The 277,582-nt window shown below is 39.6% G+C and overlaps 13 protein-coding genes and 1 long non-coding RNA gene across 18 annotated transcripts; 8 read left to right on the plus strand and 6 right to left on the minus strand.

Annotated features, from left to right (window-relative positions):
* Window positions 1-1,482: 1,482 nt before the first annotated feature.
* LOC146330379 (putative ATP-dependent RNA helicase DDX17) lies at window positions 1,483-12,888 on the minus strand. 2 transcript variants are annotated; one of them, XM_084715914.1, is made up of 13 exons: window positions 12,582-12,888; window positions 11,363-11,522; window positions 11,099-11,195; window positions 10,630-10,763; window positions 10,367-10,432; window positions 10,121-10,262; window positions 9,251-9,411; window positions 8,560-8,732; window positions 8,285-8,395; window positions 8,062-8,123; window positions 6,587-6,646; window positions 3,481-3,717; window positions 1,483-2,919 (listed from the first exon to the last, which is right to left on the minus strand). In XM_084715914.1, exons 1-13 carry the CDS (start codon window positions 12,632-12,634, stop codon window positions 2,408-2,410), a joined length of 1,968 nt encoding a protein of 655 aa, XP_084572040.1. In that variant the 5' UTR covers window positions 12,635-12,888; the 3' UTR covers window positions 1,483-2,407. The 2 variants fall into 2 exon arrangements, with proteins under 2 accessions (XP_084572040.1, XP_084572041.1); XM_084715915.1 differs by lacking the exons at window positions 11,099-11,195; window positions 12,582-12,888 and having other exon boundaries at window positions 11,363-11,491.
* A 161-nt stretch (window positions 12,889-13,049) lies between these two features.
* ntan1 (N-terminal asparagine amidase) lies at window positions 13,050-17,772 on the plus strand. The gene is made up of 10 exons (XM_084715916.1): window positions 13,050-13,290; window positions 14,262-14,364; window positions 14,756-14,821; window positions 14,926-15,034; window positions 15,134-15,207; window positions 15,297-15,350; window positions 15,446-15,499; window positions 15,587-15,684; window positions 16,245-16,358; window positions 17,362-17,772. Exons 1-10 carry the CDS (start codon window positions 13,210-13,212, stop codon window positions 17,524-17,526), a joined length of 918 nt encoding a protein of 305 aa, XP_084572042.1. The 5' UTR covers window positions 13,050-13,209; the 3' UTR covers window positions 17,527-17,772.
* Window positions 17,773-19,866: 2,094 nt separating this feature from the next.
* On the plus strand, window positions 19,867-26,048 carry LOC146330381 (mpv17-like protein). The gene is made up of 4 exons (XM_084715917.1): window positions 19,867-20,493; window positions 21,439-21,509; window positions 21,866-21,895; window positions 23,840-26,048. Exons 1-4 carry the CDS (start codon window positions 20,190-20,192, stop codon window positions 24,083-24,085), a joined length of 651 nt encoding a protein of 216 aa, XP_084572043.1. The 5' UTR covers window positions 19,867-20,189; the 3' UTR covers window positions 24,086-26,048.
* Window positions 26,049-27,747: 1,699 nt separating this feature from the next.
* On the plus strand, window positions 27,748-47,731 carry bmerb1 (bMERB domain containing 1). The gene is made up of 6 exons (XM_084715918.1): window positions 27,748-28,038; window positions 35,762-35,882; window positions 40,824-40,897; window positions 44,429-44,543; window positions 46,815-46,897; window positions 47,023-47,731. Exons 1-6 carry the CDS (start codon window positions 27,951-27,953, stop codon window positions 47,139-47,141), a joined length of 600 nt encoding a protein of 199 aa, XP_084572044.1. The 5' UTR covers window positions 27,748-27,950; the 3' UTR covers window positions 47,142-47,731.
* A 1,216-nt stretch (window positions 47,732-48,947) lies between these two features.
* marf1 (meiosis regulator and mRNA stability factor 1) lies at window positions 48,948-71,268 on the minus strand. Of its 4 annotated transcripts, none has more exons than XM_084715923.1 (27): window positions 71,139-71,268; window positions 70,312-70,522; window positions 68,021-68,902; window positions 66,858-67,020; window positions 66,513-66,727; window positions 65,576-65,693; window positions 65,315-65,487; window positions 64,459-64,590; window positions 63,263-63,420; window positions 62,710-62,871; window positions 61,832-62,018; window positions 61,497-61,675; window positions 61,287-61,367; window positions 60,900-61,139; window positions 60,505-60,624; window positions 60,226-60,404; window positions 59,907-60,127; window positions 59,608-59,750; window positions 59,310-59,443; window positions 57,923-58,125; window positions 57,514-57,741; window positions 55,514-55,753; window positions 55,167-55,418; window positions 54,873-54,933; window positions 54,554-54,658; window positions 53,768-53,932; window positions 48,948-51,937 (listed from the first exon to the last, which is right to left on the minus strand). In XM_084715923.1, the coding sequence occupies exons 2-27, from the start codon at window positions 70,465-70,467 to the stop codon at window positions 51,726-51,728; spliced, it is 5,109 nt and encodes a 1,702-aa protein (XP_084572049.1). In that variant the 5' UTR covers window positions 70,468-70,522; window positions 71,139-71,268; the 3' UTR covers window positions 48,948-51,725. The 4 variants fall into 4 exon arrangements, with proteins under 4 accessions (XP_084572049.1, XP_084572048.1, XP_084572046.1 ...); XM_084715922.1 differs by having other exon boundaries at window positions 64,459-64,593; XM_084715920.1 differs by having other exon boundaries at window positions 62,710-62,868; window positions 64,459-64,989.
* A 2,146-nt stretch (window positions 71,269-73,414) lies between these two features.
* Window positions 73,415-81,333, plus strand: LOC146330384 (pannexin-1-like). Its single transcript, XM_084713873.1, has 6 exons — window positions 73,415-73,817; window positions 75,788-75,909; window positions 76,301-76,500; window positions 78,725-79,226; window positions 79,334-79,490; window positions 80,202-81,333. Exons 1-5 carry the CDS (start codon window positions 73,637-73,639, stop codon window positions 79,478-79,480), a joined length of 1,152 nt encoding a protein of 383 aa, XP_084569999.1. The 5' UTR covers window positions 73,415-73,636; the 3' UTR covers window positions 79,481-79,490; window positions 80,202-81,333.
* Window positions 81,334-81,982: 649 nt separating this feature from the next.
* LOC146330385 (nuclear distribution protein nudE homolog 1-like) lies at window positions 81,983-86,957 on the plus strand. The gene is made up of 9 exons (XM_084715924.1): window positions 81,983-82,151; window positions 82,534-82,661; window positions 82,788-82,941; window positions 83,471-83,619; window positions 83,808-83,944; window positions 85,083-85,259; window positions 85,363-85,448; window positions 85,582-85,736; window positions 86,454-86,957. The coding sequence occupies exons 2-9, from the start codon at window positions 82,576-82,578 to the stop codon at window positions 86,545-86,547; spliced, it is 1,038 nt and encodes a 345-aa protein (XP_084572050.1). The 5' UTR covers window positions 81,983-82,151; window positions 82,534-82,575; the 3' UTR covers window positions 86,548-86,957.
* Window positions 86,958-89,447: 2,490 nt separating this feature from the next.
* Window positions 89,448-129,440, minus strand: myh11a (myosin, heavy chain 11a, smooth muscle). Its single transcript, XM_084715925.1, has 42 exons — window positions 129,291-129,440; window positions 124,853-125,217; window positions 124,338-124,494; window positions 117,164-117,191; window positions 109,929-110,028; window positions 109,774-109,800; window positions 106,090-106,182; window positions 105,916-105,979; window positions 105,448-105,546; window positions 104,985-105,128; window positions 104,028-104,123; window positions 103,776-103,894; window positions 103,510-103,662; window positions 103,207-103,380; window positions 102,508-102,681; window positions 102,236-102,350; window positions 101,136-101,329; window positions 100,653-100,774; window positions 100,298-100,367; window positions 100,033-100,193; window positions 99,725-99,833; window positions 99,432-99,563; window positions 99,043-99,249; window positions 98,748-98,885; window positions 98,521-98,644; window positions 98,256-98,427; window positions 97,871-98,083; window positions 97,476-97,620; window positions 97,156-97,362; window positions 96,929-97,033; window positions 96,634-96,786; window positions 96,280-96,528; window positions 95,888-96,100; window positions 95,514-95,726; window positions 95,270-95,431; window positions 93,911-94,039; window positions 93,737-93,825; window positions 93,519-93,642; window positions 92,932-93,140; window positions 92,664-92,772; window positions 92,183-92,355; window positions 89,448-90,526 (listed from the first exon to the last, which is right to left on the minus strand). Exons 2-42 carry the CDS (start codon window positions 125,192-125,194, stop codon window positions 90,397-90,399), a joined length of 5,937 nt encoding a protein of 1,978 aa, XP_084572051.1. The 5' UTR covers window positions 125,195-125,217; window positions 129,291-129,440; the 3' UTR covers window positions 89,448-90,396.
* Window positions 129,441-141,109: 11,669 nt separating this feature from the next.
* cep20 (centrosomal protein 20) lies at window positions 141,110-144,874 on the minus strand. Its single transcript, XM_084713886.1, has 4 exons — window positions 144,794-144,874; window positions 142,950-143,147; window positions 142,573-142,657; window positions 141,110-141,509 (listed from the first exon to the last, which is right to left on the minus strand). The coding sequence occupies exons 1-4, from the start codon at window positions 144,819-144,821 to the stop codon at window positions 141,380-141,382; spliced, it is 441 nt and encodes a 146-aa protein (XP_084570012.1). The 5' UTR covers window positions 144,822-144,874; the 3' UTR covers window positions 141,110-141,379.
* Window positions 144,875-145,567: 693 nt separating this feature from the next.
* On the minus strand, window positions 145,568-177,426 carry abcc6a (ATP-binding cassette, sub-family C (CFTR/MRP), member 6a). Its single transcript, XM_084715926.1, has 31 exons — window positions 176,929-177,426; window positions 172,845-173,021; window positions 172,547-172,672; window positions 166,384-166,521; window positions 163,130-163,252; window positions 161,942-162,003; window positions 161,621-161,752; window positions 159,461-159,667; window positions 157,505-157,682; window positions 157,132-157,293; window positions 156,948-157,040; window positions 156,198-156,401; window positions 155,432-155,578; window positions 154,657-154,744; window positions 154,031-154,100; window positions 153,813-153,939; window positions 153,540-153,716; window positions 153,026-153,193; window positions 152,608-152,791; window positions 152,324-152,408; window positions 152,089-152,206; window positions 150,769-150,976; window positions 150,337-150,647; window positions 149,861-150,060; window positions 149,590-149,716; window positions 149,236-149,337; window positions 148,526-148,672; window positions 148,237-148,395; window positions 147,907-148,073; window positions 147,553-147,747; window positions 145,568-146,882 (listed from the first exon to the last, which is right to left on the minus strand). The coding sequence occupies exons 1-31, from the start codon at window positions 176,968-176,970 to the stop codon at window positions 146,774-146,776; spliced, it is 4,533 nt and encodes a 1,510-aa protein (XP_084572052.1). The 5' UTR covers window positions 176,971-177,426; the 3' UTR covers window positions 145,568-146,773.
* A 23,029-nt stretch (window positions 177,427-200,455) lies between these two features.
* Window positions 200,456-205,893, plus strand: coq7 (coenzyme Q7 homolog, ubiquinone (yeast)). Its single transcript, XM_084715927.1, has 6 exons — window positions 200,456-200,671; window positions 201,247-201,422; window positions 202,705-202,819; window positions 203,099-203,238; window positions 204,766-204,834; window positions 205,148-205,893. Exons 1-6 carry the CDS (start codon window positions 200,587-200,589, stop codon window positions 205,223-205,225), a joined length of 663 nt encoding a protein of 220 aa, XP_084572053.1. The 5' UTR covers window positions 200,456-200,586; the 3' UTR covers window positions 205,226-205,893.
* An 11,857-nt stretch (window positions 205,894-217,750) lies between these two features.
* Window positions 217,751-226,343, plus strand: notum2 (notum pectinacetylesterase 2). Its single transcript, XM_084715928.1, has 12 exons — window positions 217,751-218,188; window positions 218,320-218,680; window positions 218,868-218,920; window positions 219,516-219,611; window positions 219,738-219,798; window positions 220,315-220,427; window positions 220,581-220,683; window positions 221,088-221,276; window positions 221,412-221,512; window positions 222,902-223,049; window positions 223,180-223,227; window positions 224,866-226,343. The coding sequence occupies exons 2-12, from the start codon at window positions 218,322-218,324 to the stop codon at window positions 225,167-225,169; spliced, it is 1,575 nt and encodes a 524-aa protein (XP_084572054.1). The 5' UTR covers window positions 217,751-218,188; window positions 218,320-218,321; the 3' UTR covers window positions 225,170-226,343.
* Window positions 226,344-228,613: 2,270 nt separating this feature from the next.
* rps15a (ribosomal protein S15a) lies at window positions 228,614-234,227 on the plus strand. Its single transcript, XM_084715929.1, has 5 exons — window positions 228,614-228,748; window positions 229,681-229,818; window positions 230,045-230,124; window positions 230,661-230,746; window positions 234,097-234,227. Exons 2-5 carry the CDS (start codon window positions 229,686-229,688, stop codon window positions 234,188-234,190), a joined length of 393 nt encoding a protein of 130 aa, XP_084572055.1. The 5' UTR covers window positions 228,614-228,748; window positions 229,681-229,685; the 3' UTR covers window positions 234,191-234,227.
* A 13,798-nt stretch (window positions 234,228-248,025) lies between these two features.
* LOC146330392 (uncharacterized) lies at window positions 248,026-265,658 on the minus strand. The gene is made up of 3 exons (XR_014769861.1): window positions 265,143-265,658; window positions 253,599-254,061; window positions 248,026-249,035 (listed from the first exon to the last, which is right to left on the minus strand). It is a non-coding gene; the product is annotated as an uncharacterized LOC146330392 (long non-coding RNA).
* Window positions 265,659-277,582: the final 11,924 nt, after the last annotated feature.

Raw genomic sequence — 277,582 nt, forward strand, 5'->3', positions numbered from 1 at the left:
TTTTATTTGCTTTGTACATATAAGTACACAAATAACCATTATGATCTTTGTGTTTTTCCTTATGTTCATGTCCTTATCAGAAAAGACTTTGTGAAACAAATGACACATCAAATGATGTTACAGAATCATACTGATACACATGGTCATCAAGTTGATTGGCACACGGGGCTGTGATCACTTGTTACGGTCATACAGACTAAAATAAAATGAGACTGAAGGACGTCCGAGAAGTAAGGTTCTTAAATACTCCAGCAGACAGTTGTAGGTTATGATGATGAGGGATCAATTTCAGATTTACCCATTGAGTAATAGTGACTTGGTTATGCACTTAACTTGAAACTAAGTGGTACATTTCATAAGGTAGATCAATGCACATCGATAAACAGTCATCACACAGTGCCATTAATAATTCATCTGTAATACTATAAATCAGCTATTTAATTTCCAGAGAGGTTTGAGCTTTTATTTATTTACAGAAGCATTTACACTACTAACTTGTCTCGGACCGGAAGAAAGAAAGCAATAATGAGACAAGAAAGTAGCCTCAGTAACCACCGTTCAGTCCTTTGTGGCTCAAACAGATTGTAAATAATGAAGATCTGTGCTCCCAGCATGAAGTACTGTATAAACTATGCATTTGGGGGGCTGTAACACGTTTGACTACATCATACGATTTAGAGCAGTTTAATTTCAAATTTGCCTTTTGTCATTGCCACAAGAACTACAAGTTTATTGCAGCATCTATCTTCTCCACAGTGTCATCCTCTTTAAGATGCACAGGGGCATAAACTTTGACTGGAAACACAATCGGTAGATTTTCAGATTATCCAATTTGGCTTCTTTTAGAAGACATGCAAGGATGATGACATAGACTAAAGAGTTCCCCTTTTATGAAACATTACTTACAGATACAAATCTCTGTTCTATGTAACCTCAGTCAGTCTAATTTATATGCTCAGTCAAACATAATCAAGTACTGTGCAAGCAATGCTGTCAGCCTTGTCCAGCATTCAGAGACATGAATCGGATTGGACCCCCTACATGAACTACATCTGGCAATAAGAAAAAAAAAAAAGTTAAGACCCAAAGTGTGTCAATCAACTAAACTGGATCCAGATTTTTAAGACACATAAAAAATTACAGCAAAACTAAGTGTTGTGCTGAGGACTATACAGTTGTATTTCTGAGGGAAACAAGTTTACTGCAGCATCTTTGTTCTCGACAGTGTCATCCTCCTTATGTGCACAGGGGCATAATCTTTGACTGGAACATTTGTGCTCCTAATGTAAATAAAAGCTACATGCCATATTGATGTATATTTATCAATAAAAGCAACAGTCATGTACATACTGCTGGGTACAAGTTGGTAATGTACTACAAATGTGTATTTAAGGCAAATAAAGTCATTTGTAAAGCAAATTAAGCCTACGTGTAAATAATCTGATCAATAATTTTCAAAGTAGAAAAAAAGTTTTTAATGAATTCATTTATTTATTTATTTAAGAAAGCACTGTAAAAAGAATACAATAAATGAAAGACAAAAATAATCAACAAACTGCATTTCAGTAGGTACCTAATATGATTATGTTTGCATAAGCTGATCTGTGAGTTAAACAGTTACATGTAATAAGAAACATCAGTTTTGAGTTGCTATAGGACAGAAGGAAGCAAAGACATGCACAACAAAATGTATGTCAATCTAATGTGACAGTCCAATACACCAAACAAAGAACAATAAAATAGTGGTTGCATGGTATCAAAACTATGTGAGAAGATTTACAACTTGCACTGCTTCAGTGTTTTGAATGTCACAAACCCAGAATTAACATAATAATTAGAATATACTGCAAGTCAAAACCTAAGTCTCCCTAAAACAAAATAAGTCAAAGATTTCAAAGTTTAATGAGATTAAAGAAAGACATGACTCTGGAATGTGAAGGTATCTATTAGAAATCATTTCACCATAGACCAGCCCACACCACATACCACTGGGCCCTCAATGTAAGCTAGTAATCATTCTAACCTCATCCAAATACTGCTGACCAATGACTCAGCTTACACTTGAGAGGGACAACAGCTTGGAGGAATCCACTGCTGTGGTGTTTCAGTGAAATGACAACGCATGAGGAACTTCTGCCTCCAGCGTACATGGTTGAGAGTGACTGTATGAGACTTAAGGGATTGACAGACTGAAGGATAAAAGTTCTGGGTGACTTTATCTAGAGGAAATTTTAAATTCCACACATCTGGGTTGTATTAAAAAGTACGAAACAAATAGAAAACATACGCCCTTACCTCCTTAGATATATGCCCTTTCAAAGATCCACCTCTTGGAGAGTAAAAAATAAAGTTAGACTGTGAAAACACTACTGAGCACAAATCAACTTGGTGCCTCTTTCTCATAGTTCTACTTCCGGGGAGGTGGAGGGCCTGGAGGAGGAGGGGGTGGAGAAGCAAAAGGGTAAGGTGGCTGCCCCATGAAGCCCATGAGCGGTGGCTGTGGTGGTGCAAACTGCTGAGCCATGAGAGGCTGCGGCCCCCCTGTTGGTGGAGGAGGAGCAGCAGGCTGGCTAAACTGACCCTGCAGCTGGCTGGACTGATCCTGACCTCCACTTCCACCGGACTGGCCTCCGCTGCGGGAGTTGTAGCCCCCACTGCTGCCGTAACTCTGGTACTGATCTGAGCCCGAGTTGTAGCTATTCCTGTGATCACGACCTCTGTCCCTGTAGGAGGAAGAGGAGGAAGAGCTGGAGCGGTCTCCGTCACGGCTGTTGCGGTTGTCACGGCCGTCGCGGCTGAAGCCACCTCGGCTGTCTTTGCTCCCACTGCCACCACCAGGGCGCATGCGGCGATCACACTCCTCCTGGTACATGAGGTTTGGGTTGTTGGAGCTGCTGCCACGGTAACGCATTCTGCCACCTGACATGAAAAACAAATGTATACTTTTTAACTGTTTATCACTGCCTCTCTTCTTCAGATCTACCATAATTCCCATCTTTTTATTTTACAATATGAATCATGAATGAACGTATTTAAGGGATAGTTCAGATTCCAGTTCAGATAGGTCAGTGTATCTCCTGCTGAAGATGGCATGTCCCTAGTTTGAAGAAGCAGCAGGAGTACCACTGTAAGAAGCTAAGTAATGTAGTGCTCTGCACAGGCTCAGCAGCAAAAATGTATTTCAGCAACCTTAAAATAGGCCGATCAACATAAAAAATCAATATAAGATTAAGTGTAAATTTAATTTAAAATATTTTCATTGTTTAGCTTGCTGTCAGATAGCCTTTTCCAACAGGAAAAAGCTGTTATATATGTTGAAGCTCTCTCTCCAAAAGCCACCAGACTCCTTTGGCAAAACCTCAACCTCACAAACCACAGGACTTGATGGTCTACTGCTGCCTTGATCTGCACTTTAACATAACCACACTTCAAAAAACCTGGACTATCCCTTAATGTTAAAGAACTGACAATCCTTCTTACCACCACCTCCTCCACCACGCCCTGAGTCCACGAGCTGAAGCAGTTTAGGGTTGATGGCCTGCCGGGCCTCCGCCAACACCCGGACAAGGTCCCGGGCCTGCCGCAGGTTTCCTGGGGTGAAGAAGGTGTAGGCAGTGCCCTTGTTGGTGCTGCGGGCTGTACGCCCAATACGGTGGACGTAATCCTCAGAGGAGCTGGGATAGTCGTAGTTGATGACGAACTTGACATCTTCCACGTCTTTTAGATAGTGAGTGAACGATTTTACAGCATGGGGAGAGGAAAAATATGATCATGTCAAGAGATGAAAAGTTTGTGGGGAAAGAACTGATTGATTAAATCCACTTCAAGAGCTGATAGTTTGTATTTAAATAAATATAAAGATATATATGACTAATTAAATCTTTAAATGTACATTTAAGAAGATAATGTTAATAACAATATAGGTTAGACATAGAAAACCTAAACAAACTTACCTGATTTATCAGACATCGTGAAAAAATCCATACATCCAAAGATTCATGTCAGTGAACTACCATTAAAACTCAGGTTTTCACGCTCACTTGACACTGAGGCGTACAGAAACCATGTTTGGGCTTCACAGTCTTCACACCAATGTGATTACTGGTCAGAATGTGTGAAGGCAAGGAGTCTGTTTCTTATTACAGAAGATGTGGGGCTCTGACAGCACTGCTGATCAATAAGGCTACCTTTTCCCCTCCATCATGACAGAGGGAAGCCATTTCATCACCCATAACCTCTGAGTAAGACAATGACAATGTGCCGGAATAAAGACTGTGTTATTCTTTTGACTGAAATATGAACACGATGGAGGTAACTGGAAATATGGTAAGCTCATGGAGTAGTTAAGAGAAAGGGGCGATGAGGTACTTACCCCCTTCATGTTGTTTTTACAAAGGTAGACAGTCCCCCCTGATCAGTCCTGGTTTATAGGGAGGGGCTGAGGGGGAGGGAGACAGGATTCGTCCCACACCAGCAACGTCAGACGGGAGCAGAACCGTTTAACCTCAAGAGACACGCACACAACGGCTGGTTCTGTTGCTCTCTCGCCGCATTGCAGGAACCCTCCTCAGACCCTGGCCAGGACTGGATCCAGACGAGCCCGTCTAACTGTCTCTCTCTCCTGTCTGTCTGCTTTTTGGGACGGACCGATGGGCAGACATACAGGCACCTCAGGCTGCTCCCAAGAAAGGCTCGCTGGATTTACAAACACTTACAATACTGTGCAGGGGGACCTTTGTTACCCAAGAAGAATAAGAGGGGCTTTAATCCCTCGAAAACTAGCCGAGCTTCTACTTTAACGTGACGTAGGGGGCAGTGACAGCAGCGCAGACTGTTACAGCTGCCGTGTGCTGCCAAACCCTGAGAGGAGAAGAGGGGAAAAAAGAACAAGGATACGGTCATGGGAATTTTGGCAAGTCAAAGACACTTCACTTATCCCCCCTTCTCACATTTATCCTTCCAATAAATTAGATGCCAAATAGACCTTATTCATGGAAGCCATTTTGACATGAAATAGGGTAAACACAGGTGTTACCAGTGATACTAATCAAAGGCATAATATGCAACATTTTCTTAACAATAAGACTCACAGAAAAATAATCCTCATCAATCATCACTTATAGAAGAACTGTGTGGTAGTCGCTGTATCTGCAGACAACTTGCCCTCTGTCTGTATTTCCTTATTTTCTCAATGTGTGTTTGTAGAACAAAAGGGTCACTTACACATAACATAAATGAAAGATGTTAAATATCTAATTAATTGAGTAACGTTAGTCAGTACTTATTCTATAGGTATAATTTTACCCCAAACTCCAACATACTTGACACAAAACAGCAAACACAAATCCACATTTCAGTGCCTGGATATCAGTTTCTTCTCTTTTCTTTAGCTTTTGGAATTTTGTAAAAAGACTGCTCTAATTTTTTGGTCCTGTAAGCCAAAGCTGCCACTCAGTCATTTTGCCACTCAATGGGTCTAAGCGCAGTGACTTCTGCATACCTTAACATCATGTGCATACCGTGCATCTATTATGCATGTTGGCTTACTAGAAGGGCTCTGCTGCACTAAAGGGAACGCGACCTTAACTGATATCACTGGTAACATCTGTGTTTACCCTATTTCTTATCAGTATGCCTGCTGTGGAAAAAGGTAAGCTAGCCATTCTATCCTTCCTGTGGGTGGGCAGAGGATAATTTGGCTGTCCTACTCAAATGCATCTGCAAAACATTTCATTATATATCATTTTGCAGGATTATATCAATGAACAACTAAAATATATTATCTTCTTTGTGGAAGTACGAGTAATATGAGCAGCATCTTCATTTACTTGTACTGACACCATGAAGGAGACATAAGAAAAGGTGTGCAGGAGCAATCTGCCCCACACACCCCTCCTTTCAGGCAGCAGCGTGCCAAAGAGCCCCGGTTGAAGGAAGCCTTATAACTGCAGTAACAAGAAACAGACTATAAACCCAGCAGAGCAGAAGGCCCGAAGCCTCCGTACTGGACTCATCAGTTCATTAAACTGTCAGGTTAGAATAGTAAGAGCTGATTTATTTCATTGTACATCACTAAGGTCAAACAGATCACACTTTTTTCTGTGTTATTTTCACAGTACTTGTTGCTAGCAATACTATTGTATATATTTTACCAGTTGTATATTGTGGAAAATTCATAGTCTGATACCAATTACAAAAATAAAAAACAAAATTGTCATAATATCAACCTAACAAAAGTCAAACGAAGACAATCCTACACTTTATGTGTCACTGAATTATTTATTATATGATTTTAAAACTGCTCTATGCTTGAAATCAGGCGTGGTGCCAGAGATTATTCATTGCCAGGCTGTGCCGGACATAGCTGGTCTCATCTGTAGAATACTTACCTGTTGGTCAAGATCACCAATAGAGGCCCATAAGAAAAGTTGCAGTTGTCCTCTACACATAAATTTAACTGTGGTGACTGTTTACATGTGTTACTTATGTTTTACAGACTTCATATGATTTACAGGAAAAAATGTTAATAACAATAAAATGCAAAACATGAGACTATATGTGTAATTGTATGTGTGAGCAGACATACCCAGACCACGAGAGGCCACATCAGTAGCAATCAGTATAGGAGCTTTACCACTCCGAAATTCTGTAGGACGACACAAAATATTAGTTATGATATTAGCAGAAACATAAAACTGAAAAACAGGATGGAAATCATCATCTCCATTCACACTAGAGGTGTAGCGATATGGCACTATTGACAGTTACTGATATTCATAAAACGTGATATTGATACTGTAATAAAAAACCACATATGATCAGACAGTCATCTCACGTACATAATATGTGCATCATACAATAGTAATTATCACCATTATATTATCAGATCACTAGGAGGCAACAGAGACATGGTCAGTTGTGACACCTCCTTAGTGAAATATCAGCAGAGTCAAGAAATGCAACAGCCTCCTCAATCTTGGTTCAAACTAAAAACCAACACAACAACCATCATTACCAACACAGAGGAGACAAATATTCTCCTGTCATACTCTGTGTAGGTTGCTAACTGTGGATAAATACATTTGTTCAGTGTGTTTTTATTGGATATCAACTTCATGTTTCTGTGCACAATGTTGAAAAAATAGCCTTGAAGCATAAATAAATGCTTCAGGTCGCCTGTGAGACACACAGCTGAGCCTGCAGGAGCCAGAGCACACAGCTGCATAGATGAAAGCACCAAGTCTGTGTGTCTGTGCTTAGTTCAACAATGCCAAAGATTGTATGCCTCTGCCAGCCAGTCAAGTTGCAGTTTACATCCATGTCTGTCCAGACTCATATGTACTTTAGACTTCAAAGAAATTTAATAAAACATATTAAGTGTATTTTTTGTAAGTATATTGACAAGATATAATTTGGATATAAAATGTCATCACTTTATAATTTTACCCCATTAAATATTTGTGTGAAATTAAGTCATAATTAGTGTATGAATTGGTTGAGTTACAGGTGACCTTGACCTTTGACCACCAAAATCTGATCAGTTCATCCTCAAGTCCAAATGGATGTTTATACTAAATTTGAAGAAATTCCCTCAAGGAGTTCTTAAGATATCATGTTAACAAGGACAGGATGGACAGACCAACAAACAGATGAATACCCCGAAAATATAACACCTCTGGCCCTGTCTGTTGCCGGCACAGGGGCATAAAAGAACAGACAAAACACACAAGATTGAAGATGAATTTGGCTGATAGCATTTTTAGTAGTATTTTTCAATATATATCGCGATAATATTGTGATAATTGATAATCATGAATCTTTTTGGCAATGATAATCTTGAAATGAAAATCTCATATTGTGACAGCCCTAATTTAAACTCAACTCAGGCTATAGTGAATGAATATCTTAAAACAAATACCTAAACATACTAATTAGCCTTAGTCTCCAGGAGGGAATTCTGTATTGCCCCTTAGGTGTGGTAGAAGAATACCAGCTTGGGCCAGCAAATGCTCTGCAGAGGGCAGGATAAAGGTGGTGTCATTGTATTCCAAGTATTCGTACCTGTGAGTACCCAGTCTCTTTCTGGCTGGCTCTTGTCTCCATGGATACACATGGCTGGCCACCTAGAAAACAAAACCACAATGAAGTGGTAGGATTAGAGAACACTCTGAATCGCTTCTGTCTCTTCTGTCAAGCATTAGCATTATTCTTCGTGGAACTACTGTCATTACGTTGAGTCATAACAGACTCAAAGCAGATAACAGACATAACAGGCATTTCTCACCCATCCCGCCTCATCCTCCTGGTTAGATCATCACAACGCTTCTTAGTCTCCACAAAGATGATGGTTTTGTTCTCTTTTTCAGCCATTATCTCCTCCATCAGCTGAAAGAGTCTGTAGACAAGCAGAGACATTCAGAGCACATCAGTAGTATTTAGCTCTGTTTCAACTGTCTGAAACGATAAGCTCACGTTCTGTGACACTATTATAGCAGTTAATGAGATAATCATGACATAATGTCGTTTTTGATCAGATGTTTTCTCACTGGCTATTCTTACTTGTGGTCCTTCTCAGTTTCCATGCAGACATCAACAATCTGCAGGATGTTGTGGTTGGCACTGAGCTCCAGAGCACCAATATTAATCTGGATATAATCCCTCAGGAAGTCCTCGGCAAGCTGCCGAACCTCCTTTGGCCACGTTGCACTCCACATCAGAGTCTGTCTGTCAGGCTGAGAAAGAGAGATAGACATCAAGCAACTGATTTTACTGAGGAATACTACATTAATGAGTAATTCTGGTATTTTAAAACCTGTAACTAGTTGTTATATCACTCTGTTAAGTCACCAGACTTAAGAGTCTGAGCTAGTCCTTTAAAACACCAAAGTCAAACAAAAGACAAGCAGCTCCCATGTTCTATGAGGTAAAGATGCTATTTTTGCCCATGTAGTCTGGTCACTTTGAACAAAGCAATATAGCATCTGATTCTGGTTAGACAAAAAGAATCTTACTTTTATAAACAAAAGGATCATCTCTGTAGAGATCTTTGAGGACATACTTTGATCGACATATTTGCCCCCATGGATTGATTGCAACCACTGTAACCTGTTTCATGACTGGCAGACGAGACAATATGCTGGACCAATTCTAAAACTTGTTGTATGTATTAGTCTTTTATACCCCAAAATGTGTAAAAATAGGCCCCATGTTTAAAAATCAGCAGTCATGGTAAACAGAGCCTTTGTCTTACCCTGATTTGTTCAACTATTTTGCGAATCTGTGGCTCAAAGCCCATGTCCAGCATGCGGTCAGCCTCATCCAGCACTAGGTAGGTGCAGCGCCGCAGGTTCGTTTTACCAGATTCCAAGAAGTCAATGAGGCGACCAGGTGTGGCGATACAGATCTCAACACCTAGAGTCATACAAAATCAACAAAAAATAAAGATACAAAGTTTAGTAGATGCTCAGGCTGAACATTTGACCATACAGCCACACTTCACAGGGAGATGAGTGTGACTCAGTTCCCCACCACTAACCTGGGAAAATACAGAAGTACATATATATATATATATATATATATATATATATGTATATACATATATTAGAGCTGCACAATATATCGTTTTGAGCATCGTCATCGCAACGTACGTGTGCACAATAGTCACATCGCAGGTCCTGCAATGTAGGAGGCAAACGAAATCTTCTAATTTCAAGGGTACCTGACACACACTGCGCGCAGCGATCCACCAATCACAATCGTTCTTAATCAGTTTGCCAAAGCAGACCACGCCCCTGCATATGCAGTGAGTCGCAAGATCAGTGCAGGTTAACTGTCCACAAGGTGGCAGCAGTAACATGAAATGCTATTCAAGTCACATGGTGAAAATTCCTGTATTTTTTCATATCGCAATATATATCGCAGGGTTAAAAAAATCGCAATGTCAGTTTTTTCCAATATTGCACAGCCCTTGTATATATATATATGTATATATACATAGACTATTCCAGGATTCCCACTTTTTTCTAGGTATTTTCAGTCATAGTCTAGCTGGTACAACAGACAAGGATGTACCTGTATTGTGAATAATCTATAGCATGTACCCATCTACAATCATACCCACCCCTCTCGAGGTCTCGAATCTGTGGTCCTTTGGGTGCTCCACCATAGACACAGGTGCTTTTGATACGGGAAGACTTTCCATAATCATATGCAACCTGTTGGACCTGCTGAGCCAGCTCTCTGGTCGGGGCAAGCACCAGACACTACGAAGAGAGGACAAAGGTAAAGAAGTTTTTACAGACTGTAGACCCACACAAAAGTAGTACAATTTAGATAAAACACTTTGCACTCTGAAATATGCACTCACAATTGGACCATCCCCCCTCTCCAGATAGGGCTGGTGGTTGATGTGTACAATAGCAGGGAGAAGATACTGCAGGGAACAAAAAAACACCATTATCTCTCTGCAGTTGTACTGCTGTTAATTTTCTTGACTTTATGTTGTATTTTGGTTTATGTATTTCCATTCTTATTTTGATTTTCTCTGGCCATACTTTCTATCTTGCTATGTAAAAAAAAATTGTGAGATACTCAAGAAAAATGTTGTCATCATCATTCAGGCAGCCTTACAGCCAGTGTCTTTCCGGAGCCAGTCTGGGCAATCCCCACCATGTCCCTGCCGCTGAGGGCCACAGGGAAGCCCTGAGACTGGATTGCTGTTGGCTCCTTAAAATTCTGCTGCATCAGCACGTCCATCACATACTCTGACAGAATAAGGAGAGACAATCAACAACACAGTTACACGGCTGGACTGTTACTGTGGTTTCTATCTTTCAGCCTGTGAGGACAATTTCTGAAAATATTTCATTCTTGTAAACATACCTCTAGTCTTTATAACACATATTTTACTAACACTGCAACTGGCAATTTACACCAGTTGTTTTGTTTTGTTTAAATGTAAAGGGTTTCAAAACAAAAATGACACTTTGAAATTCCAAGGTGCTGGAGTGAGTGATTTAATTATTATTTGAATATGCTAATGTTCTCCTGAGACTGTCTGGGTCAACATTGTAGTATGTGTAATGTGTGGTTTACTAACGAGGAAACTGTGCCTGGTGAAAAGCAGTGATCGCCTTTGAGCAGCCAGAGCCTCTGACGGTGATCTCCTTCTTTCTGCGAAACTCTTCCATCTCATACTGGACATAAGAGCAAAAGGGGAGTGGAGAAAACTTGGACAATGTGCATGAACTATGGATATTTTTTAAAATACCTTCTGCTGAAATTAGTCTGACTTAGTAAAGATTCAGATAGACTTATTGTTTGTGAGTGTGCGGGAGAGAGAGAGAGAAATATAAAAATTTACCTGACTCATGCGTTGGACGTCAGGGTGTTCGGTGTAGAAATTCTTCTCAAATTTCGGCAGCTCATCCAGGTTCCATCTCTTCTTGCGGAGACGCTCACCTGGATTCCCAAACTTCATTGGCGGGGGTCCACTGCGACTGCTCATGGGCCCAAACCGTGGCCTGTCAGATTGGGGTCAACATATTAACAGATGTGGGAATCAGCAAGGCAGGCTGCAGCATCACGTGCAGCAATGTACTGTATATGTTGGGTATGTTTGCTTACATCATGCCAAGAGTGACATCACTGCCAATCTAATTGTGGATAGCTGTATGTGCTATTTTTTTACCAAAGAGGTCATGTGATGATCATCATGTAGAATTCGTGTATGTGGACTGCTATATTACAGATCTCTACCAATGTGAAGATGTGCCAAAAGTGCCAAAATCCAGTTTGTGTGTTCAAATGTGCCATCAAACAACAAACTGTAACTAACAAAACTGTACAACCCATTAGTGTGATGATCTGTGTGTGTAATAGTTAATGCTCTGCTCAATCTACAGGCTTGGAAGGCTCACGTTTGGATTAACTATACATACAACAACAGACCTTTCTCACTGCAGCCATTTTGATATGAAATAGTAGGGTAAAGACCTGTGTTGCCAATGGTACTAATTAAGGTCCTGTTCCATCCAGTTAGGGTGCTGCTGTTGTGCATGTTGACTCACTGGAAAGGCCTTAATTACTATCATTTGTAACCTGTGTTTACTCTATTATCGCATATAAATATGGCTCACAGAAATAAGACTGCAACTATACACCACAGGTGCAACTTTCACACTTATTCATAAGAAATTAAATAGTATTTATAGTATTTAATGTTAGTTACCGTCAACTAGCTAGCTACATGTTAAAAATGTGAAATATGTGTATAAGTCCTGACCAATAAATGTTTGTGCCTAGTCTACAGACTTACACTGGCTCTACCTTAAGGTTAATTTAAGGCCAGTGTTTTACTTTTCACCCATAACTTGGTGCGATGTTTGCTGTGAAAGTTAGCTAACATCAAACTGAAGAGAGGCCTCGACGAGGTTAGAGGTTTTCTGTTTTCTTGTTGCGCTTACCGGCCCACTGCTGAGACCACACTGGAGCCTCATAACACCCATGGCTTTAGGTCAAAATGTCTAGACATTATGCAACACCAATGCATGATTGTTTCCATATATTAGCTAAAAACTCACCTGTCTCGGCCACGGTCCCTATCTCTGTCTCCATATGAGGAACCCCCTCTCATTTTGACGAAAAACTAACGTTATACTATCCTTTCCGCAGTAATTGTATCGAACGCTTTGACGTTTGACACCACCGTGTGTTTACGTTGGCTCCGTTTATAAAGTGCAAAACAACGAAAAAGCTGCTGTTTGTGAATGCAAAACTATGTATATTCGACGATAATTACACGTTAATAACGATTTTGGTAAACAATTGTTGTGTGCGTCACGTAGTTAGCTGGACGGCCGCGTCGAGCCTTCCCTCCCTTCCCTCTCTAGCGACGTAACTTCAACTAGTAATTCTACGTATGTTCCCCTTAATAGAATGGACACTGCGTACAAATGTTCCCTAAGTAATAATGGTGAATTCGATTTGTGTGCGCGTTCGTGCTTTTTAACAGTTGGTGGCGATGTGTCAAACGGCGAGCCTGTTTTTCGTTGAAACAGTAGAAGAAGACAGTCTTCCAGGAAGTTCAAACCGACTGAAAGGCTTTGCATTTACTGCGCTATATGGACAATATGAGATAAGAGTATGAAGTTGTGGTATTTTAAGTAGAATGATAACTCGTTGATTTTAAAGTGGACCTCGCCTAAGGAAATGCCTTTGTTTATTCAAAATAGAGGACTTGGCCGCATTAGCTCGACAGCGGAACTGTTCGACAAATATCCACATTTACAGGTTTGTTTCCTGAAAGTGTGGCTAAATTTAGCTCGCTGAGCTAGCTGTCATCTCAGGTTAACGGTATTCTTCTGTAATCACTTTATACCTTAAAGTGAATACTAAAGCAAAATGGTACCTCGCATTAGATTTATGAACGGGACTGCCTTTGATGAGGTGGCAGACGCTTATCACTTAGGGATGATACGGTAAACTGTCATATGATCCTTTCTATAAGAAGGGTAACTAAGTGCATGTGTCCTAAAATGAAACCAAGCAAATAAATGGGAATGGAAGACACATGACATTTCATTGAATTGACCAATGTTTGAAGCTTTTGATGACTAAAGTCTGGTCTTTGAGGAAGGATTTTTATTGTTACTATACAGAGAAAATGCACTGCTACTATTAATCTATGACAACGATTAAACTAAGTAAATCTTTTTCACATTAAATACAGTAGTCGGGTAAACAGGTGTTACCAGTGATACCAGTTAGGACTGCAACTGAAGATTGTTTCCATAGTCGATTAATTGGTTGATTATTTTCTTGATTGATAATTAATTAATTTCATAATTGATTAATAATCGATTATCCAGTTGAATGTTGCAGCTCTAATACTAAGGTTCTCTTCCATTCAGGTCAAACTGAGTCAGGTGCTAGTATTGTGTGTGTTGGCTCACTGGAAAGGCTCTGCTTTGCTAAATGGAATGGGACCTTAAACCCTGAAACTGAAGCAGCTAAATGGAGTGAAAAATGATTGATTGATAGAAATGATTTTTCTGCAGCATTTTTCTTTGTTTTCAAGATATGGGGACACCTTTTGTCTAATATGTAGTCAGATAATGATAAGATCAATAAGACCCCAGTTGAGCGTCTACACTAATGAATATCATAGACTGATAGTGTTTGGTTTACATGTGACAAATCTACAAAGCCTAGGGTTGATTTGACATTTACGTAATACATCTTTATGTCTCTTTATGTCATAGGGAAATGGAAGAGCATTTCGCTCCAAGCCACTTGTTGATGTGGACCCAAAGTGCCTCTTGTACGTCCAACAAAGAGAGTTTGCTGCAACAACACCAGAAGACAGTGAGTAAAGCCTGATGATTGGTCATCTAAATATTCACCTTTCTCTTTTATCAGCTCAAAACGTGTTTTTTGAAGAAGGGTGTCAGGGTGTCCACAAGGTCAAAAATCCAATAAACTCAATTTTAGGCCTTAACATGTTTTAAGATGTTTTAAATATGTAATTGAAAGGTCTGAAGAATGGTTTTATGAAGCTGCATTGTTCAGTCTTGCTTTTAAATGTGTTTTTGTGAAAAAAAATGTCATGATCATGCTGGAACTACAAAATAAAACCAGCATGGAACCAATATTGGAGCACAAAGGCCAATGGAAATTGTAGCTAAACATCAGTTATATAAAGGCAGTTAAGACAGATAAGCTGTTTAAAACCATGTTTTTGTCTTATATATTACAGACTGTGTTTCAGTAATTGGCTCTGACGATGCCACCACCTGCCATTTGGTTGTGCTGCGACACACTGGTAATGTTCCTTTCATAAGACTGACATTGTGTGCCTTATTCTGACTGTGTAAACACTAGTCATGAATAACATTTGTAATGTCTGACATACTTGACTTTTATTAGGAAGTGGAGCAGTTTGCCTTGCTCACCTTGATGGTTCCAGCACCTGGTCTGAAGTCCCGCTCATTGTGAAAGCTGTCACGTCGCTAAGTAACGTCAGTAAGGAGGGCAGGTATGACACGCACACAAATAAACACTAATGCTGTAATATGTGCTATGCACAAGTGCTATTCAAATGTTTGTTTCCTTTGTTTTGTTTTCCATTGTATAGACTTGAGCTCCATCTTGTCGGGGGATTTAATGATGAGTCGAAAACATCCCATAAACTCAGCCTTAGCATACTGGGTACAGTATTAAATTACCTCATGTTTTATTGTAACATTATGCTGGTAGTATGTGAGCTTTGTAACACTTAGACTCTTTTCACTTTACAGCAGCATTCCAGAAACAGAAAGAGGACATTCATCTAGAAACATGTTGCATCACAGGTGAATTTGAAACGTTTGAATTTATTTACTATTATTTATAAATATCATACTACATGCTTTCATCCAGTTAACCACTCTGTTCTCTGTTTTTGTAGAAGTTAATGACTCTGTTGTTGATGTAAATCATAGGCCTGTCATATATGGAATAGGTAAGTGATGACGATGCTACAGAGTGGGAGGGGATCAATGCTTTCATGGCATGCAACCTCTTATATATTGTGTCTGCTTCTGCACAGGTGTAAATGTTAAAACAGGAGAGGTGTTCCCTTCGTCATTCACATATAAAGGACCTGCAGAAGAGCTGCGGTCGGCACGGACCTTCACTGGGGGACAGGTATTAAAAAATATACAGTGCAGTGCTGTCTTCTGTGAATGCTGGACATTTGTTAATGAATGAGACACAAACAATTTCAAAAGCACAGTTCACCCCCAGATCAACATTACATATTCAGTAGAGCTGTACAAAATGCTTAAAAGCTTTGTTCATCACCATGATATTTAAATGGTATATCTTTGTGCTTTGAGCACCACAAGCTGAGTGGCATCTAAATTCCATTATTTTCTCAAGAAAACAGACATTTCTATGACAACTCAAGCTATAACAATCTAGATGGATAAATAGCACCACAGATATGAAAAATCTATATATGTATTTTAGGTTTTCAGATGAATTGTCCCTTTAAGTCTCTCTATTGTAAAAACCCACTACCAAATGTATAAGTATTTTTCATGGGATTATGGTCATAATCATATAAAGAAAACTTAGAATAATAAATCTAATAATGTGATAATTGTTTTATTTAGTAAAATTAACGACACAGTCTCATTGTTGAGATATAAAACAAAATTTGGTGCAAAGATTATTAACAAAATGAATTTTTTGTTGTCTTGTAGATGGCTGACATATATGACTCGAGTCGAGGACTTGTGAAAATTGGCCCCTGCCAGTGGTCTCCAAATCTGGATATTGCCTTCTGGTTGTCACAAGATGATGACACAATTTTAAAGGTAAATGAATGCAGAAGTAGTTCTCCTAAGAAAGTGATGTACTTTATACCTTGTTATATCTAACCATTTTTATGCCTTAGCGCCAGTAACAGCATTTAACTGGACAGTGAATTTGATAACACTAATCTTTGGTGACCACCTTGAAACTGTGTTGATGTTATACATTATCCGTGTCGCCAGATTGAAGATGCATACAAGGCACCCATGTCTTAGACTTTGTAGCTTCTTTGCAGCAACACCCATATTTATATCATTGTTTGTTGTCATGGTTATAACTTCGTGTTCTGTCAGCATCAGGCTTATTAGCCAAGCATGTTAACATATACAAGGATTTTTTTTTGTTTTTGTTTCTCTCAATGAACTCACAGAACAACAAAAAAATCTTAAGAAAGTGAAGACAGGTTAATTTTATTTATATGTCTCTATATCACTCTGTCCTTTGACCCATGACTTACAAACAACTGTTGTTAACGGGCAAAACGGAAGAAAGCTCAGGAAGAACAACAAAGGTGGGATCCCTTTTTCCAGGACTGTCAAATGCGAAATAGATGTCGCAGTACAGACCAACATTACTGTAAACAGTAGTCCACCAGAAGCTCATCGGTTTCACTGATATTGAGCTTTAGCTGATTGTTGTTGCATAATGTGACGAAGCTTTCTAGCAGTCCTCTGTACTCTTCTGTAAAAATATTCTCAAAGAGAAGACAGCATGCTTCTCAGTGGAAATTAGTCACTGGAATTGTTCATGTCAATGTAGTGACTAGTAGTTCCTTCAAAGTCTTCACTAAACACAGTATATTATATGAGTATAGACAGACATGCAGGCAAAATTCAACTTGACTCTTTGGCGGAGACAAACAACCCCAAGGCAGTAATTCTTCGTTTTTCGTGCTTCACTCAGGACTCTTTTATGTCTAAAACAGTCCCTAAGTGAGTGTGAAGCAGCAGTCCAGAAAGTGACATAATACAGACTTTGACCATGGTATCTCTCTTTCATGCTTAGTACCTGTCCACCTCTCCGATGGCTGAGCCACCACACTTTGTCCAGCACATGAAGTCCACCATCCAGTTCCTTTTAGAACACCCCCACTCTGACAGCTTGTTCCCTGGCGGTCAGCCACAGCTCTACCACAGGACTGAGACAGGTGACTGGGAGAGGGCTGTTTAGTCAGACTCACTCAAACCTCTCATCTCTCACTCAACCTTAACATGGAGCCTGACTGTTTTTTGCCTCTCAGCTCAATGGATACACTGTGACCCATTCACCCACTGTTTGTCAATCGTGTCTTAACATGGCGGTAACCCACAACTGGCCCGTATGTATGTTGAATGGCTCTTGTGTCTCATCTGGCTGGTCCAGCAGAGAGAGAGTAGAGGAAGTACAAGTGATTCTGTTCATGCCTATAACAGTTAATGTTTCCACTCTTGTGAGGTGGTGTAAATTCTGCACCTTACACCATCTGCTGTGTTGCAATCAGTCAATGTTAATATCCTACTACGCCTATGATTGTTTGTTTCTTAAAGGAAATAATTAACATTCTTGTCTTATGTCCAGTTATAAGACAGTTGTTAAAGGTTTATATGTTTTTTTAGCCCAAAAACTACAAAAAAACAGTTTCTATTCACTTCCAACCTTGCATGCATCCATTGTTCAGTTTATCCTGGTACAGCCACTTAACTTGCACAAGTCAGTTAATGTTCAGTAACTGTGTCAATAGGAAATAAGGTTGTCAAAAGTATAAATATTTAAATAGTGTTTCAAATACCACGTTTTAAAACAATATAATACTAACATTCGATAGTATCAGAAGTACCGGAGCATGAAAATAAATGATCAAAGTGCTCATTCCAAAAAAAAAAAAAGTGTACCAAGGGTTTTTCTTTCTTTTTGCTGTGAAATCAAGAGGTGTCAAGTATTGTTTTTATACCAGTATTTTCTAAGTTTACATTTCAGGTATCGTGACAACCATACCAGGAAATCAAACCTCACCTCTCTCAAGCAATTTCTGAAAACCATTGCATACTTTGAAAATATATGCACAGTATGTAGTTAATGGGCTAAAACATGTAAAATCACATGTATGGTGCTTATATTTAGAGTCTGACCCACTGTTAAAGAATAATTACAGGTGGGGAATGAAAATTCATATTGGCACTTTGTTCACTCAAAAGATACTAATTGCTAAGCTCTGCATTGTTGAAGAGTTGTGCAAAGTTTATTTTTCTCTACAAATGCACCTTCCTTATAAGAGTGGAATATGAAATTTCATCAAACACTCTGCATATTGCTGTATACTTGGCTCTGAATGTGTCTGTTTTAGGAAACTGCATGGGTAAATGTGTTAAATAATGTTCTGCCAGGGATAATATAGATTCTTGTGAAATGCATATGGTTTTACTAGTTCTGTCTTTTTTTAACTCCTACAAAATTAAAGCAACATTATTCACTGTATATGGCCTTTTCATCAGTTGTTATTCAGAGAGTTGCAAGATGCATTTGATGCAACTTGTTACTGTAACGTACTGTACCTGTTAATAAATAAATGTAAATGGTCAAATCTAGTTTGAAATGCCTATGTCTATATTGAGTGTTCAGAGTAAATGAAAATGTATTTATATGTGTATATATCTATTTATATTTATATATATACCAACAGATCCATGTTCTCAGCTCTAGTCCATCTATGTCTTCTGTCTACTAATCAGGGTCCCTTTTCATTTAATATAACAGAGCCTTATAAGTAGTAGCACCATAACTTGTTTCATCTGAACTGAATGAAACCTTAATCCGTGTCATTGGTAACACCTGTGTTTACACTGCTATTTATTGTCAAATTGGCTGCTGTGAGAAGGGTCTATTTAGAAACAACATAAACATAAACATTGCATATTTTGTGCATCAGGGACCACTGACAAGTTTGTTTTTCAACTGTAAAATGTTCAATTTCTAACATATATTGGCTACAATTCGTTTAAAAGAAATTTAAGGGATTCTTAATAAAATGTGTTTATGTTGGAAAACAATATGGAAAATAATATGCTTATGAAACTCTCACATAACAACATCGGTAATGGGAGACACAGCAGACGGGTCCATTGATTCTTGTAAGAGAAATTTTCACAATACAGACTAAATAACCTCATGTTAATTAACACATTGAACTGACCAGCTACTCCGGTTGCTCAAGGTTTTCAGTTTCACTCCGCGGGAGTGTCTAGGAGGGAACCCTTGATTTACGAAACTCCTGCGAGATTAGTAAGAATTGTTTCGTTATTGTGCGCCTTGTACAAACTAAATTATATTTAATAATGTGTCAGCGCCGTAGTTAAGATCTTGGTAAGCACAGGGACAGGAAACGCTTGTTTAAGGTTAGGGAATGTATGTATGTATGTTAAAATAACCACTCTCGCGAGATCTTCCTCGGGTCTGGGGTTCCTGTTTAGACACGACCTCGCTCCGCCCTTCAACTACTGTACTTTTTACGTAAAAAGGGGCGTAGTAATTTTGCGCAGAATGAACTGACCCGGCCGGTGGCAGATGTGCCAGTCTACTCGCGGTCCTGTGCCGGTGTTGGATGGTGCATGAAGAGGAAGTATCCCGTCAGAGCTTTTACCACTTTATCACGTCCATTATAGCAGAAAAAGATACACTTTGTCTTACTGACGCCTCAGGAGCATTTTCCATCGAAAACCGGACAGGAACAGTGTTCGTGATGCCGCGTACATGACGCTTCTGTAATTTGTCACAGCTAGCTAACGGACACATTAAGCTAAGAATTACATTTTGCTAACATATATTTTTATTTTCCTGAACGACAGTTACTATAAATAATGCGAAAGGCGTTTCTGAGACATGTCCGACGGTTTCCGTGGGTCACCAACGTTACACTGTACGGTTGTCTGTTCGCCGGTGGGGACTTCGTCCACCAGTGGTTCTCTCGGAGGGAGAAGATTGACTGGACCCACACACGGAACGTCGCCCTGATCGCGTTCAGTTTCCATGGTAACTTCAATTTCTTCTGGATGCGGTTCCTGGAGCGGAGGTTTCCCGGGAATTCCGCCGGGATGGTGATGAGGAAGCTGTTACTGGATCAAACTACAGCGGCACCACTGGCTACCAGTGTCTTCTACACAGGTCAGTGGGACGGACAGGACAGAACGGTCTTGTCTGACAGCACACGGAGAGACATCCGGGCAGTTAATGGTTAACTTAAGTGCAGCTCACGTAGCTGTCAATTTGTAACTTGACCTGCCGGTGAGTCTGAGCTCCTCTGTTGTAGAGATCAGCGGTTCGTTGCGAACTGTGCTGTGAAACAAACCTTGACAAGCAGAGGTCATTTGAAAGACAGAGTTAACAGATGATATTCTTAAAGCAGATAGTGATAGAGTTGAATGAGGCGTGTAGTGAAGTCAAGACATCCAGGGTTTGAACCTTTATGCTATACTTGTGGTTTTCAAACCAACACAGACCTTGAGTGTGCTGTAGGGGATCCCCAGCAAAGGAGGAATAGAAAGTTTTATCACATGGAAGTTAGAACAGAAAGGAAAGAAATAGAGTTGGCCGTTTTGATTGATTGCAATTATTAAGAATCATATTTTGATTGACTATGAAGACTTTAATTTATTAAAACCTAACATAAAATTTGAGGGGATTGCTTAAGATATATTCCACCATATTGGTGGTCCGTGGTGTAGGAAGTTCTTGACATGAACAAGTTTTTTAACTCCTGTGCTAGACCAAACATCTCATCATCAGTATCATAAGTACTTAAGGGATTAGTATTACATATGGTGATTTATGCCACAAACTTGCAACAATGTTGAATGCTCCCTTCAACATTTTTTATATTTATATCAAAAAAGTAGTGGTAGTTAGTTGGGCTGGGCAATAACACAGCCTGAGAAAACATGCCATGGTATATTGTCATAGTGGTTATTTTTCATAGACCTATAAGACACCCATATAAGCTGTGTTATAGTTTCTTCATAGTGTAATTACACTGTCTATAAACATTCAACAAGTCAAGTCATTTTCCATCCGACTATCGTCCGACTATGCTTTGTCTTGTTTGTCACCCAGGTGTCAGCTTCTTGGAGGGAAAAGAGGACATCACAGAAGACTGGAGAGAAAAATTCCTGAACACATATAAGGTGAGAAGCCAGGCTGTGACAGCATGTTCTTCTTGCTAGCATCTTCAAGTGCTTGCTACTGATAGCTGTGATATGTTATGATAGTTAACTTGTGCCTAAATCCAGATTTTGAAGGCAGTTTGCGTATTGTATACCCATAGATCTGTGTGCAAACAGTTAATTTATCATGTATTATTTGGTTTTTATTATTTGGATCTCCTGATTAAGATTTACTACAGTTTGGTTACAAGCCACATAGGTTCAAAGATAAAGTTTATTTTTTGTCTTTATCTTCTGTTGCATTAGTAGAGTTTTTTTCTTACCATTTTTAAAGTATACAAATGATCTGACTGCTTTCTGTTTGTCTCTCTTTTCAGACCGGGCTAATGTTCTGGCCATTTATGCAGGTAAATATGAGTATCACCCATACATGGATGTTAATTCTTAACCTTTGGGATCAGTGGGCCTGATCCATGACTCATGCGTACACTCATGTTTGATTTTAAATGGTCTGTGCAAACAATTTAAGAACTTTTGAGGCATTCATCAATGCGATCTGGCTGCACCTGCTGCATTCTAATAGAGAAAACTCTACAATGATGGCTCCACTACACTCCTCCATGGTCTACTGAAAAGTCTTTTTTTTCTTTCTGCTGCCCTTAGGTAGCATTTCCTTTCCTTTCCCTTTCCTTTCTTTTCTTATTACATTGCTTGTAGTTTGCACACATACTTAAGTTTGCAGCCCATATACAGATTCATTGGGGTGTTTCCATATCCTAATTGCAAACTTCCTGGCATGAGCATTCAACATAGGATCAAATGTGATTCATCAGCATACTTGTTTCATGAATCCCATGTAGGATTTCTTTTATTTTACTCTTATTGCTTTGTTTAAAAACAACTATAAAAGAAAAATAAGAAAACATTCATGCATGAGGCCCAGTGAACAGTGATAATCTAAGCTCTAAAGTCCACATGCTAACTAGAGAAGCAATTTCTGAAGAAACTGCAGTGTGAATGCAGGATTTTGAAAAGCTGACTCTAAACTGAAATGCTGGTTTTCATTTGTATGGAGAGATCACTTCAGGAGTTTCGGGAGGAATCTAACTGGTCTGATTAGTATGGAGGGGATCTTGAATAAAACTCAATGAATAAACAACATTTGAATTTAGGTTTTGGCCCTAAGTATGAACAAAGTGATAGTAGTTGAAAATAGTGAGAATAGTTGGAAGGGATGAAGGATGCAAAATACAGTGTAAGCTGGGAGCTAAATTGCATAGTTTTAGTAATGACTTGGAGCTAAACTGTATAACTGGCTTAACTTTGTATGAATAAGCAGCTGAAGGAGTATGGAAAATGGCTGGGAGCTAAACTGCATTGCTTCACTAATCTCCAAAAACTGTTGGCAATTGGAAAATCAGGCCTAAAGTCATGTAACTCTGCAAGTCCTTCTGATTCCACAGTTACATGTGTAAAAAAACAGCACAAATTTCCCTATGCTTTCCCTAATGTATGAGAGTGAAGAGTTAAATTTGTTGAAATAGGACCACATTTAATTGGGATCATTAGGATTTACAGCTACATTCTACCCCACATGCACAAACTAAATATTTAACAAGTCTGAATTTGAACAATGTATTGCATTTAAATTGTGAGTGTGTAAAAAGTATGAAAAACACAAAAAAGGTTGAATTGTCGAAAGAAAGTCCACAATATTGGGAACATTTGAAAGGTTGAATTCCAGCTGGAGTATGAATGAGTAGATGTTAAAGAGTTGAAAAGGGTTTAAAAAGTTTGAGACAATTTTGAAAATTCCATCCATTAGTTTGAATGAGAAAAAAAACTCCCAGGAAAGTTTGAAAAGTAAAAGATCTGAATATTTTCATGTTTGAGTGATGTTTCTACTTTGAGAAATGTAGAAGAAAAACGCGGTGGAATAATAATAATAAAGAATTTCACATGTAGAAGAACATGAATATGTTGTGAAAGCTCCAAGCATTCACTCCAATGATTCTGAGCTTTTAATCACAATAAACCTGATGTTTGGGTTAATAAGTGGACCCTTGAGTGTAGATTTTGTTCTTACATTTCCACTAATTTCAGTAGCTGTTATAATATTAAAAGTGACCCAATCTTGGTATTTCTGCAATATGATTAATTTTGAAAGACAAATATCATAATTTCCCAAACCTGACCAAATAAGGGCTAAAAACTCCACTTTATTAGACTTAAAATTACTTATTTGTAGAATCTACTACTCAAATAAATCTGAATTCTTTATTGAAATTTAAACCTATAATATACCAGTACAATGACATATATACACTATAATCTTTGTTTGTCTCCCTCAGTTTTTGAACTTTGCCTTGGTGCCTCTGTATGTGCGGACCACCTTCACCGGCTGCTGCGCATTCGTCTGGGCCACCTTCCTTTGCTTTTCACGCCAGAGCGGCGATGGCACGGCTGGTGCTGCTCTGGCATGGCTGTTCCCTCCCAAAGAGGATGAGGCAGAACCCACAAAGGAGAAAGTAGACTCAAAGGAGAAGATGGATCCTCCCAAGGAGGCAACAGTAGCATCTAAACCTGCTCAGAATTGAAGTGTATAGAACTAGTCGTTATAATAGAGGGGAACAAAACATTAACAGAAAAGGCTGTGCTCTGAACAGGAGACAGCTGATCCAGTGGACGGCAGTCCTTTCTGTGGCTGATGTTGCACCATCACTGCCAGGGTTTGTGTTGCAAGTCTCACTGGGGTTGAAAATGTGCGTCCTCATGATGCTGCATTGTGCTGTAGGACACTGTGTCCAGCAAATTGAATGTATGGTATACACAGTATATTTTTCAAAATGCATACCGTGGGATAATGGAATCCAGTCCCACTTTTCCATCCCACAGTGAGCAATCATCATGCTGTATTTCACATCAGGTTTTGTTTTTTATTTTTTATAAATGCAGTCTTTTGCTCTTAGATTTAGAACAAGAGAGTTCCCCTGGAACTCAATCAGTTGGACCGTTCTTAATGATACTGGGATGATTTGCGAGGACTTCTATATCTTGGACGGAAGCTGTGAGGGTGGGAAAGTATTAGTTGTGTTCCACTGGTTTACATGTAAATGAAAACTGGAAAAGGATTAGGAAATAATTATTTCCACAATGTGGAGTGGCAGCTATCATATTAGCATAGACTATTAACTTCATGAAATTGGGCATATTTACAAATTCTATATCAGCAAACTTAAGACTGTTATCTGCAACTGCAACAGAGTGCCTGAGGACTAACTGCTTTAGTTTCAGTTTACACTCTGGTACAAGAAGTGCCAAATACAGATGCACACAGGTACAAATAATCTGTTATATTCTAAAGTATATCTGTTTGTTATTAATGTGCAGCTTGGTACTTTATACATAAGGACTACAGGGAGCTGAGCCAGCAGGAGATACAGTACAGGTGCATCAGTCAAGTGCAAAAACAACAAAACAAAAACATCACAAAACACTAAGACATATCTGAAAATACATTTTTGAGTTCCACATTTTCAACCATTGTCCCTTTACCTTATATACATAATGAGATACTAGTGAAGATTTCTTTGAATTAGTCTAAAAATGGCTAATGAAGGTTGACTCAGACATCCATTTACTTGAATGTTGAAATGCTGCCTGCCTGTTGTCCTACTTTATTTTATGTAATTCTGTGGAGTGCTCTCTATTGTCTCTCTTTGCACCACTTCCTATTTTTTGATGCAGTTTGCTATTATAAGCATTTTTTATTTGAAAATGTTTATAGGTTTCCTTGCCTGCAGTGGTTTTTGAAATGTGACGTCAGAGGCCTCCACCAAGCTGTTTTCTATGGAGGTCATTTTTATAAATAGACTATGGCTCAGAACAAGAGCTGACTGTCATTCCTATATTTAGAATTTAAAACTTTTCTCTTCTGTCTCATGCAGATAATTAACAAAAAAAACTTTTTAATTCACTTGTGTTCCCATATATTACAGAGAGCTGTGTTTATTTTTGTTTTCCTGATGTGGTTGAGTCTAAAATGCATTTTGCATTTTGATATGCGAGAGACACTGTGTGATTATATTGTTTGCTCTGTCACATAACTGAATTAATACTGTGAATATCATTAATAATACCACAGTGTTTGAATAAGGGTACAGAAAAACAATGTATTTACTATGGCTGTTTGATCTCTTTTATCAGACATCCTTTAAATTGTATCCTTAGGTATAATAACTTAATATTAGTGTAGTGTTAGCGTGTTTGTTCCTAATTATTATTTCTATTCTGATGAGTTACACTGGAACTAAAAGATCAACTCAGTTCATATTCCCTTGGTTCATATCAGAAACTAGGGCCTGGCTAATATTAATAACTCATTCAAAGGTTGTTTTGCTACTTGAACACAGTCTGACATTTCACAATTGATATCACTATTGATAAATGCTGTTGACTGTAATGTATTGAGACTATGATTTGATCACAATTTGCACCTTAGTTACACTAACTGTGGTAGAGATCAATAATATTTATTGCTGAATAAATTTAAAATATTGATTCATTGTGTGAGTGTTTACTGAACATAAGCTGCTATCGACACAATAGAAGTCAGTTACACACTTTAACCTAGAGCTGTGTATTGTACAACCAACCTGATTCTTCTTATGCTTACAGTCATCCAGAAATATCTCTGATATTTGCTGTCAAGGTGCATCTTAGGTGTGTTTTGGCTTGTCTTCAGACAGATATATTACTCACTCTTGTGTATTATTAATCGTTTAGATGCAACTGCAGCTCTGTCTCCCTCTCTTGTGGGAATGTATTGAGCACAACATGTACTTTGCTTCCTCTGCTGCTGTGTTTGTCAGTTTTACTTATTTGGACTATCTCCCTTCCTACTAAAACCTCAAAAATTAAGCTTTAGGCACCTAATAATAGAATTATTTCTAAATTTGTAAACGTCTGCTCAAGCAGATTCCATTTGTCTGACTGTGCCATATGCCAACAGACCCCCTTATGTGAAAACACCTGGCACTTTACCTTTCTGTACCTATTTCTGTTTTCCAAATAACAACCAGAGTTGCACTTCAGAGATAGTGTTTAATGAGCTATACCTCCTGCTAGCTTTTGTATGCCTTTATTAATGATAAATACATGGAAACCATACTGTATAACTCCTCGCCCTTCTGTAGGAAGGACAGCTGAAGTATGGGACACTGGGAACAGTAATAACAATATGTTCACTATTACTGTATTGTAATATTATTGCATCAATGTAATTGTTTTACTTTTTAACATCATGTGCAATATTATTTTTCATTATTATTTTCATGTACACTATTATGTTTAATATGTATTATTTTTATTATCATGCGCAATATTACTTTTCATGATTATCAGGTACAATTTTTAATATCATATATTACGATCACTATCATGTATAATACTACTTTTCATTTTCATTATTAATATCATGGACAATATTACATTTAATCTCAAGTGCAATATTCCATTTATTATCAAGTGCAATATTACTTTTCATTTTCATTAACATCATGTACAATATTACGTTCATTATCAGGTCAATATTAATTTTACATACAGTTACATATGGTGTAATATTACATTCACTATCCTGTCCAATAATACTTTTTTATTTTCATTATTATTATGTACATTATTGCATTCATTATCAGGTACAATAAGGATGATGTACACTGAACAGGTCATAATTGCTAAATGAACTCTGTTTTGCATCAGGATTTGCACCGCCTTGTCAAAAAATCAATAATTAGTCATTTTAAAAATGATTTTATAGACTTAAAAATGGTTGTATAGCTCCTCACAACTGCTTCCAGGCCGTTGGCCTGTTATAACAACAGTCTGTTATACAGAAATAACAGATGTTAGAATGCTGCACCTGGCCAATCAGAATCAAGTATTTAACAAAGCCATGTAATAATTGTTTTTTTTTTTTAGGTTTTCAATATTACTGCCAATATTATTTTCAATAACATTGCAAATACTACTATTTATTTTAACTTTTTTTTTACTTATGTCATCTCTATTGTTATTCTGTTGATCACTGTTTTATCATCTACTTATCTCATATAGTCAAGTGGAGCTTTGGCATAAACATGCTAGAAACAAATTCCTCCACAGGCTGACTGTAAGTGTGTGCCTATTGTTTTATTTTTATCGTCATCTCGGTGCCAGTGGGTGTCTCCCAAGTCTTCACATCCCTGCCCGCACTGCGCATGCTCCCCACATCCTCACCTCCGTCCTCACATCGAGGGACCTGAAAGCTCGAATAAAGATGCTCAACGGCTCGGGTCGCTGGAGCCTCGTCACCGGGTGAAACCGAGTTATCTGGAGGGACGGACAGACACACACGCACACAGGCACCGTGTAGATTCAACCGACCGACCACTCCGTTAAATCCTGTTCTGCGCACGCGACATGGAACTGAAGAAATCTATTTCGGACACCGAGCGCGCGCTCAGGAGCTACGGCGCCGTGTCGGAAACGGCGTGGACAACCGACAAAGGTGAGCGTCCGGCATCAAAATATCACGCTGCTTCGCCGTGTGGTGGTCACAAACGGCACGTTACCGCCTCAGTGTTTTCAGTATGTGTTTGACTGTGTGAGAAGCAGGTGAGCGGTCAGCAGTGAAACGGTTAATATGTGACTCACAAAGGTTTGGGACGTATCGATACAGCTGCCATGGTGCTAAAAGGCCCTTTAATTCCCCAACATACACACTGTGGGCACTGCGCGGTTTGTGAATGAACCTGTGCCAACGTATATACCACAAATAGAGCAAGAACAGCTTTTAAAAACTTGTGGTCATTTGATTCAGCCTGAGCTGATGCAGAAGAGCATATAGCAATGAGTCCTCTGCTCTGATCAATACCCTCTATACAACAACATTTGATTCAACATTTGGAAGAATATTTGAGTTTATGAACAAACTGGTAAAGATCATAGCTTGAAGACAGTTTGCCAAAATGCCATGTATACTCCTCACTTATTTTTGAGAATCACTGTAAATTGTGCAGGGAGTGAACACAGAAATAGCAGTTTCTGCACAATAAAGATAATTGTTTCTTTTCTTTAAGAAAGGACAGTGCACATTAACTAAATCCATAATGTAAATGTGCAAGATTAGGCCATACATGCCAGTTTTTGTCTGCAGTCCTTGGTAGGTTGATGACATAAAAACACTAAAAGACAACATACAACAGCAGATCTGTCCAGACAAAACACACTCAGTTAATAAAACAATGACATAACCACTAGTTCAGGTCATGAGCATATTGGTTATCTAGTGTAGATGTTTTATAGATTTGGAGAATGAGTTAAGAGATGTGATGTTCCTTAGTTCTGTGGGTGGTGTTCCAGGTATGTGCTACTTGATAGGAAAAGGCTGACTGCTCAAAGGTACTTTACAATTTCTATTGACAGGGTACAGCAACACCACAGACTGCACACTCTCAAAATGACTATAAAGCTGAACAAGCACCTGTTTGGCACATTTTCATCTGGAAAGAATCTTAATCTGCAGAACTACTGAATTTATTTTTTCTATTATTTTGTCCTGCATATATTTTTTGAAAAAGAAAAAAAGAGAAATATCTGTTAGAATATCCCAGTGCTATTTTTTCAACCCACAGTTCAAAATTATTCAATTTTCATCTGTATAAAACTGAGAAAAGCAGACATTTTTCACTTTGGAGAGGCTTGAATCAGAGAATGTTTTGCATTTTTTTGGTGCATGTCAGTAACTGGCAATTAATTTTCTCTCAGTTTACTCAGCAATTAATTGTTGGTCTGGGTGATGTGTCTTAAAAATAATATCTTGAGTTTTTCAGGCTATGCCATGATACACAATATCTATCTCAATATGCACATTTTCTCTTAAATAACATACCTATATACCATATGATGATCTTATAGCATATGATGCATTGCTGTAGGTTAAACGACCCAACTGTATATGAAACAGGGCTGGTTGATATGGACAAAATCAAGTATCACAATATTTTTGTCAAAAATACTTAAATATTGGTCAGTATTATAGAAATGACTGTTGGTGCATTCACAAAATATTAACACAATGAGATTTTTCATTAATTATCAGTAATGGATGGATATACTGACTAAGTGGGTAAAGTCAAATAATAAACAGCTAGATCAGTCGGGTAAGTTCACAGAACTACATCACTTTACTGTAATGCAGCTTTTAAACCAGAAAAAGACAATACGTATTCCATATTACGATATCTGATATCCAGCATGATATCTAGTCTCATATTATGTTATCCACATAATATTAATATATTGTCCAGCAGCTCTAAACAATAACACACAGTATCAAAAATAATTGTAAAGCAGATTAAACATAAGTAAACATTATTAGCTGCAGAGCCATTGCATTCTATCTGTTATTTTGCCCTATTGTCAACGCCCATGTGATAAGAGGTGATGAATGACGCATGTGTTGACGGAAGCAACCAAGTGATAACGTCCTTTAAGACGTCCTAGTTGGTTCCACTGAGGATAACTCATCACAGGAGAGCAGCAAGTGAAGAAGAAACTTCCAGATTAAGTCAGAGAAGAAGAAAAAAAAAATGCAGGGGATATTTTTAGAAACGGATCCAGCCGTTGCTCCCTCTCTTCTCTGACTCTGTCTGTCTACCACAAACACACACACACAGACGCACACACACACACACCCAGTCAGAAAGTCAGAAAAGAAGACAGGGTTAAAGTAGACCGTACCCCCTCCAAGTTTATCTTCTCTAAAATATAGACATACTGCCTGTGTCATTCATTTAATTCTGTTTACCTTTCACCATATGCATTATTTTTCTAAGCAAGTGTGTATTGAGGGGGGGGGGGGGGGGGGGTTCCAGAGGCAGCAGCAGTGTATATACAGTGTGACTGCAGGATGTGTCACAGGCGTCTGCATTGGCTGTCAGATACAGATGCTGACATTTCCTCGTTGGTGAGCCCCATGTGGTGGCTGCATCACACTCCATCCAGCCTCTCCAGGCTGTTTATTCCTCATTAAATCATAATCCCTACATACACTGACGAGCCAGTTTGTTTTAATGAAACTGGGGTAATTCCAGCTGGTTAATTATGTGTGAGGAGGACACTGGTTTACATCTGCAGGTGTTGTTTGTGTTGGACTGGAACTTTGGAGTTAACCTCACCTGTCTCTGGTGGATGGGCTGCTTTTAATTAGGGAGCATCAACACACTTCAGTGCTTGTGATGTTTTTAATGCTGAGTAGGTGTGTGCGTATGTGCGAGCAGCTTGTTCAGATGAGAAGGGAGCTGTTAAGACATTATTGAGCTGGCGTGTTGCCACCAGTCAGGACTTAATGCAGCTTGGTCTTATTGATGATGACCACGTGGCTGAGAAGGGAGTGTGCAAAGAAAAAACAAGACAGGGAGAAAACTTTAGCCTGTGTAGGGCTGGGTGATGTGGCTTACAAATAATATAACAATATCTTTAGGGCTATGCCGAGAGACAGTAAATTGTCAAATAGTGATGATTTTATAGAATATGATTAATTGCTGTAGATTAAACTACTAGAGGTGCAATGATGAACCGATAAATCAATTACTTGTCAACTATTAAATTAATCATTCACTTTTTTTGATAACTGATTAATCATTTAAAGTCATTTTTGAGGAAAAAATATCCAAACTGATTTCAGCTTCTCAAATTAAAATATTTCCTGGTTTCTTTAGTCCTCTATGACAGTAAACTGAATATCTTTGAGTTGTGGACAAAACAAGAAATTTGAGGACATCATCTGGGCTTTGGGAGACACATCATCATTTTTCACAATTGACTGACAGTTTAGGACCAAATAACTAATAGATTAATCAAGAAAATAATCAACAGATTAATAAGTAATGAAAATAATAATTAGTTGCAGCCCTATAAACTACCCAACAATATAACAGTAAAGTAGGGCTGGGCAATATGGGCAAAATCATATGTGACAATATTTTTGACCAAGTACCTTGATTTTGATATTTTTCGCAATTGTGACAATATTGTAGTGATGACTATTAGTTCCTTCACACAATATAACAACAGGTCACAATATAACAGTATTCGATATCTAAGACAATATCTAGTGTAATATCAAGATATTGATATAATATTGATATATTGCCCAGCTCTGCCACTGTGTGCCGTAACGTGCTTCAGATCCATGACATAAACTTTTATTTTGGCGTCAGCGTCTTTTGTCAGCAGACACGTTGGGTGATGATTCAATATCAGCGAGGCACAAACAAACCAGGGCCCCCCTGTGCAGACTTCTGTCTGCTGTGGTGAGTCAGCTCTGTCCTCCCTGAGAAGTACCACAAACGCAGACTGCAGTTTGTATTGCTGCAGGAGGACAAGGAGCTGATCCAGTCTTTGAAGACAGACTGTGGATAAATGTTGTGCGTCATATTCGGCAGCTCAGGATTAAAGATGCAAATAGTTTGTTTATTCAGATTTATGAGCTTGTGGACTGACTGGGGATCTTGTGACAGTGTAGGCATGTTAGGAAGGGATCACTTCACAGCCAGCCTGGACAGAGGAATGATTAGACACGCCAGTAAGTCTTTTAATGTCCATATGGACAAGTGAGTGTCCAGATGGAAAGATAAGACAGACTTTGATAAAGTGAATCTGTCTTTAAAGTCATTTTTAATCTAAAATGCCCAATAATCTCTGGTTGCAGCCTCTCAAATGTGTTTTTGTACCCTTATCTCATTATGAACTGCATATCTTTGGACTTTAGACTGTTGGTGGGATGAACAAGGAATTTAAAGACATCACTTTGGACTAAGGGAAATTGTAATGGACATTTTTCACTATTTTGTGACATATTATAAACCAAATGATTAATCGACCGAATAATAATCAATAACCCTAATATTTTTGCAGGACATTGACTTAATCTTTATTTATTTATTTGATAACACACATTAATGAACATCATTTTAAAATTACAAGATGTACTGTAAATATGGTAGATTTTAGCAAAAATTCTTATTTTCACCTATAGTCCCTCAGCAGTTAACAAAAAACAGATACATTACAAATGACAAAGTGTGATGATAAATATACAAAACACAGATAAATAAGAATACAATGTGTCAATTTACAGATGAATGCAGTGACATAAGGTATCAGAGTTTTGTTGGCAACCAGCTAGGATGTATTTGCTGACACTACAATATTCACATTCTGCATGAAAGTGGAGGCACAATATTGCACAATATCTTTTAGATTATTTAATTTTATCTTTATCTTTTCTAAAGAGTATTCTAGTGTTAAAGTATTCTCTCTCCATAATGGGGGGCTTTTAAGAGAAATGGGAAAAAAAGGTCAGAATTTAAGCCGCCCAGATTTCCTGACCTTGCGGCCCAGGCATCCTGAATTTTAGCTCTCAAAACCTAGCATCCTACACTTCCCATAGTGCAACTTGCTTGGTAAATGGTTGTGTTAGATGAGAGCCCTTGTTTTGCGAAACTCTCACAAGATTTTTTACAGGTTGTTTCTTCATTGTGCACGTTGTACAAAGTACTTAAGTTTCATAATGCGACAACGCTGTGGTTTAGATCTAGATAGGTTCAGGGACAGAAAACAGGGTTAGCTAAAAGTCATGGTTTGGGTTAAAATGATCTCTCCCAAGATCTTTCGCAGTTCCTGGGTTCCCATCTACACACAACCCTGGTATACATCCATATCTTTCAAACTCCCAGTTTACGTTAAAATGTGCAACTTTAATGATTTGTGATGAAGACAGATGGGAATTTTAGGAGAAAGACAGCACGCTTATAAACAACCAGCTTCCTTTAAATTATTTGCTGAATGTTCCAAACAGGTGTTTTTTTTAACGTTCCACAACTTTCATAGTCCTTTGTTGGCCTGTCCCAACTTGTTTGAAATGTGTTGACGTGGTAAAACATGAAATACATTGTCCTGTCTTTGTCCTGGTTTCAGTTGAATATATAATACAAGAGGTTTGTTTTATTTATGTTTTACACAGCATCCCAGGTACTTTGGAATGGAGGTTATAGACCAAGATCAACGTCTTGCTTGTATGTTGTAAGATGCTGGTAAAGCTGGCCAGTCTGTTGCAAGAGCCGCAGCATTTGCAGTGGTCGGCGTATTGATTGGTGCAATACATGTTTGATCAGTGTAGTAAGTGCTTAGTGGCAGATACAGAGAGTGTGAGGTCAGTGGTCCAGTTCAGTGAGGAATGACCCAATCAGCAAGAAGACACAGCCCCTCATTGATCCGTGTCAGTATGAAGGTTTTATAATGCATCATACTGTGCTTATAGCAGTGGGTAATTATAGTTATAAGCGCTCACTCATTATGCTTTCTATTAATCATCATAACACATTCCAAAACATTTTATAATGACTTATAAGGTCATGTATCACAATACATTATTTCTAGTAACTCACTGGCATTGGCAAGAATCATATAATTCTCATAGATAATATGTAATTATAATGCATTATAATCACTGTTATAATGCCTTATGATTATAAGGTATTATACTTGATTACAATTCATTATAAAATTATTATAATGTATTACAAGTATGTTTTTTGGTTGCTCATAATCACAAAGTCAAATGTCAAATTGGAGTACTGAATATTTGTTTTGACCCAAACAAATAAATTAATTTTACAATATTTTATGTCTTGTCTTGTATGGTTATCATTAAATCTATCTAATCTATCTAAAACTTTTTCACTTTACTGAAAACAATGACCACTTATAGCGGCTTATAATCAACTTGTAATGTATCATCTGTCTACACCTTAGGAATTTCATTACTCCACCCAATGACCACTTAGAATATCTAATAATCACATTATGATGAATTATAACTGTGACTATAATGCATTATAAAATGGTTATGATGTATTACTATGCAACTTATGTGGTCTAAAATTATCCAGACTGACTGACTAGAAATTATAAAGTATTATGATACTTGACTTTATAAGTAATTCTAAAATGTTTTATTTTCTGTTATGATTATTGTGAAAACATCATTATGAATATTTGAGTGCTTTTAACTATAATTTTTTATTGGATTTTTATAATGCATTATAGACATGGCTGGCATAGAGTGTGTTACCGAGGTATTTTTTTTCCACTTCAGCAACTATATACTTTGGAAAAGTGTCAGTATTACACACTTAAATCCAGCTTTTCTTAGTGTCACACTCACATTTTCACATCATCAGTGATTGACGCCTTTCAGTGAAAAGCAGTCATTTGGGCCTGAAGCGCTGCTGCAACCTTAAAATTCACATCATCTCTTTCAATTACACAAGCTGCTTTCTGCCTGAATATCACCATCTTGGATGATGTGATGTGACACGTCACAGGGAGACGAGGTGAGAAGTGTATTTGCCAAGACTTCAGGGATTAAAGTTTTCAAGGATTAAAATACAGAAATTAGAACCCCTCAGGTTCTTACTGCCGGTCAGATTCCATTAACATATCGCTCAATTGAACTGTTATACACAACTACTCCTTCTAATGATTTCTTACAATTTATAAACAGAAGCTTACTCATTCGCCAAACATTCATCTTGAATTCGAACTCTAATTAACGCAAAATAGGCAAACAATAACACAAGTTAGGGGTAGGAATAGAAAATTTAAAGGAGAACTTGCCGACTGTAGCATTGTTGTCAAAGAAGCCAGTAGTTCAGTTATAGATGTTTCCTTAATCATGGTCATTTTATGATTTATTAGACTAAGTATGTTACAAATTACTGATTTAAGTTGCTTTATTCAACAAACGCCTCCGCCAGACAAAACAATGTCATATGAGGAGACTATTGATTAATCATCAATTAATACATTTGTAATCCATTCAATTTTTAAAGGTGATTGATTAATTGATGATAATAATTAACATCCTTACTCTGGTGCAGGTGCATCTGTCTCATTAAAAGAAGGAAAACAAATTCAAATTAGACATAGGCGATGTGCAAGAACATCATATAATATTCAACATATAAAATCATAATTAATTTAAACTAGAAAATATGCTTCAATTCTTAAGCGCTGTGTGAAACAGACATGTCTGGAGCAAAGCTGTCCTTGTAGAGAAAAACAGTCTCAACACTAGGATGTTAGATGTTTGCTTTTTAATTTTCCTTGTGTCTTTTTAATGCCTCCTTATTTATATTTACTCTGTTTGTCACCCCCATCTCCAGGTCATTCAGACGTGTCCATGGCAGAGAGCACCATGGCTCCAGAGGAGATCGAGGTGGAGATGGCTCGTATCCAACGCCTGCGAGAGGTCCTGGTACGCCGGGAGTCTGAATTGCGCTTCATGTGAGTTGGTTTCTTTTTTGTAACACCAAATGTAATAGAAAGTGACAAAGATTCGATCAATACAGGTTAATAAAAATTCTCACTGTCGTCCTTGAGTGAAAAATGAGGTTTTATGCGTTGCCATGACACAGTTGACACTCATGACGCACTGCAAAGACGCTCAAGTGGTCTCTCCTCGTGATGTAAGTCGCTGTCTGTCTGATACAGAGGGAAGCAGCCCATTTGTCCATTGATTATGCAGAGGGCTGCACATGCCGATAGCAGCTGAATGAGTCACCATGATGAACTCGTTGGCTCCTCATCAACATTAGCTTTAAACATTACGGATCAGTGTTTGGGATGACTTACTGGATTAATTTCCTCTCTGTCTAAACCCTTGCTGCCTTTATTGTGAGTGCAACATGACAACATCGATGTCGATCAGTTTAGTTTAGCACTGTAGCAGCACATTAGGAGAACATTAAGACGAGGGCTGCGACTAAAGAGTCTTTTCATCATCACACGCCCCCCTTACAATAATGTGTTCAACAGTCTCTCTGTGTATTTTTCCAATGTTTGTTCAAGCCTACCACTTACATACAACATGTGAGCAAGTAGGAAGAGACTCTCAGCTTAACGCACTCTCCTTCACTGTTTGTGCCCTGTTGTTTATTACAAACCAAGCAGCGGAACTGGCTATTACATAAAGGTCAATACCCCAAGGCAAGTCATAGCAGCAAATTCTGACATTTGAACAGCTGAAACCATGAAACCATGCTTGAAAAACTACTTAAAAAATGACTTGATTATAACTTATTTCTTTTATGCAATCAACTAATTAATTCTTGCAGCTTTAATGCCTTTTTAGAACAAGCTACCTGCTGAGTTCCTTCACAAACTGTGTGCAAGTGTACCTAGAAGAATTGATGTTGTTTAAAAAAAAAAATTCTGTTCGCTCACTTTGCATTTTGTAAATTGATAAAAAAAACAAAAAACAATTGCATTGAAAGCATTCTTACTTTACAGCATTTCTTCACACCTGCCTAAAACTTTTGCATGGTACTGTATATGTCATCGATATAAAAACTTTTTTCTTTGACAGAATATAATGATTCTTTTTCATTATTATTATTATTATACACAGCATTTTATGTATGTGTTATATTTTTTCTTATTTTTGTTATATTATAATTATATTAATTATAATTATTAAAAATGCATGTGAAAGTATAAATTTAAGTTTATTATTAAACTGTGAAATATCATGTCAGATTACAATGTTGCAGTCGTCTTGCACTCCTGCAGTGTTCTCAACTCGCTTTAACCATAGACTATATTTTAAACAGAGATTCAACCTATTTATCATGCCATCTATGGCTCTAATTCTCTATTACATTCATTATTAATTTTGCAGAACTAATTTTTGACCATAATTGTAAAATATTAGACATTTGAGTCCCGGCCTACAAAACTACAGTTTAACTGTAATGTGAAATTATGTGCCAGTAGTGCCTGTTATTTATACTTGATCTTTATTTTGGTTTCAGTCACAGTTTGGTTAGGCTAAAACAACAAAACTACTTTTTTTATTTGTATAGTTTGCTATGGACACCAGGGTATTTGTCTCTCCCATGCTAGACTATATACACCCAGGGACAACTGCATTACATTATTATGAAGCATCCAGTTGCACCTTCATAACACTGAATTGAAAGTGGAAATCTAAGCCACTGCTTTTTTGTCTTGAAACTGTATCAAAATGTCCCACTACTGTAACATATCAAAGTGAACAGTGTATTTTGTGGGTCATTACGCCTCTAACATCTGCACCATGATGCTCGGGGTGTCGGATGAAGCTGATACATATCTTAGAGCTCACTCAAATGATAATGTGAGTTCACACGCCCACTTGAAAGGCTTCATTAGGCCGCCACGCTGCTTACTGCTTACGTCTCTGTTGTCAGGCTCTGTGTGACTCAAGACGGCTCATAAACACACACACACACACACACACACACACGAACTAGCAGATGGAGTGTCAAAGTGCAGAAGCTGCTGGAATCCACAGATAGCATTGAGAGAGCAAAAAACAAGGCAGAAGGAGAGAGAAAACAGAGGGAGGGGGAGAAAGAAGCTGAAGGGAGGGGTCAAGGGGGAGAAACAAAGAGGAGGGAGGTGTAAAACGGAGCAACGGAGTTACATGCAGAGGGAGGAGGAGGAGGAGGCTATGGATGAGTCATCGGCCTGATCTATCACAGGGAGAAATAATTCTGTGGTAGCTGTCACAGCTCTGCAGAGAGAGGCGGGAATTTAGCGAAGAAGAGGGGAAAATGTCGAAGCCCCCGAGGGCTCAGAGAGCAATGTTGTGGATTGATTTATGTTGCATGTTTTCCATCTGCACACACTCTCCTGATGAGTGACACCTCAGGCCTGAGGCTGGGACGTCTTAATGACAAGTACAGGAGTGGATTTTACTGGACAGCTCTGGGATTAGCGCTGTTTGTTGATCAATTAGTTATTTCACTGACAGAAAATGATTTCACAAAAGTTTTAGGGCTGCAACTTATGATTATTTTTAGTGTTGATCAATCTGCCAGTTATTTTCATGATTAATCGCTTCATTATTTAATTTATAGTGTATCAAACAATTGAGGAAAATGCTCATCAAAATTTCTCTGAGCTCAAAGTAACGCCTTCAGATTGCTTCTGTATCCAACCAGCAGTCCAAAACCCAAAGACTCTTCACTGTCATCAATGACATAGAAAAGCAGCCACTTTCGCTTGAAAAATTACTGAAGCGTTTATTTGATTATTATAATAATTGATGATTAATATTCTTCTGATCAACAAATTGACTAATCAACTAATCATTGCTAGTCTAGGAAATGTATTGATTGTTTCAGTGATTTATTGAGCAGCCAAACATTCCCTGTCATGTCTGCTAATTGGGGGATATGATGCTTTTCTCTGATTTGTATCAATGGTAAAATAAATATCTTTGGTTTTGGATAAAATTAAATAATTTGAAGAAATTGTTATGAGTGTCTAATAGTTTCTGATGTTTTATACAATAGATTTAATGGATTATATTAGATTAACCCTTTTAGTCTGAGGCTAAATCATTATTTCTGCTTGATGTCACTTTTAGTCTCGTAGCTATTAGTCCATTAGCTTCAAATGAGGAAGTTTGGCTCATTTTCTTTTTCAGAATATAGTTACTTGAAAAAAAGAAACGTGATATGATGCCTTTAATTCACATGTAGAATTTACCCACTCAGTCATTATATCCACATTACTGATGATTATGTATCAAAAATCTCATTTTGTTAATTGTGCCTGAAACAACCAACAGTCATCCCTACAATACTGTTGCAACAATATATAAATATCAATATTTGGTCAAAAATATTGTGATATTTGATTTTGTCCATATTACCTAGCCAAATGTCTGAACAGATTTGCACTGGTACTGGTATAATAAATTGGATTCATCTGTAACTGGTAGACTCAAGGTGACTCACATGTTTTGTTTCATTCACACCTGTGTCTCATGTTGAAGCTGTATTGAATGGCTGCATGCAGCCTGAGTTAATTTAAAGGGAAAAATGTCTGCTTGTGGACTTCAGTCTGTTATTCTCCCCTTTTTTGTTTGATAGGACGCTGCCTGACTGTTGATACTGTCGTGAAGTTATTAACACAATAAGATTTTTGATCAATAATCACCAGTAATGTGGAAGTAATGACTAAGTGGGTAAATGCAAATATTAGAGCAGCTAGAGCTTTCAATTTTGTAATTGAAATCGGCCTACTAGCAGCATCTGGCACACATCAGAAGAAAATACAACACTTGAAAGATGACACAGCGTAGCTTACCAGTCATTATATCACACTTGATACCATATAGGCTTCCATAATTTTAAAGAACAATTTGAAATGTAAATGACAGTTGTCAGGGCATAAAATCAATGATCTTTTGATCTTTACAAATGAAGACTTGACAGTCTACCAATGGCACAGTCGTCAGTGCAAAAGAAAAAAGTTTAAATCAAATAATCTAATCAAATCGTGACCTCAGAATCAAATCACATTGAATCATGAGTGATTTGGAGTATTGTGACATCCCTGGCTAAAACAGTCTGGTAAGGTCAGGAAATTACATCACTTTACTGTAATGCAGCCTTTAAAACCAGGAAAACACTTAAAACAAATCATGATATAACAATATCCTAAATCTAGTCTGTATGTTATTGATATAATATTGATATATTGCCCAGCCCAAAAAGATGGGACATACAGTATATTACAACATCTATTCTGCTCTGTTGTCCTGTCAAAAATATCAATGAAAAAATACATTTTATTTCTTTTTTAAATTTTCTGTCTTACATCTTACAAGATCTTCAGTCCACTGAAGTAGCACAGGTGAAAACTGAAAAGCCTCATGCCTGTTAAGAAGACTGCAGCACAGCCAAACTCTGACGTGCACATATTGCTGCTTTGGTCGCCATAACAACATGTAAGGAGCGGTAACAGTCAAAGAGTCATAGCTCACTTTGTTGTGAAGGACCAGAGCTACTGATAAGTTCACTGACAGTGTGAAAGCCTGGGAATGATGGGGTTAATAGATGACAAATAAAATATTCTTTTTTTCCAGCCCTAGCTCGGATTTTTAATTTCATTTGTGTTATATTTAATTAAGGTAATATTCAAGGTTAAACAATGAATCTCTGTGCCTTCAGACACTGACAAGATGTTTCACTATAACAAAACATAAAATTGGTACCTGACAGATCATTTTTAGATCCTTCTTGTGTGATGCTTTTCTTCTAGAGTCCACTACACAACAATATCACTCTGCCTAACATCATTTCAAGTGGAAGAGGAAGCAGCTAATAGTATCTGTTCTTCTTTAATCTGATGGAAGCCAGTGATTTACTGTTTTCCTTCTCATTTTTTTTCTAGGATGGATGACATTCAGCTCTGCAAAGACATCATGAGTTTAAAGCAGGAGCTGAGACAGATCGTCGCAGTACCAGGTACACTTCAAACACACACACTTATACATTCTGTCTTCTGTCATCATCAAAAACACCAGCTGTAAGCATATCAGGAAATAAACCAGTCAGAATTGATCCTCTGCATGCAAAACTGTCCACGTTCCCTGTTTGAACTCTTGGTAGAAAGGGCTTCTGTTTGTAGCTCACCAGAGTCCCGTAACTTCAGGAGGCGTCATGGTGATTTATAGGAAGTGTCATTACACTAAACTACGGAGGATTGATTGTAAGTCTCGGCGATGTGGTTGAGTTATGAGGGAGAGGTAATCATACACACACAAACACACATGCATCATCGCTGTGAAGGCAATATGAGCCGAGGGGATGCTTTCCAGGCAAGGTGTCCAAAATGAATTTCAGTAAACACTCTTTCTTACTCCCTGGATGCTTTTGTGGTGTGTTTGTGGTGCAGAGGACAGAATCAAACATTGGTTAAACTCTACAGTCGATGAAAAGCAGAGCGAATGTGCTGATCTGATTCACTGACGTCAGCCATGTCACACGTAGTAACACATACATGAAGCTCTGTGTACAGAGATCCTGGCAACAGTGCTCATGTGTCAGTGGGTGTGAGCAGAAAGTGCTGGTGTCGTGTTCAAGGACACACACACACACAGCAGCAAGACACATGGATGTTCATCAGCTGTTCTGGGAGATGAACGAGTGACTTGTCAGTCAAACCACTCTGCACACACAGAATTGATGACAAAAATAACAAAACAATACAACATCTTGCAGTAGATACTACTGCTGGGAAGCTTGCATTTGAGTGAATGCTGTCAGAAATGCATTGATCTACTTTTGTGGTCAGTTCTGATGTCCTAATTTACAGTGTGGGCCGTAGACAGGATTTTAAAAATACTGAGGTCACGACTCCCATCAGTGCAACCCTGCAACTCCTCCTGCCCCAGAGGCCAAAAAGGAAATCTATATTTAAACTCTTTTTAAATGCACACATTGAGGATTACATTTCACTGTGACTGTACCTCACCAAATGTGAAAACTGAGTGCGTAATAGTTACACAGCAAAATCTATCTCAAAGGTGCTGTGTGGAGTTTTGACCTTTAGTAGCACAATGGGGCAGATTTTTACAGCCATTTTCACATATGAACCCCATAATGTCCTCACAATTAGGTTGACTGGTTTTGCATTGACATCAATGCAAAGTGAGTCTCAAAATTGCCACAAAATCACAAAAACTGTCTGCCCTGGCAAGAGAGATGCTTCATGGTATGATACAATTGTATAACTGGACGCATATTTTTACTGCGTGGAAATCCGATGTTTTCACATCAGAGATGATAAAGACAAAGACTTTCACATGTGAAGTAAAAATTGAGACTCATGTAGCTGATAATGATTGGCAGATGAAAATGAAAAGATCAGTATGAATCAGATACATACTGTGCAACGTCATCAACATGCCCACTCGCTCGATCCAGACAATGAGGGGCTCTACTCACGCTCGCAACTCATGACGCCTGTGACAGCCATGCTACACAGCGGTGCACCAACAAAGTCGTAAGTAAGCACTGATGATGAAACGAGGGATGGGAATCTCTTGGCACCTCTGGATTCGTTTTGATTCTCGAGGGCTATGATGCAATTATAAAACGATTATAGATGCATTTTGATGCAGCAAATTTAAGCTTTTAAGCCAGGGGGTGCCGGTCAGACTGTATCCATCTGCAGTTGCTCACACTCACCCATCCTCACCAAACCCAAGAGGTACATCAGTTATGTTTAGTTGGTTCAGCTGTAAGGACTGTACAGACTGTACTGTACCCTCTTACAAAATTGTTACAATCATAATGTCGAGAATTGGGTTTTGAATTTCAGATTGACTTTTCTGCATTGATTTATAATCTTTCAGGAGTGAATCTCGATGCATCTAAGAATCGATTATTTCCCCATCTTTAAAGTAAACCATGCAAGATTTCAGCTTTTAACAAAACAAAGTTTTATGAAATATAACTTTTGCTTGTTTACAAAAAACTTTTTGCTAACATTACAGAGCTAGCACTAGCCACCATAATCTGCATACCAGAGAAAATAAGGCTGTAGAAGCAAAACCTCTAATGTACTAAATAAGCAAAAGTACATTGTATTGCTTATGAACTCAGCGTTTAATTTGTAAGTGGAAGAATGTGCTAATTTTTATTTTATGATTTACAATCTAGCTGCTCTTACACACTTGTTTTAGAGCTTGCAACTATATTATACACACACATCAGCATAACAAAAGACTAAGGGAAAGAAAAGGAAATTATTGTTGTTTTTAATATTTTCTTTATTTATCTGTTCAATTTAATTTTCACTAAATGCCAAGACTAAAATTCTGCTTGAGAAATACTGAATCTGGGCCTGCAGCTATTAAGTAATAATTATTTCAATTGTTGATTAATCTGTCACTTATTTTCTCAATTAATCAATTAGTTGTTTGGTCTATAAAATGGCAGAAAACATTGTCCCCAAATGTTCCTTTTCCCCACAAACCAAAGGTATTCAGTTTACTCTCAGAGGAGTAAAGAAAACATAAAATATTCACATTTGAGAAACTGAAATCAGAGAATTTTGCCTTTAATTTTTGTTTAAAAAAATACTCAAACTGAGGAAATATTGTCAAAATAGATGGTGATTAATGTAATAGTTGACAACTAAATGATTAATTGTTGCAGCTCTTATGGAATCCTGTATTTATATAGTTTCATTGAATTATGAATGTGTCCCCACACAAACTGCACACTGTCTCACAAAAACTACCCCTGACATTCCCATGAGCCACTGAGGCCCCATGTTTGTAGTTGTTGGGGGCCCTGGCAGCCCATTACTTCACTCCAGCACAATGAGTCATGTGACAAACAGACCCTGCACGCTGCCTCTCCTGCTCCTCTGACATTGAGATTGTTGCCGTCCACCCCTCAGATTGTCCAGCCCTCGGGGGGAAGCTGCATCGCTCCACTTTATTTCCAGATGGGAGAAAGAGCTGATGTTTGCAGTTGTTTTTCTAACCCCTTTTCCCCATCTAGCCTAGATATCAGCAGTGTCAGACGACCTACGGTACCTCTGCAGCTGCCTGTGTGTGCACGCACTTTGTTTGGTGTGTTTATGTGTGTATCTTTCTGTGCTTCGGAGTGTGAAGGTTAGGAACGTGAGACAAAGCAAAGAGGATGTTGATGTTCATGGCTCTCTGACTGTGCATGCAAATTCCATGGCCAAATGAAATAAAAACAGAACTCTGTGGCATTTGCATAATTCAGTCAGGGCCTTATTTGTTATAAATTATACATGAGGGCAGAATTAAGGGTCTGTTTGTGATGTGACTCAGTGTTTAACAGCCAGCTGACTTTGCTGTAAGGTCAGTTTGTCCAGGTCAGTCAAACGTATGGAGCCTGCGTTTATATTGATGTGAGGAAATAAAATATTAAGGTTTCAGTTCAGCCTGCTTGTCCCTCCTGCCATCCATTTATTTGTGTTTACGACCCTGCCTTCCTTTCATTCCCTTCCCCCAGAGAAAGAAAAAACCAAGAAGCACAGGCAGCGGGAAGAGGAGCTGATCCTGAAGATCCATAAGCTGGTGCAGAAGAGGGATTTCCTGGTCGATGATGCTGAGGTGGAGAGATTAAGGTAGAGAGCTCCCACATTCAGGCACAGTTAATATCCGGGAGGAGAGCGTCTGCGGGAGCTGACTGTCTCTGTGTTTACTCAGACAGTGTTGGGTGGAACTGTTTACTTCTCCATTTGATAGACATACAGTAGAATGGTTTGGAAACAGTGGGAAGGAGACTCATTAGAGTAAATGTGTGGAGCAAATGTGAGCGTGACTGAAGGCAGGGAGCAGGGTCACTTCATCATCACAGCACTTCCTGCTGTGTGTGTGTGTGTGTGTGTGTGTGTGTGTGTGTGTGTGTGTGTGTGGGAGGCTGACTGATGACCGTGGCTCTACATTGTCATTTTCTACCCTCTGCGCCCACAGATAACCCACAGAGAGTGACACAGAGATTGACACAGAGATAACTTTGTTAGATTAAATGATGCTGAATCATAGACTGGTTTGAAAACACTGAATGAGCGATGAGTGAGGCATTTCTGAGCAGTTTCAAAGGTTTTGAAAGTGAAAATTCAGATACTGTATGCTTCTGTTATGGGTTATTTTAGGAAGAAGATGAGAAGAGGAAGATTTTTTTTTCTTTTTCAAATTTGCATTTCAAGAATAAAGTCAAAATGTTGAGAACGATGAAATACCATTTTGAGAATAAAGTCAAACCCAAATCATGAATGCAATAACTGCACAAAGTTATGTAAAATTATATTTTTAAGAATCATATTTACTTATCAGGATTCCTTTTTATGAGAAATTCAGTGTTTTCGTCTGTTTAATGGTGAATAGCCATTGTTCTGCAACCCCAAGTCCCAAAAAGTTGGGATGTTTTAAAACGTAAATAAAAACAGAATGCAATGATTTGCTACTACTTTGCATTAAACAACATATATAATTATATAAAGGACACTGCACAGGCTCTGGAAAACATTGGAAAGCTGTTGTCAGTAAACACAGTCTGTGGCAGCATCAACAAAGGAAAGTTAAGGCTCCAAAATGAATGAGTGACAGCCGTGTATCAACAACATCCAGAAACTCAAAAAGCCAACATCTGTGATGGTATGAGGGTGTGTTAGTGCCCACGGCATCATGGGTAGCTGTCACATCTGTGAAGGCGCCAGTGATGCTGAAAGGTTCACACAGTTTTTTGAGCAACATATGCTGCCATCCAGACATCTTTTTCAGGGAAATCCCTGCTTATTTCAGTGAGATGAAGCTAAGACAGATTCTGTGTGTAGCTTCATAGTAAAAGAGTTCAGGTACTGGACTGGCTCACCTTCTGTCCAGACCTGTCTCCTATTGAAGATGTGTGGTGCGTTATTAAGTGCAAAACAGAACAACAGAGACCTCGGACTGCTGAACACTCGAGTTTGTATATTAAGCAAGAATGGGAAAGAATTTCACTTTCAAAACTTCAGCAGTTAGTGTCTACAGTTCACAAACACTTACTGAGTGTTGTTAAAAGAAAAGCTGATGTATTACAGTGGTTAACATGCTCCTGTCTTGACCCAACGTTTTTGAAACGTGATGCAGGCATCAAATTCAGAATTAGTGTATATTTAGAGAAAACAACATTAAAATTTGTCTTTGTACTGTATTCAGTTAAATACAAGTCAAAAAGTATTTGCAAATCATTGCATTCTGATTTTATTTATGTTTTGCACAATGTCGAAACTTTTTTTTTAATTGGAGTTGTATTAACTCTGGGGTTGTTTTAACTGCAGCTGCTTTAACTATCCTGTGAGATTTTTTAAGTTTATATTTTAAATACTAATCTAACTTCATAAATATTTCATTTACTGTTCTTCCTAGATATGAATAAAATGCTGAGATTATAGGCCTACTATTTATGAAAACAAACACAAACAATTTTCTTACGTTCCTTAAAATCAAGACGGCCTTGTGACTCCCTGTGAAGCTTTAGCGACATCTAGTGGGAGTTAGGACCCCCTGCTTGTGGAGAAACATGCTTAGCTCTGTTATCCAAATGTGACAGGTCTACATTTTGACTTGTCATAGGAGGAAAAGCAAAAATGTTAATTATCCTTGATATAATTCAGGTTTCCCTGTGACAGTTCCCATGACAGTGAGTCAGCATGTACAATACCAGGACCCTGAAATCAAAGCAACTTAACAGAATTCAGCCAGCATATATTCTATTATTTATACCTATGTTTTATCTACTGTGTAAAACAACTATTAAGAATAACAAATCGTGGCTAAGTTAGAGAGCTTGTCCTATAAATCAGGTGCATTGTGTTCAAATGTCTGACAGTGTGTCTGTATGATAAACTCAGGGAGCGAGAGGAGGACAAGGAGATGGCTGAGTTCCTCAGACTGAAGCTGATGCCTCTGGAGAAGAAACTTAAAGTCACACAAAGTGAGTGACAACTTTTGAAAAAAAAAAAAAAAAGAAACACACACACACACACGTTCAGAGAGGAAAATTATTCACTTCCACTGTGGGATCATGTGTTTTTTTTTTCCCTCTGTTTTCATGACAAGATCCTCCGAAGCCCAAGAGACACATCCCGGAGCCGCCACCTAACAAACCGTCCATCACCAAGTCAGGAGTGGCCATCATTAAGGATTGCTGCGGCGCCACCCAGTGTGCCGTCATGTAACTGACACAGACCCCATCCCCGTGTCAGAAACAAGCTCACATCACATGACATGCCATATATGACTTCCTGTGACTCAGAGAACCTCAGTTAGTTGCATTTGCCTTTTGAAACTTTTGATGAATCAGCTTTATAATTGAGTTTCAGCCACAAGGATTCAGCCTAGAGCGTGGGAACTAATCTGAACTGAAGGGCAAACTTACAGTAAAAGGAAGTGTATATGAAGGAAAGGAAATGTAAAGGGAATTGTAAATAAAAATCTGATAAATACTTGTTTGAGAATCATATTGGATCATTCCATCATGTAACAATCTTTTAAGATATGGTCTATGATCATGTGATTAATAAACAGTGTGAGCATTTACAAAACAAGCACAATGTCCACAAATTAAAGCATAAATGCTGAGGTTCTCTGTCTGACAGGAAAAAAACATGTCATCATCCCATCATGTTTAACAACAGCCATTTATTCTTCCATTTCAGCCCTTTAACACCAACCTGAACCTCTTTCACTTTCAGGAGACCCACAACTCTGCGTTTTTATCTTTGTTCCAAGGTGGGACGAACACATGTGGTTTAGACAAACAATATGGCTGCCAGAGAGGAGCATGCTTGAGAGGGGTGGCAGCCAGTGGATGCTTTTGTACTGGAGCTGAACAATATTTTTGACTCCATACTCTGTAGAAACATTGTAGTGGAGTTTTTGTCAGGTTAGCGCTGTCATTTTTAATGACAAAGACAAAGTTGGGTCATATTAGGCTGCATGCCAATAAATAGGACTCTGACAACCAGTACATTTAAATGTTCAAAGCAAAATGAGACAGTGAACAGAACTCCAAAGAGTTACGTGACTGATCAAGATAGGAACAGTGGCAACAGCAGCAGTGGTCTTAAGACTTCTTTCTTCTTTTAGCAGGTTGATTGCATCTCATGATTTCAAGATAACTGTTCCAAAAAAAAAAAAAAAAAAAAAACTTTCTTGGCTTGTGTAAATATTACATTGAGATCTGGAGTTTTTACAACACAGAATCCTCAGAATTAAGTGTTCTATGAAAAATATGTTTGGATACAGAACTACACAAAATTATAACTTAATCATTTAAGAACAGTGAAATGTTTGTCTAAACCTTTGTACTCACTCTACTGAGACCAATGCCAGCTGGCATGCAACCTCTTATGACTCACTTTTGTAGCAACGTCTCCGCTGGTGGTTTAGGGATCTTTCATTATCTTGGTTAACTCCTGTATATGCCAACACTTACAGTACAAATAATTTTACTCACACAGTGGGGTGTTTTTTGTTTTTTTGTTTTTTTTTTTTTTTTTAAATGGTCCACTGCACTCATCACTGGCAATTACTGACATCATCTCAACCAACGGCTACTGGGAATTACTGACTGTGGTAGTATGACATCATTCATAGATATTATGGATATTGCTGACAAACAACTTGCATCCTCTGAATTTAGTCTTGCGTTTTTATGATAAACACCAGGAAATGAATGCAATTCTCTCTTGTAAATGCCTACAATAGACAGTGTATGTTTGAGTGTATTTAGGAGACTTTAGTGACTCATGTCAAGCAAAGTGTTCCCCTTTGTCACTTTACCTTCCTTCTGATAACTTAGCGTTCTGTAGTAGTAGTGAATTTATGAAGGTCCTAATGTTGAATATCGAACAAATATGCAGGAAAATAAGCTGAAACTACCTGTACATATATGTTTAAATAAAGAGCATCTTTCAGGATTTCATTGTGTGATCAAATTCTTTTAAACAATCATGAAAAACACTGAGACAAAGCAGAAAATAATGCTTGTGAAATTTATTTTAAGGAAATCTTTTTTTGGTCCCTTCAACAACGTTAGACTGTTACAACGACTTCTGGCAGTAAAGCAGTGTGACAGAGGGAGGAGGGGAGGTGCAGAGAGAACAAGTCGGCGAGACAAAAGTTGACCGGGTAAACAAAAAATAGTCACAAGGCAGGAACTTTAAGGACACTGCTGAATAAAGGAAAAACTGCCGCACAATATGAAAATTGAATACAGTTAACAGCAGTAAAGACACAAAAACATGTCTAACTAATTTCACATTATGAATTTCATGAACCAAAACTATGCAGAAGTGCATATTTTGACAGGTACAGTAGCTTATCACCGATGTAACCAACAGAGAAAAAGCTAACAGGGAAGTTAAATGTATTCACCTGAGTTAGTTGCCACTGCAGTACTCTAGAGGGAGAACTGAGGTTTGATCAAAATCACAAAAAGTAATATATTCTTACTGTAAAGGTTAAATCTAGACATTTCTTGTGAGCACTTAAATCCCCTTTTTAGCATCATCAATTCTAAATCCTTAACTCCTGTGAGCTGCTCATTCCTTAATTTAAGAGGTTTCCAGACAGTCGAACACTGCAGATGAGACCTAACAGCCCTTCTTAAAAACATTTTGATTGGCATTTCAGACATTTTGTTGAGGTGGCAGGTGGAATCTCAGCTTTTAAAGGCTCTTCACGCCATCGTCTGACAAAGAAAACTCATGTAATAACACTGCCTAAAGAGGTAAACTGGACTGAAACTGATAAAATGGGCTCTTACCCATTCTTGAACCTGTTTTCTAAACACAAACAACAATCCTTTGACTTCAGTGGCACCTGGATTGTGCTAAACTTCACATTGTCTGGTGGCTTTTCAGCAGCAGCCGGCGGTCTTGTAAACATCGAGACAGAGGAAAACAGAAACCAACACACATCAGTAAGTAAAAACTCCTCTACAGTTCGTGAGATGCGAGGGATGGGGAGGTACGATGGCAATTCCTTTGGCACCGTGGCAAATACAAGCCATTGTAAAAGCCCGGCAGATTCCAGAGAGCCGCAGAGGGTCCCTCTGTGTGTGTACGTCACAGTCTGTTCAGGAGGCTTCCTGGAGCCCCCCAGGGTGCTCCAAAAACAGCCTACCACCTCCCGTCCCATCTCTTATCCCTAAAAACCTACAACCATTCACCTCGTCATTAAAAACCAAAAACTCAGGAGTGCTCACTGCTCCCCCTCGACCACTTCAACTCAGGCAAGTGTGGACATCACCACAGATACAGCGACTAGCAGCAACAAGGTTAACTTCAAAAAACCTTGAGCTCTGGCAACTGCAAAGGGTGACTGCCAACTCTTAAGATCCCTACAACGTGGTGGAAATAAAAGACCTTAAAGAATGTCTTACCATCATCTGTTCCTGTCTGCTCCTCCTGGGCTTACACCATGCATAAACTCATTTATGCACACCATGTATATTTCACACCACCTACTCCAGTGTAAACCACGCACACATACAGACAGACAAAATACATCTAAAAGAACGCGAACACACTGGCTGCTGGCTGAAGCCGAACCATCAAACTTTAACTCAGTTCCTGCTGTCCAAGCACACACCTGGCCAGAGTTTTAAAGAGCCTGCTTTTTCCTTTCAGGCCTTCATTAGTGGCCCCTGGAGAGACAAGCCAAAATCCTTTTGCTATAAATTAAGTCAATGTCCTACACGAATAAAAAAAATCCTGAGAGTGCTTGTTCCTATCAATCAAAACCTTACCACCTATGTTTGAACTGTTCAAGGACTCTTCTTTTTTTTTTTTTTAAAAAAGCCACCATCAGAACAGATAGAACATTTCTCTTCAGTCATTCATCATTTAAATGCCACCAAATACGCCACACATTCAGCCAAACTCTTTCACAGACTACTGAATACTCTGCATAATATAAAGGCAACTGAAAATACTGTCCTTACTTCTTTACAATGGAGACAAAAGTAAAGAAAGAGAAGCTGCCTCCTCAGAAATTATTACCCAAGAGAAGACTGAAGGAATGAAACGGGCAGGTGTTTATCGGTCAGTTCAGTTATCATGTCGACAGTTACCTACAAAGCAAAAATTTTAAAAGAGTTCAAAAATGAATGAAGGAATGAATGTCTTAAATTAAATGCTCTGTCTTTGGGGATATGGCAAGGAAGTCTACATGAAGGTTTCTCAATATGGTACATTAACAAAACATCTATTTAAACCTTCGGTTATTTAAACTGAGAATGTGGGCAACTACATTTCTTGGTTTTTACACTGAAAAACTTCATCCCCAGTTTTTCTACCCATTATGACCTAAGACTCTTTATGCAGTGACAACTAACTCATTTTTAGACTTCATTTTAAGCTCGCAAGTGTTCTTTGATATAAAGTGGCTCAAAAGTGAAGATGCACATTCATGGAAATATAATTTAACTTCCCTCCAGATGAAATCAAACACAGATTACAGTAGATGAATTTGGCGAATAAATAAAGAATTGCAGAAAATCTGCAAGAAGAAAATCACAGCTTGGTGAACATCATCAGAAGAACATGTCGACTGAAACATGCAAACAAAGAGAACAAAATTGGGCGACGAGTGATTAGGAAGAAAGCAGAAGAATGCAACAGCCTGTTAGGATGTAGAGGGGACAATACCAATTCTTTTCTGGGGTCACGTCTGCGTGTTCAGTGTAGCCGGTCAACTCTTGAATTTTAGAGTTACACTATGTGTGAACTAGTATTGTTATGTGTATGTGAAAAGGATCAGAGGCCTGCTGTGAATGAGAAGTTGGCAGCGAGCTTAATTCGACTGCGCATGGCTCTCCTGCTGGGACTGTCCATGGACAGGGGGGTCTTTGTGTTGGGGGGTGGTGGAGGTTTGGTGGCTGCGGAGTCTTCTGTGCTGCCGGGCCGCTCAGGTGGATCAGATGTGCCGTCAGCAACAGCTGCAGCTGCCACCTCGGGTTCATCGCTCACTGAAATCACACAAGTACAGACTGAGCTCACACCCAAAGGTGCAAATAAAGGCTTGATGTTCTCAAAATGTATTTTTGTTCTTCTTTGCTTTTCCTACAAGAGTTCAAGTTTTTGCTCTTTACCTGACATGTATTTTGAAACCTAGAAAGCAACAAAAAGATATAACCCTAAAATGTATTTTGCAAAGGTGAAACTTTTTTTAAGAAAAGCATCTGGATCAGCATTGCATTATAATTGAGCCAAGAAAGAGATTGGGCCAAGAAAAAAACTTAAATAACTCAGATTATCTGAAGTGGGGTTGTCAGAGGTATTTATCCACAGTGAGTGTAACTGACCCTTCACTAGGCACCACCCTCCTTAGTTACTGTTGCTGCACCTGCCAAACTTTCCATTCTCACAGTGCATTTATGCAGTTCACAGTGATAATGGTAGCAGATTAACATAGAAATTGGAGTAACTGTTGAAAAACAAGGTCTTTGAATCTTTAGAGACGTAAACAAAAGCAGCTTCTCATTTCTAGCTGATGACAGTGGATTTTGTCGGCTAAAATAATGACTCACAAGCTGATGTCATAAGTGTAGCTGGCTGATGTAAGCTACTGCTAACTCCTTGAGTCAGCCGAGAAGTCTGTCTCCAAGTGACATGTTTAAAAACAAGATCACTGTGGAAGTGTAAAGTCACCTGACAGCTGCATGCATGATGACTGTACGTGTGAACGATAATGCTAAAAGACTGAGGATAAAACTAGCTTACGTCTCAGCATACATTGGTCGGATGGTGAAATTCGGCAGGTATATCTACATGATAGATGACAGAAATACACTCATTAATGTCGGAAAAAGAAAGCGTAGGGACTAGGTTAGTGCAGTGGACCTTGAGACAGATTAGCTCTTATCCCATCCGTCTTCCACGATTGTGGTCCGACTGGTCTGGCTGGTTAAACTAACCCAGCTTAGACCTGAGACAGTGAGCCAAAGTGAAATGCATCGTCATTGACCCACTTTGATTCTGCATCAGCCCACATCCTCCTCCTCAAAGCCCCCAATAAGTTTGGCTAAAGGTAAAGTTACGGCAGCTGGTAAGCTAGTGTTAGTTTGCTGGACATGCTCATGTTTACATCTTATGTTAGAGCAGATGAAGACGTTTAATCCATTCACCACGAGTGCTCTTGTGTTTGAGAGACTACAGAAAAGACATCACTGCTCAGAGTCATGAAACGCAGAGTATTGTTCTTCTCTGAGGTTCCTGCACACCTTCAACATGTAGAGAAATGGATTTTGATCTGTTAGTTTGTTTTACTGTGTGATTTTAGTGTTTTAAAGGGTTAATTCATATTCAGAGATGTCGCATAACAGGAAGTCAAGGCAGCAGTAGAGCAGCAACTCCCATGTTCTGTGAGTTAAAATTAGTGTTTTTGCCAAAGGAGCCTGGGTGCTTTGAAGAGAGCAATGTTTGGATTATAAATGTTGTTTTCTTGACAGAAAAGCCTGTCAACAACAAAGTAAAGTTGTGAAAAGTCTCTACATATACCATACACTTAAACTGAAACAGATTTATTCTGGTGGCTGAAATATGTTTTGCTGTTGACCCTGTCCATGGAAATTCATTACTCATCTTCTTAAACCAGTACTCGAGCTGCTTCTCCAAGCTGGGGGTGTGTCATTGAACCCCACTTCGAAAAAATCAAACTATCCCTTTATCAGGGGAACAAATTCTTGTAAACAATATGCTTTGTTCCAATTGCAGTACTACCAGAGCAACTTTATTATTAACCAATATTGGTTTAAAATGCAGTTCAAATACATGAAGCTTTATATGTTATAACTGACCTATTGGTGGAGTTTTCTCCTCAAAGTGAATCAGGTCTGCCTCTTGGAGGAGAACGGGGTCAGGGTGGAGCTGAGGTGATGGCAGGCAGGAAGGTACTGGACCACAGAGCAGGTCTACTGGTGATGTCAGACACAGCAGCTCTGAGTCTGCTGCTGCGTCGCCACCTGGCAGGTGACAAAAAAGACAAACACGATTTTTCTTAATGTACATTTTACTTATTTTCATCTACTTTTTCTTTGGTAAAAAGTTTTTTATTCCTTTTTTTTGCTATTTTAATGCTCTGAACTACTGAAAGCCACTGTTCAGCAACACACTCTCATTCAGCAGCACAAGTACACACTCACTGAGCCATGGGACAGTGAGAGAAAAGCAACATGGAGCCAGAATATTTTCACATCCAACTTGGCGAATTATGGATTTAATTCGACCAAACCAGAGGTGGTGACAGTTGGAACAGTGGAAAGACAGTTTTGATGACTTTAATTTTGTTTCTGTCTGTCGAGTCTGAAGGAGGTGTGTTTTACAATGAATTAACAAGTCAAATAAAGGTCATCTTAGTTCAGGAAGAGTGTGTACAGTTGTATTTTTCAGGTTAATAAGGAAAATGAGCAAGAATATACATCTTCCCACTGAAACAGGGACGGGAGGGAAGCACACAGACACAGGAGGATGGGAGCAATCACCAGTTCACATATCGCCCAATCCTACTTCAGAAAATGTTTTAATCATGAAGCAGTAAAAAAATCTTAAGTGGTCTATATAAATACTTGTGTGACTTTTCTCACCTGGACTCTGGGTTCCAGAAGTTGCGTTGCTAACTGGGCTGTCTCTTGGGCTCTCCATGATCTCTCCAGGCTGGGGGCTGCTGGGGGCTGAAGAGCTTGCCCTTGCTAAACAAAAACACACACAGACAGATCCACATTATAAAGCTTCTATACAGTGAGATGCCTTCTCTTGAAATCACTTCCAAAGTATTCCCAGTGAGCACCCACAATTTAGACCTCTGGCAAATAGACAAACTGTCATATGATCATTTGGTCATCATTTACAAAAAATTACAAATTATGATAAGCTTGACTTTAATAAACGAAACATCATCTTTACCTTTCATATCGTTCTTCAAAACGATAATTCTCTTGCGACCGTGCCCTTTGATCCAGACCACCTGATGACGACACATCACAAAAAGAAAACATGCAGAGACAAGAACAATAAACTATAAGAACCGTTTAAGATTTCACAATACAGTATTATGTTAAAACTGTGGGTTGTCCAGCACCTCAATAATGACAAAAAATGACAAGATCTAAAAATAAAAGTATGAGCTTTAAGCACCACTATTAGATCGCAAGTTCTACACATATTGTATTAAGAGTATCAAATGAAATTCATTCCCACCTGTGGAATGGCGCTGAGGAGCTCATCAGTGCTGACGTATCCGTAGGAACGTGGTTCAAGGGTGCAGCCTGTGAATTTGTTGTAAGCCCCCTGGAACTCCGTCAGGAAGATCTGGTTGTAATGGTAGGTGTGGAGCATGCCGCGCACGTTACGGGCGAACTGATAAAGCTTGGTCAGCCTCACCCACTCCTCCCCACGACCACTAGTGGCGTTGCCAGCGTTGTTGTTGTCATCGCTTTCTTCATGGTACAACTGTAAAAGAGGAAACGGTCAGCTCTGCCTGCGTGCGAATACAGATCAACTAGAGCTTAAAGGAGACTTGAGATCAAATTCAAAGATCCACTCACCTCCACGAGGTAGGGCAGGCTCTTGAGTAACTCGCTAAGGGAGAGGAACCCATATTCACACGGGTTAAGTGGGGCTCCGTGGACCATCAGGTATTGCTCGCTCAGCACCTCCACTTTGAGACCATTGGTGAGTTGCTCGTCCTCTTGGGACATGAGCAGACTCAGCAGCTGGGAGGTCAGTGAGCGCAAAGACTTCCTGTTGATCAGCTGCACCTCCCGACCCTCAGAGCCATCCACCACCTTGAAAAGGAAACAAAGTGGCTGCTTGTTTATTGGTGCACAGGTAAACACTGGTCTCACCAACTGGCCATCGACAGTGTGGTTAAAATGTCTGGAAGTGGTTTTACATCACTCAGAAGAAAACTTTTTCCAGGATGTCATTTTTTTTAATGATTTAAAACAAAATGATTTAAAACAGTGAAGATATAAAATTGAGGCGTTACTGTGGAGTCAAACTGAAAAAAGTTCCAAGGACTTCTGAGGAGTTTCAATCACCAGACCTCCCTCTGTATTACTAGTGCAACACCCTCAGTATGCTTTTCTTTCTTGCCAAGGAAAAGGTTTTTGAGAAGAAAAAAGTTTGTTCCAGTTAATCTCACACTTACATACATGAGCTTCACCTTAATTTAACAGCAATCATCTACTGTGGCATACTTAAAAAAGTCATTGTGGACATTTACAGCAAAATCATAATCATACTTTAACTTTAGGATTTAGTTGGTTGTTGTGTTGGGGTGTGTTCCCATCAGCTCAGTCATGTCATCCGTTCTAAAGGACTTTTCTTTACCTCACTGTTTTTGTGTTTTATTTCTGTGAAACCATTTAGTGTTGCAATTCTGTATCAAATTGTGGGAAAGTTTCCTCAGTGGATATCGTCTCTAATGCAGGCTCAGTGATGAGCAAGTTAGACTTGCCAGACGAGCTGTAGTGTTGAGCAGTGCAACAACTACAATATTTAGCTTCACTGGATGCCACATAAGTTGTATCCAAAAGCAGAAAATGTAATTTATAAAGAAACAAAGACTCTTGTGACAACAAAAAGCACGCATGCATTACCAAAGTGTTATATAAATTGACAGAGTTCTATTTTTGGCATTTCATGAAAATTAAGCAACAATTACTGTCTTACTGAGTGAATTTTAAAAACGGCAGAAATTCTACTGTTTTAACTTTTAAATTAACTTGAGCTAATAGAGCTGACTTTCAGTGAATAACTAGGATTTGTATGTTCATAAGACCTTGGAGTCTCCCTCTCTCTGGGGGGAAATCAAGATTTATCTGTAGTCACTTCCTGCAGTTTTAAGATCTACAAATACTATTTACAAACCGTAATTCCAAAAAAGTTGAGCCACTGTGCAAAACAAAAATGAAATGATGTGCAACTGAATCTTTGTTATGCAGGTATGTTCGTGCCAATAGCATCATGGATAACTGCCACATCTGTGAAGGCTCCACTAATACTAAACGGTACATAGTACAGCTTTTGAAGCAAAATAGGCTGCCATCTAGAGGACATCTAGACACATCCCTGCTTATTTCAGCAAGACAATGCCAAGACACATTCTACGTGTGTTACAACAGCGTGGCTCCGTAGTAAAAGAGTTCAGGTAGACTGACCTGCCTGCAGTGCAGACCTGTCTCTCCCTGTGGCATATTATGAAGTGCAAAATATGACAAAGACCCTGGACTGTTTACCAAGTGTTGTTACAGAAGAGAAGGTGATGTATCAGTGGTAAATATGCTCCTGTCTGGACCCAACTTTTCACAGAGTACATTTACAAAAACAATAAAGTTAATCAGTTTGAACATTAAATATCTTGTCCTTGCAATGTATTCAATCAAACACAGGTGGAAAAGTATTTGCAAAATACTACATTATACTTTTATTCAAGTTTTCTGAAACTGGAACCAAACAGAAACAGAATAACACAAAACAACCAAAACACACACACACAGACACGCACAAAAAACCCAAACTAAACCTAGGAGGTGTTCTTTACCTTGACAACATGGCAGAGTTTGGTCAGCAGAGCCGGCAGGGAGCTGGCGTCATAGTCCTGCAGGCGCAGACCATAACCAAAGGTCTTGCTGTACTCTGTGAGCAGCTGGCTGACAGGAAGGCTGGAGTTTTTCTGAGCCCGAAGCAGCTTGACCAGCTGAGCCGCCAGAGCCTTGATACGCTCCACTTCTGTCAGAGTCAGCACTTTTTCCTCACCACACTCCAGTACCTGCCCGAGTTAAGGGACCACTTTTAAATTTAATATCATTTTATTTTAATCTTACTTCCCTTTTGTCTTAGGGTTAGTAAATATTCTTTCATGAACAGCAACTCTTCACTGTTAAGTGTTGAGCACCGAGTACCAAAAAGAATTAATTATACTGTACAAACACACTGACTTTGAAACTCACCGTCAGTATGTTGGGGATCGCCTCGAAGAGCTCCATGAGCTTGGTGAAGCCATAGTAGCTGAGCTTGCACTGACGACCAAAGTGATGGTGGTAGGTGGGGATGAATTTACTGAAGGGCATTCGGCAGTGAGGCTGGTGACGGAGAAGGTCCACCACCTCCTTCCCAAACTGCTTAGTGCGCTCCATTTCCTCCATTGTACGCTCTGTAGGCAAATAAGAGTGAATACACTGAAATCTAGTCTCAAGTGAAAAACAGAAGCTGAAATGATCTTTTTCCACTTGCTCACACTGTGGTGGTTTTCAGCTTCAATTAGCTTATATTTAACAAGGTTGTATCAAGAGTGTTTGACAAAGTAAATACCGTTCCTATTGGGGCTGAGATGATACACTTATCTCCTAATCTGATACCATCACAATACTGCTTCTCAAGTACTGCAGTTCAATATTACACTATTTTGGGATTTGTTTGCTTTTTGAACACTAGACCATCTGAAAAAGTTAAAATCATACACTTCAAGAGTGTCTCTCCCAGTTTTATTTCAGCAACATCATTGCTGTACTGCATATATTAGTGATAAATAAAAAAACTTTTTGGAGTAAAATTCTACATTAGTCGTTCCTGCTGGTCAAGATAGTATTATATGAATAATAAATAATACGTATATGTGCTGTTTTTTTAAACCCATCAAGAATTTTCAGTTTGAGTTTTGATCCTTTGAGTTGCTGTACCTCTTCTGTGCGATATGTTGAAGCCAGAGTAGCAGACTGAGATAGCATTACAGCCATTAGTTCAGGTCATGTCTTGAAGGGAACCCTTGATTAGAGAGACTCCTGCAAGATTTCTATGTGCCGTTTATTTACTGTACACCTTGTACAACCTAATGGTGTTTTATTAGGTCACAACACTGTGGTTAAAAAGCTGGGTAGGTTCAGGGACAGGAATCACTTAGTTAGGGTTAGAGCAAGATCATGGTTTGAATTAAAATTGTCAAGTCTGGGGTTCCCTTCTAGACGACCATTATTTTCTTTCCTCAGAGCAGAGGATATGCCTGAAAGTAGGAGCACAAATATTGTTTTATGTGAAGTAAAATGGGTCCATTTGTTAAGTTAATATTACTGCTGCGTGTTGCTAATTTCCACAGAGTGTTAATGGTAGTTCCCATTATTTGTTAGCATCAAGCTACCAGACTAAGCACAAGTTATTTATAAATCTGATTCAGCAATAAAAAAAAAAAAGATTCAGTACTCTTAAAAAAGAGAATCATGATACTAGTTATGAGAATCTTTTTTTTCCCCTCTCCCTCTCCCTCTCCTAATTCCTATCATTCAAACAACATTTAAATCAATCAGTTTATTTTGATCTTTTTATTAACTAGTTTAAACTGACCTCTTTTTGGAACAGAGATGACTGTGTCTGTGTCCTGTTGAGTGATAGTGATGGTGGTATCAGGAATCTCAGTCAGCAGGTCAATCAGGTCACATATGCCATAGTCGATTACCCTCCAGTCTCTGGAGAAGCACCTGATTGATGAAGTACAAGATTAAAAAAACTTTCACAACATGTATCATCCATTGTTATATTTAACACCATTTGCTCCAACTGTTAATTCACAGACAGCTGGCAAACAAACTACAAGGATTTATCTGAATAACTTTAAAATCTCTAAAAAATAATGCTGACTGACCAGTGGTATGCCTGCATGAAGTCCTTGATTGCCACTTGTTTGCTGGCTTGAAATTTAAGCAGTTTGAGCAGGTCTTGGGTGAAGCGCTTCACTTGAGCACGATGGGTCAGGGTCAGTAAACGCTTGGTACCCATACCCAAAATCTATGGATTATGAAAGAAAAGTTAAAAAAACAAAAACACACACACACACACACACACACACACACACACACACACACACATTGGTAGAATAGAAACAAACAAAAGTACAATTAGGTAGAGCAATCAAAAATGTGTGACCCTCATTCATGTCAATACCTGCAGTACATGTGGCACAGCCTCCAGAAGCTCCAGCAGCTTGGAGTAGCCATAGTCAGAGACACGGCACTGCTTGGCAAAGTGATGGTGGTAGGAGGGTATGAACTTGCTCATGGGCATGATGCAAGACGGCTGACTCTTCAACAGGTCAATAATCTCTCGGCTGAACTGGATGAGCTGTGGGTTGCCAACCGGACTCTTGCAACGCTGAATCCACGGCTCTGCATGAAAAATAATAATATTTAAATGTCTGCAGTAGGTAAAGGCAATAGATAGGAAATGATCTCAAACAAAATTATGAGGTTTTAAATGCTCCTACCAGAGTTTGGTGCTGGTGGTTTGTTGTGGATCCACTTTATGACTTTGAAGCCATTCTGAGCTGTGACTATGGTGATACTGGGAACACAGGTAATGAGGTGTTCTAGAGGAACACCACCCTCCAGAGTCTCATTGCCCAGCTGCAGAGGGCTGAATTTTGCTGCATAGCAGTCTGGAAAACTAAGTGGAAAATATTACAACATTATTGATTTTATTAGAATGTGTGAAAACATCCTGCTTGCTAAAAAGTTTAAACATGAATTAAAGAGCCAGTGATCACCTGAGTAATGGCAGAGTTCCTTCATGTGACTGCAACAGACTGTGGACCTCAGAGGCTAAGGTGCTCAGAGACATCACAACAAAAGGTATTTTATAGGAGTCGGGGTCAAAATCAGCCTCACTAAAAAAAAGGAGACACATAAAACACAGAATCAGAGATGGAAACAGAGGTTACAGACAGCTGAAAATGCACAGCTCAGAGAACAGTGTTTGTGAGAATTAAAGCTGATGGTTCAGTTCTTCAGGGAAGGTGTGAAAGCAAGCATGATGGGTCAGGATGCTCGAGAGGAGCCACAAAAGTGGCTGTGAAAAACACATGTAATCAGAATATTACACACACACACACACACACACACACATATACATATACACACACACACACACATATTGCACAACCTGAAGTCCTGCTGTGTGTAGTGTTGTCTGCAAACAGGTTCATGGTACTCCAGCTCCTCAAACACCACGGGGCTGCCACTAGCAGAGGAGGAGCCTTCCTGGGATTGGGAAGATCCCAGTGGACTCTGACGGATTAGGCTGCTGGGCAGAAGACACACAAGCCTCGAGCCTCCCTGCTCCCGCACCGCCACCACCTCTGGTAGCTTGTACAGATCTCCAACCACAAGCTTACGAGAGTATCTGCAGAGGAAGAAAAAAAAGCATATAGTAAGGCAGCACAGACTACTCTGAAATGCATCTTTTTTGGAATTCCTACAATCCAAGTATAAATTTTATAAGTGAAGTTGCTCATGTTTTAAAGCCTTGAGTTTAGACAAAGCAACTTACTTTTTCTCATAGATTTCAGTGAACTTGAACAGGGGAAGGCAACTGGCAGGAGCATCCTGAAGAATGCTGATGATCTCAGTGCTGTAGAATGGTTTGGATTGTGATGATAAGTTTCAGTTTATTCAAAGTTGAAGACACATACAACACATGTATATGCATGTCACATGTCAAAGTTCCATGAACACTCAACTCAACAATGCCTGACTGTACCTGAGCATGGCGAGAGATTTGTTGCTGCTACCGGTAATAAGGGACACCTGAATGCGCTTGCCTCCAATCTTATAACGGTGCAGGCCGCTGACAGCACTTATGGCCTGCTGCAGGAACAACATCTGGACTGTGGCCTTAAGCTGATAGTCAGTGTGGGGGCTAAGCTCCACAACTTTCACCTAGACAAAAAGTCACACCACAAGGGGATGTTTTGAGATTGGGGCGATTCTCATTTCAAGCAGAAACTCTGCAAACAATCTTTTTCAAACCACACATACAGGCTTATTAGATCTATACATTACTGAATACAATAACATCACTGAAGCAGGCCTTACCCGACCATATCGGGAGAAGGTGTTATGAAGTGTCTGCTGCAGATCTTTGCGGGACATTCTGTAGTCCAGATTGGCCACCTGGACCTCTGCCCCATCTGAGAAAGGCTCAGGGGGACCTTCAGGACATGGACTACGAGGGGCAGCCAGGAGAGGCGAGGACCGGCTGGAGAGGCAGGGGGACCCACTCCTTTTGTTCAACAAGGAGAAGACAAATTTAAAATAATGGCAAACCCTAGATCTAGGAATGGATAGCATTAAGAGTTTAATGGTACTACTACTCTTAGCAATACTGCTTATTGCTCTGGTACTTTAATGGTACTCTTAATGGTTCTTTGTTATGATTTTTTAGAGAAAGAAATGAACAAATGATGATCCTAAGACCATTTTAGACTGAATTTATGAACCACCAATGCCAGACTACACACAGCAACCAGGGAGGTATTGAAGGAGGCTGAGAAGGCATGACAAGGCATGGGGAGCGAGCAACTCCTGTCCTCCTGTTCACTGCCCCGCCACCAGGAGATGTTCTGGACTAAGGGGCGAAACGTCCATGAGTGGTGGTCCCCAGCTGATGACCCTGCAGCTAACGAGTGGGCAGGCCTAGTACCTAGCAGGATGAACACCTACCTGTTCAGATGAAATGAATGCACCCATATTGACAGAAAGACAACCAGCTAGAAAGTAGTTACTTTAAATCATTAACTCATGTTTGCATAATCAAGTTAACTCCAACTGGGTTATAGAATCCAACTCACATATCTAACATAACATAGGGTCTTAAGAATGTTTATATAACATTAGCAGTATGCCATCTCCAGAAGAATTCATGCTTGAGGCCAACTTAGTCAAACAGGATTGATTTAAACAAAATAAATTACCTGGATGACCAGGAGCCCTGGGACAGGACAAGGGGACTGAAGCTCCTGTGCAGGTTCAACTTGCTGAAAGCTGAGGGCGTGCTAATCTGGAACTCACCGGAGCTCCTGTCTCCTTGGTCAACAGGGGATTCAGTCACACTGCGAGGATTGGAGCCCTCTCTTCTAGATGGAAAGATAAAAAAAGAGAGGTACATATGTGTGAGGGCAACATCCTTCACGTGCAGTGCTTAATGCTTTCTTGTCCTTTGCAGCACTGTTGCTGGGCAGTATGGTCATGCTGCTTGATTATTTTCTTACTGGTAAAGATTTATTTTAGGAAAAGATATAACTGTATCCAACAAAAATAAGTTGGCCTTTGATTGGCTAGAAAATAATAGACAGCAGGAGATATACTGCCCCACACTGGCAGATATTTTAGGTTACAGATAGCACTTGCACATCTCACAAATTAAAAAAATAACAGACAAATAAAGGATGTGGAGCCAATTATGAAAAGAGTTTTAATCTTGTTATCAAATGACATTCTTCTAATATCCCCTTTCCCCATGAGTACCTCCTCTTGTATAGAGATTCTCCTGTGAATCCAGGCTTAGACAGCTGCTCAGGGACAGAGCCTGTCTCACCATTACTCTGGGGGGAGGAGGAAGCAGCACGTCCTTTCTCCAGCTGGTGGAAGCCCATTCTGGGCTTGCCCTCCAAACTACCCAGCTCCTGGATCAGACAGGGGGCAGCAGATGTTAATACTGTACATGGCGACTGAATAGATACCATTGATGCGTTTGTGTGCATACATGTGTGTGTCATGTTCAACGGAAAATGTCATGCACGGGCATAAAACGATGCACTGACATCTAACCTAGGGATGAGCATTTAAAACTACAAAGGACAGGGCAGTAGCCAACTTCAACTTAAAATTAAAATTTTTTGTGTCCTGTAGAAGACATTGATTTGTGAACTTTTGTGAATTGCTTACAGAATTTGTTAAACTTGAATGTGCTGTATTATACACAATGTAAGCTGCAACAATATAAAAAAAAGCTCAGAAGCTGAAGGCCAAGCTGAAACAGCCATCAGAGCTGCCATCATGACAGAGACAACATTACAGCTGAGAGACTGTGGCAGTCAGCTGTAACTGACAAGTACTGCACTTGAGACTAATATTGAATAAACTTCAAATTGAAATTTCTCTTTATTGTCCAACTGCAGAGAAAGCTTAAAATGCCCATCCCTAGTTTTAGTCAAGATAAAGATAATCCATTTATGGGTATTTTTTCCAGTCCACACTTGTTTGGTTACAATCAAGAAGCAAAAGCCAAGTCAGTCATTTCAGCCACCACAGGTCAGATTTATCACAGTGGAAAACTGCATGGGCCAAATTCTGCCACACAATAAAGGGGACTGGAACAGACTTTGGACAAAACACGGACACCATATATCAGCACTGATATACTGCACAAAACACAGCCAGAGAAGACGCACAAAAGCCAATTCATGCATTAATATTATGAATGACCAATTAACATGCAGGACAATAGGGATTACATGAAGCACTAACCACAACTGACACATGCTACACGTTAGCACAGACAGACAAATGAAGCTTAGCGAGCAAGCTACAAGCTGTTAGTCAAAGCAGCAATTAGAAGGACACTCAGGAGGGGAGAGAAGCTACTGATTTACACAGCAGCCCAGACAAGGACAGAGGGCAATGGAGGTTAAGGGGAAGCAGGCACTGATGAGTCTGCTGACCTGATGGGGCTTGGCTGGAGCACCACCGGGAGGCCCACTGCACCCCCTCCTGGGGCTGTAGGGCCTCTCAGGCACTGGGCCTGCTGTGTGGCATGGGCGGGTTGTTCGCCGTGGCCTCCTGGGTGACCTGGGCTTCTCCAGGGGCAGAAAAGAGAAGGAGGATATGGATGGGGGAGGGGCAAACATTGAATCCTGGTTTTGATAGGTCTGGGGCAGAGACTGAGGCTGAGGCTGAGGCAAGTGATGAAGCCGAGACTGAGGCTCGGGCTCAGGACTTGCATCATCTCTGGGCCGCGGGGAGAAGGAGAGGCTGATTCGGTGGCCAAACACATCCTCATTTTCCATTCTCTTGCGGGCACGAGAAGCTGCCTCAGGGCTGCCAAAACGGAGGACTGCTGTGCCCTGGGACATGCCCAGCACCTTGCCGCCACAGTTGTCTGACAGGCGGCGGAGCCTGAGCTTCACAGCATTCCGCAGGTTCTTGTCACAGTTGACAGGGAGGTTGTGCACATAGAGGAGGTTGAAACTGGGCTGAAGGAGGGGAGGAAGAGACAGCGAACCTGTCTGGTTTGTATAATTTACACTTACAAAAATTAAAGCAGTAGTTTTCCTTTCAGTTGAAAAACAATTTGGAGAATGGCTGAGAGTGGTATAAATTAGAAAAAAATGTAATGACCCCTTCAAGAAATTTGTTTATATAAATAATGACTGATTTCACATTCCAGTGGCCTCTCACTGCCATCTTAATAGTCCGCACCAAAATGAAATTCTCCTTGGTTACTTTTGCCTGCACCTACTTACCTTCTTTAATAGAAAGTAGATCAAAGTAGTCTTAAAATTCTAACATGGGGCCTACCTGTGCTTTGACAAGCATGCGTGGTGGCAGATCAGCTGTGATCTCCTGAAAAGCCACGTGGCAGTGGGCATGCTGCAACAGGGCTGAAGACGTATGGTTGCCATGGACCAGGATTACCTGGAAACCATGTCGATGACGCAGGTCGCTCAGCTCACTTGCGAAGTTCACATCCGCTGTTAACAATGAAAAGATAACTCTTGTTATCACAAAATCCTCTATGGTATCAAGGCTGTATTTATAGCGAATCAAGGCTGAACTCACAGGACACTAGTACGACAGTTGCAGGTGCAGTGTGGGTCTCAGCAAAGCGCCGGAGGCTCTGACGAAGCTTGTCATCTGCAGCATTCTTGGCGGTGGCGTTGATATGTGCAACAGTAACCTGATGAAGAAGAATTGCGTATACAAATCAGACAGGTGACAGATTAAGAAGAACCTGGGTCAAAGTTTACCAACACAGTGCTGGGTTTCGCTTTTGATTCACTCACGAGTATATTTTGACAATGTGAAGAAGGTCTTAGCGGTCTTGATGTTTAAGGGGTTTAAGTTAAAACTGAGGTGGTACAGTGGTACTTTAGGAGGTTTGTGGGATTGCTTATTTTTTTACGAAGTTGTAGGGGTCATTGGGAAGGTTCTGTAGTACTTAAGGAGTTTTGATGGTCAAAGCAGATCTGAGGGGTCCTTTAAGAGTTTTTTGTGGTCATTGAGGAGATTCTACCGTTCCTTTTGGGAGACTCTCAGGGCCACTGAGTGGGTTTTAGTTGTCACTTCAAAGCTTCAAAGTTTTGATAGTCGTTGAAAAAGTTCAACAGGTCATGCTGGAGATTCCTGGGGTTTGCCTAGTAGGTTTTAGTTTTAGCTTATTGGGTTCTCAGAGTTTTGCTGACTGAGTTTCCTTTAATCTGTCACCAATCTGTAACTTTAGACTTGTTCCCATTTTGCTGAATTGTCTCTTGCTTTCTTTAGTGGGGAATTACTTTACCTGAAATAACTTTGACACCATCAAAGAGACAATTTAACTGTATTTTTATTTTAAGGCTATAATACAGTGTCTGCTTGGCACTAAATAAAATGCATGCATGAGAATGTTTCAAGTCAGCCATGTCTATCCTTCAAGGTAAATATGCCCCAACTTAATGGTAAATGTAATCCTGTTTTTAATCACAAAACTGTACCTCAGTGGTAGATAACTCTTCAATACCTGGCAGTTGTTGAGCTCTTGGATGACAGCTTTACTCTCCTTGCTGATATCACAGACACAGATGAATTCCGCCTCGCGGTGACCCTGAAAGAAGCGGCTGCGAATACGCTGGACCACAGCTCCAGCAGATCGTCCGCTGGGCACGCTGCAGTTCTCAATGTCCCAAAAGACACCCACTGGAGGAATGTTTTCAGGACCACTACTCTCAGGAGAACCTAGCAGACACACAGCAGTTTCATATTAATATTTTTTGTTTGTTGTTGAATCTAATTTGCATGAAAGATCACTTAATATGCACTACATTCAAATCCCAAAGACTGTCAAGATGAATCTGTGCCTACTAACCATACTTCTGGCCAGTCTTGCCAAGGTTGGCTGACGACATGAGCATCATGCCATCAGAGGAGGTGCCACAGCCATTACAAATGGGGATAGGGATGGGAGCAGTCTGGGGAACAGGAACATTGGGCCACACCTTGTCTGGCTCAGATGGCAGACCATTCACAGGCTGCAAATAAGTACAAATCAATAAATTTGTCAGGGAAAACAGAAATAAAAGAGCATGCAAAACTAAATGCATCCCATAAGAACACAAATAAAAAACAAATCTTCATTTAAGTGACTGAGGTTATTCAGGCATCTATATGGAATAGTCACCCAGAGTGATCTTCAGGGTTCCTACACATTTTCAATTTCAGCATTTCAGACTCAATTTTCCAGATGTGATTTTTCAAATCATATTTAACATCTGAGTACAGATAGATAGATGTTGTGGTCGCCATTAGTCTCTCTGTTTGCTTATTTGTAATGCTATGTATATATCCAATTGCTGCATTTTCTTTCAAAATAATGTTAGTGGACATCTGGATTCAGTATAGTTATAAGGTACTTTGGGCAACGTTGTTGTAGTTGCTGATGTGAAGATGTGGGCCACACCATGTGGTCTGCTATATAGGGTCAATAGCTTTCAAACAGAAAGCTAAAAGCTGTTACAAGCTTGCAGATGCACTGTGAATGTCTTTTTTCCTGTACCATTGCTCTCTAATGTAAAGGCTGTCTCAATGAGAGTGTGTATGCCAGTAGACACTGAGCGTGTGGGCTGTGTAACATTATTCCCACACTTTTACACATGGCACCAAATTACTCGTTTTCCTGGTAAAGCATGATGAGTAACGGGGCCTCACGCAAAGGGCCTAGTGGCCCATGACCACTTTAATCCACCTCTGCCTGTGTCGCTCACACAGTGGTAACCATTTTGGTTGTACTAGCTGCTTGCTCCAAACACATGAAAAACACTCTGCTTGTATGAATAATTAATTTTTGGAAATTGTGAATTTTATATTTTTGACAACATAATAGGGGCAATAGTCTTGATTTTTCCATACTCTTCTTTTTCAGTACTTATCCAGATCTGGAAACTTCTCAAATACTTTAATCGACACTCATCTACACTGCATAGGAACCCTGGATCTTCATGGCACAAAAATACAGACAAAGGTTATACCAACCTTCAGCAGGCATTCCTGGCAGTAGTGCGCCCCCTTCACACAAACCGTGCGTTCTACATTTAGGTGCATAGGATTAGAGCAGAAGTGTGCTGAGGTGGTTGTAGTGGTGATGGTAGTGGTGGTGGGGTGATCACCAAGTGTGCTTCTCTGGGATCTTCTGGCTGATGGGCAGCAGTCCACACCACAGGTGTAGTAGCCAGAAGAAGCCAGGCAAGAGCTGTGCAAGGGAGCAGGTACAGAGGAGACACAGGGGAGAGAGGAAGCCAAGGGTGCTGAGGAGGTAAACAGACTGGGTTGGCTGCATGGAAGAGGGACAGATGGGTAGCTGTGCAGAAGCCCTGAGCAGCAGGAGAGGTAGGGGTGTGATGAAACAGGCTGAGAGGTAGCGACAGAAGAGAGCAGCTGAGGCTTATAAGCAAGACTGAACAAAGGATCAAGAATTTCACTTCCACAGCTCACATTATGTTTATACTGGTGAACAGATGAAGCTACAGTACAAGAGCTAGACCTGCTAATACTGCTGCTGCTGATGGGGGCTCCCAGAGAACTTGGGGCCATATAGACTGAGACCACACCAGCAATGCTGCTACTGCTACCAGCAACACCTCCGCCACCTACTAACCCATAGCCATCTGTCCTGCAGTAGTCACATTGAGTGCAAATGCTTACTTTGGGGCTAGCCCCCTGTCGTTGCTGCTGTGGTGGTGGTGGCTGTTTTTGGTGGGAGTCTTGTGTAAGCGTAGGTGGCGGCAAGCAGGGAGGGGGCAAAGGGAGAGGGGCCAGAGAGAAGGGCTGGGATGACTGGGAGGAGGAAGTATGGTGTGGAGGAGGAGGGACATCTTTCAAATGTAGCACGGCCGTTCTGTTGTCCATGAAATTATTCTGGAACATAAAAAGAGCAGCAGATTATTTTCCATTAACTAACAATATTCTGTTGATTGTTTATTATTATGGTTATTGCTAAATATTTATGCAAAAGTCATACAACATCACATCTACCTTGAATGGGTGTGCAATGATTTTTATAGCACGCTGAGATGACTGTACTGACCAGTATTAAACACATTTCACATGACTGGTTAAATCAGAGTCAGTCAGAGTATCATACACAGTAGATGGGGAAGCAGTGGGAGGCCAGATATAGAAAGCTAAGCAATTTACTGCTATGGACAACATCAGCAAGAAACAATGTAACCATTTAAAAAAAAAAAACAAATACAAACCCCCATCTATTTTAGTGTCAATATCTTCACCACTTTCCCTTTCCATCAAACAGCCTTTTCCTGCTCTCTTTTCCGCACTCTCTCAACCAGACTCCCTAAGAGAATCAGTTTTACCTCGCAGAACACGGGAGCAGCTGCTCTACCGCTTGATCAGTTAGTTTGTTTGTTTTGTTGTATGTCTTTGGTGTTTGAAAAGGTTAGTTCAGATTCACCAGTCACACATCAACAGGAACAAACAAACTGTCCACAGCAGTTGATTGCTTAGCTTCTGTGCTGGCACTCCTCTCTGCTTCCAATTGGGGGTGTGCCAACTACTATCTAATGTAGCTAATACACCGACTATCAATAAGTACCTCATACAACCTCATTTAACATAATCCAAACTATCCCTCAAAGAAGGAAATAACTGTACTGACAAGTATTATTCAACATATTTCACATGGCTAGTTGTGCCTAAACCAAAAAGGTACTGTTTGATCTCAGCCAGCACCTAAAAGTTGAATTTAAAATTTTAAACCTCCCATGTTGCTGCTGTTAACAACTATCAGAGTTTCGACATCATACCTGCAGCTTCATATGCTACCTAGAGTTGTCACAGTATCAGAATTCCAAACTTCAGTACAGTACTAGCATAAAAAACACTTGATATGTTATCTGATACACAGCAAAAGGAACAAAAGTGGTAGGCACACAAAACAGGATATTTTTTTGTCTTTTTGTTTTCAATTAATAGCATGCACAAAGTGCGGTTACAGAAAGTCACTGAGCACTGTCTGGATTTTCTGCAAGCTAAATTTCAGACAGGACAATCAAGACTCGACTGAGGTCTTGAATGAGGGCTTAGATCACTTTTTTAATAGCTTCAGTAGTTTGAATACTATAATTAATTAATATTGTATTGTAAAAGCATTTTGAGTATTGATACTTTTGATAATCTTAATGATACCTGCACTCTATTTAGTTCTGCCACAGGCCACAATGCAAATTTATTCGACTTCCTCTACTTGTCTGTGTTCTGAAACTGAGCACAGATACAGATACCTGAGCTGTACACAGACAAATACCTACTTCTTTATCTGTGTGATGAAAGGGAGTTGTCTCATTGGTGGAGAAGCAGTCTTTGAGTTTCCATAGCAGGGTTGAGGCCTCTGTTTTGGGGTGATTTAGCCATGGGTAGGGTCTAGAGCTGCATATGGATCTCTCATTTCCCAGTCCTTCCATCATACAACCCAGAGAGGTCCTTCACCATACTTTCGTCTCCTTTCTCTCTCATTCTTTCCTATACAGAAGAAACGAAAGTTAAAACTTAACTTAGTTGCGTTTCCATCTCCTCTCGATGACCCGATGCGTATGTACTGTTATTTAAGTTCATGATAAGACATCAAAGCCTTGTTTAAGTGTGTCCTGACTTACTCATCCATGGAAATACAGGTTGTGCAAGTGCGATTGAGTCAACACAGCAAAACAAAGGGGGAATGTCCGTGAACATCCCGTTTACACGCATGGAAAGTTTGAACTGCTTATCTAAAGCTAACTAACACCAGAGTTAGTTTTTACCCAAAGCTAATCATGTAACTAAAACTACCGACGTAAGTTAGCAACAAGCTAGCTCACGCTAATGCTGTTTCAGAGTGTATTAAACGTTATTTGTGGCGGAATTAGCTGGTTAACTAGCCAGACTGCTAGCGTTACATGTATTTAGCTAATTTAACGTTAACTGCCTGCCTGGAGCTAGCCTCGCATCTAAGCTAACAAGAGGCACCATTAGTTAGCATGTTTAACAGACACAAGGCTAACGTTATTTCCCACAAACGCGACCGTTCATTGTCTTTACGGTAAACTATATTTTATTTGTAACTGACGATAATTTCCAAAACAGTTGGTTATTTAGCTACCTGTCTGAGAAGGTCTCGTCTTTCACATCTTCCTCAAAGGACTGCTCCCTCCTAACTGTTTCCCTAGAAACCCGCACCTTTTTGTAACCCACTTTTGCCGAAAAGCACACATAGCTGTCGCAAAATGTTATTGTCACATCTGGCGCTAGTGAACGATCGCTTCTTTTCTTCTCTCGTTTTAATGGCGGGCTACAAACCAACATTAAAGGTGCATGCCGACACCTACTGAATCGGAATAGGTAATATCAAAAAACCCTCATATTCTGGACATTAAGCCTGTTTTATATAAATACTTACGTGAAGCCCTTTGAACCTGTACTTAATTCTCCCCTATCTCCAAGAGCCCTTTCATGCTCCACTCCCTTCCCATTTTACCCACACTGTCCTTCAGTCTTTTCCTTTCAGTGATGAAGTTCCTCCGTCCAAACAGAACATGTTCAACTGTTTCCTTACATCCACAAGTTTCGCATTGATCTGATTCTGTCTTTTTTCCTGACAACAACATACCATGTCATCCTGTGCAATATTATAAACATATTTTGTTTAAGAGATGCAATGAATTTAAATCTTCAGTTTGGGGGGTACATTTCATCATTAATGATGATGATTTCATCTCTTATTTCTTATCATTTTGTGGATTTGCTTGGGTAAACATTTTATTGTTAAATAACTTTATTGAAATAACATTTTATGTAAAAAGTATATATTATTATAGTCAACACGTCATGAGAGAAAGAAAGAATAGCAGTACCTTATCACTTTTCTTTATTAGAACACAAAAAATTATTGGGATTGAAAAATGACCTTCCCTTTCTTTGAACTGTAAAATTTGCCATTCCTTAAAAGTGATAATAGTAGTTTGTTTGTTTGTTTGTTTTTAATAAAATTTCTTTACTGACATCTCCAGTTTAAACATGTGTACAAACATATTAAATAATTTTACAGAATTAATCACCCTTTCCACTCCACATTCTCAAATCCTCTGGATGAAATATAGTTTAGATTAATAAAATGTTCCATACAGTAATATCAAATACAACTGAAATATGAGAGAAGAAAAAACAGCAAATATACAAGCACTCTTATCCTTCAATTAATAGCCTCCAAGGTGGGCCCTTTCAGACTTTAGACAAGAGATATCACGGTTTGTTACATGGGATATAATATTAAAGTAAATCAGAAAAGGCATCCAGGCTTTAATTGGTCCCCCTCAAGGTGATTTTATCTTCTCCCACTTCAGATGAAACATAATTTAACTGATTGTAATGCTACTTTTTAACTACTTCTTCATATATTTCACAGCCACCTATTACACTTGCAGATACACTGCATTACACTGCGGATTAAGATTTTCTTCATATAAACTGTATGTAGGTTATAAACATTGTTTGATCATCTTGAAATATGATTTGTATGGATCAACGGTTGATCCATCAACCCAGAGGTTTTCAAAGTAGGAGGTGGGCGTCTTGTGGGTCTCTAAAAAGTTTCAGGCGAGCGTCCGTGAATGGAAATGAAAATATATTCAAAAGAAAATCACATAGAATAGATGTATGTGAACTGGATAAAAAGATACACTGTAACAAGAATGCTGTAAAATTTACAGTAACTTACTGGCAGCAATTAGCTGGTAAGTTGCCGTAAATACATTTCGCAGCATGATTACTATAAATATAGATGTTTAAGCATGCAACTCCCCCTTCATTCATTTAATCACCTTTTTGAAAAGCATTCTGATATTTGTGCATATCCAAAAACATGCTAATATCAAATGTTTAAAATGTTTGAACCACTTTTACTGACATTTCTACATCACCTTATATTATACTGACGCTTTAATGAAAACATATACACACGTTAAACTTTAGAAATGAGGAATATTTGCATTAAGGGTGAGTTAACAGGCCATCTCATTGTTTTTTGTTTTTTGTTTTAATTTCCTCTTATCAGAAAAACAACACAGGACATTTTAGTCTAATTCGTAAATGAGACAAATTAAGCGCATTAGGCGGAATTAAGCTCTTGTTTTTTCCTCTCATCAGCAAAACAATACACATATTTTAAATGCTTTGTAAAACGTGTACTGCAGACATGAATCCATGAATTTGCAAAATGCTCTTTACAGTCTTTTATTTATTTGGAGACCCAAATATAAAGAGTGAGAATGACAGCACCAGTGTCCCACCGTCAGGTAAATGCTGTCTGGTGTATATGACGACACAGTAGCGCCACCTGGCGGCTGGCAGGCGGCCAGCTCCCCCCTGTTGCCTGAGATGTCTGGGGTACAATGTGTCTAACGGGACAGCAGGTTCAACCATCAGTCCTAGCGGTGAATGGAGATGGATAAACGATAGCGGTTCCCCGTGATATACCTACTTTATTCACTTTACTTCACTGTGGAGGGTTTTTTTCTAAATTAATTTAAAGGAGTTTTCTAATTGAATAGAGACGGACTCTCCCATCAATTAAACAACACCGGCTTTTTGTTCCCGTCCGTCATGGCGATAGCCCACGTAGCCACCGAGTACGTTTTCTCCGACTTTTTGTTGAAGGACCCCACGGAGTCCAAGTACAAAGGGCTGCGTCTGGAGCTGGCGGTGGACAAGATAGTCACGTTTGTGGCGGTGGGGCTGCCTTTGTTTCTCATCTCCCTCGCTTTTGCTCAGGAGGTGTCAGTGGGTGAGTTGTTTGTGAGCGTTCATCATCACAGGTTATAATCCTGTTATTTCATCATGTACAATAACAGAAACCATGCAGGCGGCGTACTTCCTCCTTTGTCTCCGTCCCTCTGCTGTACAATAACTGCTGTAACACGTTTTTGTTTTGATTAACCACACTTAATGCAGTGGTGTATGAAGCACTGTGATATTAATGCATGTGTGGGACTTGCATTCAGTAAAGGGACAGACACAGAGGTGTCAGTACTAAAGAAGGCGTGGTCTGTGTCTCCACCCTTGTGCTTATCTCACGCCCAGACCGTGAGGCAGGCAGACACTGCTGCAGCTGCAGCTGCTGCTGCTGCTGATGATGATGATGGTGATGATGGTGATGATGATGGTGATAACAGTGGTGGAAACTTTGTGCACGCGGGCATGGACAGCTTCACATATTGTCATTCACATCTACATGTACTGTGATCAAGTAAAAACAGAATATCTACAGGTCCACCAGGAGTTTACCAAATCTACATAATCTTCTTAGATCCTAATGCTTACAGTCTGTAACAGACAGGATGGATCCATTAGGACTGCGAGCCTTGAGAGAACCTTAATTACTTTTGACAGCTATTGTTATCACATAACACTGAATGTACATTATGGCCAAAATCCCACATCGATTTTCTTTATCAAATTTATAGCAGTCACAAAGGAGGAGATGCAGAAAGAGAGAGCATGGGCTTTTCAACATGAGATAAATAGAATAGACGGGTCTTTTTCACAGCAGACGTTTTTCTTTTACATGTCACAGCAAGAAAAGCACGCATGTGACAAATAACATTAATTAGGGCTCAGTATGTTTTAAGTGTACCACTACTCATTTACATATCTGTGACAAAATGTCTCCTGCAAAAAATATCTACTGTACACCAGTAGTAAGGAGTACAGATTTACATGAATAATTAGTGAGAAGTGAATAGTCCCTCCTTAAAATTGAATTTCTGAAATAACACAGTGGACTTTGACAGGGTGTATCTGTAATTTTCACAGCTATCTGGAGGCTGATAAATCACTGGATTATATTTAGTTATGCACTGATGTATAAGCATCATTAATGTTGCAGCTTTAAAAAAGTGAGGCTAATTTTAACTGCTATATATACAATAGCTTAGTCCATAATAATACATCATAATTTATTAGGTGAGCTATATGTTGTGTTAATAATCTGAATCTGCAAAGTAACTAGTAATCAATGTAGTCAAATAATTGTAGTGGAGCAGTACAGTAAAGAAGTAAAGGAGGAGCAAAGAAGTGTAAAGTAGCATAAAATGAAAAGCACTAGTACCTCAACATTGTACTTAAGTACATGTACTTAAGTAAATGTACTTAGTTCCGTTCCACCACTGATTTTAAATAATGAAAGTGGCTTAAAATATATGTTGCATATGTGATATGATTATGCTTACAGTCAAATAATTGAACATTCATTTTGTGTTGTGATTTTCATTTTGTTGTAAAAGTTGTAAAAGTTAGGCATCAGTTCAGAGAATTTGCTGCTCTGCCATTGTGAAAGAAGCACTTCAAGCTACAACCACAAAGAGACGGGTAACTTTACATAACTGGTACTACTATGGCTGATACTGTAATCGATGTAACTGGTAAACATAAAATGAGAGCAAAGAGTATCAAAACTGTGTGCTCAGTTTGTTTAAAGCATCATCCTGTGATATTAATATAACAGCCCATGTGTTGCCAAAATATCACTGTCTGTTGACTATGTGGGTCATTTGTGAATGGTACATGCCAGATTGAACTTCTCATTGTACACCCACCATAATAGGGGATGGCATAATTATTGACACAAAGCTCAATACAAACCAACCAACAAATTAGGCCATGAGTACAGATGAGGGGCTGACAGTAATTGTAGTGTTCGTTTCTCTTTGCTGAATCAACAAAAATGATCTAATTATTTCTGCTTTCCTCATCTAGGTACCCAGATCAGCTGCTTTCCTCCCACCAACTTCTCTTGGAGACAGGCCGCCTATGTGGATTCATTTTGTTGGGCAGCAGTACAGCAACAAGCTGACAGTTCACCACTATGGTTGCACAAGGTACAGATGCACACCCAGCACACTGTCAGTGACAATCATCAGCGCTAACTATGTGTCTGTGTGGGTACTGGGATGTTTATACTGTCATGTCAAACATAAGTCCTTAAACATACTAATCAAGCAACCAAATTTGTGGGAAATTCACTTATTTTAAAACTGTCAGCTATAGACTGATCACAGACTGATCAACTGTATTGTCATGTGTCATTTTATTTGGCCATTGGACAGTGAGGCAGGTTTGAAACTGACTGTTCATTTCTCATTCAGTTTAGAAAAGCGAAATGCTTACTAAGATAAAAGTCACACTACTCATCTGCAGAATTAAAGAGAATTCATGTCTTCTTCTAATTAATTTTTTTCCTGTACTTTCTCCCTCTTTTTCTGACATCAGTTCTTTCCGTATATCCTGCTCTCATTGGCCATCCTCTTGTATATCCCAGCCCTGCTCTGGCGCTTCACTGCCGCTCCGCACCTTTCCTCTGACCTCAACTTCATCATGGAGGAGCTGGATCGGTTTTATAATCGTGCCATCAAACTGGCCAAAAATCTAGCATCCTTAGACAGCAAAGACGCACCTGAGGACACCCAAAGGTAAACACCATGTCACACCAGGTCAACGCACTAAGATACTCTTAGACAGTTCGTAGCAGATCATGTGACTATGGGACATTAACATACATTGTTGTTGTTGTTGTTGCTTTAATTTAAAGCCTTTTTCATGTTTCCTGAGAGTGTGTTGTTGTGCGTAAAATGTAGGTGAGACAGAATAACATATGGCAGGCCATAGTACGAGCCATCCTTTGACCACCAACAGCTGAGAAAAATTGGCAGAATATAGTTTAAACCTGCATTAATTGATTTTTTTGGCCACTTGGGGGCAGTGCAACACACTGTAAACATTACATAGACATATTATCACTTTAGAAAATTGTTATAGCAAACATGTTATCAGACAGTTACATATTTACACATTCAGCAGCTAGAAAGATGAAGTAGCATTCATTTGAATCTAATCAATTTGGCTTTGATTTCGGTCTCCAACTTCTGTGACTCTTTAGCTGCTAAATGCTTCACTGCACCGAAAACATCTGGCTGCTGCATCTGGAAGAGGCACTGATGAAAATGGTGAGAGTGAACCAAAATAGCAAAGTAACTTCTGAGATGTCCCACCTAAGTCCTGTCCCTTTTTGCTCTATGCTCCAATAACAGTTGAGAAAACTTGGTACGTCAGTTATCTTTCTCTTTTTCCCATAAAAGCAACATATAGGGCACGTTAGGAATTGTTAGCAAAAAGTAGCCAGCTAATGTTTTTTTGCAGACTAGAAAGCTAGTTAGCAAGCATTTTGTGAACATTAGCTAATTTAAAATGTGAATATATGTCACTTTTGCAGGTCCCCCAACAACATCTTTCAATCATCTTCCAAATTTGATTTTCTTTTCAGCATAGATGAGCCAAACATATAGCATATTTGAGTACAACAAACAGGAAAAGGATAAAGTTGGCAGTTGTTCACAAAGCAAATAACTGAAGGTAACAAAATTAGAGTTATAGGGTGTTATAGAGGTATAAAAAATAAGGCTAACAAAAACTGGACATCAACTCAATTAACAGACCTAACAAAATGAGACACTGAGGCAACATATATACTGGCTGATCAGACCAAATTAAACACACAGGGGAAAACTCCACCCATGATGTTGGAGGTCTCGGTCTGGTCTGTAGGACAGCCTTCAGCATGAAGCTATGCTCTGCCCTCAGCCCCATCTTTTGCCACTCTCCAACCAGAGAGTACCATGCAGCAGTCAGATAGCTCGAAGAAAAGAGAAATTAATTAATACAAACAAACAGCAAAATGATAAAACAACATAAACTACAGTGTGTTGTCAAAGTGCCAATAAACAAATTTTAAACAAAACAAACTATGTGTGTTGCATGTAATTTAAGTGACTGTCATGGTGGCTGTTGGCACCGCCATCACAGTGAGTAAAAAAATAAAACCCAACCTTTTTGTTACTTTTACAGGGATACTTCGGATTATTTGGTGCAGTATGATGTATGGTGTATGGTATGGTGGTATGATGGTACTTATCAAGAGTTAGTTTATTACCTACAGTAGATCTCGGTCAACACAGCCCCAGTTTGGAGAAGCAGAGAGGAGCACCGGCACGGAAGCTAAGCAATATACTAGTGTGGACGAGGCCAGCAACAAAAGGTATTTTAGCTACACTAAAAGGATCCACCTAAAAAAATCATTTAATTTTTAGTGTATGCTGTGTTTAGAATATTTTCAGTGCTTTACTTTTCAGTCAGACAGCCTTGTCTGGCAGGAAACCATCATTTTACCCTACAGAACATGGGAGGTGTGTTTATGTTATTGTGTCACCTCAGTGTTTAAAAGGATCAATAAGATTTACCAATTTTTCATGAAGACACAAGCTATCACATCAAGGCAGCTGTAGACTACAGAGTCTTGTTTTCTGTGAGGTAAAATGAAAGATTTCACATATGGAGTTTGGTTGGCTTGGCAAGAGCAAAATTTGGCTTTACTAACAGCAGTTTTCCGTCGGAAAAACAGTCTGATGGCAAAGTAAAGTGGTGAGAATATTCTTAATATATCATACACTTAAACTGCTGACCTTGTCCACAGCAGTTAATTGTTTAGCCTCCATACTGGCACTTCTCTCTGTTTCTCCAAACTGTGGCCATGCTGGCCATCATCTACTGTAGGTAAAACACTGACTTTCTATGAGAGCCTCATACAACCCAACATTAAATAATCTCATGCTAAATGCTCATATGCCCTTTCTGCTCTAGTGCTTTGGACCTGACTGAGGGTTGCTTCAAATACCCTTTAGTGGAGCAGTACCTGAAGACCAAGCGCTTCTCTCGCCGCCTCGTGATCAAGTACCTTGCATGTCGGGGCCTGACTCTGCTCATCCTCCTGCTGGCCTGCCTCTACCTCGGCTACTACATTCGACTGGCCTCTCTCACTGATGAGTTCCCCTGCGACCTGCGTACAGGTGTGCTGAAGAACGACAGCATGGTGCCGTCGGCTCTCCAGTGTAAGCTCGTGGCAGTGGGTGTCTTTGGGCTGCTCAGCTGCATCAACTTGGGGGTGTATGTGCTTCTTGCTCCGCTGGTGGTGTATGCTGCTCTTGGACCAGCCCGCCAGAGCTCCAGCTTCCTCCGGCCATATGAAATGCTGCCGGGCTTCGGTGCTCTGGGTGTGGTCACGCCCGTCTACAACGATCTCAGCATCTACCTGTTATTCCTGCACGAGAACCTGAGTGAACTTAAATCATATAAGTGTCTGCAGGTGAGTCCAAGCGCAGATCCTGAAGGTCCAGTATGGTGGTTAAGATATGTCCCCTGTGTTTGCTGTTGCTTTTGCTTTGAAAAAAAAGTAAAATGTCTTATTTACAGGTGCTGGAGTTGTTGCAAGAAGCTGGTGAGGGGTTTGACACCATGTGCCTTCTGCAAACTCTGGGTCAGGTGAAGACTGATGTGTTGGACAGTAAGAAGACGTGCTCACGCAAGAACAACAAAGAAACTAAAAAAGCTGAAGAATGATTCCTCTGAGGTAATCCATCCTGTAATGGAAGCTGTGTTATATGGTTGATTTAAAACTATAATATGTAACATTTATACATTAAAATGTTGAAAAACACTGGGCATGCTATATACTGTATTTTGATGAGCAGTGTAAGACGAAAAATTTGAGAAAACCCAAAATTTCCATGCATTTTCCAACTATAAACACTTACATTTTTATCATGCCAATCTACAACGACCTTTTCTGGGCGAGGATTCTAAAACTCAAAGATTCAAGTTTATATAAAGAAGAAAAGATTGTAGCTTGACAGAACTTTGTTTAGTTTATTTCATAACTTAAGAGTTTGATTCAAAAGTTAAAAAAAATCTAGTGAAGGCAGTTGTCTCGAAATTATGATTTTTCTTTCTCACTTCAAACAATGTTCAGACAGAGAAATACGTAATTTAGTCAAGGTATGAGTGTGTTGCCCTCTATCTGCTAGCTGCTATAATTTCTGAGAAGACATGAGATACGTTGGGTGCATCAGAGAGTGAGAAAAAAGTCAGCTAACTTGACAAAACTTCAGTACATTACACCATCAATGAACATGAGCAATAGCGGTTGTTAAACAATGAAGACAGCAGCTCCCATAACCCCACACTACCTCACAACGTCATCAAACTACGTCTTTCTTTACTGTTTTAATGTGAGTTACATATTGTGTGTTTACCCTTGTGTTTGTGTTTTATTTTCCTTCAGATTTCTCAGAATGATTGATGAAAGATCAGTGTAATGAGGAGAGGCCCTGCTGTGATGGAAAAGAAGAACTAGGAGAAAACCCTGTGCACTTACCTTCATCTGAATTTCTTGTGGGGTAACACATGTCAAAAACAAGACATGTTACCTCTTAGATGTCTCATTTTTAATGAATTTGAAGACTTCAAGTCTAAGGGGCTCAGGTCTGAGGTGATGTGCAGCTGACCCCTGACCTTGCTTTTTAAAAAAATGAAATTCCTATGTTTGTATTTTTTGCTATTTTTCTCAGGATCTTAAATGCCTTCCAATTATAACTTATAATATGAGCCATATTCTGTGGACTGTGGAAACTGTAAATGAATTTTCCAGATGCAAGAACATACTTCCTACCTTTTGTGTTAGAAGTCGTTGAAGCGAGATAGTACGATGATGTTTTGATTATTGAAAGTTTGTCCATCCAAAGTAAACACTGAATAAACATGAACTGTTATTATAATAGAGGTGTCATAACAGCCACTGGACTAGTTTCATCTGGACTGTAAAGCATGTGATTATTTGTGTGTCAGTGTGCTGTTAATAACAGGTGCTACACTGTATGTGCATGTTGAAAGTAAAACAAGACCCTGGGATATCGAAACTGATTGACTGATGGGACCTCTGCCATGAACGTTTACATGAACTGGTTTACACAAACAACCTTATAACTATAACCTAACTATAATAAAATAATAAATAATATGATACTTATGGTCATCATAGTAAGTACCACATAATAACAGTATAGTAGATGTTTTCCCTTCATAATTCTTTCATGGGGGTGATGAGATGAACATTTCCAAGGAACGTATGACCTAATTGGTCTACTAACAATCATACATAGTAAAATCATTCATACCTGATCCTTTCCTGTGTTCGCCTCTCAATACTCTAATAGTTCCCATCACTTTCATCCAGTCATAAGCTGTGCTTGAGTATGTGCCTTGCGTAGACAAGTTATTGTAAAATATTATTAAATCCTCTTTCGCTCTCCTCATCAGACATACTGAATTTAGACATATTTGTAAACAAAACTAGTTACATCTGTACAATATGATGCAAACTGTCCTGCAATAAATATGATTCATAGAAAGTTCAATTTTTGTTAACCATTATGAGACGATTATTTTAAGTTTTTTATTTATTGATTTTTGTCTATAGTCCACTGAGTCCTTACTTTATGGGAATGCTGTATTGGATTTCATTAAATAGTGTTTCTATTATGTTCCTCTATATATGTAAATTAGGTCGGAAAGTATTAAAACACTGTAGTACATGATAATAGATTTTCTTTAAAATTTACTTTAAGCTGGACAATCTTGCATGGAAACTTTGTAGGACTTACAGGCATCATTCCTTTGTCGTACTATCATTAGTCAACAGGGTAAACAACCAGTGAGTCTAAATATCTAGAAAGGAACCCCAGACCCGCGAAAGATCACGCGAGAGTGATAATTTTAACCCAAATTATTATCTTTCCCTAATAATAATAAGTATTTTCTGTCCCTAAACATATCAAAATCATAACAACGACGGTATCACATTATGAAACATAATTAGTTTGTTTAATGTGTACAATGACGAAACAACGTGCCCAACCTCGCGAGAGTTTCGCAAAGTAGGGTTCTCTTGTAGGCACGTTCGTGGTGTTGGGGGCACCACCTTCCGCGGCTACACTTCGTTGAATAATGTGATTGGATAATATTTTCACAACGTCATCTGAATTATCCAATGGCGTCCGAGAACTGAAGCTTCGTTTGTATTTGGTTGGTGTGTAGCGCAACATCCTAACGTAATAAGAGATTAGTTACTTTGTTGCATTCAAATACGTTTGTTGCACAAATCCGGAAAATTTAACCGTACGTCAAAATTTATTCCCTCGGCGGTAGCATGTTTTAATTCTTCCCTTACATGCAGGTGAGTCTGCCTAGTTTTTGTTTTCAGCTGTGTGGGGATAGCAACACATCCTGCTAAATCGCTTAGCTAGCTACATTAGCTTAACTGAAAAGCTTAGCCATGGTATTATGCACTTTTCCAGCACCGCTGTTAGCTGAAAGGAGTAGCTAACGCGTTCACCTTCCACCTTTACTTTTTCGTACTTGATAGGAATAAATGCAAGAACAGATGTATGTACTTTTCCCAGCCTTAGCTGCTACAGTATGACTGGCGCTGCAGACTAATGCTAGCTAACTTAGTTAGCATTCTTTAACCGTAACAGTTTAATGCTAGTTAGTGGTTTGAATGATTGGGGTGTCTTTGCTCTTCTGTCTTAAAAGCTGCACTGTGTTTCACTTTACAGTTAGGTCTCCCATCCCCATCATCCTGACACACAACAGCAGACATGGTAGAGCCAGCAACACATAAGTTTGCCTCCCTAACAGAAGAGCTGGGCTTCTGGAAGGAGCAGGCAGAGAGACATCAGCAAAGGTAACATTATTGGGCTAACCAGACTCCATAGAAATGCTTTAATAGACAATTAAAAAAAAATAAATCATGAATTATAGCTATACACCTGTGAATTAATTTAGGTAGTAACCGTTATTTTGTTCTCAGGGCTGATGAGGCTCAGGAGGAGCTGCAGGAGTTTCAGCAGATGAGTCGAGACTATGAAGCCGAATTGGAAACGGAGCTGAAGCAGTGTGAGGGCCGAAACAAAGAGCTGCTTTTAGACAACAACCGACTCCGCATGGAACTGGAGAACATTAAGGTAGAGCACCTTGATTATAAATAGGCCTTGTCCCCTACAGAGCTGGACAAGCTCTGGTGCTCCAGTTAATGAGTGCTGAAGAAGACGTTACTGTTCCTTCTCTCAGACAGAGAAACGGAGACACACCCACCCACACACACACACACACACACACACACACACACACACACACACACACACACACACGGCCTTTAGCCAACCCAAATTCAGCATATCATTGCCACAGTGCCACTAGGAAAATTGCTGCTTAGCTATAAGGCAGCTGACTGCTATTTTCGTCCAGTGGTCCATGGGGAAGAGAACATTAATGGAATAACTGAATGCATGATTGTGCTAAAAACCCCCGATTGCTCAAAGGTTGATGGCGACATAGGGGAGAAAAAAACACTCAAGAGAATGTTATTGACTTAGCTCAATAAAGTACACAGATGACTCTATTAAAATATCTTGGCAGCTGCATTGATTGATTAATCTGCCCTGACACTGCAAAGCTATGTGAATTGATTTGATGTCTACGTGCTGTTTGCAGGAGAAGTTTGAGTCTCAGCACTCGGATGCTTTTAGGCATATCTCAACCCTGGAGGAAGAACTGGCACAGACCAGAGCAGTGAAAGATCACCTGCAGAAATACATCAGGGAGCTAGAACAGTCCAATGATGACCTGGAAAGGACCAAAAGGTCAGTGTCTCAGAGGTCTTATGTCATTATCTCACCAATGTGCCCCATCATCAAATGACAATTTAACCAGCTAACTCTGGCTTCAGTACACATACACACACACATAGTTAGACTGAAACACACTAAGCCAATATGCACAATAACTCCAGTATTAACTTTTATTGGCCCGTCATCTCTGCTTGTCCCAGGGCTACCATCATGTCTCTGGAGGACTTTGAACAGCGGATGAACCATGTCATTGAGAGGAATGCTTTTCTCGAGAGCGAGTTGGATGAAAAAGAGAACCTGCTTGAGTCGGTTCAGAGGCTGAAGGATGAAGCCAGGGGTACACACACATACGCACAAACATGCACTCACTGTAGCTTCTCAGGTTTACAAGAACTGCTGATTTCTCTGCAAATTGACATTTATTCCTAACTCAGTGAATTTTGATATTTGGTCTAGTTCTCCAAATCCAGTGTCCACTTTTCTGTATCTTGCATCTGATGTAATGTGTAGTTGTATTCTGTTGTATATTTGTAGTGCTCTAATCTAATTGCCGTAACCTAATTCAAAGATTTTTTTCATATTTGAGCTCATTCAGTACTGATCAAATATATTTGACAATTTATAATGATATTTTTCCTGCTTCCAGCCACTGTTTCACATTTATTTTACAGTGGTGTGAATATAAAGTTTGAAACTTGCTAAAGTGTCGTCATCCATCACAGTTAATATCATGGCTGCCTATATTCTTATTGTTTGGCCCTGATGCAACAAGCCTGCAGTGCTCTGACTGACCACCACGTATTAGCTAGTTTTTGCCATGTGCCTACTGCTCTTGGCACTAGTTAACTATTGTCAGTCACTGCTTGGTTTCTTGGTAATTCTTAATTGGTAAGAAGGAAAAATGTACTATGTACCATTTATAAATGAGGTATTGTGGTGCCGTAAATCAAAATCACCTCCATTCTTACTTAAATCATGACTTGTGTCTCAAAGTAATTGCAATATGATATTTATTTATTTATTTATTTACTTACTTATTTATTCATGTTGGTTAACCGGTCAGCCCTAGCAGAGGCAGTCACAGACAACAGACATTGTTATATTAATATTAATTTGTATTTTTAGGCCAGTCAATTTCACACTAGGGGGAAAATTGTTGGTTTGTTTTTCTTTTAGAAGTATAGGCTATACACAAGAGTTTCTGTTGTACAGGTGCAGACTGTGCATGTTGGCAGTCAGCTGGCTCTTCTTTGTGGTGTGGGTCTTTAAAAGTAGACATGATTTTTGTCTGTCATAGGTCTTTGACATTGACTTGACGTTACGGGCAGCTTGGATTATTGTTTTCCATTCAGTTCAGATTAGTTGATTTTTAAAAGCATGCACTTGATTGCCACAAAATTGACTGAAACAGATGAATTGTCATTTACAAAAATCAAAAAGCTGACTCGTAGTATATTGTGTTTCCTGCCTGTCAGACCTTCGTCAGGAGCTGGCTGTACGTCAGAAGGAAAGACGGCCATCCAGCAGTCTGGGCAAAGACATAGACAGAACAGATCTGCCGTGTCCCTCAGCTGGTAACCCGTCCATCCCCGTCACACCCTCCAAACCTATCAGCTCATTTGCCACACCCCCAGCTTCCAGTATCAGACGAGGTAAATAAAAAACTGACTGCAGTAATAACTACAGTGATGGAGAATATACTACCTTCGTCTTAGCATGTTATGTGTTTACCCACTCATATCTGTGTTGTTTTAGGTGATGGTCTAACAGGGACGCCCCTCACTACGTCTGCTAGGATATCTGCACTCAACATTGTAGGAGAGCTGCTCAGGAAAGTTGGAGTAAGAAATTTGAAAATTCTAACACTACAGTTCCCAGTGATTACAGCTTATGTGTTGTCTCCCTGAATAGAGACACCACACGGTTGTTTTTCCATATATGAGCTGACGGACAATCTTTTGATATTCCTGCCAGAATCTGGAGTCAAAGTTGGCATCCTGTCGAGACTTTGTGTACGACACTTCTGTCAGCAGACCAGCACTTCCAGCTTGCCCTGGCAGTCCCCCTGGTTTAGAAAGAGGCCCAGAGGTCCAAGCAACCAGCATGAGCCCCCCTCCACAGTACGACAGGTGAGGAAAACAACAGCAGTGCAATCTTAATTATTACATAGAAATCAGTTGTTCTGATTAGAAGCAAAGCAAGCTTATTTTCTGATCACAAACGACTGTTGTAACATATAATCAAATCATTCTGCTCTTCATACTACTGATTTTATTTTGTTTAATAGTTACAGCTTTGCCACAGTTTCAGTAAATCAATCAAAATAAAAAAACAATACTTCATAAATCACACATTGTTTAATTTTACAAGAAAAGTTGCGAAAATGTTTGTGAACGCTGTCAATTATAGTAATATGAAAAGAGCCAATAAACCTGTGAAAATAATCAATAAGAAGATCAGCTTAGATCACGTTTTACTTATCCTTGTTTTTATGGACAGTTTCATTTTAAATTTGCGGCATATTTATTTTTTGGAGTGTTTTTTTTTTTTCTTCTTTTTTTAATATGTATATGCATATGTACAAAAAGAGGTATTTAAAAGCCACGGCCTTTGTTGGGACTAATTTGGCCCTCAGGAATATCCATGTATCCATGAATGACCTTCCACAGATACAGATTTAACACATCACTACACATGTACATCAATATTTACATGCATACTTGTATACAACCCACATACCTATGCAGACTTGTCCTTAAATCTGACAGAATTATTTTACAATTATTTTATTTGTATTGTGACTTTTCTTAATCTCATGAGTGTTTGTACTATTTCTTGTCTTGCAGTTTAGTGAAGCGGTTAGAGTTTGGACCAGCTCCTCCGAGAGGAGTCTCCCAAGGTGCCCAGTCTCCTCAGGGAGGGGTCAAGATTCTTCTATGAGAGGAGAAAGAAGAAGAACCTGACACCGCCTCTCCCCCGTCCCCCTCTCCCTCAATAATAAACTGCAGCAATGGGACTTTGAACTGAGCTGTCTTCCTTCGTCTCCATGTCCACGCCCTGTTGAAACTATTTGGGCAAGAAAGCCACTCTCTCCTTGCTCCGTGCCCCACATAATGAACGCATGGACTTCTGCTGCCTCAGGCTAGTATCATATCATATCTGTCATAGCAAGCAGCACTGCAGTTTGTGTAAAATCAAGGAACCTGCTGCTCACACTGTCTTCACTGTATCTTTGACCCTGTGGTGAGTAGCATCTGAAAAAAATCCTTCCATGTCTGCAGATTTGCTGTCTGTGGTGGCACAACAGGGCTGTTGAGACATACATGTAGGGAGGTTGCTGCACTTGCCCATTGATGGTTATTTTAAAGGGACAGTACACCCCAAATATGTAGTGTTATTTATCTGTCTAGATTGTTCTTGTGTGAGTTGCAGAGTTTTGGAGATATCTGCCTTCTCCTGAATGTAATGGGACTACATTTCACTCTGCTTGTGGGACTCAAAGCCCACCATAGACCTTTTTGGAAAAAGACTCATGTAGGATTTTATTGTAGAATTAAAACAGCTCCCACATGAAAATGCTCACAAGAAGATATGTGTATTGTGTTGAGTAATCAAGTCATGATTTCTGGAAAGAGATACTGGTGTTAGTTTTTCAAATGTATAGTTTTGGCGGTTTGAGCACCACAAAGCTGAGTGCCATCTAGTTACAATGTATTAAAGAGAAGGCAGACATTTCTATGCCAATATTTCCAAAACTCTGCAACTCACACCAAAACAGTTTAGATGGATAAATAGCACTAAAAGTAAAAGGAAAAATATGTATTTTTGATTTGGGGGGTGAACTGTCCCTTTACAGCAACTGGAATAGCTGCTGATGTAGGGACCAAGAAGCTGGAGTGTCATTTATAAAAAGGTTTGATCTTATGAACATTGTTAATGACCAAAGTGTTGATAAGTGAAAAACCAATCAAACAATGGGGTAAGCAATGGGTTGTGGAGTTTTTTTTTTGTTTTGTTTCTTTTTTGTTTTTTAAATCTGATGTGAAAAATACACAAAATGTAAACAAGTCTGTTTTTGCTCTTTATTGTTTGAGCTATGGGCTTAACTAATGTAGCACTGAACAACACTGGCATGAATTAAGTTCTGTTAAGGAGGAGTTTGATATTGTTGGTTAAAAAGATGGTTTAAATAATTTTTCCATGCTGTGAGCCCCCGATATTTTTTTTCTAGAAGAGATTCAGCATTCAAAAGTTGAGAAAGAATTAGTTGCTGCCAGGAGCTGGTGTTTGTAGTATTTTAGCCGTCGCTGCCTTCATCAACGTTAACATTACCTCTTCAGTTTGTAGGCCTTGCTTTGCTGTAAGAGTTCAAACAAATGAAATGGGGTACCAATTCTTTATGCTGCCAGGCTCCTAGAAAAGAGATGAACTTTTCTTTCAGGGTAGTTGAATCTCACATTGTAGTTGTTTAAATTCAGTTTGATTAAATGCCAGTCCTTTCTGTTACCTCCCTTCCTGCCACTGCACTTGTTTTAGCGGACTAATAAGTTTCGGGTATGCCAGGCTTATGAAAGGCTTTTAGATTTTTTCACCTCAGAGATAAGATGTTCATTTGTCACACTGCAGATTGATGATCTAGTGTTATCAATAATTTTTTGTACTGATTTTAGTTGATTATAGGAGTCAGACTGGGACATGTTCACTACTGAATGTACAGTAATAATAATTCCCTAATAAGTGTGACACCCTGTCTGCTGTCAGAGTTATATGGTGGGTGAATGGGAGAAAAATACCAAGCAATAATAGATTTTAACAGGTCAAAGATAAGCACAGTTCATAGTATATTTGTGTAGGTACATATAGAGCCTATATGGAAAACCCTTATCCTGCCTTTTAGTGAGAGATGTTGTGAATGGGAGAATAGAGTGATTATTGTGACACCTGTTCTTTTCCCTGAAATGTTTCTGGTTAATCTTGAGTTTCCACTGCTGCCATCCAGCAGCTCATTAAGCAGTTATTACAGTGCATATCTAAATATCATGTTTATACAGCAGTCATAACTATACTCACTGCAGTGTAGCCTGTGTGTAGGAATTAACTTGTGGTTCATAGATATTGGAACTGGAACTGAACTTTCCTGCTCTTTGCTGTTTAACCTTCCTTTAACTAACACGAGCTGGCTGTAATCGTGATCCACGACCACTGTGTACTGGGTGTTTGTTTGTATGCAGCACCTCTGTGAGTAGGGATGCACCGATTTATTGGCCAAACTTTGGTATTTGCCTATATTCGCCTTGTTGACTGCTGTCGGCCAGTAAATTAGAATGACATTCACCGATGGCACTGACCGATGTTTGTCTGTTGTTGTCACATCAATTTTGCGCTAGCAGCAGTAGCTAGCATACCCACCAGCTGTTTTACAGCAGCTGTAATGTCACGCACACACGCAGGCGCACTCACCAACGGCTACATTTGAGCAAATTAACTCAAAACCCATCCAGAGATTGGACACAACCCTGGTAAGCCATAAGAGGGCAATGGGTGCCATGTTTTTTAGAATTATATATTTGTTTCCCTGGCAAAAAAGGGAAAATAGATGACAAAAACGAAATAAGCAACCATAAAATAAAGCATCGGTTATCTGCCAAATTCGGTGCATCCCTATTTATAACTGCTTCGGTATTTGGACTTTAAACTGTATGTGCCTGAGGTACTATACCCAACTCTGATCCTGCTGGTTTGCAGTTGTTTTTCTATTGAACTGATCAGATGAGGATAATGCTCTGTTGTGATGATTGATCTTACTGACCAAGACAGAAACATTAAAAGGAGAAAATCAATTTTTTTTTTTTTTAAGATCTTTATTTCTTGTGCAGGTGGTTCAACAATTAATAGATACAATTGGTGTTATGTAAACATTGGTTGATTACATATAAAATGATCAATGAGAATGAGTTGGTTTAGGGTGATCAGGGGCTTTTGGAACATTCATAGTAAATCTGGACGAAAAAGAAAAAAAAATAGAAAGTGCCCAATGCTGATATCTGGCCCATGATTTTCTAGTTGTGGTTCTTCTAAATCTTGTCTGACCTAAAACATTCTGTCATTACTCAGCTTCAGTAAAACTAATCTAAAACATATCTGGGCACAAGAAAGGTGCAAATAATATAAAATTGTGATTTTAGAAAACATTTGAACACCTAAATATTTGTTCTTTGGGGTACAAACAGCAGCACTGACTGGATGCAGAGTATAGAAACATCTCTCAGTCAGTGCTGCTCTGAAACACTAACAGCAGTCACAGGCAACAGGACGACAGTCGTTGATAATAGTTACAGACCCACAGATTTACACAATGTCTCTGCTTTAAGTTGTAACGTGACTTATTGTGGAGACCCGAGGCTTTGCTGGCAGGTTAGCGTGGTAATTAGAGGCGCCTATTCTTGTGTACACAACCTGGCGTAAGGAAGTATGAGTCATTCAGTGCAGTACAAAACAGTGTAAGTTAAAAAAAAAATAATGAAAAGAACAGCAAATCACACATCAGCAGAGCCACCAAAACAACTCCCCTAGTTCATATAAAGTCCTTCTGATTATTGTGTGTCAAAAAAAGGTGCTCTGAGACAAGAAGACAGATCAGTACACTACTGGAAATGGGAGACAATATATATTTTGAAGTGATATGGAAGAACTAGATAGCATAACAGGCATTGAAGTAATTCTCTGTTGAAGTGGCAGACATTGCCCTGGTACTGTAGGTAATTCTGATATCTGGTTATTTGGAGTCCCTTACTCGGCGGCCTTGGTTCCGTTGAAGTCACTTTGGGAGTCAGCCTCCTCCTCCGAGGCATCCTCGACCACCCTTCGGCCTCCGCCCATTCGCCGAGGTGTGCTGCCAAAGGAGGGCTCATTTCCACGCCTAAAACACCACAGAGACGAGACACACGAGACAGAGGTACAAACACAGAGACATGTCCACAGAGTGAGAGGGGTGGTTGTGGGGCAGTTTTCAGAGCTGATTAAGGCTTGTTTGAAGATCACTCGGGGTGTTGATGAAATACAGGATGTACAGGTTGTGCTTTGGTTACAGGTTAAGCACGCTGGTTATCTTTGTAACTCATTTGACTCCTGGCTCAGGAAAATGAGTTCGGTTTAGGGCAATTAAACCAAGCACTGAGAAAAATATGGCCACCAGATAAAAAAATTCATGTAATGGAAAGCTCACTTGCTGCTTATCATTTTAGTTTTTTTTTCTGAGGGAAATCATGGTAGCTGATGAGCCATATTTCTCTCAGTTAGGCTAAATGAAAGAAATGACAGCGTTAGGGGTGTGTGCAGGGGAATGAAAAGTCATGGTAAGTTAACAAGAAATGGTGATGGGGCAACTTTTAGCAGAGAGGTACCTGCTGTGTTACTCCTTGGGTTCAGGGTTGCCTCTGGAATAGAGATGGACACCATTGTTTTGCTTGTGCTCAGTAAGGCCACTAAAATCTGAATGCTTTAAATGTGTTTACAAGCCTCTGAAGATGACCACAGTGACTCTTTGTGCTCTTTGGCAATCAGATGAACAGTTAACACTATTTGAGTTGATTCATTGTCTGAGAAAACTTGTATAGTATGTATATTGCAGTCATGTATGGATATCCTCCAGATAATAAGGCAGTGTTTTGGGGCCATCAGTCAAAAAAGTAAATTATGGAGCTGGTAGGTGGGGTAATATTTAGTGACTAAAGTTGTACATTTCCAGGGTGCCCCTGCAGTTCAGTTGGTAGAGCATGTACCCCACATACTGAGGCTATCACTCTTCTGCAGTGACTACTGGTTCGACTCCCACCTGTGTATCATCCCCTCTCTCTTTACCCCTGTTCCTGTCATATCTTCAGTTGTCCCTATCAAATAAAGGCAAAATGGCCAAAAAATAACTTGGGATATTCTGAGATTTGAGTGGTAAATTTATGAGAAAAAAGACTCACACATTCATGAGAATGTCCAAGCCAGGATAACTTATGTCTAATATTTATTAATAATAATTTTAGAATGTTTTACACTACAGCAGTCAGTAAACCTGAGCACCAACATACTGTTTGTCCAAACAGCCAATGTAGCTACATAGACAACAACTCTGCACAAATGCATGAGAACTGCAAGGAGATGAAGAGGGAGGTGATATCAGAAACTATTAAAATAGATTAAAACCTTGCTAAGTGCCCCCCCAAAAAAACCAATATGGTTCTGTTTTGTTTTCTCGTTTAATTTCAGGATTTAAGATTTTTTTCTTTTAAATTAATGACTATAAATTCAATGTTTTTTAATAGAAATTTGTGAATTCTTAAGACTTTGATCTCAGACCATAACACCCTTTCCCCAGCTCCATCATTTTTTAATGGCCTTAATACACAGCAGTAAGGTAGTGACTATTTACTATGTGTTACTTTCTTTACTGCAGTTCTTGTGTCCTGTTGGAATGTCAGAATTAACAAGAGACAAGAGAAACAAACAAAAAACACTCCACCTAGCTGGGAGAAAAGACAGACTGAGGAGGCAGATAGATGAGGTCTTTGCCACTTCATCATACCTGAGTTTGCTCTTGAGAGAGTTGACCTCGCGGCTCATGGCATCGTTGGCCTCAGTAGCTTCATCCAGCTCCCGCTGAAGCTTCCTGCGGGCGGCTGTGGCACGCTGAGACTCCTCCTCTGACTCCTCTAGCTGCCGCTTCAATTGCTTCATGCGGGTGGTGGACTTGTCCGCCTGATGAGTGAATGGAGGAAAAACTTAGTACTCTTGTAATAAGTGCTGCTCCCTGAAAGTCAAAGAGTTCTCATGTCGGCTGATAAAGGAGTTTAGAGTGACACTTAACTGAAAAAATACGTAAAAGCAAAGTGGCCAAATCCAATTCAACTGACAAAATCCTGATTTGGTACAGCCCTACTTTTGACAGACCATCCCAAACTATTCCCGTGCACTGGGTTCAATATATCCACCCACTCACAAATAATGGACACAGAAGAAAAATGTATAGACTTGTGTTTGAGCACGGGCGCATTAAGTGATCGTACCTGATCTTTGTACTGCTCAGCTTGTTTCCTTTCGTCTTCCACCTGCATAATCAAATCCTTGAGCTTCTTGTCCTTCTGGCGCATACTCTTTGCAGCTGCCTGCTTATCCCTGAGAAACATAAGTAAATATAACTGATGTAATTGTAGAAAACTTTCTCAGGTGAAAAATAGAAACCAAAACTATATTTAATGAATAGCAAAGCACTGATCCACATGTGACAAAACTTTTTTTATCAGACAAAATCTTTGACTTGTCTCTGTTTCTGACCTGTTCTCCTGCTCCAGCTGCTCCTCCAGCTGTGCCACTTTAGCCTCCAAGGCGGAGATGGAGGACTTGAACTTGGACTTGACCTGGTTCTCCATCTCCTGGAGCTTGGACTTCAGCTCCTTGTTCTGGCGCTCCATCTGCTGCCGGGCGCTCTCGTTCTTCTGGGAAGTGGCGCGCTCCGTCTGCAGCTCGTTGTTCAGCTGATCCACCTGTGACAGGAGCACAAGCAAGCAGAGGGATGAGGCCTCTGCACTATTTTTATTTATTTTTTAATTTTACCTTTATTTAACCAAATAAGCCAATTGAAAACCAATTCTATGGAGTATGGAGTTGTTAGCCAGTGATAGTTTTATAAATGTTGTATAAATGTGCCGTCTTAACAAAGGTGTGCTTTGCAAAAAAAAAGTCAGAAAACTTAAGGTTAGTTCTGGTTGAAGACCCTGTATTCTGTTTTGGTAGTATTTAAGAGAAGATGAAGGGGAAGTGCTCAGACAAAAGTGTACAAAAAGGTATCATCAGGATACAGACGGATGTAAGAGCTGATTGAGCCTTTTAATGACTCAAGGCAGCAGCTACTGTCCACTCACCTGCTGCGAACTTTTCCTCAGCCTGTCGTTAAGGATTTCCATGTTGCTCTGCTCTTCCTCCAGCTCCTCCTCCAGCTGGGAGATCTTAGCTTCCAGGCGACGTTTCTCATCTGCCAAGGCTGACCTGCACGCGTAGAGCACAGCAGAGAACAAACATAACCATCATTCGTCCTCTGCGTTCATTTCACAGACAAAGCAACAAAGAAATCTCCACCCACTTTCCGGAGGTGTTGCTGGCCAGCTCGTCGGACAGCTCATCTCTCTCTGCCTCCGCCTGTTTCCGCGCTCTCTCAGCTGCAGCCAAGTCCTACAATCACATTAGAGATAAATCCTTTATTTCAAGCCACTGCTCTGAAACGAAATTCCGTCTCGTTAGGAATAAAATGCGTTACCTCCTGTAGCTGCATGAGCTCAGCCTCCAGACTCTTGGCCTTCTTTTCGCTCTCCTTTGCAGTAGCCAACACTTCCTCTCTGGCAGCACGGGCGTCGTCCAGCTCCCTCTGGAAGTCCTTCATCTGGCCCTGGTAGGATGATGAGAGACAGCAATAGAGAGAGTGATGAGACAATCAGCATCAGAGTGGGATTTATTTCCGAGATACATTTGCAGCTTTGACCTGATGTAAACGTTATATTTCTGATCTTCCAGCACATAAATGCACTACTCACAGTCATACAGTACGTATCAGATGCCAGTGGAAAATAAGGAAATATCAGAAAACATCAGAATTTCGAAGCTGACATTTCATGGTTGCTAAAATGTCAGAGAACATCACTAACATTGTGCTCCTCATTTTTTCCTATTGTGAATTCTCTCCTCAAAGTGGTATTATTCCCATATAAAATACAGAATTAGAATGTATTCATCTTTAAATGTTTAATATGCAGAATTTGCTGGTTGCTGTTTGCAAAAGCACCAGTCGAAGTTGGCCTCTCCTCTCCTCTCCTCTCCTCTCCTCTCCTCTCCAGCTCAACAACTGAGAGAGAGAGATGCAGAGAGAACTAGAGAATGAATGAAGTGAGGAGCTATGAGTGAACACAAATCAGTGAATCACAGAAACATTATTTTTTCACTGTGATTATGCTCTCAAGCACAAATAAACATGCCCATACCTCGAACAAACACCAGATTTTGTGGGAGTGCAGCTAAAGCAAACCTTCATCCTGCTGCTGTGTCCTCAGTCTGCTCTGCCCGTGTGCATGTGTGTATATGTATATGTGTCTCTCTGTAGCTCTCACAGAGGACAGAGGAAAGAGATGATGTAACTGTTGGTTGCTACTTTTCATATATGGACCTCACTGCACACTGTTGTTGGCTGGGGGCTACCCACCACTGCCAGTCAGACTGAAGCCCATAAATGTCCCAAACACAGACAAATAAGAGAAAATAGGCAAATACAGGCAGAAGATGGGTCTCTGCAGATACAGATGCCACCACACACTTCTAGTGATGAATTAGAGGGATGATTTTTATGAATCTACATATGTTTTTAGGAAAAATCCTGCATAGCATGCCTTGAGTGATATCAGTTTGCTGTAGTTTCTCAGTATTTCCATCTGTACATCAGAACACCTGTGTAGTTGGATAATGGTACAATAGATGTTTTAAGTACGAGCTTCAACATGTACTAGAAGGAATAAAATCACATCCTCACAAAAAGAATGAAACGATATTTACCAAAAAATCAGCTTTTAACAAATAACTGTCTCGTGCTGAACCTGCAGCTGTAATTTCTCCACCTCTTCATTCTCACCTGGAGTTTGCGGAGCTGTTTGATGGCTTCTTCCCGTCCCTTAGTGGCCGTCTCAATCTGTCCTTCCAGATCTTTCATGTCTGTCTCAAGCTTCTTCTTGGCTGCAGTTGCCAGGGCTCTCTGCTTACGTTCGTCCTCCAACTCAGTCTCCAGCTCACGAACCTGCAGTTAGTGTGCATCATTGTTTAGATGCAGCTGGTGTGACATTCTCTCATGGCACATCAGATATTTTATTCCTCTTTACCTGCTTGACAAGTTGTCTCTTCTTCTCCTCTCCCATCTCATCTCGTCCCTGGAGGTCCCTCTCGAACTGGGCCTTCAGTGCCTGCATGTTGACCTCCAGACGCAGCTTGGCATCCTCAGCCGCCTGCAGCTCGTCCTCCAGCTCCTCCAGCTGGGTCTTCATCTCCTCCACCTGGGCCTCCAGGCCTCGCTTGGACTTCTCCAGCTCGTGGACCTGTCAATACATTGCCAAATTACCTGCTATATTTTTGAATAAACTGAAAAAGGAAATGCGACCAGACAAATTATAACCATCAACTGGTCAGTCCAGTCATAACAGTCTCATGTGCGACACATTCGATGATAATTTTAATGAAACGATGTTCCAGCACTAACATTTTTTCCCACATCATCCTTGGAGCTGATCAGGTCCTCCATCTCCATCTTCAGGGCCTTGTTGGCTCTCTCCAGCTCCTCTCTGGACTCCTGGGCCTCCTCCAGAGCTCTCGCCAGGGACAGAGCCTTGGTCTCCTTCTCTCTGGCCTCAGCTTCAGCCCGGTCTCTCTCGTCTGCATATTTACTGGAGATACTCTTCTCCTCAGCCAACATCTGGACACCAGAGAGGACAGAAAACCATTAGAGAAATACAATGTTTTTTAGGAACAGTAATTATTATAAATGTTAGTTTTAATGTGTAATTAATTAGTCTTTTTTATGTATGTTAAGAGAGAAAAATTATTATTATTGCAGTAATCTCATATTGTTAGCAGTTTTCTTATTGAACTGACCTGGTCAAACTTCTTCTGCTTCTTCTCCAGGTTGGACACATTCTGTCTCTGGTTATCCAGATCCATAAGTGTGTCCTCGAGCTCCTGCTGCAGACGGTTTTTGGTCTTCTCCAGCTTATCATATGCAGAGGCTTTCTCCTCAAACTGGGTGTTGGCTGCCTCCAAATCTCTCTGCAGACGTTTCTTACCTTCTTCCAACAGCTCGATGTTTCCTGCCAATTCTTCCAGCTTCTTCTTTGAATCTGACAACTGTGGATAGAAGAAGAACTTGTGTTTATCCTACAATGTCTACACTCATTAAAATCTCTCTCTAACGACTTGTAGATTAATTCGTGAATTAGTTTGAACTCTGACCTGGATGTTGAGGGTGGACACATGTCTCTCCACGTTCCTCTTGGCCTCCATCTCCTCTTCGAGCTGCTCCTGTAAGCTGTTCTTGTCATCTTCTGCTTGTCGCAATTTCGTGGAGAACTGCAGCTTCTGACGTGTCTCTTCAGCCAGCAGCTCCTGCAGCAGCACACCAGGTCAAAGGGTAATGCTTTAATTCTGACCTACTGTCACCAAGGCTTTTGCAGTAATTGTCATAGAAAAGGTTACATGTAAACTGTAATGGTATTATAAAATATGCTGTTTCAGCATTAAACTTTACCTGTGTGTCTTGGAGTTGGGAGCTGAGGCTGCTAACGTCTTTGCTCAGTTTGATGTTTTTGCCCTCTGCTTCATTCAGTAGGTTTGTCACACTCTCCAGTTCAACCTGTATAAAGCCAAGAATGAGGTGTCCTAGACTTTAATATCCAGCATATCAGTCTGGTAGATTTTAAAAAAACACACTTTTTTATGTACACTACTGATGTAAAGTTATTGATGGTCACTTACAGTGATCTTGGAACAACGTTCTCCCAGTTCAGCCTTCTGCTTCTCGCTGTCTGTGAAGCGCGACTGCAGATCTGCCACCTGACCTTCCAACTTCTTCCTCTTGTGCTCCCCGTCTTGTTTGGCCTGGGTGAGTGAGCGCACCTCCATGGTCAGTTCTGACGTCTCCTTTTCCAGAGCTTGTTTAGCCTTCTCAAGGTTAGACTTCACCTGAGCAGCAGAGAGAAAATACAAGAAGTTTACCTTTCAGAAACAGTATCAACTTAAATAAGCTAAATGACAGATGACTATTCATATCTCTGTATGAAATGATGCAGGCGTACTCGTTTGGCTTGCTCCAGCTGCTCTGTGAGCTCCTCTGTTGCCTGGGTGTGTTTCTGTCTCATCTCCTGTATCTGGGCCTCATGGGTCCGGTTCTCGTCCTCGATGGCTCTCTTCAGCAGGGTCACCTCCTGCTCACGCTTGGCCCTGGATGGATCAGTCATGCATACTTAGTCACCACCTCTGTCTCACACCTTGATTGTACACAGTTTCTAAGAACAAGTGAATATTTATAATTCCTGATTTGTTTCATTTTTTATCTGATCTGAATCATGAATCATTTCTAAAGTGTTTACAACCTAATTAATAACCTTATTATGAACCATTTGTAAATCACTTAAAGGTTACTCTTATTGTAAAGTGGCACCCATATTTGTGTCAGTATTGTATGACCAACCTTAATTCCTGCTGCGTGGCAGTGGTGTCCAAGGTGTCCTCCAGCTCAGACTTGAGGGCCTCCAGCTCCTCCCCGAGGTCTCGTTTGATCTTCTCGGCCTTGTTCCTGGCCGCCCGCTCAGAGTCCAGGTCCTCCTGCAGGTCGGAGATGTGTCCCTCAAGCTCTCTGATCTTCTTCAGAGCATTGTTCTTCTGACTTGTCTCATCTTCTAACCTGAGAGGAAGAAGAGTGCATCAAGGAGGATATTTGTTAGCATGACAGGAATAACAGAAATAAGTACAAGCTGATATTATATATAGACATACAATTGTTGAGTTAGTGGGGTTTGTAGATTCAAGTGTGTTGATGTATTGGGTATCATTTTTGTAACTTCTCAGGACGTTACCTGGCCAAGGCGTTCTGTAGCTCTTCCTCTTTCTTCGCGAGCTGGGCTTTGAGGTCAGCAATCTGGGCCTGCAGGTCAGCTATCTGCTCTTGCAGGTCATTTGACTCTGCTTCTAACTTACGCTTCGCCTTATCCAGCTCCTGTCGACTCTTCTCTTCCTTTTTCAAGCGGACTTGAAGTACAGCAGAGACATCACAATTAGCATAAATTTTCCGTAATCGTTTTTGGTGGCATTAATGCACGACAAACCATAATAGATGATTACCCTCTAGTTCAGAGATCATGGATTCATGTTTATTTTTTAGCTTGGTGAGGTTCTTTGACTTCTCCTCCTCCTCTGCCAGGTTGGTACTGAAGTCTGCAATCCTCTCCTCCATCAGCTTCCTCTCCTACAATACACCAAACAGTTCATCTATTTGCCACTGCTTTCTTGTTTCGATATGGTACCTTTTTTAAGACGTGACTGATGAGGACCTTTTAGTCCACACTTACCTTCAGCAGTTTGTTGTTCTGGTCCTCCATCACCAGGATGTCATCCTCCAGCTTTTTTATCTTCCCCTCACAAGTGACTTTCTCCAGCTGCAGCTTTTGGCGGGCATCTTCCTCCTCTTCCAAATGTTCTTCCAATTCCTACATGAAGAACACTGTAGCTTCAGTTTCTGCTACTGTTTTGCCACATTATCAGAGTGTGCACAGATGACAATGGAGGTAAGTGAGGTGAAGTTCATTATCTACACAACAGCGACATGAAACAGTAACTGTATGAGCAAGAAGCAGATGTGTAGACCTGCATCTGCTGTTGCATCTTCTTCTTGTCCACCAACAGGGCCTGAGCTCGTTCTTCCTCTTCATCCAGTCTAGCCTCCATCTCGTGGAGGATCTCCTCCAGCTCCTGCTTCTTAGCCGCCAGTCGGACTCTCATCTCCTCAGCCTCGGCATACAGCTCTGTCTCTGCTTGAAGCTGCTCCTGCAGTGCATTCCTCTCCTCCAAAACCTGAAGCAGGAAAAAACAGACATCATTAGATTCCTGGTATTCATTATTGGTTTGTTTTTGCTCATGTATTAAATAACCACTGAAATGGGAAGAAATTGGTTCTTCAACACAGGTTTAAATAGCTGTGAGGAAATCAAAAATGGTTAATGTATTGTGTCATTGTTGCAGATTTGATCCTTTACCGATGTGTGTTTCAAGGTGATCTCTTTCAGCTCAGATTCAAACTTTATAGAAACTTCTTTGGCTTTCTGCAGCTCTTCCTCCTTTAGACTCATCTCCTCCTCCTGTCGGGTCACTTGCAGCAGAGGCTTGACCTGTGGTTCAAGAAGATCGGCAACATCACATTTTAAAATGAAATAAAAGCAAGACTATGTTTGTAATTTACATTTAGAACACACTAAAAAATATATAGAAAAGCCACAAATCCAAGGCTGTACTGTGATTGTCGCATGCCTATACAGAATAATTATCTGACCTTTGTGAAGAGCCTCCACCACTGCCAGTTCCTTAGTTTGAGGTAGGCAGCACAGTTCCTCTGGATCACTTTCATGGCTGTGAGTTGCTGTTGCCTCTTTGCAAATGCCCTTTAAAAATACAACAGTGAAAACAATATATCACGCATGATATTAAGTTAAGTGATCTATTGTCTAATTTATAATAATAAAAACAGGAAAAAGTGCAAAAGCATCCCTCTGCTGTTATATACTAAAATAAAATAGTACAGTCTTAAAGATTAGATAAACTTAATGTAAAGTATGTGAGAGGAGACTTATATATTCATACTTTCTGGCCAGGAAGCCTCTAGCCTGTGCCTGGAAAGCAATGATGACCACAGTGATCTTCAGATCTCTCTCCTCCTCCAGCTGAGCCAACACTCCTGTACGGAAGAAGATTTTACTCTGTCCAATCCTGTACAGGTTGGGGTCCAAGTCCAGATGCTTGATCTATAGAGACAGGAGATCAGTGAGAAAAAGGAGGCTCACACAGGGTACGGAAACCTCTGGAAGAACGTGAATTTCAATTACAGATTTTGAGCTTATGTGTTTACCATGAGACAGCAGGCTTGTTTGCCATCCATGAAACCTTTGGGGATAGCGTTAGCAGCCAGGATCTCATAACTGACAGACAGGATAGAGAGAGAGATATGTCAAGAGAGGTTAACAGAAATATTAATGTTTGTAATGTAATTAAAGATTTTTTTTAAATAAATGCATTAGGTTGTACACAAATGGAAAAATATCACACAAGTCATTTTCATCTTTTGCAATATTTCTTCAGAGCCCAGAATCCCCTCAGAACACCCTAATAATAATAATAATAATAATAATAATAATAATAAGTAAATTACAAGGCAAAAGAAAAATAAGTGACTAAGTTATTGAGTCTCATTAGAGCCCACTCACCGCTGGCGGAACTCCTGGAAGACAATTCTGTTGGGAAATCCTTGACGGCAGATTCGGATGCCCTCCAACACACCATTACACCTCAGCTGCTCCAGGACCAGGTGGGCATCCAGCTTCCCTGCCTGAGGAGAACAGGATTTCAGTTTTATTACATTGGATCTTATAGAGGAAATACATAACACACTGAACGGTTACTGTGCATGTGCCATAAAACATGCAATAGGAGAAAGTGATTTTATTGCTCTCTAAACAACTGAACAGGGCATCCTTCAGGGTTACAGGGAGCTGGAGAGCATAAGTGCACCCTGGACAGACAACCAGTCTTCTACAGAGGCCAAGAGATGACAGCTGTCTTCCTCTAAACTCATTTTAATCACTTAATATGCTGACTTTTTTTTTCTCACAGTGTCAAACAGACCCCATCTTTGAAAAGTCCTTTGCCATAAGAGACACTAGTGTTAATGACGTTTCACTTTTGTTTACCCTCTTCTCGTGGTTGGGAATGATGCATCTGACGAAGTTGGGCTGGGTGTTGTGCAGTGTGGTCATAAGTTTGGCCAGAGACTCCTTGTAGAGCTGTCCCACCGTGCGGAACATGCCCTTCTTGGTCTTTGAGGCACTCGGCATGGAGCTGTCTGTCATCTTGGCTATTGTGTCGAGACCTACCACTCTGTCCGCTGAAACAGACAAAAACATCATTACATTACAAAATAAAATAGTCACTCAACTTAAAATGGTCCAAGTGTGCTGGATATAATGTGTTTGGTTCCTTTTTTGAGTTAAAAGCCCTGATGTGTACAAATTTCATGCAAATTAAACTGAGACTATTTCAAATTAATCTGGTGGCAGAGAGAGTTTCACCTCTTGTCCAATCATTTCAATACAGTCCTATGGGAATCACTCCTGAGACCTGGAAATGAGTTATCATATTATAACCTCTAGTTCCCTTGTCTGGAAGTCAGAGGGTTTTTGGTTAGAGACCTGAAAATAAGGTTTGCGCTCAATACAACTTTAAGAGATCTTCACATTTTGTTCTTTGACTTTTACTTCTGGTGATTGTATATATACACTTCAAATCATAAAAGTAGTGTTTGTTTGTGAAGATTTTATTCCTGAACAAAGCATGAAAGTAACATTTTCTTTAGCACATAGCTAAATTTCTGAACTAATCCAAAATCTAATGGAAGACTCCTGTTGTATTTTTGTGAAGGCACCAGAGCGATGCTATCTCCTGGACTGGACCACAAAACTACATCATCCTCACAACACTATAGGGGTGGTTGCATGCATTGCTGTCACTGAGTGTTTTTGCGATACTTTAATATGGAGTTACCAAAGTCAGAAATGTTCATATCCTACAGATAGAGGCTCGAAACTGAAAGGTACACTCATTTCATTTTATTATCAACTGGAACGTTATAGCGGTGTCTTTCACTTCTCTATTTAAGTGTTTGTTTGTTTTTTAATTCTATTTAAATGTTAGTTATCCAAAATCCAAATTCATGGCACTAAAATCTAGTCAGTAGTTTTAAGGAATAAATTATATTTAAAAAGGGTGCAACAGTAAGTTATATTTGTCTTACTGTCTTTCCAGAGGTCTTGCACAAACTGGCTGGAGGAGTTGCTGAGCAGCGCCGTCACGTTGTCATTTAGAGGGTCCATGTTCTTTGTCAACCAGGCTGTGGCGTTGTAGTCCACCTACACACAAAACAACATCAATGATATTTGAGTTTGACTGAAACATTGTTTTTTTTGTCACCACAGCAATATTATACACACTTTTAAATGTTACCCTCCTCAACAGGGGATACCACATCATGCATTTATCATATTATACACATCTCATTATACTCACCTTCCCAGCATAATGAAGTATAGAAAATTCTGTCTTGTCTTTGAGCTGTTTAGGTTTGGCAAATTTCATGTGGTTTCCTTGTGTGTTCAGGAGCTTCTCCACAAAGGAGACATCTGTGGCTTTGGGGAACCAGCACTCTTCATCCAGCAGGGCCAGGATGCCTGGAGGGTTGTTCTGCAGAGAAAACCCAGTGACCACAATTTCAGTAAAGACACATTAGCCATATATCCACTACACGGTACGGCTTGACTTGACTTTCATTTTCCCACTGCAGACAGTACTCTCTCACTATCAGTGTCACTATCAGCCCCGGTCAGTGGGACTGATTGGGGCTGACTAGCTCACCTCTTCATCAGCGCCACTGCACTCACTATCTGCTGCTGGAATTTTTGAGTCAGTAAAAAAACTGTGATTGCTATTGATGCTAGTTTGGCTATTCTCATGTCACCTTATAGTATCAGCTCAGCATGCTTAGGACCTCAATGGAGGTGATGCCAACAGAAGTACCAGGTACAAAATACAATCCCTGATGGAAAATAAAAAAAAAAGCAAGGAAAATTGAGTCAAGTCAAGCTGTACGATAGAGCCGCAATGTGGCTATTGTGTTGAATCACAAAACATCCTTGCTGGCAGGAGAACATTCTTGGCTTGACCCGTCAATCAAGTGGATTGAAATGACGTTGTGCTTTATTGTCTCACTGGTCTCTCGATGAGCTCAATGCAGGGCTGTAGATCAAGGCCGAAGTCGATGAAGTTCCACTCGATGCCCTCCCTCTGGTACTCCTCCTGTTCCAGGATGAACATGGTGTGGTTGAAGAGCTGCTGCAGCTTCTCATTGGTGTAGTTGATGCACAGCTGCTCAAAGGAGTTATCCTACAACAAACACAAAAACAGAAGTGAAGATACGCATCAAGCATGAATGTTTTTGTGTGACTTTTTCGTTCAATAAGCTACAGAACAGCATATTGGTTTTTCACTCATCAGTGATCAACATGTCCATACCTCAAAGATCTCAAAGCCGGCAATGTCGAGGATTCCCAGGAAGGAGGCTCCCTGGCGTTTAGTCTTGTCCAGAGCCTTGTTGACTCGACCCAAGATCCAGCGGAAAAGTCGCTCAAACATGGCTTTAGCCAGAGCTTCGGTTGCAAAGTCAGCCTAACAAGTACACACACAGAGAAAATATCTGATGAGAGATCACAGAGATGGGAAGTGTTCATTAACTGCAGTGTTTGTTTTATTATGGTTTCAAACTGCTCTCCCTGCAGTACCTGTTCTTTGGTCTGTGCCTTCTGCACCACCTCTCTGCCCACTTTGATGCGAGGGGTGAGGATGGCTCGGGTAAAGTCTGTCACATTGATGCCCTGCAGGTGACACACCTTCTGGGCCGCTACAAAGAGACAGTTTATGTTGGTACACTACTTTCTGTTTATAAAAATGGTTTGAATTCTATATTTTAGTTTGTTAAATTGGTAAAAAGTTGATGGCAACAAGTTCCTAATAGTGAGACATTGATGTCTAACCGGTATTGTCTGGCATGGTGGCCTGCTCCTGGTTCCTCTCTTTCTTAAACTCGATGTTTCCCAGCTGCATGACTGTGGAGCACACCTTCAGGATATCTGAAACACAAAGATACGACAGTTAGAGAAACAGTGGTGGCACCTTTCGTAACCTCACTCCAAGCAGCCTGTCTTCTTCTAGCCTAGTAGAGATTGGATTTTTGGAGTGGGGTTGTAAGGGGGTACTTACTGATATTTAGCTTATTACCTACAGTAGATTGCCCTCGACATTTCCCCAGTGTAGGAGTACCAGTACCAGTGTAGGAAACTAAGCAGTGTACTGCTGTACACAACAAAACATATTTTATCAACCTAAAAAGGTCTGCCTGAAAAAAAATCTATGTCAGTTTAAGGGTATAATGAATTAAGGATAATTTCACTGCTATCTTTCCCATTGAACAGCCTTTTCCAATGGGAAACTGCTGTTATATAAGCCAAATATCGCTATCTCCACCAAAGCCACAAAACGCCATTGATAAAAACACAGGAGTTGCTGATCTTCTGCACCCTTGATCAGTTACTTTATGTTATTATGTGACTTCAGTAAAACTGAAAGTCACACAATAACACAAACACACTAACCAGTCAAGGCAGTGGTTAATCAGCAGCTCCTGCGTTCTGCAAGGTAAAATTACTGATCTTGTTAATGGAGTCTGGTTGGTCTGGAGAGAGTGATATTTAGCAGTTAAGCAGTAGAAGTATTCTTAATGTAGTGATCCCTTAAACTTATGTAGATTTTTTTAGGTGGGTCTTTTTTACATAGCTCAAACACATGGTGGTACACCTCTTTGCTTCACCAAACTTGAGGCGTGCCAGCTGTTATCTAATGTATTGTAATATGCTGACTAACTGGATAATTACCTCATATGACCCCACTTCGAATTATATGAACTATCCCTTTAAGATGAGAGGTACTGTTACCGACTCTCTCCTCTTCACTAAGGCCCATGATGTTCATGGCCTCCATGGTCTCATCATACATCTCATCGTCTTGCTGGCCGGGGATCTGAACATGGCCCGCACTCAGGAAGCGGTAATTACTGAAGGGCTCCAGAAGAAGCTCCTCTGAAAATGAGATACACAGAGTTAATCAGTTTGAGCACCTTTTCTCAGCTTTAACTTCATTACCATGGTTTAACATCACTAGACAGATCACATGAGCCCAACCCTCTGGCCTCCAAAAGACTTTTAAAATGCATGACAGTCAAATTGAAACCAAGGCTGGCTGACTTTTTTCTGTCTAACTTTTGATTTGAGAAATGTGACACCTTCACATGACAGTGAAGATGTGCAACATGTGCTCAGTTAACCTTTAGTAACTGTTGAACAGGATGTAATATTACTGTGACTATGGAAGAGAGAAAAGCGGTGTATTTTAACTCACCACGCAGTTTGTCCTTGGCGCCAGCGATCATGTAGTAGAAGATGTGAAAAGCTCTTTCTGTCTTTGCTTGTCTGATACAGCGAGACTTCTCCAGCAGGTCTGACAGTTTCAGCTGTTAAAGAATACGTACAGTCTGTGCCCTGAGGAGGGTTGAGTTCAAAGTAATTTTTTTGTCTATTCTGCTTCCCTCTCAGTGATTTCTTTTGTGCTTTTTGAATATGTCAGTAACACCTCAATAAGACACATGAATAATTATAATCTCCAGGTGTCACATAAAATTGGCAGCACTGGCAGCACACTTTTTTAAAAAGTGGTACATAATACAAAATTGAACAGAGGAACACTTTGTACATTTATTCCATGAGATAGATGCATAGGAGAGGGTCAAGTGTGTCCCCCTAACCTTTCCCTTTCGTCCTAGGAAAAGACATTCTCCCAGAGTGAGAAAAACTCATACAGACAGGATACAAGTCTCAATGTTGGCTCCAACAATGTAGCCCGTCACATCAAAGTTGATGCGGATGAATTTACCCTGTGACAGAAATAAGGAAAAAGATTAAAAGGGCAGATTAACAAAACATGCACAAAATCTAAATTGAAAATAAAATTGTATGGTAGTCTGAATAAAAGCGGCAAACTCACAAATCGGGAGGAGTTGTCATTTTTGATGGTCTTGGCATTTCCAAAGGCCTCCAGAATGGGATTGGCCTGCAGGAGCTGCTTCTCCAGCTCCCCCTGGTGACAACAGTGACATACAGAAACATCAATATTAGACACTGATTCGCTGCTGAGGGGTGGGGGTGCAGCAGGTGGTGATCAGTGGGCATGAAGTGAATCAGGGTGGATATGGGCTGGGGAAGGTTTATTTGAATATTATCATTGATGTGTGAGCCACAAGATGAAAGACTGAATTGGTTGAAAAATAAGTGAATCACCTCCTGCGTTCTTACCAATAAATTTCCTGACAAGTAAGTAATTAATATAACGGTATGTCAGCTGTAAAATGACAATATAATTCCTTCCTAATCTCCTCTGACTTTCTTCAGTATGTTACATAACACAAACGCGTGACCTGAAGACTCCTCCATCAGTTTTGAGAGAAATTGTTAAAATGAGGAGAAGCTGCTGCTGACGATGTGGAAACAGAGAGAGGGAGATGGAGGAGGGAGGTTATGTTGGGTCAAGCGAGGCATCTGCATAATGTTACCATCACAAATCCTTTGATGATGTCTTTGCATTCAATGTGTCGGCAAATTAAAATCATTCTGATTCACAAACAGCTGCGATTTGCTTCCAGAGTGCGTGACTGCAGAGCCGGTGGACCGGTGGGTGGAGCTGGTTGACGGTCGGTAAATGAGGCAGACACCCTGTCACTCTGCATGGAGCTAATCCACATGATCAAAGGGATCTGTGTCAGCCCAGCATCAGGGTCAGGTGCTGCAGACCTCTACCTTAAATACTCCTTTTCTTAAAAAAAAAAACGCTCCCTTCAGGTCCCCGGTAAACGAGCTAAAGCCGTGAAGAGGAGAAGGACACGACTGGTGTTGCTAATGAGAGATGAAAACAATGATGAAGATTATTGATGACCATGTTCAGAAATATGTTAATTCATGAGCTTTGTTTTCAAGTTCTTATTCTGGATGGTATTTTTTCTTAAAAGGCAGTAATTTCACAAAAAGTCTATTAGAGTGATCAAAAGTAGAGCCTGACAAAACATTGCCCAACTGATATTATCGCCTGAGATTTGGCACATTATAACGTGACAACTGGTGTTTGACTTGACAATACAAAACTTAACAATATCAGTGTCAGCCCCTGACAAATCCATTACTGGACGGGCTCTGACCAAAAGTGAATCCTTTTTAAATGTTCAAGGAAAAACAGGAAAGATACAGACCAGATGAGGAGGTGCAGTTCAGAGATGGCAGAGCAGAGAGGAGCATCTTGTTCATTTAAGCCACTGGGGGAAAGACAGGAGAGAAAAAAGAAGAAGCGCAATAGAACATAGCAAAATGTCAAGAAGGTGACAGCTGATTGGAAAGGTTGTTCTTGAAATACAGACTGAATAAAATGCTAAAGCAGAGGGCTATAATGAACAGCTGGCTGAGTCAAAATAGTGCCTCAGGAAGAGAAAACGTGACAGCAGAGAAAACCTGATGCAAACAAATGCTATTTCTGTTCAGGCGAGGTTTGAGGGAGCCTCGATGACAGCTTACTGCACCACAGGCCTATTCAATTACTTTTTTTAGAAGGACCACATTTGAAAAAAAAAAGAGTGAAGTGCCAAGGGACTGGACGTTGACATTTCCTGTCTGGCCCGTAAAGTTAAGAATTTAAATGTATAAAACAATGCTAAACACAATGTTGCATTTAATATATTTTTCATTCAGTTTGGCTCTGATGAATTCCCTGTGTTTAAAGAGTTAAAACTTTTGAATAAAATAAAAAAATCAGTGCTTAACAACAGACATAACTGATGAGTTGGTTAATTGGCCTCTCTTACATTTCAAGAAATTATTTATTTAGGGGAGAGCGGGGCATCTTGTCACACCTTTTGCTTTCACTGCAACTTCTTTGTCTCAGTGCACCACAGTCACTCAATTACATGTTGAATTAAGTAATAAATTACTTGTGCACAGATATATAATCTTTAGCTCCTTACGTTGCACTTTAATATAGAATTATGAATAGTTAAGTAGAGAACTGGGTAGATTGTTCCACTATACAGAGTAAATTGTCATATCATGTTTTTTAACAAATAAGAACATGCTTTTGCACACTCATTTTATGCAGTTAAAACTTTATTTAGACACGTTTTGAATATTATTATTTTCCAGCTTTACCTGCTTTAGTGCGCTTAGCATTATGTCAGGTGGTGTGCTGCCACTGTTGGTCTTTTGTTTATAATTTCAAATCATTTGAACAGGCTTCCTTTTGTCCTTCCTTCCCTCTTTATTTTCTTCCTTCCATTTACATATCCTTTATTATACACGCTCCTGTGCATTTTAACCATTTGGTGTCCAACTCATATTGAGCATTTTAATTACTACTACTAATATTATGTGTAACAATGTAAAAACAACAGTATGTGTCACTGCTGTTTACATGTTGCATAGCAACCACAAACTTTAGCAGCTAGCAAAGTGTGTTTCTGCACGGCTGCCATTGGATAACACATACTGGGTCAAATTGTCACGTCGAGCTATATCACAAGCTAGCATTAGTGCAGGAGTTGATTTAGGTATCAGAATATATCTTTTCTCCTCTCCATTCTGTGCAAAAACAATATAATTGAACATGCTTACTTATAAAAGTTTTATTACATCAATAGCGCAGATTTGCTTTTTTGCTTTCATGGCTAAAAAATATGAAAATTGTTCTCACCTCAGATTACAGTGACATACTGCATGTCAAGAGCAAAATGACTTCTTAGCAGTGGGTTACACATGAAACTGGCACAGGAGTTACAACCAGTGTGTTACCTGTGTGAAAACATGCCCCTATACTTGACTCTGAGGGTGAGTGGGATCACTTTGACCCATAAAGAGTCCTTTCAATACCTACAGCAACACCAGAGCAACACCACAAACCATCAACATCTAGTCAGGAGCCGGGACGCCATTTTACTCAGGCGTGATCTAGTCTGAAGTGCAAAAGAGTTTTCAATCATGGCTTAGAGACGATGACTGTGCTCATTTTAACCCAGTCAGGTCTCACAACGTGGGTATTTTCCCACAAGGTGCAAACCATAAGGCCCAGTAAACATCACAGGACAGGACAGACAACGCTGCACCTCGGGGTAAACATCAGGTGGGAGGATGAGGAGGAGGGGAGGGAGGGGGGGTTGTGTTTGATAGATAAGAACAGGAGATGGGCATGCTCACACTGTGCTCGTTGATCTGTGAGAGACCCTTTCACTGCCAGGGAGGCTGCAGTCTGATCTCCGCTGGCAGTGAGAGGGTGCTCATAAGAAGACTGATGACACAAAACTCAACACGGTAAAACCAGTTCAGGAGTACGCAACACTAGACGTCCTTCACTGAACATTCGAGTGTCTGCAAGTCAGTATTATGACGATGATCATGCAGTCTACGTCAGCTCTGGTTGGGTAAGATACAGAAATGACGAATGTTAGGGTAAAACACCGTCTAACTGAGGAACAGTAAGATCTGGGATCTTGACCCTTGGTGTAAGATAACTACAAACAGACAAGAAAAAATTTCTTGATAACTCAGTGACAATTTCTTCATGCACATTTCTAACCTAAGGAAGGAACACACAGACACTACACACAAAAACACACTCCAGGCATTCCCCTTTACTCACGTAGGCAAACTGTGATCCTGATTGTTGCTATTTGGAGGAAATGGCGACATACAGGATTAAACTGGGCAGTTTCCTACATATGTTGAAGACTGAGGGAACTGGTTGACAGATGCGAAACTTTTCATACAACATGATCTCCTGGCACAGATACTTACAGCACTGCTGTCCTTCTTGCCTTTATGTGAGGAGGCCACAACAGCCAGATACTGGATGACCTTCTTGGTGTTCTCCGTCTTCCCAGCGCCAGACTCTCCACTAGAGAGGAAAAAAGTGAGAAGAAGATTAAAAGATGCAGAGGAGAGATACTGAAAGGGAGTGAGAGAGAACAAGAAGATAAGCAGCACTGACAGCTGCTCCGTTCACAGTTCAGTAACCCAGTTTAATTGAATGGATATCATGTGCAGCAGAGATAACTGCACCAAAGTCTGACACAAAGCATAATGTTATTTTTCAGCCTGCCCTCTACACTCTGATGCCTGGACACCCAGATCTTTCTACCACCTATCATCTCATAATCCATTTCTATTTAGGGGAAAATGCGACTTCAAATTTTAAAATGAACCCCTTCTACTTATTTTAGAGCATTAAAGTTATTTAAATTTTGGTCAAGGCACAAATGTTTTAGTGTCAAAATGCTATTTTCTGAAGCTTCTCTACAATTGTTTTCCCATGTGACCTGAAACAGGTTTATACATGATGATGTTGCTACATATAAACCCCAGGTTTTCTGTCTTTAATTGATAAAAGAAAAGTATGAAGATACACCGGAAACGTAGGGAGAATGAGGGCTATATGACATGCAGCAAAGGAGGTATGCACCCTAACTATTAGACTAGAACAGGTTCTCAACCTTTTCAAGTCACGACCTCCTGAAAAATCAGGTTGGTGTTTGCAACCACCAAACCAAACAGTACAGAACCCTTATTTCCTCTCATGCTTACTGAACTGAGTAACTTAAGTTTGCTATTTTATTACAAACTTTTGTTACAAAATGCAAATGTTACTTTTTACTGTTCTGGACATGGTGGTTTATGTCTGTAATTATCTTTTTTTGTGCTGGTTTAGTCTTTAATTATCAGTGAGGTGGCTGTTACATTTCGTGAGGTCAGCTTATTTTTGCATATTTTTGAATGCTCTTTCCTAACGTTGAATGATCTGGAAAAAACACAAATAATGTGAGAGAAACAGATATTTCTTCTGCACGAAGTTGCTTGTTATTTATCAGGGAAAAATCATTTCCAAAACATTATGCAATTACATAAAGAGCACTGTTTTTTACTTTTATCTAAGTACATTTTAACACAAGTACTTAATTTTAATATTATAGTATTATCATAATATATTATAATTTTAAAACATCAAGACAAATAAATGCAGCATCATTGCAATTTAAGATTACTCTCTTCAACTGAATGATGTTTTTATATCTTTAGTGTAAAGAGCTCCTGTTTCAAATGCAAAACATAATTGCATTGCCAATCAATATTAGGTTAGAAACTACAATATTTGCCCGATTTAATGCGACTTCTGGTTCAGACCACGCCCATCTCTGGGCGTCTGTCCAAGCACAGATACAAGAGCAGATAATTTCGTTAGTTGAACAGACACAGATACAGATAATGTCTCTGTGCACCTATAGTACAGATATGAGTGTGGTTTCATTCTTCTCATCTAACTCACTGCAAGAAAGTGAATAATCTCACGAAATGTTGATTTATTGCTTTAAATAAATGGCTGCCTGTAAGCAGCGCAGAACTAATGACACTTCAGTGTGTGTACATAGCTGGAAGAAACCTCTTAAACATTCACAAAATTAGTCAAAGTTATATGATAGATGCTGTAAAACTAGTCAGAAACCTCAAAGTAAAAGATGTATGATCCGTTTAAAGAAATGTATAACTCAGGCTTTTTCAAACAGAAGCAGGAACACATTCTTTCCAGAAAATGATCTCAGACACTTAGAAAGACAGAGCTGAATGATACCAGAGCCACTAGCCAGCAGTCTAACAACACACAGACACATCCTCAGACACGGGTCCATAAAAGGCATGGGATGCTCCCTGTGTTGGGGTTTGGCAGCTCTGACAGGAATCTAATTACTCTGTCCTGTTCAGGTTTGTTAAGGACGAAAGACATCCAGGCTCCTGCTGCAGGCAGCTGTTAGTGCAGAACAAATTCTGATGGGAGTTTTTCCCCACATGGTCTGTCAGATTGACTCTGTCCTGCACATCCTGCATACCATTAGTACAGGATTTACTAACAATCACAAGATTATCTGTCAGAAAGGACGAGATCACACTGCAGCACTGATTCAGATGTGCTTTTATGTTTGATCACGATTTTGTGTAAATTTGAGCCTTTTCTGTTAAAAAAAAATCTGCTAAAAATATAAAAAACGAAAATCATACTTTGGTTTAACTTTCTTCATTTATAGGACCTGAGGAGACAGTCCCTACAGTATAAGGAGTTATTTTAAAGGGACAGTTCACTCCAAAATCAAAAATACATTTTCCTCTTGCCTGTAGTGCTATTCATCCCTTTTTTTTTATCCATAGATTGTTTTGGTGAGCTTTGGAGATGTTGTCTGTAATGGTGTCTGCTTCTATCCAATATAATGGGATGAAATGGTACTTGGTGTCTGATGATCTCTTTCCCAGAAATCCTTAGACATTGCTGTGAGCAGTTTCATGGAACCACTATTTTCTCTCTAGTAGAAAGAAAAAAGCTCCAGTTGGTTCTACTGTGAAAAGAACTTAGTTCCTACATAAAACTGCTGACAATAAGGTCTGTGGAATATCTTGAGTATGAATGCCATGATTTCTGGAAAGAGACACTAGCGTTAAGTTTTTCAAATTTTCACGTCTCTACTGCTGATACCTCCAAAACTTTGCAACACACCAAAAACATCTAAATAGCTACATAGTACTACCAGCAACTACTATTTTTGATTTTGGGGTGGACTGTCCCTTTAAGGCAATTCTGATACATGTGATGCTCCAACAAGTCAGAAAATGCTGTGAATCTGCATTCTTCAGCAGCATCCTGCGACTTTACAGCCAGTATGTCTATTACTCACACACACAGTGAGTATCAGACGAAGGAAACTGATGACCCTGCTGAGATGAAATGTCAACATCTCAAGAATGGATTTAGTTGGCTCCCAGCTATTTCCCATGGCAAATCCTCGCTACTGTGTGGAGGAATCTGTGGAATATGATCACTGCTGGATTTGTCAGAATACATTCAATGACCAAAAATAGAGCACAAACCCCTGTAGTTAACGCAAGTTAGGGCAATTTTGTTGGCACTGTATTAAAAAAAGGTGTCACTTCAATTTTTGATTCTAACTACTTTATGAAAAATTTTACAAACTCTGTCCTGGTCTTTCTTAGTTTATTTTTAACATCTAGTTCTGATTAACTAATTAATTGGCAGCATACCTTCCTTCACAAAAAACAAAGGGGTGGGGGTGTTATTAAATCTGCATCTTGCATGACAGACAAAGGAATTATAATAGTTTTGAACTGATGTAACTCTTATGCAGCAAGCTGCTTAGAAGTCTTATCATGTCATTTATTCTGCAGGAGGAAGATGTTTAAAAAGTTGCTGTTGAATAAGTGTGGCTGAAGTTTTGGATAGAAATCCTGACTCTGCATTCCCACCTATACTGCACCAGGGTGACGGGACATTAAAACAGACTTGTCCACCGTATATTTCTGATTATCTCTGTGTCAAATTGTTTCTGTCTATGCAGAAGCATGTATTTCAAGCAATCAATACAAGCAACGTTTAAACAGGAAATCCCAAAAATGATGGTCACACAAGTCTCCCATGACTATATATGAGCAAAATAACTTTTAATAACATCAGTGGTAGAATGTAACTAAGCACACCTACTCAAGTACTGTACTTAAGTATGAATTTGAGGTACTAGTACTTTCTTTCTTTACTTAATTTTCATTTTATGTTATTTTACACTTTTACTCCACAATTCGGAGGAAAATATTGTACTTACTCAACTACTTTTATCTGGCAGCTTTAGTTACTAGTTATTTTGCAGTAGAGCCTGACCAGTACTGAATTTTTGGGGCAGATATTCATATAAGGGAGGAAAAAAATTCTTATATCGCTATATGGGCCAATATTCTTTATACAGATTATAATATACAAAATTTCAACACACATTTTTTAACAGTAATCCATTTAATGTGGTTATAGAACACTTGTGACAAAGATATGTAATGGAGGCAGGATACTTCACATGAATTCACATGAATGCATCAGTAATAACCCAATGTATAATATACACAGGGGTCATTTTTCAATATGAGCACTTTTACCTTTGATACTTTTGCTAATAATACTTGTACTAATATTTTCAATGCAGTATCGTAATTGAGTATTGCTACTTTTACTTAAGTTAAGGATCTGAATACTTCCTCCACTGATGAAGATGAAAGGGCTCCAAGATGGATGGATTGCTGTAAAAACAATACAGCCAAAGTACACAGTAGAAGTGCAGTCCAATTAAACATGTGTGTAGATACACATGTGGGAGTCGAGCGTCATACATGACATTCCACATATCGCAGCAGAGACATTTCTCCCATATATGGCTCCGGGCTGAGACCAGCTGGAGCTCAAGCTGAAATCTTAAACTGACTGTGTTGACCTGACTGTTGTTGCACAGAGTGGGCAGGGTTTGTATTTCAGCACTATCAGCGCTTCCAGTTTAACATTTTAAATAACACTTCATGAAAGTTTTCTATGGTTAGTATCTTCATGTTCACGACTCCTTGCACCCACCAGAACTGTAAACCATCACCTTCCTGCACACAGACAGGGATAAACAAAGTTTCCTCCTGATAAAGAAAGCTTGATAGTTGAGGAGGAAATGGTCTGATGTGATTAAAGAATTTGCTGCATCCTGGCATCAGTAGTGTACAATTTAGAGTAGAAACGAGGGGAAAGAGCCCATCCTTTCATCTCTTTTACTGGGACCACTGGACTCCGAGCAGCAAAGGTCTTACTGATAATTCAAAACTAATAAAGGAAATACCAGTGATGGAAAGAGTACTGAAACTGTCTGCACTCGAGTACAAGTACTGTTAGATAAGTAAAAGCTCTCTTCTAAAAAAATAATTATAGTATTAGTTGCTTTTTAATCATTGATATTTAATGCAGTATCAACAGCAGGCATTCAATTGAAAGGGGTTTTCTCCAAGTCTTCAGTTTTAATGACTCATAAGTCCCACTCTGTTCTGCTCAGAGTCAAGGTCACCACTCCAAACCTGCCTCCTGCGTCCACCTCCAGAGTTTTGTCTTTTTTTTTTCATCCGTTTGTCATAACTTTCACAGTTTTGACGTGGATTACACAGAGCAATGCAAACTTAAGTATGAGGAAAGCTACAGACTTGAAAAAGTACTCTAAAGCTACGAGAACACACAAGAATGACCTCATTACAGTAATTTGAGTAGTTGTAATTCACAATACACCCCTGGGAAATACTGTACTCTGTATGTGAAGCTGTACCAGCTCCTTGATGCTAATCAGACAATTTAAATGACTGTAACTGACTAAGAGAAGAACACTTCACTGGAAGTCCATTTAAGGTACACAGTGACATGTACTGTTTCATTTTTGCTGCTCATATTTGGTCTATACTTTGATTTAGTGCATAAAAGTCCTTGTCGCCAAAGTTATCCTTCTGATGACATGAGCCTGCAGTAAATTTTAAGTGTAAGTAGACAGAGATAAACATAGAACATGAGCCAGCGAGATATACAGTATGTCAGAGTGGGAAATTAGTTTGCAAAGAGTTACCTAAGTTGCAATAGTTCGTAGAAGAAGAAAGCAGTAAAGAAAATCTGAATCGAATCATGACCTGGGAAATATATCCAACATTCCACAAATGATACCGGATTTTTGGAGCTGATGCCGATACAGATATTAGGGAGTAAAAAAAATCTGACATTGATGTATCTGCTTATGTTCTTTGTTTCTTTACAGAATATAATACACAGAATATAGGGTCTATAAACTTGCATAAAACACATTTTTTGCAGTGTTTTCTCAAACGTGGTTAACACTTGTGACAAAGATATGTAATGGAAGCAGGATATTTCCATAATGCTATCAGGGCTTTGAAACTGCAAACCTACATAAAACTATAAAAAGATCAAATATACATAAACTGCTGCCTATAAAGTTAGCAAATAAAAACAATCTGCATCACGTTCTGTTATCAGACATTGATTCATCAATCAATCAATTATTTTTTTTAAATAATTGATTAATTGGTTTGAGTAAAAACTCAAACTTCTTTGATTAAATGTGAATATTTTCTGGTTTCTTTACTCCTCTATGACAGTAAACTGAATATCTTTGGGTTGCAGATAAAACAAGACATTTGAGGACGTCATCTTGGGCTTTGGGAAACGCTAATCAATATTTTTCACCATTTTCTGATATTTTATGACCAAATACCTAATCAGTTAAAATAATCGTTAATTGTGGCCCTAGACATGCAAAGACAAGTAGCAAGACTCGATGATGCTTCGTGCTCAAACAGTCAAAGTTGATGGACAGTGTTTTGCAGATGTTGAACTTCTAATGTAAACATGTCGACTATATTATCATCACCATCTTGTTGCTGCTGTTCACATTCAACCTGATGCAAATTTAAAAAATGTACTACAGAATTATTTCCTGATCCTCTGATTTTGTTACAACCCTGTGTTGTATAATGATAATAAATGTCTTTGAGTCTTGAGCTCCAGATCATACACAGAGACCATTAGGTCACTTAAACAGGAAAGAAAAATAAATGATATATCAGATTTGTTTTTTTAATGAATTAAGGATAAGCTGAGGCCAGTCCAAAGATCAGCTGTTACTGCCCCATTGTTTGTCCCTGGATGCCCCAGCCAAAGTTCTCAATAATTAGTTTGAAAAAAAATAAACAAAATGAAGCCCAAACATTTGGAGAGCTAATCTGGTTCTCCAATCAGGATGCAGGGCATACTTCCTGACCGAGGGTCTGAGAGGAGAGCCAGGTCACAGCCCCTCTGGGAGCACTGAGGACACATTAACACTCGTCCAGTTTGGCTACAACCCACAATTCACTGCAACATAATCCAACAAACCAACGCATTCTGCATCCAGCCAGGGGCCTCCTTAACAAAAGTCACTGTCATATTATGAATGATTGCTTGCTGGCTGAGGCTGCGTGCTGAGAGACCAGGGAAGTATTTCATTTGTTTAACTCTGTGTTTACACAACCATTATATAACTGTTCTTCTACACATACACACGTATACACCCACAGCCTTCCTTCGAGCATTAATGTGACATCTAGGAAAAAGGAAAGATGACAAAGTTTTTACTTACGTGCAGAGAATAGACTGGTCTTCACGATCTGTGGAAACAAAGGAGGTTTACAGTGTTAGACACAATTTATGACAACCAATTCACAAATATACAGTATGTCAGCGCCCAGATCACTTACAAAAGCATAAAAATCATGTGGTAAACCAAAGGAATTCACAATAACCAAAGCACAAATATGTATTACAAGCACTCTGTTTGACCTGAGTGTGTGTGTACAGTCATGCACAATAACTCAGTGCGCTACTGTACATACCGCATGTGAAACCACAAGCCTTTCTCCTGGAATAAAGATCAATCTAGTGCTGGGACTCAGTTCAAGGATTAGAGGAGGCTGTGTGCTTTGCAAAGGCCCCCTTGTGTCTAAAGAAACATGAAACTCCCACAGATACTTTGATTTGTAACCATGAAAATCAATTCTGAATGTGCTGAGCATTGAGTCATTATACTCTCCCCAAAAATCCTCCTGGGAGAATACACTGAGACCATGTAAGGCTATTTTGTAACTGTATCCCTCAAAGTCACCCGTGAGAGAGTACAGGAAGAAGAGATAACTTAAAATAACATAATAATAATAATAATAATAATAATAATAATAAGATAAGATAAGCTAAGATAAGATAAGATAAAATAAGATAAGCTAAGATAAGCTAAGATAAGATAAAATAAGATAAGATAAACTAAGATAAGATAAGATAAGATAAGATAAGATAAGATAAGATAAGATAAGATAAGATAAGACCAGTGAATGACACCTTGAAGGTGTTCTACAAAAATGATCCAATTTGTGAAAAAAGGCACTGAAGTGCATTGTTAATGTGCAGTATTTTGATTTATCACTGTATGATTCTGTGTGTGTGTGTGTGTGTGTGTGTGTGTGTGTGTGTGCACAGTTACAGTCAGGGTTGGGTAGTAATGGATTATATGTAATTTGGATTATGTAATCAGATTACAAAAATAGGGCACTATATTCAGCCCATATTAAATTTGAAAAGAGATTACAGATACACTGTCAAGGATTACTTCATTACATTTTTGATCCTTAAAAAAATCAGTAAACTTTATTCCAGTAATTTATCACAAAATGACCACACTGTGTCATTAGATATTAAGAGAACATGCTAAGTTAAAATACTTGCTTCTCTGACAGCAATGCTGCAGCTGCAGCGTCCTCCTTTGAAATTTCTATTTGGGGACGGAATAACAGTTTCAGTTTGACCATTACATGTTAAGTAGAGGTCAACTTCATGCTGAATGTTTACCTAATAACTTAGTGTCTATTTATGAGTTGTAAGAAATGATTAATAATGTTTAAGAGGGAGCAGATGTTTATAACAGCTAAACTGAACAATATGTTAAAGGAGTCTGGCAGACAGTAAGACGGGCAGTCACTGAACTCAAACTCCAGCGTGTATATTTTCAGAGCAGTGGGCTTTTGTTTTCAGGAGAACAGACTGAACTTTACACTGAGGGACAACTGACAGTTATAAACACCTAAACAGTTTACAGTGGAGGACTCGTTGTTGCTTGTTATTGTCAAATTACAATGTCATGCTCGTCTTGTGCTCCTGCAGAGCTCCTGCAGCCTGCCTGAGTATCCTGGGGTCTGGGGAGAGTGGGGTGGGGGGGAAACAACTTTCTTCAATCATAGGTTATATATTAAAAAAGAAGAAGTTTATGCATAGTGTTTCTGTATGGGTAATTTGGTTTGACTGACTGTAAATGCTGTACATGCGAAGCGCATTTTACTTGCACTGAAAATATTTTAAGACATTTAATGGTAGAATCAGTAGGATTTGTCTGAGCTGTTTGTAAACGCACCTGAAAGATGCCAGGATGTGAAATACCAACTTTTGGGGCTAGTAAAGCATCCAAAGTTCAGCAAAGTAATGAGAAAACAAGGAAATACTGGCAGAGGGCACCTGACACCACCACACACTTGTAGTGGATCATAAGTGATGACTGAAGGGGATTATGTTTATATGAGTATATGTGTTGTTTTAGAAGAAAATGTTGCATATTATGCTTCTGAAGAGAGAAAAAAAATATTTGCGGAGTGGTGTTAATTTTTTAGTAAAACATTTTCAATGTTTGATTTTGAAGTAATCCAAAAGTAATCCAAATATATTCAGATTAGATTACATTTTTTGTAATCAAACGAATTAAAGTTGTCATGTAATTTGTATTCAGTAACTGATTGCATTTAAAACTAACCTGACGCAGCCCTGATTACAGTGTGCAGCTGGTCAACTGTTAGCCAGCATGGATGCTGTTTCTGTGTTTGGCTGCTGTTCCACTGGTTCCATTCCTTACATACACAGACAACATGCAGCCTGTTCCCTCTCTGCACTTCCTAATTAAGGCAGATGGAGAGAGGGAGAGAGGGGTGGCCAGAGTCGTGAGCTTTTGTAAAACGTCCAAAAACAACACTGAATCTTGCGACAGAGAGTCAAAGAGCAAGGCCAGTCTTTCTGTCACCACAAAATATTAAGAATATTTTTGTGTCACCGACTCAGTCGTGTCAAGTAAGATCCAAAATCTGATAACATGGTCTTTACACCTGTCTGGCATGTGCTGTAAATACACTGGGGGCACAGAAAACAACACATCAGTCATCTGTTGCAGGGGACAGCAAACTCCCTGTGGGAATTTCATATTTTTATCTCCTGGACATCAAAGACTGAAGCACAGTTTTGGAGGAATGGGATCTCAGCCAAGATTGGAGGAAGAATGTTTCAAAGCTTAGTGAGTGTTATCTGGATTTGCTTTAGTTATGCACCACTTCCACTCAAACGTGAACTGTTCATATTGTGGCACTCGCAGTGCAGAACATCCTGCATCATTAATCACTACTTCATGGGAAATCCCACTAATGCATCAACAATAACAATTCCTTCACTGCCAGCCACAATGTTATACTACAGAGGCTCCAACGGGGTTCATACATGTGCAGTTTTAGTCTCACCCTTTTGGCATTTGAGGACTCTTGAAACACTTAAACTACATTGAGATTGTCAGACCATCTTGAAGTTTTACAGATTAGATATACATCATTCTTTAAAAGAACTTCATTAGTCAAAAACCAGACCGTGCCTATGTCTGGATAAAAAGTAACAGGTGATTTATCTTTAAAAGTGAAATATGTAACACTCTAGTGTTTACAACATTTAATACTGCAGTCCAAATTCAAAATATTGGAGCAAACCATTTCCCTCTGGGCTTTGGGAAACATTGATCTTAATTGTTCATCATTTTCTGGTATTTTTTTTAAGGTTATTTTTGGGGCTTTTGCGTTTATTGTGATAATGACAGCTGAAGATATGATAGGACAGGGGGTAGAGAGAGAGGGGATGACATGCAGCAAATGGGCCACAGGCGAGAATCTAACCAGCAGCCGCTGCAGAGGACTGACAGCCTCAATACATGGTGCACACACTTCGTACCAACTGAGCTATAGGGATGCCCCCATTTTCTGGTATTTTATGGAACAAACAACAAACAATTTGGTATTAATTTGAACTCCACTTAAAGTGAAAAAAATTGAAACAGGTGTCACAGAAGCCACACCAAAAACAAACAGTCTGCATCACAATGGAAACTTCAAAGGAGAACATCCTGGCTGTAGTGTTGCTCTCAGAGAGGCCAGTAGTTCAACTTGACATGCCTCCTTAATGTCTGATGACATGTGGTGGTCATTTTATCATATTTCTCCTTTAAGACTGGTATCCCAGGCTTTGAAACACCTTGTTTACAGAGGATACTGTAGTAAAATCTCTGGCACGTAAGGCACAGCTTCAAAGTCATTTTTAAAGATTCACTTTTATTTGATAGTTTTTCATTGAGTGTTTATTACTTCCCTTGAATAGCTTGCCTTTATCCTCTCTTTTGCATGCATTATCTGACAATGCTGATGCTACTTTTGCTGTAGCAAAAGTTATTGTCTTTCTTGGTTGTAAAAAGCTGTTCAAAGCCATGTTTTCAAGTTGAAAACTTAATGGGTGGTCCTTGAGCTTTAATATAACTGTCATTTCATATATCACAAGCCTAAGCAAATGTCTGATTTGTTTAGTTTGAAATAAACACAGCAAATCAAGACACACTCTTTTTCATGTGCACACAGTGTCCTGAGCAGTAACAAGCGTGTGATTCTCCGAGTTGCAGCTGTATGTGTTCTTGTGCAGGGTTGTGCTGAACAAGTGTAATCTAAACACCCGCACAAACATTAAATCAATCCTCCCCCTTCTTGTTTACTTGTGACAACTTGTTTACACACCATAGCTTTAGCGGTAAATACAATACTTTCCTGTGCATCAGCCTGCTGCACGTTAATGTTAGGAAGACTGCATGCAATGATTCAAAATAAAAAATGATTGATTGATTGATTGATTGATTGATTGATTGATTGATTGATTGATTGATTGATTGATTGATGTAATACATTGGAATATATTACTGCTAACTACTGTCCTGATGTTGTCACTTCCTGGTTGTCCTCAGCTTAATCATTTTAACTCCAACAGACATGCAAACAATTCAAGTGTGTCCAGATACACTTGAGCTTCAAGTTCCATTTCTTATGCAGTCACTTAAAGTTAACGCCTATGTTTTTTAAAGGAATTGACCTTAATGATATATCAGATAAAAAATAAGAAATCTGGGTAATGCAACTGCAACAATATCCAGCTCTATTCTATGGATATATCATAATGGATATCAGATTGAATGTTAAGATCCCATTCAAGTTGCTGAATGACTTTGGCATTGTCTTTATAAATATGCTAAATCTGCTTTGGATCTTTCAGAATTTATGTCTGAGAATGCAACTGTCACTGTTTGTACACATTGGAGGATTTCAGTCTATATAGACTCATAGTCATATAGAAGTCATATAGAAAATACTATTCCTCTGTGTATCTGTCAATGCATATTGTGCAATTGAACACAAGACAAAAGACAAGGTTCAGTTAGTTTTGCATAGAAACAACTGGTAGACATGTCCTTCAGACGGCAAATTTTTACTTTTATACACTAAGTACATAACAGAGGCTGTACTTTTTTCACTCATACTTAAGTTGAATCAGATATCTATATACTAATACTGAATATTTCTACTAGTACTGTCCATTTGGTTCGAGAGGCAGCATAAGGCTCAAATATCTGATAAAAGTGACAAAAAAAGTTGAGAAAATAGTGAACTTGCATCAAACTTGTGTGTTCTTATGTGGTGCTACAATACAGCATTGTATCCAACTTAAATAAAATTATGGGCATATGATGAAGAGATAAGTGAGAGATGTGTGGAAACCCTGAATGTGCTGAGAGAGACTTGACAGTTTATAAGATGTTGTTGTATATATCTTATGCACATATATGCAAAACAACAACATTTTAACAGGGCTGCATGATTGACATATTATCAAAATCGTAATATGGACAAGTGCAATATCCAGTAATTACAGTATATCAATAATTGAAAGTACTGTAGCACTGCAAAGATGAGCTGGCCTTTTTCTTTTTTTTTTTTGGCAAGCTAATGCAGTTTTTTCCCCAGAGCCTGGGATACTAACGCACAAAAAATACATCCAGTAGAATTCAATCATTGATTTTCGGGGTGATCCTTTGAAATTTCTTCAGTCAACTTGTAGCTGGCTAGCTGGAATTAGCAGCATTATTATTAGTTTGCATCTGTATTCAACATCTGCAGCAAATACACTGTCAGTTGTGGGAGCTCTCTTTGCTGCCAGAAGACTTTGGCAGTATGATATTGGAAGATTGGATGTGTAGTTCCACTTTCTTTGGAGCTCTCTAAATAATTTAACCATAAGTTCTGTCCAAACATCCTGCTTCATTGGAAAACTCTTCAAACTAAAGGAATCAGACCCATTTAAGAGGACCTTTAAACTTGTGTAAAATCTTTGGTATTCATACTGACCAAAAGAGGAAAAAAAAGTTTGAATGAGGGAGGAGAGGCTGCTGAAACAGGAAATGTTTTACTGCCCTCCACCCATCTCTCTGTCAACTCCTCTGAGAGATCATCCTCACGTCAACATGAAATCCAGTGGGCATGAATGACCCCCTGGAAGCACGAGAAACCAAAACCAATTCTATGGGAAACCAGCTGCTCTTAAGTCCTACCACTGCAGCCAAGAGCCATTTACTGTAAGCACGACTCTGCCATGGCCACAATCGTCACCTCTACAAGACACTGACTCTCAAATAGGCCATAAAACAGTCTTTTGTACTCGGTTGTTTTCATTCTCTGTAACCAGATGTCTTTGTGATGAACTGGTGGCAGACAGGTGGAGCTCTGAGGCTGATTTTAGACTGTGCATAATAATAAACACAGTTCTGCATTTGAAGCTCTGTAAGCCTGACAGCGTAGGCCAGTTTGTGGTTTTTATTAACTGCTTTGTCAAAATGACAGAGCTAAATGCTGCTGGCTGTCATCACTCAGACAGAAGTGAGAATTTTAACAGCTGATACCACAGCTCCCTAACACCAAGCTACCAGAAAACACTTTAATTTGACAGGTATCACATGAAACCAGAAAAGGTTTAGTTGTGATAGTTAGATGTGTCAGAGCTGTCAAGCTGTCAGTGAAAACAACCACTCTAATTGGACTGGTGGTTAAATACAAACTTCAGGTGTTTGCCAGGTTTAAATGCATTAAATAGGAAGAATGTATCACTTTTTAGCTATTAGGAGCCCATATCCTACAACCAGTCAGGTAAGCAATAATGCTAAGTCTTTGCGATCAACAATTGGCGTAGAAAAAAAACACTAAACAACAAAAGAAGTTTGTCTCCATCAAAGTGGAGGAATCTCATATAACAACCTTTCTGAATCTTCAGGTAATGTATGTCAGACATCTGTCACATTTCATATCATTAAGACACTTTATCTTCCTGTTTTGGTGTTACTGAACCAAACTCTGTTGTAAAAGCAGGTTTTTTACTTTTTCACAGTAAAAACTTCAATTACACCACCACTAAGACTCTTTTCTGATTCTCTTTGTTCTAGAGGCACAAGTGGCACACATTATTCATAACACAACACACACACTTGGATACCAAAAAAACACAAAGACAGGACCAGAAATGATACTGCTGCTCCATCAGGGGGAAAGAATCAGAATCATAGAAACCACTGTGCAGCTAGAGTGGTGGAAACATCCTACCTTGCATCATGTTCCTGTAGGCATTATCAGCGATGGAGTAGATATGAGGGGGGACTTCATGCCGTTTCTTCCCTTTGTACATGTCAATGATCTTCTCTGAGTAAATGGGCAGCATTTTGTAGGGGTTCACCACCACGCAGAACAGGCCAGAGTATGTCTGAGAGGAAAGACAATGAGGAAGATGAGTGTGTGCGTGAGGACTGTTCATGTTCTGTTTCTTGTGTTTTTATAATGGTGGGGGGGGACTTTAAGTCAGGGACAGAAACAAATAATAAAGTTTGAAATTCTGCAAAGATCCACAAATATGAGGCATATTTGGGATTAGTATTTGCATCTACTCTTATTTTTATATTAGAATTAAGATTAGATTAGGCCCAAGTTAGTCTTAGGGCTTAGGGAATCAATAGAAAATCCTAATAGATGCCTAAATGCAAATGTTTAAATGTTGTTACACGTTGTCAGGGTGTGAATGGATGATTGTGCGTTGTGTATACATGTTTTTACTGTATACTTACATAAATAAGGCCTGAGAAGTACCTCTCACGGAGATTGTGCAACACAGAGGCTTCGTTCAGGCAGGTGAGCTCGGCCATGTCCTCCACCTTGCTGAACTTGGGCGGGTTCATCTTCTGGATGTCATCCTTATTGACTGTGGCCTTCTTGCCGTTGTCAGCCAGCTCCACCAGCACCTCGTCGCCATGCTCCTCCTTGATGCTGGCCGCCTCGAAGCCATGCCTCTCCGATGGGACCCACACCAGCTTCTTGGCCGCCCAGTCAGCCTGAGCCATGGGGCTGTTCAGTAAGTCTTTGTCAACGAAGAGGAACTTCTCGTCCTCGGTCGGGGCCTTCTTGGACATCTTTGGTTAAGGTGGAGGGCCAACTATTGGAGGGGACAAATGAAATGGATGTTGGAAAGGAGTGAACGATCATGGAAGCAAAGATGGGAGGTGGAAAGGGAGGTGGAAAGTAACGAAAGAAGGAAGGAAGGAAGGAAGGAAGGAAGTAATGTGGTAAAGAACAGAGGCAAGAGGGAACAAAACAAGGCAGGAAAAAACAAAGATGAGAGCTCAAGAAATGAGGTTTCAACAGAGTTAACATTTTACAACACGAAATACTGCAGTGATACATCAACCACACTCTTACAGAAACATTTCACAACTCAGTCTTTATATCACACAGCATCATAAATAAAAAACCCTGCTGCTAGTATCCTGTTTTTCTTTTGGGATAAAGATAATAGTGTAGACAGAGTTATTATATATTAACTATATTATATATACTGCAGTAAGTGATGAGTCTCCTGATATAGGAGACGTGCTACTAAAGTTGCCTCCTGTTTGTGTTTGTAACTTAAAGAGTTAACATGTTCAGTCCATTGGGGAGTTCCCGAGTCATTCTCACAGACCTCCACGCCCTCTCGACCCTACACTTTCACACACACACCACAAGGGACACGCACAAACAATTCCCCTCCCTAATTTAGATAGAAAGATTGAGGCTGGGAAATGAATTTTAATTAACTCAGCATAACAAAGACTGGCACATTTTCTCAACAGCTTTGTCTGAAATATCCACAAAGCATTAATATTCACTGGAGTTTACTCATACTCGATCATTAGGTCAGTGCTTAATTGACAACATTGACATTGACATTTTTTTTCCATGTCTTTCCCCCTCCATCTCCCTCTCCTTCTCCTCCCTGTCTCCCGGCGAGGAGGCTTCAGTCTCGTGCTGTGATGACCATATATGGGCCCCTTCTCTGGAGCAGGACTCTTTTCTGTGGACCTAAACAGCAAGGCAAGTGAACTCCCAAACAAAGCCCATATAGGGAATAGTATGTCTCTTGCTGGCCTCGTCGTTTACTCCAAAATGATAACAGCTAGGCAGAGAGCCCGAGGGGGGCCCGGAGCTTTAACAGTTACGCTTCACATGGGCCCCTAGCGACATGCATTTTTAAATGCAACAGGCAGTGGCTAAAGTATCAACAAGTGTCTGGGACTTACAGAAGGAGGTGCTGCGAAACGCAAACAGGAGTAGGTGCAGGGATTGTACCTGAAATCTATGTCAGATATACAACTTGGTAGCAAATATTTTAAACATATCACCATGTTGTGGATTATATGTCTGAAGTATGTGCCAATAGACAAAACTTGTCTGATGTGTCCAACACTCAGATGGTATGAAAATGTCATATCACGGTTATAGTGATCAAATTACCATGGTTATCGGTAAAACATGCTAAAGATATTCAAAAAGTACTGATACACACATTAACATAATCTCGCCACTTTTTGTATTGAAAACTTCTCAATAATTGACATGGCACCATGTCCTTTGCTTTGTCGCTGTTTTCAGTGATGCAAAACAAATCCACATTGCTACACCTGCATCTGGAAGTCAAGGAGTTTATAAGTGATGATGAAACAGTCTCAATTTAACACTGATGCCTCTATATGATCTACATAAGCAAACAAGGCCATCCCCGGGAAGACTGGCTATTTCTGTATGGTTATTCTTGATGGCTGCCACAGGGCCAGATTGTCCTGAAAATGACATAAAACGAGCCTGTGTTTACATTTTCCCAGACAAAGTAAAAATGAGTAGTACATTAGCCAGTAAAGAAGAAGCATAGATAATTTTATTCTTGATGTTATATATTGCGAGTAATATGGTAGAAACACTACCGCTTTTGTCCAAAGGGGCCTCCAAAAATAACAAAATATGAAAGTACCTTATGGTAGCTTTAAATTTTGAAATAATCATCATGTAATAATCATCATGAATTTTACCACGGTTTCTTGTGAAACAGAGAATTGTTTCCTTCCTAATTTCGACCATATCATGTTGTGTCCAATCGTATTGGCCTCTGAACTACTGAGTAGAGAAACTTAGTGGTTCCTGGATTACAGACAATGAGTCGCTTCTGTCCAATGGCTGTTACTTCTCCCTCTCTTCCGTCCCTCTGTACACTGTGCCTGACACACACTTTAATTGAGTGGGAAATATGTAAAAACCGTGCCACTGAGCCTCCTGAGAAAGCCTATAAACGTACCCCAGGGAGCAGCCAAACCAAACCACCCAGAAACTACCGAAAGATATTACATAAATATTAACTGGAGACAGAGGCAGACACTTCCCATTCACTTCAAAAACTGCACAGCCGGCGGATAAGTCCAGTGAGCTGAGCAGACTTCTGAGGAAACAAGGAAGGGACCAGCTGATGCTTTGATGATCTGCTTTTTCTACAGATAAAGGTAAACAGAATTTTCCCGACACCCCCTCCCTCCCCATGACAAAGTGTGCGCAGCCAATCAATGTCCTCCTCCTCAGCTCATTTAACTTTCTCACCACTGTGGTTTAATAACTTTGTAAAGCCTCCTCTCCCTCTGTCTCTCTGTTGTGTCAACACAGGTTTGTGCTCAGCCAGTGTGTCTTGAAGACAGCTGTCTGAAGTGGGGCTGACAGGATAACAGGTTGATACAGACTGACTGGAAATATTAAAGGATGTCAAGGGCTCACAGCCACCACATGCACTTCATGTTTGCCATGAGATTTAACTACCCATACAACATTATAAATAATGTGCTCACAGTCATACCATAAACGACTGAAGATTATATTAGTTCTAACTCGCATAAACACACTGCACACAAACTGGCTGCTTAGTTCAGTGCAAACCATCAGCTCAAACTTGTTTAGACTATCACTATCTTCACTATCATCAGATCCTGGATTCTTACACATATCACACCAAGGTTGAGAGGAAAAAATAACACAAATCTCTGCAGCGTCAAATTACAATTACTTTATTTTAGCATCTCTGTTCAAAATAATAATAAACCAGTGGAAATGTCACCCATGGGACTTAGTGACCTTTCTATGTGTGGGTGAAAGAGGTTGACCCGCAGGGCCTGTGAATAATTTTACTCATTTCCTCTCTCTGCTGCTTCACAAACATTCTTCCTGTTATCATCTTTGTTAATAAACCCTGACACATTAGGCTTACCGTGCCCATGTACCATGATCAGGATAACAGCATGAAAATAATTAAATTTCGGAGACTAAAATTAACTAATGACAAACACATGGTTTGTTCCATTACAGATAAAGTCCTGCTTGGTCTTCGCCTGCAGAACTGTCCATTTAAATACAAATACAGACCCTGAACACATACCTTTCTTCTTTTTCAGAGATGCAGGGAATGCATGAAGTTAAATTAAGTTAAAAGGGCTAATAAACTGACACATGTAGGCAAAAAATTTGCCATTAATGTCCACAATTATAGAGAGAACACACAATCTATCATGAAAGATTCAACTCCTTCAAAACCAGTACTGGCACTGGTTTCACTGGCGATGTGTGAAACTGTCAGGACTAATTTCTCACTGCAGTGTCTGCATCTTCAGCCACAACAGACTGACATGCAGCTTTATATACCCATATTTGGGAAACAGGAAACTCCATGGTTAAACGCATGCCTATGTCTTTACTGAGATATTCAGACAGCACTTCCACTTCCTCACTATATGGGCTGCTGCAGCGTGGTGCTGTGAATGCAGCATCATTTTTTGCAGTGTTTACAAGCAGTTCACTGCCTAATACACTTGATTAAATACATGTCTGTATACACGACAAGTTCTGATAAACTTAGTGTATAATGTCCTGTGGACCTGAGCCCATGTCTGGAACTCAAGTGTAGACATTTTCTTCAATGAGTAATTCAAAGAAGCGATACAAATTGCAAACCGTCAAAAAAAAAGTAAAAGCAAACAAGCTGAAGCTAATTTAAAATAATGTTAAACCAGTTAAGCATGTTTCATGTATCAGCACATAAAGAAAAAAACATATACTGCTCTTCCTCAATCGCAGTTAAAAGTTTGCAAAATGAGATAGACTTGACAAGTGCGCCGGAGCATCACCACCTGTCAGCTCCACAGTAAATGATATACTTACATAATATGAAGAAATTTTGTTTTCAGGGGAGGTTTTTGGGTTTGGAGAGTCAGGGTTTGGAGAGGCAGGCGTTGACGAGGTACTCCAAAAACGAACAGTCCAAATGACCCCCGACTAATTCAGAGCTTTACCATTTAACTGCGCACTGCAGCCGAGGGTGGAGCTGTCTGGAGCTGACCCTCCTCCAGCATCGTCCCCGGGCGGGCAGGCAGCATCAGTCAGCGGGGCAGGAGGCAGAGGACATGCGCAGTGAGCACAGCAGCAGGTTTGACGAGTCACAGGAAGGTATGATATGAATGAAGAGGAGCTGAATGGAGCAGAGAGTCCTGCTGATAAAATAACAGCAGCCATTTTGATATGAAATAGCAGGATAAACACAGATGTTGCGAATTATACTAATGAAAATTTTATTCCATTCAGGTCAAACAGATTCCGGCTGCTGCTATAGTGCACGTTGGCTCCTTTTAAAAGACTCTGCTCCACTTAATGTAACGTAACTGTAATTAGTATCATTGGTAACACCTGTGTTCACCCTGCTATTTCATATCAGTATGGCTACTGTGAAAACGGTCTGCTGAAAAGTCTGTATAATAAAATGGGAAACTCCTCACTGCTCTCAGTGGACTTGGTCAGATATTGTCTGTTTAACAGTGGTATAATGTAACTAAGTAGCAGGGCCGTTTCTATCTTTTTGGGGGCCCTATGCAAAATGTTGCCTGGGGGGCCAATTTAATTAAACTGGGGGTTTTTACAAACACTCTTAAATTGTCTGGACACATGTTTAACATTCAAATGCATCAATCTGGTGCACTTTACAAAGAAACGGGGCTAGATCAGTAAAAAACTGTTAACGTCTTTTTTTTTCTTGCAATTTTAAATCAAATATCTCAAGTTGACCACAAATATTTAAACTTACAGAAAATGACAGTGAGTGGGAAACAGCCCTACGTCAAGAAGATTCTGAAAACTTACAGGATTTACAGAACATTATAACATCTAGAAAATGCACATAAATAAGACAGATGCTATATTATGCTGATAACATTTACTTTAAATAAAATTATAGTTATAGGAGCAAGTTTATAATAAAAAAAAAAAACTTAAGCAACGCGGGTGGCGAATCTTATACTGAACTCAAATCATCACTGCTTGGTGGCCTCCTGGTGGCTTAAGGAGCCCTATGCAGCCACATAGCAAGAAACAGCCCTGCTAAGTACTGTTATTTTGAGGTATTTGCACTTTGTTTTCCTTGCTAATTATGCCACTTTATACTCCTACTCCACGACATTCATCTGCTAGGTAGAGTTACTACTTTCAAGATTAAGATTTGACTTGTTAAGTGTATCATTAGATCATAAAACATGATTTATTCTTTTAGATTAAAGGGGTTCGCGCTGCTGCTTAATAGGTACTTTAAAGCTACTACAAGGAACTTTTGTATTTTGTTGATTTTGGAGGTCGCTGTGAACAAAGTGATAGTGTTTCTACCACCATAGCAACAAAACAGAGTACAAAGAAATGCAAATAAAAATGTCCTTCTATTTCCTTTTAAACGTACTACTCACTGTACCTTTGCCTCAAAAAATGTGAACACAGACTTTGTTCCATCTGATTTTGAGGAGAATTGAACCCAGTGAAATAACTATCCAGAAATAGCCAATCCTCTAGCTGATGGTCTTGTTTGCCTATATAGGTCACACAGAGACATCAGTATTAATTTGAGACAGTTTCATAAGTATACATTTTGCTGTTAATACTTTTGTACTATAAGTATAGGATAAACTCCGTGATGTTTTATGTTGGAGTCTCCAAGAGGTGCCAGAGGGAGCATAATGCAAAAAAATCGAATTCTAATTATGTGAATTATTATAGAATATAATTTAGAATCATGTACAAAATAAAATAAAAATGTTATTTGCTGTGCCCATCTTTCTAATTGCCTGCCCGTCAAATCATCATTTATCGCATCATCTGTCAGTGTTGACCTGGACCGACCGCCTGGCTGCCACGAAGCTTCCCTGCTCCAGAAATTTACTACTAGAAATTTAGGGCTAACTTACAAAAATGGACACATTTTGGCAAAGGAAAAGACCTGACGGGCAGACTAACAGCCCAGCTGACAAATGCTCAGCTGCAAAAAATTCAAAGAACTCCTGGCCAAGTATAACTCACAAGTATGATGCAACTTATACTGTAGTATGGATTTACTGCTGCACGTAAGAATGGCTATGAGTGCCCCAAACATGTTCTCTGCTTTGGAGCATCTTTTGAAATAAAAGCACCATACAGAGGTAAAAAAAAAAGAGTCAGCTTTGGGTTTTTAAAACAGTTTGCAAAAAGTGGGACTCTGGCTGTGGGTTAACATTTGGAGGGCCTTAGCATGGAAAACTTTGCGAACTCCTGACTTAGGCAACATTTTGAATGCAGGACAAGTAGTAATAGTTTTTAATTTTGACTCGTCATAGTAGTAAAAGCACAGGTGTTACTAATGACAGAGACAAACGGTTACGTTCTATTCAAATGTCCTGTGACAGAGAGCCAGTAGATTAAATTTGTTATTATTTACACACGTGCTTTCACTAATGTGATATGTCACAATGTTTGCTGTGAAAAAAGCCTCATGATTTTTTCCCCTTAATTTTCCTTGTTGAGGTGCATAGTACATTTTCAGTTTTAGCATATACAACATGCATTTGTTTTGGTCAGGCTCATACAGTCTACAACACCTCAGGTAAAATACTAGATAAAAATAACTAAAAAGGCATCACAGTTACACGATTAAAGATTCAAGAACTTTACTGTTCAATAATGGAGGCAATAATGGAAATTTGTCTTTCAATGGCACATAGCACACACACACAGATACAATACAGTACATCAATACGGTTAGGGCTGGGCAATATAATGATATTATACTGTATTGTGATATGACACTAGATATTGTGATATGTCAGAAGGCTGTATTACAATTAAGTGATGTCATTTTGAGAATTTACCAGACTGTTCCAGCTGATCTGTTATTTGCCTTTACTCACTTAGGCATTTAATCCACATTACTGATGATTATTTCTAAAATAATTTCACATTTTGTGGAAGCACCAATAGTCATCCCTGTAATATTGTTGAAATATAATACAACATATTTTATCCCCTCAGCCACTTCCACCCTTTGGAGTACACAACATATCAGTCACAACTTACACGATCAATAATTATCGATATCGACCGATATGAAGCTTCACTATCGTGATAGGTTTTTTGGCTATATCGCCCAGGCCTTAATACGGTACATCAAAACATCAAATGCACATAAATAGACATCACATTACCACAGGTGTAACAATATATTGAATATTGTGATATAACAATTTAAAAAAATCTCAATAATGTACTAGACTGTTACAATATATATGATATTACATGGTTAATTATTTTATTTTATTATTGTTATTTATACATACATTTATAAAAGAATTGCCACTGACTGCTGCATAAATATCGTATTGTGGACTTTTTATTGTGCTATAATTGTACCTTGTGTTTTTTATATTGTTACATCGCTACAGTTAATAAAAATTTAAAAATAAAACGCTGGTTTTGATGGAGACACAACCAGTAAAACCTAGTGGCTGTGTCCCCCAGTCCCACACCCTGTAGGTTTTTTTTAGATTATGCAATCTGCCTTTACTCCTCATAAGGCAAGCTGTCCCCAGCACAGGAATCCCCCTTTACTGTAACTGCTCCAAGAGATTCCCCCCCGAATGCACAACTCATAATTCACATAATGGATGTGAGTCTGTGTGTGTGTGTACATCCCACACATGTGTCATCTATCGTTACGCACATCACATTCCTTTGTCCCAAACAGCCCTGCCCTCCTCCATCCCTCCCCTGCTGCATCCCTCCTGTTTTCCAGCTTCCTTCCAATGGAACTTCCTATATAAGGACACCGATCTATTTGCTCCAATAAATCAAGCTGCTGCTCGATAGCCGGGGCCTGTTTTGTGCCAGACAGGCACAGCAGTGTGCCGGTGTGTGTGTGTGTGTGTGTGTGTGTGTGTGTGTGTGTGTGTGTGTGTGAAACCTGATGACAGACCAACATGGAGGACCTCAGGGCTCCCTCTGGTCAACATCAAGGAGGCGGGGTGGTGGTAACGAAGGAGAAACTAAGGTTGAAAAACTCAGGGAGAGACAGGGTGAGAGGCAAGGCAGAGGGAGGGATGAAGAGGGAGACGAGGAGGAGGAGGAGGAGGAGGAGAGAGGGAGACAAAGCAGCAGATACACTGAACAGAGAGGTTGCAGTGTGTGCCATATAAGGACAGTGGGGTCTGTATGGAATCTCGGCAGCTTTCTGTGTTACTCTCATAGTCTAGTACAGGCAAGCACCCCGAGCCCCAGTGACTAAATATGGTCCAGCAGTAATATCATTGTTCAAACAAACAACGTTGTTTCTTTACCTGCAGTTAACTGTGACAGACAAATGGTTTATGTCTTATTGATCTGCACCACACTGAGGAAACGAGGGAATATGCAGTCAGTCCATAAAGAAGAAGATGACTTTTGGATTGCACTAAACTTTGTGCCACTGCTTTGCTCTCAGTGCTTATTGTCTTATTAGAGGATCATTCCTCTGTGGCTGCTGTCAGAGAAAAGGTCACTTCTATCTTTCTCTTTAATCTGATGTATGGTGATTCATGCCAGAAGAAGAAGGGAGGACAGGGACCTAAAAAACCTAAAGTGGAGGCACTGTGTGCTGACAAAGTGAGTCTGTCCCAAACTTTGACCGGAACATTCGTCCTCCCCGAGATGGTGAATAAACTCCAAGTGATTCCACAAAGCAATGAATAAGCCTAAGAAATGTCGAGAGTGACAAGGCGGAGAGGAGCTGGTGGGAGTGAACACGGATAAAAAGTCTGTGTGAAGGACGGTTAAATCAATAGTAGGAGAGAGCAGAGAAATAAATAGAGAGGGGACAATCACAACATGGAACTTTTCTCTTGTAACATGGATGTCAGGAACATGCAGTGTCCATACAAAGTACATCCTGCCATTGAGTCCACAGTCCACACAAAATCAGTCCAAACCGATCAGTTTTGCCAGAGTTACATAGAAATCTTTCACCTGTAAAGTAAAAAAAAATGGAAGTGTGTGTTTTTAAGATAATGTTAAATTGTTTAAGATTGTAAATATATATATATATAGTCTGTTAGACCTATCTGTAGTTTAAGTATCAGTGAAGGTTTGGTGCCAGCCAGGGTAAAGATGGCAGGGACAGGGGTAGGACAAATGTAACATGGTATTATTTATGTCCTGCTAATAATAAAGCTGACAAAGATTTTTTAACTGGTTATGAAACAGTCTCAATTTAATACTGATGCTTCCATATGACCAAAATAAGCAATTAAGTTATATTTTGTAGTTATTACAGTGGAAACCAGCAATAGACAGAGTACTGAAAATCTGTACTCAAGTAAAAGTACTAAAATATTACTCAGTTACAGGTAGAAGTACTAGTGTTAAAAATCTACTTAAGTAAAAGTACAGTTGTATTTGTATCAAAAACCACTCAGAGTATTTGTTACTTTTAAATGCTGATGTTTTATACATTATCAATAGAGGTGTGCATTTTCCTTAATCATTAGTAGAAACTGCTAACAATTGAGTGATCAGTAAAGAATCATCACAGAACAATTGATTATTCATTAATAATTCATAACATATAAATCTTTTCCTGGGAAGGTTTGTCTTTTTTTCTCATGTTAAGTCAAAGTTTAAGTTTCCATATTCAACAAACGGCTCAGAAAGACAAAACAACGTCTGATGAGGCACAGTTACTGCCATTTCTAGACTATTGATTATATATTAATGAATACAGTTTAAATTGGTTAAATTCTTAATGGCGATTAATCAATTAATGAATATTCATTAACATCTAAACTCCAAACCTGTGCTGCGGCAGGGTTTTGTTTTGTTTTTCATCCATATGCCCGTTTGCGATCAGATCACTTGATTGGCTACTAAAATGCAGATGAAAGGTTTGGGCAATAATTCAAATTGTCTTCAGTACTCAACTATGATTTTAAAAGTAACTAAGTAAACTACATGGTTTAATGTGTACTTAAGTATGAGTAACCATACAGCCTTCTAAATCTACCCATGAAAGTACAAGTACCCCAAAAAACTACTTAACTACACTAATGTGAGTATTTGTATTAGTTACTTCCACCCCAGTAGCTGTATTCCACCCCTGGTGGAAACACTACTGGTTTTGTCCACTGGGGCCCACAGAATAAACAAAATACTAGTTCCTTTTAGTAACTTTAAAGATGTATTTCTTTGCTCATAATATTTGCATGAAATGCCCAGGGTGAGGGTGAAGAAGACCAACAGCGGTCTCATCAGTCCAGATGTGTGTGCTTGAGCGTGTCAGGCTGTTTTATCTGAAGCACAGTCCGTAAGAGGTGATAATGCCCTAAAAATAAAAATGCAATGCAGTTAACTGATTTGACACAGTCTTGGACTAAAGCACTACTGAACACTATATACCAGAGATACCCAATATTTAATTTACTTTACTACAGTACTTACTTTTCTGGTCAATTTATCTAATCATTATCCTACTGTTAATTTTGTCCTGACAGAGAGGGGCAAAAGTAACAATGCACAATATCAATTTACAGTCTGATTGCATCCAGTTCACTCATCCAAAATTTAAAAAAGTGGTTGGCATTGGTAGGGCACATGTACATGTTGTCCACAACAATATATGGTTACTTTAAATACACACATCTCCAGTAAAGAAGGAAATACAAAAAAGTTTAACTTTTGTCCCCGCTCTCCCCTACTTGGTGAATCCCATTTCAAAGGGATTAGACTTTGACAGAAATATATGGAATTAATCTATTTAAGGTCTTAATCTTGTTTTATATTAAAAATATACATAATTGCGAGTACATTTATGTAATGATTGAAGTTGTACGACTCACATTTATGCAGTTCACCGCTCACAGCTAAACAGCTGACAGCCTATAAGTGGACTGTCGTTCAACACAATGTGGTAGAATAATAAAAACAACATGGACTGTAATGTTAAGACCTCTCACATACAGAATGTTTAATGTTTTTCCTCACCCTCATGTCCATAGATGGCCATCTATTGGAGAGAAAATATGTTTATGGATATGTTTGACCCTCTTGGAATGCAATTGCATTCTAATTTGAGCCCAGGGGCAAACATCGGTCCACTCCGCTGTAGTCAAAAGACCACTGCATTCAATAGTATTTATACAGCTGTCTCTTTTACACACAACTAATTTATACAGTGGAGGGGAAATGCTACCTATTATAGGGCAAACTGCCAACTGAACAATCATGTGCCATTGTTCGACTTCCTCCGCTTATATAGCCATTTTCAAGAGAATGCTCATATCTGGTGCCAATAAACTGGGTGCTGCAGGGCCACAGCCTTTAAGGGCAAAAGAGGTTTGCTCCAAGGAAATTATGTAAATTCAGACTCCAAATGTCCCACATGAGGCTCGCTGTGACTCCGTTTTAAGCTTTCATGTGCATTAAACAACACATTATCCTCTCTAATGGGACTAAGAGGCAATATATTAGGTCACTGTATAGATTTAAGTGTACATTACATCTTGTTACATAAAGTGTGCTGATGTTAAATGGTCACATTTCATCTTTACTGCTACTTACAGCATGGGTGGATTACACTGTGCGCTAGCTTTTATGATCTCATTCTTTCAGTGAACTAATTTGAGAGCTATGATCTCACCGATTAAAGCCTCTGCAATCAAAAATGAGAGGTGCAGATATGGTAGGAGAGACAGGATAAACACATGTCTAAAACATAAAAAACAACTCAGACATGGAAGTGGGGTAACTCAGTGTCCAACATCAGTAATCAGCCTGAGAAATAAATGTCCGTCCCGCAGTTAATCAGTTCCAGAAACTTTGGGTTTTAGGCCGTATGAGATAAGAATGTTAAGTTCCCTTAAATGGTGAGAGAGGAAGTGAGACTCAAAGAGTACGGGCCTGTTGCAGTGGATGTTTGTGTGTCTGTCTGAAGGTGTTGGTGTTGACCCCTCCTCTTTGGGTCAGTGAGGGAGATAGACAGCGGTGGTGATCTAGTGACCCAGAGATTGCATGAAAGGGATACTTCAAATTATTTGATGTGGGGTTGTAGAAAGTACTTACTGACGATCAGTGTATTAGCTTCAGTAAATGGAAGTCAGTTTGGAGAAGAAGAGAAAAGTACCAATACGGAAGCTAAGCAATGAACTACTGTGGACAGGGTCAGCAACAAAGGTATTTTAGCCACTTAAAAAGTGTATATCAGTTTATCAGATAGTCTCCATATTATTTAGCATATTTTCCGTGCTTTACTTTACTTTGTTGCCCACCTTTTCTGATGATAAACTGCCGTAATACAAGCCAAATGTTGCTGTCTCTAAAGCCATCACTGATCTCTCCTCCAAAGGCAAAATCAGTAATTTAACCACAGCCTCGATCAATTAGTTTATTTATGTTATTGTGTGACTTCGGCGTTTTGAAAGATTAGTTCAGAATCACCAAAGTCACACAATAACACAAACAAACTAACAGATCGAGGCAGTTTTAGACCTAGAACTCCCATGTTTTCAAGGTAAAATCAGTGATTTCACCTGCAGAGTGTAGTTGGTTTAGAGAGAGCAATATTTGTTTTATAAAACAGCAGTTTCCCATCAGAACACAACAAAATAATGAGAAAATACGAAAATATGGAGGGCAGGATCTGTCTGCATGTAGACACTACCACACACTTTTCGTGTGTCTTAAGAAGATTGAGAAGGATTGTTTTTATATGAGTTTATACATAGCTTTAGAGGAAAATCCTACATAGTATTAGCCTGGCAATAGGAGACTAATTTGCAAATGTGAAGTATCTCCCAGAGCAAATGAAAACATGAGCTTGGCACATTCGTCTGCTTCCCAGGCTAGCGTAGTGTGCCTTTAATATAACTTTAGTATTGCTATCATAGCTATTATGGAGGTCATTAGGCCACAGCTCTTAAGCTGCGGAGAACACAGCAAAAGAGTTGAACAAGCAGGAGAAAAGCTACATAAATAAACCTGGATTATGTCCCATTCAACTCAACGTAATCATGTGGATTATCAGATATATGATACCAAGGTAAAAAATCCCTATAATCATGAGGTATTATTGGTAGAAACATCTCAGACCAGCTCAAATGCAAAGGGAGCGGGGGCAACGTGGGCGGGTTTGTCTGCACTGACCAACACAATGAGTGACAAAAATGTTAAGACAATTACAGGAAAGTAACTGAATGTGAATTTAGAAAGCGTTCAGGTTATTCAGCACTATTTCAAAAGTGCTGTAATGACGACATACAGGAAATGCTCAAAAGTGCATGCTGTACTTGCACATACAGTTCTGACTGCAATCAATAGTTCTAAATTTCAAATAAAAGGTTAAAACTCCAACCCTTTATATTGTTGACTTGATATCATGCAAGTAATAAGATCATTTTAACCATTATATCAATGCAATCAGAATACCTTGTTTTTATGCACAACACCACATGTTAGAGATGAACAGATAGTGGCTATGAGGCTGCAACAATTACAACAGTTTCACTGCTCAGTCCTTTGGCAGCAGTAATCTTTCTCTTCCTTTGGTGAGGTTGCCACCATGTGGTAGCCTTTAATATGGCACTTCCCAAATAAGGAGTTACATTTTAACAGCACTTAAACAGTCCTCTTGTAGACCTCCTCTGTCTAGCCTTGAAAAAGCTGTATTAGATCATCTTCAAGGCCGCGGCCAGGTTTCCCTTTTGTATAAAATGATTGTAGCTAAATCTAAAGAATCTTCAGATGACAATAGATTGGCATGGTCTAGTGACTTAGAGGTAGAGTCTGTCAAGATGCACAGAACCAGACAATCAATACCAGATTTAAGTTTATACAATTTAAATGGATTATGCGTACACATGTAAATCCCTCCATGTTACATCATTATGATAATAATCAGATTCATGTATTAAATGTGGCCTGGAAGAAGGTACATTAATCCACTGCCTTTAGAGCTGCCCCAAAATTTAAAAAATTCTGGGAAGAGGTCATACAAACTATTTCGGGTATTATCTCTATATTAGGTTACCCATCTGCCCCCAGCTATTTATCCTTGGACTACCTCCACCGATGTTAAAAATGACAGGTGCTAATAAAAAAATTGCCATTTTATGCTCACTTCAGGCCAGTGGTGGACAGTAACGAAGTAGATTTACTTGAGTACTGTACTTAAGTACATTTTTTAAGTATCTGTACTTTACTTGAGTATTTGTTTTTTTGGAAACTTCTGACTTTCACTCCACTACATTTCAAAGACAAATATTGTACTTTTGACTCCACTACATTTCTAGGAAGGTTGTTGTTACTTTTTGACTGAGCACATCATTGAAGTCAGCTGTTGCTGTTTTTTCTTTTCTAAAATGCAATTGGTCACATGTTGTGTTCCTCACAGAAAGAAACCAATCACAGTAGCTCCTCTCAAATGGGACTGATGTAAAAGTGGAAATACATCATCCAGACGCACTAACAAGCATAAGCAAGCTCTCCCTCTTTCATTCAAACAAAAAGCTGTAATGGTGACGGCAGGAGAAAGACTAAATTAAATCTCAAGATGTTATTATAATTATTCATTATTCCAGGTAGCTTTTAAAGTTGGATTGTTTTTATCGGGGTGAAAAATACAGCATAATTCATGTATATATACTGCCTCTGAAGACAGAAAGAAATCTCAGTTATTTAACAGACTTGTTGAACTCCTTACAGTTAGCTTCAATCTGCTTTAATGCAGTAATTTTAATACAGTTACATCAGAAAATGACAATAACTGTCCTTTTTGTTTTTGATTGTATTTCTCTGCTGAAGTTTTTATAGGTGTTTCTATAGTCTTTGTGTAGCAGAGTGGTTCTACAAGCAGGTCAGTGAATCATTAGATGGTTTCAGAGATACAAGCTTCTGTAAATGCATCATGAAAACAATACAGCATGTATTGATATTAGAAAATGTACTTTGTAATTTGTACTTTTGAATACTTAAGTATTTTTTAAAAACATGTACCTTTGAATACTTAAGTATTTTTAAAACCAAGTACTCTAGTACTTTAACTCAAGTAAAATTGTGACTGAGCAACTTTCACTTGTAGTTGAATAATATTTGACCAGGAGTATCTATACTTTGACTCAAGTACTGGGGTTGAGTACTTTGTCCACCACTGCTTCAGGCTAAACACTGTATTGCAACTGCCTGGAAGAGCACAGAGGCACCTACAGTTGGACTCTGGTTTAAAGGTTATTTCAAGCTGTTTAGCCATGGAAAAGCTGACTTATGCCACCAAAGGGAAAATACAGAAGTTTTTTAAAATATGAGGACATTTTATTAAATATCTTGAAAGTCACCAACCAAGATGTTCGCTGAGCGCTTGACAATGAGGAAACTGTAGTGTAAACTTTGTATATTTTGATTTGTTGTGTTTGTTTTGTTTGCTTGTTGGAGTATGTGTATGTAAATCTTTAAGTTTACTTATTGTTTCTGTTTTAATTTTGGAAAATTCAATAAATGTATTTTTTTTTTTTTTTAAAAGCACTTCCACACATTATATTTTTCAATGTAGTGAATAAATATAAAACATTTATTTCTGAACAATTAAAAGACCATATAAAAGTATCAGTCATTTGTACATTAGAATAGAGAAGACATGGAAGAATGTTATCTCAACTTTTTCCTGATGCTAAACCTAAAGCCAGAACAAGAAGGCCACCTGGGATCATTGGCAAATTACACTTAAAAGCAACACGAAGACTTGATGCATTTTTATCAGCTCAGCAGAATTCATACGCTACATGCTGTAATGCCTGTCGACTGTGAAAACTCAGTGAAAAACTATGAACTCTGAAACTAGGAGGATAATATCTTTAAAATTCAATGAGATGCTGTAACATTTCATGCCATCTGTTGGAGTGTAAAAAGTGTCCTTTCGGTCCATGCTGTTCCAATTATCAGTGCATCAACCTTTAGGCATCAGGTGCAGGTACTGTGTTGCTGGCAGTAGTCCCAGCTGGCAGAGAGGCTCCCCGCAGAAACGTCTTTCCTCCACTATCACTGCTGTTCATGAAGTGGCTCACCAAGCCATAGAGAAGAGGTCTGGAAAATAAAATATGAAAAGTTGTGATTAACATTTTATTATTTTTTTAAAGACATAATATGCAGCATTTTCTAAAAACAAACAAACAAACAAGCAAAAAAACAATGCATAAACCCACAACAACTGTGTGGTGGTGTCTGTATCTGCAGAGACACTGCCCTCTGCCTTCTCTTATTTTGTTGTGCTCTTAACATTTCTGGGCTTCAGTCTGTGTGGCATTGGTGTGTAGCCCCCAGCCAATATCAGTGTGCAGGTTTTAAGGTTGGGACTCTACAAAAATGTTGTGATGAATCTTAGACTGCCATCTGTTTCTTTCATGTGCTCTCGGTCTGTGAGAGCTGCAGAAAGAGTTTTACATATGTACACACAGAGACGGAGCAGACTTAGAATTGCTTTGGCTGTATTTACACAAAATCTGGCACTGTATGGGTGGTTTGGTGTGTTTACTTGCGCTATAGAATGTAACTGCTAGGAAACAATCAGAAAATTACATTTTATTTTTCTGATTCACTACTTTCTTCTTGTTGATGGTGCCTCCCCCTGTTATAATCACTCGCAATTTTTTGTCAGCTTCTCTTGTTCGTAGAGCCGAGTAGCAGGGGCCAACTTTGAATGGTGTGCTTGTATACATTAAAGGAGACTGAGTGAGAGAAAATGGGTTGACTGTTTAAGTCCTGGACCAGAACCAGACCCAGGTCATTATGGTCACGCTGGCACATGTTCTATCCAATAATTATGTGTTTTTCAATTTTCCCTGATGGAGCACAGATACAAGCAGAAGAGATCAGTCATATGAGTATGACTGCAACCCTGAAGCATTTTCTGAGCCACATTAACTGAACTATGACCCCCCAGAGAAATGTAGGATTTCACAACACAAACTAAAAGTCATATTTTTCCAAAGCAGTGGTGAGGACAAACTGATATTATTGAATTTTTTTTCTTTCAACATGGACCTCTGATGGTCACAGAGCTTTTGAGATTTTTATTCCATATCTGATCATACCCCCAGAGAGCCCATTAAATATCTGAACACTGTGTTGGAGAGCAGGCTGTACTTACACAGACTTGGAGCTTACATCCTCTGTGACTTTGAGCTCATTTGCCAGGAACTGTCTGTCCAAAGAAACTTCAGGTTGGCCTGACTCTGAGAAAACAAACAGGACTGAGTTTAGGATCGGTACATTTTGCTCTACAATAGTGATTGGTTAAGTTTTAAAACAGCAGCTGCTTTGGCATCTTCCCAGCTTTGAAAAACTGGTATTGTTTTTACCCTATTGACCATAAAGTGATTAATCCCATAAGCTTTTAACGGGGATAACAACCAAAACATAGGACAGTATGTTCTATATATAATGTATGAAGTAATACCTCAGTAAAAGTGCAGTAAATGGTAATGTTTGTAAAAACACTAGTTATGTTGGCATCTTTCCACCCACCTGCTGTCAGTACTGACGCTGTGTATCTGTACTTGTTGAACTCCAGGTACTCCCGGATGAGCTCGTTGATGAGCAGGTTCTCGTGGGACAGCGGCGGACGAGGTTCTCGCTGGTCATCCAGGGCGCTGAACACCTCTGCCCGGATACGAGCCTTCAGTTGGCCCAGCACACCACGGGACTCCAGCGTTTCTCGCACGGCTAAAATATTCAGGTTTTATTGGATTAAAAAGAAGTCAGGTATTAGGTTTGTTAACCGACCCTCTGACTCTGACCAAATAAATGGGAGTTTGTGTCCCGATGTGGTAGGTTATTGAACACAGATTGGACCAATACATCTACATTCTGCATCCACAATTAATAAGTGAAATTTGTATGTCTGACAATTTTAACATTTAATAGCTAGACTGGGTAGACTTGCAGATATCCATAATTCAGTTCTTCCCAGTAATGACAATGATATTCTTCTGAGGGACAAATGACATTTTTACCATTCATGTGTGCTAGGCGTTTAATTTCAGATAATCACAATTACATTTTTGATATCTAGAAAAAAACAATCTAGATATTTGCAATAAAATTCATTCAAACAAGACATAATTTTAATTTCAAATATCCAAAATGAAATCCATTCCAACATATATTCATAATACATTTGTGTGCATCTGCAATTGCATTTTTTTCTAGACGTAATTGTAATTATAAATATCTGAAATTGCATATCACAATGCCAATTGTCATAAATTATTTTGCTAATATTTGTCAAACACTGAAGAGAACTCTATGCTCTGTACTGGGCAGGACACACACACACACACGCACGCACGCACGCACGCACGCACACACACACACACACACACACACACACACACACACACACACACCTGTTAGAGGGGGGGTTAGGTGCGCTTTTCACAGCAAGCCAGTCTGCCAAGAAACGCACCCCCTGCTGTATTCCCCTGGTAGGTGATGCTTTGTATGGCAAAACACAGACGCTTATGGAAAGTTCTGTATTGTTCATGAGTTAAAAGTTACATTAGATTTTTTTTTTACATGACAGTCATGATGTAAAATTTAACTCACATCACCATTATGTTAAAAATAACCCTTAGCTGCACTGAAAATGTCGCTATTAATAAGAGGGGATCTTAACCCGAAACAAAACACCCAATTCTTGCTTTCCCAAACTTTCTTAAAATTCAGCAGGTTACTTAATTAAAAAAAAACATATTATTTCTTATCCTCAGTTCATACACGGTAGACTGAGTGTTGTATCATTTTTCTCTCCTCCAATGATTGTATGAAGAGTTTCCCCTCAGAAATTGATGAAGTTTCTTGCACCGTATTTTAAACGTCTTAAGACGTTCAAATGGACATGTTAACAAAGTAGCAGCTATCCGTCGTTGAGACGTTAATGTGAGCGGCAAATATTAGAAATTACCGCATATTTGGGCAAACCGTAAACGCTGTTAGCGAGTGTTTATTTCAGCTGGCGAGCAGTGTGAAATCCAGGAAAACCTAAAAATATGTGGTACCTAGGTCGTATTTATATATGCCGAATTGAAGAGTAGCTAGATTTCAGCATTATCGAGAGCGTTGAGTCGCTTTTAGACATCAAATCCTGACAACTATGACCACTTGTCTATTAAAACTGTTGGATTTTTGAATGGAGACACGCACACACGAGGGCGTCATGTTGTTGTGGTTAAGCTAATGTTCACTTTGGTATCCAGCGCTACTGGTAATTTGACTAACGCGTCCAGTAAAATGATTTGTCATTTATCTACTCTAGTTTAATTGAAGAATGTAATAACTGGACAAAATTACGAATGAAAGTGGGCGCTTACCACACTTCAGTTCAGTGATGGTCGCCATTGCAACAACTGTAAACAAACTCTTCTTCTTCTCCTCCTTTTTTTGAGGTTCATTGGCGCTTAGTAAATACTGATTTGGTGCATTACCGCCACCAGCTGGTATGAGGTATGGATCAGAATGCCTTATCAAAAACACAAAACAACAACAAAACTTAGCTTCTAAATCGTATAAGTTAGTTTTAGATATTGAAATACGCAAATTCCAAAGCATTTCACTTTCCTAGGTTTTAAATAAAATGCCTTCTTTCTTCCTCATATTTCTGACAGGTAAGGGATAATGTTCAGCGAATGCACCATTATTGTGACATAAATCCTGACCGGGTGGTGCAGAAACCTAACACAAAGCAGAAGGGTCTTGAATCACCCTGTCAATGTTAAGGATAATGTACAGTGAGCTGGCCATTGTTGTGAAATGAATTGCAACAGGATAATGCAGGACCCCTGGAGGAGTGTTGGATCATCCTGGAGGGGTGTATTTCACAATAATGACCTGCTCACTGTAAATATATCAAATATATTTCAATAATTGCATGCCAATATTAAATCATCCTGATGCTTTTAAAGGGCAGCAATTGCATTGCCAATAAATATTAGATTAGAAAATAAAACATTTGCCTGATTTAACGTGACTTTCATTATAAACCATGCAGTATTCTATCTGAATACAGATACAGAGACAGATAATGGCGTCTCTGTGCACCTCTATTTGATATTTACAAAGACATTAATTCAAGCATAACCGTACTGTAGAATCAAATAAATTTTATTATCCAGCATGATGTATGGATCAAGACAGTACATTAACAGTAAATAGTCAGTGAAAAAATTAACAAGCTTGTTATAAAAAGTATAAATATAATACAATCCTCAGAATTTTAAGGACACTTAATACATTTTGTCATATGACATAAATAAACTATAGGGTTTCTCTCAGAATATATTGTCTAAACCAGTAAGACAAAAACAGTAAATGCCTCTTCTCTTTCTGTCATGTCAGCACCAAAAGAACAATACTGATTTTTTTTTCTTCTCTCCATATGTGTGTATGGCCTGAGTTGTGTGTGGCAGCGAGACAATCACACCAAGATTTATCACCATTGTTTTGAGACGTTCTCTTCATTCATGGTGGTTTTCACTACCGGCGTCAGGTTAAATCTGACCTTCAAGGTCTCTATTGACTTTTTATGTGTTTACTTAGACAGAAATAAACAACAGCCGCAACATAGTTGGACGATTGCTAATGTCTTGGCTCACTTCAATGTTTTCCTCTTTTCCCTGACATATAAAAACTCCAAATTGGCTGCTTCCAGCTCGGATTTTGAAGGCTGAGAAAACCTCACTTCCCCTGCGTTTGCCAGGGTGAACCTTTTGAAGGTTAGTGTGTCAAGAGTGTTTCCTGTCCCAGTTTCTGGGACAAGAAGACAAAATAGATTTCTATCAATTTACAAGTACAAAACTGCCTCTTTTTTGTATACAAGGCTAGAGAAAGTGTGAGTAAACATCAACATTTAAGCCTGAGACAACATCAAAAAAATATGTCATGTGCTTTATAACACTTACAAAAACTACAAAAATAATATAGCTCCCATTCAAAAAGAGAATGAAAATCCTTAAGATTTGTGGTACTCTTTCATTCCAGCTCTTGGCTTAACCCTTTCATGGAATAAACGGACCCCACTGCTCTATATACAATATTTATAGCTTGAAGACTCCCAACAATCCACTGTAGCTTTCTTTTGAGTGTTCATCATCTGAGGTTAATGTCTTTTCCTGACTTAGGACAGCATGTCTGTGTGTGAGATTCATGGACAATGCCCTCATGGGGAAAGGAGTTTGGAGCTGCCACAAATCTTGGAATGGCCCGATTTAACGTGTGTTGGAGAGCCACACAAATAAGGTGCCACATCTTCACGTCAGGACACCGGCTCCATGCTTGCGATGCCTGACAAAGACCTAGGCCAGCCCGGCTTCCCGGCACATTCGGTAGAACTGTCCCCGCTGTGCGATGAGGTTGGCTGGAGAGTCCATCTCAGCAATGTGGCCTCGGTCCATGACGATCACTCTGTGAAACAGCAAAGAGAAGAAAGATGGGTTTTAGATCCAGATTTTGTTTATATTGCACCTGATCTAACTACGTGTGTGATAAAGCTGTGGTTTCTGTGGTGTCCAGGCCTGAGTTATTAAAGCTTTGTGTTTTTTGTTTTGATTTAAATTTTTGTTTTCAATTCAATTCAGGTCAGTTTCACTCTCAGTTCAGTTTTCAGAGCATGCATGCTCATTTCAGTTTAGTTTTTATTGTTTGAAAATGTTACATTATTGTTCAAAATTGTTTATTTCAGTAAAATAAAAAGTTGTTTGTTTTTGGGCCTTGATTTAGAAATGACAGCTGAACAGATAACATGAAAGGGTGAGAGAGAGGAATGATATGCAGAACAGGGCCCTGTGTGGGAGTTGAGGCCACAGCTGCTGCAGATCACTCAAAGCCTTAGTACACGGATATATGGTACATTTTTAATTCAGCTTTAGTTAAGTATGATAACCTTGGTCCAGGTCTATAACATGTGATTAGCATTTCATTAAATGCAGTTTTTGGATTGTAGGACTGAACCTAAATGAATGTATTTGGTAAAGAATTGTGTTGTCTCTAAAATACCACTATTCACACTCCTCTGACTTGAGTAGGTGCAACTTTATCCAGCATCTTTAAGAACAAGAACTGTAATGTAGAGTACCTGGTGTAGTCCATAATGGTGTTGAGACGGTGAGCGATGGTCAGGACGGTGCAGTCTTCAAACTGTGTGCGGATTGTTGACTGGATCAGTGTGTCTGTCTCCAGATCCACAGCAGCTGTCGCCTCGTCCAAAACCAGGATCTTGGTTTTCCTCAGCAGGGCCCGGGCCAAGCACACGAGCTGACGCTGTCCCAGACTGTACAGACAATGAGTTGGATGTTAGTTTCTATCCCCTATGTATCCTGTAGCTTTGTGTGAAGATCTCTCTCATGATATATTAGTGGCTGACTAGGCCAGACAATGGTTGGTGGTTTGCCTGCCTTGCAGTGTGTCACATTAGTGTACTCATGCGTACCTTAGGTTTTCTCCTCCCTCTGAGCATTCATGGTTGAGCTTGTCAGGCAAGTTAGAGACAAAGTTTTTGAGGTGGGCAAGCTCCAGCGAACGCCAAACCTCTTCGTCGGTGTAGGTGTCAAAGGGGTCGAGGTTCATGCGGAGGGAGCCTGAGAACAGGACAGGGTCCTGGGAGAGAGGACCGCAGATGTTATTCACCGTCCAGACCGTCCAGATTAGGAACAGTTTTATTAAATATGGCTTATTTTACAATGGATATGGGCTGCAGCTATTGCAAACAGTTTATGTGATGAAAGCCAGAGCTCAGTTTCTGTTATTACTGCTGTCGTACCTGAGGAATGATTGTAATGCGTGATCTGAGGTCATGGAGTCCGATGTCTGCGATGTTGACTCCATCTATGAAGATCTTTCCCTTTGCTGCCTCTAAAATCCTGAAGATTCCCAGGGCAAGTGAGGACTTCCCCGCTCCTGTCCTACCCACAATTCCAACCTGGAAAATAAAGTTTTAAGTCAGAATTTATGAGTGACACACAGTAATTCTACAATTCAAGCAGTTTAAGTGATCTGGGCACAAGACTGGTAAAGATTGCAAACTGTGTTTATCAGACATGATGACTCACCCTCTCTCTTTCCTGAATATTCAAGGTAATGCCCTTCAGAGCCAACTCAAGACCTTTACGGTACTGCAGCCCGTAGTCCTGGAACTCTAAAGTACCTGTCTGGGGCCAGGCTGGTGGCAAAGAGCTGCCCTCTATGGTCCAACTGGCCTGAATGAGACAATAACAAAGGGTGAGTGGAGAACAAAAAAGCACTCTCGTTGGTTGGTGTTGGATTTAGTGTCCTGAGCAGTGATCTGTTACTGTAATGTAGCACTTAGGCTAAAACAAATTTTTAAATATGATTAAATCATGATTTGACTTTAAACTATATGACACCAAACTTTTAACGTAGCTCAAAACTTTAACTTCTTAGCTAATGCAACTTAGAAAACAATGTAACATTTTGTTAATGTTTTAGCTAATGTTAGCTAACAAATAATGTATCACTTTGTGAACTTTTAAGCTGACATTAATTAGTAAACATTTTATTAAAGAATACAAAGCAGCTGAAAGTTAATCAAGTTTCCCATTTTTCTTTTATATTTATGGGTCACAACAGCACTGGAATGTATTATTTTTGCATTTTCATTTTGGTGAGCAAGCATTAAAAGCATTAAACCCAATTTTGCTAACTCTGATTAGAACTTATCTTAGATGAAATTGATTGGTCATGCAATCCAGTCTAAAACTCATTATGCATTCGTGTATGCGTGTGTTGTGGGAATACTGACCTCTTTAGGAGTATCAGCGTACTCGTTGACCCTCTCCACAGAGACAATGTTGTTTTCAACGTCAGTCCAGGATCTCACGATCCAACTCAGGATTCCGGTCACCTGCAACATCCAAAGCAGTGAAGTTTATTTTAAATAATTTTGATGCAAAGCCATGCATTTACAGTATATTTAACTTTTTCCCCAGTTTAACCTCTAATTGCCATGTGTAGCATGCAACTGGAATATGCCCCACAATGCTGTGCGGTGTGTGAAATTGGCTGTCTTCGGTGTTATTAAGTCGGGTCTTGGCACAGCTCCAGTGCTACTGTGTGAGCCGTGTGTGAGCGTGTCAGTGGGCATGCTGCCTCTTACCTGGAGGGAGTGTGACACAGCCAAACCAACGATGCCTGGGCTCAGGGTGCTTTTTCCCATCACAGAGAGAATGGCAGCAGCTAAGACCACACCATTACCAACAAACTCCAGATTGACTGCCAGCCACCTGTGGATATAACACTGATTTAGCAGTGGGCAGAAGTCATTTTGTTTAATCATATAACATAAAGCAATCGCAGCAGTTCTTGATGCTGTGAATCATCAAAGTAAATGCAATAAAGCACATTATATTGGTCACACATCATCTCACCGTGTGGCCACAAATCGTGGGAAGTAGGACGTTTGATTGAAGTCAACCCTCTCATTGGCCTGCAAAATGAACCTGGACTGCTCGCCAAAGGCCCGGATGACACTGGCGCCCTGCACCGTCTCGTTGAAGTGAGTGTAGATGGGTGAACGGCTCACAGCTTCCAGCCTCCGCAGCTGACAGGATGTGGCAACGTAGAAGCTCTGTAGCCCACAGTGGAAAAGTAAAACACCAGCTTTAATGAGCGAAGCCAACAGGGAGCGCCGAGGGCTTTCCCATAATTCAAAGTGAATGTGTGTAACATCTATGTCAGCAGGTGGGGGAACAAAACACAAGTGAATGGCAAAATCAGCAGGGTTGGTTTTGGAGCACAGAGCTTTCCAATAACACGCTGTAATGGAGCCCAGCTTATGCTCTCAAAGAAAACATAAAGATCAAAGTCCTCAGTGGAGAGTTTCAATGTTGGATGGAAAATGTACCTGGACGAAGGCGTAGAGGAAGGCGAGAGGCAGGATGATCACAGCCGCAAAAGGCGTCGCCATCAGCACAATGATGCAGACCTCCATCAGTTTAAAGACGTAGCTCAGCATCATCTTCAAGCCATCAGGGACCATGCAGTCGATGGCGTCGATCTCTTTGGCAAAGCGGTTGAGTAGGTTGCCGCTGGGCGTGCACTCAAAGAAAGACATCGGAGAGCGCAGCACATTGATCAGCAGGTCCATGTGCAAGTGGCGAGAGGCGATGATGCCGCAGATGGAGATGGCGACAGTCGTACCAAAGATAGCAATACCTGAAGAGAATGGAAAGGTGTTTGATTAAATCAGATCTGAGGATGAGTTCAATAAAGCTACCTAAATCTTTTGTATTTTATCATATCTAGATTTTTTTTTAATGCTGTGGTGCTAACTGACCTTGCACAAAGCCCAGTGCCCCAAACACGGTCAGTTTTAGGTCTGTATCGATCTGGGTGCCATTAACAACTGGATCATCAGCCCACATGCTGAGCCAGTAGTTGTAGGCCAAAGAGGCACCCTGCTGAAAGGCATACAGGAAGACGATGGGAATGATGATGGCCAAGCCGATGGTCTTGAAGTACTTCTTGTACATCTCCAACCTCACCTGTTGTGGAAAAAACACAAAAAGTGGTTGTAGTTAGTAAATTCAGTCTTATGGTCTGTCATGTTCATGCAACAAGAGAGTTTTATCCACTCGGGGGCAGCAGAAACAAGCTGTAGACACAACACTGACACCTCTGAAGCTGATAAGCCAAACGTGTTAGAAAACAGTTAGAAAGCAGATACAGAGTTGTGTTTTTCTGTTGACTGGATTTCTGAAATCATCATTCAGGCTGAATTCATCATTAAAATAACCAGTGTTATTATCTATGAAAGAAAAAGGGAGGGGGGGGGTGCATTTCAGTTTCATATAATTTGAATGTGGTAACTGCTGCATTGTTATGAAATATGGTGCAAATTGGGTAACTCTGTTAACAGTGCCATAAAGTCATACACTGCCAGGGTGAGTGAGGCTACGGTAAAATACAGAACATCCTCTGGCTGAGTTTTCCACAGCAATTTTTTCCAAAATGAACACGAGCCAGTAGTTGGTAGAAAACAAAGAGTGACATAAAGCCACTATGGTGCAGTGAACAACAGCCTCTGTTGGCCAAAACAGACTAACTGGTATGCTCTGCTGCCCGGCCTTTCTGGCCACATAAAATATTACTTTATTTTGCTGTCTTTTTTTAAACTCACAGTAAAAAAGGGGACATTTCTGGGGACAGCTCCAGCCAGGAACAGGTCACCAAAAACAGCGACAGTCCCTGGAAAACATCCGGATGCCCTAGTTTCTGAGCAATATTCAGTCTCTTTAAGCTTTGTTTTTGGTCTCTACCAACTTCACTTCACCAGTGTTTTCACTGAAAAATCTGCCTGCTTCAGACAAAAATGATGCTATGAGTGAGAAGTGAGAGTGAACAAAAACAGTTAAGTCAGAGGTGGAAAACCAAAACAATGAACTAAAAAAGACGCCAAAAAGCTCTGTAGAGCTAAAGAGACCTGTACAGATGTGTGATACATGTGTGAACATTAATATTAAAATATTCATTAGTGTGGCTTTAAAAACATTAATGCGTGAATCATTTTGAAGTAAAAAGGGGAGTGTTCTACTGATACCCAAATTTACACAATTTCACAGTTTGAGGTGAAGTCAAAAGCCATTTGCAGACTTACTCTTCCAGTGCGGGCCTTATCAACCTCAGTCAGTTTGCCCAAGTCCTCTGGTATTTGTTCTTGGTCTGTTTCAGACACTGGCTCCATATTCTGCAGGTTGGTATTAGTGGTGTCACCCCTGGAGGATATGGAGAGGCCAGAGGTCAGTTTTATAAAAAAAAAAAAAAAAAAAGATCCTTGGGATGCCAAACATTTTTATGACAGTTTAACAATTTCAATTTGTTGGTTTACGCACCCGATGAGCTGCTCTTGTGACAGGTCTCTGGAGAACGGCATGAAGTCGACCATGCTGAGGCGAGCATTGGACCTCCTGGAACCAGCTACAAGGCAAGGACAGTTTATCATTTTTTCATTTTGATTGTTTATTTTTTTTTATCATTGTTTATAACATATTAATCCTCATTACTGCACACACTGAGGTAAATTAGTAAGGTATTTTTGATGTTTTAATGTTTTAGAACTGTCAAAACCTCAAGTAAACAGAAAATTGTCTCATTTATTTATTAAATGTCTCTTCACCTCTCTGTATGGCGCTCTCTTTTCGTTCTGTGTTGGCGAAGGTGTGGATGAAGTCAGCAAAGGCGCCGTGGCGGCTGAGCAGCTCCTGGTAGGAGCCACTCTCTGTGATTTCTCCATCTACCAGCACGAGGATATGGTCAGCCTGCGGCAGGAAGCTCATCCCATGGGTCACCAGGATGCGGGTCTGTATAGCAAGCCACACAAGTCCGAAAAATAGGATGTAAGCACAATCCAACACTAAATTGAGGCTTTCTTGAAAACAAAACGGTCAGCAAAGTGGTGGTTTCCATATTATGATAACAATAGCACAGGTCACATGCTTGCGAGTGGTTGAGGTGTTGTTAAACCGTGTTTTGGCTCTGTGCAGCTAAATTGAAGAGGCTGAATTGCACGTTGCAGGTTTCGTTACATGTATTACCTTGTCTCTGAGGACTCCTTTGGGTCCAATGACTTTGTCAAAGATGTGTTGTCCCACGTGTGCATCAACAGCAGACAGTGGATCATCCAGGAGGTACACATCAGCCTTTCTGTAGACGGCCCTGGCCAGACTCACCCTCTGCTTCTGCCCGCCTGAGAGGTTCAGTCCCTGCATGGACACAGTGATTCAAAAGTTAAGATAACACTAGATTTAAGAAGCAATATGACTTACGGCTGTATGTTAAATAGACTGAAATCCTGTTTGAAGTGAGATGTTTCCCCAGACCCAAGGAAGCTTAGGCAAGCTGCAGGAGTGAGTTATTTCAGCCCAGAGGAGAAATATCAAATGAGGACACCACAACTGCAGCATCTTGTCAGAGTAGCAAGAATTTGTACTTAACATGTGTCCTTGATCTCTGATGACATATCATGGCAATTTTATGATTTATTACAGTAAATATTTTACAGATTTTTCCTTTAAATTTGCTAGAATTTAAATTTCTCAGTTTCCACACCTTCTCTCCAATTTCTGTCGCATCTCCGGCAGGCAGGATGTCAAGGTCGGGCAGCAGTGCGCAGGCATCCAGCACTCGGTGGTACCATGTCTTCAGTTTTTCACGGCCGAATATGATGTTGTCCTGGACTGTGGCGTTCTGGATCCAGGCCTGCTGGGGGACGTACGCCACAGAGCCCTGCGAAGTCAGATGTCAGAGGAGAGACTGTCAATATTTATTAAATCAAACCCGCAACTCTGAATAGAACCTGCACCTGGAACATGAGCTCACTACCTTCACAGCGACTCGACCGCTTCTTTTCTCTGTCTCACCGAGCATGGCGGACAACAAAGAGGACTTTCCACTGCCCACATGTCCAACCACAGCGACCAGGGAGCCTCGTGGCACGTGGATGTTGATTCTGTCAACAGAAAGAGGAATTGACCTGTAAGTCTCCCTCTGTTTTATTGCAGATTTAGTCATTTTCTCTACTCTTCTTTCATTACACCTACCTTTTGAGACATGGAGGGCCCTCTGCGGACCAGCTGAAAGTGCCGTTCTCTATCGCCACGTCCTCCCCATCTAAACAAGACAGAAAGATTGAGTAAAATTAACAAAACCTGCAATGAACACTGAGGACAGTGACAAACAAACTTTGAAAACAAAATTTCCCCCTTGAAGTAACTCGTCAGGAGCACAGCCTGGGCGTAATTACAAGTGAATTTGCTTAATCATACAAATTACAGAGCTGTTGCTTTTTCACAAGCTGTCTTAGGAAGTGTTGACAGATTACAGACAGAGGAGTGCAGTATTTTCTTTTTTATTTCTCTATGAATCATATGTCTGAATTCATGCTGTGATTTATGTTCAACCACTAAATGGAAACATCCTATAATTACCCTGTCTACCAGTCAGCTCGGGACCCAGGAAGTGACAGTGCACATGATCCATACACGGCTGTGGTACCCCGCAGATATAAACAACAAAATCATGTGGGCTGCTTATATTGATTATGACAGCCTGTGATTTCACTATGCAGTATGGGGAACAAATTGTGGAAATTGGTGAAATTAAACGCAGTGCAGTATAGTAGTTTATTCATTTAAAGTAATAGTTTATACATGGGTGGAACTCTCACCAGAACTCAATGGTGTCTTTGAGACATTGTCCACTTTCAGTTCCTCTGAACACAGGTACTTTCCCAGCCGTCTTAGTGAAACCATAGCCTGAAACAGAATCAGTGGTTGGTTAAAGGAGCAATATGTAGCAACCACACGTCCAAAAATGAGTATGTATATATATATATGTATATATATATGTATGTATATATATATATATATATATATATATATATATATATATATATATATATATATATATATATATATATATATATATACATATATTTATGTATAGAGAGAGAGAGTCTCCTGCAGTGTGAGTGCAAGACGAGCACCACATTGTAATTTGACAATAACAAGCGATGACGAGTCACATTGGGTTAAAATTTAGTGGCTACCTGTCTTGCTGCCTGCCAGACTCCATTAATATATTTCTAAATTTACCAGTTCCAAACATCTATTCCTTCTAAAAAATCACTAATGATTTCTTACGACTCATAAACTGACACTTACTCATTCGCTGAACATTCATCATTCATTTGAACTATAATCAAATTAAAAAAGGGAAACTGAAACTGTTATTCCAGCTAGGAATATAATTTTCAAAGGAGGAGTGCAGTGTAGTGTTGCAGCATATCATGGTTATTTTATGATAAATATATTACAGTGAATATATTACAGATTCTTCCTTTAACGGACCTATATCGACCATATAGAACCATCTCATCAGCCATGACAGATGGACAAAACATCTCAGAGCAATCATGAGTATTAAACAAAAATGTCACATACCTGCATAGTCGTGCTTATAGCGAATGGAAGCTGACTGAGCGGGGTCTTCAGGATGTTGATCAGTGCCATTGAGACAAAAACCTTCTGTGCATCCAGGACGTTCCTGTCATCGAGCATCACATAGACTCCAAACATGGCAAAGGCAATCTTGGGGATAAAAAAGATGCTAAATTTTAACTTTACAGGCAAAGACTTGTGTGATGGAGGATCTTTAGAGATGTAATTTAAAGGATAAGACTGGTGTTACTCTCAATTTCTCTAATTGTCAATATATCCTATGAAAAGACCAAAACCAACAGTCTGTCTCTCAGTGCTCTCTGACTTCCCCGCCCCGTCTGTGGCATTCAGCCCCGAGCCCGTTTGTTCAACTGAATCTTTAAAAACAGGTCTCAAGTATATAATTTCATTTTTTGTTTCATTTTTTGCCAAGCTAGCAGCATGGTGGTTTGGTTCAGACACAATATATCTCAACAACTATTGGCTTGATCAAGGAGAGATTTGGTACAGACATTCATGGTTCCCCTGTCTTTTCCACTAGCGCCACCATGAGGCTTACATTTGTGGTTTTCAGTGAAATGTCTCAAAAAATCTTGGCTGGATCGCCACAGATATCCAAGTTACCCTCTGGATGACTTGAAAACTTTATTTTAAATTTGCACCGTATTTTAAATTATTATTATATTCCAATAAGCCTTAAGCTATATCAGGCTTTGGGTACACATACTTTGGAGTTTTATTAGTAGCTCTCAGAGTTTGGTGTTCTTACCAGGAAAGAAGAGGAGTTAAAGGATGCAATGGAGATGGAATAAAGGATCTGAGACTTCTTCAGGGCTTTGAGCTCCTTTTCTCTGTGACCCAAAACCTGCTCCAGGAAGGCCTTCTCCCAGGCATAGAATTTCAAGATCTTTATCCCGTTGAGGATCTCATTCATCAGTCTGATGCGGCCGTCCATGAACTTCATCTGAATCTCCTGTTGACCAGACAGAGAGGTTTACTGTTAAAAAGAAAATAAACTATCCTGAGCTGAAACTAGGGCACAGTGACAATTACCAGACCAGAGCAAATACATGCATTTGTGAACATGGGTTTGTCTGCCCTTGTTACAGCTGTAGTTTTCCTGAACATCATGGAATTTGTTTAATTCTGTAAGATTTTATTGCTTGTTACATTTTAGTGATTTTTATGACAAGGAAACAACAAAGGGCCAGGCATGCGGTCACCGCACTCAAGCCTAAGTTCGATTAAATTGGCATCCAAATTTACAGAAACCGTCTGTTGTTTTTCCAAAGAAATGAAAAATTATGTCTTCCTACTGCCCACCCTTTCCTTTCATTGTTTTTCAAACACGTTATATGGGGCAGACATCAAAAGGACAAGAGAGAATGTACCATCCAGGCCAAACACCCACACGGCTCTTCAGCCACTATCTAAACCAGCTGTGGCATCCCTGACCCAACATGCCAGATGTCAGGGCTACTGGAGCGAAAGTGTGAAGGATTCCTGTAAGAGCTTTTACCTGCAGTTTGCTCCGTTTCTTTGCTATGAATCCGTTAAGTGGGAAAATGAGGATGACAGTGGCAATCCCCGCCAAAGCCGATGGGCCAAGATGCTAAAATAGAACAAAAGACGGCGTCAGAGGTTTTCGAGCTAAAACGCAGTTGTACATGAATGAGCAGCATTGTGGAAACATTTCAACGTACCTGCCAGAGGAAGAAGAGACAAAGAGCAATTTCAATGGGAGCCAGCCAGACAGCGTTGAAGTACACCACAAAGTCCATGAGCTTCTGAGTGTCTGCTGAAACCAGATTCACAATCTCGCCCACAGTGCAAGTCCTTCTGGCAGCGCTGTTTATCACCAGTGACTGGATTGACAACAAAAGAGACAAAGACATTTCAGCCCTCAGTGCACATGTGTACAGTATAAATTTACACCCTTCATCTTAGTAAAAGCTGTTAATCACACACTGTGCACAGTTTTCCTGTGTGGGAGGAGAGACAGCTTTTGTTTTGGCACTTAAAGCGTTATTTATGTCATGTCTAGAGGTTAGTGGCTACATGTCCGCAGATACCCACCTTCCTGTAAACCAAGCCCATAACAGCTGTCTTCACCCTCATCCCCACCGTGAAGCAAGTGTACATGTACTGATGGTTGAAGAGGGATTGGAGACAGGACAGCAGGAACATCAGGGTGGCGTAGAAGTAGCCTTTCCACAGCGGAGCGTCCTCGTCTCTCATGAAACCCAAAAGAAGACTGTGGAGAAAGAGAAGCAGAAGATTATTACTTACAGGAGCAATATGTAACAATTGTGCATCCAAAAATGAGTATGAGTTGGAGCCATAAAACATATATTAAGTATGTTGAATCCCTATTTTATGGTTAACACAAGTTGTTTCCCCTCCCCTCCTCCTCCCCAGACCTGAGGGAGCTCAGGCAGGCTGCAGGAACACTGCAGGAGTGCAACACAAGCACAATATTGTAATTTGACATTAACACTACCGCTACTCTAAAAATACACACTCTGGAGTGACTGCCTACCTCTGTTCTATCTCTTCTAAAAGATTACTAATGATTTCTTACAACTCAAAAAAAGATACTAACTCATTTGGCAAACATTCTGCTTTAATTTGAACTCTAATTAATGTGAAACGGGCAAACAATAATACAAGTTGTGGACTAGAATAGAACTTTCAAAGGAGGCCACCATGGCTAGTATAATAAAGTATTTCAGCTTAGCACGTTACCTTAATCTCCAATGACATATCATGGTCAGTTTATGATTTATTAGAGTAAATATATGAATAATGTTTCCCTGAAATGGGTCATGACTATACAGCATCAAATCTCTATTTCTAAGTATGAGTTTCCCTGGAAAGTAGTGAATGATACAAATCAGGGCCAACAGAGACAGGTTTTTACACTGTCAACAAGATTTTTTTTATTGTGTTTTTTCATTCGATCTGGAATTATTTGACTTCCATTGTGCGCCTCAAGCCAGTGGCCTTGGAGCGCTGCTGTGGCTGCTGGCTGACTGGGTTGCACAACAGTGCTCAGCTTGTGGCCGGGCTGCCCTCACACTTGGCCAGCGGCTCCCTTATTGTGGTGCGTCGACATTTCTGCCATTTAGAGCCTCCTCTCCCTCGCTGCCTGTCCTCCTTACTGGAGCACAGAGGGCTTGCGGTCTTGTCTACTTTTTCTTGCTCACAGCTCCATGACCGTAATTAACACTTCCACTGATTCTGTGCTGTGCATCAACAACAACATTCCAGTCTGGCTAGTGGGATGGTGCGGCGGGTGGCGGGTCAGCCATGACCTGTTTTTGCTGCTGCCAGCTTCTGTTGTTGTTGGGATGTCAGTGTCACAAATCATTGAAAATAGGACAATGAAGGTGATATGTGAGGTGATAACCATGGAGCTGTTTATACAGTTGCATCTATCTATGGATCTAGATTGTGGTATTTTGGTTTTCTGCTAAACCCACATTTCTTTAAATTATCCTACCAGGAAAATACAATCTTTCACTTAAATCTCCCCATTGAATTGGACAGTTGACCCCAAAAAACACAACAAAACCTATTTTTACTTTAGCCTGGATTGTAGTCCATCCAGGTAATTTCAGTCAGAGTTGAGGTTTGGAAATATGGCTGCAGTTTCCCTTAATATGGTGCATTGAATGCCATTTGGTTTGAGGGAATCCAAAAAGTTATATTTGAAAAACTCAACAACAACAACATCTCTCTCCAAATATAATGACACAGTTACTTGCGATAGAAACCCCCTTAAGAATTTGTTGTTATCGAAGCACAACTGACTTCTATCATGCAGAATGAGCAAACTATAAATAAGAGCATTTGTGGATTATCCCGTTATTTTGGGAACTGTCTACACCACAAACCAAATACCCCTGAGCTTACTGGGCTGAAATACACTTAATATCTACAAACACTGGCAAATCACACCACAGCTATTAACTGCACTCATGGTGAGAGCAGATTAAGGCTTTGGGTCACTTTTCCTTTGTCAAGTCTCACCTGAGCACCTGGGGGATGGCGAACATGAAGGCATCGTGGAATATGATGCACAGGGTACCAGTCAGAAAGTAAGGGCCGAACTTGCGTGCCAGCGTCCTGAGCAGGAAGAATCCCGAGCTCTGCTCCTTCTGCAGCTTCCTGAGGAGCTGAGCCTGGTCTGGTAGTCGGCTCCCCAGCGCCACACCAGATGCCAAGGCCTTCTCCTGCCTGCCATGGGGAGAGAACGCAATTACAGACAAGACACTTGTGTCAGAGATGCCCATACAACATGATGCTGGCGCCTTTCAAGTCTTTAATGTAAACCAGACCATAAAGAAAAAACAGTTGTTATTCGCACCGTCACTGATGGACTCAAGAATTCGCCAGCACCAGTAAAAAGCATTATTCACTGACATAATTACTGGACTTAACGATGGATCTTCAAAGCGTTGGATCATGTTAACAAGCTTTAACACAAGGTTGTTGTCCTGACATAATGGTACTGCATGTCCTCAAGAGACTTATTTTTGGATCAAAATGCCTCCGGCAATGAGACGTCCTGGATTTCAATTTACCGCAATCATTACTAAGTCATGCTCTGCTTGGGTGATTCATTTAAGCAGCGCCACGCTGACGTTTGGCCACATTGCAATAAAATGGAATTGATTCTCTGGCTGTTAAGCTGTAACAATAGTAAGAGCTGGATGGTGGATGGATCGCAGGTCTTTGTCACAATAGAAAGCCATATGAGCCGTGAAAGACAACATGTGCATGTTCTGCACATGTCTTTTCTCTGTGAAGATTCTGCAGCACATGTCTTCTTGGTACAACTACTTGTTAATAAACAAAGAGGATTATTCAGCCAATCACAAGGCTCAGCAAAGGAGCAGTCCACAGATTTTATGCATATAAGTCAGTTTACTTTGTCTTCAGTTATCTAGACCTGGACACGAAGATCAAAAACTCATAACATAGTCTGTGTAACAAACTGAGAGCTTCGAGTTTGAGAGAATGTGTTAATCAGGCATTGGTTGCATTAAAGGAAATGTAAGATCTAGTGTTTTTTGGACACTTGGACAAGTCGGTATCTTTTGACCTTTAATTTTGACTGTTATTTTTATACATGCTAGCAACCTGTCTCTAGGGATGGCTTTGTTGGTCTATTAGTTGGTTGGTACACCACTTGGGTCCAGACTGAAACAACTTCTGGAAGGATTCCAATGACATTTGATCTGGATCTTCACGTTCCCCAGAGGATTAATCCTACTGACATTAGCGATTCTCTTATTTTTTCTCTAGAACCACCATGAGGTTGACATTTGTGTTGGATGGATTGCCATGGGATTTGGTGCTCACAGTCATGCCTCCCACAGGATAAACTGTAATAACTTCATCTGGAATAATCATGGGGGTCAGTATTTGTCTTTGTCCAATACTTTGGTTTATGACAAAATAAATGCTAAACAAGCATCATTCCCATCAGCCTCAGTTGTACTTTGTGTTTTTAACTCCTCACTCCACCAGTATGTTACCATTGTCCTGAGAATCAGAGACGACTTTGCCCTTTCACACATGTAGCTCACAACAGGTATTGTACGCGCGTTGGAAATACTCCATACGGTTTAGGAACTCATGACTGATGACTGTTTTTGCATTGGTATCAATACAAACCAAGTCTTAAAATTAAAGGACCAGTGTGTAAATTTTCGTGGCATAGCGGTGAGCTTGCACCTCATCTCATTCTCCTCTTCCAAGTATGTAGGACAACTTATTGTGTAACTTACACAGAATACAAAGCCGGTGTTTGGTTTGTTTGTTTTGGGCTACTGTGGTCTCGGTAGCTGGATATAAATGCCTCATTCTAAGATAACAAGTACATAGTGATTATACACTAATGAAAACATATTTATGAATATTTTATTCTATTTCTGACATATTCTGCCAATAAATCTGTAACTCTCACACGCTGGACCTGACATATGCACGAACACACAGTTCCTCTGGATAATGTCTTGATAAGTGCAGAGTTGCAGTGTGTTTTTGAAAGGGTGTTTAGTCTGGTTCAATGTGTTTAATCTGCCTTTTGTGAATCTCCTAACATTGGCATTAGAACCTTCAATACTACATTGCTGGGAAGACCCTTTAAACTGCCAGATATCAATGATCATGATCAGTTCTCACTTTTGAATTTTGGCACATTCAGCTGTCCAGTCCTCCTGCAGCTCAGAGATGATCTTGTTTGATGTGTCTTCCTCCCTCAGGGTCCACAGGTCCTCTGCAGCCAGTGGGGTGCGATATCCTTTCACAACAAGCCTGAGGAGGGAGATGATTCACACAGACACACACACAGAGACATACACACACACACACACACACACACACACACACACACACACACACACATAACCATCAACAAAACAAGTTGTAAACAAGTATAAACTGTTGCTGCCGTGAGTCAGCCTAAAAGCCTAGAAATGAGCGGGTTCTGAAGAACCATCTTACCCAGTGAACCACCAGAAGAGGATCTTTGACAGGAAAGAGGCATCTTTGACGGGACAGGGATTCTGCAACAGATTAGAGACCAGACTTACTGTTGTTTTTGCAGTAAATCTCTCAGTGCTTAAAGACTTTTGAGACACACACACACAGCTTCACAGAGGGTGCCCGTTGATAGTTGAATGGTTCATTTGTGAGGAGTGCGTTTAAGAATGCTAATGTGTATAAACAGCTCTGCACAGTCAGGTGGTCCATTGTGGAGAGCAGAGGCCGTGAACTCCCACAGGACGGAATAAATAGAGTTCAGTGTTAGCGCACGGCGAGGATGACGTTTTTAGGTCTAGTGCAGACAGAGAGGAAATGTGTCATCAAACTGTCCAAGAAGGGGATACACACACACAGAAATTTGTCCTCTCACGCATGTTTTACAGCATCTCTCCACCCTGCCACCCCCTCACCAGGGTGTTTGCTCTCCTCATTACCAGCACTCTCGCTCTTCATCCCCTCGCTTCCTCTCTTCCTGTGAGTAACTCTAACCAGAGCGTGGGGCGGAGAGGAGGAGGAGGTGGAGGGAGGAAGACGAGAAGGACACACCAAGGAACGACCGATGGGTGTGTCCGCCACGCCAGACTGCGGCTTCTGCACCCTCAGCCTTCTCACCACCGACCAAGAGTTTGTTAGGGACTTTTCCAGCTATTTTGATTGTTTGCCATTGGGGAAATATTACATCACATGTCTAGTTTGATTGATTTGAAGCTCATTTTCATTCACCTGTCAGCCATCCTGTAACACCTCGCTGTTTCGAGCTTGAAAACATTCCGACAGCTAATGTTTGATTTGATGTATTAAGTGATGCCTGTGTGGTTGTGGGGTTAGCGACTCTCTACAGCGGGCTCATGATGTTATCCAACACTGACGTGAGTGAGTCGCGTTGATGGCATGCAGAAGAACAACGAGAAACACACACACACTCATTCACACTGCCCTCATAGGAAGCCAAAAGCGGTGAAGTGAGAGTGGGAGAGGAGAAAGAAGGGAGGGAGGTGAATCACATCATTTCCTCCAAAAGGGAAAAACTGTCTTGACAACAAAAGTTGAAAACCACAAGATAGCTGCTCAGGCATTTTCTTTCCCGGGCATTGGATCGGAGTAGACGGTTTTTGACGGAAGTGGGATACATTCTCCTCTGCCTACCTTTTCCAAGACGTTTTTTCCCTCCGGAGGCTGGTCAGCAAAACAACACAAGAAGAGCTGGGCCAGTTGGATTGTGAAGTAGGAGAAGAAAGCAAGGTATCGTACAATATCAGAGGCGATGCCCTGTGGAATAAGAAAACACAGATTCAGGAAGCTGAAAATAACAGAATCTTTTGGTCAGAGTCCGTTCGGTTTAGTTGTTTTAAGCTACTCCAGATGAGTTGCGTGAGTTCAACTTTTATTTTGAACCAGAGACACAATTAATTCCCAGAGCGCATGCCACAGAAAAATAACATTGTTCTTTCATCAAGACATAAGGTTTTCAACAGGATCAAAATGTGCTTTTGTTGTTTAATCACTTTATACATTACTCAACGAATCACACAACATCCTGTGGTATACAGCGTTATTTATCTCCACTGTGGCTTTGTGTGCACTTTCACAACAACACTAAATTCTTATATGGCTTTTCCCATGCGTACACATTGTATAGTAGAGGATATGGTTTATATGCCAACATCAGACACAATAAAGAGTATTTTGGACCTTTAAGCTAAATCAGGGAGAAAACCCAAAGTCTTTAATGGTGTACTTTATATAAATGAAGCGATAGTTAAAGTCGCCTCTCAGTCACGCTAAGAGGCCGTATCTGTAAATAGGGAGATTGTGGTTTTACAAACCAGCACCCTTACTTTCAATCAAGGGAGCAGCTGTGATATTAACTACCCAGAGACTTTTGTGAAATGTAGGACTTGCATGTTATTCTTGACATACAGAACTTGTGGGTTTTGGCATTGTTTGCTACTGGGTCAACGCCGCTGCCACAGCCTGGCTGTTGTGCAGCAGCATGGGTATGCATGGAAGTCTCAGAGCCATGGTAAACAGTAAAAATTACTTTCTCTGAAAACTGTGGTGCAGTGCCGAGAAAGGAGATATGAAGGGGCCAAATGGATCCGACCACACGGAGAAAAACAGGGCCAGGATGGTCTGCGAGTGGGTGGGAAAAATGTAGGTCAAGAAACTAAGAATGGCCAAGGGTCAACAAACATGAACTCTGTCAACTGGTGCCATCTACGCTGCAATGTGAATTAGACACTTTCTTTATAAATATTTAAAAAATGTTGCATGTACAAAAATCTGTCAGTTTTCAAGTTCTGTTTTAGAAAACTGGGATAAACGGGACAAGATGAAATGGGGGATAAAATGTGGAAACTTTTTTAACCTTTGACCACAATTAAAGAAAATGAACCAACAAGATTTTTAAAAACTGATCTGGTATTTCGCTATTTCATACTTGCATTTTTGGAAGGAATAATTTGTCTTTAATGTCCCATCTTGAATTTTGCCTGTGCATCTAAGTTCCAGTTCAGTTTTACATTGATAAAGTGGCCTATCTATAATCCTGAAAACTGTTTCTATTGCAACTGTATGGATATTAATGGTCAGGAAATATATTTATTTGCCTTGTCTGCTGAGAATTAGACAAAAAGATAGATACCACTCTCGTGTCTGTACGCTAAAAATACAGGCTACTACCATAGGCAGATGGTTAGCCCAGCTGAGCACAAAGACTGGAAACAGGGGGAAACAACTAGCTTGGCTCTGTCCAAAGGTAACAAAATGTGCCTACCTGCCCCTCTAAATCTCACTAATGAACAGGTGCTGCTAGGTATATTTTGTTACCTTTTAGTAAGAGCCAGGGTAGAGGTGTCCAGTGTTTGTGCCAAGGTAAGCTAATGAGCTTATTTAGTTCATGGTAGCTTCATATTTATCGAACAAATGTGAGAGTTGTATCATTCTTATGTGACTCTGGCAAGAAAATGATGAAGTATATTTTCTCCACATGTTGAAGCATTCCTTCAACAGGAGCTTTAGAGTGAAAATCAATGATCACATTGTGTTATTGGTTTTTTTTCTCATTAGCTCCAGTCTGACTTTGGCTCAATTTTCTGTATATCTGACGCTGCAGCATAGACTCAAAGGACAGTGTGTAGCATTTAGTGGCATCTAGTGGTGACCACTTTGCCTAACCCTCCCCTTCCAAGCATACAGGAGAACCTACAGTGCAGTAACAAGTACACAACAATTCTTATTTTCAGGTGACTTCACACAAAGGAAAATGTTTCTGCCATATTCTCCAGTAAACCCTGTAATTCTTACACACTGGACCTTTAAGTGTGAGATTTTGCTAAATATATTTGATTGTAAATAAAGCAAATATTTATATCATATTCTCTAATGGAAATACATACTAATCATGCTATATTTCTGCTATATTCTGCCAATAAAGCCCCATATATATTACAAACTGAACCTTTAATATCAGTCTAGTTTTACCTAATGTACTGTTAACACCCATGGCAAAGAAAAATACACAAATGGAATTAAATGTCTGGGGTGTATTTGTACTGATGGTGGTGTATTTAATTTGTTTCATCAAGAAAGAGATTCAACATGGTTGAGAAATATATGGGTGTTCACGTGTTTATCCTATGTGCACGTGTGTGGTTTTATGAAATGAAAACATCTGTGCCTAAATTCTAAATGGCCCAGCATTATGTGCGGATGCATAGATTTCCATCTGGCTGTGTTTACAGCAGTGTAGGCCCATAAACACAGCGCTGACGTTCCTCTGGTCTGACCCTGGGCTGCTATGTCTCACCAGCATTTATCCCAGGGCCATCATTACTCTCCCCCAAGCAGTGTGGGAATGTCACACTGAGGACGATAAAACAGAAATATGGATGTGTGTGTGTTTGTGTGTTTTTATAGAAATGCAAATGTGACTGCCCCACGGCTGCGTGTGCTTAAATAGAAACTTACCCCATACAACAATGATTGCAGTGTCTGACAGGAGACACAGGAAGAAAAAGAAAAACTTAAACACACACAGGCTTGACCAGAATTGGCAGTGTCATCCTCCAACACTTGGTTAACTTTAGGTTACCTTGGTTGAAATTGGGGGATGAAATAGAAACGCTTTGCTGACACAGGGTATATCTCACGCTGTGCAGCTGGAGTCTTGTGTCTAGACTATGGGTAGGGTTAGACCTGATTAGATATCCCTGCACAGTGTTTTAAATCGGCAGGTTCAACGAGTTCAAACATGACAAACACATTCACTTCAGCTCTGAATTATTCCTTATTTTCAATATAGAGATTACTATTGAGAACTTTATGAACAGAGTATTGATATTTCTCTTAAATGGCATAGCGTTGGGTTAATATTTCATATTAATAGTCTAAAGACATACCTCATCCGTGGCCAGCTGGATCTTGGCTCTGAGAGGCACAAGGGAACAGACGACAGCCAAGACCCAGAACAGGAAGAGGAATACCGAGGAACGACAGCCTCGTACTCTTTCCAACTGGATGATGCATAAGGCCAAGATCTAGATAGAGACACACACAGAGACAGAATGACTTAATTTAAGAATTCACATGCAAGGTTCTTGCAACACAAGACAGGAAATAAAGTCCACCCCAGAGCCAGCGCAGAGATCCAAAACTGAAGTCTGTGGTGCCATGTTTATCAACAGCCTGGAGCGACTCAGCTGACAAGGAAAATGTGATTTCTAAGTATGAACTGACTTTCTGAACTCAAACAAATCTTCTCTACATACCAGTGGGTTTTGTATTATAATTAGCATAAATTATAAGCTTAAAATCAAACTATTTTCTTTTGTGGTGTGTTTTTAGTTAAGTTGAAACAGTTATTATAGTTTTGTTTTGGTTTTTTTGTGCAAATAAATTACCTTTTTTCATTTTTTTTTTTTTTTTTCAATTGACCCTTCCTAAGTCCCGCTCCTTTTTGCTATGTAGTCCAATAACAGTTGAGAAAACTTGGTGCCTCAGTCAACTTTCAATTTTGTTTGTATATGACCCATAGTGCCATATCTTAAGTTAGCTAAGGTTAGTGAAATGTTAGCTAATGATTGACGTAGATTTGCTAGCTAATTATCTAGTGTTTTGATTACATTAGCTAATTTAAGATGTGACTAAATGTCACTTTTACAGGTTCCCCAGCAACATCTTTCAGCCATTTTCAAAATGCTGGTCTTCTTTCAACACAGACAAGCCTTGCAATTAGCATATCTGAGTACAGGAAAAGTACCAAGCTTCTACAACTCTCATTGGAGCACAGAGTGAAAGTGGGCGGGACCTAGAATTCAGTTTTGTTGTTAGTTTCCAGAATAGAGCTGCTCGTTTCAGTTTAGTTTTTAAGGTTTAAACATGTTTTGTTTTGGTTTAGTTTGAGTGTCAGTAAACATACACACCAATGCCTCCTCATGCTTGTTGTGTTAACAAATTTAAACAAATTGACTAAGACTAAAACTAAAGAAATTCCCTGTATATTTGTATTTGTTTTAACTAATTTTATAAGAACACCATATAATTTCATTCAGTTTTCATTATTTTCTGAAGTGTAGTTTCAGTTAATGTTTTTTTTCCACACCTAGTTTTAGTTTTTAGTTTACTTTAAGTTAATTATTATAACCTTGACTTGAAGTTGCTCTGGGAAAAAACTTCTTTCCAAACTGCCATTCAGTGCCACTCTACTTTAACTGAGCTGAAGGGAAAAAAAGCACCATTTCTCCAGTATTAGCTGCTGTTGTCACTGCCAGCAGAGTGTAGAGGCTATAATCAGATTTAGTCTGATCTAATGCGGCTGATGGTGGTTTTGAGAAAGAACTTTGGTCTTAGGGATTTCCCTGGCCGCAGACGCAGATGGGGATCTGGCTGACTTCCGCCTGTAAAAGTGACACATGTATGGTATGCCACATGCTCAGCACACATTGCTTAAGTTATTAAATACTTTCTTTCAAAACAAACTATATCGTGATGTTTACTCAAAAACAGGACCGATTCAGTTGATGTCTGTCCTTCGACGAGTCACGCAGCTGCTGTTGAACCGCTGTAATTGGTTCCACTCTGAGTGGTTGGCCAAATGAGACGTCACTTTGTCATGCCAGCTCATCACCAAGTGGGGAAAAAGCGGGTGCAGGCTTCATGATGAGCACCACAGTGGTTACTTTGGGATGAGCCACAGTACTGTCCTGTTATAAACTATAGCGGTCTGGAAATTATATAAGATTTTCACATCAACAACCTGATACACTTCATGTGGAGATGAGTACAGATTTCTGTCTGGTGGCCAACAGTGGGAGCATCTTTGTTTGCTCTGGTTGATATAAACAACATCCAGGCTTCTCATTTATCTGCTGTGATGACAGACTGATCATTCACTTTCCCAACGCACTTGATACTCACTAGTCTATTGAAGGATGAATACAGATAGACAGGGACTTGCAATCACACCTATGGGGAATTTAGAGTCTACAGTCCACCTGACTTGAATGTCTGTGGGATGTTGGAGCCAAAAGCACACCTATAGAGGAGCTGCAAATACAGGCACAACTTGCCAAATCCGAGAACATGAGCGACCAAGAATTTGATGTGCTTTAGGGGTGAAAATGTCCTTATCATAAGTTAAGGTTAAGGTTAGTGGCTGAGCAGCTACTTTCATACTTTTACTTGCAGCATTGATGCAGGGCAACGCAACAAGCTACAAATGAAATTCTGACTTATTATCTGATTTTATTACATGGCTTTAATACTTGATTGGTCAGTTAATATTTCATAGAAAATTATGGGGTTTTTTGGTAAGTAAACATGCAATAAGTGGGATAATGTACAGTGAAAACGCCTCCACTTTGTGTCACCTTGCTCTGGTTTATTTTGCAATAATGACCTGTAGTCACTCTACATTACTCGCTATATAATGTTAATATTGTGAACATGTTAGGAAACAGGTGCTCATTTACACATCAAGTTTACAAGAAAAAACATTTACATTCATTTGGAGTTGTGTTTGTATCCTATATTTACACTTCTTTTAGCTTAAATTTGGTCTCCACCAACTCTTTAGCTGCTAAATGCTCCATTATGTTTACCAGCTAGTTGCTAACTTTGTTGTTTGTCTGCTGTTTGGCGCTAATAAACTATTGAAAATACTGATTACTGCAGCTTTAATTAATATTTTAATCAAATAACAGCAGTTATTGATTACAAAAATACAGTTTTTACATGTTAGATATATATTCCAGTACTGCACCTTGATTTTCCCCCGTACCTTTGATCAACTCAAGACTTTTATGGGACTGCATACACATTTATCATAATGCGTATACATCTGTGAAAGCCACAGTATGTAAGTCAGTAGTACTGGGCCCACGGCAAGAACTTTATGTCCTCATATACGGGTACTTAAAATCCTGAACTGATGAGGTTGTGGCTGCATCAGCCTCAAACCAAACCTTAACATAAGTAAGGAAAATGTATATCTGACCTTGGGAAAGGACCTTCCTATTCTTAGACTTCCGCTCTGACTTGCCATATTGCTGCAAACCATCAGCCCATCTGTTTGTACAAGTCAGTGGGTGGAACTAAGTCCATCACTAACCCCCGAATCAAAACCCTACCTTATAATTACATGGGAAGTGAGCGGTGCTGGGGAAGGAATAGGGGTTTTTACGTCATGGTATTCCTGATTATAGTCAGGGTGTACTTTTCATCAATAGCGACCACGATTCGTTCGTAGGCCGACTGAGTCGGGCAAAAACTGTTCTCATACATTAACTTTAGTTGAAGGGCAACAAAATAAGTTGGTCAGAGCAACAAGAGCACAGTGTTCCCGGCCTGCACCCACGGAGTGGCTGGTGGTGGGAGGCTACATCAAGAAACATTCAACATCTAGAAAATTATATCCTTTAATAAAGATAGGCCTGGCAAATGGATTTAAAGAATGTTGACAAGCTCTTAATATGATTTAGGAGATGTTTGTTCTCTGGCCCCCTGGAGTGATAAATGATATTCTCAAAATAAATAACCGTTTTTGAAATGTATCCCTCAACACAAGAGACATCTCAGTGTATTTTTACTCAAACACGTGCTGCTATTTACTCAGCAGTCTGAAAAAGACCACAGGTGGGAAAGGCTGTCTGACTCGGAGAGAGTGAGACTGTGCAGGAACTGTATGAGGCTGCAGAGAGAGGGGAAGCTTTATACGGCTCTGTGGGTCAGCTTTAGAGGTCCTCTGGGCTACAGCAACCTTTCCTGTCTGAGCTCACTCTACTCCTGCACTGCATTGTAATCCTTATATCACTCCTGCTGGGGATAAACAACATTTTAAGCTCGCCACGCCACCCATGTTGCGAGCTGCGCCCCTCTTCTGTTTGCTCCTACTCATCATTTAAGTATCATTTAAAATCTGCCAACAATGAGTGGGAGTGAGAAGCGTTCAGGGCTGTTTCCATCAACATGAGCCACTGAAAACACTTTATCTTCTATAAGTAATGTTCTGTAGCCCTCCTGGTCTTGGTACCGGGCTATTTTTGGAAAGAGAAGAAACAAACATTTGTAAAGATTAAAGATCTCATCTATATTGCATAAACCTGTACAGGTCTTGCACTGATTTGGATCTAAACATTTGAGCAGTTTGAGCAGTTTCTCTTCAGACCTGAGGAAATCGATGCACATACTATGGATTTTGGGTATGGCTTTTGTTTATTCAAAAGCTTGGCTTCTGATTCCGATGAAAATCAAATGAATGTTTTCTTCTTTTTATCTTTTTCTTCCTTTCTGCAGAAGCATTGCAATTAAACATGTTGCACCTTAAATACAGTTTTTGTCAGAACAATGGCGTTGAAAGAAGGATCTGGCGTCAAATCCTCCAGTTAAGCAGCACACCTGTAGCCTATATAAAGACTGAATCTTTCTGTGTAATTATGTTTAACATAGGCTACAATTGTGTATCGTCACCTTTGTATTCAGTGGTTTTGTGTTTTTTAAAGATGAACCAAAAGGCTGGAAGAGATTCAAATGAACTTGGTTTAGAGTGCATGATTAGCCAATGCACTGCCACCGCTGGACAACTCATTCACGTGAAAATACATGATTGGTCAAGAGCCTCAACAATAAACCTAACTCAATAAACTTGAGTGGACAAGAACTGACTGTTCATCTATTAGTCCGTCAGTGCCAACAGTTTATGACTAAGTGGCCTCTGATCAGCAGTGATGTGAGGAAACCAGACTTTGGAAGATAATAGGCCTCCAAAGAGATCTGAAATATTTCACTTTATATACATATTTTCTTTATGACATACAGTCTCTTGCTTGCACCACACTTACCAATCACATTTTTCATAGCATTGAAATTTTCCACATACGTATGTGCACTGATTCCACATCAAATAGTAACTGATGTCATTACATATGTACTCTGCACTCTGATGAGCGATGGTCAAATACACTGTGTGTTTACAGGGTAATGTAATATTTACACTGCCTGCAACCCGATAAATCTACCCCTGTATGTGCATCTTTGCACCTCAGTGTCTGGCCAACATACTGTATGTAGACTATATATTCTTTCATTTGTCTGCGCTTTGACACGTGAGCCAGCAGGACATGGGCTGAAATATTCCCATAATCTCTGTGTTACCCAGAGCAACACAGGGAGGGGTGTCAGATGTACTATTTTGGCTACAAATCAGTGGCATTGCTCAATAGTTAAAGCTTCTCCACACATAAATCATGGACGCACTGAGACTCTGTAAAACTAATAACTCCTTGGCAGCATATAGGTTTAATAATTCAAAAATACATTATTCAGTGTGCGTATGAAATTTTGATTTAGGTGGATTCAGTTCACAAACTGACTTAAAGGTCCTCTGTGTATCATGTGTATAGTGTGTGTGTGTGTGTGTGTGTGTGTGTGTGTATATGTGTATGTTATTCTATTCTATATCCTATTCTAAATACATATGTATCCAGCCTCTCTCTATATATACTTATATATTATACATACACATACAATAAATCCTTCATGTCTCTATCATGCAATTATCCTGTGCAATATACTGTATGTTTATATTTACACTGTGCAATCATCCTATGCAATAGTGTCTATTCATACTGTGAAACCACCCTGTGAATATCCTTGTCATATGTCTGTGCAACTATCCATTTTACTTGGCAAGATCATATTTTTTCTGTCAGTGTAATGCCACATGCCATGTCTGTTACAAGATGTGCACACTTTCCATATATCTGTCTAAGTTATATCACATATAATGTAACCTATAATGTATAAATAGTCTATGTAGTTTGTATACAGAGTTTTTATTTCATATTTTTTTATTTTTATATTTTATTGCCAACCATGCCAACCACCAAGCCAATGTCCATGTTGAAGACGTTACTTGATTTATCGATTTGATCAGTTTGCAGGATGCTGTATATACAGCATAGCATCATACAGGGTTAGAAGTGAGTCCGAAGCAAATATAATCAAATAAATCAAATAAACATGGGAAAACACAAGAGTGAATTAGGAAAGAGCAGCAATATTTACCACAGTCATGCTGCGTATGATGGGGCTGAGCAGGAAGACCATGTGCTGCTGGATCTCCTGGCTCCTCTCCAGCAGGATGTAGAAGAACTCAACAAAGCCAAAGGAGGCCAGCAGGAAACCCAACACCTGAACAGGACAGGAAAGTAATGAGAGACTGATTGGAGAAACTTTCTAGAACATCTTGGGGGATCTTGTTGAGACAAACTTGCAGACATTTTGGTCTAGTGTCTGCTTTTAGTTGTGAGAAAAACCTTGAACAATAGACTGAAGGCTAGCCAAAGTCTGTGTGAACTCTCACCATCTTGGCCGTGCAGAGGCAGGACATTCGAATGCGTCCGCGGTCATGACAGTAGAGGTAAAGGCAGTAGAAAGGGGCCAGCACCCACAGATAGATACAGGGGACCCATACCAGCACCGTGTTCTGGAAGCACTGGGTCAGGTCTGGGTTGGCTGTGTACCACGTACGGTTCCAGTCCTGCAATGAAGAGACAGTGAGAAAAAGCCAAAACTTTAGATTAAGACAATAAGCCTGAGAGTCAGAAAGTGAGGTAAAACTGTGCAATCATATCCATCATCTGAGAGACAGAGCAGGCGAGGGCCAGATCCAGAGAATCCAGACTTGGAACAGGTCCTACGTTTCATCCATCAAGGCAGCGAAGAGTGAAACCACAGCAAGTCAACACAAAATGAGCTTGTGCCCAATCCTGAGAGAGTGTGAGTTGGAAGAGGACTTTTTCTGGCTAAAATGCTGAGTCAGTTTTGGAAATTTTTCTAACCACGTCTCTGGCTTGCATCCTAATTTGAGTAGGACAATGTAAGCTGTCAACACATTAAATATGAGGTCAAGGATTATACTAATAATGAAGCCCATAAACAATAAAAAAAAAGTCCATGCAGACGAGGTGTGTTGGGCAAATGCTGCCAGTGGTTTTAGATTACATAACAGCAGCAGAAGCAGGAAAGGTTGGCTTTCGTTTAAAAAAAAAAGAAACAGCAGTGGCCAAGTGGCTTGTTGTTGTCTTGCTTCTCTTGTTTATCACCTCGCCAGCCTAATGAGGGGCAGGGTGTCTGGCTGTGCTAACGAGGCTGCCCTGCAGAGTCACCACAGGAAGTGGTTTTAAAGCTTCGAGCACGGCGGAGCAGTCTGGCCCGGCTGGTCGACTCCCAAGTGGGATAGGGGAGAGAGAGGCTGCAACTGGTGGCAGTTGCAGGAGCATTATGTAACTGCTATCCGCCAACCACCCGGCCAGCGAGCCACGGCAGGTGAGACGCACCAGATAGATGCTGCAAGCTCAGACGGAGGCGGGCATGTCTCAGCATGAGCAGTGATTAATCCAAGTTTACCATCAATCGCTACTGTTTGCCACCTCTGGAGCCACGAGGGTTCTGAATCACGACGCTCTGACTCCTGCTCACATCTTTGCCTGCCTCACCACCACATGGTCACAAAAATTCTCACTATATCTTCAGAACATAGGTGGTTTAGGTTGCGTAATGAACGCACCGTTTTGCACGTTCTGTGTATACTAGTGTCCTCTGTGAGCACTGATGTACCAAAATCCATTTAAGTGATAAATCTCCTGAGAGGCAGTGAGTGGGAGGCTACTTTCGCAGACTCTTCTGACTCCTGCGGTCAATGGCAGATGGATGAACAGAGCACTTTTATGTAAGAAATCCAACTTGTCAAACCCTCTCCAAGGACTTTCTTGTGCATTTTGCTCAGTACTTATCCTGTTTCCCACCCTTGGCTGAAGTGGTTGCAGTAAACTAGCAGATGCCAACGGCTTGGGTGCTGTAAGGTGTCTATTTTTACCTGACAAACATGGTGATGTGAAAGCAAATCTGCTGAATGGCCCTTTTTACATTCTCTAGAGCAATTCAGTGTGCTGTAATCAATTCATTTCAGATGCTAATAAGTTAAATTAAATCTTGAGGACAAGACAGCATAATGTGCCTAATGTGATGTGGCGTGTATGAACTAAGGACTAATTTTAGAAGACATCGATCACTGCTGACAGTTACACCTAGACTTTGTTCTGTTTGTCAAATTACAGGACGGCATGATTTAAAAATAAAGAAACTAAATACACTTCTAGCTTCCAAAATTGGCCCCTTTCAAATTTGTCCACCCTCTGCATGCTGAGTGTTTCTGGATCAAACCTCTTCTGCTGTATTTGTGCATGTTCAGTTCAGTACAGCCAAATAAATCCCCAGTGTTACCCCAGGGCTGTGACCAATGAGCAAGCAATGACGCTGTTGCAAAAGTATGTGAAAGGCTGATTGCTACTACAGTCAATAAGTGAACGTACTGAGGGCAGCCAACACGAGACAAAAACATCACCTGTTTTGTGATGGATGTAATGTTGCAGAGAACATTTGCATCTGTTCTTTTAACTCTCCTGGCAAAGAGAGTGGAACGAGATTACACACCAGTTTACTTTCACTTTCTCAACAAAGTTTGAAGGCCATTGTTTTGAGTTTTGCAAGAGAAAAAACAGAAAAAAAGGAGCCATAATGAGGAACAGAAATGGAGAGTGGAAGAGTGGAGAAGGAGGCAAAGGGGCAAGAGCAATCGAGTTCATTCAATAATTTTGGCGTTCCAGCTGGAATGCGGCCATCCAACTTTCAAGCTGGGATTCAGAATGTGGAGGTTTGCTAATATACAAGACTTAAAAGCCTTTTCCAACAACAGCAGCTCACTCGGTGTGACGTCTGAGCATCTCATTGTGCTGAATCACAGAGCAGGGTGACGCTAACCGCAGCTCTGACACGCATCAAAGATAAATTCTCCCATTCATACTTGTTTTAGGTTAGATTTCTACTGCGCTCAAATACTCAACAGGCTGCAAACTGAGAAGGTCGGTGTATGCCGTGGGGATTTTCTTCTACCTTTAGCCAACTTCTGAGTGCTGCCAGCTAACACTTAGGTTAACCCACCCCCCTCCTCCTCTTCTACACACAAGCTTATCATTTTTCATTCTATTTAGTGATGAACAGAGAAGAACCTGTCTAATGCTAATGAGTGTCATTGAGACAAAAAAGCATGCTAATGTGGCTAATGCTAATGGAATAGGGAGGTAAAGACCCTTCCTGAATTGTTTCATGAATTACACATACAGTGTTTGACAACTTAAAAGATTATTTTACAAGTGAAGAAAATCGACATTTCTCGAAACTATTCAAGTATAAGACAGTGATGATACATGACTAGAAAGACTACATACCAAGAAGTTGCAGATGTGTTGTCAGGGCTTTTTTCCTCTAAAATGCTATATAGTCATTTGAGCAACAGGTTTTGCTAGTTATTTATGTTCCCAGCTGAACAAAATATTTCAGGTAAGATAACAAGGGACAGCCATGCTGGTATTGGTGACATATTAGGGCTAAGTGGTATGGCCTAAAATTCATATCACAGTATAATTTGAAGCTTGGACAGCAAGGTTATGTTGCACAGTATATTCGTTTTTCTTAAAATTTCAATAAAAGTGCCTTTGGAGGGATAAAATGCTGGTATGAAAACTGCATGGCAATGATTTCTGTACTCTTATTACTATCATTAACATATTACAGAGGTATTTTAAGAACATTTAACATGAAAAACTGGATAAATAAATTAAAAATCTTTTGTCAGGTACAAGAAGTATTACCACCCCTTGTAACCACTCAAGCAAAGTGAGGGCTCTACCTGTCAGCCCGGTGTAACAGTTTAGTCAAGATTCATACTATATGGCAAATTTATACTTGTATACTTTCTATACCATTTATACCATTCATCCCATGAAGTATATTGTGCACGATGAGAGACGTTGTTCACTGAGTGGTTTCACACAAAACTAAACAACTGTGACTTTCTTAACTTGTAAACTTGTCTTTTACATTGATAAACATCATATATGTAATTCATGACGCAATTCAAGCATGAAAAAAGATTATTTGTGCCATTGACTATTGTTAATCTACTGTTGATATTTTTTCAAAATAAGGCCCAATGGGGCACACTGGTAGCGGTTTGACTTCACCTTTCTATTAATCACTAAATCCCATCAAATGTCAGGATTTAACAGGTTAAGGGGAGAAAGTAAGCAAAAATTATAATTGTGTCATTGTGTTATGCATTAAAATTTACAGAACTAACAGCTGATGCTCATTGTTCAACCAGAGAGACAAAAAATACCCTTTACATGAACATACACTAATTTATATATACATATGTGTGTGAAACAAGCATGAATTTTATGACAGTAAGAGCTTCTCTGACGTACCCAAATTATCAAACTTACAACTGCACTAGATTTCGTTATCGGTTCTTGACAAAAAAGACAAACAAACATTGCAAAATAAATAAATGTGAATTCAGGTCAGTGAAGGCATCACGAACTCACCCACAAAGGGTCCAGGCCACTGAGTCTGCAGAAGGCATCCATCCACTCACTTGCTTCTTCCTCCCTGATGCTCCACTTGTTGGGGTCGATCAGCTCTGCTCCTCACACTGGGTAGCACACCTTCACCACCAGTACCGGCGTGTGTGTGTGTATAATGTGTGTGTGAGGTTGGGAGAAAGAGTGTTAGAGTATGTGTGTCCTTATTAGACTTTTCCTGTCTTGCTAATGGTAGTATATCTTTGGTTGTTCAGCCTGTTTCTGTCTGTCTGTGTGGAAAGCTGTGTGTTTATTAGAGTATGTCTGTTGAAGTGTGTCTGTGTGACTTTTCCTTCCCTTTAATAAAACATCTTCTCTCAATGAAACTCTGTGTGTGTCTGTCTGCCTCTCTGTTTGAACTGCTGCTGCCCTGAGATCCTGTGTCTTTCTGACTCTCACTCCGTCTGCCGGCTGTTTATGAGTGTGTCTACTTGTTGGGTGGGTGGAAATATCTCTCTCTCTCCTCTCTCCTCTCTCCCACATCTGCTGGATTTCGATCAAAACACCACAGCTACTCCCCTCAATGGGATGACAGTCCCACACCCAGACACACTCCTCCCACTTTCACTCACTGCCCCTTACCTCCTTTCTCACTCCCTCTTTCCCCCCCTTTCCCCACATCCCAAACCACCAGTCGTCTGACCACATAGTGTCTGTGTTTGTGCACAGACATACCTTTTAAACTGAGACCAGTAACACTCAGATAACTGCCACGATTTTACCTTCACTATACTCAGATCCAACATATTAGCAGCCTTAGTCACTGCTGTGTGACATCTATTCATTTGTATCCCCAGTGTGGTGCAGAACTTAACAGATTAGCATATATGTGTGGAAATCCCTTTGCAAGTGGACACTAACTTATGACATACTGAATGAGTCACATAATTATGTCTTTTCACATTAATTTAAATTCTTTATGTGGAGTTGAACATGTGGAGTGACCTCAGTGACACAAAGCATCACATGTATTGCCAAGTATTGCAAAAAACTTGCTGATATGGGAAGAAAAGATATATGAGGTTAATAAGTCATCTCATTGGACTCAAACTTGCACAATAAGTGGAAAATGTGTACACATTACTCAACTTTATCACTAAAAGGACCAGAGGGGGTTAACCCTGGCCATTTTGTGAGTGAAGAAAAAGTATAGAAAGCAGAATGGACTAAACCTACGTAAAACATTATATTAGGTAATCCAAAACTGACATGAAGTAATCAAGTTTCATCACTTTAATACTGACACTTGTATTAGGTTACTGATTACATTTTTTAACAGGTAATTAGTAACTGTATCAAGAGATCTTCTGATACCATATTTTCCTTTTCCTTTTCACCAGTTCCGATACCTGAAGTTTGCGCATCATAGACACCAAGTACCAGTCCAATAGCAGTTAGGTACTGTTCTGTTTCTTCCCTAAGCTTTCAGAAAATGTCCATATTTGCATGCATACATAATAACATAAATTACCTTAAAAGACTAGAGTTACATGATTAGAATACAGAAAACATTTTCTGTTTCAGTTCACGCTAAAAACACATAATCAGATTACAGATACATTTACTAAAAATGGGGATTATTAGCAGGGTTACAACTTTAAAACACATTAAGTGTGCACACATTACAATGCTTCATGAGTCTCAGAACACCACTTTAGTCTCAGTGAAACCAGCTAATCTTAGAGTTGCCAATTCATTATCATGTCCTGTCATGTCATGCTGAAAAAATGCTTCACTTGCAGCAAATTTCTCCTTAAATCAAGAAAGAGGAACATCACAGTAAAGTGACTGTTCCTCATTCCAGCTGTGAAATCACTGTCATCACCCAAAGACTCAACATCTTATTTAAAGAAAAATTTACAAGAGTCCAACCGCTAATGTTAGCTATGCAGAAACACAGCATAGCTAGCTAACCTGTCAATACTACTACTACTGAAAAATACTTACGATAGGTGGTGATCCTGGTGACCAAAATGGGTATAGGTAAATAGTCAGGCCCCAGAATAAGTTTCTGTCAGTTTATATGAAGTGTGCATGTGAAGTGTGAATAGCAAGGTGCATATAAATGTCCATAATTACCGCTATTAATCTAAATGTGCATTTACGCATAACAAAGGAAGGAATAGCTGGACAAACAAATAATAAATCTCCAACGAACACAAAACATTATATTAGGCTAAACAATTTCACCATATTTACCACTGAAGTAATCTAGAACTAATGGAAAGTAATGACGTTACATTACTTTAATATTGTCATACTTGGAATAGGTTACTTTTTGACAGGTAATCAGCAATGTATGCTACTAACCAAGTTTAGATGTGATCGTTATGATTGTTGTATGGCTTGGCTCAGGTTGAAACCTTTGTAAAACATGAACAATTGGATACAGAGAATGAATGACATAGACCATGACTTTGCTATCCTGGGGGTAAAAATAGCTTACGGGACGCTGCTGGGGAGTAGCAGGGTCCTGTTCCGGGGTTAATAATTTACATGGTTGGTTAGTACATAGACTCATCAATACAAGCATTTAAGAAAGTGTTGGAGGCATTTTCCAATAGTGTTATCAGTATCGGAACAACCTTAACTGTATTGGAATACATTTTTAAAGTAACACCCCCAGTTGTGTGTTAGGACATGTGTGCAAGTCTGGCATACTGAAATAAAAGAGTTTACAGGGACACACTTACCTTATTAAATTAAAAAATACAACAAAATATGTCTTCAGACACATTTATACACTGTATAAGCACGAAAACAAGAGCATATGTCCTTAAAGCTCTTTGTAGTCTGCTGAAAAGCATCATTGAATGGCGTGATGATGGTCACTCTGGTCAAAACACAGGGGAAAACTTCAGCACAGCAGCTGCGCAGGAAAGTATGACACCGTCTCGACTGGGACTAACACCACCGCCGCCATCATCACCGCAGAGAAGAAACATGGAAAGTTCGGCAGAGAGGCAGACCACCACCAGGTCCTGTGTCTCGCCATGTGCAAATATAAGATTATTATTCTTTTAAAAATGAGTCATCACTTTGTATTTCTCCTCCAGGCTCCTCCACGAGTGCTTTTTATTCAGCGCTTCAGCCTGCTCCCCATGCAACACGATGAGAATTATGTAACATGACACATGTGAATTCATTTGAATGCGAAATTCTTTGAAAAGTTGGGTTTGAATGTGTTGTTTTATGGTGAAACTGGAGGTGACGTTAGGGCAGGAAACTGGAACTATAATTGTGGTGAAAACATTGGTCAGAAATAAATATTTTGAAGTGATGTGTGTTGTGATGATGTGTGGTTTGTTATGAGGTGTGTCCAGAAAGGTCAGAAAGTCCAAAATGACCTTGTGCTTTCCCCCAACGTTTATCCTGACGGCTTGGACGTTAACCAGTGGAAGTAAAGAAGTAAATAAATTAGTGTAACAAAGCCTAATGTAGCTGTCAGACAGATCTAAACAAAAAGATACCCATGGTCTGACCGACTGTTGTGTTATGTCTCAGTCCCCCAGCTGGAGCTGGAGTGTTGCTACCACCAAGAAATGGTCCGAAACACCTCAGGCAGTGTACCACAACCAGTGGGGTGGGCGGTGTGTGTATGTGTGTGTGACTGTAACACAGACTGCAGTGTTTACACTACATCTTTTTATCCAAAATAATATCCAGGAGAGAAAGAGGCTCAGCATGTATGCTCTTTCTGTTTTCACTCAGATTACTGACATGCTTGAATCTCTGTGGCCGCGTGTGTTTGTGTTTTCTAATCAACAGTAGACGGATGACAACATCTGGCGCTTAGCTGCAGGAGGACATTTTAAGGGGTGTGTGAGAACTTTTCTGGAAAAGGGGCCCTGTGCCCTGTGGTCTCCTATGGACCAAGTTTACATGTGCTGTCTTGAAATTGCTGTGTTTGTAGATCTTTTCCAGAAAGGTTGTTTGTAAATGTGCATGTGTTTATATATTCTATGGGTTTTCTGATCGGAGGCAAGATTAGATTTAATATCTCCAACGCTGCATCCAGAATAAACTTTGTTGCAGCCAAGGCTCTTCAGCTGATCGCTCCCAGACAGGAGCTTGAGGTTGGATGTGTTGCAACCTGTGAAGAAAAAGTAGCACAAAAACAACACACGTGTAGGGTTGTGCGTGCGCAAAACAGGTTGACGGCTCAGGCTCAGGTTAACATACACACGTTTGGCCTGTAAATACGACCCAAATGAACTCTGTGCCAGACGATGGCCAGACAGCAGACTGTTTACACCAATGGAGGGAGAGAAAGCGCCCAGTAAGGGCCCGATGGGAGGCTGGCACTGGAGCAGGGCCACTTGCGGTGGCGTGTAGTAGTAGTAATGTGGACCTGGCAGGCGGTGGATGCGGAGGGTGGCTGCGGGGGTGGCAGTGCCCCAGCCAACCCGTGGTAAAGCAGTGGTTAACCAGTCTAGGTCACCTACACTTCCTCTGGCCTCTCTCCCTGGGAGGAAAAACAGTCTAGTCAAAATAATGGTGTCATTTTGGCTTCTTACGTTTGAGCAAGGGGGGGGGACAAATTTAGCAACAGCAAAGCAAAGGGAGGGGCTTAAAACAGATTAAGAAACAAGTGAACAAACTATCTGCTCTGTATGTTTTTTTCTCTCTTTGCTCTTAAATAAGCATCTTAAATGAGTGGCGCAGCTCCAATGCAGCCTGTAAATTCAAATGTGTCAGCCTACGCAAGCAATTATAACTGGGCTCCTTCTTCCGCTTCTCTCCCTCCCTTTTACCCACAGTGCCATCTTACTTTTTCCTCGATTCTGCTTTGCTAGTAGAGATTAACCTTTGACTCTAACCTGCTTCCTGTCTGTCAGCAGGACTGCAGTGATGTGACAGTATACTTCACACAATGAGAAAGATACTGTGTGTGTGTTTCTTTCAGTGCGTAGACTCCAGACCGGTCTCACATGCCTCTGTGAGTGATATGAGCCTTAAAGTATTTACCACCTTACTGCCCTGGCACCTGCTGAGGAGTCATTCATAAGAAGTACAAATACTCACAGCTCAATTACTCACACACTGTTAAAGAAATAGCCCGACACACAATTGAGTGTATTTTGAAAACTACACTTATTAAGTGTATTTAGTGACGCTTGCCGAGATTTAGATGAGAACATTGATACCATACCTACTTTCATGCCTGTACAATAAATATCAACCTACAGCCAGCAGTCTGTTAGCTCAACTTAGCATAAGGGACACCTTGCCAGAGGCCCTATGTCCAGAGGACATAAATCAAGTGAGATATTGAGCCTTAGACCCTTAATTTCCTGAGTCCTGGTGAATTTTATGCACCAGTTAGTGCTTTTCATGCTATGTTCAACATGAAAGTAAGAAACATGAAAATTTCTGTCCAAAGCCTTTCAGGAAAGATCGGGTAGCTGAGCCTTTGAAAGATGAATTTCCACCAAGTGGGTTGTTGGTTAAAGTTTTTAGTTTTATTATTTCTCATGTCATTCCAATCATGTGAAAACGTAGTGTATGCATTAGGTTGTGCATGAAAACAGTCACATCCTGTATTGAATCAGTAAGGGACAGAGCCTTTTATGTTATTTTTCAATACAGGATGATCCTGTATTGACAGGTGGTAACCAAAATACAAAGTCAATGGAAAGAAGCAAGAGGTCACTGAATTCACCCAGAGCATCACAAACGGAGACAAAGGCACATTTGTGTGAATGGAAAATGTTTCAAATTGAGAGAAAAATTGTAGCTTCATGAATTTTCCTAATTATCATAAATCGTTATCATATATGTTGAAGCTGACATTAGCTAATGTTGATGTAACCTAAACTTACATACATTAGCTACATAGCTTTATGTGGCCTGTCTTTGTCTTTGCTATGGGCACTTACACTTAGCTTACCTGTCCTTAGGCCTGTGTACACCAAAGTATTTTTTTTCCTGAGGCCATTTTTGAATTGTTTCCAGTGGAAATGCTACAAACGCCTGAAATGTGTTGAGACGCTGAGCATTTGGTATTTTGTGGTAGCTGAGCGTTGAAAATCATTGCACTTGTAACTGTCAGTTTTCACTCAGCAGTCCAATCACAGCAGAGAAGGGCGGAACAAATAGGCTACCACAAACTGCGTTTTGTGCGCACTTCTTGAACTGGGCTCTGTCCGACTGGCTCTTGAACCAAACAATGGTACTCACCAAAATGTGTCATCACCCACCAAATCTCATGGACCTATGGAGCCCTACAGAGTCCGATGGGTCCGTCCTCTCACCTTACATGCTTTAGCCTTCCCCTCATCCAGAGTAAAGACTGGAGCAAGTTACTCTACTTTATTCTTTTAGATTCAGTATTTGTTGATAACACAAACTATCTGGGAAATTAGGTACTTGCAGGACATAATTTAACTGCTATTTCTGCTGATATTCTGTAGCAACAAACCTCTCAGCTGAAATAATGCTCCCATGCGCCCCCAGCTAAGTGTTTTCAGAACAGTGTCTGGTGTTTTCAGCTAACAAAAAAATGTTTTCGTGGACAACGGGCCTTCAGGGCCTCATTTGTAAATGTTGATTAAAGCGTGACACAGTTCAAGCCATCTTAGTAAGTGTTGCATTGCAGAATTTATGCACTGCTGGTAGTTTTATTTTGGCAGCTGTTTTGCAGAAATACTTTGTGGTTCAAGTAGCCGAATTTCAGCACCGAGGATTTGGCTGACATCTCCTACCAGAGCTACCACAGCTTCTTCTCTTGTGCCCCGGATTCAGTTTCTTGAACTGCGTGTGAAGTCAGGGCAGCCGGGTGACAGTTGTTAATGGTAGCAAAATTGTCAAATTAGAAACGAGTGGAGTTGGTGGTTGCGTTTGAAGCAGGAGGTTTTGCATCCAATCATAGTAATGATGTAAACAAATAAATCAGACAACAGGCAGTTCGGTGAGATTTCTGCAGTTGTGGTCTTCACTGGTCTTGAAATAAAATCCCAAGCCCTCTTTGTCTGAGACCGAGACAAGACCAAATAAAAATACAGTAGATTCCGAGACATGATTGAGACCTTCAAAAAGTCTGATACAGACTACAAGACAATATCCACAACTGCCATGGTCTTGATCTTCTCATCTAACTCTTTCCTAAAATGTATAATTCACATGGAGGCTCATGAGAAAAGTTCTGAGTCTGGCCTTCACCAGCTTCTTCTCTGGGAAATGACATTTACTCATCCTACGCAGCATTAAGAGCAGCATCAGTTGCATAACCAGTTTAGAATTAGGAGAGGAATTGCCTGGGTGTTTTTTTTTTCTTGATGTTTTGGTTGTTGTTTTTTTTTTTTTGTGACTCGAATCTCAACCCGACATCTCCAAACCTCAGACACAGTAAAGATGCTCTTTTTCCTCTCAGACAGCAGATGGCTTCCCATCATTTTCTCAATTGCTTTGGAACCAGAAGGTGTCTGAATGAGACTGTGACTGTGATTACCCTTCAGAGGAAAACCACGCGGGATGACAGCCAGCCAGGAATGGCAGAGGTGGCGCAGGATTGGTTTGGAGCGCCCTCCCTGAAACAAACAATGTAAATGAACCCTTCAGTGTCAGTTATATTTATATTATTGTGCTTGCTTATCTATGCTTATATGTTCTTTTTTTTTAAATAACTGTTTTAAATTGAAAAGAGATAAAATAAGTCTCTGAGATGAAAGGGTGAAAAAAACGTTACTTTTAAAAATACAATGATGAAATGTGTTGGCAGCTTCTATCAGTTCAGCTATCAGTTATGATTTCTGATGACATTATCATTTTAAAGAAGAGGAAATTCAAAGAAACAGTCATCGCTGAAACTGTGAACGTTTTCCAGAAACAGTGTCTGCTTTCCACTTCCTCTTGAGTTTCATCACATATTCCCAGACGTTATCATGTATCACACGTCTTAAAAATCTGGGGATGAGTTCATTTTGCCATTGTTGTTTTTATTTCCTCTTATGCAGTACAAACAGTGATTGGTTGTGTTGGCTTTGCCTACAAAGTCTAGAAACATATGTTAACAATGAGAGCTTGAGCAAATAACATTGTGAGCTTATCTGGTGTAATTTCTTGTAAGGTCACTTGTTCTGTCTGTGTAATGGCCCTGCCTGTTGAAAGCCTGCCAAAAGCTAATAATTAACTCTAATATAATAATAATTATCTCTGTTAGGTATGCAGCAGCAAGGCTCTCAGTGACGTGTCTCCAGTGATAAACCACCCACCCAAATTATGTCAAAATATTAAATATCAGACATCTCGTGTGGAATCAACATATTCATTGTACAGGAATGTGACAGACTGCTTTTATTCTACCTTCCAAAAGGTTTAAATAACAGTTAATATGCTTTGTAATCAGCCAGTCATCAGCATTTACTCTGTGAATAGAATCAAAGTGGATGACGCACCAAAACCTTCACACTCTTATAGAATAATTTGGAGGGCCTACTCAAGCCACAGGCACAACAGTGGGTAGCTGTGCTTTGTGTGTCAGCCAGTGGTGAGTTTTGGTTGGGTCTGACCTGGCTGTGCCTCACAACTGACCCGGCCACAGTCCATCCAAACAAAGTGGAGATGCTGGGTGTGAGCCAGGAGGCCAAAGCATGGCTGGACTCCTGCAGCTGGAAGCAAGAAGTCAGAGGTTAACTCTCATACTGCTTCATTTCTGGTGGGATTCTGGGATTACATATGCTAACTCTTATTAATACTTATTAATGTACGCTGTCCCTGTTAAATAAGGGAACAAAATCAAATTGACTTTTTGCCCTCAAATTTAAACATAAACATCCAAAGTTGTGTTAAAGGATCAGTATGCAGGATTCAGTGGCATCTACGGTAGCAATCTTGCCTTTTCAAGAAAATATGGTGGTCGCAAAATTCATGAAGGCTGTACCTAGCAAGTATTTGATTTCTCTGTTCTGGGCTACTGTAGAAACACGGTGGTGCAACATGGTGGCCTCATGGATGAGGATCAGCACCTTCTATAGATATAAATGACTCATTGTGAGGTAACAAAAACAACAATTCTTATTTTCAAGTGATTATACACAAATGAAAATGTACTAATAAATAATTTATTCAATTTCTGACGGATTCTGTCAATAAATCCCTGTAAATCTACACAGTGGACCTTTAAGTACAGATTTAGTGCATTCTTCAAACAGCTGCAATGTTGTGATTACAATATAATACAACAATCATTGCAAATTCAACCAATCCCTGTGAATTCTGCACAACCTTGAAATTTTGTCCAATCACTGAGACTTTTCCGCAAATTTGACCAAATCATCATTTGTAGCTTCATACTTTTTTTGTCACAGGCACTGAAAAGGTTTGTCATTTTATAATTTTGTACTTGTTGTTTTGAGTTTGAGCTCCAAAAAGATTTCTCCTCTTTGTTAATACTCCCCATAAGCACTTCTTCATTCTTCTTCTTCACACATAAAGCATACTTTGTTAGATTTTTTGTAATCCTTAAACTTTTTGGTAAGGTCATGTGGAACTATACACTAGATATATTCTCCCTGGAACAAGTTGCCTTTAACTTTTAATAAATTATGCAGAAAGATTGTAACTTTTAGGGGCAAATTTCACTTGCTACTGCAATTGCATTGCTAAAATGTCCAGAAGCATCACAGCACGAATCATAATTTGTTTTAGAAAGACTGCAATGAAATCAGACATTTTATGCAGCAACAATCCCAAGAAAAAGCCTGCAAAATCCAGTCCAAGGACTAAAACTGGTGTGTGTTGACATAATAACTGAAAGTAGCTTGTAGCGTCTATCTGTCCATCCATCCATGCATCCATCCATCCATCCATCCATCCATCCATCCGTCCACAGCCTTAATTTGTCTCACGTAATATCTGCAGAGGCTCAGGAGCCTCACTTTAACCAGGCAGGGACTCTGAGTAAACACTGCCCAATTACTTTAACAATGCTTAATAGGATATTGTGGCTTCTCACTAAACTCAAAACAGACCTGCAGCTACCCTAAAATAGCAGCGAGTGGAAATCCACGGGACAGTCCCCCGTCACTCGTTGCCCAATAACCTGGGTGACTGGCTCCCCCCTTAATAGAGTGTGGAGCCTGACTCCCACTCACTCTGGCCTCTCGTGACGTATGGAGGCACCAGCTCATCACGAGTCACCGCACTGAAGTGGTAAGGCGAGCATCAACAAAAACAATTCCCCGCCTTTTCACTTGTGGATTGCAGACTGAGCCCCTCTAAAAATATCACCAAGAAAAACTGAGGGGGAGGCCTGGCTCGTGGTTGTGATATTTATTAGGGAATCATCCACTCCCTACGCGCTCTGAAAACATTGTCTTTTTTAGACTGGAAAACAAATGGGATGAGTACCATGTGGTAAAAGGGTGAAGTGATGACCAGCAGATTTTCTACCACTGACTGCTGTTGTTATAATATCACATTTCTATGTTCTGACAACCACAGAACTCAGCCACAGTTTTAATTCTGGTCTGTTTCGCTTCGTATTTTATGTCTTTTGGAGTGCTGCCAGCTGTTTAGCACTCTCTCAATCTGAGTCATGGCTCTTTCACAATAACAGCTACAAAGAAAGTTCACATGTGCTTGCTAGTAATGATCCCAGCAACACATAAGTGGCAAAATGACCCTGAAATATACAAATTGTTTTCATACTTGAACTTGACCTCAAATCTACGAACCTACTAAGGTAGTTAAAGATAGAATATGCTGTATTTATCAATTACTGTTTGTAAACAAAACAAAAATATAGTTGATTGTTGAGTTGCATTCGTAGATCATCAACTACTGATGCTTTATGTAAAGAGTCCTGAGCACAGCAAAATAATGAGAAAATTATAAAATACATGCAGGGGGCAGGGTCTCTGCAGATATAGATACCATCAGACACTTAAAGTGGGTCATAAATGATCAGTGAAGAGGATTATTTTTATATTTGTCTATAGTTTTATATGTGTTTTCTAGCAGAGTGCTTATTGCTTATGTGTTTCCTGTGAAACAGGCTGCTTGGGAGGGTCACAGACGTAGCCGATAGTGCTGTATGTTATACCCGCCGCCCGCCCGCCCGCCTCCACCACCACCACCACGCAGCTAAAGCGGTCCCTGGAAGAAGAGCAGTCATATTAACTGACTCTTCCTGGGATGAGAGCTCCCAGTGAACACAGCCAGACCGGGACCTAAGAAGCCTCTGAGACCAACAGAGGCCAATTTGATGACAGGGACTAGGCTACAGTACCAACTGCGAGGTGGTTTTCTTGCTAGGTTTGGCTCCCAGCAACCAGCGGCTGAGTCATGGACAACCGAACTAAGTTAGCGGTTAGCTAACTTACTTTGGCAACAAGTAGACCTGTCTTTCCATTAGGAAACTCCATAAACGACCTTGGTACTGTATTCCCTGTCTGTCTCAGAGGATGTGTTCATCCCGGTGGTTGGCTGTGTTCACTGGGAGGCAGATGAGCAACAGTTAACAGTTACAGTTAACTTATTTAGCAATAGATAAGCTAAACCTATCTGTCCATCAGGAAACTGTAATTAAATAGCCAAGAGATGAAACTGAGCAGCCAGAGGACATCAGTATTAACTATTTCCCCATAAAATATGATTAAGTTTCACATAAATCAGTGCATAAAGTTATAAGGTTGAGCATTTGTACAGTGAAGCCCCTAAAACACTGCAGTCTGCGTTCTGTGTATTCTCCTTCTATGTTAAGGCAGCGTCATATGCAGGAAATCATTTTACTGGATGCACATTTAGTGTATGTCCCCGGTGCAGGATGAGTCATCGACAGCTGTTTAATAGTTTTCCAGAAAAAGACTCTGAAATACCATTAAACAATACTTCAGAATACCTACACAATGACTTTTTTGTCATTGTTGGGCCTGACATTGGTGTATAGGTGACATATGCGTTAAAAACATTTAAACATTGATTTTGACTTCATGGGAACTTTAACATCAGGCTAATGAATTCTCAAACTTATGCCATTATTTCAGTGCATTCATACTAGCCATCGCTATTTTCCTCCATTTAAATCCAGTCATAAAAATCCTGGAAAAACAAGCACCACACACAGTAAATCACGTATCTGCCCACATGGCAAATCCAAAATCTAACAGTGATCGTCACTCAGCTTCCTACTGCACAGCCATTTGTACTACAGTATGTACTCATACACTGAAAACCCACAGTTTGCACTGTGTAAATCAAAGAGTAGGCTACAAACATGACTTCCGGAAAAACCATATAGGACAGCGAAAGCCGGGATGGCAAAGCCAAAAAAAAATGAGCCACATCCTGTGGCTAACAGGAAATACTGGTTAAATGACAGGTTCCATAAATGAAGGGCTGCTTAGCTTACCATCACACCCTTTAAATGGATTGTTTCCCTAAATGTGTCTGCCTCTGTGTTTGAGAATAAGTGTAAAAGTGAAAACTGTGATGACTCAATGCTAAGCTGCTATAATAGATATGAACAATATCCCTTTTGATGAAAAATGAACCCAGTTTCTCCTTATGTACGTCACCTTTGTTATTTGATTCTCATACTGAGCACACCTTCTTTATATAAACCATCTGATGTGCCCAAGCTTGCCATTGAGGTACATCTAATTTCTTTTGACTAGGCTGTAGGCTGCTTTTGACTCATTTTCCCAAGCTTGTTTACATGTCTTCTTTAAACAGTCTTGTGTCGGTTGGCCGTGACTGTGTTTTCTCCATTGGCTTCCTATCTGAAATAGTTGTTATTATCCAACTGGTTCATTCAGAAATCTCTGTAAGTGTCTTGACGAGGATTGCCTGAACACGCATGAGTTTTCAATTCCCCCACAATAAGGAACAGATTTCAACATTTATCTCCCATCCCATTGGTGTAAAAAAAAATATCACTGGAAGGAATAGTGCCAGACAGACAAGGGCCATTTAACTTGTACCAGACGAAGCTAAATACACTCTCCAGTGTCCATGAAAACAGGCGGTTTAGAGTGTGATTTAACTAGGTCTGCACAATGCACAAGTTAGATTTTCGAGTGTAAACAATTCAATAATGGAAGAGAAATCACTTTTCTCTGGTTTTAATCTTGTACAGCCATCTGTAAAAGGGTGAGGTGGTGGTTTTTAGCAGACTTGGTGAATTTAAATCAGAAAATGGACGTCTTTTTTGGTACTATTTTACGAGACATCTTGCCCTTTCCAGAGGGATACCACCAAACCATAAAATGGTTGGTTTTTTTAAACAATGTTGCATAACTTTAATTTCTTTCTCAACCTAGTTTTGTCACAATTTGGAATGAATAGCTGTTGTTTTCAAGGGGAATACCATGTGGTTAAAGAATTTATATTGTCAAGGCAGGGCAGCTCGACCAATATTTCAGAACATCAACAACATTCATGGATGCCATAAACCAAAATAAAAGTGACATGCAACTCTAGTTGTCACAGCCCAAACTCTGTGTGCCATATATTCTGATCTTGGACTGTGACCTGAGTGACTGTGAGGGTCAAAGCCAGTTTTACCAGGAAATATGATAACGAAGACTATCATCTTATTGTCTTGGAGGCTGATTTTGCATTAAGAACCAGTAATGAGAGATGGTATATTGAATAGGCTAGCTGCTAATGAAACTGATTAGATCTTAAAATCACAATTAACCCTTCAGTCCTACCCCTCTCTGCTCTGTGCTGCAGTAAGAGTTAAGCGCCCAGCGAAACCTCAGCCAACTTTTTGCTTTCTTGTGCCCTGTGTTCTTAGATATTCTATGTGCTAGACTTGTTTATGCTGAAAGAAAACCGATTAAAAAGTTGATTAAAAGATATTACTGTAGGCTGGCTGACCTCTGACATATAGTCTAATCTTAAGTTAACTTACGTTAGCAAAATTATGACTAATTATTATCTACCTAGTTTGGCAAAGTTTTGTTACAGAGCAAAACAGTTGCTAGGTAGCTAGCTAACATGAACTAGCATAGCTCTAACTAACATTTTAAAAACATTAGCTTAATACGTGATCATATGTGGCTTTTACAGGTCCTCCAGCAACTTCCTTCAAAATTTGGTTTTCGGGTCAACACAGATAGATCCTTCTCACACATAGCATATCTGCATAGCCCAAGGTTAACTCTTAGTGAAGGGTTAAATATAGCCCAGCACTACGAATATGCCGTGTGAAAAGCCGTTTTCTTCTTTTTGAAAAATTTCTCACGGGAGAAATTCATACCTAGCGTTTCCTAACGACTCAGAGGCAGAAGGCAGACAGTTATTTATAATAACTATGCATGCAAGGGCGTCACTATATGTTGAGAAGCGGTGGCGACATACGGGCTCATATGAACATTTTTTAACCCGTCTTTAACATATGCAATTTAATGTACAAGTAATTAGGGATTGGTATGAGGTCACAGTACATAATTATGGTAGGTCGAAAAAAAATAGCATAACGTAGCTTCAAAGGGGTGTAGCCTTGGCTACCATAGAGTCAACAATGCAAAAACATTCAGTAGAAAACACAAAACAGCATCAACAGTACAAATAACCATCATCACTCACATTCACAGCTGCAACATGACAACAAACCGAAAAATAAAGTAAAAAAAAACATATATGATGAAAACTTGCTGTAGGTCTCTAATAGACTTTAAGATAAGTCATGTACACTTGTTTTCACAATAATAAAAACAACCATGATGAAGGTTACTATTGAAAATTCACTGGGAGCAGCTTCACATATTGGCTTTGTGCCCGTGCTGGAACATTCTTGCTCCAACAGCAGCAGCTGCAGCTCTAAGATCTTTGTGTGAAATTAAGAACTGACTGTCAAACTGAATCAAACTCAGAAAATGTAAAAGGAAATTAAATTTGTTTGTAATGTTCAGTATAACTGAATTATTATCCTGCTTATTTGACCAGAAAGGTTACTTATTCAAATCACTACAAAATTATTGCAGCTTGTTTTTCAAAGTTGTCCTTTCAGGAGTTCATGAGTCAGGTTCAACCAATCATGACTCACTGAATGTTCTCTTACAGTGTAAATAAACAACTTTCAAAGCGTTCTCACTTATTAGCTAACATTTCTTGGTGCAAGCTATTCATCGTTTTCAGAACATTTTCAATAAATTATGAACCTAATGGACTGCTGTTCTTCTCATGTCCTTGTAGAGTTCCCCTGAGAGCTCCAGTGTCGACGCACAGTCCAGAAACACAGGTTTGGTTAACTGGAGCATTTTCCTTAGGTGTGACACTGAATATGTTTGTTCTGGGACAGAAGCCAACCCCAAACTGTGACCCTGAATTGAAATAGCAGGGTATAGAATATTTATGAATGGAGCATTTAACTGTACTGATGGGCAGGGCTGGACTGAGGCAAACGTGAACAAGTGTAAGGGGTCTTTTTGTACCCTCGTGTTTTAAAGCCTGCGTCCCCGTCTCCTAAAGGTACCAGTGCCCAGCTCCACAGGCATGCAGGGAAACTCCAGTAACATCTAAAACTGTACATATGTCTTTTTTTCATCTTGGAGTCTGTGCTCTGTGTGGTTATCCATTTTATGCCAGTGACTATGGTAAACATGTGCATAAAGCTTTTATAAGGGTTTGGATAATAATGTCATTCTTGAGTAGGAGGGAAAATGCTTCACTCAAAAAAAGTGCTGGGTTGTTGTGTAGTGGTTTTTATTCTGTGGGATTATCTTTTTTAAATTTATTTTACTAGATGCTAGCTCACTAACTTGTTTTTCCCTAACAATTGTTATATTATAAGATGATAACCAGGCAATCTGTGGCCTTTTGAATTGTGCAACTTAACAGGTTGTGGTCTCCTGGCTCTGTTGTTCCCCTGGTTTTACTGCCTCACTGCATATTTTAATATTAACCCTTTTGGGTAAAATTAGCTAGCTAGCTAACATAGACAGGAGAATGCCAACAACTGGCAGCAAAGATTGCCCTGTAAAAAATAAAATAAAAACTCTAACCCCAACCCTGTTAATTAAAACCCAGTAGAGTTTTGTGTTTCTTTCTAAGTATGTGAGTTTGCAGCTGACATTGTTGTAAGAGAGAAGAAAATCTAAAGGCAGTGGTTTTGTGTGTGTGTGTGTGTGTGTGTGTGTGTGTGTGTGTGTGTGTGTGTGTGAGTGTGTGTGTGTGTGGAGAGGTAGCCTACATTTGTATCATTTTTGTGATGATTTGAAAAAATATAGATGCATAAAATTCTTTTGGGCTGTAAAAATTTTCAGCTGTCTAAAAATGTTTAGTTTTAAAGTGTTTTTTAACAACAGCAACAAAAAAAAAAACTTGAAGTGTGACTCAATTTGTCAAAAAAAAATGTAAAATATCAATGAATGCACATTTTCAATGGCCTCTATAGAGTGTTTTTTTATATAACACATTATTGTTGTTATTATTATTATCATTATTATTACATAAAAGGGCTGCAAGGTAATGAGACAGGAAATAATCCAGTGTATGGGTAACATTTAACACAGCAATACAGTTAATTTCAGTCACTAAATTTGGTTAACTGAACAAACCACCACTCTGGGTTAAATTGGAAAGCCCAACATCTGGGTCAAACCAGCCTGGCTCATGTTCTGTCCAGTAGATGACCAGTGCTTGGATTAAAGTTGGGTTAATTTTAACTGAGGACTTTTCTTTTCCTCTTTTACAAAGAGACATGCAATTTCTTTGAGGTCAAAATTCAGAAGGGCAGTTTCCTGAACACTGTTTTGTAAGACATAAAAATGTAGAAAGTGGAGCAGTGTTTTTTTTTCTCCATTGGATAATGAATCTTAACCGTGTACAGCTATAGTGTTTGACCTAATTTTCATCCAGTTTTCAATGAATCTACCTTAAAGGGCCTCTCAAATAATGATGTTACATATGATCTTCAGTCAACATGAGGACTACTATTCAGACTGTGAAAAAGGTTGTATACCGTATGTCTTCTCTCTGCAAGGAGTGCTTCCCAAAAATAACCCCGATGATGTCACCAGGTTTAGCTTATTTCAGAAAACAGAAATCCTGCTCTTCAAACTGAGGATGTCGGGTATGAAAGACGTGGGCATTTACCAGACAGGGAGGGTCTCAAGTTGTGTCATGGGAAATATAGGATCCAGGAATGTTGGAGCTTGACCAACACTAGGGACTTAAAGTGAGAATATCTTGCTCTTTTTGCCCCTGATCCTTCAAATTTGAACATTGCTGTAATAAAAAATACTTGAATACCCATTTAAAAAGTAATTCATGTAATTTTAAACATGGGCCAAGGGCGCATATCTCATTATAACTTAGAGAAGGACAGTGCTGAAATTTAGTCCCAGGCCTCTCTGTCCAAAGCTGAATTGGGATGGAGAGGAACTGCTGTCTGTTCTGCTTGCAGTTTGTGTATATTACACGAACCTTTACTGCAAGCAGAGAAAAGTAGAAAACAGGTCGGTTTTAGCTCCACTCCGGCGTTACTTTAAGCTGCTTACAAGATTCATTATGAGAAGGTACATCAGTTTCATTTATGTGAATTATTTAACCCCTACACTTGTCTTTCAAGTGGGCAGACTGTAAAACCAAACTCCATTTTAAAAGCAGGTGTTTTATGTTTGGGACATAGTTTTTCACAGTAAAAAACTTTAGTTCCACCATCACTAAGACTCTTTTCAGATTCACACGTACACTCCATGTATACACATTGTTTCTCTTAACCCTCATGCCTTGTTCAAAATCACTACCCTTTCAGCTTGTTCGTGGCCAAAAGTGGCCACCAACAGTCTGAGTCTGTAATTTTTTTTTTTTTTTTACATTTTTAATGTTTATTGCTACTTTTACTGCATAATTTTTTTTAACTAACATCTGTTCTTGTCATACGTATAAAATATCAATTCCTTTTTAATTTTTTAACCCTTCAAATGCCACTTTGTTTGCACAATGCACTTGTTGAAAAACAACCTCAAAAATGACCATTGTCTATATTCTCAGTGCCACTGTTTTTTCTTGTATTGTTAATAGTATAGTCTGAGATATGTAACTGATTCACAACAACACTTATTATTATGCATTGTTATTTTTGTGCAGGGAAAGCAAATTAGATAAAACTTCCTCTTAGCTTGTCCGTGGCCAAAAATGGCCACCTCCTGTTTACATTCCAAAAATGCTATAAAATTAATATATATTAAAAGATTTTCCAACTTCAGTAACTTGTTTTTTTTTTTCTTTTAATTTGCATCAGTCTTTTTTATTAAAACCAAAATTTAATTCAAATTCAGAATTTTAACCCTTTAAATGCCTGTTAGATCACATAATGCTAATGATTCATAAAGGGAGAAAATAAATAAAATCACCATTTTTTTTTTTTTTTTACCAAATAATACATGCTACCTGATTTATTTTTTTAACCATCATTACAGCTAAATATGTGTCAATAATTAGCAGTATCAATGATTTTTATGCATTATTACGTTTTTGTGCAGTGGCAGAAAAACAAAAACTCCCACTTAGCATGTTCATGGACAAAAATGGCCACCTCCTTTACAGAAGCTGTATACTGGAAATATCTGCTACTTTCACTGCTTAAATTTTTTAATTTGGCATCAGTCCCGATCATGAAATCCAAAATATTAATCAATTCCAGAATTTGAACCCTTTAAATACCAGTTAGATCACATATTACCAATACCTTTTCAGGGAAAAAACAGACAGTTGTTGCAGAATGTTGTCATTTTTTTCACCATATAATTGATGCAACCTAATTATTTTTAATCATCATTGCATCATTGCATTGGCAGTAACAAAGATATATATATATATATATATATATTTTGCATTATTACTTCTTTTGAGCAGTGAAAAAAAAGACGTAAATTCCCAACTGGTGTTTTAGTGGCCCTTTACTGTTTGTTTTTACAAAATGATATAAAAAATACCACATATTAAGATTATTTTCTATTTTCAACAGTTAATTTTTTTTTTGCTGAAGTGTTGTTTTTATCTTACAATGTATCTAATACCAGGGATGGCAAAATATTGTTGCTGCTTGTCAGAAGAAAAACAAAGTTAGATTTCTTAAGTCAGGGACTGTATCAATGAATTTGCGTTGTGTTTGTGTTATGGAAATGGATATTGAAATATTCAGTGTCTTGATGGAGGTGACCTTAAGCCTCATGTATAGAATCTTGTTTTGAGACTCCAAAACAAAAATGATAGATTTTATAGATTGACTGAAGTCCCCTCCTGGCTTTTACAAAACAACACAGCTCCACACTTGAATATGATATACACACTCCTTCATGGATGTGAAAAAGGTGTCTAGCTTCTGTGAACCAAAACTTGAAGTTAAAATGGATCATTTAAGATGTAAGATTTGTAGATATAAGATTTTACTCTTGTGCTCTATCTATATTTATCTATCACTCTATCTATATTTGTGCTGCAGTTTCACACACAGGCACATTTTTTCAAGTGATACAATTGGATGTATATAGTGTATTATTGATATATTTAAAGAGCTGAAGTTGAAAATTAAAAAATCAGACAAAAACCCAGACCCTGGGGAAATTTCATTCCATTTGCATTAACACAGCTAAAATGGTCAAAAAAATAAAGTGAAGTGGTCACAAATGGCCAGGTTAGAGTATATATTTTCAATTACATAATCTATTTTGAGATAATTTACTGGGGGGACAACTTTATGAGTTTTTCAATGTTGGAGTGGACACGTCCCCTCTGTCCCCTCTTGGACCTGCACCCAAACCCTGGGCCTAACACACACACACACACACACACACACACAGGGCCAATTCCACAAAGATATTTGAAGTTTCCAGTATATTTGAGGTGATGGAGGTCTTGACCCCAAAACAAAATATCATCCAGGCCTCAAAAAGCCAAAGTCTGATCCTGCTCATAAAGCTTTTAACCAAATTCATTCTTTTTTTAATTTATTTGAAGGGAACACTGTCAAGAACAATATTACATGCGTAAGCACAGACACTGACGCATGTTGCTGTCATATATTCTACATCTGAGTAAATAACTAATTTTACTTAAAATCATGCACGCAACACACACACCCACACACACACACAAGCTTTGGGTGTCCCACCACACCAGTCAGGGACCAAACGAGACAAGACCTATCATGTCTCCTCTCAGTGAGAGCAGACATTGTTGACTCACTGTCGTCTAGAGGCGCTTAGCCTGGGTCCCACCACAGCTATGCACTGTCTGACCAGAGCCTCGGAGCAAGGGTGTGCAGACTCACACACGTCCATGGATGCATGCAAACATTACACAAACACAGTCAGACACATACATTCAGGTATATAGACACTTACATATACCAGTCTCACTCTTTCTCCAGCTCTGTGGTTTGCTCTTTAATCCACTCATCAGTCACAACACACTCAGAAGCAAGAAAACATGCACTTTCTTTAGGTCTTTCCCTCTGGCTATTACACCACCAAATGTAAAACCTAGGTGTTGATTACTTCATATATCCGTTACACAATGATCTGAGGAGTGTTTGCTCTCTGGGGATAGATGTTACACCTGTCAGACAGTTCTGCAAAGCCTCTCTGAAAACCACTTGTGTTTCTCTACACAAGTCCTCTGACCATGTGTCCCGAGTGTGCCAGCCACACTCCAGACTGTCCACAGACACCAAGGCCTAGTCTCAAGCTCCATTTAAAGCCCCTCTGGGCCTGTTGTCAGAGTGAATCAGGAGATGTTCAGAAGTTCATCTCCTGACTCCTCATGCTCATGCCTGGATGATGGAAAATGTGCTGTTAAGCCCCCATTAGGCCCCTTGCCTCCCCTCCTTCATGCAGCCTGTATGTACTCTTTCGCCTCCATTGATTACTGTACACACAGTAAAGTATAAATGGTAACTTTATTATAAGCCTAGAGAACCAGAAAACACACTACACGCAAACACACACACACACACACACCTTTGTCAGTGTTTGTTTTTACAAATAGGCTGATTTATCTTTGCTATATTGGATTCATGATGAAGTGTACTTTAAGACATTTAAAAAAAAAAAAATGTCAAACAATAATTTGGGGGGACCCCCTGCTGAAAATCCATACCTAAGAGAGCCACAGAAGTCACCTGTTTTTAAAACCAGTAAAGTACTCAGAACTTCAAGTACCCAGTCAGTTGAGTGCGACTTTAAAACTAGATGACAAAGGGACCTTTTACAAGACACAGCCTCATGATTAGGTATTAAGTCCCGACCCACCTTTGTTGATGTTGTGCTTTAAAGATGCAAATTACCTTACAAATTGCCATCAGTTGAATTACCAAAACCCAGTGACACACTGGGAACACGGGGCTTTTGGGACCTCGAGGTCCTCATTGCAGTCGTCCAAATCACCCCGTTGTTAATCCATCCTCGCTCACACCTGTGACCTGCACACACACAAACACACACTCACGCAGAGAGGACAAAAGCAACCCACACGTACCGATGTGCAGCCACACATGCGTAGCCACCCACAGTCAGACAGACAGATAGGGAAACACATAACCGGCGTCTCACCACAAACACACAAACACACACACACAGAGAAAACCGACACACCCCGCCATTCACCGTCCTGGCCTTGTTTACTCATGACCATCGCAGCTCTGCAGCAGTCAACCCTATCATTCCACAGATTCCTGCGTCCCAGGACTGTTTTATGTGCTTTGAAGAAACACTCTCTGCTCTTCAAAGACAGGAGTCATACAGGCATTATAATGCTGACTAATATAATGAAGGTGAGTGAAAGTGAGCCAACACACCAAATATTTTAATTGATTGACCTTGTTTTTTGCATTTGAAAGGGTGAAACCTAATTGTTCTGCTTGCTGTCTTCTCTACTGAGCAACACTACAGTGACACATATTTGTCTGAAACTGAAATGATAATGAAAACTGGAACTAGCTGGAGTTCATGATGTAAAACTCATCTCAGAGACTTCATCTGTTCAACACTGCCATCTGTAGACCATCAGCAGTGACTGATTAAAGACTCTGTTTTCTTTGCGTAATTGTCTCATTGTCATGCTTATTCTTACATAACAAGCCTAAACAAAAGATGCACTCATGATTTGTTTGACACAGAAAAGCGGAAGGTGTCTCGCCAAAACGTAATTTTCTGTATTTACTTTATCCTTTTAAATGCTTGGTTTCCTCCCGCAGGCCAAAGATATGTAGGTCAGGTGAAGTAGCAGAGCTCTAAATTGCCTGCTAAGTGTGGATTTGTTTGTGTTGTGTATAGCCCTGTGACAGACCACTGACCTGTCCAGGATGCTGACCAGGCATAGCAACAAGCAACTGCGCAGACCAGATAGATGATTATACCGGAGACCCTACTGGGTCATTCAGAAAACATTAAAAACAGAGTAGAAATAATGTTAAAAGTTTGATTCTGTTTCTGTTTTATTTCACTTACTGACAAACTTTAAACATGTATCTTTCCTTTCTCATTTCCCTTTAACCATGAATAACAACTCTAAGCATACTTCACCCCAAAATAACTACATGGGCCTCACTGCTGAATATTTAAGGCCCATTGATTTCATTATTGACTTGTTACTTCTATAGATTTATATTAAATAGCTCACTTTATTTAAATCTCAAGGAGCCTGTTTATGAACATTAGAGAAACACAATGCCATCTAGTGACGTGCCATGGAACTGCAAGGACAAAATGTGAGGGAAAAAAATCAACTGCTAGAATATATCATTAAATGAGGTGATTTTACTAGAATGTAATGACATTCATGTATCAGCTCTAGCTCTCTGTTCACAGACACAATTGGATATAACATATAAATAAAACAAACAAACAAAAAACGCCTAAACTATCATTAGCTGTCAAAAGAATTATATCATAAGTGTCTCTCATAGTAAATTGTTTATTAAAAGGGAAAATAAAATCCTGTGCATTGATCTGCTGCACATCAGAGAAAGTTTTACTGACGTAGACTCAAGTGGGATTTTATACATAAAAACATTTTACTGCCTTGCCAATCAAGGATCAGTGCAGATTTGAATACATGTCTTGTAAAACGTGAATATTTAATGCTTTAGCTGCTTTTTGTACATTCAGATATATAAAATATTTATTGTTTGATAAATACACTTTTCTTTGTTAATGAACTTTGATCTTTTATTATAAAATTTCGTCAAAATGAACCAAAATGATTAGATAAAACTGTGAACAGAGATTCCTGGCATATTCAGTGGGTTCAAACAAAACATTTTTCCGATGATGTACAAAGGGTAGATATAATCAGCAATAACTCATAACTCTTCACTCCACAGTGGTTTTGTACGTGGGCGAGATCAAAATAAATGCAACCGTGTTTCTCTTAACCCTCCACAAAAAGTACAGCTTGCATTAATGTCTTTCTTCAGTTTCTGCAAATAATGATTAGTTGAATAAACCCTGTCAGGTAAACTCTTTCCCCGGACCAGCATGTTTAAGCAGAGGGTGACTGCACTGTAATTTTGGCGTGTGAGACGGCACGCCGTGTTGTGCAAGTCGTTACGCGGTTACGTCATACGCCTGCGCCACACGCCTTCCCTCTGACATTCTCAATGACAGTTTGCACACATTTTTTACGCTTCTTTTATAACACAGGTAGTTAAACCATAAACTGACTGTCATGCAAAGAGCCGCACACACAGCTTTACATAACTGGTCCACTAATGTCGGTCCAGCGATGATTCGCCAGTGTGTAAAATGCAGAGGTAAGCTGTAGCTCTGTAGTTTACTTTAGCAGAGACAGCTAACAGCTAAAATACCAGAAACACTTATTTGGACGGCTACGGTGTTACCTTATGTATATATATTTTATGACTACTGTTCTTTGTCTTATTAATGGTTGTTGTAGCATGCTTTCAGTCGTGACTCTCAGAGCAACAGGAGTCTCTAACGTTACTGGACGTAATGTCTCATAACAGACTTGTTAGCTAACAAACAGAGAGTCAACTATCAGTTACTGATAGTTGACTCTCTGTTTGAGATTGTATGTTATGTATTTATATATGTTCTTGACTGCGGGGCAACTGAAATTAATCCATAAGATTTTCTCCAAGTACTCCTGGCATTCTTTGTAAGTAAAGAGCTTTCGAGCTGAAAACTTTTTGCAGTATCCTACACAGAGCTTTTTAGATATAACCAGTGCTCGAGCTCTCAGTACGCACGGACTTTCAGCCTCGAGGTGCTTAAAAAAGTAAAACGTATTTCCTCTACGCTTTCAGTGTCGTTACGTGTGTAATTGTGTTACAAGCTAACCATGGACTGTTTGACTTGTATGTAACAGGTCCCCTACAGCTGATCTCACGTGCCTACGTGGTCCCGCCCCCTCGCGACAGTGAGGAGAAGGAGATGTTGGACCGAATGCTGCGCGTGGACCATGCGGGTGAATACGGGGCCAACCGCATCTACGCCGGCCAGATGGCAGTGTTGGGTCGATCTAGGACCGGACCTCTCATCCAGGTATGAACAGAGTGAGACACGGAGTTTTGAAGTAGGACAGAAGTCCGTCCACTGGCAACAAGGACTACTTGATTTGTAAAATGCATCACTGTAGAGGTGAAGGTGACATAATCACCATTAAAGTTGGGAAAAAAAGGAATCACCTGCAGTAAACAGCAGTTCACATTAATGGATCCAAATGTCATTTGAAAAGTATTCAGTAGCCAGGAAGCATGTGAGCTACATACATAGAGAGCAGAAAGAGTTGCTGTTCAGTAAGTATATGAAATTGATTATTAACTTATGATTTGTCCCTAACTGTATGCTGATAAATTTAGGTCTCACAAATTGTTAAACTTAACTGTTTTATATGCTAATTTTGAATTTGATAATTGCAGCATGTTCCAAAAAAGTTACCATTGTCTTACACCACCTTTTCTTATAACAACCTGTCCCTCCAGTAGTTTGCGTGGCCTTTTTGGGGGATTGTTGTGGCCTAAAATGTTTGATTTCACGGGTGCTTTTCTGAAAACTTGCGCTGCATGTTGTGATGCTTTTAAGCATTTGTTTGCAATGAAATTGCTGGACCAAGAGAAAATTGCACATGAATTTTGCGATGTGTTTTCACTATAATTCATTAAAAATTAAAGGCAGCTTGTTCTAGGGAGAACAAAACCACACTTTGTCGTGAGTGTTTTAACTGACCTTATCAAAAATGCAGAATTTAAAAAATGATTAAAAAGAAATCTGCTTTAAGTGTGAATGAAGAAGTGCACCCTGAGGGGTATTCCACAAAGAAGTAAAAACTTTTTGGAGCTCAAACTCCTAAAGCTCAAGCAGAAAAATATAAAATAAAAGTGCAGAGAGCGTGGATAAATGTCAGTTACAACCACAAACGTGTTCTTTTCAGGATCCATGATAAGATAAAAAATATATGAATGCAAAGAATAGTTAATAATAAAACAAAATATTGAGTCAGTTTATTGAGATTGTCATGTATGACATTTGTGTGGGGAACTGCCATGATTGGTGGCACTCACAGGAAGCTACGATGATTGGTTAATTTTTCAGAATTCACAGTGATTGGTTGAATTTGTGTAAATAGTTGCAACATTGCAGCCTCCTGGAGGGACTGAACAACAGTCAGTCAGCATTTTGGAACTGAGGATACGAATTGTCGTCATTTTGAAAGTGACATTCTTTGCAACCTCTCGGTTGATACACTGTATGAATGTACTGCTGAAAGAAGCAGGGGTGTTTTCAGCATGAGTGACACTCCACCTTCATGTTTGTTTTTCTTTAGGAAATGTGGGATCAAGAAAAGAAACACCTAGCGAAATTCAATGAAATTCTGGCTGAGAACAGAGTTCGTCCCACAGCGCTGTTACCTCTCTGGAACATTGCTGGGTTTCTATTAGGTTGGTACAGCCTTTAAACATACAGCAGAGTTTATATAAGTTATGAGATAACTTACTTTTAAGGACTAAATAAATGCATAAACGAATGATTTTGACAGAGTTTGGGACTGGATTTGTTGTAAAATGTAACTTGTTGTAATAAAAACAAGCTTATTTCAGGTTTTTGAACTTGAACCCTATTTCAGTAGTAAGTCTGCTGTAGATTTTAGGCAGTAAGTAGCCAGGTGTTGCTTTATTAAATCAGAACTGTGTCTTTCTTTTGGTTTAAATCTACTCCAGGTGCATCCTCCGCACTGCTGGGCAAAGAGGGGGCCATGGCCTGCACTGTAGCGGTGGAGGAAAGTATTTCAGAACATTACAACAGTCAGATAAGAGCTCTGATGGAGAAGGACCCCGAGAGATACACTGAACTGTTACAAGTGAGTCACCCACTGCTCTCTGTTACGCTGACACTAATATTGGCTTTTTACCTTTTTGTGGTGATGCATAAATGATGTGAAGGACTGTTATTGTGGATTGTTGTACTCATGGTATACAGTAGTATTACGCAAAAACAAACAAAACAAACCATACATGTTAAACATACATACCAAACAGAGAAAAAAAGTTTTTAAATGGGGGTGTAATTGTAGAAAGTAAGCTCAGGTAAGAAATCTTTGTGTGTGCACGAACATATTGAATAGAACAATAAAAATGAGTGTAAAACATGATCTCTTAGGGGAAGACAATAATAAGAAACAGTAGTCAAAAGTATTTGAGTTTTATGATCATATATTCAAAAGGTGGAGCTGAAGGCTTGCAGTGTTCTCCAGATGAAATCCAGCATCCTGCACAGTATTTTGCACAAGCAAACTGTTGAGGTTACATCCATAAAGAAAGACTGTGTTTAGCTTTGATTGTTGCAGTATGTGCAGGCTGGTCAGTCAAATCTGTCAACACAAGCTGCTCCTTTTAAACAGGTTTATGTAATTGTTTGTGGATTGCATGTTTTTTTCCCAGTGATTTTCATAGAGACGATTTTGGTTTGCTTGCTATATTGGTTTTAGTATAACTGCCATTTCCAAGGTTCAGCAGTATGATTTTTTTCATTTCACAATTTCATCTGTATTTTTTTTTCACATCACAGCTCATGACTAATTCCTCATTAAAATTTAGCATCAGTAAACAGGACACACTGACCCACATTAACAGACTAGAATGCCAAGATTTTTCCCGCACATCTCAAGGGTTATAAAAAACATTGATACACCCAAGTATTGTCTGTGATACTGTGTCAACTTTAAAAACACTGTATCATGACATTGTAACACATGCAAAGATTCATGGCAGTTTTGTGTTGTGTTCAAACCCCCTGATGGCTCGATAGCAGTGTTGTTATCTATCTTTGCTGTCCTGGTCGCAAAAAAACCAACAACATTTTTTAAACTTGGATTTTACGCATAATGGTGGAGTGCTCTCTACAGCAGCTTTCCTAAAATTTAAATTTGAAAAAGCAATAGATACCGTTGCTTACAGTATTGCAAAATATATTGCTTTATATTGAACTGTAACCCCTGTATTGTGAAAAGTATCTTATTGCCAGATTGTTGCCAATACACAGCCCTACATAAAATGTTTTGACTTCATGGTGTTAATTTTTAATGGAAATAATGAAACTTGTTTCACTGTAACATTTACACCCATAGAGAGCAAACTGAATCAAGGGGTGACATATATTCGAGGTCATTTATTCTGAAAGAATAAATTAAAATAACTGAGTCAGGTGATCTACAATGTAAATAAGACAATTTCAAGAAGTAAAATGAACTTTCTCTGTGCTGGCCTTTTCTTGTCAGTCCTGTCAGAATAACTTTAGAAACATACGTCTCGTTATAACAAGCACTGATGATGTGAAATTTGAATATGTTTGCTTAGTTAATGGATGTTCTTGGGGTTTATTTTAATAGGTTATAAAGGAATTCAGAGATGATGAGATGGAGCATCATGACACAGGATTGGAACATGATGCTGAAACAGTAAGTATATTTTATCATCTTGGTTGGTTGATAATGTTGGTGTTGTTGTGTTTGTTTGATGTTTTAGATGTTTTGAGTTTAGCTAAATTATATGTCAAGGTCCCTTAACTTTCAACTGCAAAATCTTAGTACTACTTTGATTTCACAAAAACCTGATCAAAGGATGACCGCTGGTATCAGAGTGCACTAAAATAAGTACAAAAAGCAAAAAGAACGAGTAATTTATAGAAGTTTTTAACTGTCTTTGAAGTTTTTAATGGATGTCATTTAAAGTACTGAGATCTAAGTTTGTTTTATTTGTCTTTTGTTTTAGGTACCTGGATACTGGCTGCTAAAAAATGCAATACAGTTAGGCTGTAAAGCTGCAATATATGTGTCTGAACGTGTGTAACATTGTATTTAGAATATGCATCATCAACAGGGGGTCCAGGACCCACAGGGGGTCCTCAGACTTACTGCAGGGGTCTCCCAAATTATTGGCTGATAATCCAGCACATCAGATAAATCAGCCTATTTGTAAAAATAAACAACAAACAAATAAAACATCTAATTTATACAACATTGTCAAAAGACTACCTATGACTCCTTGTGCAGTCATATGAGCTAGCTAACTTACCAAATCACTGTGCAGCATATATCCATGATGGTGAAGTAGTTAGCTGCATGTTATTGAAACATATGGGTCAGTTCGCTGTATTATTATCCCAACTCTGTGAAACACAATGGATTGTTTTGTAACTTCATGAGCAAGAGACTCTGACACACCATCCACCCCACAAACCACCAGGGAAGGTGGGGATAAAGGAGCTAACATTAACCATGCTACAGCTGCTGCTGACTTAGCAGCTACAGGTAAACATGAAAGAGAAGACCAACAATTATTCAGTGCAGTCTAGTAGGGGTCCCTGCTCATTTTTCAACAATGTTTGATATGGTCAGTTTGTATAAATAAATTCATTTGCATTTTGATGTTAAAATTCTTCTCCACTGTAAATGAAGCACCTTGTGATGCAACACTTTGTTGTACTATTTCAACATTAAAAGTATTGAATTCAAACATTCACAGTTCACAGTCTACATGAAGCTATGTCTTACTGCTGTGTACAGTACATGGACTAATTAAATAGGGCTGGACAGTGTATCAATATTGTGATATGAGAATAGATATGACAGAAAGGTCATGTAAATTTCTAAACTTTACCAGACTGATCCAGCTGTCCGATTATTTCCCCTTTCCAACTTAGTAATTATATCCATGCTACTGATAGTTATCAAATCTTTTATTGTGGTTAGTATTTTGTGAAAGCACTGATAGTCATCTCTACAATATTTTCACAGTTTTGATACATATTGAAATTGAGGTCTTTGGTCAGATATATTGTGATATTTGATTTTGTCCATATTTCCCAGCCTTATGTTGAAGTAGGTGGAGGTGTCTGAATTAAATACCAGTCTCATGTTTTTGTTGAAAAGCTTCTGTTGAGTGGCAGTCTGCCCAATAAGTGATGTTGGTTAGAAAAATGTTGGAATAATTCTTTCCCAAGAACATTTAAGGGGTCTGATGAGCTAATGGGAGTTTAGAAGACGTATTGCAATTAGCTAACAAGAGATTTTAATAGATTTAATAGATTGTCAGTGCCACGTTTTTTAGATCTGAGTTATCTTGTTCTAGTCACTTCAGCAGTGGACAAAATACGAAGATCTTATTATTATCTGTTCCCCAATAGATAAATACCTGAAATACATGTAATGAGGACATATTGTTACTCGCATACCCTTCAACAAACTCTCCTGTTTCACATGTAGTAGTTCATATATCAAGCTGAGCAATGACTTGTCATCCTGGCCTAACTGTTAAGCGCCCTCACACAGCTGTTCTGGGGACATTAGGTCACAGAGAAAGAAAGACTGACAGGAGGCTTGTCCAGGGGCCCCTAATCTATTAGGCCTTTCAGCAGGTTGAGCAAAGTGTTCATTCCCCTCCTGGTCAATAGGGGTATGTTGGTCAGGTGGTCCTCACTGTACATTGACCCAAGGCCTTTTTATCCATGGTTTAGCCTTTTCATGCTCTGGAGACATGATGATGCAGTGATTTATGGCCAGTAGTGGGGGCTGATGGGACTTAAATTAAATCCATTGATGGTAATTTGTCTCCTCGCTCTATCAGGCAGTAAGGGGGTTTAATTTGAAAACATCATACTATATAATATGATCACATATAGGTAACAAATTAAAAGAAAAACAGACATAACATATTGTATTTATTATACCCACATTTGTGGTTTTGAGTGAAATGACTCAACAACTATATTGAATGGACTGTCGTTAAACGTGGTACACACATTTATGTTCCCCTTAGGATGAATTGTAATAAGTTGGTAATGCGCTGACAATTCACCATCATCAGGTAAAAAATTTAATTTGGTCAACATTTGGGTTTACGACTTTCCCATCAGCTTCAGCTGTAGTTTGTGTACTAATTAGCAAATTTTATCATGCAAACACGGTACACCAAGATGTTGAACATAGTCAATATACCTATGTAACATCAGCACATTAGTATTGTTATTATGAGCATGTTAGCATGCCAGAATACAGAAAATGTAAATTGTGCGATGCTTTTCTTTAAAGATACCCTTAGGCTTTAAGATTTTAGGAAAATACTCAACACTATTTTTATGATGATAATTAGATTTTGCTGGTCAGAGGTCGAAGGTCACTGTCACCTTTGATCTCTGACCAGCAAAATCTAATTAAACTGAGTTTGGTAAAAATGTCGACTTGAACTCAAGGATGAAGTGGGTGGTATTTGGTGGTCAAAGGTCAAAGTCAGTGGGACCTCACAAAACAAATTTTTGTCCATAACTCAATAATTAATTTGCTAGCTGGAAGAGTGCATTCAAGAGATGGTGAAGCACCTACTGAAATACCACACCTGTCAGATGTAACTAGGATATTTGCAAAGTTCTCCTGACATAAACATGACCCCCACATACATTCTCCTGTGGAAACATGCTGTCTTCACTTTTTCACATTTTATCTTATTTGATATTTGTGTGTAATGGTGTCATAATTAGCATTTGATGTATTTAGCTATGACCGAAAATGTGTTTAGTGAGGTCACTGTGACTTGCCTTTGACCTTTGACCACCAAAATCACATCAGTTCATCCCCGAGCCCAAGTGGACGTGTGTGCCAAGTTTGCATAAAGTCCCTCAAGGCGTCCTTGAGATATCATGTTCACGAGAATAGGATGACCTGAAAATACAAAGCCTCAGGCCATAAAAACATTAAGGTCATAAAAGAAAAGGCATCAGCATACAGTCATGAATGTAAATGGCACCAATTCTACTCATTTACTGACATTTTATGGATCAAACGATTAATGATCAAGAAAACAACTGTTACATTAACTGATATATTCAGGTCTTTACATTAATTCATTATGTCTCTATACATCAGTCTCAGCTCATAGAGCTGAGCTCTTCGCCAGGTTTGCAGGCTCTGATCTATTTTGCCTGGCATGAGGACAGAAGAGTTATTTTAAGTGAGGTGGGTTTGTGTATCACACATGACCTAAAGGGTTAATGCTCCGTATTCCTTACAAATAGATTTTTCTTTACTGTCCAACAGGCCAAGTAAAAGCTGATGATGACCCCACGCCCACCATGTTTGTTACGATGGATATTATGAGATGATTGTTTAGTGCGTCCTGTTACGGGTAAATAACCTGAAACTTGAATAAAATGCAATAAAATGCAGTACATTTCAAGTGAAGTCCAGTGATCATAGGCTTCTCTTCTTAACATTTGTACACACCACAAAACTGTGATCAGCTGATCAAAATTAGCCAGTTCAATTTTATGAAGGCTGCCTCATGGTAAAAGCTCCACACTCCTCTAGTGAGTCCTTAACTTCATTTATTTTGACTAAAAGTTTCTCTGTTTTTTGACAATATTCTAAAGTGTCTACATTTCCAGAGTTCTAAAAGTACACTCATTACCTTACGGGCACTAAGTAAATGAGTAGTATTTTATTGGTTTGATATGAGCAGAAAAAGAGGCACAAAATTCATTCAGCAGCCATCGGAGGTGACCCACAATACATTAGCAACAGGAGACGGTGGGCAGCTTTGCAAATCAAAGGTAGATCATCATACTATATCTCTGGCCCAGATTAATGGTGCTGACAGTTTTATAGCAAGGTGCAACTCTTTAAATAAAGCAACAAATGTACATCTCCATCAGTAGCACCATTTTGGGTGATGAAATTACCGGTTAATAAAAACAGGAGTGATGTCTCAGTCAAAACACAGGTGTTAATACTCACAAACTATCCACTTCACATCTAAATTAGCTGCCAGCATTTAGCTATAGATATAATACCTTAGATACCCCTTTTAATTTTAATTTCAGTAAATCAGAAACCTACATTCGGCAGTTCGTGTGAATTGTTTAGGTTCTTTTCTCAGAATTACATCCAAAGGAATCTGCTGAAACACTGACTGAGATATTGGCAACAAGATTTTGAAAAGGGCAATAAAACTTAACAAACTGGGACTGTCTTGCTACCCGTGAATAATTGCGGTTGTAAATTTTCAGCAGTGTGAATAATACAAACCCTTATAAGTCATAAAAGCTTTCGGATACAGATTGTATTGCTTCTTGGCTTGGATATATGCAGACTGTCAGTCAGCAGGCCTTTTTGGTTTATGGTAGCTAATAAGTAGCATAAGGTCCATCTGTAGCATCAAGTAGCCACGGAGGATTGAGGAGATATTGTTTCACTTTGAAATCACTTTTAATGTCACATTTTAATAACTCTCAACATATTTTCTTTCAGATTTTCAGATGCACTGATATACAAGGATTTCATTTCACATTAGACTCTTTAAAATGATGATGATGAAAACACTGAGGACCCAGCGTCACAAGATACAGTAGTTCTATTTTCCTTTTCTCCTTGAAGACACAATGTATCTTTGTGCATTTTAAGGTGACTACTTATATTTCTATGAAAACATATTCCACATATGTGCTTTATAGCGCATTGTGTCCTCCGCTGCATAAACAGCTTTCTGAATGTTAAAACAATTTGTAAACTGTTGCCTATTGTGCCAAGATTTAAGGTAATATTTTATAATTTGGGAAAATACTTTGCGTTTTTGCTGAGAGTTACTTCAGTGCCCGGTTGGGTAACCACCTTAAGTTTCAAATTTAAGTTTGTCCCTTGAGCAAAATATGTCCCTAAGTTAAGGGGTTCACCTAGGAGTGTTGCACATAGCCTCGGTTGTGTCTGTGCCTAAGTGTGTAGACTGACTAGACAGTTACTGTCATAATACAGGACCTGTGCACTTCAGTTACCATGGTTACGCTTCATTCAAATCATTCTTTAATGTTATTAGACGCCATTATTGTCACTTAGCTGGCTTAATTAACACCATCAACTTGTAATAGAACTAGACAGGGCATTGCTGCTAAGCCTTGCTGCCAATTTTTCCCAGTGGCCACTTGCAGTATTGCAGTGAAAATTTCCTTCGCAAAAAGCATTTGCCCATATTTGCATATATGTCAAAATGCATTACTATAGCTTTAAAACACTGACCTACAACTGCTTGTCTTTCCCAATCCCTATTCTCCCTTAATACAAAGAATAAGTGTCTTTACAAATTCATGTCCATATGTCGATATACACGTTCTGTATTTTTCTGCCAGTGATGTCATAAATTTGAGCCCATTATGCTGCAATTTTCTATCAGCCTTGGCAAAGGCTAGCTGTATTTTGCCATTATATGGCTAAGCATAACCTGAATTCTGGTAACATAATGATATGATGTTTTGTCTGATGAGCTCAACCCAATTGCCTGCCCTGGGTGATAAAGCTAACACAGATGCTTACTGTCATATCACCATAAATTTCATGTGCAAATCATGTGCATACTTATTAGAGTATGCATTACCTTGACCCTTTAACAAGGGTTCCCAGAAGTGAGGGGCCATTAACTTGAACTGACTCAGTAAAGCTTTTCTTATACTATATACTATATATACTATACTATTTATCCAGGTCGACTATTCACATACAGCAGCATGGGCTGAAAAACAGCCTCACTCAGACAGGCAACTCTATAAATAGTAAACAGTAAACATTTTTACAGTTCTGTGGCATGTCTATACATATACATACCTGTAGCGTGATGTGATGTGACTCAATGCGATTTCTGTGTTACACAGTGAAAATTTGTTCATGGTTTTACATTTTTGCTTGAGACATAAGTAAAACTGTGTAACATTATTGTGCTGAATGCTATACTTTGCATATATGCATGTTCACATGCATGACTAGTTAAACCCATGATAAATCTTTTGGATGATTGCGGCATGTATGTAGGCCTGAAAGAGCTGTGAGCACGTGTCCACATGTCTTCACAGTGTGCAGCGACAACACATGATGCAAAGGGCTGACATCACTTCAGCTGGAATCTCAGATTTATAGCCTGTCACACAATGCCATCTACCAATCGCTTTGGAGAAAGAAAAAAAAAACACACACCAAGGTCAGTCTTTGAGGAAGGTTTATGAGTGAAAAAAATCTAATCTAATTTAATGATAATCGCCATATATCACGTACCCACTTGAACAAACAAGCATACATAAAATAACTACAGCCACATTAGTGGTAAAAGAACCCTGATCATGTTTGAGGTATGCGACAAGCGCAGGTATAATCTGTTTCTTTTGAGCAGTTTCAATGTACAAATTATAGAGCTACAAGTGAGGTTACACCTGTACTGTAGATGTATGTCTGCATGTGGATGTAAGAAATCATTGCCATTCTGACAAAACAGTGGGCAAACTGTATCAATATAAAAGTTTTTATGGTATGGATTTTTTATTTTTATCTCCCCCAGGTGATGACCTGGAGGGGATCATGCAATTGCTTGTGTGTGTCAACAGACCTGGAGTTTGTCTGCGGCTAATCTCACATTCTGCTGGACTCATTGACCTAATTATTTTTTTGCACATTCATGACTGTATACTGAAGGACAAACCTTTTCTTGTGCCTCCACACCAGTGACAACCATGGCTAGAGGCATTAGGTTTTTGGGTCATCCATTCTTGTGAACATGATATCTCAAGAATGATATGTCAAGAATGTCTTGAAGGAATTCATGCAAATTTGGCACAAATGTCTATTTGGACTCAAGAATTAACTAATTAGATTTTGGTGGTCAGAGATTAAGGTCATTGTAAACTCCATCCTATTCTTGTGAACTTGTTATCTCAAGAATGCCTTGAGGATTTTTTTTTTCAAACTTAATAAAAATGTCCATTTGGACTTAAGAATGAACTGATTAGAATTTGCAGGTCAAAGGTCATTGTAACCTCATGCCCATCTCACTCTCATGAATGATATCTTAGGAACGTTTGGAGGGAACTAATTCAAACTTGGCACAAATGTCTCCTTGGACTCAAGAATTAACTAATTAGATTTTGGTGGTCAGAGATTAAGGTCATTGTAAACTCCATCCTATTCTTGTGAACTTGCTATCTCAAGAATGCCTTGAGGATTTTTTTTTTTCAAACTTAATAAAAATGTCCATTTGGACCTTTTGCAGGTCAAAGGTCATTGTAACCTCATGCCCATCTCACTCTCATGAATATGATATCTTAGGAACGTTTGGAGGGAACTAATTCAAACTTGGCACAAATGTCTCCTTGGACTCAAGAATGAACTGATTCAATTTTGGTGGTCAAAGATCAATGTCATTGTAACCTCACGTCCATCCTGTTCTTGTGAATGTGATATCTCAAGAACACCGTGAAGGATTTTTTTTTTTTTTTTTCAACTTTGATACATATATCCACTCAGACTCAAGGATGAAATGATTCCATTTCAATGGTCAAAGGTCACTGTGACCTCACAAAACACATTTTTGCCCCCAACTCAAGAATTCACATGCTAATTATGACAAACTTCAACACAACACAAATTGCTAATAGGTTACTTGTAAATAATAACTCACAAGATAAATGTATTGCAATCCATTACACTTCATCCATTAGAAATATATAATTCTATTACAGTAACTAATCAAAATGTTGGTGATTACAAAGGGGGTACATCCAAATATTCTTCTTGGACACCTGCAAAACTACTGACACACTGTTCAATGTCTTTCTCTATAAAGAGACATCTGCATATGAATCCTAAATCTGTGGGCAAGTGACAGGATTTTGCTATTGTAAGTGTTCTGGCTTCTGTTTGAAGTCCAAGTGAAATAGAACAATCATATTTGAGAATTTATTTTGGTTACATGCAAGTAAACAGTCTGTGTCAAGAGCAAAAGAGGCTAAAATGCAATCTCATAACCCAATGGCTACTGTCGGACAATTTAGCTTTTTATTATTTATTTATTTATTTATTTATTTAAATCTGCATCTAAATGCAGATATCAGTTAAGAGATTAGACTAACTTTATTCTGGTGTTTCAAGTTGCTAACTGGACTGTAACCTGTGATCGGCGTACAAGAAGAGGAAGTCTTGCTCATTCAGCTCATTCATTTAAGGTAATGAAAACACAACTGTTAGTGATTCTACACTAATGAAAACATACATGAATATTCCATTCCTGCCATATACAGTCAATAAACCTCTGTAAGTCTTACACTCCGGACCTTTAAATGAACACACTAGGCATCAGGGTGACATTGTCTGTATCTTCTCTTATCAGATGGCGGCTTGTGCAACTGTTTCCACTCGGTGCTGTGTGATACTTGTATGGATGATCAGGTGTGAGGACTTATGTGAAGGACCTATTGTCGAGTGCCGGAGTTGAGCATGGCGTGACCCCACTGCTGGTATCCATCACTCCACTGACAGGTCCGGTGGTTCATCCAGCATGACTCCAAGGCCACGTTGCTGCTCCACTGTGTCATGAGCCCCAAAGACTCACGCAGAACCAGTGGCCCACTTAGACAGGAGATCAGCATAAAAGACTGTGGACGGAGACCTACAGACCACAAATTAAGTGAATTTAGGACTTCTAATGTAATGTGAACAATAGGTCACTCCATCAGAATAATTCCACTAAATACATACCAAGTTACTCTTCTCCCATTCTCTGTTTATTCCCAAAAGTTACCCTGATGCAGAAGGTAACATTTTCATAGCCAACTGTTTGTCTGGAAAAACAACATATGTGCAAGTTGCACTAACTGATATGTATTTCGCTTGTACAGTTTTACACAGACTAACTTTTGTGATGTGTTTTGGTTCTGTAATCTCCCAATTTGTCTGTTACACATCTTTGACTGTTCAGGATTGTGGTTGTGGCATTCACATTAAAGGCTGAACATATGTTGCTTGGAAAAAGGTGCGTCTGGCACGCCAATAAGGTGGACAGAACAAATAGCTTCTTACAAGGGATTCAAGCAGAATGAGCTGCAGCTTCTCAGAGCACTCGAACCTTATTCACTCATCAGCTATCCTTTTCTATGCCTGTTACATCACCTCACTGCCCCCATCCCTCCTGAATCCAACACCTTGTATGCCTGCCATCGACCCATCCTCCATCTATCACACTGATGCATTGGCAGTCTGCAGAAGGTTACCACGCAAGGCCTCTTAACACCTGGTTTTAGGGATAGTTTTGCCCACCCCACCTGCCAGCCTCCTGCAGCGGTCTAGCACTTTGCACTGATCCCGCTAAGACCCCGTCTGTCAGCCTTACTGATTGAATGGAGAGCTCTGGCAGCGTTACTCTGGCCAGGTCTCATGTCTCTCGCCTGAGGCTTGTTTTCATGTGGCTTGTAAAGATGCCACCTTTATCTCCTATTAATCATGGGCCTCTTTCCCCAGCTATGCCCTCCACTACTGGTGACAACATAGATTCAGAGTGATGCTGTTGCAGATTGTCAAATTACACGCAACATGGCAAGGAGAGCTGCAAGGCATGATTGTGATATTTATCACAACTGTGTAGAAGGGTTTTTTTGTTTCATTTTTGATAGAAGAAAGAAAAAAGAGTTTGTTGATTGACTCAACAATTTCAGTCTGTTACTCATACAGTTGGATTTTGGGGTTGTTACCTGTGAGTTGCAACCTTTCTGCGCCGTGTTGTGATCACAAGAATCCAGCACATGACCACTGTCTCGGGCTCATTGTTCTTTGAAGCTATCAGCCGACAAACATTCTAGCTTACAGCCGGGCCCTCAGCTCTTGAGGCTGGTGATGACACACATGCTCAGCAGACAAAGTGCCCGGACCACCCGGGCTTTAGGTGTCCTGACCTTGGAGGTTGGCTGTGAAAAATAACAACACAAGGGGTGAAGGAATGTCTCCTATGCTGCACAAGGGGTCAAGCTGTTGCCCCTGTCAGGGTGAAGTTCAACATGTCTCATGAGCCCCTGATGGGTTATGCAAAATGTTTTTCAAAGGTAAAGAGGTAAATGTAATAGACTCCAGTAGTGTGTCAGCTCTCACTTTTTTCTATGTGTTTAGTGATATGTGAGTGTGTCTGTGAGGGACGCTGCTTGACCCGTGACATGTTGTGGGAGTTGAATCGCTGGAGGTGTAGAACAAAAATTCCCTTTAATCCACTGATCTGAAGCCTGGTGTGAAAAACGTATCATTCTGTCCAATCCCATATCAAAGAAAAACAAAATAGCAGCAATGCCATCTCTCTGTTCGTGACATTCAGCGAAATGTTGATAGATTTACAGTTACTTCTTTCGTTTTTCAGCTATTTGAGGTATCTGTTTAACAGATTGTTGCATTGATTTCTGGGAAGACAGATGGTGGAGTGCATGCTTCGAGACAACTGAAGGAATGAAGAATTGTTCAGCTCGGTAGATCAAATTCAGTATAGTGATGTCCTTAGGGTACATTTTTATTGCGCGTAGGCGCATACGATCTCAGACATATTTTTGAGTAGCTTTGTTTTCTTTCTGGCCATAGTTGAAAGTAGCTAAGATAGCATGAAATGCTTGAAAATGAGACAAAAATACCATTTTTTCTGCCAAAGCAATAAGACAAACCTTGATAAATCTGTCTGCCTTGTTTCTAAGTCTTTAAATGGTAAGGTGATTACTGCAGACAACATACTGTAGAATCCTGATTTTCTTTCACCAAAAGAGATGGATAATCCTCAACACAGCCAGGATAAAGACAGACATGTTGCTTCCTATTTTACGGTACACCTTCGACCTAATCATAATGTTTTTATGTGTGCCTTTAAATCTGAGATCATTATACGGTCCTTCATCTGTTTCATATTTCAGGTTTGATTGTGGAGTGTGTGCTGTTGTTTGTGTGTCATGAACTGAAGGTTTATTTCCTTTATTATAATGGATGTAATCTTTTCTTCTGTGTTTAACTCTTTCTCAGAACTCCTGACACCCTGTGGTCCTTTCAGCCCCGCCAGCCCCATGATCGTGAACATGATCAACCTCTGGCCTTCCAGACGATCATCATTTGCTGTGATTGACACGTTGGGATGGTGTGCATTTCATTGATGAGAATTTCAGAGCCCTGGGGCCCGTGATCCTTCAGCAATCAGTGGTATGTCACCCTATAGCCATCCCTGGGGGACAAGGTTGGATTACCAGCCGGGCAAAGTGGACATCTGCGCAGAGGGGGCCCCAAAACCCCTAGATTTACTACATATCATTTGGATCTACATAATTTGATTAATCTTAAATTGACTAGAAATTTGCAGCACTGAAGTAGAATATCAACTATGACGGGTCCTCCATCCTCAAACTTGTGGCCCTGTCTTGTAGAGGGATCCTGTGGCAAAATCTAGTTTTTAGACATTAATTGTATTAGTTTATACGCTGGTCTTTCTTTGTGAAGTGATTTATAAAATTGCTCAGTTTCTTCCGAAAAGAAAATATTATTTTTATTATAAATTTGTTATTTTCTTTAATAATTGATGGATTCTTTGGTTTGTAAAATGACTAAAAATGTCAAAAAAGGGTTGAATATCATATCATACTAATCAAGTTTAGTATCAGAAAATTCGGAAAACCAGTAAATACAGCATTTACAGTATTACATATATACATCTCAATTTTTTTTTGTTTCATTATGATTAATGAATTAGCAGAAGTGTTGCCATTTAATTTTCCGTCAGTTGACTAACCAGTTAATCACCTAATTATTTCTGCACTAGAGTGTTTCTTTCTTTAGGCAAACTCACCTAACCTGCCATTCAGAGGTCGACCTGGAAAGAGACCCAGTGGCAGGTAAATCTGCATGTCAGGAGCTGCATTTTTATTTGCATGATGTCCCAGTTAAAGCTTCAGAAAATTATTATATGCACAGGAGAACTGTAATTTCTTAATGTCCCAAATAGTATCATCTGCATAAAAAGTATTTCACAAGTATACGTTGATATTTCATTTTTTCTGTATATTCATGTTAGTATAATTGTACAGTCTGCAGTTATATTGTCATATGATGTGTAACAGAAACTGATATTTCAAAGTAAAAAACTACTAAGACCATTTTAAGTATAGTAGGAGGTCCATATCTCTCAGATACTCATGAACCAGAAATGCTCTACTGCTAATTATTATTGCTTAAAATGTATTTGAATCCCTATTTATCGTTAGTTCTTTTCTCATTTCAGTGATTACAGCCAAAGCACAGTTTTGATATGTAAATAAAATCTTAGGTGCGTTGTTATGGTGTTTATTGACTTTCTCATTATAGCTATAGTGTCCACCACCTGTGCCTTGAGAGTGTCGGCTAAATTGTTGACCATGCGAGAACCTTACGTTACTATTCATTCCTGTGTCGGAAAGTGTTTGAGGTGTGTGCTCCAATGACCTTGGGGTCACATACCACACAAAGGGGCTATGCTGACCATGTAGATGTTTAAATCAAAACACTGGCAATCAGAGGTGGACAGTGGGAGGGAGGAGAAGAGAGACGATGGGGGGAAGGAGAGCTCGTTCTTGAGCCGTGGTCAGATGGGAGAGAGCTTGGTGGTGGGTGTGTGCAAAGACTTGAAATATGTTCAAGAGACGCGTGTGTTATCTTTTCTCCTCGCCACTGGCCATCCAGTACCTCCCCTCGTGGCGTGTCGTCAGCAGTTTATCTCAGGCCCTGGCAGGACCTGCAAGGGAAAATGGGAGGAAATCTGATCCATATGGTGGCACTATAAAGCTCACCCCTGATTTGCAGGCTTCATCAAAACCTGGTCAAGGCTTCATCACAACTGACATCCTCCTCTCACACCTGGTCGCTGCGCTCTGAGCTTCATACTCTTTCCACAGCAACAGCAGTTATCTGCCTGACCCCAGGGGTGCCTCTGCAGCGATCTTCAAAGCTGATTCTTCTTAGAGAGGTAAGTTTATTTCCAGGCTGAGCAGTGATGGATTTAGAGCAAGTTATGGAAAATTTGAATGTTTTACACATAAAGCCAGTTTATTATTGAGTAATGTTGCATTTATTGCATTTTTTTTTATATCTCCATAGATATGAAGATACTGGGCCAGGTTGCTTTCTTGCTTTTGCTCGGGGCAATCTGGTGTCAGAACAACCGTAATGCCAAAGCAGGTGGCAAACCCACCAGGAAATCTGGTGGGAATCAAGCAGCCGATGTTGGTCAGTCTCCCCCTGTGGCTGATCTGACTCCAGGGAGCGCTGGGAGCGCTGGGAGCGCTGGGAGCACTGGGAGCGCTGGCAGCACTCGAGGCACTGGCGGCTCAGGAGGCTCAGCTGAAGCAGGACGGGAAGGTGCTGCAGGAGGTCGAGCAGCTGGACAACAGACAGAGGATATGAGGCTGCACTTCCTCAAGAACACCCAAGTGACATGTAATGATGGAACAGCAGCTGGGTGAGATGTTCCGGATCTCATATTTTATCTCATTTGTTTTCCTGAAACTAAATTGTGCAGTTTTTGCTAGTTGATTTCCATTTGCTGATTAAAACAGTTATTTTAGAAGTTACACAAATCATCAGTGCGCCCGTACACGACTGCTTTATCTTCACCATCTCATTCCTGTTTATTTGTGGTTCTACAGGTTCTACCTAAAGGAGTTCAGAGGAAGCCGCCGATGGCTGTTATTTCTGGAAGGTGAGTATTTAAAAACCCAACTGCTTACTTTGGTCCCCAAAGGTCAGTTTGTTTTGTTGTGATGCCCCCACTGGAATTTTGATGGTGCATCATTGTTTCTGTTTGTTTTTTAGATTATTTTTTGGGCATTTGCACCTGTATTTTGATAGGGACAACTGAAGATATGGCAGGAAAGAGGAAAGAGAGAGAGGGGATGACACGTGGTAAATGGGCCGCGGGTAGGAGTCGAACCAGCGGCTGCTGCAGAGGACTGACAGCCCCAGCACATGAGGCACACTGAGCTACTGGGGCACCCTGAGTGCATTATTCTAAAGGGGTGGAGTCTAATGAATTAGTTTTGCTTTCACACCTACAATATATATGCCACACTTTTGATCTGGAGGAGAAACCGCATCTTACACAAGCTAAAAGTCAATCAAAAAAAATCAGGTGCTGACTGTAAATTAAAGGAATAATTTTTCTTTTTTGTCCAACTCTGTCTCGTTATCAGACCAGGCTACAGGTGCATTGCCCACAGGCCTCTGTGATGGGCTAACAAGGGTCTCCCGTGCTATGCCTGATGTGAATGTCTAATATTAGTCTCTCTTATTTTTAGGTGGCTGGTGCTGCCACAGCAGGGAGACCTGTGATTCCAGGTACCAAAATATACCCCGACTAATGAGCTCATCAGGGTGGCCTGAAACAAAAAGAGGTAGGTCAGCCGGTCAGGTTTTAAAGTGCATGTCAAAGCTGTATGCTCCCCACATCTTACTTGTTTTATGTAATCCTTAGTGAGACAGAAGTACATCTGTCTGATCTCTGATTGCTGGATTTACAGGGACTGGAATATTGTCTTCTCAAGCAGAGGAAAACCCGCACTGGCACAACGCAAACATTGTGTAAGTAGTGGCATATTCTCACTGTGTGTGTTATTGTGGCCTCTGGAGGTGTCACAGTGCAGACAGTCCTCAAATATAAATGTTTGTGACACATGAACTTCTCCCCCAGTGTACCACCCCGTCAACCAATTGATTCATCCATAGGGGAAAAAATCTACGTTTCCTCTAAATTAACTAAATCAGTTACAACACACTGAGGGCAAAGTTATAAAACATAGCTGAGCAAATTGATTCCTGCAATATATATAATATTAAATCAATAAATTACACAGTATTTCTCTGATTAAATAATCCACGAGTAATAAAAAATGCACCGTTGCTCAATTACCTCCACTCTGGGGTTTTGCTGCTTCACACTTACTTGGTCATGTATGGCCAGTAGCTCACAGTGACTAACACAGATCTGCCAATTTCTAATACATGACTGAAGAGGCCAACTACAGTCTGAGTTGATTTTAATTGTCTTGATGGCCTCAAACTTTAGTTTAACAAAGGTGATTGCCCCCTTTACTGCAGATTCATCCCATATTGTTCCAGTGATGTATGGAGTGGCACCGGGCCCGCCCCAACCCCTCCTCCAAGGCCGAGACAAGGCAGAGAAAAAGAGAGAGAAAGAAATGCAAATGCAAGTACGTTTCCTCAGATCCTTCAAGACTTTCTTACTTAGATCCCACAAAAGAATGACAGCTCTGTGCCTCACTTGGTTATAAGAAAACATGATTAATCTAACTTACTGTTTACATTGGTGCTCTCAATCATTTGATGTACCCATTTGTCACCAGCTGAGTACACTTTCATGGGATCCCTGATCATCCGCGAGGTCATCAAAGACCTCATCCCCAAAGGAATCAAGCTGGCCAAGGTTGTCATGTTGTCTGGCACAAGGTGAGTTTGTTTTATTGCTCAGGCTCTGATGGTAACAACCGCTTTTGGACAAGGGCCTGCATCCTTTGTACCATCTGGACCAGCTCCATGCCTAACATTAAACAAGAGGAGCCCTATTTTGGGTGCATCCTCTTGTCAACAATAAAGGTGTTTACGGTCAACTGAACAATGACATAATGTCTATTAAAGGGCCTTGCCCTGTAATGGTGTACATTCCTCCCAGGTTAGCAACATAGTTGTTGGGACACCCCCCAGCCCCAAAACAGGATTCACGGACTGCATGCAAAGCTGCTAAATTTTGACTTCCCTGTTATTAGCTGGCACACGCTGTCATTTTGATACCCCTGACAAAAATGACATTCTCAAAGCCCAAATATTTATTGATATTCTTGGCTCCCCTGCAGCGCTGGTGGAACAGGTGTTTTGCTGAATATTGACAGGGTGGCCAGTCAGCTGGAGCAGCTCGGTGCAGAGGCTCAGGTCCGAGGGCTTGTGGACTCTGGGTGGTTTCTAGAAAGTAAACAGCAGCGATCACCTAACTGCCCCGAGACTATTTCCTGCTCACCTGAAGATGCTATCAGGATAGGACTCAGGTAAAGTCACGCTGAGAAACTCTTTCATAGACCAAATGCAGTTGCTATCCTTTATTTGTAATGTTTATTGTGTAACATGTTATACTGACTAAGCAAGACATTTGTGTGTATTGACAGTTTATGTTGTTTTCTCAGGCTGTGGAATGGAGTTGTACCTGATAGATGTCGGCAGCTCTATAAGAGGGGAGAGGAGTGGCAGTGCTTCTTTGGCCACAAAATGTACTCTACTCTAACCTGTGAGTGCTGGCTGGTGCCTACATTCATCGTGATAGTGGATTAGCATGCTATATATTTGTAAGATTTATGGTAATGTGTGTAAGATTTACAGGGATTTATTGGCAGAATGTGTCAGAAATAGCATATAGTATTAATAAGTGTGTTTTCATTAGTGTATAATCACCTGAATAAAAATTGTTGTGTTTTCGTTACCTTAGAATGAGCTGCTTATATCTACAGAGAGAGCTGGTCCTCTTCTGTGGAGGTTGCCATGTTTCTACAGTAGCCCAGAACAGACAAAACAAACACTGGTTCTAGATACGACCTGTTGAGTTTTGTGTGAGTTGCGCAGCCAGTGTAGTTTCTCCTACATGCTTGGGAGGGGAGGGTGAAGTAAACGATATTCAGTCGGTTGCAATTTATAACCTCACCACTAGATGCACTAGATGGGTGGGTGATTAGTATTGTCCGCTGCTGTGAGGCAGTAGTGTAAATGCATGTCTCAAACCCTTTTTAAACATAGATCCCACAATGCTGCCATAAAGAAGACACTGGCTTTGCTTTTTTACACTCAACCAAACAACACTGGCATAATGATCTCCCAGTGTGTGATTTAGATAGCATACTGGCATTCTGGAAGCAAAAGAGGCATGATATGTAGCACACCTTTGACTCTATTACCTCTGCTGATGGCTTAAAGGTGGAACAACAATGCCCCGCCCATTTGTATGCTTTATTTTGAATGTTGAGGCAGAATAACAGCATAGCATTTCTGCTTCAAAAGGGCAGTATAAAAAGGTTTTAGAAATATTGCTTAGCTTAGCACAGCTCGTAAGTTTTGTAAGTCCTAGTGCTAGTATCAAAAAAAAAAAAAAAAACTGGAGAAAGCAACACAGATTCAACTTTGGAATTTTCTAATTTTTCTACAGACAAAATAACTTTTTCAGCCACTTATTAGCAACTCAACAGGCTGTACACTGACACACATTATTATCACTATATAAAGCTGATACGGTGAGCTTGTTAGCTAACAGTTGCCTGTTTAGGTTCAATATTCACTCTCCTTTAAGCCCAGGTTTTTTCTCCAACAACTTCCAAGGGAAAGATCTTGCTTTTAGTGGCTAAATGCTCCAACAAGTTGATGCGCTGGTAGCTATAGCTGTCTCTGACTAATAGCAGTTGCTTCCTGCGTCTGTTAACGATGCTGAGAGCTATGAGACTGGACCAGAACAATAATAATACGGACAGTAAAACCCAAACAATAAGTTGGAACAATGTATAAATCTCAGCTGTGGGGAACTGCAGTGTTGGTCTGTAGGTTCATCACTCTGAGCGTCTCCTTTCATGTTACACATAGTCATATACTGATTGGAGCATCTCTGCTATTGAGCTCTTTGTTTTCCCTGTAGCCCCTCTGTTTGTTGTGCAATGGCTTTTTGACGAGGAGCAGCTGAGAGTGGAGAACATCTACATGGGAGGACAGAGTCTGTCTGAGGAGCAGTGGCAGTACATACAGAACCTGGGCAGGGAGCTCAAGAACTCCCTGAGAGATGTCACGTAAGTTCCCAAAAACCTGTTTGGACGACTATCATATAATGATATCACTAAATCTAATGTGCACCAGGCGATTGAAATAAAAGGTGGACTAAAGCCCAGAGATACATCTATTCTTCTTTGTGTGTTTTAGGGCTGTGTTTGCTCCGTCCTGCCTCTCCCATACGGTGATTACTAAAAGGTAAGAATGGGTTCTTGACTCCTGTGGCGGTAGTGCACTTTTACACCTTCTGTTCCTTATTTTATTCTCGCCTCTGCCAGGAGTCATCTCTACCGAGTGAGCTCATGCTGCTGTTTTTGTTCACTCGTTCGTCATTCCACATTCTTCATGTCACCAAATGCCATTTCACACTTTCCCTAACCCCTTGGTACCCCTTGAACACACTCATCATTTTGCTTCACAGATGGACATTGATGGGTCAGTACAGTCTTAGCTTGGTTTACAGAGTCGGGCTAAGTTAGGTGCATTTATTGAGGGTGCTGATTCTTTACAGGACGATCTGAAGGTCCAAGGTCAGTGTAGGTAACTTTGCAGTAGCAGTTCTGTGATGTTACATTACAAAATAAATTAAAAAGCCAAAAGTGGCCAAGGCAAATTGCAAATCTTGCGATCAGACCATGACATCACCGATGAGATTTTATGCTTAAGGACCTCTTGTGATTGTGTTTTTTTCACAATTTTTGAAAAAAAAAAATTGACTGCTTTGTTTTATACTGACTGCAGACTCCTCACTCCTCTTGACTGGACCTTTTTATCATTGTGAAGCAGAATCCCCCAAGCATTGGATCGTTCACCCACTAATAGGGAATGTGAGCTGGATTTAGACCGTCGTGAGACAGGCCCTACCCATCGACAACTGCAAGGCTAAAACCAAGGCTTTTACTCAGTCTGTTGTGGGCCACATGTTGGCTCAAAAACTGACATCCACTGAAAAGTTTAATATCTTCTTAAACTGGAGCATCTGCAGATTAATTTCATACCTGAGAAGTTATGATCTACTAAAGTTAGGCACGATATGAGATGAATAAATCCATGTTTTGTTAGCTTCACTGCCATCTCTGCTATATGCATCTGCACAGTCAGAAACAAATGAGAGATGCAGACTTAGCAACAAATTCAACTGCAACTCTCTTCATTCTGAATTGATTTTCATGAAACTTGATGCGTTATAAACTTGATATGATGCTGGTTTCTGGTTGGAATTATATTCAGTTACTGGGGCAATCTAATCTGCTCTATAACAAAACATTAACCACTTAATAGATAGCAAATACCTGAAAGTACCAATAGGAACGCGGGACAAAAGCTAAACTTCAACTTCAAGAAGCTATAAAAGTACTGACACACACAGACTTTTTAAAGAAACTTTCTTTCTGTTCTCCTCCACACACAAGTTAAGTCTGAACTTTCTAGTGACATATCAGGAAAAAAAACAGAAGGCCAACTTGACTACTAGCAACAGAAAAGGAGTCAACTGTCTATTTATAGTGAGTTTATCTTTTTTTTAAGAACTCACACATATATGTGCTAATTTTTGTGTAAAAATAATATCAAAGAAAACGGAGCCTATATTATACAAAGCAGTATTCATAACTTTGGATACATCGAGATAACACAACTTTGACTATACTTCTATACTACACAAACATTTTGGGAACTTCCATGGTTAGAACTGGCAGTTGCAGTGGCATTGCATTAGGTGCATCACCACCTGTTACCTGGTGGAGATCTGCACTTTACCGAGTGCATTCTTCTAGTTACTCTCTTTATCGCGATTATTTCTGTCCTTATAACTTCCCTGTCTTGTTGCTCTTCTAGTAACTGGATGAGTTTCCAGGTTAGAGGTACCTCTCTGCCACGGGCCCTGCAATGCTGGGACAGGAATCTGGAGGCAACCCGCAACAACAGAACCCCTGCCAAAGGCTGTCCTTTCCACCTGGTGGACACCTGTCAGTCGCCCCAGTGCAACCCCACCTGCCCAGCCTTGGTGGACCAGGCCACCCAGCAGGAGCTCACCCTGCTCCAGATGCTGGTAGCCATGGGCCTTGACCTCCAGAAGCTGGGCCTGGATCCCCAGGGAGATGCAGATTCTCTGGCCAGCATGGTCAGCAATGGAGGCTAAGTGTAAAAGTGGATAGCAGTGTAAGAGAAAGCCACGCAAAGGCTTCAGAAAAGGGAAATGTGTTGAAGTTTTATTGTAACCATAGAAATAGTACAGAAATCTGGTTACTTTGTCTTGTGCTGCACAGCATTCCATTATGCTTCATGTGTCTGTTAAACTGGTGACTTGACTGGTGTGTATGTCACTGTGTCTGAGTCTGATTGTCCCTCTACTGGACAACAGAGGAAAGAGCTTTGGGTCTAAACCAAAGGTGGTTGAAAAGCTTTGAGTTCTGGGAGCTGGCCGGACACACTGTACCTCCTACAACACACTTTCATCCTGATCACCCAACATGAAAATTAAAATTCAGAGCATGGCAGTCGAGTTGAATATTTCTCACGAATAGGAGCTCCTGCAAATGGTCAGAGGCACAAACATGTTGCTGAGACAGGACTCATAAAAATAAACATTTACACAGCATACAGTGTAGTTGTTAGCTTTTTAACTAGCTTAAAATAAAGTTTTTATTTATGCTCTTTTTTCCTAACTTTTCATATGAAAGCAGTTATTCATGATGTGCCATGTTCTGATTCTTAATATTCTACATAATAAAATACAATTCAGAGCAGACAAAAACTATACTCACACTAATTCAATCTTTTTTTTGCACACATAGCTTCAAAGACACAGGTGTTTGTGGTTTTTGTGACTTTTTTTAGTCAGTAGCTCCTGATGCTATGCTAACTTATATATATAATACGTAATACATAATATATATACAGATTTTATGTGCATGTAAAACAAACGTGTGATTAGTTATTGATATGTTTCTGTGTAACTCAGCAGGAGTTTATGAATTTGACATGTAAAGTCTGCAATAACAAGTAAAAAGGATAAACAACGCTGCGGTTATTCACTGCTCAGTCGTCGGGTTGATCTATAGCTGGTGACCTGCATGGACATGATATTAAAATACTTTATTGTTGTCAACATTTAAAACTTGTGCTTCTTTCACAATGTCATGGTAGTTTTGCGAGGCATTTACAAATGTTATGACTTTATATTTTATTTCCATTAAGGTGCTGTAATAACTGTGTCAAGCGATAAGGATTTGACAAGAATTGTACCTGCTGTTAATAAGATCAGACTGCGTTGTTGCACATGGGAATAAAGATCATAATTGGCTCTGACAACATGGACAGCATGACCTGTGTGGTATATCAAATACTGTTTGTACATTCTCTTGACATCTTTAAATAATCTATATGTGAGGAAGTTCAGTGAGAAGATAAATTAGGCATGTCTTCTGTGTCTGCCCTCGGGCTTAGTTTTCTTTCAGACGGAAATATCAGTGCAGATTTTCTAACTGGGCACAGTAACCACAGAAACCCAGAAACTAAACCAGTCTGCCTCACTGTTTACAGCTCAGTACTTCCTATATATGTGAGATAAGTAATTTGATGTTGATTACAGTGTAAAATTATAGTTACTCAATACCAATTGGATATTAATATTTTTCTTAAATTGTGTCAATGGTTGTAATGAAAGAAACAAACAGGGTTCCTGCTTGATCTTGCCATTTCATTTTTTACCTCTAATTCTTACGTTTAATTATACAATATGTTAATCTCTGAGTTAATTTCAGTGTGTGGTGTAAATATGCACATTCTCTTCAGAGGGTACAGTGAATTCTACTACTTAGCAGAAATGCATTTTTAAAAGCAGATTCCAGTAATTATGCAGGAGAGCATCATATCCCTGGAGTCTGCTGCCAAATCTGAGACAAGAGTGGAGATGTGACAAGCAACATATGTTGAATTCTGACTGGAAGCTATGTTGTTCAGTCTCTTCTGTCTTCTGATGCACCAGGACAGTGCATACGTCACAGTAATGATCCCCTAATATATCATTATATCCAGGGGTGGACAGTAACGAAGTAGATTTACTTGAGTACTGTACTTGAGTACATTTTTTGAGTATCTGTACTTTATTTGAGTATTTGTTTTTTTTTTTTGGAAACTTCTGACTTTCACTCCACTACATTTCAAAGACAAATATTGTACTTTTGACTCCACTACATTTCTAGGAAGGTTGTTGTTACTTTTTGACTGAGCACATCGTTGAAGTCAGCTGTTGCTGTTTTTTCTTTTCTTAAATACAATTGGTCACATGCTGTGTTCCTCACAGAAAGAAACCAATCACAGTAGCTCCTCTCAAATGGGACTGATGTAAAAGCAGAAATACGTCCAGGCGCACTAACAAGCACAAGCAAGCTCTCCCTCTTTCATTCAAACAAAAAGCAGTAATGGTGACGGCAGGAGAAAGACAAAATTAAATCTCAAGATGTTATTATAATTATTCATTATTCCAGGTAGCTTTTAAAGTTGGATTGTTTTTATCGGGGTGAAAAATACAGTATAATTCATGTATATACTGCCTCTGAAGACAGAAAGAAATCTCAGTTATTTAATAGACTTGTTGAACTCCTTACAGTTGGCTTCAATCTGCTTTTATGCAGTGATTTTAATACAGTTACATCAGAAAATGACAACAGCTGTCCTTTTTGTTTTTGATTGTATTTCTATGCTGAAGTTTTTATAGGTGTTTCTATAGTCTTTGTGTAGCAGAGTGGTTCTACAAGCAGGTCAGTGCATCATTAGATGGTTTCAGAGATACAAGCTTCTGTAAATGCATCATGAAAACAATACAGCATGTATTGATATTAGAAAATGTACTTTGTAATTTGTACTTTTGAATACTTAAGTATTTTTAAAAACATGTACTTTTGAATACTTAAGTATTTTTAAAACCAAGTACTCTAGTTCTTTAACTCAAGTAAAATTGTGACTGGGTGACTTTCACTTGTAGTTGAGTAATATTTGACCAGGAGTATCTATATTTTGACTCAAGTACTGGGGTTGAGTACTTTGTCCACCATTGATTATATCCTAAATCATCTTTTAAAACTCGACTTATCCACCTTTCTTTGCTCTCAAATCACATGTTCATGTCACCTCCATCTTGCACAGAAAATGTGTTGTGGATAAATCGAGAAAATAAGGCTTTTTTTGTTTATTATGCTGTAAATTATGTATATTACATGTAGTGCTATCAACAAATCTTTCCACTCAGTAGATTATATGGGCAACTGCAAGTACATTGTACTGAGATCATGGACTCATAGACCCCCCCCCAAAAAAATAAAAAATAAAAAATAAATCCTAACTAAAATTAATTGAATTCCTTAAATTAATTAGACCTTGTACAGCCTATGTGGGAGGCTCTTTCTAGAGTTCAAGGCAGGAAAAATATCAGAAATTATAAAATAATATATATGAAAATATACACAACACTTTCAATCAAAATAATACGTCATACAAACCCTTGCTGAACAAAGTAAAGTCATATTACCGAAAATTCCGTAAAAGTATAACTACTATAACTACTCTGTGTCGTGTTATACTGGCACAGCGGAGGCCTGTAAGAACCACTAATTTCGCGGTGGCGTGAATTATCTTGACGTGAAAAGATCTTGGATTTTTCCCCATATTGCATTGCGGTTCCTTTCTACTTCCTCTTTCCGCCATATTGCAGAAACCGGTAAGATGCCTTTCTACACTGTCACCTTCAATCTATTAAGTATCTAAAGCATCTGAATGTTAAATGTTCCATTTATGTGATCACCTTGAAGCAAAAGTACATACTAATCATTTGAGATGATTATCGTCTCGATTGATTAAACGAGTGCAACACATTTAGGCTATACATTTGATCTGCCAGTCCCTCTGTCCGGCCCTGGAAATCGGTGCGTTCAGTGCGCCTCGATAACTGTTAGATTTTCGGCTACAGAAGTGTCTTTTCACTTTTAACAAACCAGATATATAAGCTCTCCGCACATGTCTGTGTGTAACACATTTAATACGCGGTCAACACTACGTTGACCGTTGTCTTCACTATTGTTAAGAGATGTTTTATTATACAGTAGGACAGGCTAGGTAGCTAAGCTAGCTCTTCTCTCTGTGTGCTCACGATGGACCATGCTTTGATGGAAGTCTGTGTTTTACGTGTTCAGTGAAACTCAAACTACGCGACATTGTCTGCTACAAGCAAAATTTGGTTGCTAACAGAAATATATCTATACAGTGTAACTTGCTAGTGTTAGCCAAGTTGCTAATACCACATACTAGTAGTCGTGACTTCTTCAGAGCTAGCCAGGTTTTGCTAACTGGACATTTACGCTTAGCCTTTGACGTCGAAACGATTTGTAAGTGATACTAATTTAAATTTGTCCAAAGTGGAGTATTGTGGAAGGAAACCAACCCTAAAGTTTGAAGTAGGGAACATCACTTGGTGATGTGAAGACAGGCTAGATCTCCTCACTGCTATCTGTCCAACACCGACTGTAACGAAAAGGTCTGTGGACACTGGCAATAGAGTCTGAATGGAATATAAAACCAGTCACAGCTTAGTTTCTTTTAGTTGTGCTTACATGTGTCTGTCTAATATGTCTTAATGTCTTTTTATGTCTGCAGGCATCATGGTGCGCATGAACGTTCTCGCGGATGCTCTGAAAAGCATCAACAATGCTGAGAAGCGTGGGAAACGCCAGGTCCTCATCAGGCCCTGCTCCAAGGTTATTGTGCGCTTCCTCACCGTCATGATGAAGCACGGTATGTGAATATCAGTAATCTGGTTTCTGTGAGTGAACTGGTATTATTGAACATTGTGCTGATAATTTGGCCTTGTGGAAATGCTTGTGGAGGTACTGGGAGGAGATGCAATCTACAGTAGTGTGTCATTGGTTGATCAAATGAGATATCTAGCTCAGCAGGTCAATAGAATAATAGTCTGAGTGTTTAGTTAAATGATAATGTTCTTTGTCATTTGTATCTCCAGGTTACATTGGTGAGTTTGAGATCATCGACGACCACAGAGCAGGAAAAATTGTCGTCAATCTCACAGGCAGGCTGAACAAGGTAAGGTCTTTGTATTTGACCAGGTTTTGCACTTAACACATTATCCACTGCTTGCAAGATAATATTGGATAAATGTGAACTATATGTTTGAGCTAGCTGTGTTGGCATTAGGGGTATAAATTAATTACACTAGGAATTTATTTTCACTGAGGTCCTCCAATTCCCTGTTGACTTAAAATATGTTTTCTAAGCAACTGCTTTGATTAAACATTTGTTTAAAAAGTGGGTTGGCAATGTGGCAATATGACATTTTATGTAACCAAATGTAGAATGGGAAATACTTTTTTTTTTTTAAATGAACATCTAACCACTAAATATTCAGGTTCACCAGCCACCCATCAGTAAGTCACTATTTTGTGTCAGAAATCTAGCAGCTACTTTCATATTTTACCAGCATTTCACTGGTGCAAATTTCCCACCCTGACTAAACTTAAATAACAGTGCATCTTAAATGTGCAGTCTGTTGCTTTTTGTTCATGCTTGCTGTCTCATGTGTGAATGTGGAGTTTAAAACAGTGTTTTTCCTTTTCTTTCAGTGTGGTGTGATCAGTCCCCGTTTTGATCTCCAGCTCAAGGACCTGGAGAAGTGGCAGAACAACCTGCTGCCCTCAAGACAGTTCGGGTGAGCATCACATTAGCTGTCGTATTATTAAAGCGAATGCTAGCAGAGATGTAGTGTTGAACCAACTGGAAACTAGAGTTGAGACTTTAAAGGCATAGTCACTAGTCTTGCTCTGTGGTTTGATTTCATGCAGAACCTTCCTGCTATGATGTTCGCCTCTGCTTGGTCATCCTGTGTGGTTGCATTAGAGAATTGGTTTAATTGGTTTTTCATCGAAGAGATTTAAAGATGTGTTAATGATTATTGTGAGAATCCAGGGGTGGGGGAAATACTCGCCTTGTAGATGAAAGGCAATGCGAACATGGAAGATTCTGAATTGATTAATAAATGTGAAATTGATTTTCTAGATGTAAATTAACATGATTAACACTTAGCAAAAAAGGCAGAACTCAGCTGTAGGGGCAGTGCAGTACACAGACAGTGTGCAACACACATGCTACAGTTGTCTGCAGCAGTTAACAGTCAGATGTACTTCATCTTCTCAAAAGGCAGCGGTTACAATCATGTTTTGATTTAATGTCTAAATAATTGTTTGTAAGACTAGCATGAAGTGTATTGTGAATACTTTTTGACGTGAGTGGTGTTTCCTCAGAGCTCACGGTGTAGCAAAGAGACACAGCATTAATAACACACACAGTGTAGCGCTCAGCCTCCACCTCATCTTGTTATCCTCATACAGGCAAGAGCCTGTGTGATGCTCTCAAATTGATATATTCATTAATTAATGCAGTTAACTTTTATAAATGAGAAGGTTACAGACTATTAAATTTCCAGTTAGGTTTCATATTGTATTTCCTGGAAAATTAAGTAAAAGACTGAAACTGGTGGCCCCTTTCTATTCATTCAGAAAAGATTGTATGAATGAAATCTGATTCCCACCCCTATATGTATGATGTGCACCTTAAACTTTAAAAAAAGAATAAAAAAATGTATGTATGCATCAGGAATTGTTTCATCATCAAAGCGTGAGGTAAACAGAGATTCAAGCTGCATATTTGGAACAATTTGTAAAGTAGCAAAACTTAAATGCTACAAGTTCTGGACAAAATCACTTGACGCTTGTCTACAGTAGTCAATGTGTCTTGAACAACATTTTAAAACTTTGTTACATATTTTCATCAGTGGTTGACAATGACTACGTTTACATGTACATAGTTTTTTTCCCCCCTTATTCATTATTTTTTTAAAGATTATTTTTTGGGCTTTTAGCCTTTATTGAGAGAGGACAGCTGAAGATATTATAGTAAAGGGGGAGATTTCACACAGGAAATATGCTGCAGGCGGGAATCGTACCAGCAGCTGCTGCAGAGGACTGAGCTATAGGTGCGCCCTCTTTGCCCTTATTTTGACTGATAGTATTTCTACTAAGCTGTTTACAGGGCTAATGGAAATAAATATTCAAGTAATATTTGCAGCTATGTTTATCATTATGGAAAGGTAGAGCATCTGGAGCCACTTTAGCCATTTTGCTTCAAATGTTTTTGTTTTTTTTTATGTTTCAGTGAGTCAGTTGGTGCTAGTAAGAGGCTGGGGGTAGATATGAATGTTGGGAAGAAGCTAGGGCTGCAACTAGTATTTTAATAGTTCAATCAGTGAAACTCCAGCAGTGTTTTGTGGACTAAATAAAACCAAACATAAATCAGCATGAGGGTGAGTGGATGTTGACTGTCCCCTTTTTAAAGGGTTGATTTTTCAACATAATTTGGTGTTTTATGTACACATGTAAACCAGAAATCTTAACATTTAAAAGAAACAATTCCTATCCTTTGTCATTCAATTTTGATAAATCCTCTGTTGATCCTTCCTCTGGAACTAAGCAAGCATTAAATAATAATGATCAAATTTAATACGAATGGTTTGAAGTGGTTCAGAGTGTAAATATACATTGATTGTTGTGTAGAAAGGAATTGCAATTGCATTTATAGTGACAGATGATGAAGGCTTCAGAGTGCACGTTGATTTGTGAGGAGAGTGACAGGTGTTAGGACATTTCTTGCTAAGTGGGTTTAGGTCTTGTACGTTATAAACTGTAGAATTGCCTGTGGTTTGAGCGTAATTGCATGTTGATAGTGACCACTTAACATGATTGTGCGCAGCATGTAATGGTCAGGAGCTGAACTGACGTTAAGTCAGCATCTGATCTGTTTAGCTGGTGTTGTGCCAAGGGTTAAACTGAATTTTGCAGATTCTCAAGAAAAGTGTCAGATTTTCTCTTGGTAGTGTTCATTCTGTCATTTGTCACTTTGTAGTGTGGTGATTAGTTTAAATATTGCTGTACACCAGTTTTTGATTTGTCTGTTTTTTAACTGGCCTGCTTGGACTTCAAGCTAAATGTTATTTGCTCATGGACCTGTATATGGCAGTTAAAGTTGCAGTTTAAAGTCTGATTTATACTTGGGCAGTGAATGGGCATTATAGCCTGATGAGCGGTTCAGTGGTCATACACATTTCATCTGAGGATTTCTGTGTTGCAGTTACTTCAATAAAAGAAACTGTTCAACATTTATGAGCCCCATCTCAAACGTGACCCACTTGGTTTCAGTTGCCAGTGTTTGACGTACACAAAGATACTCCCCGCTGTGGCACAGAAACCCCACTGCCAACCAGCGTCTTTGTGTTGTAATTACATAGTGATGGACACACAAAAGTTATGAGTATTTTATACCGAAAGTTCTAATGCTCACCACAGCACAGGGCACTTGTGTAGAGCCTAGCTAACTATACATCAGCCTTAAGATGTTCTTAGTGCTATTATTTAGACGTTTACTGCCCACGTTTCTCTAGAGTTGAAATCCTCTATAGACTGACACGAAGTGGGAAATGGAGGCTCTAGAATAGGTTTTCATAGCAGTTACTACTTTATTAAATGTACTAAAGGCCCTTTAAATGCAGTAGGGTCTGATCAGATAGTTTGAGGCTGAGCAATTTTGAAAAGATCCAGTTGCTGTTTTCTCTAACATTGCAATATGATGTGTAATATTGGAGGCAATTATAAATTTCATGTTCTCATTTTCACCCCCCTCTTGTCTTTATCGCTTAATGTAGGTGTGTTTTGTGAGGCCTCATTTGCTCCTGTACACAAACTATACTGACAGATGTAGTTAAGACAATCAGACCTTTTCAAACTATTTCGGCTGCTCTTTGGTGTTCTTTGGTCTTGTTGATTGTGGTTTAGACGATATTGTTAAAAAATAACCCCATAGTTTTTACCTGTTTCTGTATAACTATAATTGTGAAAGATACTGTGTTCAGGTATTTCACACTGCCTATCCTTATTGCTGTCAAGCACGTGCAGTGTAATAGATTCATCTGAGTTGTATATAGTAACCTGTTGACTTGTGTTTCCACAGATACATTGTGCTGACCACCTCAGCTGGGATCATGGACCATGAAGAGGCCAGACGGAAACACACAGGAGGCAAAATCCTTGGATTCTTTTTCTAAAATGTAAAGAACTGCAAATAAAAAACAACCAGGGAAAGATGGTCGTCTGCTCTGACTTATTTCATACAAAAAGGTTTCTGTGGAGAGATGTCTTTATAAAAGACTGCAGCTTTTTTCAGAGATTCAGTAGCAGTCAGTTTGACAACACAAGTTCACTAGGGTGCAGCTGGTATTTTATTTGTTGACACGAACACACCTGCAACAGCATTTGATTCTGTCCTTTAAAAATACCACAGAAACACATGGGCTTCATAAGATTTTAACATCTCGTGGAAAACACAAGTAATTTGATTTAAATTGACAAATCATGAAGGTTGATTAGGCTGAACATGGCAAAAAGCCAAATCTGCAGTTTACTTGTATCTTTTCTTTAAGTTTATTGTTGCTGTGCAACATCTTGCACAGCTCCACAGGCACACATATATGTATATATCTACCTATCACATGAAGATGTCAGCGTGCTACAGGTGACAAAATGAACTGGCTGTAAGACAAGTCTTAATGAAGCAATGAAGTAATCATTGATCAGCTGTCAATTAGGGGTGTTGTCCTACTGGTATTTATAACCATTATATTTTAAAAAAATTAAATATTGATATCTTGTTAAAGATGTACAGATGATCACCTCTTAAACATTCTATATGCTCTTAAATCGTTTAGTCACTGTTTCTCTCTACCTCCCTACATTTGTATTTTTAGTACAATTAATGTGCTAAAATAGACAAAATGCACAAAAAGATGAATTTGATAGCTTTTTTGTTTGGATTTTTCTGTGTCTTGTGATGTCTATCATGAATTGGTTTAGCCACAATAATTGTGTGACAGCTGTGGTGTCAACACTAGACAATACCTAAGAAGGGAAAGAGGGAGGGGAAAATATGAAGACAAGTAAAGTGAAAGAAAACATAAGATGAACTAATTTGAATAATATAAATAAATTGCAGGTGTATTAGCTATCAAAAATGATAATGGGCACTGTATTACAGGTTTCAAAGCAACACCAGGCAGCAGATAAGATGTAGTTCAAACTGTCCTGACAAGAATTTATTGGACTTAAATTAGATATCGACGTGGTTACAAGGGAAGCTCGTTAGATTGTGAAATTTGGATACTTGTGATGAGGTGATAATAGGATTTGGAAGAAGTCCCATCTGTGGTCATTGGTCCTCTCCTGATTCAAGAAGTACACAAGTTTCTATCAACCTGTTCACCTTGGCTGAGTGTGTGCAGAACTGAGGAAGTGATGACACATTTATCAGTCAACCCACTGACAGCGGCTGTTGAGGAAAAAGGTACATGATGCCTATTGAGACAGCAAAACCATTAAAGAAAACTGCGGGTGTTCAAATTTTGTGACATGGCGAGGGCACACACCTTAGAGGGTCGCTTCCATAAATGCTACGTACCTCACTGTGTACAGAGTTTGTGCTCTGGCTGCAGACAAACCTCTAATAAGCACATCCATGTTGTAGCTGTGGCTCCAGCAGCTATTAGGAGCTGCCACATCGCTGCTACATGGCTGCCAGCTTGTAAAAAGCCCTGGCTTTCTGCCCCTGCAATTCTCCCATCAGTGTGACCTTTTCCAGGGTCCTCGGTGTATTTTGTCTTGTCCCCAACCTCTTTGGAGTCTGGCTGCTGACCTCACATCAGATTCTGAAGAGGAGAGGTAACAGCCTGCTAATGCAACAGCTCTGTCCAAGTGCTCCTTGTGGGCTTAGAGCACACACACTGCCTGCTTCCCTCATGGGTTCACAGCACTTAAGTGCTGCCTTGTAAAAGCAAAAACAAACTCTTATGCTGCTGCAGTTTTAAAGATCATGGATGCCAGCCAGGATACCGTGCGCTGAGAGTTCAGAAGAGCTGCAGAAGTACAGCTTTTATGCTCTGTTAGCAGAGAGTCCTTTTGACATTTTACCATTTGGGGTCAGCTGTCTTGGCAGCAAGGAATAAACCAATTGTTCCAGTAGCCTGAGCTTGTAAACAGTTTGATAGTACTTTTAGCTTTTCAAGTTGGGAATACTGTAAACTAAGTAGCTACAACCTCAGTTCCAAAAAAGTTGGGACGTTTGTAAAACGGAAATAAATACAATGCAGATTTTGCATTTCTGACTCGTGTTCAATTGAATCCAATAAGATATTTAATGTTTAACCTGATAAACTTAATTGTTTTTTTTAAGTATGCACTAATTCTGAATTTGTTGCCTGCAACGTGTTTCAAAATAGTTTGGACAGATACAACAAAGTGCAAAGTGTTTTCTCAAAAAAACACCTGCTCGGATCATTCAGCAGGTTAATTGGTAACAGATGACAGCATCATGACAGTATGAACATGGCATCCTTCAAAGGTTTAGTCCTTCATAAGCATAGATGGGGTGAGATTCACCACTTTGTTTAAGAACAATCAACATAAAACTGGAGGACTATAGGGATTTCACCATCTACAATCCATAACATCATTAAAAGATATCAAGAAAGGGCAAGGCCGAAAAGCAACATTGAATACCTGTGACCTTTTACAATTCAGGCAGCACTGCATGAAAAACTCACCTAACTGTATAAAGGATACTACATGGACAAAGTTGATCCAGAAAGGCTGCAGACTTCTTTGGGACCAGAGCTCATCTGAGATGAACTGAGGAAAAGTAGAAAAGTGTCTGACGGGTCCACATTTCAGATTGTTTTTGGATACTGTGGACATCATGACCTCTGGGCTAAAGAGGAGAAGGACCACCCAGATTGCAGCCAGTGCTAACTTCAAAAACCGGCATCTGTGATGGTATGGGGCTGTGTCAGTGCCCATGGCATCATGGGAAACTTCATATCTGTGAAGGCCCCATTAATGCTGAAAGGAACATGCAGGTTTTGGAGCAACATATGCTGCCATCCAGACGACATCCAGACGGTAAGACGATGCCAAGACACATTCTGCACGTTACAACACCGTGGCTTCACAATAAAAGAGTTCAGGTCACAGACTGACCTGCCTGCAGTCCAGACCTGTCTCCTACTGAAAATGTGTGGCACATTGTGAAGTGCAAAATACAACAACAGAGACCCCGGACTGTTGAGCACCTGAAGTTGTATATCAAGCAAGAATGTGAAAGAATTTCACTTTCACATTTCACAGTGATAAACATGCACCCGCCCCAGATTTTTTTTGAAATGTGTTGCTGGCATCAAATTCAGAATGAAAGTTAATCAGTTTGAACATTAAATATCTTGTCTCAGATCTGCTGTCTGTTTTCGCTGTGAACTATTTAGAAAAGCAGAAATACTTTTAAAAAAAAGAATCTGTGAAAGAGCACTTTCTGTCAGACTCCAGGGTAAAGATGCTCTCCTGGGGAGAAATTTGTAAAAATCTGCTTTTAGAAAGTAATTTCTGGAGAGCTTTGGATAGTGGCATTTACATACCCTTTCAAGAGGATCAGAAGCAGTATGATTTAATTTCACATCAAAATTAGTATGTTCTTACTAATCTTAAAATACAGGTATGAAATGCCACGATAAATTGAAGATGTTTGAAATATCAAATAGGAAAGTACAGAATTACGAAAGAGCAAAAATGATTGGTTAGTATTTCTCTAACTTTTGCTTGATATATTCAGTAAACCAAATTCCATTTCCATTTCATTTTTAACTGGCCAGCCGTAACTTGTTTCTTCTCTAATCTGTCATATCCACCAGCGTTCTCCTCTAAAGTCTCTTCTTCTGAAGCATCTTTCCAACTTTTCAGCTGTAATCTCTCCAGGGCCGTAGTTACCACTGACAGGTCAAAGCCTCTGTGTTTTTTGTTGGGATTTGGTACTTAGCAACCTACTGGGAGTCATAATGAAAAAGGCAACAGAGAATAATAACACATGATAGATGAATATGTTAAATTGCTGTATTTATACACTCCATGCGGCCCTGGTGGTGTGTGTCTCCCATGTGCTGAGGCTGTGGTCTTATTTTATGCAGATTGAAGAGAACAGGTTGTTTTTTGTAATTTGTGTGCATTGATCCTTTAATTTCCCCCTAATTTCTGCTTCATTCAGTCATCTTTATTTTAGTTTGTTACTTGGATTCTGTGCTAAAGAAAACATGTTTTTTTAAGTACAATATTTTCTGTCTCCAAAGACACACCCGCGTTACTCTCTCGCTACCTCTGCCTCTGGCTCTCTCTATCAAAGCGGGCCAAACAGCAGACTTTTTGTTTCAGTATTAATGTATTCTATTTGTTTTGAGATCTGCACATCTCCTCTTCTCCTCCACAGCGGTGCTTTAAACCCCTTCAGGGACATCTCAGGGATCCAGCTGACATATGGTGAAGACTGGATGAACATGTCGGAGGCTGCCAGGCTGTGAACCCCCGATCCCCAGATGTACGGTGGCATATTGTCTTCAAACAGACTCTGTCACTGTGGCAGAAACACTGAGAAGTTTCGGAGGAATGATAGGGAGGATTTTCAGAGCACGTTCCTAACTTCGCATGTTTTCCTCCTTGAGCCACTTTCAGTCTGAAAGAGCCTCGGGAGTTTGGTCTCTACTCACTGCTGCAGAGAAGCTCTCAGGGCTACTTATAACTATGCTACTTATCTCAGGGTGCAAAAACAGGTTTGAAGTGTGTTTATACTGCAGTATCTATGCATAATGTAGACTAATAAATAATGGAATAATGTTCACTCATCAGCAGAACACAGGTAAGGTTACATGAATGCTTTAACACGCAGCTATTTGACCAGCTTCTGTAACTCAATGCTATCTCTAATTTAGCATCTCTTTCATCCGCCTATCTGAAAAAATTATGTTCATGGGGTTTACTTGCTGATAGAAGTTGAAAACCTTCTCACTAACTCAGTGGAACCCTTAGTCTTACCGAGAACATTTGATAAATCCTTTCTTTACAAAAGGGTTCTTTAGAAGAAAACGGTTGTAGGTCGAGCCTCAGCTCTCCAGGATGAACCAAGAGTGTATGAATGTCTGAGGCTGGGCTGTAAAAAGCCCACTGACCAACTTTATTCTTGTTTCATAGCATAGCAGATTATTTGGAATCAAGTTGTTGCTATTTATGAGATATCTGCTTAATTTACACAAAACAACCCAATAGAACAGATGTCAGCATAATCCCCAATGAGCTCTGACCTGGCAAATCATCATATTTGGCCATTTATGGTAAAAAGAAAACATTTAAACTTGAAAAAACAAAACACAATTCTTTATTGAATATTCCCATTGTGTGTGGGTTTCAACTAACTTCATGCAACTTGTACATTTAAATACTTTTCAATCATATTTAACCCAGTTTTAGCTTAGATGTCTAGTTATCTTTTGACATTTTGACATGTGCAAATCCCTAAATCAGTGCTGGATGGGTTTTGTTTGTGCTTCTCAAAACATGTAAATATGTAAGTTCTGCCGTTACATTAAAACAGTAACAGAAGATGCAGTTTGACGTCATTGTGAAGTAGCGTGGGCTCATGGGAGTTGCTATCTTCACTTTTAAACAGTCACCATAGCTGATGAAAATCTGAAGTGACTCAGGCAGAAATTATGTTCATGGACAAGGTAATACTACAGTTTCAGTCACATTATGCAGACTTCCTTCCTGGCTTTTGACGTATCCCATATTTTTGGAAATTATAGCAGCTGGAGGTGAGCAGGAAATGGAACATTACCTAGAATAAATGATGGATTTCTCTGTATTTGAAAATTGTTGGAAAGATTTGGATCATGTAAGTACAAAATTTTAGACCTCTTAATGTAGAATGTTACATATTATAGCTTAAAAAGTCAAATTAAAAAATTCGTAGCATGTTTTCCTGCAAACATGCCTTTCTAGAAACAGAATCTCTATTTTATAAGGCAATGATACCCAAAGTGTGGGCCGAGGCCCGCTGGTGGGCCATGAAGGCCCTGCAGATGGGCATTTATAGGTCATGAAAAATAAAAATGTTTTAGTTTCACATTCTCATAAAATATTTATGATTGCTTTAAAAAAAAGTTATCAGACCTAATAAAACAAGCCGTTGGATATAAATTGTGTTTTATTCTTTATTTATCGGTCCTAGTTAACAGGAGTCAACACCATATTTGGTGACCTGTCACATTAACACTGTAATGTATCTGAAATCTCGTCTCGGTACAGTTTGTTTCCTGTGTAGATCAGAGTCGTGATTAAAGGTTTGGGTGGTCCACGGAAGATTTTCAGATTTCAAATTGGGCCGTAGCATTTTTTTTATGTTGGGGAATGGCTGTTATAAAGTGTGGGACAAATATTTAGTCATTATTTGGGTGAAATTGCTATTTAAAGTTTTTCTGTCTCAGAGCTGATTTTGATGTGGTCCAATAACAGTGGTTATGCTGCAGTTGCACTGAAGAATGAATTAATTACTGTAAATGTGTTTTTTATCATTGCAGTAAAAATAATACCAAGAATTAGATGTTTTGTGAGGCTCTCCAGTGTTGAACTACTGCTGCTCCATCCACATTGATTTTTGTTGTACTCACTAACCTCTGTCATTCCTGTGGACAAAATCTCCATTGCCTCCAGTAATTCTCCTTGCGACTTGGGCTGAAAAATGAGCGTACTGTGAAATGATTCGGTCTCTTGGTGTTCTTTCCCAGTGTGATGGTGATGGAACCCGAGCAAAGCAATTCAGCGCTGCAAATTCCTGGCAGGAAGAAAGGATTTTACAGTTGACACTGAGGTCCTTGAGCAAACATCACATCCATTCCCGGGAAAAACCGAGACTGTCCATTGGAGTCTGGAAACTTATTAGCTGTTTGCTATCATGGCATCAGTTTTCATAGAGCCCCCCTTGTCCAGCTGCACTGTGGGTAATTGATGGTGTCAGTCAGGTCTAACACCAGTAGCTCTATTTGTACTTTCAGTGAAGTTCCCTGACTGACCACTTGAGGGCAGTAGACATATATCTCATCTTCAGTATTCCTCCCCAGGTCTTGGTCCTCATACTGCATTCAGGCCAGGCTGGTCTGCAAGCAGCAAGACTAATTATGATTGATTCAGAGATAACAGAATTAATATTGGAATAGCAGTAAAAGTATGAAACGTGGATTCAGTAAAAAGAGAGAAATTTCTTTTTACTCAGCTCTACATTGTCTTCAGCCGCCACAAACCACTTAGTGGGTCATAGTGAAATGAGGGAGAAAAACAAAGATGATTAGAAAAGTGAAAGTGGACGTGCAAAACTGAATTGAGGTGAAATCTGGCTTATAAAAGTTTATACATGAAATTTTCTTTAAATATCAAGATTCAAACACAGGATGGGAAACAAAGACTGCTGGATATTAAATCTGACTCCTTGACAGATCAAGAGTTGTTTCAGGAAACAACACAGCTTAGGCAGTTTTTTTTTCGAACAAAAATGTGATGAAAGTAGATGAATTATTTTAACTTTGATCAGTGCCTCCTTCTGTCATATTAAATCTGCATTTATGGGGAAAGCAAAGGAAAATCAGAAGCCACAATCAAAAGCAGACAATACAGTTTACATCAGTGTAAACAACAACATAAAAGTGATTTCAGTTTATAAGATTAGACTGTCTCAGGCAGGCCTGCTTCCAAAGCAAACACATCTTGTTTACGTTACCATACTGGTTTTGCATGAGATCACACTGTGCATTGCATTTCTACTTGCCAGCCATGTGATTTATTCTGCCACCCAACGTGGCTCCGATAGACGCTGTATCTACAAAGACGTGAGGAAATGCTGGAATAAATGGCGACCAGCCGAGAAAAAGATATGAAAATGTATCTTTTGTAGGAGCGAATGAATGAATTCACACATTTCAAGGTGAAATAGAGGGCTGTGCATTGTCATATGGTCATTTCACTGATACACTTATCTCATGTTTTTCACTCTCTGCCCTATCTCTGTCTGTATGCCTTATTTACTAGGACGAACCAGGGGAGGTAGAGGAGTGGTGGTTGGGAAGTGTGTGCAATGTGTGTTGGTGTATTCACGGCGCGGAGGAGTCTGGTGTGCATATGATGAATGAGATAGTTAGGAAGCAGTGAATTTATGGCTGTGAATGCAGCCATCCATTCTGCCCAGGCAGTCCCTGGCTGTCCTCAAGGGCATCGTGCTCCTCTGGGTCCCATCTTAGGTGGCTCATTGGGGATCCCACCGCTGTAGCTGCTACTGCTGAGGACACGACGCTCAGCTAGTCCAGGTAAATGCTGCTCCTCCTCCCCTCACGGCACGTTAGGCAACAGTAAATTAGCAGGCAGTGAACACAAGCTGCTAATGTACATATAATAACAGGGAGGCCACGAGGTGCCAGCAAGAGACTGCTGTTATTAATTAGGCGTCTCATTTGTCCGCTATAGATCACCTTGAGCATTACAGTGCAGTTTGCCCTCTTATGTGGATGATGTACAGTATACCCTGCAGTAACTCAAAGCATAAGAAGTGATTACTGTTTATGCTTAAATAATTAATGAGTGAGTATGTAATGTTACTTAAGGCACACTCATCATATCACATAACATAGCATTTTACTGAGCCCAGCAAGATCTCCAAACTAAACAACATAGATTGGTTGTCATTGGCTTTTAAAACGACCCGAGTGAACATTTTCTGGTTGGATGCTCCTATCAGGCATTGCCCGATATCAGATAGAATTGTCAACTTGTTGCTCTGACATTGCCTCCACTCAAACCAATTTCTGTAGGAGAGGAGGATTCGATTTTCCTTAACCATCTAATCACTAGAGACCAATGTGTCTGCCTGAATCTAATGCCATTTCTCCTCTTTGAATAAATGCCTTCAAATCAGAGTGCTATTCAGATTTCAAACTAACTGGTACTTTTAATCGATTTAGAACAGCGTCTATCTTGTCTAAAGTGCTCATCACTGTTGGTATCTCCTTGGTTGCAGCCCACAGTTTGACAATGCTTGTCAAAAGCTCGTTAGGCTGACATATACTTACTTTTGAGTACGCATTTACATGTGCACCCCTAGCATCCATACGCATCATGGCTGCCTCATGTATCCTTCATTCATTTGGAGCGATGGTTGTGTGCGTCCTCAGAAATGAACAATACATGAACGCAAAATGCGGTTAAGCAGCAAGTATATCTTCGTCCATAGCTCATTTGTCCCACCCGAGGTGCTGATTGGCTAATCATTAGTCCCCCCTGCAGCACTCATTGCAGTGATTGCTTTTTCAGCCAAGAAATCGCTCTTTCATGACAAGATGCCAGACGAATCAGTCAGCTCGGTGGAGTGGGCGTAGACCCAAGCAAAGCTGGAAATTGTTTTCAAGCGCTTTCCACTACTGCACACGGGAGAAGTGAGCACTTTCTGGTAGAAATCTTTAACCCAAACCATGATTCCCCCTAAACCTGACCAAGAAAAGTTCTCTGGCAGAAATCTTTGAAGGCTAACTTCTCCCTTCAGCTCCACAACCACCATTACAAATGTGACTCACATGACTGTTTTTTTTTTTATCTGCACATGGTTTTGGGTTAAGAATAGATTATAGTTTGGGTTAAAACAATGCTAAATGCTAATGTTGGCATGCTAACACATGTACAGTGACAATGCTAGCATACTTAAATTTAGCAGGTACAATGTTACCATGTTCACTTCTTAATTTATCATGTCAACATACTAACATTTGCTAATTTGTGCTATACTGCAGATCTGCAGGGTTGCACTTTCAGTTTTTGAGGTGAACTAGCTCTTGTTTGTGTTGTGTTTTAATGCTTTCCCATTCTTATTTTCAAAGTGATATTTTGGCCTGATAATCACGAAGGAAGAGCTTTCCAAGGTTTTAAAAAAATCAAAACCAATACCAAAACCAAATTCAACCTCACTCTAGCGCAACAGGAAAGGTCATGGGATCACCAGAGCTATTAGAGCTCACCTCCTGGTCACAATGATTTTTTTTTGTACAAAATTTCATGAAAGTCAATAAAATAGTTGATATCTTTATTATTGCTAGCATGTGTTTAGGGTTGGTGGTAGAATGAATGTGAATACTCTCCAGTGTCAGTGCCACACAACTGGTGCACCCAACCATCCATCCTGACCTCCTCCCTAAAAGCTTTTACAGCGGTAGAACAACTTCACACCTCAGCTCCTCACAGACAATGGTTGTAATTTGCAAAGCCACAGGGGTCAAAAACTCAAACTGGCTTGGAACCTCTGATGGTAATGTCATCTCATAGGGGGGCCACTTCAGTGTTCATGTGCTGCAAGAAATCGTAATAATTCTGAACTTTTACTTTTTTGCTCTATTAATAACATATTTTCATCATTTGACAAAGCAAACACCAATTTCTATACAATTTTATATACATTAGTTAGCTGTGCATTGGACACAAACTCAGCAACTCTTCTGTTACTTTGAGCTGATGAATAATACCACCAATGAAAATCTGATACTGAAAAACTGATCACAAATGTCACCTGCTGTAAGGCTGTGATGGTATGGATTTTTTTCTGGCCACAGTGAAAAAGCAATGTATTCCCGCAATATGGTGTTTTAACGAGAATGTCCAGATTATTACACTTTATTGGAATTTGTTGAAGGATACTGTCATAAGAGTAGCGTAGCTTCTTTAAGTGACAGTGCTGCTAGTGCAGGAAAAGTGTAAACTTAGTAGAAAGCTGTCAACTTGGGAGTAAATGTACAGTACAGGTTACAGCGTGTAAGTTAATAAACACTGCAGCTTCTCAAGACCAATAAAAGTCTTGTTCCGTTATTTCCCAACAGCTGGAAAAGTGATGGGTTAGCCCCAAAATAAGGTGAGCAGGAAAGGCTAAAGTCAAGCTTATGCTAAGGTTTTACTTGTACAATGTCAACTCTGTTGAGACTGTTTCCCTTTCAGAAGCTTTGTAATCATGTTTTTACCCATCCACCGGCAATCCCATGACACCTTGGGCTTAGAGTCAACCAGTCAGAGGCTGTGTTCCTGACGCGACGTGCATGTAGTTCTGATGTCAATGCATTGCACAATGTAATAACAAGAGCTTGAAAACAAAATTTGCTGTGATGATGGTAAGGAGCTCAACCCCGCCGCAGGCATCACATGACCGCTGTGTTGTGATAATGAGGTTATGGTCACGACGCAAACTTAATAACTTGCTCAGCCACTCAGCTGCTGGTGTTTAAGACCCCTGCACAAATCATAACAGTAGTAGAACATTGCATTGTGTCTTGTCTTTGTATTTCATCATATCATCACATATTAGAACACTGCACTCATCAAACTGTACAAGAGGATTACTGTGTTATGTTTGCTTTGTGAAAAAAAAAAAAAATCAGGACGAGGGGTGTCAGATAGTTGTCCCTTGCGTCTCCTGCAGGTCCTCAGCTTCTATTTGCATCATATACTTGATGAACATTTTCTGTGCAGTTACTGCCGCAGGCTCCCATCTGCCAATATCTGAGTCACTTTATTATTCGCAGGTGGTGAATCATGCGCTTTAAGGGTTGTGTATTCTCTGTGTCTCTAAAATAAAACCCTTTTTTCCTATGATGCCCCCTGAACATAAGCATTTTGTGTACAAAGATCATGAAAATACCTGTTGAAATAAAACAGAGCCCTCTGAAAGCCAAGGTTTATACTAAATATGTTAATAGTTCTAACATCCCTTCAAGCAATCTGGATATTTGGGGTCATTACGGAATGAAACCCAATACAATCTCGAAAGGAAATGATGGGTAAACTACCATACTGTCTTATCTTTGCTTTAGAACAGTCTGCTGCAGATGCACTTGTTGCTGTTTTTGCTGTATTTAGTGACAGTTAAGTTAAATTTCTTGATGCTTTTATTCAGAATAACTCAGAGAGCTTGGTGTCTTGTTCAAGGACACTAGACTGGCAGTTGATGGATACACAGGAACTGAACCTTATGTTAACTGACTCTTTCTCCAACCACTCAGCCAGACAGAGCACTGCCGCCGAGGCTATTTGTGGTAAGATTTTTCAGTTAGGATGCTTGTGTAATTTAGCCTCTGCACTGCTGTCAATGCCCTCTCAACACCAAAGACTTTGTGAAATGACTTCACCTCCCGATTACGTCATCCTGCCTTTGCGGGCAAAAGAAAGACATCAGTAAAACCGATGAATACTTTGACTTTGCGTTTGATGAGAGTGAAGATCGCTGGTGGTCTGAGGGGCCCGTGTGACAAGACATGTGCACGTACACGCACATCATTATCATGCACAACTGGAAGGATGTTAATGTTCTGGGGTACATGTAAATGTTTGTGCTTTTATGTTTTTATGTAAGTGCGTGTTTAGTGTTTATGCATTTGTGTGTGTTTGACAGAGAGAGGTAGCAGCTGTAGGAACCAGGGGGCCCCAGGGCTCTAGAAGACGTCAGACCCAGCTGGACGCCTCCAGGGGAGGTCAGGATGTGTTGACAGCTTCCCGAGGCAGATGAGAGAGCAGAAGAGGCTCTTGCCTCTCGTCTCCAGCGTATGTGGATGTCTCTGAAGATGGCACAACACATCATGTCACGTTTCACTGTAATTAACATTTTCCAGGGGTTTGTTGAAGGGTAGGTGGGTTGGAGGGTGAGTGTATGTGTAGGCATGTGTCATCGATTTGTGTGAAAATGGTTGAAGCTACTTAAAAAAGTGTGTGAAAGCAGGGCAGGAGCCACATTACAGTAACCTCCTATCTTTAGATTGAAAAAGGCTTAAATAGGATTTTTCCCAATTTCAAAAGCAAATCCTAACTGACTTTAGGGATCCTGTCTCATGTTACTTCATCCTATCTTATGTCAGTAGCAGGTTAGAAAATCCTAAATACTCAATCCAACATCACTTATCAAATTTTGTCTGTTACCTAGCAACCATCAGCACTTTTTTCATAGAATATATAAACACACATTTCAGAAGTCCTCAAAAGGGGTTAAATAAACTTAAAAATGGCATCACGGCACTTAAACAGTAAACTTTCACCAGTGTTTTTAATAATTATAGATAACTATAAATAGGCCGAAATAAACACAAGTAGAACAAAATATATGTATTTATTCATGAATACATACAGAATGCTGCCTATAGAGCTAACATAAAAAAAATCAGCATTAGCGTCTGTTAAAAAGACACATATCAGACAACATATATGATACTGATATAGACAGATATGAGCCAATATTGGTTCATTGAAACATAATGAAAAATACATTGTAACATAAAAAAAAAGCAAAAAACAAAAAACTGGGGCAAAAACAATGATGGGTAGTTAACTTCAAAAACTAGAGGTGTTGGTAACATTTGTAGAGAGATCCAGAGATGTTCTTTTTGGGAAATTTACAGCTTGGTAGATTAAAAAATGAGAGCAAAGATCACAGACACAGTCTCTGTTGTATCCAGCAGCAGCTGTACAGATAAAACAAGTTAGCTAACACAACCATTAGCCATCGTTAGCTAACACTACCTTTTGCAACTGTCAGCTAACTCTATTAGCTACTGTTTGCTAGTCAATGAGTTAACTACTACTATAAGTGCAAAAGTGCAAGTTAGGACTAACGGTTATCCTAAAGTTAAGACAGTTTATTTAAGGAAACTAGGAATCTTGTGCTATGCACTTTTCCTATCTTCAGTTAGAATAGAAACATTGACTTTGGATCTGTTCATCTGTAACAGCTCCTGACCCTAATTACCATGGTTACCAAACAGTTAAGACAGGCTCTGCAAATTAGTAAGTTTCTGTAATGCAGCCCCAGATGTGGATTCTTTCTTGCTTGATGTCTCATTCGTATAAAAACCCTTTGGTATCTATGCTCGCATGTGAAAGTTACAAGGTGGACATTCCTCACAAAGTCACTCCCCCTCTTGTGCAAATGGCCATTTTAAAACACAGCACGGGTTTTATCCCTGTGTTCAATTATCTTAATGTTGAAGCAGCTGACTATAATGCCAGACATCACTGCCTCAGAATCGCTCCATCCTTCTCGCACTGAGAGATCTACCTGCCCATCAGTGCCACGGGCCCCTCATCATTAACAGCCTTGAAAAGCTCACCTCCAGGTGCAAAGGTCAGAGGCAGCTGTGATCCAGGCAGCCATCCTGCGATCTAGGTGCCTTCCTCTTCGCTTGGCGGCCTCCATATTGATTTGATTAGTTGCTAATTAAAACTTGGCAGGCTGGGCCGGGCACAAAGGAGATCGCTCAATTAGCGGAGTGTCAGAGAATCTAATTCTCCCTCTTTCACCCTCTCCCTCTGTCTTTCTCTCCCTCTCCCTTTCTACTCTATCACACATCTCCATTCTGTTTAATGAGTATAAAGGATGAGTGAAAGGGGAGGGAGGATAACTCTCCGAGGGAAGAGATCGAGCACTCTCGAGGAGCTAAAAGCATCCAGCCCTGTAATCCTTAAGCTAATCTTTGCTTAAAGATGCAGTTTGTAAGTTGTAAAGAAAGCGCCGTCTGCCAGTGGACGTTTGTTTGGGCATGTTGCCTCCAGCGTGCCTTGATGCCTGCTACCTTCTCCTCTCCTGGCAAGACAACCAAGTAACACACAAGCTGTTGCAGTTTTAGTGCCGTGCCTCTGGGAGAAGGAGTTATGAGCTTTAAGATCCTCTTTTTGTATTTGTCAAGACACCAGATTTTCAAAGCTCCGTAGACGAGAATAGTGTTCTATTATGAAAGCTGTTTTTCACCTAGGAAATTCATGTGTTGATCCTGCTCATTTTCACAATGACATCTGAGGTGTTTTTCTGCACACAAACAACGTCTTTGAGGAAACATCTCTGTTAGAATAACATGATGCAGCTCCAGGTCCTTTTGGGGTTGAATGTGCTCCTCGCTGAATTCAGCCTTTTATCCAAAATGACTGTCTGCCTGCTCTCTCAGATCCTCCTCTGTCTTTGTCTGCAGCCTACAGAGAGGAGATGAGAAGACGAATACCATTTTTATTAAAGAGATTCCCTCAAGTCAGCCACATCTGGCCAGTTGTTTGTCCGCAGGTGGATGCATTTTAAGATGTGCAGGCTCTTTAGCATGTCCTCTAATGCGTTCATTTTCTCAGCGACATAAAAGTCGAATATATGATGCAGAGAGGAAGGCAAGAGGGATGTATAACTGGGACTATTTGTTTATGTTGTTATCAGTTAGCAGCAGGAGTCTTGGCTTTTCTGATTCTTCTTTGCTTCCAGCGACTCTGCGTCTCCAGAGTCAGCTCCCACATGGACCTCGGCTTTTCAGTCAGCTCCTCACCAGCTTAGACGGGGAAAGTTATCGCTGTCAAATGGATTTAGATACTGTATGTGGCTCTAATGTATGTCAACATATATACAGGCGCATGCATTCAGGGGTGATGCTCTCTGCTATATAGGAAGGAGATTTCAAGATGGATAAGCAGAAATGTTTGGCTGCTGTCAAAGAATGAAAGCAGAGAGCAAAGGTCGGATGAGTTGTATAAATCATCCGTCATATTTATTTTATGTAACATATGAATTTAGTTTTGTTCACTTTTTAAGCCCGTAAGGCTGCAAATGAACAACACCTCCCAAACTCACACCCACACACACACACAAATATATAACAGCTCTCCTAAATGTCCGTATTGTTAAGCCAGGCTGTCATCATCCTGCTGCTCCTGGCAAACTGGACAGGGTCTGCATTCATTAGTCAACTTCATACTCTTATATAATTTTACAAGCAGCAGTATATGTGACTGCAGAGACTGGGTGCTTCCACTGAGGCCTGGTCGGGGCGCTGACTGCAGGAGAGCTGGCTCACCTCAGACCTGATTGACTGTGGCTTTTATACCGTTCCTCCATTTTGCAGCAGAGCAGCGCAGCTTAAAATGTCAGCAGTCGCCAGTTGTGGGTGCCAGTGGCAATTGCTCATAGGCTGGCACTGATTAGCTCTGAATAAGCCTGAATGGCAACCTGGTCTGTGGTGTACATAGTGGGCTATTGTCTGATGCCTGGATGCACACTAGGAGGATATCCCCTTGACATGCGTGGATAATGTGGACAGATTAGTCCTATCATTCATTACAAAGGGACTCCTACAGATTATGTTACTGCAATGTACCCATAAAGACGAGGGCACTATACCAATATATAATGCATTCTGTCGTGTTAGACTATATATCATAGGGAATTCTGGACATTGTAATACTGTGATGTAGCTTAAATGTCATGTTTTCTCATCTTAAAGGCCCCGTGTAACTATTTTACACTATCAGCTTCTTACTATGGGTGATGAACCTTTACATAAACACATTTTACACAACACATTTTCCCTGCATGTTTGAACAGTATTCATTATTTTATATGAGAGATTTCTGTATTTCTGTATGTCTTTGTGCTCTTCTGACTTGGTGAGGTGTTTGGTGTGGGCAGGACTCAGGTGGAAAAAAGTGATGTCACATACTTCCCTATAACGATCAGGTCTCAGCAATATTCGAATCAAAATGTGATGGATGTATTGTAAGAACTGGATGGCGGACTCCAACATGGCGCCCATTCATTTCAATATTCAAAGAAAATTGCTTGCCAAGTGCATAAGGCAAGAAACTTTTCTAGCAACTTGGTTTACTTCTGAAGTTTTCAGCAGCCTGCACATGTGTGTCCTGCTGGCCCTGCTCACTCATTCCCACTCAGTCCACTGACATCACATAGACCCCGTTTCCATGCACATGTGCTGGCCTGGCTTGATTTGGTTTGACTTGGCACTTCAGCCTAACACAGCAGGGATTTGCACGTCCATCTTTGTCAAATACTTTACAGATGTTTCTTTTATAACAGTAGTTTAGCTGGAAAAGGTTTTTTGGCCTTTGGGGTACTTTTTTTTTTTTTTACTTCCAGTACTGAAAGTAGCCCCTGGGGCAACCTGACACAAGGCTGAGTGGTGGCACCAGGTCTCTTAATACATCCATGGATGACAGTTATGGGGTTGTTTTCTTATGTTGCCAGGTCACTGTTAATCAAATATTGTTAAACCACAACCACACGGTCTTGTGAAAGCGTATTAGCTGAGCTTTTGACTTAAAATTGTAATAAATAGGACACCTACAGATACTGAGGTTTTCATCTTTATCACTGAGTGTTATTTAGCCATGAATATACAATTTAAAAGAGAAATACTTAAAGTTGCAATTACTGCTTTGATTTTTCTGGACTCTTGTGAACACAAAATTGACATGCAATCACTTTTTAAGTTGATAAAGCAAACTCATTAATAAACAATTGTTTATTTACACATCCAGCAGATACAGAGCAACATTATCATCCGTTTGGAATCATGATTGTAATTTGATTTACCTGATGAATGTAAGTTAGCTCTGTTCTCCACCAACTCCTGAGGGAAATGTGTGATTCATTAGCAGCTAAATGCTCCACTGTTGGGCCTTTTCCACCAGCGCTTTTGGCTGCGCCGAACCAAACCATATCGGCGCAAATTGCATTTCCATTATGACTTTCAGCACGCTGAACTGTGCCAAGCCACGCCTTAAATGGACCTTCTTTGGACTGGGGCCAAAGCGAGCCTGAGCCACCTCCAAGCGGGCTGCGATGAACCTCTTTTCCCCTCCTTGAACAAGCGAGTGTTATGATACTGACCTTGTGTGTGCAGAAGAGCAGAGAGGAAGATGTTTCTAAAAGTCTCTTTATGTTGAGTTCTCAGTACTTTTGTAGCTTGTAGCTTGAAATGTAGTTTCTCTCCTCTGATGCTGTTTGTGCTTTCAGGAATCTGCATTATTTTACCATTTCATATTTCCTTTCAGCTTGTCAGAGTCATGTTAAGTTACTGCAGATGTCCCCCACCTCCATGAAAACATTTCCTGTTTATGCTGCTTCGTAATAAAAGTGTTTAGCTAACGAAACAACATGGGACTTTCATTGTGAAGAATTTAAGGAAACAGTGTGTTTATCCCAGAGACATATACCTTCAGGTAAAAGACACCCCTTCAAGCGGGTAGCCCTGTTGTAATGGAAATGCAAACTCCTGCTGTGCTGGGTTGATGTGCCAAGTCAAATCGAGTCGAGCCAGGCCAGCTCTGTGTATGGAAAAGATATATGTTCACCAACTAGTCACTAACTGTGTCTGTGACTGTCTGTTTGGTGCTGGGGAAGTAGAATACTGTGGGTTTTTAGAGCTTTTCTGCCTGAAACCTATTCCTGCTTTTTCCAAAAATGAGGCTATGAGAGCAGTGAGTGTGAACCAAAACAGTAAAATTGCGGCCTGGACAGCTAAACAATGAACTGAAACTGGTTATAAATCTCAATAAAGCTGAGCAGAGCTGCAGATTCAGGTGATAATGCTCTGCAGGTTCATCATTACGAGCATTCACATTGCCACCTTATTTTCACATTGTCAATTTAATACATACTTGTAAAAATACTGATTACAGCTCCTTAAAGATTTGAGATCAAGTTTTCACAGGCTTTAAAGGTCATAATTAAACTGTAGCTGTGTGAAATCAAGAATTTAGTCACATTCAAAGATTCATCATTTTCAAGAAATTCACTTTACACTTTAATTTTTGTGACAATCGATTAGCTCGACAGCTGTGAAGAAGATGTGTTGTTCACCCAAATCATAAAAAGAAAAAGATTGATTTCTGCACTTACCTCTAATGATATCTGTCCATTGTCTTGGGTTTAATTTGCCCAGGCTTTGAGATTTCTGCCCTGACTTCAATACCAAATACAATGGGGATGAATTTAGTTTCTCATGCTCACAGCATTAAAAACATCTGTCTTAAGAAACAGTGCCTCAGTTTCCCTGGACAATCCCCAGAACACACCATTAACAAATTTCTCAGGAACTACTTCTTTAGTAGCGAGCAGTTCCACAGAAAAGGGCTTTCTATTTTATTATTTTTTTTTCTTTTTCTATTTCAGGCCAATTGTGTGCAAATGTAATGGATCATAAAAAACAGATCAGAGTACACTCACTGTAATGTCTCTCTGGGTGTTCATCATCTTAGTTTAAAAATGCAATCTCTAAGAATGTGAGAGTGTGTGTTGGACAGAACAAAAGGACATGTGACAAGGACAGAGATTAAAAGAGAGAGAGAGAGTGTGTGTAGACAGCGTTTATGAGTGTAAAAGAGAGAAACCATATCCGAAAAGAGAAACTGAAAGTCCACATTGACTGAGGAGTGTGTGTATGTGTGTGTGCGCGTCAGGTGACAGGGAGGGATGGGGACATGGGCAGGTCCTGGTAATGAAGGACTGATAAGTCCCTATTTCCTGGGCCTGGGTTAATTGTGCCTACAGATAAAGGGTAATAAATTGTCACAGGGCAACGGCAGGAGCCTGGGCTGGGCCCTGTTCCACATTCATCATGACTGGCTGGGCCTGTGAGCCAGGAGAGCGGGCAGGACTCAAAGACTGCAGGAGCCTGGCAGGCAGGGAGGAAAGACGAGAGGGAGAGGAGAGACCTCACAGGGACGGAGGAGGATACAGTGTTGGTCTGTCTTACTCACACAGCTTCTGCAGTGGGCTGTACTGTGCTGTGTTGGAACAAGGACAAGAGATGACCTGGTAATGGAGAAAAATGAGAGACAGAAAAATGGTGAAGTAAATGACTTAGATGTTCCAATGTTAAAGGATTAACCAGCAGTTTTATCATAATATAGTGAAACTTACACATACTGACTGTAACAGCAGTAGTGGAAAAAGCACTCACAAACCAACACGTTCTCTCTTCCAACTCTAAAAATATGCCATCTTGATCAGTAGCTAAGCCTTCAAACTCTGCGCCAGTTTCATGTGTGTGGGACTCTGCAGTCAAGTTAGCCAGAATAAATATGCAACGTTTGGGTAGACTTTCAAAATATGGCGCTTTTCCATACACAGAGCTGGCCTGGCTTGACTCGGTTTGACTCGGCCCATCAGCCCGGCACGGTTGGGGTTTGCATTTCCATTACAACAGCCTACTTGCTTGACCTGGAAGTACAAACAGTGACACAGGAGATAAACTACGTTTCAAAGCACAGAGATTCAGTTGGAAGCTACAGAAGTACTGACAGGTGAACATAAAGAGACTTTTAAAAATGTCTTTCAAATCAATATACTTTACTGATTTTTCACAAAATTCTGCTAAATTTTAGAGACCGTCTCAATCAGATTGTAACTTTGGAAAATCACTGCCAACTTCATCAATCAGCTATCAGCAGCTATGTTTGTCCATTGCATTCTGGGAGAATACTGTACTGCCAGTGGTGGCACCACAGCAAAAATCAAGCTTTTTTTGGGGGGGGGGGGGGCTTTTTTGATGCCTTTATTTAGGTTAGACAGCTGAGGGTATGTTGGGAAAAGGGGAGAAAAAGTAGGGGGATGACAAGCAGCAAATGGCTAAAGCTATAAATCGACCCCACCACTGGTGCAGAGGTACAGCCTCAGAACACGGGACACATGCTCCACCAATCAAGCGACCAGGACATCCCAAACAGTTTTTTTTAAGGCAAACTATGCAGGATTCTCCCAAAAAACAATGCATTGACTCATACAAAATTAATTTCAATCTCAGTTATCACCCACAACCCACCAGATGTGTGTCTGCATCTGCAGTGATATTTGTAATAGATGGGAGCATAAACAGTTTGGTGTTTTCAACTTACTGTGCACCTTTAATTACTTAAATCGAGGTTCCTGTGAGAGGTTCACCTGAGATCAGTCAGGCAAGAGGAGAGTGGAGCGAGGAGGTTTTTTGACCTTCTTTCTTCTTGTTCCATATTTTTGTTTGAATGTGATGGATGCTTGATTGATCCTTTGGACATTTTTGATATTTTTTTCTGTACCACCTTTGTTGTGTTTAAGTAAACTATTAAAACTTTCCAGTGGAATTTCCAGTGGAATAATTCGAGCGTCATGCCAAGCCTCATTCTGTTGAATCCTACATCCATGCTCTGCCTGTACCGTCTTATTTTGTCATTATTTACTGTGCCTGGAACACTTTGTCAACAGCTAACATCAGTATTTGACATCCTGTGAATGAGACTCAACAACCAACTATATTTCTTTGTGCGTTTACAAACAGCAATTGACAAAACCTTCTTATTCTACCTTTAAGAATGCGTGACTACTTAATAAAACAGAAACATCAAGGAAAAATTCGGCACTTGTTGACCTGGGGGCCCCCTGGTTACCCAGAGATGGAGATTAGAAATCCAATTTGAAATAGCCTCTAGTTCTTCCTCAAGACCAACAGCATCACTGTGACATCACTGTGACATCACTGGAATCAGGCGGAACAACAGATTTTGTAGCAGGAGAAGAAGGCGTTTTCCTGGTCACTGTAGCAGCACTGTAGAATTTATTGCTTCAATTGACTACATTTACCATCAACACTCATATCTACATGAAAATTGCCAAAAGTTACCTTCACTAGCAGCCAAAAACCTGCTGACCATAAGTGTTTTAACTTCTCACCTTGCTGCAGAGATGTAGAGTGTGGTGTAGGCGGACGGTGCAACTAAACTGTTACCAATAATGTTACTGGCTAAGTCAGAGCTGTATAGGCAGCACACAAACACCACACAATATTCTCCAGTATGTTTATCTATAGAATCAGTTATATCCAGTACTCATTACTCTCATTTAGCATGAGACAAGTGTCTGCAGTCAGGCAGAAGTGGTGGACAGTGTGGCTGCAGCTGTGGGGAAGAGTAAAATCTATTCTCACTCCACCACAATGATGTCTGTAGCAAGATGTGTTTCCAGTTTCTGTAATTGTTTTCAGGTTTTCAGATATTATAGGAGCTTGTGTAGGACGTTTATGTGACCCAATGTGCTCATAAAAGCTCCCCAAAGCTCATTTAATAATGTCAGAAATGCATTTTCAACCAATAACATCAAGCCCGATTATTATGTCCTGAAATGTGGATCTTGGAAAAAGCTGGGATGTGCGGAACCACTGATATTACATGTGCTGTTCCATGATAAATATATTCAGAGCAAACAGCCACACATGGCGTCAGCGAGATGTAGTTCATTACATAAAGAAACAATTCACGGTGCATGTTTTAGTGGAACTCAGTGTGCCACCTTGCCAGCATGACAGATCACTTCTTCACACTGAGAGATTGTGGTGGTTGGAGGTTGGCGCAGCGGCTGAGGAATGATGCATCCCACACATTATACAGCAGAGCTGCTCCCACAGAGGAAGTTGATGTCCCCACCATGCAATGATGACACTCAATGCGCTGTGACATATGATGTGTGTACAAACAGTAAGCACATAGGCTGGGGCCGTTGTTCCTTTTGACTGTTTTATGTGGGTCACACGCGGTGTACTGGGGCGCAGCGGGGGAGGGAGGACGTTTTTCAAGCAACCCATAAAGGAAGGAAAAACAATGCCCTTGAGATGTGACTTCTTGTCTCACAGGAAATCACCACGCAGAGTTATGTGGTACACGTCCCTGACATTGAACCACGAAAGAAAGTTGCGCTCCTGCATGTTCCTCCTTTTCTGCTCTGCATTCAGTAAGATTTTCCTCTCTGACAATTTTCTTTTCACTGAATCTCATTTTGCTAACCAGGAATGTTACAAGTCTTTTAACGAGAAGGAAAATGGTTTGTAAAGCAGAAATGAAGCTGCATTGCAAGTGTAAGCTTTACACTTTCTTGTCATATGGTTTGTGTTTCTCCCCAAGGAATGAAACAGGACTGACAGAAACTGTGATACTTGATAGGCCTACTCTGTGATCACAACGTCATTTCAACATTTACAAGCTACATCATTTAAAATGATGGTAAGGAAAACTTTGGTCATTTGCAAGAGATGAGTTGTTGTAAAGATGGAGGGGGAAAATAATCTGAAATGGAGGAAAATAGTTAAAAAGAAAAGAGTGAGATTAAAAAAAACAAGAGAAGAGAGGATGAACTCTGAAACATGAACAGAAATACATTACTGAAGAATAAAGGCCTGTTCACCTTGGGTCAACTTTGGCACAAATTTGTGCGGTTGAACAGTAACAAGCTGTCTTGACAGTGCTGACCTTTGAAGAAACAGAGAGCCAGAGAGTCCAAAATGAAGTTAATAAAGCTTATTAGCCGTGATGCACCATCCAGTTTCATTTAACTGTCTCTGTCAAATAAATGACTCCACAAAGAGGAATGTTTTTTGTACAGTTATGAGGCAGGAGACGATGGTACAAATATGTCTGGTGAATAAACTTTGTGAACTTATTGTCCCGTTATCAGCCATGCTAACTATTAGCTACAACCAGGAGAGCTTTCTCCTCTTGTTCAAATTATGTGTAATCCTGAGAACAAATTGCCAGGGTGGAGAAAACAGCCCAGATACTAGATATAAGCTTCATAACCTTTTGTGATTGACTAGTGTTAGCCTGGCAGGCTGGTTGCTAAACTACAGTAGATGATGGTGAGCTATAATATTTTACCAACTAGCCCTACAGGTAGTCACTCCGTCGCCACATGAATATGAATTTTTAAGGTGTGACCAGACCCTAAGTCTCATGACATTCTACATATTTTACACAAATAGAGCTGTGATGGTATGGAGTTTTTCTTAACATGGTGACAAAGCAACATATTCCTGTGGGATGGCGGTTACTATGACTGCTTTAATAATAATGTTTTATGGGACTTTATTGAAGCATACTGTCATAAGTGTAGCATAGCTCCTTTAGGGGAAAGGGCGGTGCATAATGTATGCATTTCCCAATTGCTGGAAAAGAGAAGGAGGTTAGCGCCAAAATAAGCTGAGCAGGAAAGGCAAATGTTATGCTAATGCTAACACTAGTGGTAGCTAGCTTGAACAGCAGCGTCTGGTCTCGAAATATAGTATATAGTATAAAATAAATTCATAATGATACATGGCAACGTCTTCTGTGGTTATTTTTTTCCTGTTGAAAACAACTGTTCTTGTTGATAGCATATTGTTAGTCACCCATTGGTAATCTGGTAAGACTTTGTTCCTCACTTGTCAACCAATCAGAGGCTTTGTTCCTGACTTTTGAATGACAGTGCTGATACATAGATGTATCAATAGAGCCATGCGTTGATCTTAACATGAAAATGACCCTTCAAAATAAAATTTGCGGTGATCAATGAATGCAGTAATCGCCACATCCCTACATACAAATTACACAAACAGACCAAAAATAACAATTAATTAATCCTACTAACAAGTGAGCCTGAGATCATTCCTCTGCCCTGTTGTTGGAAATACGTACTGAAGCACCAAATGTAGTTTTATTCACTCCTGAAAATAGTCTCCTACAAATATACTGTTTGCTCTTGTTTGAGCTGTGACCTGTTTTTAAAGATTTACATCTGAAGCAGGAACGAATGGGCTTGGAGCTGACTGCCACGGTCAGGGTGAGGATGTCTGAAGTACTGAAAGACAGACTAGTGCATAGCTGGTTTCATCCTCTTTATGGATGTGTTGATGATAACAAAATATAGCACATTTTCACACTTTAAACAACATTAGAGAAGGAAAAGAAAAACAAAATATTAAAACATGTATATAAGAGAAGAGAGGAGCTAAAACAAAAAGAGACAAAAAAAATGAAAGCTAGAGTCGAGGGGGAGGAGAATTTCACAGTAGAGAGGAGATGACAGTGGATATCAAGGAAAAGAGGAGGAGATGAAGGTTCAAAAAAAAAAAGAAAGTGGAGAAGATGGAGAACCAATGAACGCTCAAATTCATTTGTTCTCTGCCTCTCTCTCTACCTGGTTGCACACACCTTCTCTCCGCTCCACCAGCCAGTGTTCACAGCTATAAATCTTGGAGTGGCATTTTGGCCGGCGAGTCCCACGTAAACACGGCCGGCGAAATGTCAGTGCAGAAGGCAGACAAGCCTGACTTAGGAAGAGGGAGAGTAGAGGCAGTAATGTCACCACACTTTAACACACCCACCATCAGTCTTCATGACATTTAAGAGATCTAGCCCTCGATCCCTCTGGCCACGGCACACAGAGGGAAAGTTTGGAGTGGAAGCTGCGAGGACCTGATGAGTCAGGGGGTTTAATGGGTTGATCTGATCACAAACAAAAGGCTATTGCCCTCACTTAATGTGTAATCTTTCTTGTTATACCAGTCAGCAGCTTTCCTCGCCGTACAACTTAACAGCTACACGTTAAAAATGAGAGGCAGAGTGCACTCCGGAAGGTAAATTCATGACGTATTTTTATTGTTCGTTTTACAACCATTTTCTTTTTCTCATTTTTTTTTTACAGCTCTCTCCTCAATCCAAGCAGGTCATTTAAGAACACACAATGCTCATGTTGTTCTGCCTTTCAATTATCAGCCTAACTCTATCACTGCAATAAAACAACACTGAGGACAGTCTGACCTCTCAGGCCACAACATTCACATCCCTTTTTCTGCAACACCTTCTGTAAATAACAGAAAGGTAGAGGAAAAGTACAAAGTAGGGGAGACTGGGGACAGGGGGGACAATGTAACACACTTAATTTGTCCAGTCAGAAACAAACTTGACTGATGACACTCTGCACATGCTCAGTAGGATCTTCTCTCTGTCTGTAACAACAAGAGCAGGATCATTTCACCTCGGCAGCAGTTTTCAACAGACATACGAAAGTTACTTTTTTGATGAACAGTGTCTTTCTTCTGCTGTCTAAAGTTTAGATGACTGTGAATTAAAACATACTTAAATTTTATCTGAAGATTCTTGGTTAAGCAGTGACATGAACACACTATGCTAATATACATGTTTCTAGCTAGCGTACATGATTTAACTGTAGCTCCATGGATGGTGTTGAGGGACATGTAAAAGTGACATAGGCCTATATATGTAGTCACCTCTTAAGTTTATATTAAAAATCCCCACTAAGCAGCTTGCTTATCTACATCAAGTGTTAGCTAGGGAGGTACATCTTATAGTTAATATTAGCAAACCACTGGCTGACCAGAAAGCTAATCTACATAAATCATTAGCTAGCTAGTTCCATCTGATAGCGAATATCAGCAAAATGCTTGCTAATGCAGTATTTAATATCATAGTATTGCCCTTATTAGTGAAAATATATCAACTGTGTTATTTATTAGTGCTCATATAGTGAACGTTTCTCATATCAAAAGATGACTGATGTATTTCAAGTAGTCTGAGTCTGGTCTCCCCTGTTGGAGAAGGCTGTTTGGGAATTTAAAAAGCTAACAGATCCTAAAGTTAAAAACAAAGTCGCGTGAAATTCTATCCGCTTTATTCTCCACTATCGGTCTTTCTTTAACCTGTCTCACTGCTGCATTGGGGCTGTATTGATTCCTAAATGAATAACTGAGTAGGCTTAACTGCCCTTTTCAAATCACCCCTGCCTCCTCTGTAATTCACTCCGCCTCTCTCCCTCTCGTCTTTCTTCCCCACCGTGATCTAAGTCTTTCCCATATCGTTCCATCTCCTCCCTTCTCGCCTATTATTCCCCTCACCAGTTTCTCTCCTCCTCTGACCTTCCCCTCCTCTACCTCTCCCTTCCTTGTCTCCCTCTCCACTCCTCTCCTCTCCTCTTGTGCAGTGCTGATGTGGATCCTGCTCTGTGACGGGTTGTTCAGGAGGGAATGGGCTGCTCGCATGGCTGGCCAGCCGGCCTCGGCATATCATCCGTCAGCAAGACACGCTGTTGTTTTAGAGTTCTGCTGGGAGCTGTCTCCTTGTCTCTGTCTCTTTCTCTGTTGCTTCACTCCCCTCGTGCACACACACACACACACACACACACACACACACACACACACACACACACACACACACACTCCTCCCCTGTCTTTCTCTGTCTCCGTGCTTCCATCACAGTCTCCCTCCGTCCCCCCTCCTGACTTATTTCCACTGTACATCTTAACTCGAACACACAGCTGATCAGCATTTTAAAATCGACCTGCGGGCTCTTTGCTCCAAGTGAATCAATAGCTGAGTTAGACTGGGACTGAATAATCCTGATATGTTAATTCAACAGTGTGGACTTGGGGAAGATGTCTGCTTTGTTTTAGGATAAAAGCTGTTAAAAAAACAATACTCTCTTGTCTGTCTCCTGTACAGGTGTTTCAGTTTAATGAGCAGCAGCACTTTTTACAGGTGTATTTGTGGTGTTATTTGTTATTATTGTATTGCATGGTGTATCTACAGAAGACTAAGCTAGACACGGCCCTCCCTTTTCAGGTGGACTAGTTTGAACACAGGCTTATACCAAATGGGGCACTGGACAGACATGGTCAGCCCTTTGTAGAGTGTGTTTTGACAGCGTGTCATCAATCCAGAGGTCCACCATGTTGACGGTACTGACAATAAACAGTGCATTTGCACTCACCACTGTTTCTGATGACTTGCTGACTTCAAACATTTTTGCGTTTAGCATATTCATAATAAGGGTTCATTTGAACACCTCTTCCCAGTGGTATTCACAACCTCGATGGGGTTGAGGGCAACAATTTTTGCTCAAAATGGTCCATTTTAGTCAACCATATAATATAAGCTTGCAAGAATAACAAACTAGTTTATCATTAAATGACTTCTTTAATAAATTGGTTGAAGAGGGAGGTTTTAATTAGGACAGATCGGCATTTTGATTCAAAAATTTGTACTAGTAGACGTATATTTATTTAAATGTCCAAAATGTAAAGATCAGTTGATCAAATACCTCAAATTTCACAACACATACGTCATTCATGAGCTGATACTGAAGCTCTCTGTTCCAGCCACAATCCATCTGGTTGATGGTATTAAAGGTCTTCAGCTGTCTACGGACATGCTAAGAAAGCGAGGAAGTTCAGGATAGGAAATAAAAATTGTGCAGTAATTATAAGAGGGAATTAGTTAATACTTAATTTCACCACATGTTAATCCCAGTTTCTCTAAATTGTCCTTTCATATGGACCATGTCCTCCTCTGTAAGTTTCAGTGGCTTCCATGTGTTTTCTTAAATTTTCAAAGGTTTAGACATCTGAAGGTTGGCTTAAATTGAATATTCAGTGTTCAATCCATTCTGTTGTTTACATCCTAGTATCTCAGAAACACCTGTCCACCCAGGTTACAGACCAAACTGTAACACTGATGCAAACACTCTATAATATACACAAAGTCCAGGGATGGTAATGATTAAGGACATAATCAGAACTAATCAATTGTAATTTATAAATATCCAACAAGTAGTTCCTGAATAATTTGGAATCAAGGACCGTGGAGTTGAATGTGATAAGTTACATAAGAACAGACTACGAGATGCTATATTAAAGAGTAAAAAGCTCTAAACAACAGAGCAGGTCTTTGTCATTGCCATACAGGATGAGCATTTTCTGACCTGGTGTGGTGTGGTGGTATTTCTGAATGGCAACCTATTGTGTTTTAGTTTAGTCTGCTAAAACTGGATGTTCTGTTACGAGGGGTCTCTCTCACATTAAAGCTATAACAAAAGACATATTGTGATGACGCTGTGATATAATAGCTGATGAAAATGTATCTGACATGAATCAGGCAGAACTCATGTTTATGGATGATGTAATATTAAAACTTTATTCATGTTACATTTACTCACATGGGCCAACTTCCTCTCTGATGTATCCTGAGTTTTCCGAGAAGTTATAGCAACTAGCTTGCAATGGCTAGCAGGAAAAATGCACCATACCATGAATAAATTAAGCATTTCTCTAAGTTTTAACATTGTCTACAACATTTGGGATAATGTAGGAACACAACTCAACAAAATATATCATATTTAACACATGCCTGGTGTTGTTATACATTTTAATGTGGAAATGTTAAATATTATAGCTTTAAAGCTGTAGGGCCTTGTAACTTTGCTGAACAGCTGCCTGGGTGGACACAAGCTGAAACATGCCATGACACCCTTCAACATGTTGACAGTCCAACCTGTGAGTACTCAGTTAGCATTACTACATTATTAAATGAGTACTCAGTAGTAAACACCTGGCAAAGTACAAACTCACAAGGTGAAAACAATACGAGCCAACTGCTGTCATGGCTGGCAATTACAGAGTATTAAATCAGCAACGCGGTAATGTTGGTTACACAGCAATATCTATCTAAAGTTGTCTAACATTAGCTAACCTTAGCTACTAAAAATAAAAACTACTGGTCACAAGCCTGAAGCAATGAACCAGCTTTTCATTTTTTGGGAGAAAAATCTTTTATTTCTGCTATAAAAAGTACAGTAGTCTCACTTCATTAATTACGGCTGATAGGCTCGGAATCAGGTGCTAATAAATTTTGCTTCATTACATTAGTTACTGTTTTGTGCCCTCTTAGGTAAAGCATCATCCCTCCAAATTTTTATTGTCAGAAAAAATGTTAATCATAGTATTCAATGCACAAATGGGTCTCATGAATTTAGATGGGTACAGGTTTACGCTACCTAAGGGTACATCTAAGTATTTATCTAGCTGGCATGTGACTAGCCAGCTAACTTCCCTGACAAACTGAAACAAACTGTGAAATCATTACGTACCTGTTAATGGAGTTCCAGTTTTATATGGAAATCTTCCACATTCTAAGTGTGATGTAATTTTTTCCCAGGCTGGAAATAATTAAAAAATAACACTTCATTAAAGTTTAGCACAGCGTCGCATTACATAATATCCTGCATTATACGTGTGTCAGCTGCTGTCCGGTGACAGACTTATGACTGAAGTATGACATGCACAAATAAAGATACTGTATGTGTTTGTTCATCATGTTACAGCCAGTGTTGGCTTTGTAGGCCACCAGTTACATCACACTGGAAGACACTTAACTTTAGCAAAGCTACCCAGAACAAAGGACAAAGATCTACTTCGGTTCACTAAAGCTAGTTACAAAAAGTAGCTCAGAATACTTTGTGAAAAATGATCAAAATGTCAATGTATATGTGGTGTGAAAAGAAAAACATGATATGTAAAAGACGACAAAAACAACAAAAAGAGCCACTCCATTGAGTTTAGTGCAGAGTGTTTAAAAATATATTTACTGTAATAAATAACACAGTGATCATGGTATGGCTTCAGCTGCAGAATCCTCCTTTGAAATTTCTATTGCTGGCTGGAATGACTATGTTTGTTTGTCCATTTCACATTTATTAGAGTCCAAATTAATGTTGAATGTTCGCAGAATGAGTCAGTGTCTTTTTATGGGCTGTAAGAAATGAAGGAGTACGTGTTTATAACAGTTAAATTTAGTGATATGTTAATGAAGTCAGTAGGCAGTAATACAGGCGGTCACTGAACTCCAATTTGAGGTTGTGTATTTTCAGAGCAGCTGGGTTTTTTTTTCAGGATAACAAGCCTATCTTTATATTGACATCAACAGAGAGCTAATCAACTTAAAGTGTAGGACTCATCGTTACTTGTTGTTGTGATATTTCAACTCATTTCAACCACTGATAGTATAATAAATAGGATACACCGTCTTGGCTCCAACTCACTATTTGCACTGTACTCATTTTTGAATGCACCATTGTTACATATTGCTCCTTTAATGGCTTGAATCAATATGAAACTACAAATTTAGATGAACTACCAGCAGGTTGTAGTTAAACTATATGATTCTAGTTAAGAACCCCTGGGGTGGAGAACATAAGTGTAAGATAGATGATCAGATTAAAAGAAGGATACTGTGGCTACTGTTGCCAGTGACGCTGTGTGATCTGTACGAGTGTGTGTAGGTCACATTTCCAGCACAGCTGAACTTTCTGGGACACTCGGGGTGAAGGATGAGGAGGCAGGTGTAATAAAAACCACCAGACTTGTGTTTCTGTGCTAGTTTTCCCACCAACTGTTTTTCATGATTTGGGTCCAGACTTTGAAATGTATGAGTCGCACTGAACTTGGCAGCATGATAGATAATAAACAACAGGTTCTTGTACTTCCTCAAAGAAAATAGGATCTTTGTCCAACACATCAATAAACCATCTCGGCTGTGTTTTAGATTTCATGTCCGTCTGATGTACAGCAGATCTCTGAGGCCACTTCTCAGTCTTCCTCTCCATACATAAATTTATAAAAAAAAAAAAAACCTGTGTATGAACTCGCAGCATTCTCAGCCGGGCTTCCTCACCTGTGGTCATGTTGTCTGTGAGCATAAAAGCTCGTCTCCTCCCGCCTCCCCGCTGCTCACACGCACCTTGTACCAGTAGGTGTATAAGTGGAGACTCGATGGATGCCTTCCCCCAGCCTCTTTGATCAACGTGCCATGCGCCCTCGGCCCACTTCCCGCTCTTCCTGGTGTTGTTATTCGTCCTATCGCTGATGTTTTCAGACACTTCCTCATGTAACACCGGCGCCGACCAGTCACCTCTTACTGCTGCTCCCACAGAGTATAGCACCAAGCCCTGCCGTGCCTGCTGCTCTCCCGCTCTCTTTCTCACTGTCAGCGAGCTGTTATTGAAATATTTAGCACCCACTCCAGCTCACAAGCATGTACTGCCTTTCTTCTGCCTGGCTGGAAAAATATTGGCTCGGCAGTATAAGTTGGAGCTGTACGGTGCGGAGGTACTTCAAATCGGATTTGACCGTTAAGGATCTTTTTCTCCCGTTCGGCAGACGTGCAGCTGAAGCACGCCACTCTCATGGAGTAGCGGGAGCATGTTGGCCCTGAAAGATGATGTCATTATTCTGTTCACTGGAAAGAAGATAAGGAGAGATAAGTGTCATTACCAGCCAGCTGGTGATCAAAGTCTAACCATTTCCATTTCGTTTAAATCTCTTAGTGGCGTGATGATGATAGTAGCTTCAAATGACAGTTTTCCCCGACCCACGGTCTCAGATCGATTCTCATCTCAGCTTGAGTGTTTCAGTGGCCACGGTGAACAACATTTTCTGTAGGGCTGTTGCTGAATGTTGCAGGGAGGAATTGTTCAGAAAGGCATAACAGTGGGGTTGGACCGTAACAAACTCGCAAGGAGAAAGTCAGTGAAGCTCATCGCATATTCAGTGTAGCTGATGAAAGAATACATGCATACCCTTGAAGTGTCACAAATTCTTCAAACTGAATAAATTTCCTCCTCTCACATGCATCAATAATGTCCTAGGAAAAGGAACCAGAGTTTGGGGGTGTTCAGTGGAAAATGTAGTGTCAGTTTCGGGGTTATGTGATTGTTAAAGGCTCTAATTGTGGAAATAACTACAGTGAACATACTATACTATACACAATAATAATTATAGACAGCGATGATATAATATAATGTACAGTAATAAGACTGTGTCTTTTATATGTTTTGTTTGTTCTAATTAATGGAAATTAAAGAATTAAGATGTGATCAGACAAGTTTCATCAATTTAGGGGCAAGGGCACTTGGTCTGCTGCTGTCAGTTTTCTGAGGGCACAAAGGCCAAATGACCAGGGCGGCAAAGCCATCAAATAAATGATATTTGTTTTAAGTTTAAACTTGTATTAATTTTTTCCCCCATAATTTGTTAATTCCAAGTACAGGAACACTGGAAATCAGTGAGAGGTCAGTTTAAATAATCATCTTAAACTAAATAGTGTACGATATATAATGAGTTAGTACCCCAAAATAATGAGAAACTTTCTCAAAATAGTCACTGAATAATAATGAGAAAGTTTCTAATTATTTTAGATAATTAGGCATTATTTTGTTCCTCATTATAATCTCTTGCAGAATGTTTTTTTCCCATCACATTGGCAGTGATGGGCTTCTATAGAGAGAGTGCCCATGTTAGTGGTGATGCTTTGGATACACAGAAATAACTGTTACCAGATTTATAACCAGATTTAACCTTTAAACTAGAAGAGTGCGCATAGTAGAGTACAGATCTCCAATATAATATTCACATATAACCTGTTTGTAATTACCAACATTTGATTAGACCACAAAAACTTTAGGCAGATAGGTCCAGGACTGTGCAAGATTTTTGCAATACCAATTTTGTATTACCATATACCACCTGTAATAAATTTAATAAACTTTTAAACACACAATATGTCAATTCTGCTGCCAGGAGTCTGTCTCACATTAACCTGACACATCATATGGTTTGTTGGACAGAACCATCTGGAAGTCGTCTTTAGAGACTGTTTGGAAAAGGGCAAGGACTTTCAAAAAAAACACTTGGCAGGTGATTGAATGAACCATCTGTCTATAACATTTTACTTCAACTAATCAGATCAACCAGCAGAGCCAGTTGGTAAATCAAACTCTTGCTGAAGCCGGTTGGGAGAAGAGTGGAAACTTCTTTTCCACTGAGAAAAGTCCTCAATGTCGTTCTTTGCTCTTCTTTCAGTAAGGAAATATTCTCCAGTTCTGATATAACTGATGCTATCACAGTATTTATGCTACCCTTTTCAGGACCCGCAATTGTTTGTTCGAGATGTGTCGCTTCCATGGATGCGTCTTGCTGTCATCACGCCTAAAACCGTGCCTGTAGCCGTCAGTAGTCCCTCCCATGGACGCTGATTGTCTCCACCACTTTTGGTGCAGACACAGACCGATAATTGAAGCCTGGCAAGATGGATTCTCACGTGATCTTGTGAAAACAGCTGCCTCGCAAGGTAATTCTCACATTATAACAATAAGAAAAAGGCATAGCTTGATGATGTTGTGAGGTAGTGTTGGATCATGGGAGTTGTTTTATTCACTGTTAAAAAAAACACCATAGCTGATGAAAATCTATCAGACATGACTCAAGCAGATAATAATATGTTTTATTCATGTTATGTTTAGTCACGTTTGCAGACTTTCTTCCTCCCTCTTTGGTGTATTTCTTGTTTTCCTGTAAATTAGAGCTACTCACTTACAACTGCTAGCAGTAAACACACTGTTATGGATTTGTCTGACTTTGAATATAGTTGGAAACATTTAGGAAAATGTAAGTACACAACTCAACAAAATGCATATGCCCAGTGTTTTTAGCATTTATTGCTGAATGCTACATATTTCAGCTTTAACTTTTATTTCTAAAGTGACCATTGTCACCAGATGTAATTTTTATGACTGAGAAATAGACATACAAAATAGATGAGATAGAAGTACTGTTAATGAAGTTTTCCACCTTCAGATCTGTTCCTTCCACTCTCTGTAAATGAGTGCTGTCTACTTAGATTTGCACTGTGGGTGAATGTAAGTTTCATTTAATTTTGAGAGTGTTTTTTTTTTTATTTTATGAGACAACATTAATATGCAGCTTTTGGGTGAATTGAAGAACACAAACCCAGCTCGGTCCATGAGTGGTATACAAGTGTGTGTACTGAGTCAGGAGGCTCTGGCAACTGTTGTCATGTAATTTGAGAGAAAGTAAAGCAAAACATTACATTAGCTAAAGACAAGTTTTAGTACTGAGTGTGTCTTTAATGTGCTTGTCAAGAAATTGTCAGATATGTATGTGCTGGATTTTTATTAACGGTTGATTAACTCTTCAAACATGGAAAAGCATCAGAAATCGGCCATCTGTGTGTTGGCAGACCAGCACTGGTGGCCAGATGGACACTTGATGCCGTCTTGGATTGACACTTGACTTGGCCGCGAGCTTCACGGTTAGATGGCCGCAAGCTTTACTGATAAAGTCTTCATTGTTTCCAAACGCAAAGTGGCTTTTCGAAGTGTGGACATCAAGCAGAGCACAATGTCTGTGCTGGAGTTAAAATGATATTGGAACACTGCAAAGCTCTCTGTTTTCTGAAGTGAACTCTTAAAAGTTTCACTGTAGCATTCAGCTCAGTTTCCTCTTTTTTGTACACTGAAAAATGTTAAAAATATCCTCCACATAAAAGATGCTCAGTTTCAGGCGTGTATCTCTGCTGAATGGCATGCATCAGTTTTCCATTGAAGAGGTAGGCTCCTCTACAGATGTTTACAATAAATATTATAGTAAGTATTACAGTTTTTTCCTTTGTTTGGGCCCTGAAAATATGATTTGTAATTATCATAAATTTGTGATGTTTTGCATTCAGTGTACCCTGAGGATGCTGGCTTGGTTTAAAGATAAGTTTGACTGCAGAACGGTTTTGCCAGCTGGGATGAGAAAATCTTGATACTGGGTATCACAGAACTGCAGGCTACATAGATAGAGGATGAGGGATGAGAGGTGAAATCAATCATCAAGTATCTCACTATTAGATGGCGAGTTAGAGACTTTAAATATAACCTATTGCTCATTACTTTGGATTCAAGTAAATATTATGTGAGAGAAAAGGAGTGATATGCACATATTATGTATGAATAAATCTTCATATAATTCGGTTAGTTATGCAGCTGTGATGGAGAGAAGATAGCAGCGAGATGAAGGCAGGAGAGAAAAGCGGAGGCAACAGAAGAATTTATAACAAATAGGAGTGAGGAGACAGCAACACAAGATGAGGCTCTCCTCAAGAAGAGTGACAGCGTCAGCCTGTGCCCCAGAATGACATATGTTTACGTTCAAGTGACAAAGCCCTCCAGCTCCCACAGTTATTATGATGAGAGCAGAGGAGGTGGTGAGGTGACGGTTTTACAGAGCCGCAAAGTTCTCAGAAGGAGGTCAGGGTGAATGGATGGATCGACAAAACATTGGATTTTAACTTGATAGACTGCTAGTTTGTTTCCCGTTTTCATCTGAACATCATTTTTAACAGTAAAATCAGTAAAATCAGGTTGGTGTTTGTGTCCATGTCTTCCCGAGGCTGTTCAAGTATCACTGAATAAGACATGAAAGCTACCAACGCACATTATGTCAGTGGTACAGACAATATAAAAGTCACTGCCCTGTCTAAAATACGGCCTTCATTCCCATCATGCTTGCTGAGTAATTTGTTGAGTTTACAAAATGCAAATGTTAGTTTTTGTTAGTGTTTGTGTCTGTGAACATGAGGGTTTATATTGGTAATTATCATTTTTCTGCTGTTTATAGTTTTGACTATTAGTGAGGTTGATGGCTGTTATGTTTGTTGAGCTGTATTTTGCAAAATTCTTCGTCTCTCTTGTTACATGCTATTAATGTTCTGATGGTCCTCCTGCCTCTTAGTCCTTGCTGCTTGCGGGCACTATGTTATTTTGCTTTATTCTCCACAACCATCTGGGGACCATCAGAAATCATCTTGTGATTCCCTTAGGGGTCCCAACCCCTAGGTTAAGAGCTCATATTACTCTTTTTTGGTGTAATGAGTAATGTAATGCATTAGTTTTACAATGAAAGTACTCAGTTATTTTGGTTTTTTTTTCAAATGAGCAATGCGTATTTCCAACACTACCTGCACCTGTCACTGGAGGAGACTCCAGGGTGACTTTTTTGCATTAGAGACAGGGGACAGACACAGCCTAAGGTCTTAGTGGACACCGAAATCACAGGTCAGGTCTTGAGATGGATGTATTGAAGAAATTCCCCATGATCAAGTCATTCTTTCTTTTCGAGCCGACTGACAGATGTTTTGAAAAGCGTGTCTTGCATTATAAAAAGTAAACTACACAGAACATTAGTTTGGTGAGTCTGTGTGATCTGTAAAGCCTGTGCACTTTAATAGTTTGTGGCATGTGTTTTGAGAAGCTGTTTCATTAGTTGCATGTTGAAACATGATGCACTGCAGGCTGTACGAGCCTGCGGTTTATTGTTTTCATAGCTGTGCTGAATATGCCTGGGCTGAGTTTGCTGGTCACAAAGAGGTTTTCATTTTTGCAAAAGCACCTTAACAAGTTACTTTTCTCAATAAGTAACACTGTCATGTAATGAGTTACAATTTAATCACAGAGTTACTTTTAAATGTAGTGCTATCCAGCACTGCATCAAGCCAGTGTTGCCATAATGAAGCTAATAACCATAGTAAAAACTTAATTTATATGGCACTTTTTAAATACAACCTACAAAGTCTTTTACAAAGACATAAAAAGAAGAAATACCAGATGTCTTGTTGCAATCAAGTAGTCATTTTAACCCAAACCACAATGTTTTGTGTTTATTGTCATTTTTGTGCCCAAATCTAACCAAACCTTAACCACAGCACTGTCAGATGATCAAACTTTTTTTCAGTGTGGTTTGTAATGGTTGTGGAAAGCACATGAATTATGTTCTCCTGTTGTTTTAGAGGACATAGACAAACAGTGTGTGTTGCCATTTAATGTTGAGGACTTGTTGCATAAGAAAGGCAGCACGCCAGATAGTATCACTGCAGTGTTTGAACTGCTTTGATTTTGATCTATATAACAGTATTGTCATATTAAATTGAGATTTCCACATTTTAAACTCTTGTTTTGATAAGAAGGTCTGCTGCCCTGTCATTATAGTACGTCAGGGCCTTTTCTTTGATAAAACCAAAAGCAAAAGATATTGAAACACACTGGTAATTATGCCAAACAAAACACTTTATACTTATCAAGAATGCCCAGCATGAGCCTGGTGATATTCTGAATTTGTCTTATTGGGAACAAATTCTATGAAAAGGCCAAAACTAACATTATGTGCATTTTTCTATCTCTCAATGCTTTTTGCTCGTCTCTGACTCTATGTCCCAAACTCACTGGTGCCCAACTCATAACTACTGCTGACCCTGTCCACTACTGCTGTGGACAGGGTCAGCAGCGAGGGTCCACACAAATAAGTCTACAGTTCTGCAGTCTTCAGTTGAATATTTATAATATCTTCACAAGCAGTGAAGCTTCCTTTGTGGGAAAACACTGTTATATAAACCAAATATCTCTCCAAACCAACCAAGGTCCGCTGGTGAAATCTTAATCTTAATCTTTTATCTCACAGAGCATGAGAGTTGCTGTTCTACTGATGCCTTGAACTGTTAATTTGTTTGTGCTATTGTGTAACTTTGGTGAATCTGAATTAACCCTGTAAAACACTGAAATCACACAATAATAATATATAACATATTGAGGCAGCAGCAGGCCAGCAACTCTCATGTTCTGCAAGATGAAATTATTAATTTCACCTATGGAGTTTGGTTTGGAGAGAGCGATATTTGGCTTATATAACAGCCTTTTCCCATCAGATAATGTTATCTGATGAAAACGTAGGGTGGGAGAAATATTCTAAATATAGCATAGGTGGACCTTTTTAAGGGTTTTTCAAATATCTGTTTTTTTGACCTTTTATTGAAATGAATGTATACATTTGTGACCTGACTTTAAAGACCACTGCGTTTTGGGCAGAGACGTACAAAACTTTTTTTTTTTTTTTGCTCTTTTTACAATAACAAAAATACAGAATATCATCAGCCTAATGCTGGGAATTCCTAAGTCGTACAGAGTGTTTTGTTTGGTATAATTACCAGTGTGTTTCAGAAGATTTTGGTTTGAACAAAAAAGGCCCTGAAGTCCCATAATGCAGGGCAGCAGATCTTCTTATCAACAGAATAATTAAAAAATGCAAAAGTCTCAATTTAATATGACAATAGTGTTATGTAGATCAAAATCAAACCAGTTTAAACTTCAGTCTGCGCTGCAGTGATAAACTCTGGTGTGTTATCTTCCTCATGCAACAAGTCCTCAACGTTGAACAGTAAGATACATTGTTCGTCCATGCCCTCTAAATATAAAGCTGTCTCTATATAATTGTAGTTTCCTGTCAGAAAATGCTGTCTGATGGCAAAAAGTAAAGTAAAGCAGTTAAAATATCCTAAATATAGTGCACACATAAAGTGATACTGATTTTCCTAGGTGGCTAAACTATCCCTTTAACTGCCTTTAAAATATCTGTGTGTCATTTCAGTTCATCGCTGGTTTTGGTCATTTTGTGGGATTAAAAATTTATGATCATTTATGGGAAAAATCTCCACTACTTACCCAACTTGAAGAGAAACACGTTTTTAAAACTTATATATGGCATATACAATTTAAATTAGTTAGCAAGCTGATATTCACAAGGGATATAATTTGAGCACTTAAGTCCTTAAGGATAATAGTGCAGTAAACCAATCTCACAATTATTATCAGTTAACATGATTATATCTGGTGTAATTAAAATTATCTATTAGAAAGTCATTTTACATTGTATTGTGAGTCAAATGTGTTCAGTGGTGACAAACATGCCTCTCCCTGCTCTCCATGTGCAGATGGCCATGTTACAGTAGTGAGAGAGCTGCCTACTATAACTGTTATTACAATTGCTCTCTGTTTCGGGGTGCTAATTAATCAAGCAGCATGTGTGTCAGTGAGCTAGAGTTAAAAGCTGAAAATGATCATCAGAGTGTTTATCTGCCATTAATCCAAGTCATTTCCCCCCGACATCAGCAGGATAGCTTTTAGTGTTTCGCATCGCAGTCGAACAACCATAATACGGCTCATCCCGCTGCGAGTGAAGTCAGCAGCACAAGGATGCACATTTCTCTTCACATCCGCCTTCACCGGCACGCCCACACATGCATGTAAACCTGCTCGCAGTGTTTTTTGTTTTTTTTGTTTTTCTCATTTACTTGCTTACTCAGGAAATGCTTGCACACACACTTACACACACATGTGAGCGAAGAGCAGAGTAAGCGAGGACTAATTAGGCCGCCTGTCCCGAGTCTTATGGGACAGTAAATGGGATCTGTTGGCACTGTAGTGTTCCTTTGATCAAGGCCTGTCAAACACTCAACAGCTCTGTGTTGTGGTAGAGAGCCTCTGGGGAACACACACACACTCTTGCACACACACACACACACACACACTCGCGTAAAGAAAAAAATTAAGACTTGTTTGTCTACATATTGACAGGTCTCTGCTTTTTGTTCTCAGATGCTGTAAGCAGGAGAACAAGCATAACCGCACTTCATAGCTCTATTTGTGGGTGAATAATATAACTTGTATTGTCTTGTTTTATAGGAAGGCATCATTCATTTGAAATGCTTTAACTCTCCCTGCAGCCACGTAGTTAAGAGCTATGTTTTGATGTGGGCGTTGGGTGAGAATCTCTGCGAGAGGACAATTGTTGAAGCTAATTTGGTGGAAAACATATGGGAGCAACTAGCTGTACCCACAGTTAACAGTTCAACTATCTCAGTTTGACTGAGGAAAATACTTAAGGCATGAAGTGATGGTTAAAGCACAAAATGATTCCAACTGTGAGGACTATAGAGACTGGACCTCAGGGATATTTCTTTATTGTTGAGTTTAATAGGAATGCTTGTTGAAATTCTTTCTTATATCATTCACCTTTATTATCTATGTACTATTTGTGTTATTATTATTAAAGATGATTTTTTTTTTAGAACTTTTTTCACTAGCTTGGGTGCAGACCTTCAAATCTACCCACTGGAAAATGGAAATTAAATGTAATGAGTTGACAATTCAGTCTGATATCATGCTATTTTTTGAAATAGCAGGGTAAAGACAGGTGTTGCTGTTCAGGTCAAACAGAGTCATGGTGCTGCTATTGTGCATGTTTCAAGACCTTAATTAGCATCAATGGTAACACCTGTGTTTACCTTACTATTTCATTTCAGCTTCTATTTCTCTTCTTTTAAAACTGATTATTAAAAAAAAAGCATGAAACATGGCATTGTACTACCTTGTAAAGTTATTATGCTAATGTGTTCACAAACACTTTCTTATTTAGTCATCCAGGAGATACAGAACATTAGCATTCATCTGCAGTGATGTTTCTTAAGTATATCTTCATCAACTCCTGAGGGGAAATCTGTCTTTTTAACTGCTAAATACACCACTTTGTTCACAAGCTAGTTGCCAACTTTCTGTGCCTGTTGTACGGTGCTGAGCTGGTGTTGTAGTGTAGACAGTGAGATTATTATGCCTCTGCCCGCCGAAGGTGCCAGGCCGGAGACATACTGTTCTCCGGTTGTCCGGCAGTACGTGAGTCCGTGCGTCCGTCCGTCCGTCATAGATTTTTGTTTGCGCGATAACTTTTGAATGGGTGGACGGATTTGCACCAAATCTTGTGTGCTAACACTCTATAATAGGTACATGAACTGATTAAATTTTGGAGGCCAATGCTTTCACGATGGCCGACTTTCAAGATGGCTAACTTTTTGTTTGCGCGATAACTTTTGAACGGGTGGACTGATTTGCACCAAATCTTGTGTGCTCAGACTCTATAACAGGTACATGAACTGATTAAATTTTGGAGACCAACACTTTCGAGATGGCCGCAAAATGGCCATCTGACAGACCTGTCTCTAAAAGCACACTTATGCCAATAACTTGGTCAATTTTAAAGCTTTTTTTATATTTGACTATGATATATTTTTGAATAACTATGTTGGAGACTATTAGGTAATAAAGGTAATAGCTCTTTCCTTGCAATCTTTTCTCATTAACTGTATACTGTATCAATAGAGCCATAATTCTCAAACTCCTGGGACACTTGCAAATAGGATTTATAATGAATCAATGGTTTCAATCAGGTGTAGGGAACACAAAAAGTCACAGTTGTATGAAACTGTTGCAGGCGGAGGCATCAGAATTGACGCTTTAGCGTCGACTTCTACTCGTTTTCATTACAGCTGCATGCTGTGGCTGGAAACAATGCTGAAGAGAGCTGTGAGACTGAACCAAAACAACAAAGCTGTACGTCATAATACCAAACAAGGAATGAAGGAACTTGTCAGAGACATTGAGTGGCATTTACAGTAACCGTTCGCAAGCAGCTAATAGTTATGGTTACCCACTATAGCAATGAGTAAAACTAAAATCTTTCCATCAGGACCTCAGCATTGTGTTCATCCTGGTGATCGCTTGTTTTCACTGGGAGGCTGTTGAACCCTGTTCTGTCGCCTGCTAACAGCTACTGACAGCTAGCAGTTACATTTAGCTACTTTAGCAACAAGTAAGCTAAAGCCATCTGTCCCTCATTAAACTCTGCAGTTAAATCAATGAGAGCTGAAGTTGAGCAAGCGGAGGGTAATATCTTCTTCATAATATGTAGTCCAGTTTCATCCGAATCAGTTTATAAAGTCTTAAAGTTGTTCTTTTGTACAGTGAGGCTCGTTCCCCAGAAACACTGCAATTCACTCTGGTGAACAGATGAATTCTCCTTCTAAGCTAGGAAGCGTTTCATTAACGCAGTTGAGTGCAGGATAAGTCATCAGCCATTTTTCATAATTTTCCAGGAAAATACAATGAAACACCAGTAAAAATACCAGAGAATACATATAAAACAACTTTTTTTTGTCATTGTTGGGGCAGATACTGACATATATGTGACAACGTGTCACAATACAAATGTGATAAAAACACTTTTATCACACTTCATGGGAACTTTAAAGCTGAGAGAAAGAGTTGGATTATAAATCTCTACGCTTTTGTCATTATGAGCGACACCTTTCATATTACATATAGTTATTTGATTCATTGTGAATATAAAAAAATTGATTAGTGCACCTTTAACAGAATATAAATCCTTTACAACCCCAGTCTTGTTTGTGAGGATTAGTATTTTGAGACACACAAGGAATTGAAACAAACTTCTTGTCCTTCCACTAACACCTAAAATGAATATCTCTGACATTAAAATGCTAAAATAAAATTAAAGCTTAATGATCCTGTAAGTGAATAAAAATTTACTGTGTTAAATGCATTATATTACCCAGTTAAATGGACTTTGGCTATATTTGCAAATCAACATGCATTTAATAAGCAACAACAGAGTGATGGTGGAAAGATGCTTCAGCAGGCTTAATGTTTTGTTATCAACCACAACATGCTCACCAGTATATTACCACATGAGCTGTTTTTTTCCATAGAATTTTATTTCCAAAAAGCAGTCAGAGAAAAGTAAAACAAGCCAGTCAAGTACAACAGAACAATCCCCCCAAAGGGAAGAACAAAATAAAAGCTGATAAAGACAGAAGGCCTGATGATATATACAACAGCAGACATCTTTTTGGTGTTGCAGTACCAGTGAATCACTCGACAAACTCATGGTATTCTTCACGTAAGGTCAAAACAAATAACAAAATAAGTTTTTTTTTTTTTTAATGGACAGAGAAGGTTCTAAAATTCAGCTAAGGCACACAGAGCCTCCCCGGAAAAAATAACGGGGGAAACGTCAGTTCAGAGAAATTTGTGCAACGGTTGCTCAACATTACATTCCAGCAAGAACAACAACAATCTGGCATGTGATTTTTCTCTGAGAGGCAAATAGGACAAGGTTGTTGTCACAGCTGTCCATAAACACTGAAAAGGTTATGTATTTTGATCAATAAACACCATCAATTCACTCTTTGTGCCCAGTTAACTGACACTTCAAAAACTCTTAATAATTCAACGTCGTTTTACCACATCTGTATTTACATTTACAATACCTTTTAAACAATATTTCAATACAAAATACCTATGTACATCTTCTTCATTTGTTAATCATTTTGTTACAAAATAGGACTTCCACAATGAGTTACATTTATTTAATTCACCTTTTTCCAAAACTGTCATTGAACTTACATAATAATATGTATCTTGTGAAGTAATTGTTCTGAGCACGGTGGCACTATAAGTTAAAAGGTGGCTGCAGAAGCCGGCCGGTGAAAAAGAAAAAAAAACAAAATAGTCCTTTACAACCCCGCCCAAGAAACAGTGTAGATTTGAGAGGGAAGGAGTGATAGCAGTTATAATGGACACATCCGACAGA

This window comes from Lutjanus erythropterus, chromosome 3, assembly GCF_056507025.1.
Source record: "Lutjanus erythropterus isolate fLutEry1 chromosome 3, fLutEry1.hap2, whole genome shotgun sequence".
NCBI classification, from domain to species: Eukaryota; Metazoa; Chordata; class Actinopteri; order Lutjaniformes; family Lutjanidae; genus Lutjanus; species Lutjanus erythropterus.

What these genes read in the sequence shown, in the direction of transcription:
- LOC146330379 (XM_084715914.1), bottom strand. Translation starts at nt 12,634, where the DNA reads ATGAGAGGGGGTTCCTCATATGGAGACAGAGATAGGGACCGTGGCCGA. An exon ending in ACGTCCAACGCATGAGTCAG is followed by an intron (nt 11,196 to 11,362) that starts GTAAATTTTTAT and finishes TCTTATGTCCAG; the next exon opens with TATGAGATGGAAGAGTTTCG. An exon ending in AGAGGGGGGATGGTCCAATT is followed by an intron (nt 10,263 to 10,366) that starts GTGAGTGCATAT and finishes CTCTCTTCGTAG; the next exon opens with TGTCTGGTGCTTGCCCCGAC.
- ntan1 (XM_084715916.1), top strand. Translation starts at nt 13,210, where the DNA reads ATGCCTTTGTTTATTCAAAATAGAGGACTTGGCCGCATTAGCTCGACA. An exon ending in TGCAACAACACCAGAAGACA is followed by an intron (nt 14,365 to 14,755) that starts GTGAGTAAAGCC and finishes TATATATTACAG; the next exon opens with ACTGTGTTTCAGTAATTGGC. An exon ending in GCCTGTCATATATGGAATAG is followed by an intron (nt 15,500 to 15,586) that starts GTAAGTGATGAC and finishes GCTTCTGCACAG; the next exon opens with GTGTAAATGTTAAAACAGGA.
- LOC146330381 (XM_084715917.1), top strand. Translation starts at nt 20,190, where the DNA reads ATGCGAAAGGCGTTTCTGAGACATGTCCGACGGTTTCCGTGGGTCACC. An exon ending in TACCAGTGTCTTCTACACAG is followed by an intron (nt 20,494 to 21,438) that starts GTCAGTGGGACG and finishes TTTGTCACCCAG; the next exon opens with GTGTCAGCTTCTTGGAGGGA. An exon ending in AATTCCTGAACACATATAAG is followed by an intron (nt 21,510 to 21,865) that starts GTGAGAAGCCAG and finishes CTCTCTTTTCAG; the next exon opens with ACCGGGCTAATGTTCTGGCC.
- bmerb1 (XM_084715918.1), top strand. Translation starts at nt 27,951, where the DNA reads ATGGAACTGAAGAAATCTATTTCGGACACCGAGCGCGCGCTCAGGAGC. An exon ending in ACAGATCGTCGCAGTACCAG is followed by an intron (nt 40,898 to 44,428) that starts GTACACTTCAAA and finishes CCCTTCCCCCAG; the next exon opens with AGAAAGAAAAAACCAAGAAG. An exon ending in GAAACTTAAAGTCACACAAA is followed by an intron (nt 46,898 to 47,022) that starts GTGAGTGACAAC and finishes TTTCATGACAAG; the next exon opens with ATCCTCCGAAGCCCAAGAGA.
- marf1 (XM_084715919.1), bottom strand. Translation starts at nt 70,467, where the DNA reads ATGATGGAAGGACTGGGAAATGAGAGATCCATATGCAGCTCTAGACCC. An exon ending in CCTTCTCCCGATATGGTCGG is followed by an intron (nt 61,676 to 61,831) that starts GTAAGGCCTGCT and finishes CTTTTTGTCTAG; the next exon opens with GTGAAAGTTGTGGAGCTTAG. An exon ending in CATCTCTGTTCCAAAAAGAG is followed by an intron (nt 58,126 to 59,309) that starts GTCAGTTTAAAC and finishes ATTTGCCTACAG; the next exon opens with AGCGTACAATGGAGGAAATG.
- LOC146330384 (XM_084713873.1), top strand. Translation starts at nt 73,637, where the DNA reads ATGGCGATAGCCCACGTAGCCACCGAGTACGTTTTCTCCGACTTTTTG. An exon ending in TGCTCAGGAGGTGTCAGTGG is followed by an intron (nt 73,818 to 75,787) that starts GTGAGTTGTTTG and finishes TTCCTCATCTAG; the next exon opens with GTACCCAGATCAGCTGCTTT. An exon ending in CACCACTATGGTTGCACAAG is followed by an intron (nt 75,910 to 76,300) that starts GTACAGATGCAC and finishes TTCTGACATCAG; the next exon opens with TTCTTTCCGTATATCCTGCT.
- LOC146330385 (XM_084715924.1), top strand. Translation starts at nt 82,576, where the DNA reads ATGGTAGAGCCAGCAACACATAAGTTTGCCTCCCTAACAGAAGAGCTG. An exon ending in TGGAACTGGAGAACATTAAG is followed by an intron (nt 82,942 to 83,470) that starts GTAGAGCACCTT and finishes TGCTGTTTGCAG; the next exon opens with GAGAAGTTTGAGTCTCAGCA. An exon ending in GCTGAAGGATGAAGCCAGGG is followed by an intron (nt 83,945 to 85,082) that starts GTACACACACAT and finishes CCTGCCTGTCAG; the next exon opens with ACCTTCGTCAGGAGCTGGCT.
- myh11a (XM_084715925.1), bottom strand. Translation starts at nt 125,194, where the DNA reads ATGTCCAAGAAGGCCCCGACCGAGGACGAGAAGTTCCTCTTCGTTGAC. An exon ending in CAGGATCACAGTTTGCCTAC is followed by an intron (nt 106,183 to 109,773) that starts GTGAGTAAAGGG and finishes TGTTGTCACCAG; the next exon opens with GGGGAGCTGGAGAAGCAGCT. An exon ending in TTGAGCTCATCGAGAGACCA is followed by an intron (nt 102,682 to 103,206) that starts GTGAGACAATAA and finishes TTTTCTCTGCAG; the next exon opens with AACAACCCTCCAGGCATCCT.
- cep20 (XM_084713886.1), bottom strand. Translation starts at nt 144,821, where the DNA reads ATGGCGACCATCACTGAACTGAAGTGTG. An exon ending in AGCGTCAGTACTGACAGCAG is followed by an intron (nt 142,658 to 142,949) that starts GTGGGTGGAAAG and finishes TTGTTTTCTCAG; the next exon opens with AGTCAGGCCAACCTGAAGTT. An exon ending in GATGTAAGCTCCAAGTCTGT is followed by an intron (nt 141,510 to 142,572) that starts GTAAGTACAGCC and finishes TTTATTTTCCAG; the next exon opens with ACCTCTTCTCTATGGCTTGG.
- abcc6a (XM_084715926.1), bottom strand. Translation starts at nt 176,970, where the DNA reads ATGGATGCCTTCTGCAGACTCAGTGGCCTGGACCCTTTGTGG. An exon ending in AAAGACACCATTGAGTTCTG is followed by an intron (nt 154,101 to 154,656) that starts GTGAGAGTTCCA and finishes TGTCTTGTTTAG; the next exon opens with ATGGGGAGGACGTGGCGATA. An exon ending in TCCTCTACGCCTTCGTCCAG is followed by an intron (nt 150,061 to 150,336) that starts GTACATTTTCCA and finishes TGTGGGCTACAG; the next exon opens with AGCTTCTACGTTGCCACATC.
- coq7 (XM_084715927.1), top strand. Translation starts at nt 200,587, where the DNA reads ATGCAAAGAGCCGCACACACAGCTTTACATAACTGGTCCACTAATGTC. An exon ending in CATTGCTGGGTTTCTATTAG is followed by an intron (nt 202,820 to 203,098) that starts GTTGGTACAGCC and finishes AATCTACTCCAG; the next exon opens with GTGCATCCTCCGCACTGCTG. An exon ending in TGGAACATGATGCTGAAACA is followed by an intron (nt 204,835 to 205,147) that starts GTAAGTATATTT and finishes CTTTTGTTTTAG; the next exon opens with GTACCTGGATACTGGCTGCT.
- notum2 (XM_084715928.1), top strand. Translation starts at nt 218,322, where the DNA reads ATGAAGATACTGGGCCAGGTTGCTTTCTTGCTTTTGCTCGGGGCAATC. An exon ending in GTCATGTTGTCTGGCACAAG is followed by an intron (nt 220,684 to 221,087) that starts GTGAGTTTGTTT and finishes GCTCCCCTGCAG; the next exon opens with CGCTGGTGGAACAGGTGTTT. An exon ending in AACTCCCTGAGAGATGTCAC is followed by an intron (nt 223,050 to 223,179) that starts GTAAGTTCCCAA and finishes TGTGTGTTTTAG; the next exon opens with GGCTGTGTTTGCTCCGTCCT.
- rps15a (XM_084715929.1), top strand. Translation starts at nt 229,686, where the DNA reads ATGGTGCGCATGAACGTTCTCGCGGATGCTCTGAAAAGCATCAACAAT. An exon ending in CACCGTCATGATGAAGCACG is followed by an intron (nt 229,819 to 230,044) that starts GTATGTGAATAT and finishes TTGTATCTCCAG; the next exon opens with GTTACATTGGTGAGTTTGAG. An exon ending in CTGCCCTCAAGACAGTTCGG is followed by an intron (nt 230,747 to 234,096) that starts GTGAGCATCACA and finishes GTGTTTCCACAG; the next exon opens with ATACATTGTGCTGACCACCT.